Genomic DNA, 288,358 nt, shown 5'->3' on the forward strand with positions numbered 1-288,358 from the left:
TTGCAGGATCGTTTTCACAGTGTACTGCATAATTTTCTCAAGCCTGGTAGGATCGGAGCATATCTGGGTAAACAATATCAACAATCAATTGCATCAACTAGCAATTTTAACACTGAAAGAATGACAAAAGTTTTAACTATTTGTTGAAATGTATATCTTTATACATTTGCTGTAGCCCAAGTCATTTATAGTCTTCTGTTCTCTAATATCTGTAATCTGTTTCTCCAATCATCAGTACAAAATCATGTCTAAGCATTAAAGAGATCACATTTAAATCAAGTTTAAATCTTTTTACACCATTGGCCAGTTACTGTATTTTGGGTTTTATAACATTTTCTTAATTACATTTCGTACTCGGCACTTTTGTTACATTATCGACCAGTTATGACATTTTGAGTTTTATTACATTATATTTGATAACAATTTGGGTCATTTTTACATATCGGGCCCTAACTATTGTTGTTTGTCCCACTACAGGCTGATGGGATGACTTTCTGTTTTTACTTAATTTGAGTGTCCACTTGCAGGTAAAGTGGTTAAAAAACCCAAAGAGCAAAGTGAAGGCTGCAACGGGCAAGTGAAGTTCTTACCAGAAAACTACAATATGCAATTATAGTGTCAAAAGCACCTCAGATACGCCATTTTTTAATACACATTCCCCTGTAACTCCACTATACATGAGTAGCTGAATAGTATTTGTTAAAGGTTCAACATCTGACTGTAACTCTGATCTTTCGTGGTTGATAACATATCTGAATCACAAAAGTGGAAATATTTCCTTAAAGGGGGGAAAAAAAAGTCCAATCAATTGTAAAAGCTGCAAAACTTCCTCACGTGTACATATATTGAAACCTCAAGTGGCTCTTCTCATCAGAATGAACTGATGTGATGTGAAGTGTCAGCTTAAAGGAGCAGGAAAGCCTCCTTTTATACACGGATGGGGTGGACGGATGGATGATTCACAGGGATTTATTCCAAGAAGCCGGGGTTCATATTTAGAGAGGACAGTCAACTCAATGTTTGTTTTCAAGTAAATAACATTCTGTCTTCAATGTAGCCATTCAAGCTAAACCAGAACCGTTTTCCTCAACATATTCAAGAGGTTTTACCACCAAAAGACGACCAGCAACATCACACTCCTATTTCCAAGCAGGATAATAAAAAAAAATTAAAAAGTAAATGTATAGCAATCTTTTTAGCCCCACAAATTAAAAAAAAACATGAGAAAATAAGCACATGACTCAGTTTTAACAAATCTCACCAACTTCAGGAAAAGGGATAATACATGTAAACATACATTCATCCAATGAACTATTTTCTGTACCGATTTACAATAAGAATTTGAGCTGATGATTAAACCATTAATGCAGCTATATATGGTGGATATCTATTCTATCAGCATGTTTAATACTAATAGTAATGTAGTTTATCACAAATGTTAGTTACACTTAAAGATTTTAGTATTCTCTTAAGGAAACTATACCAAGATTGCGTTATCATTTTTTGATGTAATGAGGTGAAGGAGTCTGCTAACAAGTGTCTGTATGTCTTATCATTTGTTTGAACACATTTTTCAAACCTCATAGTTTAAATAAAAATACTCTAATTGGGTTAAACGTATGGCTGGATTTTTTTGTTTTTAAAAAAGATTTCACAGTCCGGTCTTCATATCCCATACACTACATGTGATCAATGCGATGTAAAACAATTATTTATATTCTGAATATGGATGTTTTTGGTCACTATTTTATTATTAAATTCTAAATGTTTTAAATGAACAAGGAAACGCTCACTTGGGCTTGAATGATGTATTATTGTTTTCTGCTTGTGTTGGAGGGAGGTGTTGTTGTATAGTCTTTGAATTTACAATTAAATGAAAGTGTTGTTGTTGTTGTTGTTGCACGTCTGTACAATCGCACGTTTTCGTAAATCTGATCATCAAGATTTTTGTCCCAGTGGCTGCTGACGCACGGTCCCTTTGACGAACCTCTCTGCTGACTGTACAGCGTGACCCCTGTGATTCACACAGACTTTTATAGCAGTCTTTTCAATATGGCAGCCTCTTCTGGGGGCTGCAGGATCAATTCACACATCAATGGTGCGAGTGCGGCGAAACCCAAGAAATGCAACACTGGAGAAATTGGAGATTTAACGACAATAAATTACATGTTTCAAAGTCAATACATCAGTCGATGAAATGCAGGCACAGCCATGCAGATTTAGTATACACTAAAAATCCTGCTTTAGTTCCAACATGACCGTGTCGTCATGGCGAGAGCAGAGTTCAAACTCATTTGATTTTTCAGATTTTTATTTTTTTAATTATTATCATAGCAAGAAGAGAGGAAAATATTGATGAGGTGGAGAGGAGGATGTAATTTCAGTCCAGGTCAGAGCCTCCTAACCGATGGGCCAGTACTCCACTTTATTACCATGGTGGTCACAGAACCCTCCACCAAAGCGCTCGTTGCCTTGTGCTCTACCAGCAGCCCTCACAATTACTTCTGTTTCAATACAGAAGCCTGATTCACTGGATACTAGATTTGGACACACTTTATTATGTTATCCTGTTTTTTATGTCAGTATTTCCACAGACAGGACCGCAAGCGTTTCGTTCTTCTGTGTTATTGCAAGCAGACAAGCTTTTTCTTATTCATTTTGAAAAGACTGAGCAAATCTGAATGTGATAGAGTGGTTCACGCTATGTGTCAGTTTGCATGTCCTCCCCATTTTGATTTTTCCAATTTGGAAACAAGTAAGTAGAAAGACAAACAAGTACACGGTGGATTCACGTTTATTATTATATTTCCAAAATACCACAGTTTTTACGTTTGTCGTACACAACTGGCATTGTTTAGCTGACATTAAACTGGTCTATTGTGCAAAAAAGGTTGTGGACCGATGCTTTAATGAACTGATGCTCAGCATGTAGCCTGCTTTTTGCTGTGCAACATTAAATTTACTGTTTATAAATCATTTGTATCAAACACATTTTAGTTCATGGGTCACATATAGCTCCATTTCACCTTGAGTGGGTGGAAATACAAAGTCTTAACAGTTCAAAATGTGGTAAAAGCTCGAATTATTTTTCAAATTTCTTCATTCAATATTGAAATGACTGTTGGAATGACTTGAAATCAAGAGTTTTAGCAAAGAGGTGTGATTGAAGAACACTTTAAAGGAATGTTGTGACTTTTTGAAGTTTTTAAAAACCTGCTTGTTTTTTTGTCCTCTAAATTTAATTTTTTTTTTTTGTGATTTGACTTGCCCGATTGGAGCGTTTTTTGAGCCAATTTTGACCTACGGGTCTTTTGTTTGACACTTATATCCTAATTCTGAGGTCGGTGAGTTGATCTCTCTCTCACGGTTATGAATCCCAAGTTGCACCCGATGGTGGGGCATGTACTTTGCACTGCGGCCGATGATGCAGACGATTATTTGTATTCACTTCACATTCAGACTTTATAAGTAACGCCGCAAGTTTGTCTGGTAGGAAATAAAAAATTGAGCAACTTACCATCAGTGTTTCTCCTGACGTTTGTAACTATAATAGTGTGATTACTAATTCAAGAGTGTGTGTGAAGACGGCTTAAGAATGGCTCCGATATGTGTGGGTTTGGATGCTGTACAGTATTAACTATAGTGTAAAGCTGCCCAGTGTCATGTTTATTTGTGCTTCTAGAAGTGCTGGCAAGTTTGTCACTGTCACAGCAGGTGTGAGAAAAGACAGAACCGCTTCTTTTAGCAGTATTGTAATTACTGGTTCTCTTAGTGACCTGTAGAATCACAGTTATTACCATGTGTTTTATAAAATGTTAAGAAACACTTCTGAGCAGCACGTTGCTGTTATGATAATATTGATGGCTTCTTGGCATTTAGGTATAGGGAAGAACATTTCTTTCTTTTTTTTTCCCCCAGTAAATAATTATTCCTTCTGCAGTGTCCTTCAAAAGGTTTCCTGTCAGGAGCATCAAGTGTGCATTAGTCTCCCTTGCAGATGGTCACTGGCTTCCTTCAGCTGCTTTTGGGAGTTGGTTTGCCACTCGGTCTGCGCCATGCTACCGGCAGCGCCGGCTCTGTGTGATTGATCAGATGCGAGGTTCCTTTGCCGGGACAGGCAGTGTGACGCGCTCGGTGTGTCATGTAAGCTCCCAGTCATTATCTTCCAGCCAGTGTGGAGCAACCTCAAGCGGCTCTTTTGACCCCGAGGCGCTCAGCCTGCCAGTGCTGGGCTTGCGCTTCGAAATTAGTCACTCGCTGACAGGTGGGGATAGATGTCTGTGATCCCAGCCAGATTCATATACTTTTTCACCCCATCTATCATCACCCACGGCTCCTTTTGTTTCAAACTCTGCTCCATTTTATTTCTGTTTCGGGCCGTTTCCTCTTCACACAAACCACTGACTTCGACACATGGTGCAATCGAGACATGCTCCATAATTCATTGTTTGTTCTTTTTTTTTTCTACAAACAGTGTAAAATAAGTGGGGGGGGAAAGTGTTTTTAATATGGAAACAGAACTTGAGACTTCAGTCAGTCTGTATTATCCACTCATCATTTCATCCTCCGGACTGTTATATGTGACTTCGGGTCACGCTTGACTGGAGTTGATCCAAGCTGACATCGGGTGAAATGCAGGGTGCACTCAGGACAAGATGTCAGTACATCACAGGGCAAACAAAAAAAAAAATCCACACAGAGATTAATTCGATGTGGAGACACTATCCATCCATCGATCCATCCATCTTCTATACCCCTTGTCTTGTTCAGGATCCCCGTTCAGCTAATGAGCATGTTTTTGGAACAGCACACAAACTCCACACAGAAAAATATTATAGGCCAGAATCAACCCAAAGACAGTGTTCAGAATTCAATTCAATTTTATAGTACGCACAACCCCCCAATCCTAATGTGAAATGTGCGTACTATGGAATTGAATCCTGGAGGTGCCACTGACCACAATGATTGAAGGACAGCTCATCCATAAAACTGCAACCCCGGACAACTCGTCCACGGACAGCATCCTCAGTGGACAACTTGTCCACGGATGAGATTTCAGAAGTTTTTGGGGCAAATAAATCCTGTACATAAAATTGTTTATTGATATTTGTATATATGTTTCATATATCTAGTATATGTCATATATTTAATATGGTATCGTATGGGTTTGTTTCTCACAAAGAATGGTCTTTGTGCACATGACATCCCCCCACCGACGCTTAGGCTCTGCCATGTGCTGTGCATGCACGTTCCAGCTCACTAATGACTGTATCAGTCATATTTTTTATCATGTTTATCAAGTAATGTCACTACTGTATGAGTCCCGCCAGCTCATTAACATGTCGGAAGGCACACTAACATGATGCAACTGAGCCCATCACTCCAAGCTGTCAGTGACGAAGCAACATTATCCCATTCTGACATTGGGAAACGACTATGTCTTTACACCATTATAAAGATACTTTGAAATCTAATCCTTCAAGTAAATAATGTTGGAAGACATAGTTGAGGGTGAGTTGTCCGGAATCCAGGGTTGCAATATTGTGGACGAGTTGTCCGTGGACAAGTTGTCCATTCACCGACCACTACATACAAAGGACAGATGTTTACTAGTAAGCAAAGCATTGTTTTTGTTCTCTTAACTTCTCTCAGCCTGTGATTCACTCCCCATGTTCACACCCAAAGCTCCTGTTGTATGTCTCCCAGCTCTAGGATCTTTTAGATTTAACGCCATGCGATAACAATATGATGCTGCAAATTATTGTCCATTCTTCTCTTCGTCTGGCTACCTGGAAGTGGGTTTTTTTGTTTGTTTGTTTTTTTACATCTAAATAGACCAATTTTTTTGGTCTACTGAACTCTTGTGCAAAGAGTGAAAATTACATCCCTGACCTTGTTATTGTTTCAACTATGGATTGTTCTCAAGTGGTCACACTTTACCCACAGTTTTAACACATCCGCATGGCCTGCTGGTGGAGTCACATTTAAAGCGATGATGGGGGATGGTTTTCATCCCCTTCAGGGATAAGGATAGTTCAGCGGAACCAGGATAAATGCACATATATATGTATGTTTATAGAGTCCAAGGGGGAATATCACTCCCTTAAGCAAATTGCACCATTACCGTCCACATGTTTTGTTTACTTTTTTCTTTACATATATATATATATATATATATATATATATATATATATATATAAAATCTCCTACCACATATAGCTCTTTCCAGAGAAATGTGACATCGAGGCGCCTCAGCAAATTATAACACCTTAGCTGGTTTCCAACGAGTTTCAAGCTGTGTGGGAGACAGATTATCAGAATCTGTGAGAACTGCCACAGTCAAGAAAGCCAAGCATGTTCTGAACTCTGGTGCAGACAGCCTGCTTTGCTTTGCGGTCATCACTATGAGCACAGTCCAAACTGTTTGCGTGGGTGCGCTTGTGTGCATGTGACTGTAAATGCAAGTTGATGTACAATGAATCAAACACAATCTGAGTAATCAGTCATTTTCCTTATTAATGAGATGAGTTTTTAAGTAGCTGAGATGGATATGTCATTTTTTGGCTCAGCACTCTGCGATGTGTTCCGGGTGCTTTTTCACTCCCACCTATGGCAATATTGCTCTTTTGAGGATCACAGTGTGTGGGCTGGTTGTAAAGAATCGAGTTCTTCACACCCTCTGAAAGGAGTCTTTTTTTCTTCCAAACATATTTGTAATCTGAAATAACAAACGGCAAAATAAGGAGCTCAAATGTGATAACCGTTTCTGCAATGTCAACATATGCGAGTTATGAAATTTGAGATCATTTTCATGTTGGTCATATTAGATCAGCGCTATATCAAAGATTAACCATCAGCTTACTTTAAAATAGTAACTGTGCTGCACAGGTAATGGACTCAGGTAAATTTAAAGCAGCGATAATGGATCCCATCACTTCTTCAGTCTTATCCGTCTATCCAAATCAAATGAGACTCATATATACGATTTTAAATGCCACACCTACCTGTTCTCACTTGAAGCTGCAGTTTTTAGCTCAAGGCTGAACTTCCTATGTTTCGCTGTACAAATGTCACACTTATCCCAACTCACTGCTATATTATATTGCTCTATGCCACGCCTTATTATAGCCTATAGTTTATATTTTTTAATGGTTTTTTTCTTGCTCCCACTATTTCATGATTTTATTCACCCAGTTGAAAGAAAGTCTGCTCAACTGAAAATGTACATCAATGTACCTCACATTTAAAACATATTTATCATGATTTCTTAAAAAAAAAAATTAATTACAAGGATGAAGGCAGGTTGCAAAATACCTCATTTTTTTGTATCATCATCTTTCTGATGGTACATCCTATGTATATTTCTTCACGAGTAGATTATTTCTGCAATAATTTTTCTTCTTCAGTGCCAAACTGGCATTTTTTAAAAGTACAGATTACTCCAGACTAGAACTTTACTGTACTATATAGAAGACTTAAGAGTTGTTTAAATTCCAACTTTCCAGTGAAAATGCATAATTTTTGTATTATGGTTTCAGAAAAGTTTCACATTTACACAGCAACATTTTGAAATTGGTGTTTATTTACATAGGAACAGCAGAAACACAGGATATGTGCTGACGCCGTTGTTTGATTTTGTAATTAAGCCACACACACACACATATGCACACAGAAAACAATACACTATAAACATTAACAATGGTGAGTACACGGATATTTGAATGCAGACAACAAAGTTGGGTTGCTATTCCAGGAGACTCTCAACTATGAAACTATCAAAGTCCAAGGAGAATATGGACTGGGAGTCATGACACTGTGGAGGCCGCCATTGTTGTTATTGTCACTCCCCTTGTGTATGTGCAGAACTACAGTGTTTACTGCGGACATGGTGCACATGCACAGTAGCAGCAGCATTTCAGAAAAGTTGTGTTTTCAGTGACTCCAAGCACTGTTGTCAGGTAAACAAACATCCACTAGTGGCCCAGGACGCAAACACTCACTTTCAGCATTTCTGCCATCTCCATGTAAATGGCAAGTAAAACACCAAAACGATGCGTTTTCATTTGAAATGGTGTTGCCACCAAATTACCTCAAGCGCATTTTTTTTGGGCCTGTAAGTGAAACATCCACAAGGCATCTGTGCCTGGCTCAAACCAGTGCTATTCTTGTTATGATGCCCCAGTACAAGCCCGTTTTTTTTCTTCTTTTTTTCTAAATGTCTCATATTATGCTCCTCGCCTGTGACGAAAATGCATTAGTTGGCACTGAGCATTTCTTCATTGGAAGACTGTTTAGCTGATATGTGTGTCATTCACAAAGAATGCATTTTCGAAAGCACTTCAAGCCATAAGGCACAAATATCACTCATCAGCATTGGGAATTGACTGCGAAAGCTCAGATCAAAATCACATGCTAATGAACTGTGGCACCATTAAACACAGCAGACCGCTTATGTTTTTCACCAAAGGGCATATAAAACAAACAAAAAAAAAACGGTTTGTTGTTTATTTCTCTTACTGTATGAAATGATTGGAATGCGGCTTTTTGAGCTAAAAGAAAGCCACGGGAGCTGCGTACTATTAAATTCACCCGGTCTTGTTATGTTGTGAAGCGATTGGGGAAGTCTTTGCCTTAAAAAAAAAAAAAAAAGAACCACATATTGAACATCTTCCTTTTCCTTCTGTTCTTTTGGTGCCGGGTTCCCTGTATCTTCGACCAATATTAACTTGATCAAAAGACAGTGTCTGGCCTCTGTGCAAACTAATATGCTCATTAGCATTGACGAGAGTGCCTGTGAGCAGTTCATGTGCATTAATGAAGTAAAAAGCAGAGCCAAACAGTCGTACCCAGATAGCTTTGGAATGCACAGCCAGCCACACGCGGGGTTCCCTAATGACCAGAGGATCTTTACTCGGGCAGAATTCAATAGGCCGTTGTAAAATAGCTTTGTTCAACAGCTCCGTACTGTTATCATGTATAGCTTCTGGTGCTTTTGTAAATCCTGTGAATAATGTTCAAAAGCCCCGAGTTGGATTTTATTTTTAAATGCAGACAAAAGAAAATAGAGCAACCTCCCCAAACTACACGCTGTTCCACTTGCGATGCAAAAAAAACAAAAACACAAATAAAAAAGAAACAATTTTCCCTGCATATTTAGATATTGTTACCCCAGGGATACATTTAATTTCCATGGATGAATTGCCCATCACATTTTTTTACATCGTAAAACTGACTCATTGAATTGAAAAAGTTTGAGCTCTTTTTTTCTTTTTCTCTGGCACGAGAGGTCATTTCATTACATTTTCTATCAACACCGTGGATGTGCTGTGCTTTATATTCTGCAGCCACGATTATTTGAATTGATTGACCACTGACATTTTGCAGTTGTTCGCTGTGATGCAAATTTTAACTGCAGGAGTTGGCAAAGGGCATTATTTTCAAAGTATTCACACCTGCCTCCTTAGATCATTGGGGGGTGGGGGGTGGTGGTGGTGGTGGTGGTAGTGGGGGGGTGGGGTTAGATGGCCACGGGCTCCCCCGTGCTTGCCAGATGGCCATTTCAAAGATGACATTTTATCAAGTCCATCTTCAGCTGTGAGCATGGGCGGGTGAAGCCGGTGTTCAGGTCAGTCGTCTGTTGTGTCTAGACGGGCTGAAAGGTGTGTACACTTCCATACATATTCTGCTCCCCTTCTCTTTATTCTCGCTCTGCCTGAGTGTGTGTGCGTGCATGTGTGTGTGTCTCTCATGCATGCATATGCTTACAAATATATCCATACATACACAAATATATACATAGACATACAGCACAAGCGAGGGAGATAACAGCAAAGAGGCAATATGCAGATATCACAACAGCAAAGGTGTAAAGCTGATGAAACATCTTTGTGTATTTAAATTGGAAAAAAAAAAAGAGAACAAAGCCTTTCCGCATCTATTAAAATCCTCTTTTCGGTACTGAGGAGCTATTTTCTCAGAAAAGATAGATAGATGGTAGAAGCTCTATCATCCTGAAAGCAATCCTAAAGAAGGCTGAATGCTGGCGTGTGAAGCGGTGATAAAACAAGATGGGTGCCTGCAAGTGAAGATACATCAACTAACAGAAATACACAAACCACTCCGCAGTGTCTATATTGCTGCTAAATGCACTATGGGGCCTTGTTACTTACTCGCTACACCTAAGTGCAAACAGCATGCAACCCAATTTGGCTTCCGCACGCTGCACTGAATTAGATGCCTTCCTGTTATTTCAAACTCCCTGCGCTTCAGCCAACAGGTTGCATCTGAACTGCCTAATAGAAAATGTAGAATCCCGACTAAATGATGGATCTGGGTTCCACCCGGTCAACTCTCGGCTGAGGTTATCAAGCATTTGCGAGAAGTGGTGTTGGTCCAAATTGAAATGAGAGAGCAGAATGGAGCTTCCCCAAGCGTTGTGACCTTTGCCAGCCACTCCATCAGCTGCTCGTCACCTCAGACTAATTTATCAGCCGCAGAGCCCTCTGAGGAAACTCACAGGTGGTACCCCGGATGGGGTCACATGATATGCCGGGTCATCTCACACAATCTTGGCTGGAGGCAATAAGCGAGTGGGCGGAAACGCGGCACATACTGGTCAATACTGAATAGGAATGAGCCGTGGCAGCTGTGGTAATTTGGTGCAAACATGATCCCGTGTGGTTCGGTGGGTGGAAAATGTACTTTTCTGCCATTTCTGACTAGTTGCCATAGGAACCCTGAGGCTTTTTGATTGCTCTTAAGTTAAGTAGTACTTATGATTCGTGAGTAACTGGGAAGTGGCAGTGTTCTGACAGGTGAACGGACAACTCGAGTGCAATCCCGGACAACTAGTCCATGTTATACCGGACAACTCGTCCACAACAAAAAAATTTTTCAGCATTATTGATTTAGAAGATTGGATTTCAAAGTATATTTGACACATTTGGAAGGATTATTAAGTATATATTGACACAAAAACATAAGTAGGCTGATTTTGCGATGGGTGAAGTTGGCAGCTGCCCAGAGTGGAAACTCAACAGGGGTGCGCCGTGCGCACCAGCTCACATACGGTTTTCAGAAATATGGTTTTCAGAAAGGTATTTCTGAAACCAAATAGGCTGTGGAGTTGAAAAGTTACAATGCTGCTTTGTAGCTGACAGCTTTGAGTGATGTGTTCAGGTGCATCACGTATGTCCGCCTTCCGACCTGTTAACGAGCTGCGGGGTCCTACAGTAGCAACGTTCAAGGGGGTAGGAATGAGTTTAACATTGGGGGTGGACATATCGGACTAACCACATTGCAAACCACTAAGAAAAACTGCTTCTCCCTCTTTCTCTGCTTTCTCCACGCTAAATATTTCAGTAACACAGAGACAAATTTAGTAGCACACGCAGGTGCATGGCTTAATATGTTTATATTGGTCAAAATCCTTTTGATTGCAGTAAAAAAGGAGTAAAAGTAATTAAAAAAAATTAATTCAGGACTTTCTGGTGAATTTCCTGCATACAAGATATCTATTAGTAAATTCTTGTGAGGTGATCTTTGCTTTTTGGATTAAATATTACAAAGAAGTAAAATCACACGGCAAACGACAGTGTGCTGATCTTACTTGTATTGTGCTATTTATTTTCTACTTTAATGTAGTTATGCCCTTATTACAATCTTCCGTGATTATCAAAGTTTTTTTTTTTTGTTTACTCAAAACTTGTCGTGTTTCGTGGTTCTGTTTCCATGACAACTGTGCTCCTATTAAGATTTCTTTAAATCATTACAGTCACAGCATTTACCACATGACTCACGTTTCCTTATGTTAATCCCTCTTTTGTTTAAGATTGTTACTCGCTATCAAAATGCAGGAAAACCAAACCAAGATATGACTTTCTCTTTAATTGCTGCCTTTTCTTGTGCAGTTCAACCAGTTCAATTTCCATCTATCTCTTGTTTTTGCCTTTTAAAACTCCTGCTAATGGCCCCCCTTTTGGTTGTGAGCTAAATTATGACATGAATCAATTTCCCCAAATATCTCACCAGAACATTTTCCGCAAAACAAAATTTTTAGTTGAACACGGACAATAACAAGCAATACAGAGATGAACAAAGTGGACAGGACTCCACATTTAGGCCGTAATTTGAGAAATGTATGATCGGAGTGACAATTAGCATTGACCTCTCACAGTTTGAGTACAGTGATGTTCAGAAGATATTCAGAGCCACTCAAATCTGCTCCTGGCACCATTGTGATGTTGAGCGCTCATGTGTGCAGACTTTTGTGTTTTTGGTGTCATCTTGGTCACACTGTGGAAACTCATACAGCGAAAACCACCATTAGACACTTTGAGTCATTGAGAGCTGCAAAGAGTCTCTTTGATAAATCACTGTTTGATAACCAAATTAGTTTTGCAAAAAGCTGAAAACTCAAATATTGTGAGGTGAAACTGAATTTCCACAAAACTGCCTCATTGTAATGACTAATGCTCTTACAGGGATTTCCAATCTGTGCTGGTACGAGTTAAGTCGCCTAAAAGCATAAAACAGGTCATTCATTAAAGTGGCGCAAGGACTCCTATGGTTTTAACGGGTTGATTTCCAGGCGAGTACTTCACAAGAATATCTGAGCCTGCAACATTCAGACTGGCTCGACAAGGTTATGTTTGAGCTTTTTTTCTTTTTTTTTTTTTTCTTTAATGGAGAATTAAATGTAAAAATCTTCCTAACTTGACACTCTGTGTAAGTTTAGCTTTTAGTTGATATGGCTGTGTTTGGTTTTATCTTAATTCCGTCTGTACTATTTTATTGTTTTTATGTCTCTATGAAGCACTTTATGATTTTTATCTGTGAAAGGTGCTATACAAATAAAATGTCGTCTTCTTCTTCTTCTTCTTCTTCTTCTTCTTCTTCTTCTGTGTGAGCTAACGTCAAAGTTACTGAGGCAGGTGCAAGATGCTCAGGATACCCCCTCACAAAATGAAGCTCTGTCTGTTATGAACGCTTTATCAACCACAGGAAGAAGAAGAAAAAAATACATTCCTCTCCGTGCCTGTAATTAGTAGTGATCGAGTGTTTCTTTCATTCAAAGGAAGTCGGGATCACAAATGTGTGATTTATTGTGTTTTGTGAGGTTTATAGATGCAGCATTGCATTTGTGGTTCTTGGGAATGAGTTCTTGGGGGCGCTGTTACCTGACACAAACAGTGACCAGAGAGGAAGTAAAGAAGAAACACGGCTCATTGATCAGTCTGGACTGAAACCCAATGTCCCGCCGCTTTCGCCCGTGGTGGCTTGGCTTGTTAGCCCGTGGCTAGTGGGTAGCCACAAACAACCGCGATATATATAGTCTTCATACCAGATATCAATAAGCATCTTTATCGCTACTTCTTCCTCTTTACTTCTTCCTCACTACTCCAGGTCTGCTCGCGAGATATTTTGCAACTTTTTATTTCTGCGTCTGCTTCATCTGATTTGCGAGGTTAGCTGTTTGTTTACTACCCAAAATGCATTGTGCACATCACGTCCTCTCAACCCTCACCCCGCCCGCTCGAAGGTCTATGTGAAAGACGACCGAACGGTTTTGAAGAGGACTAGATTCCGCTTGAAAAATCCGGAACTGAGTTCGGGGTGCGTTCACATTTCCCCAAATGGAGCAGACTTTCCCAGAAAGTCCCTGAAAGAACTCGGGTCTGCATCAAACAGGGGAACGTGAACACACCCGAATATGTTTTGTAACCGTTTCTAAATCATGTTAGACACTTTTGAGATGCTTTTTTTCTTCATATAATTGAATTAATTGCAAAGAATTCCAAATTGATTCGAATAAAAATCTTAATAAATTGTCTTTTTTTTTTTTTTTCGTTGCATGACAATTAGACGTCGCTGCAAGATGACTTTTGTCCTTCTCTAATTTGTATCTAGTCAGTTCCATCTCCTGTATTTATCCTGCACACAGTTGCTTCAGTATTATATTTCTGGAATACATCTGTTCTTACGATTGCATACTGTGTGTCTACTGTGTGAGGCATCGTAACCTATATGTTAGGCTGTGACTCAAATCAACCCCCGTAAAAGTAATGATGGGCTGTCCGTGACACACATGGAGACTGTTTCACACCGCCCTCATTTACAAGCAGGCGGCTCGGCTCCCCTCTCACACCAGTCATAACTCAGCCATTTTGTGAGGGACAGTGCAGTGGATGAGGTCAGACCACATACGCGGTGTGCTGGCAGATAATAGCTGATGTGCTTTGAGTGGTCTTCAAAGTGGGATCCATGCAAAGTGTCCTGATTGCATTCATATTCAGGCCGTACGCCCTGAGCTGATCAAGGACTGTTTCTGTGTGTTTGAAAGGAAGCAGCGCTCTGCTTGGAGGCAGGCTCTTTCTTAATGGTCTTGATCAATTGTAGATTATTCAACAGGATTCTTCCTTCTTTTCTGCAACGGGAGGAAAGTGAATGGGCCCAAAACAATATAGATGTTATTGTTGCAGTGCATGCGCCTCACACTGACCTATGTGTGTGTGTGATTATATTGCAAACTAAGCCTACTTTATAATTCATCAGCTCTGTGGCATCCAACGCATTTGCATGCACCGGTGCATAAGCTGCTGTACTTTTCATTTTCAATGGCTCACTTCTGAAGGTGTCTCTGGCGACACGTTACAGCTATTTTCTGCTTAGGGCTACATATTAGTAATTGTCAGCGGAGGTGAGCTGGCTTAGGCAACAACTTAATGCACTGCTGAATTGGTAAATTGACCCCAGACCCTGACACCACACTTCAGCTCGTATTAAGACAACACGGCCAGAGCGCTGAGCTGCAGCTTGATTTTGACAGGCGTGCGGCAGTCGTTATCACTGTTGGTCACCACTAATCACATGCCTCCGTGAGCGCTGCAGCTCAGGATGGAGGCAGGGAGGAGGGGACTTCAAGGACAAAACTTGCCTGACGTTTCTGATGAAAAGGTCAGTTGGCATGTCAGCCATCATGTGTAGCAAAGTGTGGCCATAGTGAGACAAGCAGCTGTATACTGCAGCTTTATAAACCACTAATAAAAGGCTTTGATCGAATTAATCTGTCCACCGAGACTGACTAATTGACACTTTGGGGTGCTGTGATTGAGAAACCCCCCCACATAATTGTATGGCACAATTGAAAACTTCTGACTATATATATTGTAAGATCCTGCGTCCCATCGTAAGGCTACTGGCTCTTATTAGCAGTGTTCTCTCTAATTACAGGGCTCCCACACCTCCCATTCAGTATGGAGAGTCTGTAGGTGAACAGAGCCGACAGCTGACTGTATGTGCTTGGCATCTAAGCAGTTTTGTTTAAGTTACCGAAAAGCTGTATTCAGTTGACACTTTGAGGTTTTCACAAATGTAAAGTGCACAACATATTAATTGCATTATCATTATTACTACTATTACAGTTAGATCTTTGAAAAATAGAGACCTTTCTGACTGGTTCAATAAAAATGCCGAAAAGCCTTGTTTCATGGTAAAGTAAAATCGGACTTTCTTAGTCGTAGTTTCAATTTTCAAGTGAAAACACATGGTTTTTGTATTTTTGTTTCGGAAAAGTTTTGTGTTTACATGGCCACATTTCAAGCATCTTGTGGGGCCGGTTTTAGGCCATTTGCCTTTTGTTTGACGAACATGACAAAAGCTGAAGCTCATACATAAGTTGGAAAATGGTTCAGTGCACAGGAGAGAGACCTTCTTCAGCTCGAGATCAGTTTTCACATACCACAAACATATAAATACCATAGCAACTTAAGTAACTCCGCAACTACTTTCATTCTTTCAGTAGTCAGATAGTGTGGTACTCCCACAGGTAGTGGTGTTACCTGAGTGTTGCATTTGTGTTTTCAGTGGCTTAATCTTAAATTGGAATTTTGATGGAAAAACAGGCTGCTGTTGGTCATTACAATGGGAAAATTAAAGGAAACACAAGACTGGAGACATAGCATAATATAAATCAATCTAAATGTATTTATGCATGAAGGACAAAGCTAGGGCGCACTTACGAGCTTCCTGCGGAAAAGAAAAAGTTGATAATTGGGTTTGCCTCCTCTGTCTAAAAAGCTGCAAACCATTTCTTGATGGATTAAAGTGCATGATGGGTGACAGCAAAAATCAGCACGGCAGTCATGTAAATTCTGAGCCATATCAAGGCTTGAAGGTTCTTACCTTGTCCACCAAGTTCTTATTTTCTCCTTCACCTGTATGGCGACTGGCTCACGTTCCTCTGAGGAAAGAGAATAGTGAGATTAAAAATGATTGCCTGCTCGTCACTTTTGCCATGTCCCCCAAGACGTTCTCCCAACCATTTTCGCATTATTGACATTCGCCGCAGCGATCTCCTCATCTGCGTGCCGGGAACTCTACTCTCAGCACAAGGACAAGAAATTGGACCTCAGTGGGGAGCTGAATGTGCCTTCAATCTCAACAATTCTTCTTTCATCGTTCATCAATCATGTGGAAGCAGCTCGGAGCCCTGATCCTATTACAGTTTGAGGGAAATGGCTTCGAACTGACGAGCACGAGCACCGCAGGGAAAGTTTGCCATGCAAGAAAGTTGTCATGGAAGCCGGGGTCCGCTCGGTAATTTAACGAGAAGGTCCTCAAACTGGCTTCGCTTGAATCTAAAGCGAACAAACGGGAGGCAGTAATTCACTGGCTGTCAACACAGGGATCTGAGGAGAGCGTAAAAATGTGCAGAAGGTTCCAAGAATTGTTTTCTTCATCAAAACGTCGGGGCGGCAGGGTCAAAATGAAATGCAAACCCTGAACAAGCTCCGAATTCAAAGTCTCTGGTTCGAGCAGCTCCTCAGGGGACAATTTAAGAATGAAGCTAAAGGATAATGGTGGCTGAAAGTTTCACTGTTGGTAATTCAGCAAACATTTCAGGCCCCAAATGTGCTCCCAAATCAAGACCAATGAGCTGAAAAGAGTAAATGTAGCGGTCTCGTACTCTTCGCTGTGTTTGTTTATGACAGGCAGTCGGCATCGGATTGACGAACTTTAATGAACACATGAGCCTTCCAGGGAGCAGACGAACTTCGACAAACACACAAAGAAAATGAAAAGAACAACTGAATAAAAAAAAATATACCACAGGTATCTGATATGAAAAACACGGATAAAACAGGTTCATCACAGGTCTGACAGCCACAGTCCACGAACAAAATGCACATGAGCCCTCCTGGTAGCAGACTGACTCAGCATGGGGTGCACAGTGCTGCCTGCAGGGGCCCGCCCGTGTGGCATTCAAGTGCCCACCGATAATTGAAAACTTACAAATCAGAATAAAAGGAAGCAAAATAAAACAGTGAAAAACCTATTATTATACAAGGCCACAAACAATAATAGGAAACCAAATACATAATATATATATATATATATATATAAATATATATGTATGTATATATATATGTATATGTGTATATGCCTCCACGAGACGCACCTGAGACGGTGATTCTCATTTCTCCTCGTGGTCGACTTGGTCGTCTGTCCATACGAATGTCTGTGTTTACAGCATGTTGTATTCCGCGCTCGTGTGTTTGTGTTTCTAATAGAAAATACCAAGGCTAATCTAGACATGAAGCACGCAGACATACAGAGAAGTAAACAGATAAGTGTGAGTCCTCAGAAAAGGTGGTTGGAGCATGTAAGTTCATTCTAGTTTTGGAGATATCTGCAAGCTCCCTCACATTGTGCTCAAAAGAACTAATTCAGTTCAGCTCCAAGCTGCTGTTTTTGGTGCCTCGTTTATTATTTGCTCCAGGCAAGATGTGCCTGTTGCTTTGAGTGAACAAAGTAATGGTGTGATAAGAAAATTTTATATATATATATGTATGTTGAAAGTAAAATATCTTGTGCAGTGGCAGATTTAGCAACATCAGAAACATAAAAGATGAAGAGCCCCACATGCAGCGTGCGCCAATGTTATCTAATGATTCCTTTGTTTGTTTAAAAAAAAAAATAGTAAGACAAAAAAGGAGCCAGGGAGTGGTGGTACAGCAAAGCCAAGCATTCCCTAATTAGGAGTTTTATGGGGCGTATAATTTGAGTCACAGCACTGAGCCTTGATTCAAAAGCTAATACGCCTTTTCTTTTTTATATGGATATTATGAGAACGCACTCTTGCAGACTGAAATCTGAAAAGTTCATAGGAATGAACACATCCTTAAATCTGCCATATGCAACTGATGAAACCCAGTGTACAATAACACATGGCTTTAAATAGTGCAGTGACTTATATTGTCAACAAAGGTTGCATAATTCAGGTATTGATCTGATATCTAATAAGTCCTCTATCTGATGACAAAGAGACAAAACATCGATTTTCAGTAACATAATTAAAAGATTTTTTGGTGCATTCTGTCTGCATCCATCTGCGTGGCAGAGTCTAATTATAACAATGATTATGAGGGCGAACATCCATGCAAAATCATGTTACGTGACAGTTGCCTCTCTGACCAGGTACAATTCTTTGACCTCGGCCAGTGGTCCTCAATTATTTTTCCACGAGGGCCAAAATCAGACCAGCGTGCCAAACCAAGGGCTGAAACAGCCGCGGGTTTTTGGCACTTTGTCAGTATAAATGGTTTTAATTGCATATGTTTTAGCTGATGTTACTATTATTATTGTTATAATAATAACAATTATTATTATTATTATATATATACACACACACACACACACACACACACACACGCACACACATACAACAGTTGGAAATTGTCTGGATCAGTGTGATAACTGTAAATAATATATGTACGTAGCATCAACAAGCAGTCATGCTAGCTATAGAAAAGGAGAAAAGAAAGTCATATTTAGGTAAATGTCACAGGACCTATGTGTGAAAGCAAGTTAGGATTTGCTCCTTTTTTTTTTTTTTTTTTAGCTCTGCATTTGGTTTCCAACAGCTTCTTCATCTACTAAATACCCCATTATGACCTTGATGTATATCTTTTGCAGCTTGAGCCGTGCTTTGAAAGCAGCGACAGGCCACCAGAACAGTAAACAATGACGGCGGCTGCAGATTCACGTGGTAATCGTCACTGCCGAGAAATGCCATTCACCATGTCGTTTACAAAGTGCCACCAATTCAAAATACTGATTCCAGTCACGTTTTTAAGCGATCTCAAAACAAGAGATTTGATCAAACAGTCGGATGTAATTGAAGCTTTTGGGATAAAAACAGCCACGGTTGTCTAATATTGGGACAACGTTTTTAAAGCTCAGCTGTAATGTATGCGGGTGATAGTGTGCGATACACCATCAGCTCGGTTTGATGATTGAGTTTAGGCTTCCACTGTGAGCCACCAATGCAACTCACTCGCATGAGGCAGCATGAAAATCGGCGTATAACCGGAGAATTGCAGCTCACCACCTGTAAACACGGGCCTGAATGCAGCCTCGCAGAATGAAACTGGCCCCCTTTTCCTCCCGTTGCCCGGGTCAACGGCAAATCTCCCATTCCCACAACGGCACGCACTCACATTGCCAGGCCCCGGTCTTGGGTTTTACATTTGAAAGCATATTTAACTTTTCACTCACCCATTCACAGCCCGTGACCAGTAAGACTCTGAGCCCGGCCAAGATTAGCTTTTGGCAGACAATGCAGTGAATTAAAGGCCACACATGGCCCCCTCTCTTGTTCTCTGGGTGACCAAACACACTTCCAGGGCCAGGAACTCTTGACCAGTCTTCTTAATCCAGAAGGAGAAGCTAGGCTTCGGAGATAAGTACACAGCAGTGGATTTGGGATCAGAACATGGCCAGACAAAAGTGTTGTCAGACGGAACAAGACAGATGGTGTCCTTGTTAACCCAGAAGACTCCAGTGTCACTGGTTTCAGCAAAGGTTAAGGTAAAACATGTGTTTATTGTGCAGCGCTGCAATATTGAGCTATACACAAGCACTTGGCTATGTCGAGGGAATATATGAGAACAGTAATGCAAATATCCTTTCTCTAAAAACCTTGCATCTCGGGCCAGTAAATAGTCGAGACGTTGCAGTAAATGTGGAACAGGTGTTGCCGTTCCTCCTCAAATATTTACAAAGAATTCACCAGCAAGGGAAAGCGTTGGAAATTATTCTGCAATTACTCCAAAAACATTTATTTTAATTGAATTAGGAAATTAAACTTTTTTGTAGAACGTGGAGGAATTTCGAGAGTTCTAATGGATAGGCAATTTATTGGGCTGCTGTGGAGGGCACAAGGTCAGTTCACTTCTGATTTATGTACCTCTGAATGGAAAAAAAGTATGTAATATGGTTATGGTATGCTCCCGCTCAAACTATGACGTTCTATGAAACCACCATCAAAGCTATACTAATTATTTGCCGCAACACACGCACGCACGCGCACGCACACACACACACACACACACACACACACACACACACACACACACACACACACACACACACACACACACACACACACACACACACACACACACACACACACACACAGACATAATGCGTATATGCGTGCCCCACAAAGGGTTAACTGTGACCGCAACAAGTGGAAACCTCAGCCGGTCAAACAATTCCTGCCAACTAACTAGATCTTAAATTTCTGCTTTTACCACAAAGGAAACCGGATTTTTCATACATTTTCCTCTTTCATTCAAAATTGTTTGTCAGTTGTTCTTTTGGGTTCAAGGTTAAACATTTTGAAGAACTGACTGAAAATCCCAAGTTATATTTTAAATGTGTGATGTTAGATAGAAAATGAGGTTTTTATTCACGTTCATTTTGACCTGCCACATTTCTCTCCTTCAGTGTGTCATTATTCACACCTATAATTTCATAACAAGAAAGAAACCTTGTTCATTATTAATCTGAGATGCAATTTGAATTTCTAGTAACTGCTACACGTGGCAACCATGAGGAGACGCCAACTAATTGCTAACTTTGATTCTGCGTGACGGGGTGTATAGGGCTAAATCTTTAGATACTTCAACAGATTTGCAGTGTGAAGTTCAAAGTCAATTCATTTCCACAAAATTTCATATGAAAAAAAACTCAACCCAGGGAAGGCTTTTTGGCATTCGACTGTATTTTTCTCCATTGGCCTTGGAAAAACACACACACACACACACACACACACACACACACACACACACACACACACACACACACACACACACACACACACACACACACACACACACACACACACACACACACACACACACACAAAGCCCGTGTGTCAAAAACAGCTCCACTCTGGTTCACCAAACCACCAAGCAAGTTGCAACGTAACCCAAAAACCTATAGATGAGGATGTAAATTCAACCCACTGATAGAAATAGATTTTCATGGGTATTTTCTGATGTATACAAGGAAATAAATAAGGTATACAATACTAACGTTGTCCTTCAACTACTTGTGTGACCTTATCATTATTTTTATGTGATGCTGCCAGGACACACCTGGAAAATATATTATTAATCTCAATGTGGTTCTTGTGACTAAATAAATGCTAATAACAAATATTATTGGCCATGGTCATGAAGCTCTTTTATTATTGTACTTAATGGGAGGACGAGCCACTTTTCAAGCTCATTTGAAATAAAATAAAGTTTGAAGGCCCCTACATATTCAATGTGTTGTCTCTTTAATTGTTAGTCTCTGTATTATAAGAGAAAATCAATTTAATATGTCAGGAAAAAAGTGTAACGGGACATTTCAGTCACTTAAACGGTTACTTGAACTCATTATACAAAACTAAGTTCTGACTTTAATATAGTTTTGTCTCATCATTTATCATCATTACTTTGCACTAAGTCATGATTCAGATTTTGGTTTGATTACGGAACATTAGTCAGTGTTTATTGACGCGGAAGTATAATTACTATCTTTACATTCCAACTCTTAAACTAATACTTGGTATATTTTCAAAACTAACTTTAATGTTGGTGATGATAATGCAGCACAAATACATAATTCTGACTTGGCTTTCACTCTTTAGACCTTTTAAGAAATGTGATGCATACAACGTGGATCCTATATATATATATATATATATATAAAGATGTACAAAAACTGTACTGGGTACAATACATTTTATTCATCCCAGAGCAAAATTTAATTCCTTTAAGCATCGCTCCAAATAAAATAAATACAAAGACACTTAAATATCAAATTTTGAATGTATAAATCTTAATTGTGACTAATATATGCACAGAAAGGATGAAATCAACCAAAGCAACATTATTAACAAGGAGGAGTTAAAGAGTCTTGTTTCCCCCCAGCCATTTTTAAGCTTTCTTTTCCATTTTAGAAATTGTAGTCATTTTAATATTTTTTTCCTTAGCTGGTTTTATTTTTTATGTTTTTTTTGTTCGTTTGTTTGTTTTTTTTCCATTATTGTGCCTTTTAGGCTTCTTGGGCTTTGTTTTAAGCCAAGAAATAAAAGTCATTCTAAAAATGGTGTGCAAATTAAATAGAAATACAGTAGAAATTGCATTTAGTTAGACTTTTCTAAAAGCTTAACATAAGGGCTTGACGAGCCACATGTGGCTCCGGAGCTGCAGGTTACGGAACCCTGGTCTACTTTGTCGATATATAAACAAATAAATAATGAAAACAATGGAGGAACACAACACGAACAGAAGTAAACTGAAGGTCCAAGATGTGAACAGAACTGTTTGCGTTCCCGTTTATAAAGCGCGACTATAGATTTTCCAAGGAGAGTAACATGTGAGTGGAGGATCTATAGCCTGCACCGAAGGGGGCGACCACGCACAGCCGCACTCCCGTTCCTGCCTGCTCCAAAAACTCGTGAATTGTGAATCGTGAGAGAGCGAGAGAGAGAGAAGAGAGAGGGAGAGAGGGGAACCACGCAGCCTGGCTGGTGTGTCACCTTTCTCTCTATCCTCCTCTGGGTTTTTTTTTCTTTTTTTTGAGACTATCTGTCATATTTCTCCAGCAATATTTTTTTTGCGGGGTTTGTTTTGCGTGCTGGGTGTGCACGTCGAACTCATCCATGTGTGCGTCTGTGAGCGCGCCGTGCGCAGCAGCAGCAGCGGCACCTTGGAGGAGGTGAAGGAGGAGGAGAGGAGGAGAACAAGAGGAGGAGGAGGAGGAGGAGGATTTCTTGCAGCCGTGCCGTGTCGTGCACAGTGGGAATACACTCGCCTGCTCTGGTTACTATCAAAACGAAAGGGAGGGAAGAAGCAGAAGACGAGGTATAGAAGCATAAGGGCTGTTTTCAGGTTTTTATTTTTTTGTTTTCTTTTTTAAAATTTCATTTTATTGTGAGGAGGGGGCGACCCACGCTGAATTGGTTGAATTGCCAACGGGACAGGCCTGCGACGGTGGATGTGTCTTCAGAATGGTAAGCTTGATTTTTAACTGAAATGTTTAGTGTGCGCGTGTGTCTGTGTGTGCGCGTGCCGGTGTTGCAGAAAAAGCGGACAGCTGCACACACCAGCATCATGCAGTACGCGGAGCGTTAAACGGAGAACTACACGCCGAGAGCCGCGGTCACATTTCACGGGCGGAAGGTTTGTTGTTTTGCAACGCATTTGTTGTGGGCTTCGTTTGGATTGCGTAGCGTGTGTTGGATTGTTGTTTTTTTTTATTGCGTGTGTGTGTGTGTGTGTGTGTGATCACCGGGACGGAGGCAGTTGAGCTGAGTCGCTCTGCGCGGTGCAGCCGCGCTGCGTTACCTGCTCTGCAGACCGCCTCGTCGCACCGGCCGGATTTAATCGCTTGTAAAGGATTAAAAACAAAAGTACAGATGCCTTTTTTTCCCCCCCTTGTCAGCTTTATGAACACGACTTGCTGCAACGCGTCTTGAATGATGTGAAAAGGGCAGATAAACGAGGGCGCAATCCGCTCTCTGGATTAGAGCAGATTAAAACACCTTGATGTAAGACCGGAGGACCAACCTCATGTTTGGTCCCACTCCCTCTCGCTCTCTTTGCATTATTTATTATGTGCATCCAAAGCCGTGGGAATAACACGGAGCTTTGAGATGATTTTTGAACCTCCACCCCACCCCCTTGTATTGTACAGGTAGGTCCATATTCAACTTTATAGTATCTGGGAGCCGCACCAGCCCTCTGGAGTATATCTGCTGCCTTCAAATGGAGCGAGGCCCACGAGAAATTGTATACTTGTGCTGCAGTGTAATGATTAGAATTATAACAAAGAATAATCTGATAATGATTAATAGTCAAACTGGCGTTTTTTTGCCCAAAAAGCACTATTTCATTTCACTAATGAATCAACTAGGGTACAGTGTTGAATCTACTATCGATTGATTAGGCTCTTTTATGACGCTAACATTAATACCACTCAGTGTCTTCATCAAACCAGATGATTTAATTGAAATTAATGAGAGAAGATGTTTCAGTGTGGTGGAGTAGCATGAGTAGTTATTGTTGGGACCAGTAGAGTGGCTTTGCACTCATTGGAAAAGTTGAACACACTCACACAGTGAGTATGTTGTACCATACTACATGCATTGTCATAAATGATTGGAGCCATTTAAACCTAGAACATTTCTGCAGCTAATAACAATCTATAATAAAACAATGTCTTCAGTGTGACACATTGAAGCAAAAGTAATTAAACTGCAGCTTTTTTTTTTTTTAAATACTCTTTAATTATGTATTTCTATAATACATAATTTCTCAAACTTTTCTCAGGACATGCTGCAGACATCCAAGATCATTAAGAAACTACTTTGTGTGCGTGGGGGCAGCATGCCACCGTTGGCGGTAGAGGGACGCGTGACCTCAGATATTAGAGGTTAAATCCAAGGGGATTCCAGGGGGCCCCGTGTCCTCTGTGGCAAGTGTCTGGTGGAAGCACCAAATGAGAATTCTGAAGTTGTTAGGTCCCGTTGAGGTTAACCTTTGTAGAACAAGGCTGCATTCTACCAGTTGTCTTTGTCGTGCTGATGAGGTCTAAAGAGCAGCCCCGGCGTTACGTCTGTGCATGATAAGAGGGGAAACGGCCCTCCCTTTGTGGTCGCAAATGAAATATCTGTTGCTTGTCTTTTTGGCTTAGTTGTCGTTTCATTGAGAACCGAGTGAGCTGCTATTCTCCAAAGGACGGGCTGCTGGAGGAAAAAAAAAAACCCAACAACCATGAGATGTTAGTTGTTGTTGGACCTTGTTATATTCCATAAACGATTGTTGTATTTGAAGTAATGTTGGCAGTGCACGGGGGCAGAAAGATGACAGAGAGGATACAATGAAATGCCTCGGTCCCTGTGGAGTTTTCCACAGGGATATAGTGTATTTCAAGTAATAATTGTTGTGAGAAGTGTACAGTCATCCAGGGAGGCGATGGCTGCGTGTGAGGAAAATGGATCCGGCGTATGGTGAGGAGCACGTCCTGCTGATGAAAGGGAGGAGCAGGACAGTGCAAGGGATGCTGAAATAGAGGACAATCAGAGACCGAAAATGAATTGACTTATATCTCAGGATGGCAAATAATATTCTACTTGATGATTCCATTTGAATTAGCCAGCAGTTATCAGTTTGTCCTGTTAATTTGTGCAGCCACTGATCCATGCCTCCATGTTTTTTTTTTTCTTCTTCTTCTTCTTCTGCTCAGTGGCACCGAGGGCAACCAAAGCCCGGAGCATTATGTTTAGTTGAAGCTGCATTCTGTCATCTTGTGATTTATCACATACAGAACTAATGGGTAGCTGTCACGATTACACCACTTTATTGAACATGAAAGCCGGGCAATGTCTGCACTGCATGTCTTTCTTTAACTCTCACGCACAAACACCTTCCCTCTCTCTCTCTCTCTCTCTCTCTCTCTCTCTCTCTCTCTCTCTCTCTCTCTCTCTCTCTCACTCTCTCACCCTCTCTCTCTCACAAATGTTGACTGTAAAGCTGCAGACTTTGTGTGACAAGTTGAGGACACTGCAGAAATCAAAAGCATGCAGTGTTACCAAGCGATCAAGCAGTCCTTGCAGATCAGTTTCACTTTGTGAATCGCAACATGTGTCCTTCTTCAGGCAGGTTGTTTTGGGTAGACTCTACAAATTAATATAATAAGTCTAAGGCTTCGTTGACACGATGACATTTCAAGTGAAAATGCATTTTACATGGAAATGGCAGAAACTCTGAAAACGATATAGTTTTCATGTTGGGCTATGAGTGGGTGCTTTTGTAATGAAACTCATGCACGCACAGTGCGCTATAAACATTAACAATGGGACTACATAGATATTGATATGGTCCAACAATGAGGTATGATTGCTATTATATTGACTCTCAACTCTAAAACTACCAAGTCCCAGGAGAACATGGACTGGGAGTCATGACACTCTGGAGGCTGCCGTTGTTGTTATTGTCCATCTACTCGAGTATGTGCAGAGCATGGTTTTAGGCAGTGAGCCGTCCAGCCGTCATTTGGACGGTTAATTTTCGGGGGGGGGGGGGGTGGACTGCTGAAAAACTGGTATCGTTGGACAGTTCTGTCTAAAATATGTTTGCCTAAATATTGCAAATCATGGGCTCGTGTACACAACGCACAACTGACTTTGTTTTGCACTGTGACGAGCAACGTGATTGGTCAGTCGACATCACGTGGTCTATACCTTTTTGGAAGGTGGCCTCTGATTGGCTCATAATTCTCTGACTCATCCTGGTGAGTCGAAGTTCAAATGCTTAAAGCAGAGAGGAGGATTTTCCTTTCCAAGATGCTGAGGAATTCTATCTGCAGAATCCACACAGGAGGTATTAATTATATGGACCTGTGAGCCATCTAATTTTTCACTTCCAAAATGACAGCCATAATTTTTGGATGGACACCCAAAACACCAATTTCTATCTAAAACCATGGTGCAAGGGAACTATGTGCTACGATCATTGTGCTGATGTTCACTAGCAGCGTTTCCTCGGTCTTTATCAAGTTGAGGTTTGAGTGTGTTCAGAAAGTTCTGTTTTCCCTGTTTCGACAGTCGGGGAGTTTTCAAAAGGTTCCATCTTGGGAGCTGTTTTCATAACGTTTTCAGTGGTTCAGAGCACCGTTGTTGTATAAACTAGTAGTCCTCAACCTTTTTTGGACCACGGGTCTGTTTGAAGCAAGGTAGTATTTCTGTGGAACCGCAGGACGATGTAAAAAAAAAAAAATTAGGCCTTAACAATGTATGAAAAACAAACTGTAGCGGCACTAAGTGCAGGAAAATGAAGCATTTAAAAAAAATACTAATACAGAGTAAAGGCGATTTAAATGTACACTTTTCAAATACATTTTTTATTCCCTCATTGCAATGATGCATGGAACAGTACTGGTCTGCAGCCAGTTTGGTTGAGGTTTTGCATTTTCACTTGAAAACGTTGTGTGAACAGGACGTGCTATTCGTCACATTCACACCTGCACACACAGCAATACCACCAACTGTCATGCCTCCATCGACTTCCATTGAGAGGTCAATCGAGTGTCTGCAACAATTTCTCAAAGAGACTTTGACATATGGACTGGATGAGTTGGGAATCGAATCGCCAACGTTCTGATTGATAGATGGCCTAATCTCTCAACTTGTTTTCACTCTTTTAATTTGGCCCACATCCTTCTGATCAAACAACAGAGATATAAAAAAAAAAAAGAAGTTATTTTTGCTGAATAATTGTGCCCATTGTGAACTCGACCTGGGTTTATTTATAGACTTGTTTTTAGGTTGCATGTTTTTTGCACTTTCATGGGTTCAGTGCGAGGTGCTAAATCAAAACGAATGTGAAGTGACAAGTGCCTAAAAACATTTTAAAAAGCTCAGGACACTTCTTTTTTTTCTTTTTTTTAAATAACTGAAGAGATTGAAAATTGCTATGCAGAGCAGTCCCAAGTTGGTTTCACCTTGGTGTTGTTAGCTCTAAAATAAACATCAGTCAAGGGCTTCACTTTGAGGTATTATTGCAGCAACACTAGTATACTGGCTTATTAGGGCTTGTATCAAAGAGTAAATAAAGAGAAATCCTCGATCCCAGATAGAAGGAAATGCTTGCTCTTCTTTCATTTAATGGTACTTACAGATGTTGGTTTTTTTTTTCACAAAATGAGAGAAAGATTTAATTTTGCATCAAGTGTGCTCAGACTCAAAAAAACCCGAATGACTTTATTTGTATTTTTTTTTGCATTGTCTTGAAGGATAAACCAGCTTAATTGTAGCCATAAACATTAAGATAATTTCAATGCGTCTGAACGTTTTTCGTGTCTCTGAAACGCTCCCATTTAAAGAAAAAGAAGAAAAAAAAAAAAAAAAAGGCAAACCTCTGAAATTTTACACCTGTTTAGTGGCCCGAAAGTCAGAATCACTCAAAGCATCGGAGGAGCGAGATTGAGGTTGAAATTATACACTTGAGCCCCCAGACACAGGATAGTGTTTCTCTTCCCGGGAACACGGCAACAGACTCCTTTGTGTCCGACGTTTCACCGCGCACATGTAGCAATTTTTAAGATGATTCTCATTGCTGCAGAAGCTAATGACAATTTGCAGGTGTGGTACTCATTATCCTGACATACTCCACTTTGATATATTCTTGTCTGCTCACAGCCAACAACAGAGCACCAGACTGCTCAAGGTTTTTTTCTTTTTTTTTTGTAATATCTGATATCCCTCATGTCTGATATTACTTTAGATAGCAAGGCAGTCTCATCATCCTTCAAGTAACAGGGGAGCTAAAACAGGTACTTATCTTTAGTAACACAAGCTGCTTTTTATGCTTTAACACTTTTTTTTTCTTGTGAACAGATTGCACAAGAGTCAGGTCTGCATACTCTTTTAAAGTTAGGTTCCTCGTCTGTAATGTAAAGATGTTTTATTTTACTAAGGCTTTGTTTACACAACAATGTTTCAAGTGAAAACTAATGGTTTTCATAGTTCCAGACATGTTTCATATTTATACAGCAACATTATGACAATTATTTCAGTTTTTTCACTGAAATAACAGAAAACCCCAAATCCAACCCTTAAAAAAAAAACAATAAACAATGTAATTTTCATGTTTGGGCAATAGTGGGTGCTATTGGTGGTTTTAGTAGTCAAACCGTGCGCACATGCACGCAACAAACTAACTCTACGTCTTTTAATTTACGTGGTTAAATCAGATTTCTGATCAGTTGAGGGTTTTGATCTTTTCTCAGGGAGCCACAAGTATTAATTTTCTACAATAATATGCATGTGATATTACAACATTTTATGTAGATTAATATGTGAGTAAGGCTCCGTTTATACATCAACTTTTTAAAAACGATGTCTGTTTACACAGAAATGGAAGAAGAGCTGAAAACAATGTTATTATTTGTGGTGGAGCAAAACTTTAACCCTTTTGTATTCATAACCGTAGCCTGTCTCTAAAATAAAGATATTCCGTTCTAAGTGGATTGCACTCAAGGACAAACCTAACTTTTTTTTTTTTTAATTGTTCGAAGCTGATGTGGAATAACATGAATGGAAATCGAAAAGAAAAGCCAACTGCTCAGTCCAACCACGTGTAATAAATAAAATAATAAATAACGGCGTAATTTTTATTCTGTGAGACGGTTGTTTTAGCTGTTGTAGCTGGTGAGAGCTCCAAGGGATTCACAGGAGTGAAATTAGTTGGAACACGCAGCTCTTTTATTTGTGTTGCGAGAAGCTCGAGAGCCAAGCAGTTGTGAAAAATTAATATTGAATAGCACTAAAAGAAACTGTAGCTAACCTCACCAAGGTAGCGGCTCTATAGCCGATGAATCACCTCGGAAATGAGCCTAAGTTCATTCTCCATAGCTCTGTTGAAAACAGCTCAGTTATTGAGTTTTAAAATGTGGTGCTATCGACCGAGCTACACAAACACGAGTGCATCATTCTTGACCTGTCGTCTTCTGTTGTTTGAATGAGTCACAGCCATGAGAACTGCTCAAACTGACAGGATCTTATTCCAACTTTTACATTATGATTTTGGACACGTAGTGAGAGGAACAGCCCTCCGAGTAGGATCTTGAGACGGGGTTGTTGCGCCGTGTGGTCTGAATGAAAACGGCCCAATTTAGAGGACCTGAAACGGTTTCCTGAACATGATCTTCTGATGGCTAATAATATAACACACTCAGGACTGATTCCTAAACAAACAAACAAAAAAAAAGTAGTTAGAGAGCACAATTGAGTTTGGTGTGTGTGTGTGTGTGTGTGTGTGTATTTTTACCAAGTTTTTGCAAAAACTGCTCACCTGAAATGTATGAAATCTTCGGGGATGGTTTGTCATCGTCCAAGGGCCAATCGATTAGATTTGGGGATATTAACAGATAACCGTGTCCCAATAAATCACACATCTGCAACAGAATGTCCCATACAAAGTGGATAGGAGAGGCACCTCGTGGAGGAGATCAAAGTACGTTGCCATGGAGACGCTCCGGAAGTCACAGCCAATATCGCAGTTTGGCAAGTTTCCAGCAACACCGGTGTGAGCGCATTGACTTGGGTCGTGGTTTATCTGTGTTTTGCAGTGATGTTACTATCTGCTTAGCATCCATATCTGGCATTGGCGAAGGTCTGTGCTCCACCAAGTGCATTATTTTATTTTTGTTCTACAAACGCGCAACAAGATAGGTGTAACACAAGAACATCCCCTATTACATAAAGTTGAAAGTGCTTATTTAATTGTAGCTTGTGATTCAACATTAATGCAGATGAGCCATGGCTTACTTGTCACACCAACATGCGCTGACATGTGAGGTGCAGTGAAAGTAAAGTCAAAGTGGAAAACTGTCTTGGAGCCACTTTAAATGGCTCAGAAGGTAGGATTTCCGTCTCAGTGTAAACTGGGGAAAAACCTTTCTGAATCATTTCCGTGTAAACGGTTGTCGTTTTCAGAACGCAACCATGTAAAACATTTTATTAAATGAAAATGATGCATTTTCACTTGTCGTGCAAATGGGGCCTGAGATCGGAGGTCTGGTATTGCAAAAAAAAAAGTTTAAAGGAGTAAAAAGTATAAATTACAAGCACAGAACTTAAAGTGCAGTGTGAGCACGTTACAACCACACAACTAATATTGGGTTGCTTTACAGCCCCGTACAGGCCGAACTGCAATACACTCGGTATTATGACACTTTTCTACCAGAACTGTCGTTAACTTCTGCAGTAATTCCAGCGTTGAGTCGGACCACATAATCCAGCTTTAACTTCCCCTGTGCATCAATGAGCGTTGGATGTCCATGAACCTGCTGTTAGTTCACCATACTTCTCTTTTCTTGGAGCTTTCTTTGATGATCACTGCTGACTGGAAGCAGCTCACAAGAGCCGCAGTTCTGGGCTCGTCTAGCCTTCACAATGTGGCCTTTGTTAAAGTCGCTCAAACAAATATGCTTGGCAATTTGAGGAGAACATATTCACTCGTTGCCTACCACCAACATGTGCTACGGTTTAGAGATCATAAATATACTTAATGTTATGGCTATTCGGTGGGTATCCCAATGCGCTTGCTCTATATGGTGTTTAAATCTGAGCGTCTCTTCCTGCACAGTGTTGTCTTTGTGCATTGAAGGCAGCGCAGATGGCAGCTCAGATTTGGCACAGAGTTTACCCACAATACAAAGACCGAAATCAAATAGTGATGAGGTTAACCAAATTAAAATCTGCCACATTAGACTAATGAAAATCTATTTGTTGTGGGGCAGATTTTGCTCAAAAACATGAGGAAACTGCATTGTGAACCCATGGAAAGAATTGAAAATAAACTTTGCCAGTTCAAAACTCCCCAAAATAAGAAGACAGAAAATGTCAAAGAACACAATCATCAAACTGTTTTCTCTAATAGAGCAGAATTTGACATTGCTGGCCTTGCAAAACCTTTATGTTTGATTGCCCATCACAAACTTTAACACAAAAAAAAAAAGAACCCACGCTGATGGAGAGAAATTGAGGCTGACCATTTCAAACTGCTCCCAACTACTGCTCACAGACTGACTCTGCCCAACTGTCGGGTCAATGTGTTTTACACCACTTGAGTTAAATGCACTGCAGCAAATTGCCCCCACTCACATTGTTGTGTGTACATGCTGTGTCCTCCCACTGCAGTTGAGGGCCACGGATATAAAAGGAAGTAATTTGAAGATGGAACTTCAACTCTTGTTGATCGTGGTGAAAAAAATAAAATAAGATGTCCTCGTGGTTTTTGAAAGTCACATTACGAGGGCGATTTAACCGACACGCGTCACATTCATCGCAGCTATCAGGCTAACAAAGTGGCATCTTGCATTTTGTGCATCTTAGAATCCTCCCATTAGAACAGCGTCCCCAGTGGCATTTCATCATGACCAGGATAATCTTATGCAAGACAGTGAAACAGCAGTTAATTTGCAGGTAATTAAACCCCAGTGATTTACAGTTGAAAAACCAACATATACTGTGTGCAGTCAATTTGGCCACGAAGTGTTTTGAATGACAATGTGGCTCTACAGTTCCTCGCTTATTTAAATAGCTATAGGGACTTTTTAGTGGAGGCTGAGCTCTGAATTTTGAGCCTTCCTTGTCACGGCAGTGAGTGGTGAGTTTAATAAACTGCCCTAATGTCTTTGTTTTCTGCTGCTCCGCTCGTCCGCTCCACAAGAGCACTTGGGCTGTTTAGCTACGCAAACGGTGTCTTCGGCTCGGTTGCTTGCACTATGTGTATTTGTAATGTGATTCTGCATTCCAGTGAAATACCGCATCTGCACGGAGTCCCATCTGGATCAAACAGTGCTGATATTAAGTCAGTGCCGAACAATCAAGTTTCAGTTTGCAGTGTGTCATGCATGAAATTTAATCAGCGCCTTTTCTCATTCATAAGCCAGATAAAGTCAAATTATTTGATTGTCATAGGCTCAGCTGTGTTCGATTAGTGCAAGACACTTGGATGTTTTCAGAGTCAGTATGACAAGTTTTATTTCTATTTAATGCTTTGCTGTATACTTCAGTTGAAGTGAGATAAAGTCAAGTATAGTTCATTTTGACACACACACACACACACACACACACACACACACACACACACACACACACGCGCACACTCAGTTTCAACCGTTCCGTGCCTCATGTTAATCTGACATTAAAACACGTATACAGGGGTATAAAGGGAACCATTTCCCAACAGTGACATAACTCCCAATGGGTCATTGTGCAATCAGGTAGACATCCTTACCAGTGATGACACACTCACTCGCAGTGAATTGCATTCACTTGTATTTATGTCCTGCACTCCAATAACAGATTTCTGTCACCACTATTGGCCCGACTCTACCCTTATGCTGCTTTTACACAAAGGCAGGATGTGTTAGAAATGTATTTCTTATGCATCGTGCCTGTGTATAAACACAGGTTAAGTCTGACCAAGAAACATGGCTTCAAGGTAAAAGCAATGGATTTTTTGGTGCAATCAAGTTGATGTCAGCAATGTTGGTGTAAAAGAAGCAGCAGAGATTTTACGTGTTTATCGTTATTGTAATATATATATATATGCCTTTGATACATGTTGCTAAAAGCTTGTTTTAAAGCCATTCAAAGACACGAGGGCTGCAACAACGAATCGATAAAATTTGATTATTAAAAGTGTTGGCAACGAATTTCAATATCGATACGTTGTGTCACTTGCCAGTTTTCAATACTTTATCATATAAACATGAAACTTGAAACATGAAACATGAAAGCGAATGTGACCCTATTCTGAACTTACCTGTAACTATTAAACATTAAACAACACAAATGGTAAGGAAACGAGATTTGTTTGCTTGGTTATTTTAATAACAAACTTTTATGGCTTTGTATCCACAATTGTTTGAAAACCTGAGCAACATCTGTAAGGAACTGTTTTGTAAATGAAACCCAGAAATTCAACAGAAGTTTTGGGTTTTCACTTTTTACCAACGCCGTGCAAACGGCCATTAATGATTACATGTACAAATGAACACAGAGCGAGTTCTCAAAAGTAGGTCAGACAAACAGTCACGGAAACAAAACAATGTTCCCGTGTTCTTTATTTCAGCAAAATCTTTTCAACAAGCGACTATTTGGAAGATTTAACTGCTAATTTGTTGCTTTGAGTTTAAGCTGTGATTGTTATGACACAGGCATTTCTATTTTGTGGATGCGATTTACAAGTACATGAAAGAGAAGGTGCAGGACATTTCGAAGCTTATCGCTCTTCTCGCTGATTAAGCCCCCTCTTAAGAAATTAAAACATTTTCATTCCAGACTTGCCTTCGTGAGCTTGGCAGCAGCTTCCTGTGACAGCATCTGTTCGTGCTTAGTCTTCTAGATTACATGCAAGTAACTCTACATGCTTTTAAAACTGAAGCAAAAGTTAATTAATAAGCAATAGAAGTATTTCAGCTGTTGCGCTATATGCTTCGAGCGACTATTAAAGAGTGCAGCGTTTTTTTTCCTTTTTCTTTCTTCACTTTTCCCTCTTGGCTACAGGATCACATACATATTTCTCTCCCGGTGTCATTTGAATCTCAGCTTCAAAGTATGCTAATTCAGCTCATGGATGAGCTGTACAGTTACTGCCAACTAACGTGAATCTTCAAAGATTCTAGGATCTATAGTTTTAGAAAAGAAAAGATTGGCGACACAGCATCAATGGCTCACTTACTACAGACCTCGAGCATCAGGACGACTGGAAAAATGTATCCGGGCAAAAAGAGTGATGAAATAATCCGTCAGTCTGTATCCTGCTGTTTTCGCAAATCCATCCAATCAGATTGACTGTCAGGAAGGAAACTATCTTCTATGATTGTGTCTGCTTGCGTGTCACTTCATGTTAAGGGTCAGCTTTGCAACAGTTTGAGTTCACGAGGGCTGAATCCCATGAGAAGATCCTCTCCTCCCTTTTGCTTGAAGGCTGGTACGGAGTGGTTGGCTATACCCTGGAGTCATCAGAGTGCTGGCGTCCATCTGTTTATCTATCTTCTTCACCAACTTTGGTTTGTTTGGGAGCTGGAGGTGGTTCCAGATAGATTCACCCGAGAGACTTTGCCAGTCCATCACATAAAGTGGTGTAATTGTCCTTGGAGAAGTAGGTATATGCTTGAATTTTGTCTTCTTTTAAAGCAGTCGAGAAACACCTTTTTTTTTTTTTTTTTTTTAAACAGTGGCATGTAAGAAAATTGTCGAATTTAGTCCTTCAATAAGGAAGAATGATAATCGATAACTAAATGATAATTATTGATCCTTACTACTTGTCCACACTTTCAGCTTTCGCTTAGTTTAACATGTGAAAGACACTTTGCTCCACTTTCTGACATTGACAGGAGTCATACAGTCTGAGCGCCTTCATCTTTTTCCCGACACACATGTCATCATGCCCCAACTGAGGCAAAGTGTCCGCACACGGTACAAACACATCCCAGTTCAAATCGTGCCTATGTCTGTTGCTTTGGATCTCTTCATGAATGCATTTCTTGAAGGTTGGGAAAGCATGTCCTCTGTGTAGCACTGGTCTCTCTGAATGGCTAATGCTCACTGATTTGATTGGTTAATAGCACGCAGCATGAGGGCTGATGAGCCAGTCAGAAGTAGAATAGGGTGGGTCATGGCTTCCTTATCCTCTGGGAGAAAATACGACTGTCGATTTTGAAGGGTGTACGCAATTCTGACTGGAAAATAAGTGGGTATATGCCCACATATATCCTGAACTACATCACTGATCTCATAGTGAGGCTAACACAGAGGCACTGATTCAAAGCACATGGAAACCGAACCTCAAAGCTCTGGAATCAAACTGGGGTGATTTTGCTGTGAGGAGCTCATGCTCACCATGGCTGTCAACTCGACCTGCTGTTCTTTTCTCAATCAGAAACCAGATTGACATTACAGTCGTGTGTCTCTTTAAAAAAAAAAAAAAAAAAATTCCCGAACATCACTTTTCACTTCAGGTTCTCCTCTCGAATTTACTCTTGGATCAATAAAGTATTTATCTATCTATCTGTCTTTCTTTTAAGCATTTTTAAAAATGGATTACAGCTTCCCCCAGTTGTGCAAATGTGAAATCAAATGGGACTGAAAGACTTCCTTCTGAAAAGTGGCATATTTTGATAACCCACTGCACACCTGCACAGGGAGGCTTTTTGGAGCCCGGAAGTACTGAATAGAACTTGTCAATATATTTGGGAAGTGTTCGGCGGCAAAGCGGAGTGATAGGTCTCATGGGAGGAGGGCGGATTAAGGTGCTGTTCTATAAATATTAATAAATCCCACTAGCCTGCCTGGAAGGAAGCTCACAGTTTGGTGGTGTCGCAGACTGGGGCTTCACTCTGACAGCTTGTGAAAAGTGTGATGAGATGACAAAGAAGTGGTAAGATGACATTTACTGACAGGCCTCATTTCTCAAACGTGAAATGCCATCACTGAAAGCAGACGCTGAGTGTGCTGACCTCTTACTTACAAAATTGTGGCGTGGCAAGCAATGCCAGCAGTTGGAGTTTGTGTTTGTCTATTAGGCGCCGAGCACCTCAACGGAATACGCTTCCATACATTATTAGAAGAAGCTGCTAAATGTATTTGACGGATCGGCTTGGAATGGAGAAATAAGCATGTGCACCATTTCAGTTTTGACTAAGACAATAATGTTATCCTCAGGTAGATTTCGTAGAATAGTGACAATCGCTCCTAAATTTAATTTGTCCCAAAATATGAACGTAGTCCTCATAATCAGATTACGCTCAGATTAGTTTGTCTCTGACGTCGATGGGGCATTTAGATGACTGAAGAGAACAGTGTTTGCATGATCACCTACAAGCATTATTAGCTGTCGCGTACAAGTACTGAGAGTGAACTTCATTTCACACTGTAACTGCCTTATTTGTTTCAAACACACTCTTTAGTAATCTGATGTGTAACTTTGTTGCCTGACCTGTTTCCACCCAAGTCTCGACGGTCTGCTTTTTGTGGATTGTACTTTTCTCGCTACCGGTGGCTCACTTCATCTGCATGGCTGCCGAACCACCAGGCTAATGGAAATGAAAACACGAAAATGGAAGGCTTTGGCAGATGATGGCGACACCACGCTGCCAACGGGTACTTGTTGTGTGCAGAGAAGACTTTGCTGCAACACAGCGCCTTGGCATGTTCGCGGTTGCAGAGCAATTGCTTTGTTTGTATGTTTTTTTCGAGATCTCACAGTACGTCCAGTGGGGCTGCTCAATTATGGGAAAAAAATAAATCATAATCCCGATTATTTTTGGGTAATATTTGAAATCATGATTATTTACTAGATTATGTCTTTGAATTTGGAACAGCATTTATTGAACATGTTTTTAAAAAAGACTCCTGTTCAATGTATAAACATACATTGTAATGTCGCAGTAAAAAAATAAACTGTTGTCCTGCACTCAATCTTTTGAAAACAAGAAGAGATGGATATACTTCACTAAAGAAGTCCAACATAAATACTTTGATAAATTGTTCCAAAATAAAATTGTGGTGGTGTCGAGCCGATGAACGGGAGGCGGCATGTTCAGCAAGGAACTCCAAACTTTATTTTCCATTCCAACACACGTCTTGCTTTTCTTTTCTATAATTTTTGCTCTCATCTCTCCAACGGAGCGCACACACAGTGTAACAACAAAACTACTTCCTCTCTACAAAACAAAGTTCCCCACCGCCCCACAGTAACTGGGTGAATTATGACCTTAACTGATCTCCACAGTGAGGAACTTTATTTTGTAGAGAGGCGGAGTTTCTGGTCGGTAGTATTTTGGTGTAGCAGCGTGTGGCGCTGTGCTCTCATGTTGGAGAGAGAGCGAAAAGAAGAGTTACTGAGAAGTGTGGATTAATGAAGAATAAAGTTTTGAGTTCCTTGCTGAACACACCGCCTCCAACTCCCGTTCATCGGCTCTACATCTTCATCCTTTTTCCTCCATTAGAGGAATTTTGAGATCATCTGGAGCCAAAATTGTAATCACGGTTAACGTTCGAGTGAGCAAATGTCGTAGTACGGAAAAACCAGAGTTGATCCTTGAAGTTAACTGGGTAAGGGAAAATCCAGCTTCGTAGTTCAGGTCGAGTGTGGAAGTACAACAGAGGCAAGCGGTCAAACATATACATTTACACCAACGTGTGACACCTATTCAAAGCTAAAATTGCAATAAATGGTACGTGAATTAAATATGCAATTCTTTTTTGAAACTTATGAACATAATGCGATTGAAAACTGTTGGATCCGTTTCTTGAGGGGGAAACACATTTTTGGTGCCTTCCTGTTTTCAACATGAAGAGTAAATTGAATCAAGTTGTGCCGATTGCGTTGTATACGTCTCTGTGATGGCGCTTGACAGTGAGATAAATTCGCTTTGTGCGCTATTGTTTGTTCCTCCTTTGTAGCACATCAACAATGGCACTGATATTGGCTTTGATGTCGGATGCGCAGACATCATCTGTATTGATCCCTCCTGCCAAATTGTGCTCTAGCAAAAACAAACAAAAACATCTTGAGTGATTTCCAGTCCATTGCTGCCTCTATTTAACAGTAACCTGCTACACTTGTGCTTTATATAAAGCTAAACAGCTTCTTCTAATTGGGACTATTCTTAGTAATTGCACTGCAATTTATCTTTATTTTTTTGGTCTCATGGTTATTCGTGCGATTATTCTGAATCCATCTTTCTAAAGAAAATGGATTTGTCCCTGCCAAACGGACTCAGCCTCATCTCTGACTCCCCGTCTAGCACCGAGCAGAGAAATGCAACTGTATCACAGCCAAAGCAGGCTTCATACTGATATTTTAATATGACTTCTCTCTGGACCCATTCCCATGTCGCATTAATATTACCGAATCAAATGAAACTGTCATTAAAGGTCTGTAATGACCTGGCTGGTTTATTCCTCTGTCGTTATCTTTATAAATTGCATTGAGACGTGGCTCAGTCATCCTTATCCGCAGATTAAACAGTTGCATTTGCAGACACGCCTTCAATGTGGCAGCCATTATGCAGGAGCCTTGTTCTTCCAGCTTCTGGTATCCCCAGCATTTGTATTGGTGGCATTTCATCCCAGCGAGGAGATAATTCTTGTGGTAAAATGTAGAATTGAGCAGTTTTGATGTGAAGCAGTTTATTTCAGATTCAAGATGAGGGTGTTAATAAGTCGACAAAAAATAATTTTGGTCCTAGGGTTTTTTTTTTCTTTTTTCTTTTTTCTCCACCTTCCTCCTTTTAATCCCTCTGGTCGGAGATGAGGTTGCTACATTTCTCAGTTCAAAGAAAACAGATAAGAAATAACATGTAACACTTGTAAGGCAGTAGTGTCCCTCTACATAATTTTTATTTATATTCAAATCCTAGAAGTATTGCAAGCTTTCTTATTTCACTCGCGTCATGCTCAGAAACGTGGTCGTGTATGTGACTTGGAGGAGATAATTGCTTCTGTGTTTTTTTTTTTTTTTGGCGAGGAAGAAACCATTTCGCATGAAGCAGCCCACTTTAAAACTAAACATGTATCGCAAGCGCCTCAGTGCAATTTATGGAAATCATGGAGGCAGAGCTGTGAAAGGTAAAATTCAACCAGGCCAGCTATTTGTAGTAATTTTATGGAAGGTTATAAAAAAAAAAAAAAAAAGGAAAAGCTCAGTGAATCCTGACAGTGAAATACACAACAAGTCATGCTGTGATATTTAAGAGCTCAGCGAGCATTTACCTTGACAAGTTGTCAAGGCTAGCAGTTTCCAACGTGCTATACAAGCGTCCACACAGTATACACTCTACTATACACTCTTCATAACGCCTCATCTGGGTGAATCAGGACTCGCATTGAAAAGAAAAGCTTTGTAGGTCATTAAAGATGCATTCAATCAGCGATACATCTTTTATTGAGTCTCACACAATTTGGTTTTTTTTCCCCAGACAATGAGTGCAAGATGTGTGACTTGTCTACACAGGGACCAGACCCCTTTTCCACTAAGTGCATAGAAACCAAGCGCAGCGATTCCCGAGCCCATCCTCGCCCTCTCGCTCCCTTCTAAAATTTCTTGTGGATCCTCTAATGGTAGATATTCATCAGACTGTGTCAGCCCGGGAGCAGCCGTGACGACAGTGCAGAAACAGCACGGCCATTGTTTCCACTCAAAAGTCAGGATGCCACTTACTTTGGCGCTGATGTCGAGATTAGGTTTGTCCAAACCACCATGAGCGGGTGCCTCGTCCTGTGGCTACCCTTTGTGAAATTCCTTCTTTGCAAATTTTACCTTCTTGTTCACTTTAGTTCTCAGATTATATATATTTTTTTCCGTCTTTTCAAAAAGCTGTGGAAACGTTGACACGTTCTTGTGTAAACGGGCCCAATGTCTTTCAAGGACACCGACTTTAATTAATTCCTTGCAGACCAATTCAAGACTTCGTTGTAGTGATTATACATTGCGCAAAATTTTAAGGAAAACACAAAAATGAAATATTGTCATACAAAGCGAGCCTTAATCACATGTTGACATGATATTGTAAATACTGTCTAATTATTGTAACGAAACACACATTTTTGTGGTAGAAAATGCATACTTGCATGGGGATTTAATAGACAGTTGTGGTTTGAGCTTCTAACCTCTGGCTTGATGGTTTGAATGCCAAGGATCGAAACCCCAAACTCAGGAAAACTTTCATGGTGATTAACCCTAACCCAACTTAATTAAGAGACGTACAGTTAGTTTATTGGGTTGGATTAGTTGCCACAATTGCCATATCTCACTGGTAGAAGAGCTCTGATAGTGAGAGTGAATTTGTTTGGCCTCACAATCATCTGATCTTTCCCCTTTTATTGGTGGTACAGTCAAATTAAGACCATACTTGTGCCTTCTAGTGCATCGACATATAATAGCCCCAATCATCTAATTATTTGCCATCATCAAATCATCTGAAATGTACTCAGAGCAGTATACAGAGTTAACTCAAAGATTCAATACTTAATAGATCTGACAGTGAGAAACTAACCAAAACCGACACACCCGCATGAGAAATGATGAGGAGAGTGATGACAGACGAGAGAATTGCTGTATCCAACATTACTTGGCTTCACTGAAATATTTTGGCGAACGATCGATTGGAGGAAGGGGGTTTCTCAGTACTTTTTATTTGCCGGCGGCTCCCAGTATGACTCCAAAGATAGAGCCGCATTCAGATTCAGAAGCATCACTCAGTAGGTCCCTTTATTTACTGATGGTAAATACATTTCACCAAACTTGTGTTGACTATGACTTTTTTTGTCTCACTCCACTTTCATTTTTTTTACTGAAAAACTTGTTGCACTTGTGTGTTTTCAACCTTGACGAAGAAGATGCATCTTATAAACGAGTCATAATTAATCTTTTACTTCCCTATAAGCGCCGGACCAAAGTTTCACTGTTAAAAGACTTGGCAGCTTCTGCTCAAACGCTTTATGACGGCTCAAATGTGAAATTGCTGAGCAGTAAACTGGAAAGTATTGTCGCTATTATTGGCGGAATTGAAAATGTAGGATTAAAACAGAAATAACTCCCTCACGGCTACGAATCAAAAAAATCAAATAAATAAAAAAGGCCAAAGACCTCTAAATACACTCAGTGATTTGACCACACATGTCGTGGCTTAACATACCGTGCCAGTTCGCTCCCCATGACGTCGCCTCCCTGCCCATCATAGCTTGGCCGTTCTCCCGAGCCGAGGCCATTATGTGGCGCTTCAGAGCGGCCGCCCCCCTGCTGCGGGCATCCAGCGCAAATACAAGTTAGTGCCTCACTGAGGCGTGCAACATTATGCCAACCTTCAAACAACTTCTTTACAGTTGCATATCATCAGCCACTTTTCAATCTTTGGCTGCCAAGTTTTGATGTGGGCCGCACATGTATGCAGAGCGATCGCTGGCGGGGAGGGAAAAGAGTAAAACAGCCGAGCCAAGCAGATAAAGTGAGAGACTCTCCTCATATTAAAAATGCAACAGATTTATGCTGCTGCATTGCTTTCTGCTTTGTTGGAAACATTTACTGAAGTATTTCTTCCCTGTGATGTTTTATTGAGGAGAACAGGTCGAATCTGTAAAGAAGAAGAAGGGGGGGAAAAAGAAAAAAAAAAAGTAAATTATATGTTATGAATCAAAACTAATTTGGGCTTAAAAAGCAAAGTTGCATTATTTTCAATTTCAGCCAGCCATTCACAATGGAAAAAAGTGAGTATTAGAGAGCCGGGTGGAGGCAGACAAAAGGGCAGCTGAGAAACTGTTTGTGTCTAATTTATACCTCGGTGTCTTGACTGAGACGTGATGGAGTTCGAGCGAGGCGCAAAACAAACATGCCTGAGGGTTTTGGGTTTGTTTTTTTTATTTTTGTAAAAATGAATAAAAACCACTGTAACGGGCAATCAATGTTGTTTTTATTAGTTTTTATTTTCAGCCGGTTGTGTCTAAATAGCTAAGTTTGATGAGAAAAAGCTTCAAATGAAAGCACGTTATTGAGTGAAATTTGAGCCGTTTCTCCTGTAGTTTATATCAACAGTTTAAATGCAGTTCTCTGTCCTGCTTGCATCTTATTCAAATGTTTGAAGCTTTGTGGCAAATAAGGGAAATTAAAGTGATTTGATAGATATAATCATTTCCTTCCTTTACCAGTGTTGGTTTTATTGAATAACTTGTTGTATCTCGCTGTGTTACAACAGATTAAATGTAGAAAATGGTAGATATCTCTCCTCAAGCAGCTTGCTTTAAACTGATGCAGAGTTACAATTTATAAGATGCAAAGCTTCTCACTGTAATGGTTTGTTTACATTTATTCAGGTAAAACCTTTAGGGATGCAAAATCAGCATTTTTACACCTCTTTAGTGTCAAACACAAGCTGAACCTTGAAAGGTGGTTGCAGAGCGATTCCTTCATGAATGATTAATGGCTTTGAGAAGCATAACTTAAATGTTATTTGTCCACTTGTGAGTGTTGCAAATGTCCACAACCTGCAAATCAGTGTTGTGGGGGTGTGGTCATTAAAAAAAAAAAAAATCCATCTTCGATGTGAGTATAGAGAAACATTTCTGCATGAAGTTTATGTTTCATCTCTCGGAACTTGCCTATGACTCACCGAACATTACATTACCGGAATTACTTCCAGTTAGCTGGAATTTTGTGGATAAACAACAAAGAATGACAACGTGACTGACATAAACTGCCAACAGAATGAGGTTTTCGTGTTAGTACTTGGATATATGGGGAAAATAAACAAGCACATCAAAGCATTACAAAGAGACACGAGAGCTAGAGGTTCAAACAAGAGAGGGTGAAAGGACAACTCATCCACAAAACTGCAACCCCGGACAACTCGTCTACGACAACTTTTTTCAGTATTATTGATTTGAAGGATTGGATTTCAAAGTATATTTGACACATTTGGAAGGATTATTAAGTATTATTTGACAGAAAAAATAAGATATAGAAGTATATTCGACACAAAAACATAAGCAGTGGCAGATTTTGCGATGGCAGAAGTGGGCAGCTGCCCAGAGCACAAACTCAACAGGGGCGCACCGGCTCACATACGGGCTTCAGAAACATGGTTTTCAGAAAGGTATTTCTGAAAACAAATAGGCTGTGCAGTTGAAAAGTTAAAACGCTGTCATATCGGCAAACAAGACCATTCTTCATGTTAAACAATGCCATTTATACTATACTATAATGTATGGACATATACTCGATAAGATATATGAAAAATATACAAAATATCAATATGTACATTTCATACAGGATTTTTCTCAAAAAAAATTTGTGAAATCTCATCCGTGGACAAGTTGTCCGGGGTTGCAGGTTTGTGGACCAGTTGTCTGTGAATGAGTCACAGCCTCTGCCTGGCCTTTTTAATGCAGCGTGGGGATCGAACTGGAGCTCAAACATTTTTCATAAAAATCTTCGCCACACACGCGTCAGTCGCTGCATTACATAACTATTCATAACAGTATAGGTTCATGCAAATTTATGTCTCTCAGTAAGTCCTTCACGGCCGCTCTTCCCATCTCTCAAAGTAACTATCTGCATGTGCTGCAAATATTTACTCCTCTGTGAGTTAATTGTCCACGCTAGGCATTTATCGTTTTGATAAATCTTGCTCAGAGCTGTTAGAGTGATGTAAATAATTGTGTTTGTGTTGAATAAATGAATGAATGCCCTTTTGGTCAGAAAATAATAATAAGCTGTGCATTACTGCTCCGGAAAGTGAGTAAGCAGAGAAATGATTTGATGGTCCGGTGTATGGGCGCTTGACCTTTTGCACAATAATACAATGCGTTCTTGGATCAGAGAGCATATTCTTAATTTCACAGCCAGCTTGCATTTTCACATATCCCACTCCCAGGCGCAAGTATTTTTCTGTCGATTTGATATGTAGTACATGTGCACCGTTGAATAAGTAATGGCCACACTGTGCATGCATTAGCAGTGTAGATCAACGCAGTTGCTTCGACGCACTTCAAACCCACTGACTCTCCCGAGCGCCTTTGCAGTCGTTTCCAGTTCGAAGCACCTCCCTTAAAGCTGCAGAATTTTTTTTTTTTCCCCCTTTCTTTTGAGAAACATGCAACCTATCAGCCTAAATCATGAAGTGGCAACGCAGAGTAAAAACGACCTGCAGCCCTCTATCTCTGTCTGCTGAAAGGAGATGGGAGAGCCCGAGTCTTTAAGTGTAAACACTGTGTATTGATATGACTTTATGAATGTTTATGTAAGACTTTTTTTCCTGCCTTTTAGTCTTATCAACCTAAAAAAAAAATATATATTTTTTTGCAGCTTTGATCTATGGTTATTTGCTCTCCCTCCTCGCTAGTTTCTTGCCTCCTGCTTTTTATGCATTGGCTCGGTGAAACCTGGCAACTTGTGTATGTTCACGGCTCCTGATCTCAGTTGACTTCCCGTGTTGCATTGTTTTTATGTGTTGAATCTGCTGTTAAAGTCACCGCATATTCAGCTGCTCCTGCTTGCAGGGTATTCTCACAGAACAACAGGCCTCAGAAGCTGTCTGCTCTCAAAAATATGTCCAGTCGAGAGCAGAGCAGTGAAAATGTCACGTTGCTGCCAAAATATAAACATGACTGAGAGCCTGCTTGTTTATGATCAGCATAAAGATAGGAAAGTAAAGAAGCCTTTTCGGCCGTTTTGTCCCGTAATTTTGTGTATTAAAAAAAAGAACAGTTTTAATCAGGAGTAAAAGAGCTCTGGCTCATCTCTCCCTCTCTTTCTTGCCCACTGTGCCACCCACACACTGCCTTGTGTCTCTATTGCTCAGCTTCTCTTTGTTCAATGCAGCGTTGTGTAAAATGACAACTTGGTGGAAATACATTCTTTCTTTTTGGCCTCATTTGAAGGCAGAGAGATTTCACATGCCTCCCTTTTTTGTTCCCCTTCTTTGGCTCCACTCAGCTTGTTTGTAAGATTAGAAGGAGCAAACTTGGACATTTGTAGTCACTCTGCATGGGCCAAACAGAAGCATTGCCTTCCAGAAAAATCAGAAACTTTCTAGTTTTGATTTGAATAAAAACTATTATCAATCGTTTGAACAAAAGAAAATCTAATCTCAGGATTCTTACATGAGATATTTGACATTTTCTTAAATTCAGTCACTTCAAATGGAGACCAGAATTATAATAAAATGATCTCAAACGTGTTTTAGAGATGCATCAGATTGTTTATGTGACACTTGCAAAGCTCTGGCAGGTATGGGTACTCTCAATCAGCATTTTAAATTAAAGAATAGAGGTTTATTGTTGTTATACCACTGTGGGGTCTGAATACATAAAATAAAAGAAACAAGATGAAGGGAAAATAAGATACAAACAATGAAGTGTTGTGGCAATGAATAAAACCGCACGATCAACATTATAATGGCTTGGATTTATATAGCGCTTTTATTTAGAGGTGACTCAAAGTGCATACAGAAACCATTATTAATTCACACCAGGCCACAGCTGACAGAGGCGTGCCTGCCATTTCACACCAATGGCCGCTCCGACCACCACCAACATTCATACCGATTCATACGAGGCAATGTGGGTAAAATGTCTTGCACAAGGAACCGCCAACCCTATGGGTATTGGACGACCCACTCTCCCACTGAGTCCACAGTCGCTTTGATGAGTGAAAACCATCATGTTTCTAATTGTTGTAGCTGCGAGTGCTTAATTGATTGCTCATCTTTTTGTCTCCACTGCAGTAACCCGAGGTCAGTGTATTTTCCAGAAGTCTTAAAATGTGGCACACTCCCAGAAACAATAAAGAGCAGATGGCACTAAACCATGTAAATCTCTCATAAAGATGTGTTGTTCACAGCACTATATAGATGCTGTTCCAAAGAACGGGCCTCAGAAATATGTGCTAATAAAATGTGCAAAGTGGAAACGGAGAGCGAGATAGGAGGAGGGATGAAAAGCCTCGGATGGAAGTTCTGCAGGCAGTGATAGTGCGGCTATGACTCAGAGCCATTAGTTACCTGTATTCCCCTTTCAAGCTTCTCCAGCCCGGCACCTTTGCAACAATACAGCGGAGCTGCGTACGTGCACGGCTGTTTTTGTATGTGCCTCGACACGAGCAGAAAACACTGAAGGAGATTATGTGATTTAGATCATGAGAGGAAAGGCTGCTGTTGTGCTGAGTGAGAAGAAACGCCCGGCGCAGGAAGCTGCAGCTGAACGGCACGCGGCTTGAACCGGAGCTGGAATTATTTATCGTCGTCAGCGACAAGCTCGTAGCTCCGGCTTTTAGTGATTTATTTTTATGAGGTGACGTCAGTTCAAGGACCTGGTGTTGGTCTGTAGGTTGACATCAATACAATTTTTCACTAAAAACTTTAAAATTGACTTAAAAGAAATACAATAATTCTATGTTAAGTTCTCTTTTTCTTTCCTCCTTCTCACTTCAATATCACCATTTCTAAGCACCATTCACTGATTTGCAAAACAAATTATTAATTAAACATATGTAGAGTTCTTCTCTGGATCTGTTTTACACATCAATAAGTTAATTCAACCCATGAATAAATCATTTTATAGCATTAAAAAACTCAATAGAACCTTGTGAAGACGGACTTTGCATGTGTGTGTACGAGTTCTCTGCAGGTGCTTCCAAAATCCAAAAACAGGTTATTTGGTGACTTTTAAATTTCATGTAGGCTCAAATGCAAGTCTTTGTTTGCCCTGTGATTCAGCTTCGGTTTGATAAATCTATATAATGGATGGATGGATTTAGAATTATCTGCAGGATGTCATGCACAAATCTCAATTAAAAACATACATTTCCAGCACACAAAACCCCCCCAAAAAACCGCATAAACAGGAGAATGATTGAAGTTTGATCAAGTAACTGCCCTCCTCAAAAGCATATTAAAACATGTATTCCACTTGAAGTAGTTCAATGAATGAGACACACACATGATCTGAATGAGATACACAATTTCCACGACAAAGGGAAAACTCAAGAGTACTCAAGAATCGTCACATAATCGGGTCCCGAGAATACCCTAACAAAAGACAAAGATGGTTTCAAATTCAACAATGTTTAGCTGTATTCCTGAGAAATATTTTCAGCTAAATGCATGTGGGATTGAGCTTGACACTCACAAACACACGTATCATTATTCAATACATATTGTCCAGAATGTACTCAAAAAATCTAAAGCAACACACATTTTTCACCATGTAATGCAAAACAATTCAGTTATACTCCCAAGATTAGATGCAACGTAAATGTTGTTTTTCATTATTCAGGATTATTATTTAATATTACTGCTCCAAAATAAGATGGGTAAAATATGCCTGTTGCACATTAAACCTTCCTTTATATCCCCTGGGAATGGTTAGTGTCCCTTTATCTGAATGAATCCTCTTTCTTGATCTACAAAACCCCGGTTCGGCCTTTGTGTGTGAGCGCTTTGCTCGAGATCATCCTGTGATTTTTCACATCGGATAAAAGCAGATTAGTCCGGACTCCAAATCTGGATTTGAGGAGAAAATTTTTCCCTGCGTTGGAAGTCGAAGCACAAACGACTGGGTGAGATTAAAACGAAAGATTAGCACCATTTGACTGGAACACAGAAGAAGCTGCAGAGCAGTGGTCACCATTGTCTTTAAAAGTTTATCCTCCGCTTTGTCATTGAAATCTTTGCATCGGGAACTAAAAAGCACACCAAGGTTCATTTCTTTGCTTCAGCTCACATTTCATTGTCAGATCTCTTCGACGGTGCCCGGTTTGATTCTGGTTACACCTTAAATTCTCACTTATCCTTCCAGAGCGTCACACAATCGAGCATCTGTTTCTATTTCTGATCTGATTTCTTTTCTCTTCAGTCACCTGAATTTGATAGTATGCCTCATTCAATGGGTTTTGTCTTGAATGCAAACTCTTATTTAGTTTTGATTGCTGTGCGCTTTGTGACACTGATAGGAGAAATGCTCGATATAGATAGATTCCTTCTTCTCTGCCTAATATCTCGCTTTTATACATAAAACGTTTGAAAAGGTGTTTTGTTACATCTCATTTTGCCTCTCAGATTGAAGATGTTCATCTTGAGACCAAGGTAAGATACATTTATTGACCCTAAAGCAGGATTGTTACAGCAACTCCAGAGGCAGCATTAGAACAATGAGTAAAAAAAAAAGAGAATATAATAGAATATGGGGGAAAAAAGTCGATATTTGAAAGTGTATGAAACATAGTTCCAACCATCTTCTATATGATTAAGTGTATTTAAGTGTTTTTAAAAGTGTTATATAAATAACAATTATTATTATTGTAATTTTTATTATGCCTTCATTCTGGTTAGGGGTCGGATCATTTTGCTCATTTCTATAGTCTATATGCTACAAAATGGTTTATAAGTGATTTTAAGTTAATGTCATACTGTATGTGGAGAAAATCCCACACAGTGAATAATCCGTTGATCCATCATTTGTACCATTTTATCCTACTGAGATAAACAGGGCATTGCAGATGACCCCAGCTGATTATAGACAAAGGCCAAGTTCACAGAGGACAGTCCATCACAGGAAAACACAAAGAGAAAACAGCAAACTTTTGTTTCAGTGTGTGTTTACATGACAGCAAAGCCACTCAAAATGCAACTTTTTGAAAATATATATCGAAGTGGAACTTTTCCAAATGCTTCTAAATCCTTCTCCGTTTAAACGGGAGAAAATGCAACTTTTCTGGAACCCTGCTACTGCGCATATGCACCACAACCGAAGTAAATAGTTCTTCTGCACATGCTCAGAACATGGACAATAACAACAATGGCGGCCTCCAGAGTGACATGACTCCCAGTCCATAAACTCCTGGGACTTGGGGTTTTATAGTTGACAGCCACCCGTAATAACAATCCAACTTGGTCGTTTGTCCAGAACAATGTCCGTGTTCTCCTATTGCTAATATTAATAGCGTATTGTTTTCTATGCACATGTTAAGGTTTCATTTATAAAATAATCAAATGTACTCAACATGCTAACTACATTGTTTTCAGTGTTTCTGTGTGAATGGACATCGTTTTGAAAACGTTGCCTATTCTGAGGAAAAAAAACCCACACAAAAACAATGTGTTTTCATCTGAAATTAATTGTGTAAACTGAGTCTATGGGAAGAAACTGGAGTACATGGGGAACAAAAAAACCTGCACATGTTCATGAAAAACCTTTTCTATTATATAGACATTATTTAATACGACTGTTCGTGCAGGCGTTTTGCGAAAATGGCTCTTAATATTTAAATGCTTTAGAATGACTGGTTAAGTGCACTGCTTACTCTATAACATTTTATTCTCAATAATAAATCCTGCTTGGTTTAGAGCTAACTTTCACACAGATTTACATTATGAACGTGAATTAGAATCACTTTTTACTGATTGGCTAATCTTAGGCTTCATCCTTCTCCTTTTGGGTTATAGTTATGGTTGGGCATTATTTATTGAACTACTTAATTTTGGCTCGCTATCTTTATTTGTTTTTATGTAATTTTGTTGGTATGGTTTGAATAATTTCATTTGTGCCCACATGCCCGAAATAAACTTATTATGTATAAATTATTACAAAAAAATTGCTATTCTTTTATATTAGTTTAACTGAGGTGAGAGAAAAGACAGGCATACTGTTAGAAATGGCGAATGGATCTAATGTTACACCAGCTCTCAGCAGTGGGTTCGACTCTCGCATGCCTTTTTGTTTTAAAGCAAAATAAATGGTAAATACATGAATTTAAAGGCTCTACAGGCATTTTACAAGGTCGACAGTCATCAATTTGTGGTTTCCGTACTAATTTTCTGTGGAATCAACCTTGAGCGATATTGACACGTCGCATGTCTTACAAAAAAGACGGAATGAGTCTGTCAGTTTGGCGTGAGGCAGCACAGAGAAGAAAGAAACTTTGAGGGGGAGGAGGGGCTTTTTCTCTCTTTCTGCTGTTCTCAGGAAGTGGTGAAACTCCAACCTATGAGGATTTGAAGGAAACCCCCGCTTGTTTCCAAACTTGTTAAACACTGCGATGGTGTTAACATGCTTTGTTCCAGCATGACTACACAACCCCCTCCCACACACACACACACACACACACACACACACACACACACACACACACACACACACACACACGCTCCCCTCCTCCACTGCCATATCCAAACACACCCCCTTTTTCAAAGTTGAGTAAACCTGCAGAGAAGCAGCGGAGGGGGCTTGGCCCTGATTTCAGTGTGGCGGAGGTGCCGGGGGGCCCCGGGGACACTCGGGTTACCGGCATCGAATCCTGCAGTATTAGCAGGGCACAGTGAAATAACAGCCTGCCATCTGGAACCTATGCTGAAGCCATCCCAGCCTCGCAGCGCTCAATCACACTGACCTCAATTAAGTGTTATTTGTTCAGTGTTTTTATTCACTTCTTCCTGCCGCCTCCACACCGAAGGGCCCCGCGCTGCGCCGAACGCCTCGGCACACTGTGGCAGATCCGCAGCCGGAGCTAAAGTTTAGGTCCTCCACGTCTGCACGAGCATTCTCAATAAACTTTTAGAGAAGTCCAGCTCATAAGTGGTTTCAGGAGAGAGAGCACCCTTAGTGCACCGGGGATAAAGCTCGTCTTTGTGCTGGAGATGTTGCATGGTATGCTCGTGAGGCCTCCTGACTCAACATGGTCTGTCTTGACCCCACTCAAACGTGAGACAATGAGTGTACTTGAGCAGCTCTTCCCTCTTTTGAACCTCAATGCTGCACCGCTTTCTACTGTTGCTGAAAGGGGCGTTTTTTTTACGACGCTCATCATGGTGCTGTGAGAAAGTTTGGAGAGGATAGTGTTGTTGTTCTAAAACACACCATGGTAGATCCAGACAAAAAAAACCCAAACAACCTTGTTAATGATGCTCTTAAAGTCGAGGATGATTAAAAAAATATATATATATATTATTCCTGTGTCCAACTATATTAATTTTTCTAGATAACAGAATTGAGAACTTACTTTAACTTTTCATATAAATCTGTGAACAGATATTTGATTATTCTATTTGGTTGACGCCTTCTAGTTATCGATACTTGCTACAAAACTTAATGTAACTTAACATAACACAACTTAATGTAACGTAACACGTCGTAACCTGTCTTAACTTGACTGATGACTCATTATAACTTAACATGCAGTAACAGATGTATTTACTTGGTTACTTGAACTTCATCCTTTTGTATGGGTTTATGAACAAATATTAAATTATTCTATTTGCCTGCGTTCTTGTATGATGTTTCCACATGTAATTATTGCTACTTGCTGCATAATCTTAATATAAATTAATGTAAGTTAATATGACTTAATGCAATGTAAGGTAACATGAGTTAACTGCATTTACTGTGACTTAACCTAAGGTAACTTAACGTGAGTTAATGTGTTGTAACATAACTCACACTCATGGTTGATAAACTCCTGATTTGTTTTAATATGTTTTATTACATACTCAGTCAGATTTACCATTCATCTGTCCTTGACACTGGCAATATAAATACACAGAAAATGCCCCTTCAATTGTTGTTGTGAACCAAAGATTCAGTTGATATTGAATGAATATTTAATCGTACCTTGGACTCGTGTTTTGAAATGAACATAACTTTATAACCGGAGAAAAGTTGGCGGCCTTTGACATACTGATTTCTTTCCTATGGCTTGCATCAGTTATTGTAATAACTCCGCTTTGGAGAAAGTTGATGTTAATGTCAGTCCATCACCACTGAACAATCCACAAATTAGATGAGGTCTGACTGGCAGCAGTGGTTGGATTCCCTTCAAGCTCGGCCAAGGTTGGCAGAGTGTTCTGAGGCGTGTACGCCTGACTAGTTCGTTTAATGAAGCTGATGCGATGGAAAGTACTCACTTTTAATTGTCGTCTTGCAATGCTCAACTAAATGTTTCAAGTGTAAACTGTCTTACAAAAAATTGCATGTAATGTGTGCTTTGAAATACATTGAAAAAAAACCTGTTTGTAACATGTAAAACTGAGAAATGCAGTGGCTTAGTAACAAATATAGCTTGTTATTTGATGTTAAATCCCAATACATAATATGATTAACAGAACTCCAAACACACAGACATAATGTATAAACATGATATGCTATTAAAAGAGCAAATGTTTACAATTACAGCAAGATAGTATAAATTCATCAGAAAAACATCAGGTGGAATAACATTAAAACAAAATACACTAGTATAGTAAATACACTTCTGTTTTGTTCATAACATCTTAAATTAAGTGATATTTGAAAGAAAATATGTTTCAAAACAATGGCTTTGTGCAGGTAATTGATTTCCTCCACGCGGTGCGCACAGTGAGGTCGCAAATAAAAATTTTTTTTTTTATATTGCAACAACTTCTAGCATTATACATGCACTTTTTTTCTTCCCAGTGAGGTTTCCTCATTGAAATTTCATAGTTTTATGCTTTTCAGGTTTCATGCTTTCCTGCTCATAAAAATTTCATTGGGGCTCCAGAGGTCTTTCTTCTTGATGCAGGCAAAATATGCAAAAAGTATTGGGGGGGGGGTGAAGCTCAGGAAGAAGAAATTATATTGCAATCGTGATAGTAAAAGGAGATAAGCCAGTGGGAATTGTTGGTTGTGTCATCCATATAATTCTTTACCCGTGAACATGCGTTCTTTTCCTCACACATTACATTTTTTTTTATAATTTCTTCACAGTATTTTAATTGTTGTCTTTTAGCTCATTGGACAGCGAAATGAGCCTCTCTCTTATCTGTGTATACCTTTTTGTGATGAGTGAGCACTGGTTATAAAAAGGCCTGCTGCTCTGTGCCACGCTGTCAGCTGTACCGGCGGTGCAGATACGGGCCGCGCAAATGGCATTTTTGATTTGTCCGCTAAACATCCCCTGCTATCAGTGACAGGTATCAACAGGAGAGCTTGCCTTTTAATAGCCGTAGTGACACTACTCAGCGATCTCCCCAAACAGACAACGGAGGGGGGCGGGGGGGCTTTTTCCCGCGCTCAATGTTTGCATGGATTTTCTGTCTGAAGTGTGGCTTGCTCTTAAAAAAAAAAAAACACTAAACAAAAAAAAAAACCTTGAAAACCTGTCCACCTGCATTTTTGACTTGACGCTGCAGTGAATGTCCTTCATTTGGTTAATAGATCCATTAAGCTGCGTGTCGTGAGAGGAGCGCGGCTGCTGTGCAGCATGGCGCGCACAATGACGTGTTAATTCTAGTTAATTTATTACCCTGGGTGTCGCCGGGAAAGGTGCCTCCGACAGACTCTGTCTCCCTGGGATCGCCCCCGCCAGGCTTGCACGGGCACTGCCTGCCGCGACGTGGCTGCAGCATGCAGCTGCTCACGTCGGCTGAGGCAAGTATGATGTAAAGCCCACTCCTGGAAGGAAAACAACAATGAGGGTGAGCATTATGTCAGGCGTTCGGAGGTGGAGAGCTAAAAGCTCACCTGTGGAGAGGGAGAGAGGCTAATCAAATTTACTCCCGGTGTTATAGGCATTTGCTGGCTCTCATATGGTTTTTATTTATGGAAGTATCCTTTTCTGTCTAGGGCCGAGTGCTGATTAGATCACGGATGCTGATTGTGGCCTGGAGCTGTGGTGATCAATCCTAATTTGCTCGGAGGATTACATTTATATATAGGAGGATGCAGCGCCTTGCCCTTATAGATAAAAGGGTATTTGCCTACTATGCATAAACAGTTGGAAAGGCTTAAAAAAAAAAAGAAGAAGAAGAAAGCGAGGAGTTCCATATTTTTGACTTGTGTTTTACAGAGACGTAACACAGGACTTCCACTGGGGAGTAAAGGCAGCATTATCTGCGGATAATAAGTAGATAAGCCGAAAAAAGAAAATGCACAGGCGTTTGTTCGCAAGGGTTTTTTTTATTTTTTGTGAGCCCCAGCATTGTCTAGTGTTCAGCCGTTGGGATCAGAGACTGCAGACCTCTGGTGCCTCCGAGGCAGGGGAAGGGGGAATTGTTCAGGTCAACGCAGCACTGCCAAGCTACCCGTCAGCCATTTCATGTCATCATCAGTTAGAGGCAAATCAGCATACACCAACTCTCAGCGCCCGGGGAAAATCCTCTTAGGACTTTTGTCTGCACTGTAAGGATGGCAGATTGTTTTTCTTTCTACTTGCTTTTTAAAGAGCCTTTTTTTTTTTTTTTTAGAATGCAGTGGTGTAATGCTCTCTTCTCAACTTGGGGAAGCGAACAAGCACTTGGTGTTTACAGCCGGCCACTGCAGCAGCCACGCCTTCTGAAACATTGCATCTTTATAGCCGGAGCTGTCATCCGGTCGATGACGAAGCTGCAGAGTGATTAGCCCCACCCAGAGGCTGCTGGGATGGGAGATGTGGGAGGTGTGTGGTTGTCAAAGCACAAGGCTTGCAGAGATGACTCAGTTAAGCACTTAGAGTAAGATCATTACCATGCAGGAATCCCTTCCTCTGGCTTTGCTGCGTGTGCTGATTTTTTTTGTTACCGTTGATATTGAATAGCCGGTTTTATAGTCTCTGCACAGTTGTCCTTGCTGCTTGTTGTGCATCAGGTTTTATCACATGCTTCCTGCGTTCATATCTTCTCCGGCCCAAAATGTGAGCTGATTCATTTTTGCAAAGCGCTTCTCAGATCCATATTATTGCCGCTGTGAGGAAACCTAATTACTCCAGTTTATGTGATTGATTGAAGCTTTTACTGTATAAAGTGTTTCCCCACTGTTTAGTACTTTGCTTCAATCATGAGGGAAGGGATTTGATTATGGTACTTTTTCATGCGTTTGTATATGCACTGTATACGGATCTGCTGTGTTTCAAACTATTTGCTTTAGTTAACGTGGCGAGATTTGATGGACATCAGCTTAGTCACTGCCGTTTAAGCAAATTCCCGGGTATCTAATCTATTAGAAAACAAAACGAGAACTCAGCCTGAGTTGGGAACGCCATCGATGGTGGGGATCGCTAACTGGAAGACCTTTTCACCAAGTCTGTGATATTTGCGGTGCATTTCCTGACTGTGCTTACAAGAGCTATCACGAGGAAATGTCCAAACCCCCATTGTGAGAGGATTGTAATTGGTATCCAGTAGTACAAGAGCGCTATCTTGCAGTCTCTTTGAGAGGAGTTCTTCCAGTCGGAGCTGCACTTTAATCGCAACGTGCTGGCCATTTATGAGCCTGGTCTTTCCTAACCTGTCACTAGACGGGGGGTGGGAAGGCAGCTCATTGGGTTTCCAAAGGGCAGCTTGACGGAGGTGGATTATGCTTTGAAGAAAAACATGGATTGGATGATCTGATTACAACTGGTAATTACTTGATTCAGAGCTGGTGCAGTGAAGCCACTTGTTCGGGGAGTTACGGGCGGCGTGTGACAGCGTGCTGAGTGTTTTGATGTGTGCAGACTTCAGCTCCACTCACTTGTCTCTGGCCTTTAGAAATGAAAGCGATTTACATGGTTGTTTGCATATTTATATGAGATTTAAAGCCCAAACAAAAAAGGTGACTCGAGACACATTTAGAACAAATTCTGGAGCCATGAGTCACCCAGAATATGCCTCCATTCACACTCAGTATTTACTCTGTAAAAAAAAAAAACCCTGCATCTTTACCTCTGCTTCTTCACTTTCGCTCCCCGTTTACACAGTGAAAACACAAAAGATTTTTGGTTGTCCGTTTGCACGACAACGGCGCTTGAAGCCACTGGAAATGCTCCGTCCTTCACTCTTCCAATTCAAGTCATTTTTATGTCTGCGATCTGCTTTTATTTTCAAATAATTATGCATTTATTCCAATTCTGGTATGTAAATCTGTATATATTAATGGGATTTACACTTAAGTCACCGTGTTATACTCCCAAACATTATTCATACATTGGCTGCACTAACTGCGGGATCATTAGTGGCATGAAGGTGTAATAACATCTGTGACTCATTTTGTAAATATTGGAATCCCAAGAAACGGCAGATTTCCATGATTTGAATATAACACCGTCAAAGTCACCAGCTTTCATTTCTGTGGCTGTACTACTCGTCAAGCCCCTTTCAAATTACCTAGGCAGTCTGCTTTCAGGGTTGGATGGAAAACTAATAAAGTGCTGGAGAAAAACAATAAACATTAGCTTTCACCTCATTTTGTCTCCTCTGTTAAGTGGCAACATCAATTGCATGATTACTTCTGAGGCCAGTAAAAAGCAAAACCAACCCCCCAAAAAACCCAAACAAACAAACAAGTTGCTACACTGCAGTCTGATATTTTCAGAACTGGACCAAGTCAAGTCACATTTAATGGAATTCTGGGTGATTCATCCTTTTTTAAGATGCTTGTACAAACATTCAGACATGCTTAGAAAGTCAAACTTGTAAATTGTTTGGGCTAACCAGGAAATATTCAGGAAAGAGAGAATCATTGGAGCCAAATGATTGACTTTCTCAGCCGCCTTTCCTCACTCCCCCAAAAATAAAGCGAATTAACTGTCTCGACTGAAATCTGCTCGGATGCTAAGACAGACATTAAATAATTTAATCAGCTGTTTCCAGCGACTTTTGTTAAATAGCAGATGATCTCAGATGAAACTGCCAAAGCTTTGCATGTCTGAAAGCCAGACGCAACACTTTGAGGATTTGTGAAGTTTAACAAAGTTGGAAAAGACTCATTAGAGCAGAAGTCTATCTATCCAACTTAAGATTGCAGAAAACGAAAGCTGCGAAGGTGAGAGACACAAGGACAGGCTGCCAGTCCGTCAAAGAGCAAATTTTTTTTTTGTCAGTCTGATTGTCTTCTTTACATGAACCGTGAATAAAGTAATCGGAATGTTGTCCTTGTTTGTATGCACCAAGATGTGACCCGATTCATTTCAGTGGATCAAATCGTAATGCTTTGCATTGTGACTTTTGCTGTTTGTGACATGCACACAGAATCCTACATTCATACATTTTTTCCCAGAAGCCCACCAGTATCAAAAACTGAATTAACTGGTAATTAACTGCTTATGGTGCTTCTTTTTTCATTTTTTATAAAACTGCAACATCAGAGAAACTTTCCCTTGGTTCAAAATATAACCAGGAAGATCCCAGCATGGGTTATTGTCTTTGTGTGGCATGGATTATGTTGTAGGCATGCGCACAAAGTAGGAAGTAACCCCATGTGCTGTTTACTTGGACTATGATCAAATCAACAGCGGGATTACTGGAGTGTTTTCAAAAAGTTGCATTTTCAGTGGCTGCGAGCACCGTTCTTGTGTAAACGGACACCCAAAACACAACAAAATATTTCCGTTCACTTGTAAACGGGGCCTAACATGCCACAGTAGCTGCACAAGAAATATCTTAATGCATATTTAACAGAAGACGGATTACCATTACTCTTCCAGTAGACAAAAGCACACATTTACACCTTTGTAGTCATAATTAATCTCAAATTCATAGGCAGAAAACTGAGTCCCTGCAGAAAACTCATATATGAGAGAACATATAAACTCCACACAGACTGGCCTAAGAGCCCTGGTCTCTAGCAGGGTATAGTTTTGCTGTGAGGCAAGAATGCCCTCCGCTATCGCTCCAGCACAACATATGGAAACCGTGTTTGAAAATGATCTCTTGCAGCAAGGAGGAAAACCTTCTCATAAATGTTTTGTGGTGTGTTTACAAGATCTGACGATTATTAGAATATTAGAGACGTAACAGATGTTACAAACATTTTTTTTTATATATGTAAATTCCTTAAGCTTTGAGCAACACTTCCTATAATTCGTGTTTGAGATGGCGTCTGCAGTCTCGGAGGAGGACATCTCACAGCCTGCCATAAGAAGCTCAAACGTTTCGGTGCAGTGGAACAGGTGTTTCTGTAATTCTGCTGCACCACTAAGCCTCGAGGCATGGAAGCAGCACTTGAAATATTTTTGTTTAGTGGATCATTTATTTGGAGCAGTATTTATTTTTTTCGGTTCCGCAAACCGTCCTCGGGCTACGGCTGCAAACCTCAAATATTTGTAGCCGAGAGTTTGACAGTAGTATGTTTACACTAAGTCGATTATTCCTGAGCTGGTATTAGGTTTGGTTTCTCTGCAGGCCATGCTATAAATCTCATTCAGGTAAAGCCTTTGCGGGATAATGAGCAGACTAATGAGAGGCAGGTCACCAGCAAACTGCTTCAACCCGAGAGGAAAGGTCCTCCTTTCAACCTACGTGAGCCTCATTTCTTCTTCCTCGGGACTGCCGCTACCGCTACAAGCACATGCGACTTATTTCTATTAATTCAGTTTGGGGACTGTAACTGTAGATCAGTCCACACGCACGCCGTATTCTGCCAAGGTCAGCGGCGTACGTCAGTACAGAAGGTGAATGGATAGACTGCCTCTCCCGGTTATTTACCAGCTTGGTTTAAAAGCATTATTCCACCGCCCGCCCGCCCTGTCAGGACTGAACCCTGAATTGCTGGGAGTGATTAGTAGCAGGGAGCGTGCTGCAGCAGTGGTCCCAGGCTACTTTTGTTTATGTAAAGGCTTTTACGCTCTCTGTTTTATGCGCTGTCGGGGCTAGCTTTTGATCCCGGAAGGAGGCGGCTGCTGAGATACCCCACCATCGCGGCTCCCACCCCATACCCAGCTTGCATTAGCACTCCTAAATTCACATTTGTTTGACAACCCATTCAACCCCCACCCCCCTTGCCAACACACCCACCCAAGTCTTTCTCCTTCTATTGAAAACACACCTTTCTGTTGACTGGAGGGGGGTTCTATAGAGGAGAGGCATGTGAACATTTCCAGAAAAGAATTAAGTGGTGCCTGTGTGGAGCCTTCCTCGCGCTTAATGGAACTTGTTGACAATGTTCTTGATATTGGCCCAAATTTCCTGTGAGTTTCAGTGTTTTGTGAGTCTTTCTGCAGCGTCGTGAGCTTTTTGTCACTAATCCAAACCCAGATCATGAAAAACATATCAATATGTTGAAGGTCTGTGAAAACCTTCTTGCTCCTATTTCTTTGACTGCTATTTAAATCAAAATCATTACTCATTTTTGATATCATTGAGAAAAAGCAACAAAATATGATGCTTAAATGCAATAGAAGCTGGCGTTTCTATAAAAACTGCCAACACTCATTAGTTACACATTATGTCTTGTTGTTAGCTATTAATTAAGTGATTTCACAGACAAGTAATCTGTGATCACTTTCGATCATCCACAAGGGTTTTTAGCAGATATTATGGATGTGTGTTACTTTGGCTGCTTTCTGTGATTTTGCGTTCAGTTCAGGGTTCTGCTTGAAAACAATCCACAACATGTAAAGAGCAGCAAGCAGTTAATTATAATGGAAAACAGGGCTGTGCGGAGAGACAAGGTTAGATTTATATGCGCCGGCACTGAATGGCAATTCTCAGCACACTGCTAATTGTTTGATGGATAGTACAGAGCCATTTGCATTTATATTGTACCCCAAATACCTCCCACCTGTTTAGATCCCATATTTAACTCCTGACACTGGAGCAATGGTCACAGTAACTGCTCTGCAAAAACCTCAACAGGTGTTTTTATTTTTTTACAAAGACCTCTGAAGCTCGCCGTGCACACTGCGGGTGGCTTGTTTTAACAGGATGGATGGATAGATTATGGGAAAGCACGAGACTGTAGTTTCAAACCCAGGGCCCGTGGCCTCCTTGGGTGGACGCTCCTGAAAGGTCCTGCTTTGGCCGCTATCAAGTCTTTATCTATTGATGCTTTCTTCGATTTGTTTAAAGGATTTGCATCATCTCAAATTATTCTTTGTTACCCCAGTTTTTATATATATACTTGAAAAAATATCTATAAATAGACTGGATAATATTATTGAAAACTACAAGTTACTGGATGATTGTCAATATAGGTTCAGGAGTAAATGATGAACGTCTTTGGCTGCATTTGTGTCACATTTCTAAAAAAAACAAACCGTTATACTTCTCGATTTTATCATTCAACATGAGTGCCCATTCTGTGATATTTGAACATCATGGCATAACAGGTCCATCTCAACATTGGTGTAAACGTTATCTGAATAACTGCTTGCAGTATGTTGACATCGATCACACTGTAGAAAAGTAACCTGTGGTGTTCCACAGAGTTCAGTTTTGGGACCAAATGTTTTAAGTTACATCTTTACAATAAGTTATAATTTCCTATATTTGTTAATGATAATATATTTTGCTGAGGAAATTATATGAAAGAAGTATTTATAATAATAAGTAGAAAGGGAATTGGTTGTGGTTAAAACAATAGTTTGATGTGAATAAAATATCACTAAATGAAAATAAAACAGTGTTTTTTTGGAGGGGCTAGCATTAATGATGAAATTCAACTGAATTTACATTAAGTACAAATCAAAAGTGCATTTTTAACAAGATTGTCGAGGAGTGACTGTTGATGAAAAATTGTTGAAAGCCACAAATAGAGTATTTAAGTGACACTTTCCAAAATCTGTTGCTTTTCTATTTAAAACTCAGGGTGAGTTGTGAAACACTCTTGATTTTGAAGGGGTGTAACAGCTTTTAACATTTTAAAAATAGGTTTATTAGCATCCAAGTAATTTGCTAAAATACTATCAAGTGTAAGTGTTTAAATTAAAAGTGTATCATTATGCAACTTTTGCAGTGAAAAACAGGCAAATGAAGGTTTGAAACTGTGCAGCCTGAAATGACAGTCAAAGAAATACCTCGAAATCGTTTGTAAATCCAAAGAGTTTATCCTCAGAGAAAAGGAAGTCGTCAGTTTCCACATAGTGTGTTATGGGGCTCTTTACACTTTGTTGTGTTGGTGGGTGTGTTGGGGGGGGGGGGGGGGGGGGGGGGGGGGGTTGCAAAGGTTTATGATGGTAAAAGTGGGTCCTTCAAGAAAAAGGTTGGGAACCCCTGCTTTCGATCAGCATGAAACAAAGCATTTCATTTCTCTGATGTTAGCGTGAATATTGTCACGTCTGTGTTGAATCTTCAGCGGCCTGCTCACCTGCTCGCGAACGGCTTTGTAAAGTGACCAATAAACAAGCCTGAACTTCGGGCGGGGCGAGTTTGGGAACTGCTCATGTTGCATTGACAATATTCTGAAGGGTCGTCAAGGAAAGATGTTGCTGAATTTGACATCAATTCCTGCTTTTCACTGAGCTGATCATAAATGACCCTCAACTTAGTCTTGTTTTACTCTTTTTTTTTTTCTTTTAAAGAAAGTGTTCTTTTCAAGACAATTAAGCAACTTGAAGATCTTAACACTACATCATCATGTACACCATGTAAATCATGCGCTGTGTTGATAATAAGCAGAATCCCTTTAACAGCCAGACACAGCAGCCCAGTCTGCTTTAAAAACTGCAGGTTTTATCTAAATGGTACCTCATTCAGAATGCAGTTAATGGGCCGGGTGCTTTCCTCTGACTCTGACAGCACTTTCAGTTCCCTTACTGCTGGTCCTGCTGCATGAGCTCTGCGTTTTGTCCAGTATATTAAAGTAGTTTTAATCTTTCTTTAAAAGCAGTGTTCTCTTGACCACAGCTGAGTAAAAAAAAAAAAAAAACAGCTGTCAAGCCCAGACAAGCTATATGACCTCTCCATCTGTAATGATCCCAAAGTTGCATAGCAAAGTATGTACATCTACTTTACTGAAGTTTCACTTAATCAGGTAATTTAACTTTTTCCAGCCACTTGATTCAACCTAAGATGGCCTATTGATGACATTTATTGATTGTGATCGTGGGTGCTCCATAGACACCTTGAAGCACAGTGTGTCAGGAGATGTTTATCTAGCGATTATTCATCTTATTTGTAAGTGTGAAGCCTATTCCTCCTCATACAAACACACAGTAATCTCACTTCATTTGAAGCAATCAATTGACAATTCATTGTTTCACTGCAGAGCTCACGGCTGTTCTACATTTGCTTTACAGCCACAGACAAACCTGACTCTACCCTGGCCAATTGCAGACAATGTAATTGAAAAATGTGGAGTCTGCAATTGCTTTAAAGACAAAAACAGACCATCCATCATTTCTTTTGTCTATCCGGGAAGACCCCGATTGATTTTGGATCATTGCATAGATATCCCGTTAGCATCTTTTTGGCACTGCTCGAGCTCTGCAGCCCAAGTTTTTCTTTGAAATAAAAGCAGGATCCTTATCTCTGTCGGCTTCCAGATCTCCATCCACAGCAGTTATTTCTCACCGGCCTTTGTAAATAACTTTTCGACGTAGTCTTTGTGAAAGTGACCTCATTAGCCTTACCGTTGAGTGCTTCAAGGCACTTCTTCCAGTCCCTCGTGTCTTCGCATAAGATGATAATAGCGCTTTAAAAATAGTCCTCATCACTTACTGCTTACGTTTGTCTGAGTGATGAAATGTGGTGGTTTAATAAAATGTTCTCTTTACTGTGTTCACACACCGGCACATTAAAATAACACATTGGTGGCATTTCCTTCGTTATGGCTCAGTCTCACCGGGATTTCGACTCAAACTCAGACAACTGCTTTGCTCTTAGCTGCAAAAGAAAGAAAAAAAGAAAAAAAACAGATGATAATGTCAGATGGCAGTATTCAGTGTTCCAGTGTGTTTCTTGTGATTATTTGACTGCAGCACTCACGGCGAATATGATTCCTCGACATGAGAGCATCTGCATCCCGTATCATCTGTCACTGTATGGCCTGTGGCCTCTTTGAAGAACTCCACTGGGTTTCCCATGGTCTCAAAAGTGCGTCTCATTGCATACTGGCTGATGAATAGTAAGGAGGAAAGGGGGATGGATCACGAGGCAGAGCCCAAAACAAAAACAATGCACTTTACAGGACGTTCTCCAAAGCTGCCTCTCGCATTTGCATAACATCAAGGTTCTTGAGCAAAAAAAAAAAAATGCAACTCATACAAGCTGCATCTGAAATCTTGGGAGCTGCTGAAGTGCTCTTGTGGCTGCAGAGGGAGAGTTTCCCCCTCCTCTCCGCCTCCCTATGTGGCGGAGGTCCTGGTATTGAGGCCTCGAGTCATTAATCACCAGGATCTTTTCAGCTGTCAATATATACAAAAAGAGACCCCCAAAGCCAACAATGGTGGTTTAAATAAAACATTTTTGTAGGAGACGGGGCAAATTTAGTTCACTAAGGATTATTGTTTACTGTTCTGTCCGGCACAAATCTCATACAGTATTCATAAAGAGCTTATCTTGAGGAGAAATCCTTGTCGGAACAGCGCAGCCATATTGTTGCTAAAAACTCCTCGATTTGCCTGGAGTAGTTCTTTTCACTTTTTTTTTTTTTTGCCCCTCTTCTCATATCCAGACATGTATTTTCAGACGTGATGGGCGAATGGCGCAGCCGCAAAAACCGTCTCCTTGACTCTCGCTCCCGAGATCGGGAGTGATCGGTATGTCATCATTGAACCGCATTTGGAAGAAGCGGGATAATATATTAGATTGTTTCATCTAATTTCCCATGTTGAGCACTTGAGCTTTAAAGTCAACAGTGGCCAAGCTTTCAATAAAGTTCACATGCACATTGACATTTGCTAATCCAGCTCAATAGCTTTACGCCACGTGGTCGCCTCCAATGAACTGCTTTATAATCATCGCCACCATGGAACTACTGTAGAAATAAACCGCCAATCCGTGTCTTCATTCACTGAGAGCACAGTCTTCTACTTTTTTCTTTATTCATTTATTTTTTTCACTTTAATATTTTGTCCTTGGAGGAATGAAAATAAAATGCTCAAAGTTCCTCCCACTATTGATCTTACGCCCGGTGAGCTAGTTGGCAGTTGTGGTTTTATATCGCAGATTTTAATCATCTCTGCTGGTTCAGAGCAGTCCCGGATTTGTTTGGCACATCGGTTTCCAAGTGGTGATGATTTGTAACTTATAAACAACACAATTCAGGGAAGGACACCTGCCACTTTTACAGATGCTGGCGACCCAGCGTTTCTATGCGGCACATAAAATGGAATATTTGTGGGGAGACCTGCACCGTAAACTTTATAGGTGCAAGATTTGTTGTGCCGTATTTTATTAAATCCAATCCAGGCCGTGCTCTGAGCTCTCGCAGTGTGTGCTGAGCCATGCATACTGTGGCTGGGAACATGTATTTGCATTTGATGTATTTTTGCAGTGGCTCGGTCGAGTGTGTTGCACTTTTAATATGAGGGATTTTCATTTAAAACGTTCAACTTTATGTATGTATAGACTCAAATGTATGTGTATTTTTAACTTACATCTTGTGAATTAGGCTTATTTTCAACATCTTTGAACGTTCCTGGCTTGATATACAGTGATATGTAGTACCACTGCTGCTCTGTGGTGTAGTGACGAGTACTCTTGCCTCATAGCAAGACAGTCCTGTGTTCTAGTCTGGGGGCTTCTTCGCAGTCTTTCTGTGGAGTTTGCATGTTCTTCTTCCTACAGTTAAAAAAACATGTGCTTGAGGTAGATTTGTTTTTCTAAAATTTATTAAAGGGTTTAATGTGGAGGTATTCACTCTGGGATTGACCTACTAAAGGTTTGTGTGCATAATGATGAATGCCAACATGATATTACGCCTCAGACATGTGGAAGCTGACCTACTAACTGATAATCAGAAGCACAAATAACACACTCTCAATTTTGTTCAATTTCCTTCATGAATATAGATGGCTGTGTCTCTAATGGTGTATAATGTAAAGGAATAATGTACGGTGTTTAATCTGATTTTCATCGCTTGAAAAGACTTGAGTTGTTTATGACTACTTCTGTTTTTCTCAACATTAGAAAAGTTGGTGTTAATCAGCTCAATCATCAGGAAGAGCTGTTGTGGAGAGAAGCATTTTCCTTAAGTGGCTCCCCACGACCTTTTGTTCACAGATTTTATCATAATTGACATGTTGTACAGTCATTACAATAAACGCATTTATTTATTGTCAATTCCGATTTATTTGCTGTGAGGCTCTAATACGTTTGATAACTTTCTCCACCAGTAGTCTCAGTGTTCCATAGTGACTACAAGTAAATAAAGATAGGTCTGAAGTGGAGGGGTCAAACACATTTTAGTTCCGGGGGTACAATCAGCCCAATTTCATCTTGAGAGCACCGAACCAGTTAAATAGTGCTATAACCTTTAAATTTAGAATGGAAAGATTTTCTATGTCATGATGCAGAGTATACACGGTGAAAATGTCCATAGTTTCACAAATCTAAATAATTACGGCCATAAATGACTACAATCTCAACATAATGTCAATTTTAATGAAACTTTTGGTGCAAAATACAGTGAAATGTCTAAAAAACTTCTTCTGTCGCTGTTGCATGATGCATGTTTTCACAAAATCATCCTGACGGCATGGCTTTGAGGCTAGTTTGATGGCAACAAGATCGCTAACAGGTCCCAGTGTCGTATCCGCTACTCTTTAGAAACTTGTAAGAACAAATTAGTTTTCTTTGAAATTTTGTACCATTTGCCTGGTGGTTTGTCCGGCTTGCAGCCTCTTGCTGGCTGGTTTTGACTCATGGGCTTTATGTTTGACAGACTTTGTCTAAAACATACATATATTCATATAAAACATACATATATTCATTTGAATACTTGTGTTAGCACATGATGCTACTATTTGGTGTAAAGTACACACATTCAAAGAGGATCTTTGTAAATGAGGCCCTCTGTATTTTCCCTGTGATGGATTGGCGACCCATGTTGTGTATGCCATGGTTAGCTAGGTTCTCCTGTGCCAGTCGATGCTCTTAAGACATCGACATCCATCATTAACTTTCTTGTCCTTTCTTGTCTTTTCCCTTCAACAGAACTCTTCAAAATAAACCGGACCTGTTTGCCACCTTTGATTTTGAAAGCAGCGTGGAGGCAGCCATGGAAGTGAAGGAACGCCGACCCTACCGCTCTCTCACTGCCGCTCGGCAGGACGCCGAGCGCCGCTACACCAGCTCGTCAGCAGACAGCGAGGATGGAAAACCCAACCCCAAATCCTACAGCTCCAGCGAAACACTCAAGGCCTTTGACCATGACTCCAGGATGGCGTACGGGAGCCGTGTCAAGGAAATGGTTCATCACGAAGTGGACGAGTTCAGCCGACAAGGTGAGACTGAACACCGGGAAGAAATTCTCATTAATATCATTCGACGTGTCTCTTACTCCAATAATAGTTTAACAGCGGCTGATTATCAGTCAAAGGTCATGGTACTGCTTGCTCTTAAAAATTATGTCATTGCCTTTTAATGAGGAGCCTCTTGGTTATTCACATCAGTCACAGTAGCGGTCATTCTTCATAACCCGACGATTAAAGAGATGGGCCGGGATCAAACTCGTCACCACTATGTTAAAAACTGCATGGAAAACACGCGCCCTCTCACCTGTTCCCCCACATGTATTATTGATTATCAAAGTTCAAAGTGAATGTGACGGCACAGTCGAGGTGCCTTTAAATCCAACTGAAACATCGGTGTTGAATCTCACTGAAAAATACATTTTTCATGGTGCAGACATTGCTCAGAAGTGTACTGGAGGAGGAAAACATCAACCTCCCTGAATTATTTCTCATGTGTTTTCTTCAGCAGGTAGAATTCCATCAGTTTTTCAAATGCTAGAGTTTAGGTTATTTATTTTGAGTCTCACACCCCACTGGTTATAATTTTTAGTTACCTGTCTGTGTTTATTCTAAAATGACATTTTGAATATAATAATTTGGTATTTGGAAATGGCCCTGGGTGTTATGAATGAACAAATAATGAGTCCCTGCAGGACACTGGCCTTTTTTGTTATTACAGCAGCCAGTTATAAAATTGATTCTGTATGCATTTTCTGTCCAAATTTGAAAAATAATTTCCAACGATGTCATTTGTTTGTATATTGCATGTTTATATGTATATATATATATATATATATATATATATATATATATATATATATACACACACACACACACACACACTTCAGCCTTCCATTGAATGTTGGTATGTGTCATTCAGGGCATGTTTACACAGCAGCAGTTTCATATGACAATGCAAAACTGTAGTTGCGTTTTGGTTGTCCTTTTACATGACATTGATGCTCGAGGTTAGTGGAAATGCAACTTTTCTGAAAACGGCTCCCAAGGCGTTTCAAAAACCCTCAGGCTCCATCATTGTGTAAAGATATATATATATATATATATATATATATGGGTTCATCTGGGAAATGATTTAAAACAAATGAGATTGAGAAGAAGCAGTAGTTGCACACACGCAGATGGGAAACTCCCAGATTGCGGCGCAGTAATTTCAGCTGACCTTAATGAGCGAGTCAGTCATTCGACTGACATGGAGTCGTGACGGCTCAGCCAATGTGTCACAGTTATCCTGAAATAATACAGCTATGTGCACATTCATATGAACATTGAGGAAGCAATTAAATGTATTTTCCCACTGTCTGATTGGTGCCTGTTTGCGATAGCCAGTGAAGCACTAATTTGTGAAGTAATTGCAATCAATTCCTAATTTTCACCAAATTGCTGAGCACAGCTAACAAGGGGATTCTATGTTTGGCCAAAGCAATACATTTAAAGATGGAGTAATTATCTGAGGATCAGGCATGTGATTTATTAATTGATTAATTGTATTGCTGCTGAATGTACCTGCAACTTAATGTGCGCTTCAGTGACTTCTGGATTCTGTGTATTTGTGCGTTTTGAAGGGGCCGAATTCTCCCTCCGAGACCTGGGCTTTGGAGATGGCCTCCCGTCACACGTCGCCACGTACAGGACCGACATGGGTATGCCGCACCGTGACTACTCGGTCAGCGTGGGCTCGGACGCAGACACCGAGACGGACGGCATCATGTCCCCGGAGCACGCGGTCAGATTGTGGGGCCGCAGCAACACCAAGTCAGGCCGCAGCTCGTGCCTGTCGAGCAGGGCCAACTCCAATCTCACTCTCACCGACACCGAGCACGAGAACACGGAGAACGGTGAGGCGCTGCCCCCCCCCCTTCTTTTTTTTTCTTTGCTCTTTATAAAACTTTTCTCTGACATTTTTAATCAGGCAGACTTCAAAGTGTTTCATGAGAATTGGACTGAGTTGTAACTCTGCAAAATACAGTCTAAATGACTGAAGTTGGATTAAAAAAGACAACCCTATTTAATTATAACTGAGGTTTTTACACGGAAATCTCTCGGATCTACTGAAACTACAATGGACAATAACAACAATGTTGGCCTCCAAAGTGATATGACTCTCAGTCCATATTCTCCTGAGACCTGGTAGTTTTATCGTTGAGTCACCTGTAATAGCAATCCAACCTCATTTTCTGTCTATACAAATGTCTGTATATTTAATGTTTATGTTGTTCGCTGCACGCTTGTGTTTAGTTTCATAACAAAAACAAACGGCACCAACCAGTGGCCGTACATGCTTACTGCATCGTTTTCATTGTTTCTGCTGTTTTAAATTTGCATAGTTTTAAAAAACCCAACGTAAAAACGTCATGTAAACGGGCACCTAGTTGAAGCTGATGATCTCTTTTTTTCATCATACAACTTAATCATTGTATGATGATTGATTTCTTCAAGAAAAGACCAGCACACCCAGACGCGGCTGCCGTCTGCAGTTCATTCCTGGAACATTTTCTGCCTTTCTCTCTGTGTTGCACTGTATGAATCACCATGTTTTTCATCAACTGTGATAGAAAACGGTGTGGCAGTCAAACATAAGTGTATGCAAATCAGTCAGCTATATGCACGTTTTCCTTTTTTTCCTGCCCTTGTGGTCTTGCTGGTTATGCGGGTTTGCACTTAACCTGTAACAAAGTAAAGGCCAGGGACAATAACCGTTTTTAGATACTTGTCAAATTGTGGATTATGGCTTTTTGAATCTTGAGGTTGTGGAAGTCCAAGTCGTTTTGTCCTTATTCAAAGCCTCCGTTACTTTTTTACAATTTGCTGGATGGTGACTGAAAGATACGCAAAGATTATATATCCCCACAGGATTCACAGGAATTATTGATTTATATATAAATGCATGCCTTCACTAATGTATTATCCAAAGCACACACAAATAGACATGATCATATACAAATATCATCTTTTGAAAACTGATTATAGCTTCAACGCATTAGGATAAGTGAAAGTATCCTCTATTTGGTGTTATACCAAGAAGAGTGATGATAAACGGAATAGTTTTAGCATATTTTGATCACATCTCCTCACCTACTCAGATGTGTACCCTCATGTGATTGTCTGCAAATGATGGAAACGTCTGATTGGCTGAAGAGAGTTTGAGTTAAAAAGGAATTTATGGATCAGATCATGAGATTCACAAACACATGCAGTGAGAATCACACATTAATGTAGGTGTGTAATGTCCATAGAAAAATGTCTAATATATTTGAATTTATATATTGAAAGGATTTAGTAGAATTATGAATGTTTGCATCAGAAATGCATTTTCAAATCCTCCAGCATGCATTTATTCATTCTTGTGGAGATCTGACTCAGGAGGATAAAGAAGAAGCTCTCAATGTAAATTTAGCACAACGTGGCGGTTAAAAGTTGACGGGTTTCTTTCACGCTTATAACCCTGTTTGTATCTGTAATGGCAACTGCCCTCCACATTTGTTTACTTCAGTTTCTGCCAACATAAATCATTTAAATTTCCAGTTGCAGAGGTGCTATGTGGTTGAGATTTAAGCTGTTATGCGTCTTGTCAAGTTCATCCTAAATTTCACATTTTAACTGGCAGATTGATAAGACTTTTCCCAAGATGCTTCACAGACACAGGATCTCATCAAGGGCCTTGCGGCGAAATTCTAATTGCCCCTGCACAGCCTACCAGAGAACCCCGTGAATAGTTTTGCATTTCAGAGTGTGTCACATTATGTATTAGTTTCTTATAACTGACAGAAATGACTCTTGGAAGTGGAATCCATTTGCCCGAATGACTCAGGGAGAGAACGTGGCATCCCTCTGCTTGATCATCTGAGATGTCAGGGGACTTGAATTTGGCTGTATTGTACATAATTAAAGACAATCTCCTTGGATGGCTGTTCGGGATGAGGAGGATGGAGGAGAGGAGAGGGAAGAGGAAGAGGAGGAGGGCGGTTGGGTTGGTATGCTGGAATGTATTCAGAGCATCATGCATCTGTGAGACCCAATCGAGATTCTAAGTAGCTTTTTATTCCACTCACCCAAGCAGAAAGAGCACTTGTATTCAGCATTTAATTCAGTAATGCCTGATAACATACAATTTATATATGGCAAGTTAATTAAAATCCATCGAGCAGGCCTGCTTGTGTATGCTTTAATCTCTTTGAATCAACAAACCATTTACTCTGCTTTAATGTATTCAAGCCGCTGGGCTCCCCCCCCCCCCACCCACACACACACACACACCTTCACATGTGACTTGCTTGACCCTGGTTTTTAATGCATGCAAATAAGTGATCAGCAATTTTGAAACAATTTTCTGGATGCTGTGATTCCGAGTCATCACACCAGTGCTGTGATCTAAATAATAATTACGAACATGAGAAATGAGAGTATAGTACTGCAGACGGCTCCCTTTCAGTTATGGCGTTTCTGTCGCGCTTTGGAAGAGAAGCGGATGTTTGTTCACTCACGTGCACATGTGTGGAGCAGCAGGCGGCCTGTACAGGTGCCTGTGCGTGTCCCATACATGCTGCTTCCAGTCCCCGGCGAGCCCCTTGAGGATACTTCCAGCCACTTGTGACCGTTGAGTCACTGCACATCCTACGGAGACCAAACAGCACGGAGGCCCGCTACACTGCTGGGTTCAGGAGAAGGCTGCTGTTCTTGGTTTTTACCCAATAACAGTTTATCCAGATGTGAGCTCTAATCCCAACGTCCCCCCCACTGTCATGGCCCGGTCATTACATTTCCGTAACCATGAGAACTGGCAGCGGAGATGGCCGCAGACGCCCATCATGGGAGCGCTATTCATGTGTTCTATAACCTGCGGAGGATAATAATGTGGCTGGGATCCGCACGCTTTTCTTGTTGATAGAAAAGCACTTGTATGAATGATGCTGTATTTTTCTAAGGACAAAATGCAATTAGTTTCAGTGGTCGGTGATTGTTAGTTCTGCTCTTCGGTGGGGGCTGATATTGATTGAGGACACACGTATACTGTATGTCTGTGTGTGTGTGTGTGTGTGTATGTATATATATATATGTATATATATATATATACACATACTGTATAAGTCTGAAGCCATAAACTATTTATTTAAGATAGAAAGTGTAAAGAAATATCTGTAATTAGGTAAAAACAAAAAAAAATCTCACTGTCCAAAAATATTCATACCCATACTTTGCACCGTTGCCACTGTATTTTCTTTCCCTTGCTTTATGGCATTTAAAGAACACCCTCTCAAGTCCTCTCTCAGCTCTTTGGTCTTTGCCACGGCAAGTCTTGTGTTGACTTGAAAATGACTGAAATGTCACAAGCAAGTCATAAAACTGGCTAAAAAAATGTAAACTCTCAAATATTGAAGACCATTTTAAACAGATCCTTAGAGATGAATGATTTCTTTTAACGCTCTATGGCCATCTCCGCTTTCCCCCCCATGTTAGTTTAGAAACTACCAATTTTTAAAACCAGCTTAGAAGCTACATTGTAGGGGGTACTCATCCGTGTGGAATCCATTATTAATTTTTTTTTTTTTCATTACTCATATTGCTCATTACTCAAATTATGGTAGCTGGAGGCATCGCTTCAGGGCAAAGCCTTCAGGAACTCCAGTTAAATCTTGCAGTGAAAGTCCCTCCACGGCCTGTCGGCTGCACTGTCACTGTTGATGCCAGTCACACAAACATTCAAAATCACTCAATCATCTCAGACTTTTTTAGTGTCTTCAATTCATTTGAATTTCATCATACTGACTGAGATAACGCTAATGTTTTTTTCGGGCTGAGAAACATTTGTGATTTTGAGGTATGTTTTCTTTATTAATAAAAATGACCAATTAAGATGGACTGTAACACCAGTAACTTTATCACCAGAGACATTTGTCCAGCAACGTTATGTCGCTCATTAGTTTACGTGCTCAGCACGTAACTATGTCCGATGCTACATGCTAAAGAGTTTCAGAGCTCACACACCAGTACTACATGCTACATGCTACAATCGTTTGTGTATAGAGTGTGATTTAGTGATTTAGTTATTTGAAAATAATTTTCGGTTGTCTCAGCAAAGCTGGCTGCGATGTAAAAAGGAGGGAACAGCTCTGAATGCACCTATTCTTAAATAAATAAATACTAAAGATGTACATTATATTTTCAACGATTGTGACACGTTCCCCAAGTCCAATTGAACACGTTGAGCACGTTTGAATCCACTGAGTGATGGACACGTCTGTGCTGCAGAAATAGTGAATAAACCCTCAGGTCTGAATCAGACAGTCTCACAGGCTCCCCAATGAAATGATGCAAGAACTGGTGTGGCATGTTCTGGTTTGAGTGCCAGTCAAAATCTGTGGCTGCCTCTCTTCTCCTGAGCTGAAGAGAGGTGCCTTTTGGTCACTGAAAGGGAATTTCATTAAAGTAGACAGAGCATGATGAGCCTACAAATGACATATTCACTTTTTTTTTTCTTCCCCCCCCCTGAAGGTATGGGTGGGAATATTATCCTCGATTTACTGAGAGTTGTTTGTAGAAAATACAATAATATAGATAATTATCCTGTATATATCAGCACTGTGTTAGTCATGGACTAGCCTTCAATCATTTTTCTGCACAACTCTCCCTCACCGACCCACTTTTCTGGCTCCTCCATGAAACGATTTGAAGTGGCAAGCAAGAGAAGCTGTTTGAAGATAAATGATGTTTCTTAATTCACTTCTGGTTTTTGTTCGGCATGATTAAAGTCGAGTCATCAATCAGCTTTTTTTTTTCTTTTTTTAACCTTCTAAATGTGTTTAGGCTAATGTGATGATGTGATCATACACTCACCAGGGGTAAGAGCCATTTTTACTGTCAGACGAAAAGTGGCCGTTCATTGGGATTCATCACGTTTTGTGTTTTCGTGTACAAAATGTACTACAATTTGGCTATTTTCATTTAGATATTTTATTCATATCAAATAATTTTTCAACACAACCAATTCCCTTTCTGCCGTTGTGAATAATTCTTTTATATTATTTCCTGAACATAATATATGTGTCATCAGCTAATGTATACAAATTTTACTTATGTAAAGATATAATATATATAAAATACAAATAACTTTAGTCCCAAACTGAACCCTGTGCCTGCTGCCAGACGTCACCACTTTAAAACTCTACCTCACGTAGGAGAGCGGCACTGACCGCGGCATCAACACAATGAAAAGCAGCTCCTCGGCGGTAGCAGGTGATTCACACCTCCGTGAAGCTGCGTCATACTGACTCACGGTGAGAATATTAAATATATTTTCATGATCGATATTATGGGAGCTTTTCTGTCTAGAGTTTGCGTGTGCTTCTCGTCTCGGATGACTTATCGAATGTGTACGCTGCCTTGTACCAATCTAGTGATGGCCAATAATGTAATACAGTATGTAGTCAATGTCGCATTTAGCCAATAAATAATAAGTTATTAGATTACAAACATCAAATAAATCAAGTAAACCCTTCAAAAATTTACTAACTGCTGTCTAGAATGAAAATATACATAAATTGGACAGAATTTAATGGAAATAAAAAGATGTTTGTAGTTTTTCTTTAGTTTGCTTATAAGAAATAAGTATACTGGATGACATAGCCATCATATTCCTTACTTCATTCATCATACATACTATGCAGCATTTTATTTTAGTTATGGTCATGATTTTTTTGATATGTTCTACGAGAACGTATTAACAAGAACTCAGATAATGACAATGACTTACAAAACAAACTACAACCTCCAAAAACTCATGAGCGAAAACTCCGCGATGACAATGATTTAGTCCCCGGCTCCTCGTGTCGGGCGCTTTGTGGAAAGTTCAAGGCTGTGCAGGAACTTTGAACCGCTGAAAGATTGAGGTTAAGAGCTGCAGGGCGGTGCTCAGTCACGCAGTCTTTGAACGCAGCACAACTGTCTACGAGGGACAGGTGTTCCTCGTGGAATCGTGTCACAGCCCCCGAAAGGCTGTCGGGCTCCGAAAAGCAAAACTCTCACAGATTTCAACTCCAGCGGGGAGTAAATCAACCTGTCCCTTATCCAAGCGTTGAAAGAGACCTTGTTAAATTGCCACGTTCAGGCCACATTTCTACTATGTGTAAAAATAAGTCTGTTTGTTATAAGGAATTCTTCTACTTTCCTCTTTGGTGCATTAGTCATTAATCAAGTATGATGTGACTGTGTCTGTTTTATTACTGTGTACTTTCTGAATACGCAGAAAGTGTTTACGCTACCATGAAAACCCAATAACTGGTCGTGATCACATGGTTGTGTTTACATGCTTCTATTTTGAGAGTAATTCGATATATATCCTGTTATATTAAAATTTGTCGGACTTGTGAATACATCTGGTGTTGTCTTGCTGGATATGGCAACGACATTGGTGTTAGCTATATTGAAGGTTTTCTTTTCTTTTCGCAAGTTTTTTTTACATCTTCCTTTTGGAATTGGCTGGTCGTTGGCTTTGTGCTGTTGCATGTTGTTTTTGTTTATTGCCTTCCTCTTAAGCTGTGACTGTCACTTTTGTTGTCTTCGTTGTTGTAGTACTCAATAGTCATTATTCACGTGACAATATTTTCAAGTGAAAATGCAAAGCTTTCATAGTGTTTTGATAACAAGTGCTGAGAGCTGTGGAAAATCTTAATTTCTGACAATGCTCCAACTCCATCTGGGCAATAGTAATGTTCTTCTGCACATGCTCAGTAGATGGACAATAACAACAATGGTGGCCTCCAGAGTGTCATGACTCCCAGTCCACATTCTCCTGGGACTTGGGCGTTTTATAGTGGAGCGTCACCGTGATAGCAATCCAACTTCTGTCCATATAAATGTCTGTGAACTCCAATTGTTAATATTTATAGCGTATTGATCTCTGCTCGCATGTTTGTGTGTGTGTGTGCGTGTGTGTGTGTGTGTGTGTACGCGTGTTTTAAACAACAAACCACAGTACCCACTTTTGGCCAACATGCTAACTACATTGTTTTCAGGATTTCTGCGATTTCCATCCTTTTCAGCAGGTGTGGTTTCAATGTGAAACATTTCTGAAGGAAAATTGCGCCTAAATCAGATTTGGTATACATACAGGAAGTTGTATTATGTACTGATCTAGTGTTAATTAGTACAGAAATGTATATCGGACATTTCTCGTCATTGTTTATATTGTTCATATTGGTAAACACAATAAACATGTTTCAATATACTATGCAATCATGCGCTCCATATTTTGCCTATCCAATGGAACAAAACTGACTTACAGTTCCAGAGAAAAGTTTCAAAAAGACACCCAACTGTTCCCTAAGTCTTTTCATTGCTATTTTTTATTTTGCTATGGAAAACATCCTCTAGTGTTCATAAAGTGCTATATAAGTTTGATGTATTATTATTTTTCTTATTCTTATTTTTATTCTTATTGTTCATTTTTTTTATCACAATTCTGAACGTCATCGCCTGATGGGCACAATTTTGATGATGTGATGCTTTTTAATCAGATAACTAGTTAAGGCATATTTCATACTGTTTACATGATTCCTTCAATTATCCAGTATCTCCACAAACAGGATGATTATCAAATCTTTAGTGTGCAAAGTATACTGCTTTGTTTATTGCTGTCTCGTATAATTTGCTAGTCACTGGATCCTTGATACATTCCAGCAGATGAACCATTATGAGAAATCACATTAGAAAAGAACCCACTGCATAATGATAGTTTTTTTCTTTCTTCTAAAAATAGACCCAGAACAAGGAGTACATTTCCACTTTTAATACAGAAGCCTGTGTACCTTAATCTTTGCACCTCTGAGACTGTGCATACTACCCAAACACTGATGCGGGCGGCCACGCCCTGCACATTTTATTTGATGCACTTGCCACATTTGAGCTGCGTGGTAACTTTGAAGTGAGTCTCGGGAGCTGAGTCACAACATTAGGCGCCCCTGGTGTGAGGTGACATCACACTTCCAATCAGATATTTTTATATTGTGTATTAGCGGGCCGGACTCAGTAGAGCTTGTTTTACAGCATTATAGGAGTGGAGCGGGACCACGGATATTGGGTTTCTCGTTGTCATAGAAGCAGCTTGTTTGCACACGTGCATCAACAAAGATGTCCACATGAAATAAATAGATGATTAGGGATTTTCGAGAAAAAAAGTTGTTTTAAAGGTTGATAAAAATTGCAGCTGCATGCAAATTAAGCTGATAATTAACCTTTTTACATCAATGAAGCGTTTGATAATTTCTACAATCTTTTCTTGTTTTAATTTCTAGGGTTTCTGTTGAGATGTGTTTTGTTAGTTGTTGCAACTGAGCTGTTTTATGTGTTTTTGCTGAATGAAGCTGTCATGAATCACCTTCCAGTAGACCGCATGTGTGTGCACACTGACACTGAATAATTACAAAATGAAGGGGCCCATTTTGAGAGAGACAGCTTACCTTGAATGTTTGAACAGACTATATGAAGCGTTTCTTTTCACCTCGTACTGCTGCCCTGCGGGGTTTTACTATTAATCACGGGCCTGGCTTTTCATTCTCTCTGTCTGTCTGTGCGTGCGTGCGTGCGTGCGTGTGTGTGTGTGCGTGTGTGCGCGTGTGTGCGCTCCAGAATACACTATAAGATCAGTCATTTAAATTTTAGTACTTAATGTTAAGCCATAAAGCTTTAGCTGTATTACTGTACATGTACTGTAATAAAATTTACAAGAAACATAAAAGGCTTGAATCAAAACTTTACACACAGAATTTGCACAGTCATAGCGCATTGTATGCTATTGGTAAACAACTGCTACACTTACATAGCTTTAAACAAATATTTACATAATGTATACATTGATTAATGATTAATCGAGAGATACTAAAGAAACAATCCAGTTAGAAGCTCATTCGAGGTATCAAGACAAAAAAACCTGTATGATATAGATAACTTAGAATTCACTGATACCACTTTTTTAAAGGATGAGTACGAGTAGTGCCATAACAACATTTAAATTTAAACTTTAAAGGTTTTTCTTTGTTGTGACCCATAGTAAACCTAATGAAACCGCCTATATTTTTACAAAAACAAATCAAATACTACAAAAAATGACTCCAATCTCACATTGAGTATGGGCTAGTACGATCTATGTTTTTTTTTTTTTTATTGAGATGCATTAATCTGCTGCACTGAAGTAAAGTAAATTACATTTTGCCTGTGTCATTATGAAAAGTGGCACACAATGTGATGACATGAGTAAATTTCACATTAATTATGACATTTTGTCATAATTGTCATTTTTATTAAAAAATAATAATAAAAAAAAAAAAAAACATGCCCAAAACAAAAGGAAACACACAGTTTTTTAAATAATGATTCTGCTTTTCCTGCACACAGAAAACATAATTAATTTTGTCAAACAATGGTGTTTTGGTGCATCCTTGTCTTTTGGCATGTGCGATGGAGGCTGTGATCATTTACTGTGTGGGGGTATTCTGTAATGTCGGGACTCTGTAATTTCACTGCATTCTCATCGAGCACAACATGGAAGCTTGCTCCGAAGCGGACACAGCAATCCGAGCAGCTGAATATCAAGCAAAATGATGCTTCAAAGAAATCACTAGTGGTTTCCCAGCTCACAGCCGCCGTTATTTCCACCCCCACTATTTCTTGTGAAGTTATTTATTTGTTTACTTTTTTGGCACAGTCCCTGCTCAGATCATGGATTAGTAGAGATATTCTCTGGCTCATTTGCAGGCTAATTTGCTGGGTTTTAGAGGCCCTTGTGGACAGTTTGGGGCTGTTATCTGTGGAGTTGCATACCCCACTCGCCGCCAGTGCCTCTGACAGTGTAAACTAACAGCACATCAGGGCCCATCTTACCACTGAGGCTCAGGGGCCTCACTGCAGCTCAAAGCACGCCACAGAGCCAGATGAGCCCTTCTCTGTTGAGGATCATCTCAACCCAGTCTTACAAGTTGTGTCCCTCTCTTAGCTGTATCCATTTAACATAGTCATTGCTCGATGCTCATGTTATATTTATATTGGTCTCCGGGTGAAGTCGTCCTGCTTAAGATGGGATGCGAGTAGCGATGCCCTCATTCAGTATTCTGGATCGGTATTAGCACACATGCAGGCCGTTTTAAGCACATCAGCTTTGTTAATACCTTTTGTTATATAGTTTAAATAATGTACAATATAGAGATGCAAAATGCGATGCTTCTTTCCTGTATTGTAGCAGGTTGCATTGTTTACTAGTCTTGCAAAAATATTCCTGATAGCTCTGAACGAGCGATTATCTTTAGTGAACGCAATTAGCGGTTGTTATTGAGGCTGAGGAAGCAGAGATCATAACATGCGGTTGCCATAGCACGATATAAAAATAATTAAACCTGCATGCTGAGATTTTTCTCATTAGCAGACACGTTTGCTCCGTGTAAGTCTATGTTGAAAATCCAGCTGCAGAACTTTTGGAGTGGGTTGATCTATAAAAGGTCCATCGGCTGACACTCACCGTGTGAGATATTAGTCTGCCACCTCACCACCCAGAACTTATGTAACGTGCTACATCAATGTTCAGTGTGAAATCTGAACGCTCACACACACAATCAGTACCCGGCATTAAAAAGACTTGAGGCTGGTTTACATGCGATGTTTCAGGAGCTGTGACTGCAAGTGTGCTTTCTTTTGATTTTCTTTCTTCTTTACAAAAACAAAAGAAAAACAAAAAACAAAAAAAAAATGACTGCCGCAGCTTTGGACCATGTAAACTGTGATATGTTTACTACTGCAGTGTGATTCTAGTGATGCAGGTACAAAACTCTGAGGGTTAGTTAACCTTGACAAGATCCATCTGCTGACATCCGCAATGTGATGTACGAGTCTGTGATCTCTTCACCCTGAACTCCACAGTGCTTTTTCATATGCTCCTGGACAGAGTGCTACCTTACCTACTGCATTGCTTCATTGTGAAAGGCAACACACACAATGAACATGAAGCATTATAAAAAGCCCCTCTGAGTTTCAAAACATATTTCTATGGAGAAAGGTTGCACAGCAGTTGAGTGACTTGCTGCCTCTTTAACCCTCTGGCAGTGTTGGCTGTGGCTACTTTAGATTTTAGCTTTATATTTCGATTTAAATCGTGTTTATTTTGACAACTTTACTGTCATTATTTTAAGTACAGTCTCACAGCTGTGACTACAGTTTTTATTTCATTCTAACACATATTGACATACTGGACCGAAAGCCACGCAGAAAACATATAATCTCAGTAGGATAAACATATTTAACAAATCTTTTTATAACTCAGAAGGCAAATATAAATTGTCACTTGCAAATCTAAAGTAAAAGTTTAACAATTAACACACTTTACATTAAACCACAGACCATGCCTCAGAGTTTTTTTTTTTGTTGACTCTGTACAAAGCACTTGGGTTTCACACAAATTAATTGTGTTAATTAAAGCATGACATGCAAAGGTTCCAGGGTTCGTCATTCACATGAGAGTCTGCCTCTGGCGACTCGTTTGGCTCTGACGATCTACACAGGAACATGGTCATTTCTGCTCTGCTTCAAGCTCAAAGGAGACGATCAGCTACTCCTCCACATTCATCAATCACTTGATTATATATATATATATATTTTTCCCCAAGAAAACTATATTAAATACTAAATATGCCACACTTATCAGTGATGAGAGAGTCCAGACTTGGGGACTATTTCTCTATCTCTGTCATCATTCCCACAACTTTCATCACTTCCTCGCAAATAGAAACTGGGCATTAGCAAGATAATGTTGTGATTGTTTTTCTAGGGAAATCGGAAATAGTGTGTTGCTTTTTATGACAGTCCTGTTTTTATTGTCTCTTCCTGCACAAATACAAATCAAACCGCATGGCGACATTCAGGGAAAAGTTTGCCTTCATTCAACCCAAAGATATTCAGATGGTAGTTGAAGTGAAGACACAAAACTTACGTTTACGTAACGATGAGATTCATCGATGCTGTGTCTTTCTTAGATTGATAATGTGGCTTGAACATGGTATCAAAACTCTGTGTGGATAACCTCAGTGGATAACTATACAACTTGAAGTACTTTGCTGTTTGGATTACCATCTTGTCTAAAGTATGGCACCGTGAAAACATCCATATCCAACATAAAGCAAACCTTTTGAGTGTGAAGACACGGCCTGGTACGTTGGTAGCTTTCAAGTGCTGCAGATGACAGCCAGTATGCAATCTTTTGTGCTTCTTCCTTCAGAAAACCTGACAGCTGCAGCTTTGAACTATGTGCAATACAACTTCATGCGTGTAATGACGCAATATGTGAGGATAAAGCAATTCATTACTTGCAACGCTCCCAGTTATGTTACCAGGGTCTGTCAATACTCTTCGATTTAAATAGGGCGTGTGTGAAATTTTATCTCTCCCAGAAGTGGATAGTACTTTTTGACATGTATCCTGTGCATATTAGCTTTTTATTGCTTTGAAAGTGCAGTTTGAAAACTGACAGGTTACATATACCATTAGGATCAATGATGCACCGATGCCAGTATCAGGTATCGGGTCCGATGTTTCATGGAATACTCATACTGGGAAATGATCCTCGATACAACCCGGTGAGTATAACATGACGTGATGCATCAGCAGTGTTGCCTGCAGGTACGCAAGAGAGGATGAGCAGTGTCGGTGGTTTGGAGATTCTTTAATATTAATGAGAAAGACAAAGGTAAGGCAGACTGTAAATCATGTTCTGCCAAAATGTCCAGAGGAGGTGAAAACTATGTACAACACCAGCAATTCAATCAGCAGAGACATTTGGACCAGCAGATTTAGCCGGGTGGCGCTCATTCATTTAACTGCTCAGCACGTAGCTCCGAGCCGTGCTACATGCTACACGCTAAACGTGATTAAAGTATGACTGATGCACTCATTAAGAGTGAGTTGGAGTATGTGGTGGCACACAATGAGCTCAGTCCCTCGGTCTACAGTGCACCTAGCGCAGTGCGCAGACAGACGCTACTCACTGACCTATGCGTAACATCACCGTAGAGGGTGTCTGGAAGGTGATTTACAGAAATGCATAGTCTTCACGTAGCCATTTCCTATGTTGTAGGAATTAGGCTTAATGGAGCTTAAAGCAGTAATTCAACCTGGAAGACCAACCTCCAGGCGTCATCCAACCATCGCTCGTCTCCAGGCGCACCTGCTCGCGGCAGCCAATCCCTGCCGCAGATCGCCTCGCCCGAGCCAATCGTCTGCCAGGTTCTGCCTCATAAGCCCTCATGTTCAAGCGTCGGCTGTTCCATCTGTACAGTATTGCAACACCCCTCCTCCTGTGGGTCTCGCATCCACGCAATCCATACCGTTCCTGATCCTCCTCTCCTCTCATCACCCAACCGGTTAGCAGAAAGCCGCCACCTCTGAGTTTTTTCTTTCTACAGTTGCTCTGTTTGTTTACGTGGTTCGGTTGGGTTTCTCTCTGTTCAAAAAGAACCAAATCTTTGGTTTGCCTCATGCCATCCTCTTCCTTGCCACCACCAGTGTCCAGACTCCGGGGGGAAGGATAATCCGAGATCATCGCGTCCATGCATTCATTACTGTCGCAGTCTCCCACCGGGATCTGAGCGCCAAATAACTTCTTAAGCCAATAAAGCTCTTTTCAGGTTGAAATGGCATTTAATGAGTACTTGTACTGGTACTTGGTATCAGCAAGTAGCTAAAGGTTCGTACTCGCACTTGTACACGTCCTTTATAAAAGTGGTATCAGTGTGTCGCTTATTAGTATGTCACACTAGAAGTCAAAACTTTCAGTGTGAAAAAGACAGCCCTGTAAAATATCAGTTTGAGGAACTGCAGATGCCATTGTGTGCTTTGAACTGTGCGCAATACAAGATCATACGTTTAATAACCCAATCTGTAGTAATAATTCTGCGAATATTTATTTACAAAGATCCCACTTTTGTTCCAAGTTCATGAATGCAGTGTGGTTCAAAACAAAGTCTAGTCATTGAATTTCCATGTGCACCAGGACCTTGCTGGTCAGCTCAGGTTTTTCCTGCTTTACCCCCCCCCCCCCCCCCCGAGTGAAAATAGTGAGACAGTGACATTTTGCAGCCTCTGAATTCAGAAGAAAATATTTCAGGATATAAGCTTGACATTTTTTTTTCCTTCAGAGGATCCCCCTAAAGTACTGCTGTCACATTGGAAACACCAGTCTTATCACAGTTGTATGAATTGCTGGTTTCTGCTGCAGGTCACACAGGGCGAAGTTCTATCTGTCTTTAAACTGTGGTGCCAGCTGTGTATGAATTACCAAAATGTTTTGGTGCAGAGGCACTTCCTGACAATAAGCTGCATTATTGCTAACAGTTGTTTACAGTAGTCCGAGAATGTAATAGTTTTAGTATTTCATTTTGTGCCAGAGGGAAATACAGTTCAGGATAGACAGAAACATTTCCCCAGCGAGTACTGAGGTTCGGACGGCACCCCGAGGCAGTTGTTTTGAAAATGTCAAGTTAGACAGCTTAATTCAGGAAGTAGGAAATACATTGTCTTATGTCAGTCCTCAGTCTGATAAACAGTTACATTAAAAATACATTGGCTATATGACCTCACAGAAGACAGCTGGCGCATGGCGGCGATTGTATTCAGGAGGCTTTTTGTGCAGAAACACCCTCGAAAAGTGTGGACAAAGAAGTGTTTTGTGCTTCACTGTGTTTATATAGTTGGTGAAACGATTTGTTTTCGTATGTGGGCGACAACCCCAATGACCCCGGTTCCATATAATGCATGAGTGACTGCAAAGTGTTTATGAAGCGCTGCAGCCATCTGTTATTGGACACTTGACACTTCAGTTCGTGGGTCAGATACTAACTGTTATAATCAAAACCATTTGCTTTGTTGATACTTGATATTTTGATATTTAAGTTGTTCAAAAGACATTGAAGATGAGGTGAAGTATATAATAAAGGGAATTAAAAGGTGGCTTTCTAAACGCCACGGCTGCTGATTTTTTTTTGTTTTTACTGCAAGATAGTCAAAAGTCAAAAACTATGTATAAAGCTGGTTTCTTTAAAGGCATGATGTGTAATGCGTTTGTTTTATGTAATCGGTTAAATGAGCCAGACTTGATCTCACAAATCCTGGTGAAGTCGACGAAACGTTACAGTTTTACCTGTTTATCTAGCCTGTTTAGCATTGCAATACAAGTTAGCACCACAAGATGGTGTAATGAGCCACTAAAACAAGCAACAGATTTAACAGACGGGCCAAATCTAAACCACCCAACTACCAACAAACTAGAAGAGCCAAAAATTGCAGATCTGAAAAGACAGTAAGTCCAGCATGTGACTAAAATATAATACATGGCGTGTGACATGACAGTTAATTGTGTGCATTTCTTTCTCAGTGCGTGAGAGTTGACAAATCTGAATCATTTAGATTTTAAAACACATTTGTTTGATGTGAGTCGTTTGGTCTGTCGGGGAAGTTCATGCTCGCTTTAGTTGCAATGAAGAAAAGATACATTTTTGCCACTCCTACCGCAAAACTGGTTAAGCAGCACAGGAAGTATGGAGAAGAAAGTTGGCTATCTTCCTCCACCTAACTGAGCGAATCACACCAAACCCGTTGGATATGCATGTGTGTTAATCCTGTGATAGACTCCCAACCTCTCCAGGGGGCACCCTGCACTTTGGTCACTGTTGGCTGGAAAAGACTCCCGTCCCTGCAACTCTAATTTGAATAAATTGGCCCGGAAAGATGGAAGGATAGAGAGATGCTCCACACTGTGTGTGTGGTGTGGTGGTGGAGAGGTTGGAGTTTGCATTTTTAACCTGTGTGCATTTAGGTATTCACCCGGTACTGTAGCTTCCTTCCACAATCCAAATACTGGGGGATGTTATTTGGCTTGAATCGTGGAAGCAAGGAGAACAGTTGATTGACATAACGATGGCATTATATTGTGAGATTTTCTCCTGGATTCTCTTTGCAAGATAGCTTAAAACCTTTAAAAACAGCTTGGAGTGAAAAACAACAAAAAAAACAGAAAAGTATTCATGCTTTTGACTAAAGTTACCAATATTAAAATTAACATGTGAAAGAGTTATTGTTCAGTATTCAGACGTAAAAAAAAAAGAGATATATCTGAAAGTCCCATTCAGAGTTACATCTGGATCGACACCGTATTAAAGGATAATCACGGTGTTCATGTTGTTGCCTATCTCCAGTTAGTAGGGCTCCATGTACCGCAGGCAAATTAATTTCTGTTCATCGTCTCGATAGAAAATTCAAAGTACAAATGGGGTTTCCAGCCAATAGCCCCTACAATTTCCCTCAAAAAAAAAAAAAAAAAAAAAGGTTTATTCTGTCTGCACATGTTATCTTTTGTTATTACATTTTTGCCCTACCACAGTGTTCAGAACATGCTTGGGATTTATTTCAGGAAATGGAGTGATGAGGTGCTCCTAAACGGTTAATACAGGGATCAGGATTACCTGTTCAGGTGATTCATTCCACACCAGCCTCGCATTAGTATGGAATCGTTGCAACTTCCTCTAAACAAGTCTAATTGGCCATGTTGCTGACTCTCTTTGGTTTAAGTTTTACCGTGCAATGAATTATATAAGCACTTAGTGGAGGAACGCGGGCCCCTTGACAGCATGTATTTTAGATCGCCTTTTGAACTGTCATGCACTCAGTGGGATCTGCACGCACACGCACACACACACATGCACACACGAATCAATTCTTCAACACTGACAAAGTGTCTGAAATGAAAAACAGTGGGCTTTTATGTGAGCTATCTGCAGAGGAGGAAATCATGTTGCGACAGGGGCGTGCTCTTTGAGCATGCATACTATTTGGCTTTCTACACGCAGCGTCGCAAAGGTGCTCAGAGTTTCCTCTCGGTTGATATAATTCCCAGAAGAAAGTTTGATAGATGCGAGTGTTTTTTGTTTAGTTGAGGCAGTGCTTAAGCTCTTTACTGTCTATTTAAAAAAAAAATATATATATATTCTATTGGAAATGTAGCTGTTTTCTTAAGGGTATGTTTTAGAATTTTAGTAGGCCAGGCCTAGAATGTGCTGAGGAGTGACGGGATTGGGATGGTGCCATCTTTGTTCAGCACGGCCCCGGGCAAGCCACATGTAGCCCTAATGAGTCGCTTACAATTTCAGGCTCCGCTTGCGCTCAGACACCAAAAGTAAACTTTTTTTCTTTTTTCTTTTTTTTTTTCCACCCTTACAATTCGGGGACCTTAAGAGGATTGTGGGGTCATTATTTATTCATGCCATTGTGTTTATTCATCAGCCCCTGTGTGTGATGGCGGAGGGAACGGAGCAGCCAGTGCAGACCCAGTAAAAGCTGATAATTATCCACTATTAGCATTGTTTCTTACAGCCATGGTTTAAGTCGACTCAGTTGATGATGGAGCTATGATAGAGGCCCAGAAACATCCATTTAAAGCAGATTATCATGTGCTCGTCTTTGAAGTCGGCAATCCTCTGCAGAGGGCTCAGCGGATGGGCGCGGGTGCATTTATAAGCCCGTTTTAATGGCTCTTTTTTTCCAGTGCGGTGACAGAAGATGGCCTGTCACATTGTCGGTTGCAAACACTCGCGTTGACCGGGCGAACCTTAAAACAGCCATCACATGTCCACAGGATGCTGTTAACAGTGAAAGGTGGGGAGATTGGAGCATTTACTTTTCATCTTGGAACAAAAGAAAACCCCAGGGATGCTCAAATGGGGCTGTATGGAGGGATTTACCGGACTGTTTCAGAGCATCAAGTTCAAATAGGAGCAATACAAAGAGCAACCCAAAAAAAAAAATTACCCCGAAGTCCCAAAAACCAAGAAGTCTTGAATTGATTAATAATTTTCTTTTGCGTAGAACTGTTGGATTAAAGCTCGCAGAGCACCAAAGTTAATCTTCAAACAGAGGGGAAATTTTCCACTAGTTTATTTCGGATTTCCAATTTTTGCTCTTCCAGTCTGATTCACTTATGTTTGTCGCACAAAAGTCGAAACAGATGGTGTCTTTCGGCTGGATGGCGGCGTGCGCCGTCTTCCCAGCACAGAATAGAGTGGACTGGATGGATGCGAGTGGCAGCAGCCAGGTGTGTGTGTGTGTGTGTGTGTGTGTGTGTGTGTGTGTGTGTGTGTGTGTGTGTGTGTGTGTGTGTGTGTGTGTGTGTGTGTGTGTGTGTGTGTGTGTGTGTGTGTGTGTGTGTGTGTGTGTGTGTGTGTGTGTGTGTGTGTGTGTGTGTGTGTGCGTGCGTGCGTGCGTGCGTGCGCGCGCGCGCGCGCGCGAAGACTGGGGAAGGAGTCTGTGCTTATAATCACCCCGAGAAGACCTGCCATCTCTCGTCCCAGCCACTCTGGCCTCCTTTTCATTTTCCGAGGTAAAACCTTGGGATCCCAGCGGTTGTCTCTGCTCTTCTGTCCGCTTGTGCACTCTTGCTGACTTTAAAATATTTCTTCTTCAATTTTAGATGGGGTTATTCCCTCCTTACCCTCCATGCAGCTGAATAGATTAACACTGAATGAGAGCATCATTGCGAGTGTGTAATTTAATGAGGAGTGAAGGGTGGGTGTTTGATCTGTTTTAGGTCCGTGGCCTGAAAACATGCTTATGGAAATTATGACATTTGCTAATTTGATATAAATCACCAATTTCTACTATTGCTGGAGGCAACACAGTGTTTATGGCCCAAGATTTGCTTGATTTTGAGTTTATTCTTGCTATCATTTAGAAATTGGCATTGGAAGTCTCTTTAAGAGCACACAGCAGCTGTAAGTAATGGATGCTGGGTTTAAAGTGCTCCTGGAAAAGTAGCGGGTCAGCTTTAAATGGAATTGTGCCTTCTGTGGTAATACTTTTTTATTATGGGCAAATATAATTTCCATTTTCTCATTAATGGTCAGGCCTTGTCTATAAAAAAAGCGTTTATGGGTCTTTACAATTTGTCTTCAATCATACATTATGTTCCCTTTTATTATGATATCGATCCTCAGCGGGTAAACGACACGGCCGAAGAAATATTCATTAATTTTCCAATATCGGTTAATAATAGCCTGTTTCCTACTTCCGCTGTCTGAATTTGACAATGTGAAGTGTTTCTGCAGAACTCGTAGTTTTCTTAACTTGTCATATGATCTAAACCAGGGGTGTCAAACACACGCATGGTAAATAATTCAAAGAAAACAGTGATTTTCTTTTTAAAAAAAGGAAATTTCCGAAGCCTGACACCCAAGCTGAGATATTGGTGATGCTGCTCTGGGAGGAGGCTGCATCTTTGTGGGAAATCTGCCCTCAAAGCCCGTATGTCAGGGTGAGTTTGAAAAATATATGCAACAGCTCCAGATGTTTTTAGGACATTTCTCTGTCGGTTTCAGTATGTGGCCCCCAAATTAAAATGTGTGTTGACATCCCTGGTCTATGTTGAAACCTTAGAAATACTAAAAGGATGCCACACACAATAGTCAAACAGCTTCACACTTGGCTGTTACTGCATTCAGGAAGAAGCCTATATGAAAATTGTCATTTTCAGCTTCACAGTCTTCACTTCTAATTATTATTTTTGACTGAAATAAGATCGCCTATCAAGCATTATCTCTGTAAAATGTGTAAATGTGTCTGGCTTGTGGCTATGCAATAAGCATACCATTATGTTGATTTGGTAAATTAAAAAAATAAATAAAAAGGGAAAAAAATGAATTAAGTCATTTTCTTGTTTGTTTTGCCTGGAGAGTTGTGATAAGTTTAATTATTACCTCAGCATGCACAACAATAACTTCAGTGCCAAGTCGAAACAGAGAAACTTGAATTATATATAAACACTGCACATATCTCATTCATTCTCTGGTACATGTGCATGCTACTATTAAGGAGATGTTTTATCATCTTTACCTCAATTTTCTCATTATTCATTGTTTCCTTTTTGCAAAATATTTAGTTTTCATTTATCTTGAGTTAAGTGGTTGCTAAAGAGGAAAATATTAATTTTTTTAACTATGTTCACATATGTTATTAGCTGTGATATTGATCTCATCTGGTTTCTCTTTTATGCTCGTATTTTAAATTAGGTCCATTTCAAAGTGGATCTTTTGAAAAGGCCCCGTCATTCCACAAAGTTATGTCACTTGTTCCGAACCCGCTGGTTGATGGGCTTTGCTTTTTTTTTTCGCCTCATAAACCTTATGCAACGCAGCAAACGTGTCTCGACATGGACTTACTGCCTTCAGTCACAAAGACGCTGAATTTCTAAGACTGTCAGTGACACAAAAGCGGGATTAGCGGCACCTTTTCACAGCTTTCGAAAGTCATTTCAATCCAAGAGCAGTGGTAAAGTTCACAAGAGGGCACGTTGAAACGGTCAGGGTTTCATTCCCAAACACTTGTGTCTGTTTATGCGTAGAAGAGGAAAATTGAGGGAAAAATACAAACCTCAAACAGCAAATTCATGATTCTCAGGTGCTTTAAAAGCTGTTTAATATCTAATTATGGTACAATGTTGGCCACGTTGTAGGCAAATACAACTCCATTAATTGACCATTATTTTTATTTGACTTGGCATAATGGGCTCATTCATAAAATTAGCCATTTCCACTTTGAACTGATTTAATGGGTCTCCTTAATGCTTTTTACTGATACTGCAGGCACTACAGTGTATATTACTGATCGTGGCCCAGGGCCCGTTGGCACGGCAACAATTTCAAATGAAAATGATACATTTCTCTTGAGTTTTGGGTTGTCTGTTTACAACAAAATGGTGCTCGGAGCCACCGAAAATGCGGTTTCTGAAAACGGCTCCCAAGTTGGAACTGTTCACAAAACAGTGTCACCGTGAAAACAGATGAAAACACAACCTTTTTGAAAACGCTCGTGTTCCTGTTGCCGTGTAAATGGACGAAAATAGACACTTTCTGGAAAAGCCCGCCAACAATGTTTTTTCACTTGAAATGCCATCGTGTAAACAGGAGTCCAGTGTTTTAGCCAAAGATGCATATTTCAACATTGACATCATTGTATTTCCCGAGGATGGTTTGTATAGGATTAACAACAACAATAGGCTGTATTTATTACAGGATTCAACCCGTCCTGCATAGATTTCTGGTTGCATATTGATTCGGTGGATCGTACGTCCACAATCGCACCGGCACAATGTCTGCCACTCAAATTAGACACTGCAAATAGGAGCACATACCTGCTGCCTTCAGATGGCTTCAAAGAGAATTAATCAACTGAAAGGAAAGGCCTTCATACATGAAAGCTGCTAATCTGTAGCGTGTCCTCCTGGCATTACGCTCATAACCAAAGTTTAAAAAAATAAATAAATCAGGGTAATTAGATCTCTGCTGATTGGAGAATATACAATGAAAGTGAAGGAGACTGGCAAACATGCTTAAAAGGTGTATATGATTTTTAATTAATGGTGCAAAAGGCACAATAATTTATGGATGTGTTCCTGGGCCCGTACAGTGTTTACAGCAGAGAATTATGGCTGTGCATTGAGTATCCAATATTAATCGTTCACTTTGTCCCACTTGCACAGAGACTCTCTAAATTGTTTGATGATATTATGCACTGTAGATAGTGGGCTCTTCACTGTAATCACTAAATGGTATTGAGGAGAATCTTTCGGGAATTCAGACTTCACACCATCCCTCTAAAAAGGTCGTTTTTACCCAATTATGCTGTTAACATGCTGCAGTTGAAGCTAGTGCTTCACCAGCGATATTTATTTATTAGTTCTTTTTAATAACATTTTATTGGTGCCACTTTTTTTTCAGCTGTGTAACTGTGGGTTTGTGAAGTATCTTGCTTTCAATATCCTACGTGTTGAAATCTGGAATTATTAGATTTGCTCATCCAGTTTTTATCTGAATTCAGCACTTTTCTCCCCCAACTCTTTTGGAATCAGGTTTGTAGCTTCAAAGTTGTGATACATAAAACCTTCTAATCAGCACACGCACATGCACACGCACACACACACACACTCACTCACTCACTCACTCACTCACTCTCGTGTCTGTATAACAATATATTATTGCCACTTAGTCCATGTAATAAGTTTACAACTTTGTCAAAATATTACAATTCTCAAAGTGGTGGACCTGCACTCGAACTAAACCCAGACATGTTAGATATGAATGAATGAATGTTTTTATTATTTTTGATAATCTTCGAGGGAAACAGTTTCATGCAAAGCTAAAAGGACGTTATAAAAATATTATTTTAATTTAAATATAGAATGCGTGTGTTGTGTTGTGTTGACATGACTTCTGTGGTTTTCCCTCAAAAACTATCCATTACAAGCTTCAGTCTTCAGTAGAAAAGCTATGTGATGAATTTTCTGTAATTAATTGCAATCAATAACAGAAAATTGTGCAATTAATTAGTTGTTTTTTTTTTTTTATCGATTGACAGTACTTATATTTATTTTTAAGGCAAAAACGGCTTGTACATGGCTTTATTCTGGCCAAATCACAAAGCAAATTGTAAAAATTTAAAAAAGAATATTGATGTTTTAACTAATTTGTGAAGACTAGCAAACACAACACGACACTGAGACCAGGCTGAGATATCTATATGAAGATGAGCTACCTCTTGGCTATAAAACCATAATCTCAAAGCCATGCTGCCAGGGTGAGTTTGTAAAAACAAGCAGCTATTGGAGAATATTTTTTTTTGTTGCTATTTTGCTATATGAAATTGGGATGTATGTGGCTCCTGAACTAAAATGTGTTTGACAATCCTGATCTAAATTATTAGTTACAGTCATTTATTTGAACGAGCCGTCTGAATAATCAGCATATTTGTTAAAAAACAAACAAACAAACATTTTAATTGAACAACAAGCAATATAAATTACATCATGTTAAAGAAAATGCAGGTATAAAGAGACAACGGCTTCTACCTTTGTGCAAAATGCACCCAAATCTTAAGAATGTGATAGTCGGGGGAGGCTCTCAAGGATTTATTGCGCTGCACAGCAGCCAGCAGGAAAGTTACAACGTTAGAACCACTCCACACAGAGTATCTGCTGACAGACAAATAGAGCTCTCCAAGCCAGTTTGACCTTCATATTCAAGCACGGTAAATACACAAGACCACGAAGAAGCACAATGTCCACAATCGAATGAAATTCAGCAGAGTCAGAGTCAGAAAATCAGACAAAAGCTTTCAGCCGTGCCGTGGCATCTTGAACCCGATCCCACTCCACCTATGAGCAAATTACGCAACATTTCCGCAATCTGCCAATGACATGCTGCCAACCCCTCGCACACCTCTTCATGTGTTACCACACAACTGTCTGAGTCAATTTGTTAGCACGCTGTATGATTCTGAAGTTAAAATACTGTCACGCTGAGTTACAAAACTGCGACTGGACTGTGATGAAGACTCCCAGTCCCCCTGAGAATCTGAGTCATGCTCCCCTCCTTGGCCGTCTGTTCACTGTGTAGCGTCAGTTGATGCCACGAGGCAGGCGCCACAATGTTTGTTTTGTTTTTTTCTTCCCCCCACTGCTTAACTACAAATAGCTGCATTATGTATAGATGCTGCCCGCAGCTGTAGTCCTCAAGTAAACATCATTCTTGTCGTCAACGTGGAGTCACACGTCTGCTTCAGCAGCAGATTTATTAATCCGATGTTTTCATCTGAGAGAGAGAGAGAGAGAGAGAGAGAGAGAGAGAGAGAGAGAGAGAGAGAGAGAGAGAGAGAGAGAGAGAGAGAGAGGAGAGAGAGAGAGAGAGAGAGAGAGAGAGAGAGAGAGAGAGAGAGAGAGAGAGAGAGAGAGAGAGAGAGAGAGAGAGAGAGAGAGAGAGAGAGAGAGAGAGAGAGAGAGAGAGAGAGAGAGAGAGAGAGAGAATGTTGACTTTTTTCACTCGATTTTCTCCTTTTCAAATTAAAACCGCGCCTTGGATTATATTCCTTATTGACTTAATTTAACATTGTTTGCCAGAAAAATTTGCTCAGATAAACTTTTTTTTTTTTAAACATGTGCTTGTTTGCTCAGAAATAATACCTTACTCGGCCTCCCCTGCATGCGCATACACATTGATTATTATGATAAGGTTCAAAAGCTCCGCTTTACAGTTTTAGCATGAACATCCATGAACTGTCTCCCCTTCGTCTCCAAGATGTCCCTGAAAGATGTGTTGCCTCGACGGGAGCAGGTGTTTTGAGCATTGATTGTGGCTTTCCAGATGTGTGAGCTGCCCATGCGATCGGCACGAATGCAGCCTCACACCGGTTTTGAATGGATTTAAAAATCCATCGTTAGTTAAAGAAATACAAATGGGAGGAAGTGAAATCACTTTGCATCAATCTGGATAGGGCAGAGCGCACAAACAATTATACATGAATACATGTAAACGCTGCCGGGGGTTTTAATGGGTAAAAGGAGAAGTGGTCAAAACAGAGACTATTAATTAAAAAATGCCCAACAATAAACCGCAGCAGGCGTTCTTAGATTTTATGTAAGCAATATTAAGAGACATAAATCAAGCAGCCCGACACAACAGGAATGGTCAAAAATAGCAGACAGGTGGTGCACGGCTTCACTCCAGGCGAAAGTCATGCGGGAACGTAAAAAGTCACAGATGGAAAGTCCACCCTAAGCATTCATCCGGACGCAGCCGACACCTGTTGGTCCTTCATGCAGCACCACGCTGCATGAGCGTCGATGCGGATCACTTAGCATAATTGCCACAATCATTAATTAAAGTAGACCTTTAATTAAAGTAGAAGCCTTGTTTACTTTATTTTTACCTCTTGGAAGACATTGTTAATCTTAAGCACATGGCAGTAAAACAATTCAATTTAGTTTAATTTTCTAGATGCAGCGCCTGTCACAAAATAGGACACTTTTCGTTGAAATATGGAGAAAACCCAAAGAATTCCCCTTGTACAGGATGAAACCTGCAGTAAATACAGACTTGGGGTTAAGAGAAGACAAAATCCTCATTTTGGCACATTTATGGTTCAGTCCAGAAACTGTTGTGCACTTGTTGGTGATTTAAGTCCCGTTTTTCAAGTGAAAACAGGAGAAAAAGAAAACATTGATTTTTGAGCAAATTTCTTTATCAGCTATACTGTGCACCACGACAAAAAAAAAAAAAAAAAAGTTTACATTTAAAGGTTATTATGGCACTATATTCCCGGCCTGGCCCACTCGAGATGAAATTGGCCCAGATGTGGAACCTTAACTAAAGAGTGTTTGACAACGCGGCAATGGTGCTACTTTTGGCAGCCTGTTTTAGTTTTAGTGTAGTCTTTGTGTAAAGTTTATCTTTGTTATTATTAGTTTCAGTCGTGTTCATACTGTTTTTATTCTAATCAAGGTTCAGTCAACTCAAAGTCTGAGGATTTTAGTTTTATTCATATCACAAGCATCCGTGACTATGTTCATGGCTGAAACTGATGACTGGTCACATTTTAATCTACATATAGTCTATTAAGAATTGTATTTTAGTGTTTTTTCAGTAATGCATCTCTATTTAACCCAGTCCATATAGTATAAGTGCCTAGTAATATTGACAAAACTAAATTGTAGGGAACCCTTTTTCACAATTCAAACAAAGTTTTCTTGTTGGTATATCATTGTTACCTTATACATTCAAACATACATCACTTCCATACACAGAAGATGCTCTGATTTGAATTTACAACATGTTTATTTTACAAACCAAACGGTTTAGAAGTAAACACGCATACATTTACATAAAGTAAATTAAAACTATAAATAAGATAAAGTAGCCCAACATTTATGTTTAACATAAAGACAAATAATGTGGTTGAATGCTTGAGCTACAGTAAAATACTTAAAAGTGCATCTGTTACTTGTAAACTGAAGTCAGATTTTGCATCGTGCAATCTACTACACACAGGCAGTTGTGGGTTAGGGCAGGCAGAGATGGGGAATTGAACCTGCAACCTTCCGATTGGGAAACAACCGCTCTGCCAAGTGAACCGAACCACTGATATTTTCCTGGAAGATTAGGCACACGTACCTGAAAAACTCCATGCTCACTAATCGTTTCATTATTTCAGATGTATGTGTGACTTAAGACATTGTGAGTTATTAGAAACTAAAGCTATTCCAGACTTTCCACCAGGACTTCAAACATACATTTATTTCTCACATTGCTGAACAGCAAGATCTGACGTGAGAGGCCACAACGGCATGCACTTTGTCATTATGTATAATTGGAGGTGAAGTCATGTTACATGATTGAGCAATTGATTTGTGATTGCATGCTGAAAATAGGCAGCCTGTCGTCTTTCATATGTCCTTCTCCGAGTATTTCTGCTTTGCTCAGTGCACCTACTTGCTTATTTATTGCAAATGGGAGAGTGAGTTGTAAAAAAAAAAAAAAAAAGTGATGCGTGGCTGTCCGCCCACATTTGCATGTTCCTCCTGCTGTTCAGCTTCCGTCTGTCATACGAGTTCCACGTACGCTTCCTTCCTCTCGATCCCTTGAAAATAAAATGTCATTCTTTGAACTGCAGCTTTGATGTAAAGTTTACATCTTTGAAGATCCCTGATGTGTGAGCCACTTTATTTGTCTTTTATAACTTGAAATGTGTAGTTTTAACTTGTTCTGAAGTGTTTATTTCCTATTTATTGTACCTGCATGTTGGATTAAACTCTCACATTCGTTTTTGACTTTGAATAGCAACAAGGCACATTACAAAATCTATTAAAAGATGTTTCTCTGGGGAGAAAACGCTAAATGCTACAAAATCATTACCAAAAATATCCTTACCTACAGATCACGGCATCCAATTTATTTGTCCATTCTTGTAATTGGGTTGCTAATGAGTTGATTAAGGATTTAAACACGGTGGATGGGGATGTGTGTTAGCAGTTTTCCAAATCAGGCAGTGAGTGGCACTTCCTGTAGCTGTCAGAAACTGAAGCAGGCCGGCATGGTCCAAGGCCCCCTAAGTAAAGGTCCCGCGTTTGCCACTGTTACATAGTGAATGAAGGCGAAGGCGATCGGTTCTGGCAGCCCCAGAAGTTCGCCCTGGTCATCTTTAGTCGTTGCTCCTCGACGGCAGAGGCCTCGTCTATGGGCATGTGGCATGCGCACGGATCCGCACAGGCCGGCATTAAGCACGGTGAGAGAGTCGAACCTTTGCTTGCAGGACTAATGGCGGTTGAATGCGACTCCCCTGACCTCATTTAGATTTTGACTTTGAACAATTTTCGAGGAATTTTTACCCTCGTGAATTCTCTCTGTGGGGAAAAAAAAAAAAAATGCTGTAATATTCATCCGAAGAACCTTGCGGAGCCCATCTTCTCCTCTCCCACTTGTCTTTCATCCATCAGCCGAATGAGTGGCACAGCGTTGTTGTCTGGATGCGCTAAATGTCTCGTCTCAGATGTATCCCGGTGGAATGGCTGTGATGATGCTGTTTTTCAACAGCTCTTCCACTGGCAGTGCTACGTTCCTGTACATTGAAGCACAGCCGTGTCATGGTCATTAACCCGCAGCAGGGCCACTGTGCCTCCGCGCCCATTACTGCACCGGCGTTGGAGGGCTGGGGGAGAAATGGAGTGTGCGGCGTGAAGTGTGTATGAAGCACAAACTGTGACTCTCTGGGACAGTGGACATTTAATGCTTGTGTAGGGGCTGTGCCTGATATGTTAATATTGCTAATTGTCTCCTAATTAGATGCGAGTCAGTGAGTCGTGTTTTAATACTCTTCAGGGATCATTACTGAGCGAGAGGAAATTCATCTCTCCTGATGAATGGCAGTCAGGTCAGCAGGAATTTCGACATCAGAACTGAGGTACTGATGGGAAGATGGGGGAGAGCTCCAGACTGATGGCTCTGCGCGCCATAGTCATGTTACTTAAGCACTGGATGTTCAGCGTGGTGCAGAGCGGCCCCGCGAGTTAATCACACATTAATAGGAGCTCTATGTGGTGATTTAACATTCATAGACAGCATGGGACTGGAGCCAATAAGCTTTGGAAGGAGATACTGTGTGATGTTCATATGTGAGAGGTCGGTTTGTACATCAGAGCAGTGGGTTTTAAAGTGTGGGGCGGGTCTCCCCTGGGAAACGCCACGGAGCTGCAGGGGCAGGAGAAAGCTGCGAGTCAGGATAGTGCCTTTTACAGGTTTCCTTTTGATTTTTGAGACGAAATCTTGCAAAACTACAAACTGCTTTTTCAAACCACTCATTTTCAGTTCTAAATCTTTTGTAAGTGTCATGGAGACAAATTAAAATAATCAAAATAAAGCTTTAGCTTTGTATGGAATATAAATCTTCAAGAGGCAAGCCAGCCTGTTTCTTTAAAACAACTAATAGTTTTAAGGGTTGATCCCTGCCTATCTATTTTCCATATATGAATATTACCAAAATAAGATGAAGAAAAAAGAAGAAGCTTGCCATATCAGTTACTTTTTAAAGTCTTGCTGTTACTGCAGTGCTTCTAGTCCCACTAATCATCTGACCTCAGGTCTTATACACATCCATATCCCTGGGCAATTACACCTTTTCTGAGGCTACATTGTACTTGTATTGGATATATTTTCAGGGGTGTTTTGTATATTGCACATATCTGGGGTATATTAGATAGATAGATACATAGAGCATTGTCCAGTGTGTGCTATACATACAGTTGCTAAACATACTCACATCACTACAGATTTAAAAGAAAAATTAAATAATAAGTTAAAAAGCTACTGTCAGTTGTGATTTTAAATGTACATTACGGTAGTTTATTGTACAGTCGTATGGCTGCCAGGACAAACAACCTCTTGAACCTCTCAACTGTTTTGTATATGGTACATTTCAGTTTTTAAACTTCTATTTTTTTTTTTTTATCTTGTGGCACACTTTCTTGGTTACATTCTCGATTTTCTTATTTTTATTCATTTTGGATGATATTTTCTGTCCATATTTGCTATTTTTCATTTTTGGGAGATGAATGTTGACACTGTAGGCGGGCAAGCAAGACAAAATTTGGATTCCATTGTGTGTCTTCTATTCACGGCAGAATTGATAATAAAGCTAATTTGGACTTTCATTGTAGCAATTGGTCGATTATACTCAATTCGGGTCAAAGATCAGAGGTCACAAATAGCCAAATTTGACATGCAATGAGTCAGACGAGTATAATGAAAGTTTATTAATGTCTTTCTTTCCAGTGCAAAAAGCTGAGTACATTATAAAAATTATAAATCTTTAACGATACCTCCAAATACAGTAAGCTATTCAGAAAAACAATGTCCTTAATTTGTGTTCATTCAAAAACACACAGACATACAACCTAACCACTATTATTAAACTATGTCAACATAGTAGTTTTGCATAATATTATTTCTATTTACGTGCTTATGCATCAGCTGTATGGAGTGACAATGTTCATAGAATGTAGAGGAAGAAGGCTCATTTGCCGGCTGCATTAATGTTTTTTGCATACATACCCAGGGTGGGGCATTAACTGCAGCACCCTACCCAAGGACATGTCATTCATTTGCATATAGCTCAGCCTGGGGTTGATATTCTTTATATGGACTCTACAACATGACAAGGTCTTTGATATGGAGCGTGTCCATAGTAGTTTTAATAAACCAGATTTCACATGCTGTTGCTCTGTACCTAATCCAGGCTGTGATATATACACATACCCTAAGTGATTAACTATTGTTTCATTTAGCCTGCTTTTCAAATGTGATTTAAGCCTCAAATCATCCCCTTTTTGCATTGAAAATCCGCCCCGAAAGGTTTTGTTGTTTTTAGTCCTCGAAACCTTTGTCAGGTATTTACCTTTTTTTTCTTTTTTTCTTTTTCTGTTCTATCTCAAAGTCATTGCAGTTGTTTGTATTGTACTCACCAGCTGCGGTGCGGTGCCAGAGACAAAGGCAGATGTGTCCCTGTTCATTTTTGAAGTGTCAGAGTTAAGTCTTGCATATGTGCATGTGTGTATATGTGTATGTCTGTGGGTGTGTGTGTGTGTGTTCTGCTGGTGTGATGTTGCTTGTGTTTGGGTGTGTTTCATCCCCCTCCTCCATGTGCTGTCTCTGTTTGTGGTCCACAGGTCCTCCGCTGCATTGTTCATCCGCCTCCTCCTCCCCTGTTGAGCAGCTCCCATACCCTCCCCCTTGCATTGCAGCCAATAAGAGCCAGGGAGGGTTGCTAGGTAACTGTGCGGCTCAGCCAGCCCAGGACTCTGACTCTGAGGATGAGTTTGGCCCCAATTCATTCTTAGTTAAAACTGGCTCAGGGAACCTGTATGCTCCTGCCACTGCAACTGCTGATGGTGAGTTGGTTTTCAAACTACTGTTGCTTTCTGGAGGTTAGCCTTCCCCTGCTATTGGATATGTTGTGTTATAGGTCACGCAGATGGCTACAGGCAAGAATATGTCCCTTTTTTTTTTTCCTGAACACCGTGAGGGAGTGCAGAAACTTTGAGTCGATATATAGCCTGAGGAAATGTACAGAACTCTCTGAAGCGAGGTCTGCAAAGTTCAGAGCCTCGCTCAAAGAGATGGACGATTTTGGTTCAGCGGGAGATATTTGTCACTGATATTTCTCGTCAATTTCAAAGCTCGATGGTGGGAGTATCCATCCACGGGCTCTCTGTAGAAGTTCCAGAAACAGCAGCCTGCATACAGCTCTGATTGGAATTAAACAAGAAGAATGTTTTAAAATCCGGTGGAATGCGACATCCTCGCGTAACGCCGCTAGCCGACCCAAAACAGTATCGAAAAACACACGCTTGAACTTTTGTGATAGCTGACGCAGTGAGTGTTGAGTTAGATTAGTTCTGAAGATTCCGTACATACCTTCCCATTAATAAATGTCAGCCCCTCGTTCCTCATCAAACGCGATGTCTCCTGCTCTTGACTTACTCCTCATTCAGACTGACAGAATGGCATTTGTGCTCAGACTGCTAACATGGTGTTGAAGGTTGACAAAAAAATAAAAAATAAACTGAGAGCTTAAAAAACATGCAGCAGTTGCAGTCAGGGTCTGTTTTGAATTTCCTGCGCATGTAACTCAATTATATAATTATTATGGAATTTCATTTGCAGCGAGTTGTGTGTGGTAAACAGGATGGTGCGGCTGGTCTGTTGGATGGAATTGTATTGCTGATATATTCCATTTCGATCCTGATCTTGTGTATCCATTACTGGCTTGGAAGGCTGCCATACCAATTCAGTGTACACTTGTTTGAAAAACCAAAAACACTTGTGCTCATGAATATGAAAAATGCATGGGCATGAGACCATCAAGTGTTTCCTCAAGGCAGGAAAACGAAATGTATTATTATGGTCACAAAATATCGCATTTGGAAGTATATCAAGTTATATATCGTTGTTTATGATTCGTCTGTATGAAAGTATGAAATATTGTCATTCTAACTTTGTGATTTATGCAATGCATATCGCCCACAAGCCCGCCTTTGCACGTGGAGTAAGGTGTCTTATGGCATGTGAATGTGGTTATGTGCGCTATCTCAACAGCTGCAGCCACTTGCTTCTAAGCCACCGGTGCAGCCAAGCCAAACCAAAATAAAAAGATCTAAATAATTGATCAAGCCTACAAGTTAACTACCCAAAGGGTTGCATTACATCAAACTCAGAAGTGCCCCAGCTGCCTGCTCGGAGAGCCTGCAGAGTTGAGTTATTAATCCCTCCGCAAATCTCCACACTAATTCCTCAGTCGCGGTGACATGGCTGTGCTTAAGGGAACACGGGTGGGGGCCAAAATGGTCTTTACTGCACCAGATTTGTCTCATAACAATGACACTGATTTGCATAGGAGCATCGTTTAGGTGGGCCTCGGGCCGTCAGTGAGGGGTCTCGGACTTTGAAGCAATATCTCCCCTGTATTGCACCTTGGCTGTCCTCAGGCTTTGTAAGACTCAAGTTTCTCTGCTGGATCGTGCCATTGGGCATTAAACCTTTTTTTTTTTTTTCTTTCTCTCTCATGTCACAACAAAATTAGACCAGGATCCTTGATAATACCTACCTTGGTCATTTTTTAATCACCCCCTCTTTGCTGGTGTTGGAACATCATTCAAATATGGTTTTAGTTATTGATTCTTGACCCTGTTTACACAACAGTTTTTCAAGTGAAATTTTTTTTGGGTTTTTGTAATGAAACCAAATACAGTGAACTTATAATCATTAACCGTACTTTCTGAGGTGAGAGTTCGGCCTGGGTGCGCTTTGCCGTATCGTAGCCTCCCGCTCCGCCACGTACTGCGCGGCTTATCAAACTTTATTTATAAAGCACTTTTCATACAGATGTACATGCAACTCAAAGTGTAAACAGAGCCTCAATCATTTAAGAGAGCATGAATCAAACCTGTCTATTATCTTTGTGTTTTCTATCTCACGATCACATAAATAAGATGACTTGCCAACATTATACCAAAATTGCATTGCTCTTCTAAAAATCTCAAATTGGGATGAAATCCCTTCATTAAAAATATTCTCCCACCAAAATGACATTGTAAAGAATGTAATGAATAAGACTACAATCACAGAGACCAACAAGGAGCAGTCATAGCAGTGCAAATATATTTAAGCTCTGATTTTTATTTTTTATTTATTTTTTGCTCAATTAAAAATGGGATAACTTTCAATGTGTCCACTCGAAAGACATGGCGTTGTCTCAGTGGTGGCAGATATTATATCTAACTAAATACTTATGACAACTCAGGCTGGTTACTGTATGATTAAAAGACTTTTTCGAAACCTGTTCTGTGTTTAGTGGAAGCGTTAGCGAGAGTCTCATAAGGTAGCAAAGCTGATTTGAGCTTCTGCAAGGTATAGAATGAAGAAGATCACACATTTCCTGAACTGTTTAATGAGGCATCAAGAATGCAATGTTGCCTTTTTTTTTTTTTTTAATGCCGTGGTTGGAAATTGTGGAAAGTAAGTTGATGTTGACAGGAACTGAGTATGCATGTCAGGGCTCCAGTGGGAATTACCTGAGCAAAAAGAGGCAATTTAAAAGCCTCCATGGCAAAAAAATGACTGGTATTCAAATCAACATCTTTTTGACATATGGGTCAGCTATTGAGGAAATATTCGAAATTGAAGTTGACATAGCGCGGGGAAAAATGTACTTTTTTCATTGTCGGTAAACAACCACAGAAAATGTGTAGGCCTAAAATAATTGGCTCGGTGTATCTGTTGCTCTGGAAAACAGGTGGTATTTTTTATCACTTCAGATTACATTTGCTCAAGGTCATCTCCGAGCCTGCATACAGGACTTAAAATGTTCTGCTGGATTTCCAACAAGTAAACGCTCTCAGCAGCATGCCTTTATTCACATTAGTAACCTCCCAGGCTGCCGTGTTTATTTTGGGTTGGGGTGGGGTGGGGGGGGGGGGGGGGGGGGGGTTGTGTGCGGGAGTCCCATTTTCATTTTGAGGAACACCGAGCAATGGTTTCTCCAAAGCTGATGAGGCTGCTCGCTGAAGCCTACGGTCCTTTTGTGCAGCATGTTTCGGTGTGGCCCTGGGCTTTCTCTGAGGGGCTTCTTCCTAGGGAGACTGCCAGTGCGAGCCCGCTGTCACGCTGGGCCGCAGGATCTGAAGACACTGCAACCTCCCGGCATTAGCATCTCTTAATGCAAAACAGCATGGGGTCGGTTGGTGTTGGCTTTCGGTGTGGGTGGGGGTCCCGCGGTGAAAGGGGCAGCACACCACAGGCTCACAGCTGACCAAGCAGGAATGCTGAGCCCCGCCGAAGGCTTGGGGACGTGGCTGCAGATGAATGTGAATAAGTCTTCATTTGAACCGCTTAATCATCCCCTTGCGTCGGGATGGATCGGGGGAAATGTGGTTAAAAGAGGTCACACCAGAAAGTAATTTAACCACAGACACCATGAGGAATGAAAGTATTCGAGGCTACTAAATTATAATTTAATGAGCAGCACATGGCACTCGCATGCTCTGCCCCGTTTCACTGAACGCACGAGATTCCAATTTCCAGTCGACATATCAAAATTAATTGGCGTTTACGTGGACTTAGATGTGAACTGACTATTTGTCCGGTTCGATTCAACCTGCTGCTTGTGGATTGTAGGACAACTCGTCCGCAAAACTGCAACCCCGGTCAACTCGTCCACAGATGAGATTTCAGAATTCTTTTGAGAAAATCAATCCTGTATAATGTAATTTTACATATTGTTGTTGCTAATTCATATTTTATATATTTTTCATATATCTAGTATATGTCCGTATATATTTAGTATAGTATCATGTAGCTTTGTTTCTCTTTAGAATTGCTCAAATTTAGCTTATCACACCTTCCTCACACCTACACTGGCCTGGTCACACCTCAGATCTAACCCTAACCCTAAAGACTGCTTCATAATGAATTACGTCTTATGTTTTTGTGTCAAATATACTTTGAAATCCTTCAAATCAATGAGTCGTAGATGAGATGTCCAGACCAACATGGACAAGTTGTCCAGGGTTGCAGTTTCGTTCGCCTACGGAGACCGAGGGTAATGCATTTTGCATACCTACACTATATGTCTCTTCTCTCCATTGACATGAATTGAGATGCATCCCTTTCATTGTATGATAATTGCAGACCATCTGTGCCCTCTAACAAAATCTTCAACCACTTGATGGATACGCGGCAGAGTGACATACAGAACAGAGCATGCATAACCACTTGTCTTGTTCTTGCTTAGGCAGCTCAAAGAATGACAGAAAATCCATTAGGTCTCAGAAAGAGAGAGAGAGAGCGAGGAACATATGCCAGGAGTGTTCCTAATAGATGAGTCTGCAGATTGTGGTAAACCTTAGAAATTGATTACTTGTTCATTAATCTGTTTAGATTCAGATGTTTAAATACACTTTAGCCATGGCTTGTACTCTCACAGACAAAAACTGTGTGTACATTCATATCTATATTTATAGAGTGTGTACTGTATTGAAGTTGTTTTCTAGTTTCATACCTCATTTGGTGTTCTCGGTGAAAAGCTGCTGGCAGGATGCTATATTCTTAAGAAATAGCACATTATTTTTTTTCCCCTCCAGTTGGTAATGAAGGTAAAGTCATTCCAGGAGGTGTGCGTGTGTGTGTGTGTGTGTGTGTGGGATTCACGCATGTCTCTTACCTTCAGACTTTTCTAATGGTGTGCGAAACAGCAGGGCCGGCAGAGAGAGGCAGTTGTAGAGAGCCAGGAAAGAGTGCAGCTTCACTGCCTCCATGACAAATTCTATTTGTATTTTTATAGACAAATGGTACTCAACTGGAAATTTTGCTCCTGTGATTAGCCATAGGGGATGTAGCAGTAAGCAAGATTTAATGATTTATCTGGGCGCTGGATAGCGTTTGATTAATTCTGTATCGAATAGTTCACACCTCACTGCACTGATCGGGTGTCCGGGGCATGTCATATCACTTTATTTCATCAGGTGTGACCATCAGCGTGCTGTGGATTTTATCCACTGGCCTTGTTCAAAAATAGAAGCTCTCTGTGGAGGATGCACAATGTGCTGAGTGAAGTTAGACACACAGCTCACACATGCAATCCAGCATCACCCTGCTGGAACATTTTTTTTATGTGGCTGTGCATGATTGCATGCATATTATTGTGGAATTTCTTTAGATTTATTTGAACAATAATTGGTTGAAATCCATATCGAGGCGCTTTTTTTCAGGGTTTGCATGTTCTCCCTGTGCCTACACGCATTTTCTCTTTAGCTTCATGTACGTTCAAGAGTAGTTAGTTTAACTATTAACCTTGAAATAGCTCTATCCGAGTGCATGTGCACGTCTGGGAAGTGGTCCATTCAGCCCTGAAATGAACCGGTGAACTCTCCATGCTGTGCTGCCTTTCGCCCAGCCTGAGCTGAGAGAGGCTCCAGAAAATGGATGGATGGAATCCAAACTCACCATAAGGGGTGGAACATTGCATCGGTGATTAACTCTGTCACTTCGCCGTAAACAAAGGCTATTAAAATGAAAAGCCGCAATTTAATAATGTATATCATAAATTCATCTCGTACAGCTCTACTCAGCAGGAGCTGAAGCAACTTCAGCTTGAACTTGCGATTGATTGTTGATTGTTTGTTGATTGTTGTGGTTATTTGATGACATTGTGGACTGCGGTGGGGAGGAGAGGGGGCCGATTACGTCATCTTTTTCCCCCCCACAGATGATCGTCTTTGCAGTCCAGACCTCGGGGAGTGAAAGGCACGAGCCAGGGATTTAGAATTTCCTCACTCTGGGACCCGTGTTCAAAAAAGCCCACTTTCAAGCTTGTAAAACGTGTGGATGATAGGCCAAAAACAGCTTGTTTACGTGAACCGGCGTTCGCATGGTTTCCTGCTTTCCGACATTAAAACGAGCTTGGTTTTCTGCATTCCTCCCACTATCATTAGCAGGGGTGTCAAACATAAAGCTCATGGGCCGAAACTGGCCCACAAGAGTCTCCAAAGTAAATTGTGAAAATTACAAAGAAAATACAGATTTTTTAAAAACTAATTTCTTAAGAGTCATCTCCCTGAACCGAATGGAGCAAATATAGAAGATGGATTGATATAAGTTGTTTTCCAAAATACAGACAATGCAAATTCGTTCAAAATCCAAAGGTCACTTGTCAGTGTCAGAATCTTTTTGGCACCACATTCATTTTGCTTTTCCCCTGCCAAAAAAAGTCATTGTGCCACACACTTACAAATGCACCCATCTGCCAGATGAGTGGCCAATGAAATATGCATTGAGTGAGTTAAAGGGTGATTATTTACCCACAGATTTACTGCCGTGCCACTATTCATTGAGCTGTTTCCATGGCTACAACTGTTTTAGTCAGGTGGGAGTAATACACCAGCTAAGACTTTCAACATTGTCTTTGTTTTAAGGCGTCATTTAAACTGGAAAAGAAAAGTTACATGCAAGAAACAGGGTTTCTTTTCAACCCTTCCTTTTTTCATGTTGAATTAAAACTGTATTGGAATTTTTTGTTTGTAACAATGCAAATGTTTTGAGAGTCCAATTTTTATATAATGCCACATTTGGGTGGTAAGTGCATAGTTGGATGAGCAGCAGAAACAATTATATGGATTGCATCTATGAAAGATTTACCAAAATCATTCATATATTTTGGCAGCATTAGCAAACAAGACTCAGAATAACCTATTTTTCATTTGTCATTTTATGCAGAATTTATTTTAAAATGTAATTTTTCATGAACATTAATTTGACATATTAAGTGAAATACTACACTAACGAGCTTATACCACAAACCTTTTTTCTTTAATCATCCATCGTCCATAGAGGCTTCTCCAACTTTATTATTTTTACTATTATTAATTCACGGTTTGTTGCTGATCACAGTTAACAATGAACAAATACATTGTTCACATCTAAACACACACACACGCACACTGCTGCATTCAACTTCAACTCATCAATTCACTTAATATGCAAATCTTTGGATTGCTGGAGAAAACCAGAATATCCAGAGAGACCGGTGCACATACAAGAAAAACAGATTGATGCCAGGAATTGAACCAGTGAGGGGAGGGGGGAGTGCTCACCTCTATTCTGCCATGATGATATAGTTGAGCAGAAAGAAGGTAATTCCTAAAACCAATGTCAAATCTATTACTTTTTATCCTCTTTCAAGTGATTTTTTTTTCAATCTTCAAACAGGAAGCTCTCAGAAAGCAAATGCACTGAGGCACAAATCATTACATCCATGTTGCGGATTGTTGTCATTCAAGTAATTTCAGTAATTCACAAAAAAAAAATTTTTTTTTTGTCTGCCAAGGTACAATTTAAAATCCTCAGCTTCTTCAGCTACAATCACAAATGACTGAAAGTGATTTTCAGGAGGGTTTTTTTTTCTGGTTGTTTTTTATTTAAAATTTTCTTAAAGATGTGAAATCACACCTGATTTTTAATTTAATAGTGGGCCCAAGTTTATTGAAGCTGTTAGTCACCATTTGTGATGCAGTCATTATGGCACTCCTGTTATTTTGCGCGGTGAGGATGTGAGGTCCAAGCTAATGAAGTGAATCTGCCTTAATTACTTGTCTGGAAAAGCACCGGGAGGCCTGAACCAGCGCATACATCTGTTAGAAAGAAAAATGAAAAGTGCACATTCCCAGACTGAATGGGTATCTTCAGGGCTTCTGTTTGAATGCCATGTGAACGTTTGTGGCTATTGAAGCCGAGTCGCCCTTCTCTGTCCCTCTGATAACAAATGAATCTCCTCCTTTATTTAATTTTTTTTTTTTTGTGTGTGGCGATTTTGTTTTGCAGAGCAGGTCAATGCAAAACCATTTATTTCCTCCCTCTCTTCATCCTTTTGGATAGTAGTGAATAATTGTTGCTGAATCACCACATCTGTGAGGGTCACGTCGCCCGATGCTTTGTCTCATGACCACGGCTGTGCTTCGTCCTTCTGTTCGTCTTCACTAAAATAACACTGATTACTCACCTGGCTGTCGGAGGATTTCAGGTTGGACAAAGGCAAGTGCGAATGTGCTACCTGAGTATCAGGTAGCACATTTTAAATTCTTGTCTTGTCCTTTATGGGGAGAATAGATCACACCAAGTATTGTGATGCAAATTGTAGATATGCAAATAAGCAGGGGACATGTCTGGAGGGATTGTAGGACAACTCGTCCACGGACAGCACCCTCGGCGGAAAGCTCGTCCACAGATAAGATTTAAGAATTATTTGGAGAAAATAAATCCTGTGCAATGTAGTTTTACGTATTATTTCTAATTTATATTTTATATATGTTTCATATATCTAGTATATGTCCATATAGATTTAGAATAGTATCATATGGCTTTGGCATTCATATATATATATATGAAACATGTATAAAATATCAGTTAGAAATAACATGTGAAACTACATTGTACAGGATTTTTTTTTCTCAAAAGAATTCTGAAATCTCATCCGTGGACGAGTTGTCCAACAATCCTGCCACGGCCACTATAAGACACCGTCCATGTTATTTTCCATAGTTTCTTTGGAAAATTGGAACGAATGTAACTCAGACCGGCGCATTCTCTTAAATGAAAACACGAAGTGCACTAATGACATATTTTCCTACAACACGACCGTCCCGGAACGCATTCTGGATGCATGCTGGATTGTCATGCGTTGGAATGTGTCCCTGACCACGTCGGGAAGTCGTTTGAGTGAAATTGCTTTGGTGCTTGTTCACACTTGTCTTACGGCTCACCACAAAAATGCAAAAACTATTCGTTTTCATTTGAAACATTGTCATATAATCAGCCTTAAAAACATATCCATAGCTCTGCTCGGGGAAACGATGTGAGCATTTTTGATCACTTTGGTTATGCATACTAAAAAAGGGAAATTAATTACTTTACATTTGAGTGGTCATCATACTGCAGCAAGAAATGCATTTGCCTGCAGCAAATGTATTCCGGAATGGTGATGCATTTGTCCTTGTGATATATTTCTGTGTGTATCTTTGCTGTCTCTGAATCAAATTAACATAACCTTATTAATGGCTTCCAGGATCAGGTACATCACTGAGCTCAGGGGAGGTCACCTCGCACTGTGTGGTTTTCTACCTCACACTGGTGTTGTGGACTGGTGTGCTTCTCTCTCCTCCAAACTAATTATGAGGGTGGTATTGTGCAGAATTGTGGCATTTAGTTTCATGAACCATCTGTCAGTGCAGCGAATGCATGATATTGCACTCTTTCCAAAAGGGAAAAGGGACTAAATGATTACTTTGGTTGGCTCCTCCCACAAAATATGCGAATGATGTGGCGGTGAGCCAGATTCAAAATTAGTACCGAAGATGAAAACGTGTCGCCTTTTTTTTTTTTTTTTGCCTGTGGTTAATGAGCAGAATATAAACCGAAGCACATGGTTGAAACATTGTGAAAGTCAGTACGTGTTATACAAGTGTGCTCGCTGCACGGCATATGCTTGTGGAGTCCTCGCAGAAAGACAAATTAAAAACGGCGCGCTACATTTTTATCTTGATTTTCCCTTTCTGAGCTGATCATTAGCAGACCACCTGTGGACTCGAAGGGGCCGTCTTTCCACTTCAAGCATGTTTTGGCGATTTTTAATGTTGCCGTGCGTCCAGCCGGTGCACCTCAAAATGTGTGAGATTGACACATGTGGATGTGGGAGCTTCATGTTCCTCAGCCCGAATATATGAGAAGTGACTCTCAGCTTCTTGACTGGCATGAGTGGGTATCACTTTAATGAAAGAGCTGATTATTCTAAAGAAGCCCTGTGTGTGTCTGTATTTGACTCTGAGTGCTATAAATTGGCAATTTAGCATTGTGGATATCTGTGAAATAAAGGACCCTCACTGTTATTAAGAAAAGCCACTCTGTGTAAAGCCAGGAGTTCATTGATTGATGAATGGCTTAGCAGATGTGGAAATAAATGGATGCAGAGTGCACAAAGACATTGGTCCTCCATCTTTGTGAAGTGCACGGAGCATCAAATGGTTGAGCCCAGAACCACAGGGGACAATGTTTTCTTTGACACTTCATATCTGATTTTTTAAAATCCATCTGATGCACAGTGACAACACAGTTGGTGAAAGGAGAATGTTTTGGCCGAGGACAATGGAGTTTTCTGCAGGTCCTCTAGTTTGTTGGCGACTCTAAACTTTGTTTTTTTTGGCCTTGGTGTGAATGTGTGTGACTTTGGCCATTGACCTCTTCGGGGGAGAGATGCTCCTTTTGACCGATTTGTCTGTTTACTAATTGAACATTTTAATTCGGCACTTTCTCTTTTATGAGCCTTTTCCTTTTTTTTTCCCGACTAAACATTTGTATGAGTTGTGGTCACAATCTATTTTTAAATGTTGCTGAATTACAAGGTACCACGCTGGACAACTAATTAGCATTTAGCATCTCACTATGATGTTTTCTCAGGCTCAACATGTCTTTCCAAATTTCGGAAGCGTTACCTTCAGCTAAGTTCGATAGCATCGGTTGTTGAAATGAGTGATATTGTAAACTCCATCTTAAAATAATGTCAAACTAGCCCGAGCTTGCCTCGCACCCATCATTCATTGCAGCTCAGGCTAGGATTTACATAACGATGTTTAGCGTTCTAGGTACTCCAGGTTGGTCCCTGCATTGTGCTGTTTTGTGCTGTCCTGGACTGGCCGCAGCCCGTTTATTATCACAAGAGGAATGAATGGCTGGATAGATGGATGGATGGATGGATATCTTCATGTAAAAGCTCTGGAGTTCCGCACAGCTGCAGCAATCACTTCTAATCAAGTTGTCCACTGAATTTCTCAACGTCATTCAAGTGGGTAATATACTCGTGATTATGTTTCGGTTCTCAAATTTCCTTCCACTGAGCTGTGGTGGTTATGGAAGTGAAGTCGAGGGCGAAGCAAGCTCTTGTAAATGTTAAAAGCAACAGCCTTCCTCTCGGTTAATAAACGTCGAGAAAATCCCAATGCATTGATGAGCTCCAGGAGGAGGCCAGGGCATTTGTTTACACTGGAGCCAGCGTCTGATCCAAGTAAACTGTCACCGGTTTCAGCGGGAAGCAGAGAGCACACTCTGATAGAGATGAGGAAGGAGAAATAATGAGCAGAAAAGGGGATTTTTTTTTTTTTTTTTTTTTTTTTTTATGAACCGGGTCATGGAAGGTCTTTGTAGCTTGTCAGCGAAAAGAGTTGTCAGCTTAGGTGTTAATTTAGTTGCTGCCAGTGAAACTATAGCTAATCAGGCGTCAACATGTCGTATATCACCAAGTTAAAATAACACCATAAGGCAGTGAAGAAGCAGTAACATTTCCTTGCCAGCATAGACATACAAAAACACCCTCCCTCCCCCTCCTTTCTCTCCTACTTTCATAAAGCTTTTTTAATAAGTATCTTCAATGGTTCTACTGTGGTTTTGCTATGCTGGTATACAAACTGCGTGTCTTTGATGATGCTGTAGAAACTTTTCATCCTCTGAGAAATGCTCTGAGTTCCCAGAACTTTACAGTGATTAAACCAAACAGTGGCAGACTACTCACTTCCAGCTAAGTATGTGGCGTTCTGCATCCCAAGTTTTCAGAATCTTGGTATGCATTGATGCAATTAACTGTCCAATCGAAGTGGTGTTGTTACTGTAAATTTTGCAAAAACCGTACACGTTATCCTTAGTGGGAAAATGATCAATAACAGTTACTCACTTGTATCTTGCGGTTTTTGCCATTTTTAGATGTAGCAATGTCATCATGTGGGCACAAATCAAGCCTGGCAGGCCAGGTTAGGCCCTCGGGCTGAACATTTGACACCTGTGACCTAAAACCAAAAGTGTTTCATAAGAAAGTGTGGATGAGTAGCAAACCATTTGCATGGTGGCGCAGTGGTTAGTGCTCTCGCCTCACAGCAAGGAAAGGTCATGGGTTCAAATATGGCCGGGGGCCTTTTCTGTGGGGCGGTTGCATGTTCTTCCTGTGTGTGCGTGGGTTTCCTCCCACATTCCCAAAAAACATGCACTTGGGGTCCCTGAGCAAGACCCTCAGCCCCACCAGCTCCCCCAGAGCGCTACTCTGTGTGGCTGCTGCCGTTGGGTCAATTTGGAAAGAAATTTCCTCTCTGGGGATTAATACAGTGCTATAAATAAACTTAAAATAAATGCCTTTTTTTTTTTTTGCTTTCAGACGCCGTTTTTCAAAATCACTCCAGGCTGCGGACGCCTCCTCTTCCCCTCTCCCACTCTCACTCGCCCAATCATCAGCACCATGCAGCCTCCATTAACTCCTTGAACAGGGGCAACTACACGCCTCGGAGCAACCCGAGTCCCGCGCCCACAGACAGCTCCGCTCCCCCCGAGGGTCCCGCCAGCGGTCAGGACTCTGGCAGCGCGCAGGACAACTGGCTCCTAAACAGCAACATCCCGCTGGAAACAAGGTACCGAGCAGCTCGGCTCTCTCGCCGATATGTTGGCATCTGTACGACTGAGCTCCGGTTGAACTCTTCATGCTGTTTGCTCTATATGTAATTACCACAGTGCTAACAAGAAGCAAAGCAATAAAATGGGAAATATCCTGCCAGGGGCAAAGGCCCGCATTTGTGATGAGCATGATTTTGTGGCAAACAAGAGAAAAGTGCTGCTTTTGGATGTTTGTCTAATAATACCGATCCTAACAGTGGAAGCTATTGAGTTTAAACAATAGAGTAATTATAATCACTTTGGATAGTGCAAAATTGCATCCAGGCTCTTGCGAGCGAGCTTCATTGCTCCTTCAGTCCTGAATTTTATTTATTCCATGGTAATCAGAATCCAGCTCTCTGGCACATTTCGCAATAGGAAGCTCTCATGTGAAGTAGATCTGTTGAGTGTTATTGTAACAAAGGGAATATCTGCTGCTGCTTCTTTGGCTGGTCTTATTGACATGAAACTGTGATATGAAACCAAGACACAGTTCACATTTCTGGTTGTACTTATCGTCGGAACACAGACTTTTCCATGACGCAGAATCACCTGCTGAGCTTTTTTTTCATTTTTCGGAAAAGCGTTTTGAAGCCTTCATTTTCAACTTATTACAACTTTTAAAAAAAAATAAAAAATCTTTTTTCAGTTTAGATCACAGTGAGGGCAACAATAATGTAATTGTGTTTACCAGAGAGCCAAATTGTAATGGACTATTTAACAATAAACTAGAGCTTTTAATTTAACCTAAAGAGCTAATTGTAAACAAACAACTGGAACCTTAGACAATTAAAATAGGTGCATTTGATTATTCCTATTTAGTTTTACACAATTGTAATTGGCTCCAATCTTGTTAATTGACCTTTTAGCTTGCATGAGAATTTGTGGAAAATGACTCGCTTGCCCGCCAGATGCCCATGTATAATTTAGATAATTGAAAATTGCCCAAAATGAACACAAATTGCAAAGATTTTACTTCAAATAAACACAATATCTGTTGTTTCTCATCCACTATGGCACCTTGTAGTGAGAAAGAGAGAGAGAGCGAGAGACGGTCCCTTACAAAGCTCAGACCTTCTGACAGGTGATTGCTCGTCATGTGTGACAAACACGCTGCGCCGAGCTGAAGTGCTCCGACGATGATCGATAGCCATCTTGTTAGGCTGTCTGTTAAGTACTTCTCAGACTGATTTCACTGAGGTTGGTCAGCTTAAATTCAGTCACCTCAGACTCGGATGAAGCGTGTCAGCATTTCTGCCCTCAGTTCACGGTTTTCCTGAAGGTCACATTTCATCTCAATGCTGAGATAAAAATAAAAAAAAACCTCTTAACCCAAAAAGCACATCTTTAATGCTGACAAATGTAAATTTTTGTCATAATTACCAAACAAACCTCATGATAAAATTATCTGATGGATTTTAGCCTTTCCTGATGATATCTCACAGAAATCATCCACTTTAAGTAACCGCTCATCTGAAGCATTAAATACTATAATTAATCCTGATGTTGACAGAAGTTGCTAATTGCTGATTTGGTATGGTTAAACAACCAGTCGTGAAGAGAATTATTGTCTCTTTCTCAGTTTGCTTCTCCAGTTTGTTTTGGTGAGTTGCTTCAGCCAGCAGGAAAATGAGAAACAATTCCAGCTGGTAGAAGGACACTTAGCTGTATGATGAAAGATTACGCATCATCCAGCTCCGGTAAATCCTGCACAGGTATTCCCTTTGGAGCAGAAACAGATGGTGAAAAGAAGCCAGAGTGCCACGACAACCATTCTTTTTGATAGGGATGCACTCATACCATTATCGGGTATCGGGTCCGATACTGCACTGAGTGCTTCTGCTCACGAAAGATCCCAGATACAACCCAGCGAAATCCGCAGTTTAGAGATTCCTTAATTATGTCCAGCAAAAATATCGAGATGATGAAAACTAGTTCGTACAGCACCAGCAACTTAATCACGAGAGACAGCAGATTTAGCCCAAAGTCGCTCATTAATTTAATTGCCCAGTGGATCCAGGAGGATTTTACTTCGAGTTGTGCTACATGCTACATGCTATAGAGTCTCGAGGCTCACACACCAGCATTGCTTCATGCTAAACATGATTAAAGTATGACCGATACACTGATTAACTGGGAGCTGGAGTGTGTGTGAGTGCGGCAAGTTCAGTTCTTCAGTCTGCAGCACCCACGGGGCAGCGTGTAGGTAGACATTACACACTCCGCTATGCATACTGTGTAGGCTGTAGTGCATTTACCATCGATGTAGAGGCTGTGCTGTGGTGGTTCGCGGCAACACATAGCCTTCGCGTATCACTTGTAGATGGTCTATTAATTAGACTTAATGGCATTTAATGAGTTCTAAAGGTTTATATTTGTAGTTGTACTCATTCTTTAAAAAACGGTACGTCCCAACTTGTCAACCTTTTTTAAGGTAAAACTTCCACTAATAAATGTGAAATACCTCCTAATCTTCACATAAACGCTGCAAAATTAAATAACTTTTTCACTTACTTAATACGATCCCAACGTTGCCCTCTTGTCACTTTTTCTGAATTGAATGGCCGGCGATAAATCCTGTGCTGTGGATCTGGAGACGTGCCAGCAGATGGTTGGCCCGATCCAGCTCCTCCGTTTCTGGCAAGCGACTCTTTTTCTTCATTAAAAAAGTTGCATTATAACCCCCCTGAACACAAGCTTGAGAGAACAGGAGCAGACTTCACTGCCTTGCCTTGAAGGGGCAGAAATCAAAAACAAGGCTTTTCTCTTGTACCACTGAACGTGTTCAGCCTGCCCATTGCATGTGGATAGTGCATTTCTCCATTGCATTGCTGCAATTTTTTGCCTTATGGAACATAGCTCTCATTTGGGGGGTGCCTGATGGGAGGAATAAGGCCTGTAGATAATGTGTTTCATTCTTTGTTGATCTAGATACAAGCCAGTTTGAAAAGGTAGTTCTTTTGGCTGAAGTTACCGTTAAGGTTCTAACATGAAAGTGATGCATTGTTTTCTTCCAATTACAACCTTTAAGGAGCCAGAATACTCTAATGTTTATCAGAGAGGAGCAAGACGCTTGCAGAGAAGGGCAGGGCTCGTACAAAACAAGGTATGACAGTGTCCAAACCAGGAGAACAAAAGAGCTTATTTGTCTCACACCTTCGTAGAAGTAGTTCCATAAGGGCCTTGATTTCCTTGTCCCATGCTGTCCCATCTTTGACCTTCATCTGTGCGCTCTGTGTTGATTCACCTTCTGTATGGGCGATGCCTTGTTGATTGCACGTACATCTCACACTAGCTTCATATCCATCTTTCCACATGTGTGTAGAAACATAGCAAAGCAGACATTCCTAGAGACTTTACAGGACAACCTCATTGAGATGGACATTCTGGCATCAGCACGCCACGATGCCTCGTACAACGACGGGTATGTTGCATGTTTGCTATCTGGCTTAGACCTCTGTCAGAATCTGCTTTGCCATGAAAACAATTGATGCCTTGTGCTGTTTTTCCATCTCACGTCCTCTGTTGTGAAACACTTGTCAATCATCAGTGTATGTCTCTTGCACTGCTAGAATTGGTGCTATATTTGTCCCTCTCCGATTTAATACGACTAACAATTTGCATCCAGTCACATTTGTTGGGTTGTATTCCTTTGGAAGTAACGTTGAACATGACCGCTGTTGTGAAGCACACAGGCACCACATATATTTTCTATCTGTTGAAGAAGATTGGTCACAGATTTGTCCTGATATTTGTAAATAAAATATGGTCTCGGTGACTTTTCACATCATACAATGTAATATGGCATTCAATCACGTTCATGTCACTGTCACTCGGGAGCTTCTTGTAAACTTGTCAGTAAAATGGCCTTGACAACAGTGTCGCTGCCACTGACTCTCTGATGGGCTGATCACACGGCTCTTGGACATGTAGCCCGACATGTTTTCTGAGATAGCCGGCCATGTTCTTCAAGGGCGAATAAATCTGCTTCACTCCATGCAGCGGCATTATAAACTGTATGTCTCCTCTGGACAGCCTTGACACATGGTTCCGGGGAATTACTCCTCTCACACTGGCATGAATATATAAACAAGAGCCAGCTGCAATCACTACTCGTGTAAATTAGATTTAATATTGATTCACAGTTTCCAGTCCTTCCACACAGTATGCTTTAGTATTCTCACTAATCTAGCAGAAGCATGACTGCGGTGGCGCTGTCGAATGTGCTCGGAAACAGAATGAGCTACCAGTGGAAGGGACTGCACTTCATGAGACCGTAACCTACACGATAATGATGATAGACCTGCCTGGGAAAAGATTGTTTCTGTCGCCACTAACAAGTAGTTGTGCTTTTTCCAGGCACTTCCTCTTCAAACCAGGTGGAACGTCACCAATGTATTGTACAACTTCACCGGGATACCCCTTGACCTCAAGCACGGTGTACTCGCCTCCCCCGCGGCCTTTGCCCCGAAACACCTTCTCTCGACCTGCCTTCAGTCTGAAGAAACCCTATAAGCACTGCAACTGGAAATGTGCCGCCCTCAGTGCCATCCTCATCTCAGTAACACTGCTGCTCCTGTTAGCCTACTTCATCGGTGAGTCACCTCCGAGTATCACTACCGGCCCCCTCCCCGGGGCCCCACCCAGCATTTAGATGCAGACACTGGATGAATCTGCGTGCTGCTGTGTTGCTCCTATCATACATTTTAATACTGTTGAATCTGTCCTTGTGTACCCTATCTACGCGGAGTCATATAGGGAGTCACAGATTGACTCCCCGCCCACACAGTTCGTCCAAAGGAACATTATCATTTATAGATTGGGTTGGTGTAATCTGCAGATGGGCGATCCAGATTCTGGATCTTCTGAATAGACTGGAAATAAAGTAAGAAGACATCAGAAATCACACAAGAGAGGGTGACGTATTTAGTGTATTCATCTTATTTGATTTTAGCTTCCCTGACTAGCATTCGCTAGGTCCCAGCTGGGGAAGGACGATCAGTTAAGTCATGATATTAAATCAGTTCTGCTGATTTGATACTGCTGCCAGCCCCAACGGAATTGATATCCCATATATGAAATGCTGTCTTCTATTCATCGGTGTGATCTATGCCGAATGTGACAGGAAAATAAAGAGACAAAAAATAAAGAGTTTGAAAAGCTGAAATCTGCAAGCAAACGATGTTGTGATGTCTCTCCATAATTCTCAGGGACATATTAAACCGTGCTCCCAAAGCTGTGGTCTTACTTGGATTTTACACGGATTTGTCTCTGCTCTGTTTGGCCATGTTTGGTGTCTCTGTTCATACTAGCTTTTCAGTCCATCTTGTACATATTCCAAGCAAGCTGTTGCTCTTGCCACCGTTGTAAAATTCATTGTTTGCAGAGCAGAAAATTCCTCTCCGAACCCAGAGTGAGAAAGTCTCTCTAACATTTCAAGTGATAACACCGTGAAATTCAAATTTATGAGCAAGATCATTACTATTTTGACTTAGAAATGGCTATTAATAAGTGTATAACTGATCAGTGCTTAACAAGTGCAGCAGCAAACGTTTAAATTTTAAGTGTACATCTCCCACTGGATGAGTTTTGAAAGATTTATGGTCACAAACCAACATAAATCAGATGTTCTCTGCATTGCTCTGAAGCTGAATAGATTTAGTGACGCGGATAGACAGAGAGAGATATCAAGAACAGATAAAAAAAAAAAAATTAAAACAGTGAACAGAAAAATACCTCAATATGTCATAAACTGTCCCAAAGCTTGTATCATGAGGCGTTATATTGACAGTATCAGGGATTTTGAAGATCCACATAAATAAAACCAGTAGCACCTTTATCTGCAATAGAAGTTCAGACTGATACATTTTAACAGTTGAGATTGACAACCAATTCTATAATATATATATAATTTGCATATAACATACATGTGATTGACTGTGAATACCTGCTTAACATATAAATGGTTATACAGTTATATTGAGTCTCATGCAGAATAAGAAATTATTCAAATAGAAGGATGGAGGGAACATTACAGTTCATTTGCATGAAGTCAATGAAAGAAAAGCCCGATCTCCCTGCACAGCCTTCATCAAGGAGATAAATTAATTCTTCATTGAGGACATTTGTTATAGATATGCATTAGGCTGTACCAATCACAAAAGCTATCGTTTCTGGTTGTGCTCCGGGCTAAAATAAGTTAAGTCTGATTATTCATTTTTTTGTTGCCAGAACTATTTAAATAGTTTCATTTGAAATTCAGAACAGAGCTTATTCATCATAAAAACGATCAACTTGTTGCCGTACGGGGTGATTATCAATGTACGCAGCAGTTTTGAGTAAATATCTGTGATAAAATTGTGTTTCAGTGGGTTTTGGCATTGACGGCATGTTTTGGCGGAAGGAGTCGAGATACAGTATGCGTCTTCTGCCCGTGCCCTGGCCAAAAGCCAATAGAGCCTCATCAGCCTGATGGTGCTTAATCAGACTATGTAATTATACCCTGCAAAACTAAGACCATCTCCCGATGCACCACAAGTAAACATGTTGGAGACCAAACCTCACCCCAAGATCGGAGCTTCCAATCAAGAACGAGAGCCATATTTAATTAAAATCTGATGAGAAAATACATTTAATTTCAAGTGCAATTAATTATTGAGGCCTGCAATTGGGAACACTGGGTGAGAAGTCTAATGAGCCCAATTTAGCCTCATGACAGATGTTTTGACTCGCTGCTCAGTTTTAGTTCTACACAGCTGTGTAAATGGGCGCATTTTGAAGTGTGAAAAGGTTAGAGTTTAAGATGGCACTATTTTCTCTGTCATTGCCATCTCATTAGCACATTTGTTATATGTTCCTCATTTTAAGGTCATCAGTATCCTCCTGTGTTCACTTTCACTCACCCTGGGTATCCAGCCAAGGAGAATGAGGTTGGGCAGGAGAACATATTTTCAGTCCATGATCATCCAACCCAGAAAAACCTCTACCACAGCAGTCACCTTACCTCTTTGTCTTTATTTCACAAAAATCAGTCGCAACAGTGGGCAGTGTTATTTGTCTTGTAAACAATATGTTTGATTTATTTATTGGAAAAGAGATTCAGGTATGCCTAAGCAGGGAGAGAACGCAAACATGCAGGACATGGGGCCCTCGAGAACCGGAGTTGGAGACCCCTGGTTTCTCCCAACATAAACTCTGACTCTTGAGACCGTTGCTGACGATCGTGTGTTTACTGCGATTTTCTGATTTTTAACAATTGGATACGAGGTTACTGGTTAGTATGTGTAGTGTTAGACTATTTGTTATTATTATTTTTGAGAAACTGTTGCTATGATTTTACTGACGGGACACTGGAAAAAAGGGACGAACAGTTATAGGTGTCAAACATTTACCTGGAATGCAATGATTTACACAGCGCCATATGGTTGAAACTATATTTTGTCCAAAGCACCTTCTTTTATGTTTTATGATGCTCTTAATATTTTTAGGATTTTGAAGAGTGATATTAGCTAAATGGTCCTTCTCGTCGTGGATTTCCTTGAGGCATGCAGCAGTTTGAAAGTGCCGCGATCAGGCAGCAGAAGCAGTTCTTGTGGCGGCAGATGAACCGCAGCAATGAGCCGCGACTTCCTCGGTGAGACTGAGAAGTCTTCTCCTACAGTACTTCTGTTCTCTAATTGGCACCCAACTTCCTGCCAAGAGATAAGTGAGAGGGGGCCACAACATGTGCTCAGGACAAAATGGGCAATGCAATAAAGTGCAGTACTCTTGACAGGTCAGTGGAATCCCTGGAACACAGACGCAGCTTGTCACTGCCAGTGGACATCTCATTAGAAGTACCTTGTTATTCCTACAACCTGTCTTCATTTTGCAGCCAATTGCAGCAGCCATCTGAGTGTCACTGCAGTGTTTACAAAGTTTGAAACGGAAGCAAAACAAAATTAGGAGAGTCGTCTTTGGCCGGCCTCCAGTGCTCTGCATATCATAGATACCACAGAGACGTAAATCTGAAGGGGGGGGGGATCTTCAACCGTTTTCCATTAGATGCCTGAGGGACGGGTGGGATGAAGAACGGGGCTCACAAAGACGTGATTACTAGGACACTTGGAACGGCACTCTGTCTGGTGACTTTGCGATCGTTCAGCAGCATACGCGGCCCCTTTTTCCATTTTGCCAGTCAACGTTGAGCCACAAATCAAAAGGAATGCCTTCCTGGGGCTTACAAAATGACAAACAAAGCCATCTGTCTCTTCTCTGGTTACCTTCGACTGACAGTCACTTCTACAACACCGGACAGGCCGCAGAACAGATGCTGGTATCCGGGTTGAACTTTTATCATGTGAAGGAATAATTGCATCGTGTTTCCTCGATAATGTTTCATTGTGAATCCATCTAAATATTTGAACAAATCTAGCTTATCAAGCTTGCTTCATAGAAACATTAAATATTTACAGCAGAATCTGCAGAACTTATTTAAATGTCAACATTTTAAAGAATATTTCTTGAATTTGCAATAACATGACAGTTATACAAATAAATCTCTTGCAATACTAATACTACAATCCTATAATGCAGGGGTGTAAACTGATTGCAGTGAGCAGCTCATTATCAGGCTTTCTGTTGAACTCAGTAATGAACCATCATTACATTCAGGTGTGTTGAAGAAGGGCGACATGGAAAACATGAAGGGCTGCGACCCTCCAGGACCTGACATTGACACCCCTGCTATGATGCAACCATGGTCAGAACCACTGAAAAGCAAACTTTTTTTTTAGTTCAGTTTCTCAAGGTGGAACTTTACAAAAAGGCTCTCTCCATGGAAACTTGGGAAATGAAACTATTTGAAAATGCTGGTGCTCCGTCTCCATGTAGACTGCAAAAGCGCTGCGACTGAGCGCTTTAAAAGTTTGTCGTTAAGTTTGTCGTTAATGGCTGTGTACAGACAACTAAACAAAAACATGTCAAAGCACAGAGGTTTAACATTTAATATCTGATGCTTAATGAAGCAAATCAGCCTCTCCAGTTTGGTGTTTGTCTTTTAATACGACACTCATCTTTTATCTTGACACAGCCTTGACAAAATATCAGGCTGTAAATCAATCCGTTCTGAAAAAAAAAGTGCATGGAAATAACAGTTTTTACATTCATCCAAGATGAAATTATTCATAATTGTTAGCAAATCATGTCCTAAAAGACTTAATTATACTATCATACTCAGTTTGTTTTAGTGAAGTTTATTATAGTGTCTGTTAAAGAGCATTGAGCTGGAGATTCTTTGTTTACGACCACAGTTATGATAGGCGTCAAGCTAAAGTGGTGTTGCTTGTTAGAAAATGAACTAAATTGTGCTTTAAGGACTACTGCGCTTGTCATGTTATTCTTTTGGATGAGTGGTTTCAAAATCAGCACATTGTCAGCCGTAGGTTTTTTTGAATTTGACTCCTGCTTTTGTTTATAAGCAGCCGTTCACCAAAATTAATGAAAAAAAACATACAACGTTTCTGCTGTCCACACAAAAACAGAGCCCGAGCATTTTTGGAAAACTTCCACCTTGGGAGCCAGTTTCAAAAAGTTGCATTTTCACTGAGCACCGTTGTCGTGTAAACAGACACCCAAAACGCAAGAAAAGTTCTGCATTTTCACTTGAATTCAAAGACGCACAAGCAGGCCCTTAGCAGCTTTCCAAATGTCTTCATCCACTAATTTGTTTTCTATATTTAGTCGTGACAGGAATATTTGTTGTGTGACTAATTGCTGAAACGTGTACCTGAAAAACTCCATTAAAATGCAACGGCTGCCTTCCCGGCTTTAGTTTAAGACTGATCATTTCACTGTTTTTCATTTAACAGCATGGTTATTTGCTTCAGGAGTTTAAGTGACCCAACAAAAACAATAAAATAGCTGTATTGAGTTTCAGAGCCTTTTCTGCTGACTGTTGACTTCCAAGTTGGCTTTTGCCTTGCTAAGCTCGCCTTGTCCATTCTCTTATTGGTGATCTGTCATGGTCAGCCCCTCCTCCTCTGTCCTGCACTCTGCTGCCATTGTTCCAGAGGACATTTCTTTTGTCGACCTTGTAAAATATCCGTGCGCTCCATCCACTGTGGTCACATTGAAACGCCCCTGGTGTCTCCCTGCTGATGTGTGTTTTTTTGTTTTTTTAGGGGTGTTTTGTCCCTTGCTTTTGGAGGGGAGTGTAAAAGTAATGGGTGTTGGTAAAATGACAGCACACCGAGGATGGTCTGTGCCAATGTTGGCACGGTGAGACAGATGTTGTCCCGTGGGGTCAGCACAGCATTCGTCTTGTGAACTTACTGCTCAGCACTTTTGGGAAAAAATGCCATTAACCATTAAACCATGTATTGTTCCCTAGTCCCTCTATTTTCTGTTTCTCGTTCCACAGCTGCCTCCTTTGAATAATGACCCTGGAAATATACAACAATTTGATTGTTCCATTAGCACTGAGATTGGCCAATTCATTCTTCTGGTGGGGGGGTGGGGGAGGGCAAATGAAAAAGTAGGACTAGTGCAAACGGTCATGTCGGTGTTTTTGTTTTTGTTTTTTCTTTTTCTTTTTGCACAGTTTGATTGCTTGATTCTTCCAACACAGTGAATTGTATGCTTATAATGGTGGCTACCCACATTTCCCTCTAAACATCATACATGACGGATGTTATGGAGCAAAGGTGCACACATGTACCATTGTACCGTTTACATAAGAGGCATCATTCACATTTTAGTACAGGGGTTACATACTTCATCTTGAGCGGACTGATCCGGTAAAATAGTGCCATAATAACCTATACAATTAAACTTTAAAGCTTTTATTTGTTGTGGTGTAGCATATACATGGTGAAAATGTATTTGGGACTTTTAGGAAATCTGCAGAACAAAAAAAAGTCTTTTTTAATTTTTTTTATTTTAACCTTTACTTTGTTGTTTAAAGATTAAAACTTTATGGTCTTATATTTGACACACCTGGTTTACATAGGTCACACGCAGCAGATCATAAACAGGGTTACACCCTCTCCTCCGATCTGATTGGAATGCATGTTTTTGATTGGATCGACTTTCATTGTATTAGTACTTGTGTAACTACAGTGGTGGATCATGTACAGATCAGGCTGAGACAGCTAATGGGGCCCTTGAGCCATATGATGTATTTGTGGTAACTTTGCGTTGACATTATGTTCAGATAAAACCAATGCTGACATTATCCCATGTTTCATATTTCAGCCATGCACCTCTTTGGATTAAACTGGCACCTGCAGCCCATGCAGAGACAGATGTACCAGCTATCAGAAGACAATACAAGTGGCCTACCTTTTCCTACAGACCTGAGCTTGCCCCCTCTAGGCAACACAGGCTTGGAAATACCTGACCGGAGAGGAAAGGATGACAGTAAGTGCACATTTTATTGTATTATTCTTCCTGGAAAAAACCCAAAAGAAAACGCTTGAACTCAGGAAACAAACTGTCTTCTTCTTGTTCTGAGCGATTTGCATGACTTCCTCATAAGAAAAAAAAAAAAAGGCAAAACTCAACAACCAAGAAAGTTTCTCAAATCTTAAAGTTTACAGATGACATTTCGAAGCTCATGCAAGTTTGTTATTATTCTGTCATCCGGTTTCATATTGTGTTTGCACATCTCCATGGTATTCAAAGAGATCTGCATTGTAATCCTTTGAAAGTTGTTGTAAGTGGGGAAAGTGTTATTTGTTCCTGGAGGGAGAAAATGGGACAGCTTAAGGGACTGAGTATCCAGGGGCTGCAGAGGGATTAGCCACTATGTCCCCCTTCAGAACGGATGTGATCCTTTCATCTCCTAGCTTGGGCTTCGCTTTCCTGGCAGCCAACGAAAGCATGTGCTCACCCCCACGGTACCAACTGCTCAACTCAAGGAAAGTTTGCTCCGCTCCAATCTCCAACAAATGGGCCCAGATTCAACCAAGTGATTTACCACTGGCGGACTACAATAGGTGGAAGATGGGGTTATTACCATATAGATGAATCCAGGAGTTGTCTTGTTCATTTACCAGACAGTAGAAAGTGTATTTAGCCAACAACAAGCAAGACTACAGCAGAGCGGAGGCTCTGCGCGGCCGCTGTGGCTGATAGGAAATCAATAGCCATAGTTTTCTAAATAAGTTTCATTCTGCGGTGCTGTCACCAGAAAGAATACACAGCTCTCTTATGTTTTATCAAGCAAATGCAAATCCGTACAGCGTCAACAGCGAGTAACATTTCTCAGTCATGTCTACTCATCGGAGCACCATATCGTAGTTTAGCTTTCAGAAAAAACAAACATTTATTTAACCATGAGGCCCATTATCACTGGTTAAGGCTTATGATTTATTTAAACAGCAAGATGCGTGTACCATGAAGGTGCGGCGTAAAAACACACTCACACCCCTACGTGTGGAGCTTGTGCACTGTAGCCGTATGTAAACCTTGGGTCTGAGAGACAGGGGGGAGTGCGTCCTGTCGACTCTGATAAAACCCATCGCCACTGATGAACTTTTGAGAAGACTTCCATCTGGTGTGCCACGTGTAACCCAAAGCGGTGTCTGCTACTAAGTCCTGGGGGTAGTTTGTATGGATGTCTGCCTTAGCAGACATTGCTGCTGAAATTAGCTCATTTACATGGGCAAACAGATGTTACCATTTCCACTGAGTCCAATGTGAGTTGTATTATGGAGCATATGGGTAATTTTAGCGCTAGCTGTGTTAATACCTGAGCCGGTAGTCGCATTAGTTGAGCCGTCTCTACTATACCTACAATTCACTTTATTGCTTCTACTTCTCTCTATCACTGTAGTGAAAGTGTTGAATTCTCTTAGGTGTTTTCTGGGCTACGTCCATACCATATGTTCGGTCTCTTAAAGTATTTACTCATGTTACAGTTTGAAAATTATCTGTGCTGCATGGTATCAAAGTGTATTTTATTATGCCTTTATCCCCAGTGTTCAGATCTATTGGTTTTATATTCCTGTATTCTCGGCTTTAAACAATCCAAGGCTTAGGTCCCGCAGATGTCTATTCATCTATCAATCAATCAATCTTTCATGGAGGTTATAGTGTAGATACACAGATGGTTGGGAGGGATATTAAAAATCTGTAGGAGTTACTCCTTTCATTTAACTCTCAAAAATGAACAACTTGCTTGCTTACTTTAAATTGTCTTTCATATTCAGGATGTCTTAATTGAGTGCGTGTTTTTGTATTGATGGATTGGCTGAGCTGACAGCACTCTGTCTAACGACTGAATCAGTTCCATACAGAAGCCACTTTAGGCCCCATTCACACAACAACATTTGCAAGTGAAAATGCAAGACTTGTTTGGTTTACATGACGACGGTGCTCGGAGTCACTGAAAATGAAACTTTATGAAAATGGTGGATACTCTGCATTATTAGTAACATTTTATAATAATCCTGCTAAAAAAAGAAATCGTAAAGGGAAGAACTTGTGTCAAAAATGAATTAAATCTCACTTAAAAGTGAATATAAAAAGTGGTTACAAAAACTGCAAAAAAATGTAAAATATAGTGAATGAGACAAAAATAAATTGCCTTTTGTTCGACAAATTCCAGCTGAAGATGTCAGTTTTAAGCCTTTGAAGTATGAGGACATGTTTTGACTGTATCATGACATTGTCTTGAACTTCACGTCACCCAGCTATTTCTTCCTCCTCCAGTGGAATTGGGACTGGAATTACTGGCGGTGGTCAGAGAGATCATTCATTATATTTTTTTCTCTGGCTGTCAGCAAGCGTGATTGAATATCTGTGATATGGTCAGACTATCATGCTTCAGCAGACTGACTCCCTCTGCCCTCCACATACTGGATTAATGGCGTGATCTCTTTGACCGATTTGCTTTGTGTGCAATGCAGGCAAATTGGACAGCTTGTTCCCAGATGACAGCTATATAGATATGGGCGAGATTGACGTGGGGCGCAAGGTCGCACAGCAGATTCCTCCCGGTGTCTTCTGGAGATCCCAGGTCTTCATTGATCATCCCATGTATCTGAAGTTTAATGTGTCCCTCAGCAAAGATGCCTTAGTGGGAATCTATGGAAGGAGAGGCCTTCCTCCATCACACACACAGGTTGGTGATATTTTGCTTTTCCTATATTATATATTCTGGAAATCTGATCGTTCTGGTGCTTTCTGTTGGCATTTTCTAATGTTTTCTGCTTCAAACTATAATAAAATTGTAAACGTGCGACACCATCTATAACATTTTGCTGCATTGCATGTAAGGTTTTAGCTTCTTTCTTTTTTTTCGCCATTCTTCCTCAGCCACAGAATATAAATTGGGACATTGTTTAAAAAAAAAAAAAAAAAAATCTATCAAACCATGTGAGGAACATGTTGTGAATACAAATCAATTCATACATTTCTACATTGTATTGTGAATCACTGTTACACTGAGGATTTATGGCAAATTTCTTACAGGTTCAATTTCGTCAATGAATCACGCAAAGATATGGAGCACAGAGGCCAAGAAAGGGAGATTTTTCTTAACACTAATTTCCCCATCTGTGTGGAGCACATATTCAGCTGTATCGTGCTATTAATCATATGTGACGGTTTTCTTCACAGACTGTAGATTTCAGCTGTAAATGCAACTGGAGCTCGCAGTGTGCTTTTTGGTTGCAGTAATCTTCGGGTGGTATTTATTTTTCACTTGGAAGATCAAACATGCTGTCTCCTCTATTTTTACTTCAAAGGAAATAATCTACAGTGGAGTTTTCTTGCTTGGACTGATTACACATGGAGTGGCAGATGAGTCAAGATTCCCCATCCTAATGTAGATGAAAATGAACCGTCCTCTCATTGGCATTCACCGGCTCACTTGCTACTGTTAAAAAGCAAATTGGCGCAGATGTCATTTGCGAAACACAAACTTTACATTTATTCCTGCAGCCTCCTTCCTCTCATTTTAATAGTATTAAACAAGGCTTTCATATACGACACGTGGACTATGAAATCATCAGAAGCCATCCAGCCACAATATGCCAAGACTTAACTCAAGCTCCTCAAGAATGATGAGTTATTCATGCAGACCAAATGATGCTCTGCTATAAAGAGGGCTGAAAGCACTCAAGTCTCATGTGTCACTCTAATGGTGTGTCTGCGGTCCATCCATCAGTCTTTCTCACTTTCTGTGCGTCTGTCCGCAGTTTGACTTTGTGGAGCTCTTGGATGGGCGGCGGCTCTTGGCTCAAGACGTCCGTGGCCTGGAGGGGCCAGCGGCCATGCAGCGGAGCCTGGTGCCCATCACCACGCACGACACGGGCTTCATCCAGTACTTGGACTCGGGTATTTGGCACTTGGCCATCTACAACGATGGAAAAGAAACGGAAACTGTGTCCTTCTTCACCAGCGGCATAGGTTAGCGCCGAAACCCGTAATACCAATCCAAAATCCTTGTAATATCAACTAGCAGCAAACAGCTCAGAGTTGGGGCATGAGTCAAAGATACTGGTGGATTTCAATAGCCTAGGAAAGTGCAGGTTAATCAAGGTGAAGCTGAATATTACAAAAATCAGGACACCAGCGCTATCCTGCCATGCCCCTGAGTAGAGCATTGAGAGATCATAATATCCTCATTAGCCTGAGTGTCTTCCAAGCGAATCAGGGGTCCAGCTTCTGGGAACCATTTGCATACAATTCAAAGTATGATTGTACCCTCCTGCTAGTGCCATTTTTGATCACGATTTGCTCCAATTTCCATCTACTTTCCATATATCAAAGTGGGAAGGATACTTCTCCCCCTCTGACTGTAACTCAACGTGGCACACGTCTGTGTCTCAGGCATGCGTCCGTCTTTGAGGAGGCGACTTCGTTTTGTACGCTCCTCTTTGTTCTCCCAAAAGCGCTTTTGATTAGCACTGCTGTATCAAGCAAGGTGTGAGAGGGCCCGAGGTGTCGACTTTCACAGGGATGGCAGCTGGGAGCTGTTCTCACATGCTCTTTAATTAAAAGCTCCTGGGCCAGAGTCCATCTGTGACAGGGGCTGTGCCAGGCAGCAGATCGATGAGAAGCTGTCCTGAACACCAATGTAACACCAAGTGGAGACAGGCAAGAGATGCACTATGCCCCCTCCCCCCCGCTGTGGCAACAACAGCTGTAATTCAATACTTAATATATAATATGACACCGGGGGGGGGGGTCAGGCGGAGTGTTTACTTTTCCTTATTTCTTCTTGACTGGATGTGCATGAAGGCATCCTGTGGTTCACATCAGAGAAAGCACAAGCAGATAAGATATTCTCTGCAGCGGATGGGGTGGGGGCAGAGTTAAAGCCAGAATTCTGCCGCTGTTCATTTGTATCGGAGCTGATCTGCTCACAGCAGATCAGAGGGAGGCAGAGGGGCCTTTTAGAAAATGGGTCACCAGTTAAGTGCCCTTCAGCAGAAATTGAATCTCACCAACTGCCTGAATCGTATTGAGCCATGGAAGGATGGAGTTGACCTTCAAATAAACCATCGCAGGTATAGAAATATATGTGTGCAATATCCAGAACAGACGCATTGAGAAACACAAGCAGTATTGTTTAAAAGACACTTACAGTAGAATTACTTACCTTGCTGCTTCTGACAGTAGGAGTCAGAAGAAAAAAAAATTCTCATTTTCACCCATGTGTGCTCTGTTTGCAGTGAATGAAAGGCTGTCTTGTCATACATTTAGGTGAACAGAGCGTCCCTGTCTTTAATCTGGGTTGTTTCTCATTACTTGGCTGAGGCTCCATGGCAATGTGAAACGTGTCCTAGTGAATGTTTTGTATCACAATCCTCTGGAGCATGAAACCATTTGTCCCTGCTGCCTGGTGCCAAACATGCCTTAACCCAGACATAGCTTCTTATACATAAGTAGGCATAGACCCAGCACCAATGTCTTACTCTATATCCCATCTCACTCTGTAGCAACGGTTCTTTCTGTACACAATCACCCATCATTCAGAGGCGTTGAGCATCCTCGGAGAGCATGGCAAGTCGCTGATTAAACCTGCCTGCTGCACACTACTCCGTCCTCACCGACTGGAGAGGCTCGCACAATAGTTAGCTCCCCTGATATGAAGGGTAATGAATTTCAATGAAGCTCTGCTTGAATCCATGATTTATGCGTTGGCCTATGTCGAGTGTGTGGCTAAGAGATATTCATGGCCTCCCCTCCCTGCTCTCGGAGGATTCACCGGCGATAGACATGGGCGGTGTGCAGTCGACTAAACTGCGTCAGCAGTCACAACGGGAGCACCGCAGTTCATGATTACTCAATTAAACATGTTTGACTGATGGTTTGTTGAAGTCCTTCAGAGATAAAGATAAAGGTAACCTCCGTTAGCCCCACATTGATGTAGAACATCTGTCAGCTTATTACAGCAGTAGGCTGCAGTTGGGTTTTTCAGAGGTTTTATTGTTGTGCAGTAAATTTCAACCTCACTCGGGATCTAAGGAATCTCTCCTGCATAATTCTAACTGGGTAGGGATTTGTAATGATGGGCGTGCACACAGGCTACATCCCATTTTCCTAACCATAAGCCTCCTTGCTTCACATGTACTGCTCCCTAACTCTAAGCAAAAAAAAAAAAAAAAACAGAGCCAAGGCCTCCTGCTATAGATAGATGTTCCTGTTGAAAGCCATCAAAAACCTCACCAAAGTGCTGATTGCCTCCATCATGCCAGAGGATAGTCTCCCCTACATCCCCTTGCTAACCCAACATGGCAAAGGCAAGCCTGGAGCACAAAAAACATCAGCAGCATGTCTCTGCCCCATGCATGCATCTCTCTCGCTCTCGCTCTCGCTCTCGCTCTCGCTCTCGCTCTCTCTCTGTCTCTCTCTCTCTATTTTTGCTGCATCTCTGGTCTGCCTGCATATCTCTCTCTCTCTCTCTCATTGTCTTTTTATCCCCCTCTGTCTTGCATTGCATCCTCAGTGATGATTGACTCTCTAGAGTAAAGGAAAGCTGAATCCATGGCTCACATTTCTAGCCCTTTGTGGAGCACAAGAGATTCTTTGTTCAGTAAGTTTTGCCTCAGAGTTCCTACAGCCTGTAGGCAATGGACAAGATTGAAATATTTTCAGCACCATTTCAGCCTTAATTCACTGAGCATCATGTTTCAGGGCTTTTCTGCCATCCTTGGAGATCAGTCGGTCGGTCGTACTTATTTTTAAAAGCAAGTATTAAAGCATGTTGCTATAGCAGAATGAGGTTTTTTCTCTCTCCAATTAATTTGATTCAATTTGAGTTATCAATAGAGGAAATGACAGAGAAGAAATAAGAGTGCATCCTCCGTGATTGTTCACATCACACAATAATGTCCAGTTTAGGAAACAGTGGTAAATTGTATAATAAGGCCACAATGGCAATTATTGAGATCAGACATAATGAATGCAGTGCTATATAATCATGCTTTTAAAAGCAATTTTACTACAGAGATTATTTTCCACATGTGTGCAGCATATTTATTTATTTATCAGGACTATTTTGAATTCAAAATTTCCCTTTGCTATTCTGCAATTTTGAATGTGTGTGAGGTCTCCCACAGGCATCGTTTAAAGGGTCACAATCATCGCACAAGCCACTTTCTGCTCAATGGCAGCCTGAAAGAAAACAACACTGCATTCTGTGATTGTTTGTATTGAATGCTCTGTGCAGTGCACATGGCTTAGGCATCGACAACAGCGGCAGTAGAAAATACCCTTTTGGATCAGCATGAATTATTGTGGGTCTCGTGTAAATTACACACTTTGATTTTAGTCCAGCTACAGCAGCGTGAAAACATGTGTACAGGTTTCTGGATGCTGTTTCTTTATTTTCTTACACAGAAACGGACTGTTTGGTGAATGGTAATCTAATTGTGTAAGTGCACGAGGCAGACGATGTGAAGCTGTAGCGTCATGCATGTTGCACTTGGGCTGTTTGAATTGTGCCATAAGAGTCCAACTAGATTCATCAGTTGACTTGAGCCTGCAGCTTCCAGCATCCAGTCCATTCAGCAGACTTTATGATGGCGAAATTTCATTTTGATTTGGGGGAAGAAGCCTGGGCAATCACAACTTGTTTACCCTTTCAGTCTATTATGACATTTGAGCGATATGTTCGTCACACTCAAACATGTTTTTCAGTGAAAAATGTGGACACGATTGAAGCTTATCTTTGTCATTACCAAAAGGGATAATAATCACCCCAAAGAGAAAGAGTGGGAGGTTTTTGTTGTTGTTGTTGTTGTTTTTCTACCAAATTGTTCAGTAAAATCTTCTGTCTTTGCTCTCTCTTACAGAATCTATTGATGACTGTCCCAGTAACTGCTTTGGAAATGGTGACTGTGTCGCTGGAACGTGTCATTGCTTTTTAGGATTCAAAGGACCCGACTGTGGGCGAGGTGAGTCGACCCTTCACTCATAATGCCTTTAATAACCTCATCGTTCACATACATAACATTTAAGGCTGTTGACAAAATTGGATTCACCACATGACCAGAACAAAGCAATTTTAATCATGAAATTGCTTTTGCAAAGCTTTTTCTTTTCTTTTTTTAAAAATTAGAATTAAAAACATCCAACTCCCTTAATTAGGGAGTTGCAGGAGCAGCATGGTGGTTTATTAGTTAGCAATGTGGATGGATGGATGGATGGATGGATGGGTGATACTTTTTACTGATTTTTATTACGACCCATTTATTTAGTGTTGTTTTTCATTTAAATAACATCCCTGAACATTGTTAGATTTTAATAAATACCACATTATGATTCTCACAATTAAAACCAAGGTTGTATTTTTTATTTATTTTTTACTCATGTTGAAATCACATAAAAAAAACAACAAAAAAAACAAGTTTAGGCAGTGTGGAGAATGTTGCTAGTTTGTTTTGGTTACATCTTTACACATACTGTACCACCATCTGCTATCCGTGTGTTGATCAGCACCACACTTGACACTTTTATTCAACTCTCTCTTTTTCTTTTTTTGTATTTTTAACGCCCTGTATTGAGATTTTAGATTTGTTTTTTTTAATATGCTACGTTTTGTTAGAATTCAGGTCACATCTTCTCCAGGTGCCAAAATACAATAGCGTTTGCTAGATATTGCACAGAAGAAAAGAAAGCTTTTAACAGGCGCTCATTGACAGATCGAGGGTTTAGCAGATGCTCACTGTCCTTTGAAGCTGTGGTTGGAGGGGTGCATTCAAATGGATGTATGCTGTCTGCTCTTTTCAAAGCTGCCTGTCCAGTACTATGCAGCGGGAACGGTCAATACCTTAAAGGTCGCTGCATGTGTCACAGCGGCTGGAAGGGCTCCGAGTGCGACGTTCCCACCAACCAGTGCATCGACATCACTTGCAGCAGCCACGGGACATGTATCGTGGGAACCTGCATCTGCAACCCCGGCTACAAAGGAGAAAACTGTGAAGAAGGTGATTGTTTTATTAAATCAATCTAATATACCCTTAAGCGATAAAATCCTGTATGATATGGCTGCTGTAGCCACCTTATTATTTTGTTAGCGGATGGCATTTCAAGAAGTACCCTTGGAATGGGTGTAGCCATTAAGTTGATATGACTTACAGTCGGTCTTGTTGGAAAGACACAACACCCTCAGTAAAGAGCCTTATAGCCATAACACTTCATGAGAAGCATTGCAGGTGACTTTCCCAGCGTAAATCATGGATATAAGACATTAAGTTAATGGAAACAGTTCATTTATTTTCTGAAAGTCAGACACACAGTCCGATGTTAATCTATTAGGAACTCCACATTCAGTCGTAGCTGGATAACGCCTGGCCAGATAAGATTGAAGGGGCCATTGTGTTTGTCAGCTCTTGAAGGCTCTCATTTCAAGATGAAAAATGGACCCTGGGAGTTTGATAAATGGGGGCTTGTGACATCCGTAGGCCCCCATTCTATTTTAGGTGGAGTGTTAGCCATAAGGAGTGGAGGGGAATGTGGACGGAGGCCCTTTAACATTTTTACCTTTCTTCCACGTGACCTTCAGCTACAATGATTAATTGCCAGGAGAGAGTTTCTTGTCAGTTAGCCTCTGATCTTTGTGCCTTGTGCCCAAACCATCTGCTAAAAGCCGAGCGATCCTGTTTGTCTTGATATAACGGCCTTTATACCCATTTATGTCATGGTAAAGGGGAACTGCCATGGGGTGGCCCCCTGCTCTTGGTGGCTAGACTTTGCTCCTGCTCTGCACCCATTTGCCATATGTGTGTACCATGCCTGCAAAAAGACCGCTAATATTGCTTTTTGTACAGTCTGCATGCAGAATTTCTGTTTATTTCACTGGCAGAGCTCATATCCCAATGGAAGAGAAGCTGTAGAACCAGGCAGTATTTAAGTTTGCACTCTTACAGAACTGATACAACTGTCACTGATCAAATGCGCAAAAAGTATGGAAGCCAGTGCAAAGCAGTGATCTTCAAATTGTCTTTAAACCTTAGAGTTAAGCTTTCTTGTCTGGCTGTTGCCCCAGGCTTTTTTTTCTCTTTCACCCTTCTTCTGCATTTTGTTAATGCAGGTTTTGCATACAGCTTTGAACTATGCTTCGTTGTGGCTTTTGTTAAAGAGGCGCATGCTCCTGTTCAGCGACCTATCTCCTTTGGGGTGTATTTTCCTGTGATATGATGGAAGAGTGCCAGCAGAAGCGTGGGTTGTACCTGCAGGTTCGTGCCATAATGCCTCAGTGTGAAAAGAGCCTGGTAATTCCCTCCTTTGCAAGTCTTGTCTCAGGTTTTGGAAAACGGCGGCCTCATTTTCTGCGTGCTCCCTCCTGTACCTCCATTGTACTCAGGCCAACGCCAGTTGCAGCTCAGCCGCAGCCCACTGCAGTTGTCATTCCGCTCAGGGTCGCCTCTGCCAGAGCGAGAGCGGGGAAAAAGCAGGTGACTGCTGTGTCTTAACAGTTTTTGTTTTTTTTTTCCTTTCTTTGAAACACCTTTTAGTGGACTGCCTGGATCCAACATGCTCCGGCCGCGGGGTCTGTGTCCAGGGAGAGTGCCACTGCTTTGTCGGGTGGGGCGGGCCAGGATGTGAGAGTCCCAGGGCCTCCTGCATGGATCAGTGCTCTGGACACGGAGCTTTCCTGGCAGACACGGGGACCTGCAGCTGTGATCCCAACTGGACGGGCCATGACTGCTCTACAGGTGAGTACTTCCCTTAGATGAGAGTAAACATTGGCATGATTCCTTTTCACAGGCCAGTGTTGATTCTGCTCTGATTCAGTAGAGAGAGAAAGAGAAAGAGAGAGAAAGAGAAAGAGAAAAATACAATATGTGCATTAATGAAAGAGGCTTTGCAGTACAACCCTGCACTATAAGCAAAACGAAAGTTCTCTTTTGCTTAATTAACTGTAAGATTTGGCACCTAATAAAATACCCCAAAATATTTTTACACATATCCAATTGAGTTAATTCACAAAAAGGAATATTTGCATTCTGTGAGTAGAGAATGATTTAACAATAAATTAACTTCACTCACCGACATATTATGCTTTATTAAACAAAGTTCTGGTCATTATCTTTTGCACTCATGAGTGCAATGGATAAAAGAGGAAGTAATTGCATTTATTTAAGTACAGTCACTGAAATCAAAGCTCGTAAATTTGTAAGTAAGTCGCGATGTAGTGGTTAGAATAGCTCCCTCACAACACGAAAATCCCCGGTCTGAGTCCATGTCCTCCCACCGTCCAATAACATGCATTTTTACTAAATAAAGCAGATGTGAGTGTGTCACAGCCTTCCTTCCTTTTGATAATCGCTTTATTGAGATAAAAGCCTGATAGCTGTAATCACACATTGGTCATCTGATCTCCTACACAGTGAATATTTAACCATAGCTGGTATCGTTTTTTTCCCCCAACAACATTCAGAACTTTAATACATCAAAACTGACAATAAACAACAGTGGCATGTAATAACTTTGACATTTCTATTGGCTCATCTTTAATAATTTTCACACTATTGTGTCCAAATATACTTCACTGTGATGCAATCTAACTTTTGGTGATTACTGAGCACCTGAGACAGGTAAATATTTGTGATTTTCCTCAAGAGAAAATGTCTCAGGCAACAACTGGGCTTTTTGTCATCAGTGGTCAGTTGGAGGTCCGCAACTTGCGCTGAATATCTCTCTTTTACAAACGGTTACTTTGGAAAGGAAAGGTAGCAGGAATATTGTTAGAGATCCATTCTAGTGCACCTTAATTTTCCTTTCTTGACCTGATTGTTTCCCTTTGTTGCAATGCTCACGACTTATGATAGTTGTTTTCTATCTGCTGGGTGAACGATCCCATGGGAAATGGCTTTTTTCTCTCTTGGCTGAGCTTCGAGATACAGTTTTACACCTGGAATATACCTTCTCAAGGCTCTAAGCCTGAAAAAGTACAATCTAGGTTTATCTCTGACAGCAGCTTGCCTGCTCACGTTTACCAAAGAAGTATTTTAGTGAAAAAGCTCACTGAACTCGGCGGTAGATTGCTAAAGAGCTGTCAGATGAAGCTATCTGAAGTCACTGAATTGCCATGTTGCCATGCAAAAGCAAAAAGTAGAATTTTGTCTTTACACTGCAAGCCCACTGACAAATTCTACAATTTTCTGCACGTGTGAACACAGTATATGAAACTGCGTTTGCTCTTTATGGTGATGCTATCACAGACTAAAGCTTAATTTGGCTCAGTTAGCATGTATGATGTAGTGAGTCCTCAACTGATTTTGTTTAAACAACGTCATTTGTATTCCCACAAAATACTTCTGAAATGAGAGATTTTAGTGCAGCATTCACTCTGATCCATGAATCTCGTTATATTACAGGCAGACACAATGACCTATTAGGTAAGCCAAACGATTTTGAGGGAAATGGGCAGTCAGTTTGGGTTTACTTTGCAGAGAACAAGCTCAGTAAATGGTGATGTGTTGGCTTTTTTATCCTCCTTTATCCTGTTAATTGTAGAGCTTTCTGTGGTCTAATACAACACTAAGCTTGGCGGTGAGATGGTACAGCGAGCTGCCTATAACCTCGCTCATTGAGAGGAGGAGAAAAAAAAGACTGAAAGCTTTCCATATATCTTTCACGATTCTTTAATCCCTTTCCTTCCTTGGTGCTTTTAAGTCACAAACTAATTTTCTCGTGTGGCTTTAGGATAGCACAGGCTAGGTGCTGCACAGTTGGGAGTAATGCTGTTACCAGCCATAAAACAATGCCTGAGGTTTTATGTCCTTTAATATGTGTGTTTTGTATGCCATTTTTGCCATTCTCTCACCCAGAGGAAAGTTTGTTTACACGGTCCTTTAGTGCAAATGGTAATGGCCATCATGGGAATGGCGGTATTTCTCACTGTGGACTCCTCTGGCCAGGGATAATGAGGGTTTGCCTGCAGGCTGTAATTGCAACTATATCACTTTAAAGGTTTCTCCATTTTTTCTTTTTTTCCAAGTGAACAGTTGTCTCACAGTCAGTTTGAGTCTGTTTCCTCTGACCACTGTGCCTTGTAATAACTCTGAAGATGAACTGCTGCCATCCATTCTTCCTCCTTTTCGTTTCTCCCTCCCAACTTTGGATTCTGGTAACATTCATTACCAGCTCTGATATACAAGTAATATTATCTTAAGAGGATTTAGTGTACACTATGCACAGATCTGATCTAAAAACGGCTTTTTTTTGCTGCATCTTGCTGCAGTGTGTTCCAACACTTATACAGAGCCGTCATTTAAATGCTGCTGGTGTATTTTAACTTTATCAAAAGTCAAATAGAAAATAACTATATTCATTGTTATTGCTGCACTGTAATTAGCTCGGACAATTTTATAAAAAAAAAAAAGAAGAAGAAGCTTTAAAGCTGTTAATATTTTATGGTTTGTGGTGGGAAAACACCACTGAGATTATTTAATTTGTTAATTTGTACTGATGACAAAAATAAGCGTCATAAAGGCCATAATTGACTTATTAAAAAGATTTTACCCCCAGTTTGTCCCCTGTGGTTATATTTGAATTGGCCGAATTAATAAGCCAAGAATACATGGCTATTGTTCGTTGTGCGCGATACCGCTAAGCTCCCTTTTATTATAGAATAGTTAATGAAGAGGTTAACATTGAATGAGATTCATAAGTAATCTGTCAGTGTTTAATTTCTTTCAGCTTTCAGCATGTCATGCTGTCCCTGGAGTTCATGAGATGGGGGCTAATGTCCCAGCCTCTATCACACCCAGTCAGGGAGGTCTCCCAGCTGCCATACAATAGCGTTAGCCAGGCTTCACCGTGGCTCTGTCTCTTGCTCGCCTTAATTTCATGAATGTCCTCCTTCCTCCGGTGCACAGCACTTAGCGGGAATAAAAACGCGTATTGACATCCTATGCTTTCAGTGGTTCTTTTGAGCCTCACCTCCTGCTTGTAACCTATAATGGAGCATGTGTCAAAGCCATGAGCACTACGTGCACCGGGGAAGGAAAACATTTACAGTTTCATCAAAAATTGGTAGAACTGGTATTATGGCTGCTCCTATAAGCTGTACCAGCTGTGTATTATTTCTACTTTACCCCCTCACTGGCACAAAGAGTTGAATTTACAAAGAGGGGAGGAGGCACGGGGAAGAATAAGTCTGCTAAGGCCGCCACAATCCTTGTCTGTCCTTGGTAATGGACTTATTAGATTTGTATTGTCAAAAAGGATTGCCCCTTATGAGGTGCAGGAATTTCTTTTCAGCTGCCATCAGACAAGGTAGTGGAGCGTGTCCGCCTTTCCCTGACAATAACTTCTGGATTTGCCTTTTTTTTTCACCCCTGTTGCTGTGCCCCATCACCATCTCGTCTCCCCTTTCCATCCCCCTTTCCCTTCCTTTCTGTCTCTCTTCCCCCCCTCTACTCTTTTTTTTTTTTCTCTTTCTCTGTCTCTGTCTCCCACAGAGATTTGTGCAGCGGACTGTGGTGGTCATGGCATTTGTGTTTCGGGCACCTGCCGCTGTGACGACGGCTGGATGGGCACTGGGTGTGACCAGAGGGCGTGTCACCCACGCTGCAATGAGCATGGCACTTGCAGGGACGGCAAATGTGAATGCAGTCCTGGCTGGAACGGCGAGCACTGCACTATTGGTAGGATGGGAAGAGGTTTGGGTCGGAGTGGGGACACTATGTGTGTTATTTTTTTTTTGGGGGGGGGGGTCAGGAGGCCAACAAAAGGCAAAGGTTGAGACTCTGCTTGCCTGTGTCTGAAGCTCTGGGTGTGAGGGGTCCAGTTGGAGAAGAAGGGAGAAAAGCATGCTTAATTGAATTTGTGCAACTCGGTAAAGCATGAACAGGTTTACTCAAGGATCTGAGGCTTGCCTTCATGCATTTTAATGTGGGAATGTGCTAAGGTGTCCTTTCATTTTACTCATCCTCTTCATTTTTTTTCTTTCGTCCCTTCCATTTACTTCTAATTTCAATCGCAGACATGCAAGTCATTGTGAGCAGGTCAACCGCCGCTTTTAGCTCAATGTTTGTTCAAACAGTAGCTCGCCTATAAACATCTGCAAAAGTTAGGCATCCAGATCTTGATTAAAAGTCAAGCATGTTCTTGAAATCAACCCACGTAAGAAAACGGTTTTGAATGATATTTCATTGCGTTGCTAGAGTCAAAAATTATTAGGTACTGTGTATTTTGTAGTGGGGTTTGTTATCCTTTAGCAGAAAATGTCAGCAGTTCTTCAAGGGTTGAGAAATCTTGATTGGGCAAAACTTGATGATTTATCTTGTTATGATGGCGGCCACCTTTAAACAGACTGAAGAGGAATGAGATCACTGAACTTTACACTGTATGCACCACATTTTAGCTTTATTCTGTTTGATATTTGTATTTACCAAAGTAGTGGCATTCCTTGCATTTTTTTTGGCCCCACTTACTTGACAAAGGTTCAAGTCGAAACTCATCATTGTAGCATTTTTGTTTCAGAAAAGTTTAGTGTTTACACAGAAATGTTTTGAAAAATATGCCTGTTTACACAGAAATGGCAGAAACAGAAATCAATGGCGTTAGCATGCCAGGCCCTTAGTTGTTGCTGTTGTTGACCTCCGCGCGTGACCTATTTACTCTGTTTGAAATGCAAAAATGATAGCATGAAAACTTTTCCCATTGATGGCGATGGATGTTCCGAGGTTTGACAGTTTCACAGTGTACGTGTAACACAACCTCATTAAAGACATGTGTTTGATAGCAGCGAGCTCGATGAAATTTGATGTATGCCCTGTCAAACCTCCCCCAAACATCAGAGGACATGCTACATGATGCCTACTTTGCAAAATCGCAGCTTCTTCACTCTGTGTTTCTATCTATTCTCTCCCGTGTGTAATTTTGTTTTTGTTTTGCTTAAATGTCAGGAAAACAGTGATTACTTCTGCAAAAGTGGTGCATTTGCTGTTTTGAAATAGTCAAATGATTTCCTCATATCTCATTTTCCACTAGAATAGGTTACCAACAGATTAATATATTTATTAATTTATCTAGTTCTTTCCTAACTTTAAAGCACTTCACAAGCTTTAAAAAAAGAGTTAACATAAGAAAACTAAAAAATCAGATATTTGACTACCTTTTTCTGGTTTTGTGATATCATCTCATGCTGGTGAATTTAAGGTTATTCAGAAACCTGAATCAAGAGGAAATATCAGCAGAAAAGTGGTTCAAGCTTTCTATAAGTCAAGAGAAGTTGTACATATTGTAGTTTTGTGTCTCCTTTTCTTTTAACTGTTACAATAATACAAGTAATTCAAGTAGGAGATCCATATTTCTTCCTGCTGACAGTGGCCGAATAGCAGCTCACTTATTTTTGACCGTTCAAGTGTCAGAGAGGAAGTGGGAATGCAATTTCTGTCTCTTCCTCCTCCGGCGTGTTTCAGTGAGCAAAACTGTGCAACTCCCACTCAATAGAATCAAATGAAAAATTTTGGAAAAGACAAGAACGCCAAGGTGTGAGCTTTATTTCACATTCAAATAGATGATGATAATTCTCCTTACACTATATGCCAAGCAGAGCTGCCTGAGTATGGAGCCTTGACTCAGTTTGTGAATGTTTTATATGCTGGCCTTACATTATTGATGGGACTTTTATAAGTGCCATATTGAGATCCCTACTCGACAAGAAATTCCTCAGTGTGATCCATTAAGAAGGCAAAGATCTTAATTTGAACCCATTTGGCATGGACGGTCCGATTTAGATTTGGCCTCGCCACTAACGGAATCTCAGGTGACCCACCCCCATCCGATTGTCAATCGAGGTGCTTCCAGATTAAAAGAGCTTTCTGTTGAACATCCTGACCTCCTGTGCGATATTGCTTAAGAGATTTAAGGGCGGTAATATGTGCATCAATCATGTTGCTTTTGAAATACTCCCCTGAGGTAGTCTGCCCATCCTGGCAGTTAATAAATAGGGACAGATTGAAATGTTCTTTCTGAACATTATGCTTTGTTTTATTTTTTTTAATACCGCTCTATCATTGTCTTTCTCTGTTCTCTACAACCTCCCTAGTCTTTTCTTCCTCCCATCTCAATCCCTTTCCCCTTACTGGATCGTGTTTGTTCTGTTTGCTTATAATGCATGTCGATAGTGCTTCATGACTACATTTTTCTCCCCCTTGATTTAATTACTTTTTGTATTGTGAACTAACACATTGCCTTGCTGTCCTGTCATGTAAGTGACACTGTTCAAACCTCCCTTATATGTCCTGTCTTTTATCTCCCAAGCTCACTATCTGGATAAGGTAGTGAAAGGTATGGCATTCCTCCTTCCTTCTATTTTGCCCTCCTCTCATTGTATTTCCAGCCACAACATTAACAAATCATGCACACACACCATGCTCCTCCCCCACATTGACATATGCAAACACGACGCACCTCCTGTTGCCCCAAACAACTCATTCCGAAGACCCTCCACCTCCCATCAACTTTTCGCCATATTGTCACACAGTAATCTCCACTTAGCACTTTCGCACCTGGTGAGTCAAGTTGCGCCGCGGTCTTTATGTGTTGGATATTTAGCTTGTGTGTATCCTTGCTTTCTCGATAGGGGGGATCTTGGGGTGGTGGTGGTGGTGGTGGTGCATGCATTATGGATGAGCGTGCAGCTGCGAGCAGAGCCTGATAGGTGCTGAGACCGCATCCTCTCTAATTAAAAGAGTTCATGGTCTGGTTGGTGCAGGGCAGGCAGGGGGCGTAGGCTCTGCTGTGACCCTGCCTCTCCACCTCCAGCACCCTCTCTCTTACTCTCGCTGTGTCCTTGGTAATGGACCACCTGGCACGGGAGCGGCTGCCAAAGAAGTCCTTCGAACACTGGCAACCTAGCACTTGGAGCTGTCTCAGGCGGGCTCGGGCAGGGCGCAGCGGGGCTCCGTTCTGAGAGGGATGCCAATTAAGTTGAACTGACGCCAAGAGAGAGTGGATCTTTATTTATCCTTGTAATAAACATTCTGAGCCTACTGTCAGTCTCCACTGGTCTACCAAAGATTTGCCCATTTGCTCAATAAAAGGATGACTAATGCTCAGCAGTGTCTAATAGACAAGGCACTTTCTACTGGCATTAGCCTATGGCACTGAAACACTTTTACAAGAAGATATTAGAGATTGGATTGTAATTTCATCAACTAATATTCAGAAAAATTATAAAATTGTTCCTCATTTTGCTATTTACTAGCATTTACATGGCAGACTTTTGAGACTTGTACGATCTTTGCTATCTTTCTATCTGGTTTTTTTATGGGGTTTTGTTTTTTTGGGGGGAATAAGCAGTTATTTAGATTAACATTGCAGTAGCAACTATACGTTTGTGGATGTGTCCATTGATCTCTAGCTGTATTCTTACACTCATCGCAGCACCAGCCTTACAGCGAAAAGCACAATGCCACTGACTCGGCTCACCACGTGATCCACAACACTCATCTATTTTTGGCACTGTCTCTACCTTTTATCCTCCTTAATACTTCTCTTGTTTCTCTCTCATCACTGTTTAGTCCACCAAATGATTGCGCTTATTAATTCGTCTCACTTTTTTTTCCACACTCGTCAGGCTTCAGATTTTTGCTCTCCTTTCTCGCCCCTCCTTTTTCTCCCTGTGTGATATAAGAGCATACAGTAGAATCGGTCGCCTCACACTCTGTAGTTGATAAAGTGGGTCAGCTTAGCGTTTTCTCTTTTGAGGCGGCTTGCTATCAACACAAACTGTGGCAGACTTGTACATTTGATAGCTTGAGATTTTTACCCTCAGCAAGAGGATACGAATCATAACGTGCCCGATAAATGTCGAACAGCAGAAGAGGAATGGATGAGATAATCCTCTGATCTATGCTCCTCGTGAGGCCTTGTTTTCTTGAGAAACAGTGAACTGTTTCACCTGTCTTCCCCGCCCCCGGATGGCCCACCCCCATCCCCAGATAATGTCAGCAGGCTCTGCTTAAGCATACTTTGGACTGCTGGCTTCTATTTTGCCTTCTGTATCCTTTAATGACAGAGCGTTCACTCTTCCCTTAAGAGATAATGATATTGACTGCAAAAAGGGAAAATGTATCAAAAGATAATACACACTCTCAATCAGTAATGCTGCTCTTTCATTTTGCAGAGGATAGTAGTAGTAAAATCACCATCATAATTATGGTCAATATCCAGAATCATATAAAACACACCCAATTACGTGCAAAAAGGTCAACATATCGCAGTGCAGTGCTTTCAGGGCCCAGCTGTATTGTCTTGGACATACAGGAGGCCAGTCTACTGTTGTAATGAGTGAGTATTGATTTAGAAGATCCCCTTTATCTGATTTTACTGCAAAGGGATATTAGAAGCTTCAGAAAAGGTGTATCAAATTAATCAACGTCATCTAAGGGTCATTAAGGCCGCCCTCGGCCATTTAAAATCTTTACGTGATTTGATTCTGTTCCTTCCAGAAAAAATATTGGCAACATACCATTGTCATCAGCAAGCTCACATTTCGATGTTGTTGTATTGTTGGTGTTTGCTCACAAGGAATATTCCCTCTTTTATCTGTTTCCCAATGAAACTGCTGTCTTTCATTCTCCATGCCGACCTTTGTCTTTGTCCTTTTCTGTTACACAGAGGGCTGTCCCGGCCTGTGCAATGGAAATGGTAGGTGCACTCTGGGTAACAATGGCTGGTACTGTGTATGCCAGCTGGGCTGGAGGGGCAGTGGCTGTGACACCTCTATGGAAACCGCCTGCAGTGATGTCAAGGACAATGATGGAGGTAAAAATCACAAACAACAAAACATCTTCCGATACTGCCCGGGCATCAACAGGGACTCTTATCCAGACATGATTTGACTGTAAAATTTGCCACCTTTGTTGTTTTTTTTTTTGGAGAGTATACACTACCTGCCATGTCCAGACTCTGTTGTACTCTTAAACGGGTGAGGATGAGTAATGGCTCACAGCCAGTCACCTGGACACAGGTTTTGTTTTTCCCTTCACCATAAAGCAGAGTACCCACCCTAAGGCCTTGGACATTCACTGGCCCCTGGAGGAAGTCTCTGTTCTCCCCTCTAACGATCCCCGAGCTGAGCCAGGCACACACACACACACACACACACACACACACACACACACACACACACACACACACACACACACACACACACACACACACACACACACACACACACACACACACACACACACACACACACACACACACACACACACACACACACACACACACACACACACACACACATACACACACACACACACACACACACACACACACACACACACACACACACACACACACAGAGGCAGCCAGGAGGCTGCACCACTCTCGGGGCCAAGCAGGAAAGCGTGACTTCCTTTCTTCCAGACCTTATTCTGGGCTATGGCTATGTGCTAGCATCCCTTATTTATGCAGGAACTGTTTGTCTCCCCATCACTATACAGGGGCCGCACGGCTCTCAATGGCAGGGTGCTGCTGGGGATTTGACTGACTCCTGACAGCAGGGTTTATTTTTATCACCCATCTGGCCAGATAGGCCCCTGAAAGCAAAGGGTATGGAGTCCAATGACCCACTTCAGCAAAGTAAAGTGCATTGCACAGCAGCTCTTTCAGCCTTGCATTATTTCTCTAAATTACAGCGAGAGGACCAAGACCAAAACATAGAACGTTCAGATATTCTCCAATATGAAGGGCACATGAAGTGGCTCAGGACAAGAAAGGTCAAACTGAATAAACAATGGGATCATGATGCACCCAGCAGATTTCTAGCCACCAAAGAGCCAAGTCTCTGATGTGATCTGATCACATATGTGCAAAACAATGCAGGAAAAACAGCAGAAGGTGCTCTGACCTGACTTTGTTTGATGAGCCAAAATTTAACACATGCGGTTTTTTCAGTGAGGGTCTGGAAACTTTTTTTGCAGACAACATTTAAGACATAAGTGTGAGAAATTGCTTGGAACAATACCTGCCATAGCAAACTGGTTGAAAATATGAAGCGCGGTCACACTGAATGTTAATGTGATTTAGTTTTTCCTCTGTTTATTACAGCTTTCCTTAAGTGAATTGCCAAACTAAATTATGTGTGATGATATTTGTCAAGAGCATTCACACTGAATAGTTTCATAAGTGCAGAAATCTTCAAAAGTTTTTTGTTTTTTGTTTTTTGCCAGAGGTGTGTTCAAACTGTTGATTAAGGAGGCTGTGTGTGTGTGTGTGTGTGTGTGTGTGTGTGTGTGTGTGTGTGTGTGTGTGTGTGTGTGTGTGTGTGTGTGTGTGTGTGTGTGTGTGTGTGTGTGTGTGTGTGTGTGTGTGTGTGTGTGTGTGTGTGTGTGTGTGTGTGTGTGTGTGTGTGTGTGTGTGTGTGTGTGTGTGTGTGTGTGTGTGTGTGTGACTTGTTTGACCTTGTCAGATGGCCTGGTGGACTGCATGGATCCAGACTGCTGTCTGCAGGCAACCTGTCACACCACCTCTTTGTGTGTGGGCTCGCCGGATCCTCTGGACATCATCCAGGAGACACAGATGTCCACTTCACAGAGCAACCTGCAGACTTTCTATGATAGGGTGCGATTCCTCGTGGGCAGAGACAGCACCCACATCATCCCTGGAGCCAACCCCTTCGATGGCAAGTGAGTGACATGTGTATTACTGCCACCAGATACCAACCAGTGTATCTCTGCTCTGCCCGATGAAAGCTGTTTTTTCTCTCTCTCTCTCTCTCTCATAATGATTCCTAGACTGACTTTCTTATTTCCCTGCATTGCTATTTGTGTATTTATTACAATTTACAATTGGATTAGTTGTGTTTTTAATACCTTCTCTATTGAACTCATCAATGCTCCATCGTGAAATCGCCATATTATATTGTAACTTGGCAAACATCTCTCTTTGGAGCAATGATATTTAAGATGCAAGCACAAATCAATCAGTACATTTTTTTTATTCGAAAACTAGGCCACTTCAAATCACAGTTGTGTGCTTGTTGCACTGACAGATCTGAGCAAATGCAAAGTATTTGCTTTTTCTAATCTGGACCAAAATGTGTGCAGAAGGGAGGGGAGGCAGTTAAGGCAACGGAGGCTGAAATTGGCAGAGACTGATGGTGCGCACAGTTAGAAAGATGATGGACAGATGATGATGGACACGCATAGAATGTGGCAAAAAGCTTTCCCAAGGAAGAGGGGCTTCTCATAATCGTGTATTGTGATTACTTTTACTGTAATCCATATGAGACCCACTCCCAAAGGCAGAGCCCCTGACACCCCGGCCATGGAATCTGAGATCCTTTCATATCAGGCAGAATTGTAGTGGAAAGTCTCAAAAGATTTCCCTTCGCTTCTGTTTCCCTTTGTCTTGTTTTTTTTTCATCTTTAATCGCTTTTGAAACTGTGTCACTTATTTGCATCTCCCGGTCTATGTACCACTCTCATCCTGGCTTATTTCACTGATATGATGTAGGAGACAACAATCAAAACAACTGAGGATATTTTTGTTTATTTCTCTCTCTTTTTTGGGGGGAAAGTGGAGATTGGTGCCTCTACGGGTCTTCGCATTTTTTAATAATGACAGAAAATGTCATCAGACAGCAATGTTCATTTTAACAACAAACCCATGCTGAAAGCTGTTAAGTAGAATTTGAGATGGTTCTTTTACTGTTACATTAGTTACATTATTTGCATTCAGCCAGACATCAGCTCATCATCACGAAAAGAAAGAAATCTATAGGAGCTGTCGCCAAGTGCACACCATGTCTAGTTTTTTTTTTTACTTCTTGTGGCTCTGTCAGCAGACACTTGAGAGAAGCACCGTGACATTTTCCCTCATTGACATTTTTCTGGTCTTTCAAGAACCACTCAACATTTTGCAGTTCTTCACTGGACACAGGAAGAGACGTGGAGGGTTGAGTAATACTCTCGTCTCTCTCACAAGATGCCACCATAAATAAGTAAAACGAAGAACCCAGCGATGAGCTGCAAGATTGGAGGCCTCAGCTCACCTAAAAATATCAGTGATAATCTATTATTCATGCCTGGTATTCATTCCCCCACCCACTGACAGATATGAGCAGTTATGACAAGGGGCTCTGGGCTTCAGATGAGCCTCACAGGTTCGGTCTCAGCGTCTTCCTTCCTGATATGCCTGCCCTGGTCACCTGATCATCCCTGTATTGATCCACTAACCACTTCCTCATCCTAGTAGACATGTTGGATTGCTATTTCAGATGTTTCCCACCACAAAAAGCTGCAAAGGTGCCACTGAATAAAGCACCTGCCACTGCATAAAACCTCTTGATTCTCCACCGTGACACATAATACAAGAGTCTGCCGAGGCCCCGGCAGTGGGTGCTGACCGGAATAGTAAACAGGGACTTTGTCCATGGAACAATTTGGGCAAAGATTGATAGCTGGCTTATAATAGCAAGGCAGAAACCATTTGCTTCATTTACAGGCTTGTGCTTTTATTATTTTATTTAGAGCTCTTTTATCAGTGTTAGGCCATTAATGTCAGAAAATCTCTTGTTTGTTTTCCTCTCGGTGTGTCATGCCCCTTTTAGCGGCATTATATATTTAGAGCGCTAACCCTCTTTAGCATGCTGTGTAACATACAGACGGAGAAAGGAAGGGCTACAGTGGCATGCTTACGTTTTGCAGCAGGCTTTCACCCTATAATCAAGTCATTTGTGTGGGTAATGATGTTTTTGTTGCTTCTCTGGTAATGGTACTATTTATTAGCCTCGCTCTGTGCAAGTTCTCTATACTTAAGTCTGGCATGTTTTGTTCCCTTTTTTTTTTTTTTTTAATCTGGATTAAATATTTATGTGGGGATGCACGTTTTTGTTTTTGTTTTTTCCACAACCATGCGTACTATGCTATATCCTGGTCATCTATTGAATGTGTGCCAATGATGTTCACCAGAAGCTCAAAGTGAAATGATAAAAATGCATATCATAGTTGATTTTTTTATAAACTTTGCTGCACATTGGTAGTCGGACATTTGTCTTGCTCAGCTATGTCAACATGGTGCTGTAGTGGTTAGCAAAGCTGCCTAACAGCAGGAGTATTGCTGACATGTGACTTTAATGGTTGTGGTGGTTGGTGTTTCTGAAGGAAATATGCCTCCAATATTAATAAAGTCAGTGTATTTCGTGTCCTAAGTTCAGTATTGGGGCAGCATTGCCAGATATCAGCACTGTAACCTCACAGCATGAATATGACCTGTTCAGGCCCGCACTCTGCACGTTTTCTCATCATCTGTGGCACATTCCTAATTTTCTTAATGTGATGTGACGCATCTGAACGTCACAATAACATTGTTAGGAATGTGCCATGAATGAAGGAAAAATTAGATTTGTAACGCATCTTGCCTATGTTTAAACGCAGCACTACATGACAACGTTTCAAGTAAAAATGCATCACGATTGTGTTTTTGTTTCAGAAAAGTTCCACTATTACACAGCTACATTTTGAACAAGATGTCAGTTGACGCAAAAACGACAAACACTGAAAATGATGTAGTTCTCATGTTCGGCCACTAGTGCGTGCTATTTGATCTTTTTAATGAAACGACACACACGCTCGCACAATACACTATAAACATGAATAATGGCGAGTACACAAACTTTTGTATGGACAGGCAACTAAGTTGGATTGCTGTTACAGTTAACTCTCAACTTTAAAACCACCAAATTCCAGGATATGGAGGAGGAGTCATGACACTGGAGGCAAACATTGTTGTTATTGTTCATCTACTCTGTCATTTGCAGAACAACTATTTTGCTATGACCATGGTGCGCACGTGCAGTAGCAGCATTTCCATCGTCTACAAGGAGATGGAGTTGGAATGTTTTCAAAAAGTTTCACCTTGGTTTCCGTTTTCAAAAGGTTGTGTTTTAATTGGTTCTGAGCAACGCTTGTCATGTAAACAGACATACAAAACGCAGCAAAAGTGTTTAGTTTTCACACTGGATCTGCCGATGTAATATTTTTCATAACGCAGAAAGAAACACAACCAGAGATGATTTCGTACAGAGTTCAGGGGCTTCACCTGTTTATTTTTCACAACATGTTCTCCCTGTCCGCTCTGCAGATGATGCATGATAAACTCGAGGTTACAAATATCGTGAAGTCCCTTTCCACTTTGCGTATCTCCTTGGAAGAGTGAAGTCTCACACGGAGCAAAACTTTCTGCTGTGAATTCTTCATGCTCCCTTCACTGCTCTTTCTTTTCCCACAGTTTGATGTCAATATTTAAATCATTTGTCTTGGTGGTGAGGACTCGTCTTTCCATGTGGCTTACACAGGCAGGAAGGAGATAGTTCCACTTTCGCAGCTCCATCTGAAGAAAATGTGGATGACTGCTTCTTCAAACAAGTTTCTAAAATAAACCTTTGGCATCGATGACTAATCATAGCCAACCAGGCCAGTTCTGGGTTAACTTGGAGGATTATTTCTATGTAAATGGATCCAGGTACATGTTTGGTTGTTGGCCGAAAGATTCAGAGCTGGCTTGCGGAGCAGCAGTGGACATCCAAGGTCTTCTGAAGGAGACTTGTCCTAATTAACATAAAACTAGGTTTCTGGGGATGAGGATAGTGTAGGGTGAATGATCTTGCCTCTGGTAAGGACATGTTGAGGGCAGCCACTAACACGCTAATGTTAATTGTTTCCAGTGCATGGCAGTGTTTAAGACCCAAAAGTATTAAAAATAGCCACGGTCTAATGAAGAAGTGGCAGGAAGGCATTCGTTAGGGAACCCATTTTTGCAGACGACTACAGAAACAATGGCTGACCATGAGCCGGGCCTTCTTGATAACGACGAGGAGTCGGCGAGGGAGGTGTGATACAGCAAGGTCTCAACTCATCAGTTCACAAAGAGTAGGAGATGAATTTGGACGCTTTCCCATTATTGATTGGTGGCGACTGATGATCAAATCTAATTTATGCACCCCTTGGAGACCTGACGTCAGTCTGGAAATCTGTTGAGGTCTTGATAATCAGCCAAGCAAGGCCTCCAATCTGCAGTCCTATTATTTCTCTCGCTTGCATTCTTTAATGGAAAAGATAAATCCTTATTTTTTTAATTAGCGCAAAAGGCAAATAGAGATTCCTTATCTCATTATCCATCCACTCAGGGTGGAGAACCCCCTCAGAGACAACAGATGAGGAGTTAGTTTCTTCTGTTGCAGTTATATCTGGTTTATTTTGAGTGTGTACAGTATTTGCTCTTGATAACATCCGTACTTACTGCAGATTTTCTCTGCTCCACCGATATGGTTGAATTTCCCCTGCTGGAAAGAAACATGCAGTAGGTTTTTTTTTTTTCTTATGTCTGTTATTAGTGTGTACACTGAATTGCCGATAGGTGTTATCCAATATCTCGGCCCTGCTATAAATCCCACTTTCGAACCATGTGTCAACAAAACAGGACATTTAAAGTTTGAGAGATATTGGTTCATCTTGTTTTTCCATCTACTTCCTCTGTTTTATCCAAGTGTGAGTTGAGCTGGAGCTGAGGTCAGGCGATACCCTCGAAAGACAATGCTTCATTCCTATATACCGTTCTTTATTTCCTTGTGAAGCTAGACTACATTTATCCTTCTTTATTTTTTTCATTTTCTTGTCCAATAACCTTGCCAATATACACAATCAGCAGGCACTTTATGAATGTTGTTGGTTCTCTCTCCTATACAGCCATGCCTGTGTCATTCGTGGACAAGTGGTGACCTCAGACGGAACACCACTCGTCGGAGTCAACATAAGTTTCATCAGCAACCCATCTTACGGTTACACAATCACCAGGCAGGATGGCAGGTAAGAGTCAGCTTTGAATCGGCAGACACATTTTTTTTAATACTTTGCAGCAGGGGTGTCAAACACATTTCAGTTCAGGAGCCAAATGCAGACTAATTTCTTCTTGAGTGGCTGAACAGGTTAAATAGTGCCATGACGACATTTAAAGTTAAACTTTAAAGGTTTTCTTGGTTGTGGCGCAGAGTAGGCCATGGGTGATGGAAATGTCTATATTTATACGGTGGAAAATGACTACAATCTCAACTTGATGTAACTTTGTGGTGCTAAATACAGTGAAATGTCAAAAAAAGAAACTTCTCCTGAAGCTTTTGCATTATGCATGTTTTTATAAACTCGCCGTGATGGCATGGCTTTGAGCAACAAGCTTTTTTGCCAATATCTCAGTTCAGGTCTCAGTGTTGTGTTGTGTCTGCTACTCTTAAGAATTATTTTTTTTTTTTTTGGAGTTTTCTTGGAATTTTTTTCAAAATTTGCTTGGTCACACCCCTGCTTTACAGGTTCATTGCATTGACTTACATTCCTATCCTTCAGAATTTGTTTAAACTGGACCGAATCTGCAACTTGCTTACACACACACACACACACACACACACACACACACACACACACACACACACACACACACACACACACACACACACACACACACACACACACACACACACACACACACACACACACACACACACACACACACACACACACACACACACACTTTCCGTGTCAAAAATACTATGCAATCTAGCTTCTTTTTTCATTTGGTTATTATATGCCTGACAAAAAAAGTGGCAGAAGAGGGAGGAAAGCAATCGTGAAAGATTTGTTTTAAAAAAACATTCCGGTAATCATGTGTATTCTCTTTTTTCTTGTTGAATGTGAAGAAAATATGAGCATAAGTTGAATGTCTTTTTCAGAAGAGATTATTAATATGTTCATTTAAAGTCTTTTAATGATTTATTTAATGTAAAGATTTACACCATGATTATATAATATTTGACATAAAAGAACAAAGGTTCAGAATTTTATGGGCATTTTTTTCGTACTTGTCAGGCACTGAAACTGCCCTCCAGTGATATAACAGCTAGTGTTATGTTTGAGAGGCCTTGACCTAATTACCTTTTCACTTAAAGTTTAACCCACCCTTCCCAAAGTTACTGTAACTCTCCAGCTATATTGTGTACATTCAGCAGAGGTGCGACAGTGATATTTAGAATAATTGGGGAGGAGACCGCAGTTGCCACAGCAAACAGTGCCGTCATTGATCTGCTTTGTGCTTTCATTTGGGCCAATTTTGGAGTTCTCGGCTCAATTCCCAGAGAAATCAAACAAAGCCCTTCTGGTACACTCATAAGTTATGCTTCAGTAGCAGCAGGGAGGGGAATAAATAAAATATGCCAATTCAAAGCATCTCACTGCTCATAAAACACAGTGCAGATGGACATTATTTATTAGACCATGAAAGATATAGAGAATGAAGCCACACATTTAAGTTTAGGTCTCAGACCTGTAATTAATTTACTTTGCTGATATCCTCTCTCTGTTTTCTCAGTCTAATGATTTTTCTCCTGACGATGTCTTTAATTAGTTATGTGGTTGTTGTCTGTTTGACACAGACTTCTGTTGTCAACACAACATATTTTCTGCTTTCTCAACAAACCCATCATTGTCCACCATCTTCTTGTTTAGTTACAGCATCACTCGAGTCACTTTGGAGGGTGGTAAGTTGTTGTGATGATTTGTTCTGAATAAGGAAATGGAAAACGTCTCAGCTCTCTGTGATTGTCTTTGTACGATTCTGTTCGAGCTTCTTGGGCATCAGGAGAATTTCATCCAGAAATCCAAACAAAAACCTCGGACTGATTTGAATATCCTTTTTGGAGCGAAAGAGAGAGACCTGGGGGTTGGGGTGGGTGGGCTCTAATAATTTTGATTCCTGATTTTTGTTTTTCTGCGTTTTTGCATGAACACACGGTGCGTGCACACAGCCCTCACGCCCCCTGTTTGTCTCATCTTAGCAAGCGTCAGTTGGGGCCTTGTGGCAACCCAACCCCCTCTATCGCGGCACAGCATGAATTGGTGTTTGCTCTCCAAGCCCCACTTCCCCATGACACTTTTATCAGCCACTAACACTCCAAAGGCTCACTTCTTCACCACCGGTTTGATCTTGCCCCACCCCCCTCCCCTCATCCCCTCCATCTCCTTGTCATTCTTCTCCACTTCCTAGTTTTTACAAAAAATCTCTCATCTCCACCTCATCATCTTCACCTTCTTCACTTATTTCGTCTGCTCTCTATCCCTTCACGCTTTTCCTCCTCTAATCTCCCTCTGCCCTTAAGCCTTTCCTTTCTGGGCACTTCTCTTTTACTTATTTTCTGTGCTTTCCTTGAGCCCAGGTCTCATGTCCTTTCCACTGCACTAACTTCCCTCATTTTTCTTTATGCTTGTCCCATTTTTCTTATGCATCACACTTTTTTTTTTTTTGCAAAGCTCTATACTCTTTTCTCCCTTCCAGCATATGTGTAAACACTACTCCATCTCCCAGGTTCCCCTGTAAACATGCCCAGTCTCCTGCAACTCCCCTGCAATCACTGTAAACAGGCTCAGTGCACCGTGAAATCAGAAATGCACCTGTTCAGCCACTTAGAAATGGGAAAGCTGTCTCAACTCATTTTTATGACGTGTTCTTTATTGTCCAAGGGCTTACCTTTCCCACTATCTTGGGAAGTTTCCGGGCCCAAACAAGGAGGCTACAGTAGTGTATTTACAGCTGTGCAGCAAAAAGTTGATTAGCCGAGTCCTGACACAGACTCATTTACTTTTAAGCTTTTCAGAAATTATAAGTGTGGGAATGGATTGCAGTTCATTACATTATGAGATGCTTCAAGCACATCTCCATGTGATATATATATATATATATATATATATATATATATCACCACCATTTCTCTTGTGTTTGATGTTCTTATATTTTTTTTTATTTCACTTTTTATTGTGTCCTTGACTGTCTTTAACACCAGGTAGCTCTCACCCACTTCATTATAAATATACATTAACTGGCAAATGATTGTGTATAATTTGTATTAGCTGTGCCAGATTCATTGGCAAGGTTAACTCTCTGAGCTTGATGCATTTCCTGAGGGCGCAAGCAAGCAAGGCTGTTATAGGTAGCTTAATAAGTTTTGTCACATGGCTTAAGGCTGTTGTCATGATTGATAACAGGCAGTGAATCCCCTCATCGATTGGCTGCAAGGCCCATGGGTATCTATCCAGAAGTCTTTTCAGTGTGCGTTGCCTGAGCCTGCCAGGTGCCATACAAACTGACCAGCTGCAGTTGCACAGGCTCTGACAAATTGCGGCTGCTCTGGAACACTGCTTTAACATCTCTGCTCTGAAGCCTCCTGACCGCTGGAGAAAAAAACCAAAACAAAACACTGCAGGAATGCAGCCAGGGGCGAAACACCGAGGGTGGTGCAAGCCATTGTTTATCACTGCGGCCAATGGGATGCTTACCTTCAAAGAAAAAGCCTTTGAGTCTCTTTGAGTAGTTTAAACCAAAAGGGAGATTGCCTAGTTTAGAGGGCACTATTTAGACCTACTTCTTTACCTTTAATTTGGAAAAGTTGCATCCACAGCTGAGGAAGCGGCCCTGTCCCAGGGGCTTGCAGGTGACCAAGTGTTAATTGGCTCTTAGCGAGACGTGACAGGAGCTGCAGACGTCCAGTGCAGGTGCAGGCATGCTGTTGTCACTATGCAGCAGTGAGAGATAATGACACTGCCAAAGTGCAGCTTGTTTACTGATACACACTCAGGCCACACCAGAGGCAGGGGGCCCCTTCTAATGCAACAGTGGATGGGATTGCATTGCAGGGCTTTTAGACTGATGTTAGAGCGGACAGCCTTCTTCTGAGGAATCAATAAAGACGTGGCGGCTGCCTCCATCCTGCAGCACAAACCTCTCTCTCTCATTTAAACATGAGGGCAGGAACAGTGCATTGCAAGCACATAGAGGTGAAACAGTCAGGCCTCCTTTCTGATTTCTTGCATTTTCCTAAATAAAATATTATGATACTGTCAAATAGTGCTTCTAACACTGTGATCAATAATTCTATTATGTGCTTTGATGATAATGCAGTATAATAAAAACAAGGCCTATGTTTCAAAAGTCACCATTTATTAAAGAAAGAATCTATCTTTAACTTTTTATTTCCAATACCTTGAGACCTGCACAATAAATTACAAGGATTGCTGATGGGCATTTTCTCCTTTGAAATCTGTAATTCGTCTTGAAGGTGTGTGAATCAATCCATCCTCTCTGACACTGTCTTCCAGTTTTGACCTGGTGACCAACGGGGGCATTGCCATAGCCCTGCACTTTAAGCGCGCTCCATTCATCACGCAGGAGCACATGCTCTGGCTGCCGTGGGGACGCTTCTTTGTCATGGACACCATCGTCATGCGGCACGAGGAGAACGACATCCCCAGCTGTGACCTGAGCAGCTTCACCCGGCCCATGCCCGTGGTGACCCCGGCTGCGCTCACCGCCTTCGCTGGCTCCTGCTCAGAGAGAGGAACTGTGGTGCCTGAGATCCAGGTGACTGTCTGCCCTCCCCAACACCCACATACGATTGGTGACAAACAGATGGCAGAGACTGCAAATTCTATTTCTCATGTACAAGCGATAGTGCCCCTGGCTCATGGCAGCTTTTTTTCTTTTCTTTAGTGTAATTGGTGTGTTGAATTTGGGCAATTTACAATGTGCATTGTACTGTCACACTGGAGAGTGATGATTACTATCTTTAACGCGGAAATCTATTTTGACGTTTTTGGTTGGCATTTCCAACTTTATCGGATTTTACAATCCACCTGCAGATTTTTTTTGTTCATTTCCCACTTCTCACTGCTGATCAACATTTTGCAGAACGCACCTTTTTCCTCAGATTCATTTCATTTTTTAGATGGAAATCATGACTAAAAATAAGACATAAGTGGATGTTAAAATATCTGATTCTATCACTGTGGAGCATACCTTTATAAGTGAATGTAATATAAATGTAGTTAAGGGAAATTTTATTACCAACTAAGCTAATTAAGCGATAGTGCAGAGCTATCAAACACATTTTATTTCAGTTTAGGCCACATACAGTCCAATTTCAATCTTGGGTAGTGTCACAAGAACGTTTACATTTAAACTTTAAAGTTTTTTTCTTTGCTGTGTCTCAGAGTGTATGTGATAAAACTGTCTATATTTTTTACAAGACAAAACAAGTACGACTGGAAATACAAAAAAGAAAAAAAATTAAATACAATCTCAATACAACGCCAATTTTAGTAAAAAGTTCTTGTGCAAAATACAGTGAAATGTACAAAAGAACTCTCCTTTTTTTGCCATTAGTATTACTTGTGGGATAAAAATGTTTGTGTTTGGACGCCTCTGAAGAGGCTGCCGTCTGGATCCGTGATGAGCTTGCATCTTTGCTGACAGTCTCATGACTATTTCACCTTTCATATATACGCTCATTTAATTACTTCTAGCATGATGCATGTTGAGAAATGATAGTCCTACTTAGCTGGTCACGTCACAGTGACAGCGTTTAACCAGTCAATCAATCTGCCGTCAGCCAATAGTTGCTGCGCATGAAAAATGTCCTTCTTTGATAGAGAGAGTGAGTGCAGGCTTGTTTTATTACAGTTTGATTTCAAGGACACTGAGAAAAAAAAATGTCATTCTTGATGGGGTTTTACACCACCATCATTAACTTTGGGGGGGACAACACAACCCGTGCCCCCTCAGACTCAGTGCCCATGTGTACGTGTCATGTTGGTGCAAACACACACCTGGGCAGCTGTGTTGCTGAATGAGAGGTTGCTGTATGTCAAGCAGTTATCTCTGTGACCTTCTCTCATTACTTTCCCTCCCAGTTCGTTTCATAAGATTGATGGCATTTAAGTGAATTGAGGCAGTTCGGACTATTTATAATGCCCTTGTCTTTGCTGTTCCTTGAGCTCTGTGAGCACCATACAGGGACATCATCCCGTTTTACACTAGTGAGGAGGTATTCTGATCAGTTTACCATGAACTGCTGCATCGTGTGAAAATGTAAGAATAAATATGTCAGCAACATGTCCTCTGACCAATGTCGCCCTGAGAACCTGTTCTAATTGTAACTCTACATCTTGTTTTTCTGCTGTGGAGACAAGTAACAAAGGCTGATTTAATTATAGCATTATAGCACCAACTCCTGTTGGTCAATCAAACTAGTGCCGTCAACCCTTGATCCCACACATGAGCACAGAGTACGACTCCAATGTTATATCATCATACGGTTAGAGTTGGAGGTTAGAGGCAACAGCAATGTTTCATCCAAACTAACTTTTATTACTTGCCATATTATTAGAGTGGGCAGACTCTGCACCTCAGGGCACCCCTGTGATGCGTTTGTCATATGGATTGCTTGGAAGACTATTGTTCTAATGAAGGACTTGCTATTATTAAATCAATTATGAAAAATACACATCGGAGTCCATAATGAATAAATCCTTCAACACATGCCATGTTACGCAAGGGCATAATTGTCCTCTAATTAGAGTTTCAAATCTACCCCTGGGTCTATACATTTGCTTGCGGGCAAGGCTATAAAAACTATGTGACAAAGGCAGCAGTGGCCTCTGAACCAGCAGGCTGACAAATTGATTATGTGTGTGAAACAAACAACATACACAGAGGCATGTTATTTATCCTACCCTCAACCACTTAAGAAAATAGATTTTCGTCCTGTCAAGCACAATAAAGTGCTGTGTGTGTCTGTCATTCATATGGTTGCTTTTTTTTTTTTTTTTTTAAATCCAGTCTCTGCAGGAGGAAGTTCCTATACCAGGGACAGACATGAAGCTCGGCTATTTAAGCAGCAGGACTCCTGGTTACAAGTCAATACTGAGGGTGACCCTCACCCACTCCACTATACCTTTCAATTTGATGAAGGTCCACCTCATGGTGGCTGTGGAAGGCCGGCTTTTCAGAAAGTGGTTTCCCGCTGCCCCCAACCTGGCCTACGACTTTGTGTGGGACAAGACTGACGTCTACAGCCAGAAGGTCTATGGCTTGTCGGAAGCGTTCGGTAAGTGTTGAAACACTATCTACTGTATGTTACATAGTGCTTTTTTTTTTTTCTCCGTGCAGAGCACACGTGATTCCCTCCTGCAAGTGTTTGCTGTCTTTTCTAGTTTCAGTGGGTTTCGAGTATGAGTCATGTCCAGACCTCATTCTGTGGGAGAAGAGGACTGCTGTTCTACAAGGCTACGAAACCACTGCCTCTAAGCTCGGAGGATGGACTGTAGACAAACATCATGCTTTAAATATCCAGAGTGGTGAGTCGGCTTGTAATCTTTTTTTCTTTTTTTAATACTAATCCTAGCAGTTTATATGTTAGTAACACCTACTATAAGGGCATCCTATTTTAATTGTATTTCAGTATGCTTAATTTGGCAATGTGTGGAAAACTTGTGGAAGCTGAATTTGAGCAAGTAAAGGTATCCACACACTGCAATTTTGGCTGTCTTGAATGAGATACAAGCAATCATGATGATCATTTTAAAAAGAATGATTTTTTTTATCAGAAATTTTGCAGCCACCAACTCACTGCTCTACACAATATCACATAGTGTAGCAGCAAATAAACTTATCAGACAAGTAATCGCAGTCTATAGGAGCCCTTACACTTTCAAAATAAATCTCCTTGTATTTACAAGAAACTCAGATTTTTAAGCCCCACTGTGCTTATTTAAGCAGCTTTGCACAATTTGTGCCACCCGATTACCTAAAAAGCTTTATAAAGAAGGTGACTCACATACATTGTTATTCAGAAAATTCTAATGAGTTGTTTACATCGGAAACAGGCATTGTATTTAACAAGCGATAGTTTTTGGTTTCATAAACTGGAACCTTTTGAATTGTTTCCCTCTCCTCATTACATTCTGAAGAGATTCTTTTGAATGTGCCAGAAACCATAGATCTGTGCCTTGTGTTTACCCCCGTGCCTTTGATGATGTATTCAGTGTAACACTACCATGACTCTCCCCGTAGCTTTTTGAAGCCTTTTTCGTACAGCTGTGGCTCGAACCCATAGATAAATCTGACAGTTTTTTGGGGTTTTTTTTTTGGGGGGGGGGGGGGGGTTCTCATCACTACCATCCATTTTTAGGTGAGAGGGGGTCAATTTTCTTATTTCCAGCGAATTACTCCTGAAAGGAGGCAGCAGGAATAAGTTTGGGCAGCGCCTGTCACGAGATGGGGTTCAGAGTGTGTTTGTGTCTGGAAGGGCTCGTCAGAGGAGATGAGCCATACTTGAAAAGTGGTCAGGAAGGTGGCACTTTGATCTGTCACCATGAACCTGCTGAGTCTGAATTTGGAGTCCAGAGGAGCTCGACGGCTGTTACATGCCCTCTCAACACCACCACTGCCCGTTCCTCCACCTCCACCGCACCCTTTGGCACCTCCATGTCTTCTTCGTGGCCAACATTTTTAAGGCATTCATCCCTAATTGAATTGCTGTCAGCCTGCTACTCCCAACAGCAGCAGTCTCTGAGATTAGATCACATCCCGGGAGGGGGATGTTTGGCTGATCGCTTCTGATAGACCAAATGTTGCGCTGTTCAAAGAAGTTGGGTCACCAAGTCGCGTCACATGCAGAAAAATTAGCGCAGACATGCAGATGCTGAATTTCAAATTTGATTAGCTTGATTGGGCCGCGGGAACACCTTCACATATACATATCTGGGAAACTTCCAGGAGTAACTCGGCAAAAGTATGAGTGAAAAACATGCACACCGACGATACTGCATGTTTGAGAAGCAGTGAGGATAAAAAGACAGGCACGATAATAGTGCAAGGAATTTTTTTTTCTTCCTTTATTGCGTTTGTATGATAATATTCTAACTCCACAAGATTCCTCTTGTGCCAAAGGGTTGTTGGTTCCCACTTTGGTGCGAAATTGTGCCTGTCATTTCATCTGCTGCTTATTGCAAATACAGAACACACGGAGCAATTTTCATGGCCTCGGTTAATGGAGGTATACAAAGAAACCTATTTTAAATCAACAACAGGCTTGTCAATACCGCCTGCGAAATACCTTCTTATAAAGGGAGGGGGCCATTATGAACCAGGATGAGACTGAATGTTTCAGAACAGAATGGAGCAACAGCCGACCCGCGACCAATCTCCAAAAATCAATGGACTGTTGGTTTCACGGGTGACGAGAGAATCAAGGTCATTTGAACAACATTCAAGCAGAATACCAGTTGTATTAAGCACTAGAGTTATTGTATTGCTGATCACATTTGATAGTAGGAAATACTATTGCTTGCACGTTGACTTGCCATTCATCCATCTTCTGCAGTGGTTTATCTAACTTAAGGTCATGTTGCACTGGAGACGATCCCAGCAGAAGATGGGAGAAGGCAGGATGCACTCTGGACAGGTCACCAGGCCGTCATAGGGCAAACAGACAACCACACACACTTGAGGCCCATTTACACAGCAACAATTCAGGGTGAAAATGCAACACTTTCTTTGCATTTAGGGGGCGTCTGTTTATATGACAATGGTGGTCAGAGTCACCAAAAATGCAACTTTTTGGAATTGGCTGCCAAGGTAGAACTTTTATAAACTGCTTTGACATCATCTCCATGGAAACGGGGGGGGGGGGGGGGGATAACCTTCAATTTTCATTTTTTTCTTTGTTGTGGCGCAGAGTAAATGTGATGAAAATGTCAATGTTTTTACAAAACCAAACAATTACTACTGAAAATGACAAAAAAGTCCATTTTAATGATACGTTCTGGTGCAAAATACAGTGAAATGTCAAAAAGTATAGTTTCTACATTATGTATGTTTTCACAAACTCACCCTGACGACATGGCTTTGAGGGCTAGTTTGATGATATTCAAGAAAATTTTCCTTGAAATGTTTACAATTTGCTTGGTGTTTTTTGCATTTTGGCCATTTGCCAGTTTTGGCCATGGGCCTTATGTTTGACACCCTTGCAGTGAAGCATCCAATTGTGATTGTTAACTGAACTACATATCAAGCAGATTTGGTACCTCAACCAACCAAGACTGATCACATGGACTCTGAAAAAGGAGTATTCCCTATAAACCTTTTAATGCTTTGAAGGATGAAGACTATCCAGGTAGTATTACATTAAGAGCAGATTTTTTTCTCCATTCGAGGGCAAACACACAGAAACAATAGACACACATTCACCCACAGACAAATTACAGCCACAAATTAAACTCACAGTCATGTCTTTGGGTCGTGGGGTGTAAACCGAATGCACTGGCAGATGCAGGGAGAATGAGCAAACGCCTCATAGAAAGTTTGGTCTAGAACCAAAGGCAGTATATTTCTTCCGACAAAGGGGAAGTCTTCATACATTCCGTATGGGCTGAGTCACCAGTGTCGACATGAACATCAGAATGTGTTAGTACATGTTTTCTATGCACCCGAAATGTTTACAGTCAGCACGTAAGTGATGTAAGTTCTATAATTGGACATGTTTGCACATGCCTTTTCACATTTTAGTGTACCCTTCCCACATTTGAAATTAATGTGAGACGTCCCATGCAATATGAAGCAAATTCCCAATGTTGTATATTCATAGTTGGTATGTTGTGCAATTATGTTTTCGATCATGTTTTTTTTTTTTTTTTTTTTCCTGTGGAAAAGCCGGCATGCATGAATTCCTCTTGAATTTGTCGGACTTATTTGGAAACAGTCTGCTGCCTTCATTGCGCCACTTGACCACATGGCTTTGTACTCACTATGTATGCAAAGCAGAGCCCTCACAGTCTCCAAAATCTGTTCATCCGAAACAGGTTGCAGGTGTTACTTGTTTCTTTCCCCTCTTTAGGTATTCTCCACATGGGCAACGGAGAGAACGTCTTCATCTCTCAGCAGCCTCCTGTAATCGGTAGTGTGATGGGGAACGGGCGCAGGCGCAGCATTTCCTGCCCCAGCTGTAATGGCCTCGCTGACGGAAACAAGCTGATGGCTCCCGTGGCTCTGGCTTGTGGCTCGGATGGAAGTCTGTACGTGGGCGACTTCAACTATGTGAGGAGGATTTTCACCACGGGGAATGTCACCAGCGTCCTGGAGCTCAGGTAACGGAGAAGCCTGCTGGTAGCCATGCTCACTCAGAGCCGGTCATAAACCACAGAGGTCGATGGAGATAGACCTTAAAGGCAAAGGATTGATGGTCCTGTCTTACGCTTTCACCTGTATCAGCTGGAGTTTGGCTCTCAGTGGGGCTCCAAACCAACTAATGGGAGTTTTGCCAGATATTCTTGCAGAAAAGATTAATTATTTGGTAATGTGAGAAAATATCATTTGATCATTATTTTTAAGCATATGAAAACTATTTTATTATATTTCGCCTTTGTCCCATTCTTTCCACTACTTTTCTATTACCTATCTACTAGCAACTAACATTATTTCTTCTTTCTCTTCCTTCCTTTCTCACATTTTCGCTGCTTTTGCCAAACTTTGACAGAAATAAAGACTCCAGGCATAGGTAAGCCAAGCAGTATTTGCTTTAAAAGAATTTGCAAATAAAACGTATCTAATATTTTTAATATTTTTTGGGGGGGTCATTTTTAGATAATGTATATGCTGTTGTTAAATGTAAATGTAATGGTGTATCAACAATGTCTTGTGAGGTTTTCCGTGAGCTGTAAGTGCGTTTGTCTGGAAGGCGATCGTTAGGTCCACACATTTCTACAGGATTGCATAATCGAGCATGTTATTTATTTTGTCATTTAGATTTTACATGTAAACTAACTGCATCACATATTTTCGCAATATTGTATGCCTTAGCTGCCTAACAGCACAGGGGGAAAGTTGTTGCAAACTTAGGCCACGTTCACACAACAGCGTTTTCAAGCAAAAACACAAAACCTACGTTGCGTTTTGGGTGTCTGTTTACATGACAATGGTGCTTGGAGCCACTGAAAATGCAGCGTTTCTGCCGTTGCCATTCTTTTCAAAATGTTGCTGTGTAAATGCGAAACGTTTCTCAAATCTCAGGACTCAGGAATGCAAAAACAATACATTTTCACTCCAAACATTGTCATGCAAACCGGACCTTAAACTGAATGACTTGTGTTTTAGGTGGGATTATATTGTACACAGTTTTGATGTGCTTAAATAGAAAATCAGTTTACAGATGGCTTAAAATACAAAGATATTATTTTCCAAGGCAGAGGGTTGAAGACTTCCCTTGTGTGTCTGCTGTCTTTAGATACCACATCTTAGGCAAGGGGCTATTGATTGATCGTCTATCACAGGGTCACGACTTTAGCGAGGGAACATGTAGTTTGAGGCAGGATGAAAAGCTTTTGTAATGCCGGTCACTTGCCCCTGTTTTCCAGACTAACCACACTAACAGAAAATTTAGAAGCTTCCCATTGCCCTTCTTTCTCTCTCTCTTTCTCTGCCAGTCTTTTCTCAGCCTATATTCCGCCAATATACGTTTCATTATGCTATTACACACTAACCTGCCCATCGCTTGCACACACATGCTCTGTTTGCGAGAGCAAGACTAACGTCAAAGCCCCGTCCCTTTGGTGTCTGTATTCCAAACACATTTGCATATTAAAAAGGAGATTTATCCAGGAAAACACAGCATGTGTCTGTATAAAACGGGTGGCTGCCTCCTGTTCATGTGTGAGCCAGCGATAGGACTGGGAGGTGGGTGATCTCACTACAATGTTCATTGACCCCCTACTAAGGATGTCCCCATCCGCTCCAACCATTTTCACGACAGCATGCAGCAAAATCCAATTATCTTCTACAAACTAGATGTTGTCAGTGAATATAGATGGGAGTCTACGGCCATTGCTCAAGGTCAGGGAATGACGCTCGCCGTTTCATATACTACGGGGGACTAACACTGTTCTACATGCAACTAGGAGCTGATAAGGTATCAGCCGATTGCACATGGGAGATAGAATGCAAAGTTGATCCCAGTTATTGAGATTTACTACTGACCTACTCGAAAGCAGCAGACATTTTTTCTCGGCTGCACGGCCGTACCTGGAACGTGCTGCAGACCAACATATCAGTCAACCCGGTCAGCAGGCGCACTGTGACATCCACGCCCGGGGACTGCTGCACTGTCCTGTCATCACTGATTCATTGAAGGTCAATTGTCATTTGAAATTATGTACTGAGGATGACAATTTCACAGACCCACTTGTCTTTCTTGTTGTATTTTAAAAATGTGAGCTTTGGCACTGTCATGCTGACCACGAGCCTTTACAGGAGCCCTCAAGGTCAGAGTTGAAATACGGTCTTAATCCACTTTGAATGACACCCTGCTGACAGGTTTTTCCATAATGTTTATCAGGTCTGGCAGAACTGTGCTGCATTTTGCCCGAAGAACTGCACTCATGTGAAAGGTGGTGTCAACCACTGCATTACTAGTCTTTGTTGTGTTTTTTGAAGATAAGGGGAAAATATGTTTCAATTGCCTATATTAATGTGAATTTAACTAATGCAAGTAGTTGAGAGAGGTTACTCAGGACGAGCCCGTTAGGAAAAGACCTTTTCTACCGACATCCATTCTACTGTGTCCTATATACTTCGAAGTACAGCTGAAGCTGTCAGGTTAGTTTTAAAATAAGGTCAGTCCTGCATAAGGTTTCTGCCATACAGTCATCTATAGCGGAGTGTCACCGACTTAGTCACAATCTGTCATGCTTTGGTATTTTCAGCCGCAGCTTATGTGCAGTTTTTATTCTTTAAAAGCAGATTTTTAATGGAAATTTGTCACTTCATTTGTATGGATTTGTACAGAGCTATCTTTGTTTTCTGACACCTATCCTGACTTGAGTGTACTAATAGATTGCATGCATCGTGCTGCAGCAGGATTGGTTATATTTGGTTCTATTGTCTGTCTGTCAGACTGGGCCACCTCCTGTGGATATGAAGGATTACTTTGTTGACTTTAGTGCGACTATAATAGGATATCTTTTTCTGTGATGGTGGCATAATGTGTCTGGATCCCTGGTTCAGCTTTGTGTTTGTGTTTTTTTTCTTGCTGAAAAGTCCCAAGAGATAAAACAAACAGTTATTTGTATTCCTTCGAGCAGTAACTAGGTTACTCTTGTTGTGCGTTTCATTTAGAATTTCTTGGGTCAGTAATGTGTTGTCTCACTCAAATACTGAGAAACCTTCCAGAATCGAGTGGCGGTTTCTTTTCCATTGACTGCATGTCATTCAGTCTTGTATGATTGACTTGAAAGAAATGTGAGGGTTTTATCTTCGCATCAGCCAAAGCAATAAAATCGTTTGTTTAGTGTTCTGTGAATGTTGCGACTGCAGTCAGAACAGCTCTGACCCAGAGTCATGAACTCTACCGTACCTCTGAAGGTCTTCCTGTGGTATTGAGTACTAAAGCCTCTACAGCAAATTATTTTAGTGGGGCCCCTTCAGATCAGACCTCTTTGTCCAGACTATCCCATAAAGACTCAATTGAATTGAGATCTGGGTAATTTGGAGGTCAAGTCAGCACCTTTTCAAGGACAGGACATTTCATTGCAGGACATTACCAAGAGCATTACACCCCCCCCCCCCCCCCTGTTTTTTTTTTTTATCATTTTCATGATTCGCCATGCTGACAAATGCATATTGAAGCAGCTGTCACAGTGGGCCTGATTTAGAAAAACACTGCAGAAAGCACGCTTTACTTACGCTTTATATGAGAACAACCGGCTGGAAAAGAGATCACTCTTGTACTTGTATTTACCATTGAGTGACTGGATGGAGCATCGCTTCCCCACGAGCAGAAAAAATAGACTTGTTGTTGGAGGAACTTATCAAATGTAACGAAGCATTACAGCAGATAAATATGAACTTGAGATATGGAGATTGCCTGTCACAAATTCAGAAATGCATTTAGTTATAACCAGTAGCGTGCAGCGGTGTTTCCGTCAGAGCCAGCAGTAACAAAATACAACCCCTCCCCATGCCACAATCCGAATCCAATGTACAGCCACTATTATGCATCAGTACTTAATCCACACCAGCATGACAGCTGATCAACAACACACAAAGACACTACTGTGCAGCATCGCCATCAGATCATCTTCCATTGTTTCCCACAGGTTTGCCCGGAGACGGGGGGGTCTCGCGCACTACAATCACGCATGCGCGCTCGTCTGTCTGTGCGAATGACAATAATGGAGAGAGCGCTATGCGTAGATGAATGAACGGAGCGATATTGTGTCGAGCTAAAACCTGACGTAATTTAATCGTGGCGGGCGCCACGATGTTATGGGAAACACCACTTTCCAATCAAAAACAGCACCAAATGCCAACAGCAGCGCCCAGCTAATCCAGAGAAAGTAAAAAGAACTACCACTCATCCATCTTGCGATCCTTTTTGATTAATCGCCCTATAAGGCTGCTAAAACTACTGCTATTCCATGTTCCAGAGCTTGTACTGAAGAGTAAACATGGCCAGCAGAACAGCTTGTTGTCTACTCACAATTTCCCTTTTTTTTATGCAAGCGAGAGCCTTGAAAAAGTGGTATGTTGTAAATATATCTTTTAACCAAATATATTTGAAAATATATAAACTTGTCTTAGAAACTTATCTGACATTCATATTTAAAATAAGTATCGTCTTTCCTTTATGTTCATCTCAATATCAGCCAGCTACTGTTTGTACAGTTTATGCACTTAGTGCATGAATACTGGAGATGATTAATTCGACGTTGACTTGTGTGTGAGAAGACTAACAGAGACTGAAGATGAGTGGCTCACCAATACTACAATTGTGGCTTCAAACCTTCAGATATTCAGACAGGTATTTTTGGTTCAATAGATGAAGACAGTGACAGTGATGACTCGTTCATGAATGTGAATGACCATTTTTGTTATACTGAAGATTTGTGATTTTTTTTTTTGTTGTGAATTTTCTGATGATTCATATCTTTGTTGTTTAAAAAAACCTAGATTAGTAGAATATTTATTGAAGAAACGGAACACTTCCTCCTGTGTGCATGTGTGGATGAATGAAATGCAGCTGTTGTTTTTAATTTTCTCACTTGTGTGGATAAAAGACAGAGAGGTGTTGTACCTTGTGAGGATGAGTTTAAGTACTTGTTATAATGCCACCTGCTTTGTACAGTATATCTGTGGCTGGCAACAATGATCAATAAATAATCCAAATATTGATTCATATCCTTTGTGTCCATATCCAATAGGGTAAGCTTGTGCTATGTCTAGGTCAGCTGTAGTGGTGGTACTTAGAGAGCTTTTCTTAAGTCGTACACAGAGTGAAAAGTTACAACACAAAAAAATAAAGTCTGTAAACAATGTTCATTGTGAGTCAGTTGAAGAAATGTCTCCCTCGCCCAGACACAATTATAAATACTGCAAATGTTCTCATTTTACTTTTCTTTATTGCATGTGTATCTATTACTGTACACTTTGTCCAGTGTTTTTCTTGTTCAAGGAGACTTGCCTGATATTCCATATTCATGAATGCAAATGCAGTAAATCATAAGTGTGTGTTATTTTGCACGATCGTCAGTGTGTCACATTCATAGATCACGTTACACATGCGTGCGCGTATCACGTTTTTCTATGCACGAACCTTATATAGATCAGGCCCATTATATTTTTCTGTATTAGTCTCCCCACTCCAGTGCTCCATTGTCCAGCTTCGACGCTCATATGACCATTATAGAGCTTGTATTTTTGTACAGTTCGTATGGACGGTGATCAGCCTGCAGCTACATGTCAAGCTGCAGTGCACTGTTTGTTCTGACACGTTTCAGTCACGGTCAACAATATTTTGTTTTGTTTTGGGTTTTTTTGTTTATTGCCACTGTAGCCTTCAGCTCCTCTGATTTAGCCCTAGACCACTTTTTGTGAGTGCTAACCCCAAACCAGGGGCGCAGTACAATGACCTGCCGTTGTGCAGGTGCTTCAGCCCAGTCATCAAGCCAACAGAATGTCACAATCACGTCAAAGTCACTCAGATCACTTTGTTCACCCAAGTTTAGTTTTTTTTCCCGTAACACACCGACTTCCTGAACCAAATGTTCCTGCTGCCTGAAAAATTACACCTCTTGACAAGATCATCAGCTTTATTCATTTAGCCTGTCAGGGGCCTTAATATTTTCTCTGATTGGTATATACTGTATGTTCTGATCTGAATTTGCAGACTCTTAACAGCACGGCTTTCTAACTAAGCTGCCTGTATTGTAGATGAGTTCAGAGCTCCACCATTATGTCATGTTTAATCTCATTTTAGTTTGTCATGTTTAATCTCATTCTATTTTTCTTTTCCATGTCCTGGGTTTAAACTCTAATTGTACCCAATTGACTCTCTAAATGGCTTTTGAATCCATTTTAATTGTATTACACAATGTCTCTTATTGAAAGCGCTGTAGCCCTTCCAGCTTTATTGACTGGTTCTTCTTCCTCTCTTTCGCTTTCGCTCAGCAACAGCCCCGCTCTCAAATACTACCTGGCCACCAGCCCCGTCAACAATGCCGTGTACCTGTCGGACACCAGCAGCAGGAAGGTGTTCAAGGTGAAATCCCTGAATGTCGTGAAGGATGTGGCCAAGAATCTGGAGCTGGTGGCAGGCACTGGTGACCAGTGTCTACCATACGATGACACTCGCTGTGGTGACGGAGGAAAGGCTGTGGAAGCCACACTCACTAACCCCAGAGGTAGCGCATGGATGTTGTTGGAAGGACTACTGCATGTTCTATTTTAGTTAGTGCTTATATTTGTGATTTGGAATGTGAATTCCCATAATAACTCAGAAACTATGTTATGGATTCGAGAATATTCAAAATGTACCAGAAGAAATGTACAGATAAAACTATGCACCCATAGAAATCCATTGTACATGCATTATTACCATTGAATTAATGACAAGATTTATCAATGTGAGCTTCTCAAAAACATCCCGTAATACTGAATCAATTCCAAATGTTTTAAACCTTTGAAGATGTAAACAGTGAAATAAAAATCCATTATGATCTGTAAGTTTTAAAGCACATGGTGACCTCAAGAATAATATTGTTAAGTTTGACGTTCTCCGGTTCTCTTGATAGTACAAATTGTATTCTTACCTCTTTCTCTTCATCCATGGAGCAAATTCAGTACATTTCAAACTGAATAATCGTTCTTTCTTCATGTTTGCTGAGTTTTTTTTCTTCTTCCTGCTTTCATGTTGGGTTGATGCATTAGTCATTCGATCACATGCCTGGCTTTTGTCCTCCACAGGGATGGCATGATGAGTCACATGTACTGAAATAACACTGTCCCTCTGAAATGTGCACATGTATAGTCAAGGTTTGCGAAGAAAAATAAAGCAGAACAGAGCTGCTTTCATGCTGGTTGTTTAATTCTGAAGTAATTGAATCAACCCAAAGCTACGTGTTGCTAAGATTAGCGAACAGGGCTTCTTCTTTTGAGGCCAAGAGAGTTGGCGAGAAAAACTATTGATGACATTTTTTTTGTCGTAATTGAATGAATGCTTTGCTACTCATCTGTTTTGATGGTTCTATTCTTTTCAAATATTGATTAAAAAAAATCAATCCCAGCATTAGTTTTCATTGCCATGATTGGTCTGTAATTATATTGCAGGGAATACCCCCTAATTGTCATTTAGCGGTGCTCTGTCCTCACATTACGTTGCAGATAAACAGAATAACTGATGACTATTTGCTGCTCTGGCTACCTGCAGGCATTACCGTGGATAAGTACGGTGTAATCTTCTTCGTTGACGGCACCATGATCCGCAGGATTGATCAGAACGGCATCATCTCCACCCTTCTGGGCTTCAATGATCTGACATCTGCCCGACCCCTCAGCTGCGATGCTGTGATGGACATCTCCCAGGTATGACCCCGGCGACCGGCGCAGCTGGCATGTGCTTTCCTGTCTCTCAGCCTGCGCCAGTCTCCTTGAATGACCCCGATCGGCGGGATGTTTGCACCCTCCCATGAAGCCTTTGTTGCAATATCTGACCCGCTCCCAGCTCGCATGTAGTGACCCTTTGTTGAGTTTTTAGTTGATATTCACAGGACTTTTTTCAAACGATTAAGATTCACAAAGGATACAAATGAAGGATGTTGCAGATAGTGCTCGGAGGCAGTTCCACAGTCTTTCTGCAGTTCCACTGTCAGTTTTCAGGCTGAACACAGTTTTTATGCTCACTTAAGCCCATGTCAGCAGATTTTATTCTCCTGAGACTCACAGGGAAACTTATTTAGATTTTTCTAAGCACAGCAGTTTAAAGAAATATCCATTGATTTCACATACCTGCTTTATCCGAGTCGTGGTCACAAGGACTGTAGCCAATCCCAACCAACTTTGGTGGTGAAATGCACGTTGTTGTTTTTTTCCTGTTGTGTTGAGCAGCGCCGGTGTAGCCATAGAAAATCCACACAGGCACAGACGGAGTCTTTAAACTCCACACAACCTAGGCCTTTTCTTTGTGAGTGAAGGGTGCACATCACGATATAACAGTGCCACCTGTTGGAAGAAACATCCTGAAGAAGCTTTTTTTTCATCGGCTGGTCGACAAAATTTCTTGATGATGAGTCTCACATGCTTATTAAGTCTACATATATGTGTAAACATGAGCATTTCTTATGTTTTTATGGTCGCACAAGCTGCTCTAACTCTAGGTTATCATCTCTTTGTACAATATGAATGTAGCTTAAAATTACATTTAATCAACAATATTCCAAACGGAATATTTTCACAGACATGATGCATGTTTTTTTGTTTTTTTAACATAAGTTTATAAAGCATCTGGAATTCCTGTATGACTTTATTTGTCTACAGAACAATCGACAGTTCAGATGTTCAATGGCTCCTTCACCCGGATTTGTATTATTCTAACTGAGAGACAAACCACTGCACCACTCTGGATGCAAATTAAAATTTAAAATGTACACTGCATTCCAAGGAAGCTAATTTGATCTCGTAGTCACAACTGAGACATCACTAGAAATCCCCAAATCATGACCGGACTCATTCACTCAGCATAAATTGTTCTTGACTTGAGAGGTTTTTGAAATATATTCCCCCACAGGGGACAAGAACAACTTGCCAGGATGTATCTATGATTTGTTTTGAAATAGTTCTCGTCAGCTTTTTCAGCCTTTAATTTGTTTCTGGGTGGCAAAGAATTCATATAATTATGTAATGAAACAGAATTAAAATGGAAATACATGATAAAACATTCGATAACAACTCATACATATTGTTTATGGCTGTAGAAAATGTCATTTAATAAGTACTTGTATCTGTACTCAGTGTCAGGAACTAGCTAAAGGTTCGTACTCGTACTGGAAATTACAATTCAAGCATAATTTCAAGTCCGTGTTCTCAAATTCTGTGTTTCTCGACATCTGGAGATGTGACTGATCTCATTTGGTGGCAGTGACTTGGTTTGAGCCTCACTCGGATAGCTTTGATCATTCCAGAATGCATTTGAGCCTTCATCTACTTAACAATCAAATAGAAATAGGAAATCCAAAGGAACAACTAATTGGAGTCCATCCATCCTAAACTGCAAAGAAACACACCGCTGCAGCAAGCAGAGTGGCCACAAGTCCCTAAATGCAGAGAGCCGTTGACCCATAGCTGTCGGGGTATGACAAGGATGACCTTTGCCCTCACAGGCTCTGGATTCATGCACACATGTTCACTGATGCACATGACCACTTGTACACAGGCACGCGCACACGTGCTCCAGGCAAGGACACCGGGCTGAGGTCACATCACTCTCCAGCTCAGTGACTTCCCTTTGGACATGGCTTATCTGACTTTTTGCATATGGTTAGAGGTAGGAGGCCCCCGCACTGCTGTTTTTCCTCTTTGTCATACTTGCTTTTGCAGTATCTCCAAATATTATTTTGCATGTTGCATGCAATATTTAGAATCGTTTCACCTTGGTGATTAGGGGAAATGCTGAGCTTGATTATAAGATTGATAGATGTCTGCCAGGCTCCATGTGCATACATTACTTTAGATACGGTTGGTTCATTTTCTGTCACGTCACGGGGTGGGGCGTGTTTTCGTACGGTCCGATTTTAAAGTTGTGGACGGTACGGAAAGAACCCATGACCGCCGGGTACAACTTTGCACTACCCCACCGTTGAGGTACTTTGTTCCGAGGAACGGGTCTGTGATGAGGGGCGACGGCACCGCCGTCTGCTTATTGGTAGTGACGATCGTCACTCTCAACTTGCCCACAATATTTAATTATTTCATCGGCCGGAAACCCTCCTGTTGTTGTTTACATGAGCCGCTTTGTGCTCACTGGTTGATTTGTTAACTGGGTTTATTGAAACATCGGCACGCGATACAACATCGCAATCTTTTAACGAGGTTTACCTGTTGAGGAGATTCAACAGGAGCTGGACGCTGCTGTTCTCTTATGAGAAAGTTTAATTTGAGTCACAAGAGAACGACTTGGATGGCTGATGGCCGCTTCCGTGTTCTTCACTGGACGTCTCTGAGTCATTCCCCACCCCGCCTACATTTTTACCCTACTTTTTGTTGTGCGACACAGTTGGTCCTGGGTGCGCTTTGCCATAGCATAACCTCCTGCTCTGCCCCGCTCCGCCACGTACTGTGTGGTGGAACGGCGGCTTTTGTTACTTGCCCCATTGTGTATGGTGCCGAGTACAACCAACAAACAGGTGCTGAGGGGGAACTTGCATGTCTTTATTGAGAAGCATTTCGGTCTGTGTAAGATGATGTATTCATTGGCGGAAGCAAAAGCCTCCAGCTGCCCATTTTCCAGCCTCGGGGGAATGCCGTACCCCCCGTGACCCCTTGCTCACCGCTCCCTCACCACCTCACACAAGCGCGCCTATAGATGCTTGCCATCCCAGTTACACAGGCACGAGGACACACACAGACTGACTGCAGCTCCACAATGATGACAAATCACACAAGCATTGCCAGAGACACTCAGACAGTAAAAAGCATCCATTAAAAATTCATTCGGAGCACATAGCTTCCTACTTCAAACACTCCCCAACCCCTCACTTAGAACGGGAGCTTCTCTGGAGAAGCCTCATCACACTGGTCATTACATTTGCCACACCACACCTGTTTCAGGGAAGAAGAAAAATGTGAGATTTCTCTCTTTCTCACCTCGGATGAGGTTATTGTTTTCTGTGCAGCTAGCTAAAACTAGCTGATAACTCTATGTAATGCTCTGCAACCTTTCTTTTAACTTTGTATTATAAAAGACACAGTTTTGACCTCAGTGACCTCAATCTTTTAAGTTGTTTAAACCGAGACTTTTATTTTTGGGTGTGTGTTGTTCTTTTATATTTTTTTATTCCAGAGATCTGCTCCATTTTCTGTTTCAAGTCTGGGAAATCTTCTCCTTGCTCCCTGCTGAGTTCAAACTTAAATCGAGGGAACCCATGTCTTAAAACTAGATCACTTGAGCATATTTCAAGGGTGTTAGGGGCTTCAGAAAGCTTTATCGAGTTTCTGACTGTGACATCCAATTCAAATCTGAGGGGAACTTCAAATAATGACATATTACTATTCCTCAGATGGGCATCATGCTGATTCAAATAAAGAGTCAGGAGATTGCTAATGGAATATGCCATTATGGTTCTAATAAGAGTTCACATGCATTTATAAATAACGTTGGTGCAAATTTGTGGCTCGCTTCCTTGGCCTATGAGTCCATTTTTACAAAAAATGTTGCCAGTGTCCTTCAGCCACTACTGACAGATGCCCCACTGTATGAAGGGGAGGGTATGATCGGGTTACAGCATATGGGATAGCAGCTCGAGAAATAACCCCCTCATCAGTCAGAGTGGCGTGAAAACCTCCTTACAGGCAACTCCCTCGAGCCGCTCCACACTGGCTCATGAAATATTTAACCACCAGTGTTGACAAGAAATAGGTTTTAAGAAATTGAAAGTCTCCCCTTCATTACCCAAGTAAATGCATTTTCTGCTCACTGAGAGACGACATGTATCCACTGCCAGTCTCCTGTTTGTTGTATGTGCCCACAAAAGATAGATCTTGTTATATAAACCTCCTCCGTTTTGCGGGGGATGATGGGAGGTTTTATGGGATGCGAGTGGTGTGTGGCGCTCAAATCTGTTTCTCAGTCAAAGGTGAACACTTCACTTGTAAAGAAAGGTAGGGATTTGAGAATATGACTAGTACAAAGCTTGTAGAAGCATAATCATCTCCACGGAGCCCCTGGTTAGTCTTAAATGAGTTGTTGCATCAGCATTAACACGGAAATTAGAAAAGTAAAAAGTGCAGATAACAGGAATTTTAAAAACTTATTATGGTTGGTAGTCTTCCACCTGGATGCAGTTAGTCGTCGCTAACTGGCTCCTTAATGCTCTATTAGAATTGAGTAGAGTCACATCGCTGAATAATCTTGTATTGTAGGGGTTTTCAAAGAGTGGGAGGATGAGCATCCATCAAAGATCATGAAAGACCTTCGCCAGCCACCCACCCCCTTCCCACTCGATCAATACGATTCTACTGAATGAAATCATTCAATGCTTTTAAGATTTGTTTTGTTCGTGAAAGATGCCATTTCTGAAATGTGGCTGGGGACTCAAGTTTAACCACACATAAATACAGCATCTTACATTGTTGTCTGTGATCAACTAAAAGAGTTCCCGTACTCTAATGAACTTCTCTCTAAACTGCAATCCGGCTTCAGGAAAAAGTACAGCACCATCACAGCTGCTACAAAAGTGATAAATGACATACTTGTTGCTCTTGATAAAACATTTTTTTTATTGATTTGTCAAAAGCTTTTGACACTGTGGACCATGCTATTTTAAAGCATTGGCGTCTTTGTGTGGGACTATCTAATCATGTTGTTTCCTGGTTCCCAAATTATTTGACAGAAGTCAGTGTATTACACGTGATGGCCTTTGCAACAACAACAAAAAACACAGCCTGGCAGAAAAAAATCAGATCTGGTTCATCAATCCATCCCTCATCTTCTATACCAGTTCAGTGAGCACATTTGTGGCTCTATCACTACTAGCATGTGTGAATGGGTGAATGTGACTATCTTTGTGAAGTGCTCATCTATTTAATGCACAGAAATGCATAACATGATGCACAGGAGATGTCCCTGTGTCTGTTCTAATAAAACAATGCATTTTATTTTCATTTTTTCCATGAATAGGAAAAAATATACAAAACAATGTTGCCCAAATTCCCAAAATGTCTTTGTATTCTGGTTGAGGCTGTAATCAGTCTTCTTTGTTGAAGCTCCAAGGCTTCTATTGAAATATGGCACTTCATATTATGTTTCTAAGGGATCCCACTGGGATCATAAGTGAGAGAGAGACTGGTAAATTGGATGAAGCCAATCACTCCAATTTGTTAAAAGCCTGATACATTGTTAGCAGAACAATAAGTCATAATTTAGGCGGCCAGAGATGGACTAGGCTTTCATTTGGTAAGTGTGCCCCAGTTTCTTTTTCAAGGACTCATGCAATCTCTTGTCATTACAAAATTAATAACCCAAAGCAAGGAAAACAGAGGCTCTGCAGAGGTGAAGGATGCAGAAGCTTTGTCCTTATGTGTCCACTTTCCTTATGATCTATTGCAGTGCACTTTTCTCACTTAATCTGATCATTTGAATGATCTCCTCTCATGCTGCCCTTCTTACCACCATTGTTATCATCTTTGATCTAAAAAAAAATTGTCTTCCTGCTCTTAACGGTGCACCAGCTGTTATCCTTTTGCTTATTATCAGATAATAAATCCTTCTGCTTTCAGCTCCTCTTTTCCCGCAGTGTATCTTTATAAGTGGTTTTAAATGATTCTTCCGTTTGGTCACTTTATCCCTCTGATAAATTGTAAACTCTGCTGATCGATAGGAGGGTGGCCTGTTTTGGTGACCTGAAGCTGATATTTTTCTGTTTCCTATTCCTCCTAGGTGCGTCTTGAGTGGCCCACAGACCTGGCAGTGAGCCCCATGGACAATTCCCTGTACGTGCTGGACAACAATGTCGTCCTTCAGATCTCAGAGAACCACCAGGTCCGAATCATAGCTGGCCGTCCAATGCACTGCCAGGTGCCCGGGATCGACCATTTCCTCATGAGCAAAGTGGCGGTCCACGCTACCCTGGAGTCTGCAAATGCTCTAGCTGTGTCTCACACAGGCATTTTGTACATCGCTGAGTCAGATGAAAAGAAAATAAACCGAGTACGACAGGTGTCCACCAATGGAGAAATCTCCCTCGTCGCCGGGGCACCAAGTGGCTGTGACTGCAAGAACGACGCCAACTGTGATTGTTACTCTGGAGATGAAGGCTATGCCAAGGACGCTAAGCTGAAAGCACCCTCCTCTTTGGCGGTGTGTCCAGATGGAGAGCTTTATATCGCAGATCTGGGCAATATTCGCATCCGCTATGTGCGCAAAAACAAGCCCTATCTCAATCCGCTCAGCATGTACGAGGTGTCCTCTCCTATTAACGATGAACTGTATCTGTTTGATTCCAATGGCAGCCACATTTTCACCCAAAGTCTGACTACAGGAGACCACCTCTATAATCTAACCTACACAGGGGTGGGAGACCTGAGCAGCATCACAGACAAGAACAAAAACACAGTGATCATACGACGAGACACAACAGGGATGCCTCTGTGGCTGATGGTCCCTGATGGACAGACGTTCTGGTTCACTATTGGCACGAACAACGCCCTCAAAACTGTCGCTGCCCAGGGTCAGGAGCTAGCTGTCATGACCTACCATGGAAGCTCAGGACTGCTAGCAACAAAGACGGATGAAAACGGATGGACAACCTTCTTCGAGTGAGTGGCTCTTTTAATTTTTCTACCTTAAATGTTAAGAGTCCAGCTGAGCTAACAACCGCTTTGCCCCAAGGGGCAACTGAGAGATCTGTTAAATCTCTGAAATCCGATTTGTAGTTTGCTCAAAGTCATATCTAGTATCTGAACTCAAAGCTCACTCGAAGCTGAAAAGCATTCGCGAGTTTAGAGCTCTCTGTCATCTGAGTTTAGTATATCGGCATATAAGCTCTCTTCTTACGTCTGCATGTCTGTGTCACTCACAATACACGACCTGTGGAAGTATGGGTGTAATCCTATTTGCTGTTATCATACCAAATAGGATTACTGGATGATATGTTACTCATCTGCACCCTTGCTTTAAGTGACAGACTGCAGGCCATCACCGGTTTGGAGTCATTGAGTGCAAGGAGAACATATATCTACAGGCAAGCACATTTTAACCATAGGGTGTCGGCGAGGCACTGCAATATCGCTCTAATAGAATAGCCGGGGGTAGTAATTGATTGGTTTGAACTACACCTATAGCGTGGGGGCCTCTGAAAACACTCGCTTCAGCATTCCAGGTTAGGATTTCACGTCCTTGTGACTCGCGTGTGGCGCAATCTGTCCCTTTGCTTAATGCGACGTAGCAAGGGATGCCTTGCTAACTGCGTGTCATTCCAAAAAGTGTGATTAAGCAGATTGGCTGGTCAGACATCTGTTACACCTCGCTGGAGGAATATAACTCTGACACATAATCAGACGCTGTGTTTAATGTGAGCAGACATTTATCACCTGTGTTTGATTTGGTCGTCATCTGAGACAGTTGTGCTGAAAAAAACGATGCAGTGGAAAAGGCACTAAAGCAGCCATGCATAGGCATCTCTCAAGGTGGAGTGAATTGCCTGCGGCCTCAACAAATTCAGTGGGTGGTTGGAATTTTGAGTTATTGCTCTGAATGTTGGTGAAATGGCTGACAATACTCTTACATATATAGAAACAGACAGTATATTTCTAGTGACACATTAAAAGTGCGTAAAATGCATCCTTGTATGAACTATGCATGTGGTTTTTCACCAAGAAAAACAAGTTATTTTTAAAAAATGTCTTAAAATGAAAGCTTTTTAGAAAAAAAAAGAGTCTTGAATATGTTTCATTGCTAAGAGTGGGATGGTTATTTGAGATGTTGTAATTGAGGGTTTGGATGTTTCTTTTAGAAGTAAAATATATTCAATTTAAAAATTTTAATTTTGATATATTATGCTTAAGTAAATGTAATGAAGAGGTGTCACAAACTTCTGATTGTCTGTGATTGTTCTTTCTTTTCAACCAATGTTAGCACCACCATCCTTACCATGGTAACCATTCTGCTTATCATTGTTCTTCTCTCTTCTAGCACCTTATGATTGCCAACAGCTTATTCTATTGCACTGAATGTATGGAAATATTGGAAGCATTAATGATCACACTGTCTGAGCTATTTGTGTCTGCATGCACAGCATAAATGAACCTTCAGAATGTATTTATGATTTGACCTTTACTAAGAGTGAGGTTTCTCTGAGATTTAAATGTCATGGTCAGCAGCAGGACATATTAAACACAGAGACAGACACAAATTTCCAGCACATGTCAACACATCCAATACCTTTAATCTGCTGAAAAGAAATACATTTTAAATATCATTATGTCTGAGTGCACAGACTGTACCTTCAAACATGTACAACCCATCCAGACAAATAAAAGAACATAAGTTGGAGGAAAACAATTGAAAATGCAAAGCACGTCTATATTTGATCGAGTGAGTCTCTGGTTTGATTCCTGAGAGATTTCCACAATTTTGACATATTACTGTCCATCCTAAAATGTTGATGCATTTAAAGGTATGGTGGGGAAAATTAATTATCCCTATTAAATGAAGCAATCATCTCACATTACCTACAGCAAATCATTTCATCCGTGTTTCATTTAGAGTGTTTGTTTTCCTGCAATAATTAGCTTTGAAGGTCACTCCAACACCCGAGGGTCAGAATCGTAATTTGTTACCATCAGAACCTCCATTTATCTCTGCCCAATAAAGTGCACTGCTAAACATTTCAGCCATATTAATTATGTGCACTCACATCTTGCGGTCCATAGATGAAAATGTATTTGAACGGAACAACAACTACAATGCAAGAATTGACTCGTGAACAAAGGACAAAAAGCTCCACGGATGTTTATTGTAAGCATTGCTTAGCACCTTTTATATCTCTTGTAATGATGCGTCTTTAAGTTTGATGGTGACTGCAGATGAATCAAATTCTGAAAGGCACCTAAATATTACTTATCTTCAGTACAGCGAGGCTTAAACAAAGGCTCTTGTGTGTACTTTAATAGACCGACAAAAGAGTCAGTCATAGTGGATCTGAAAGCTTCAGGCAGCAGAGAAAATATGAAAATACTGTATAAATCCAATGACACTAATGCAAATTGTTAGGCCTATTGTTGGGCCCCAGCATGAAAGGTCACGGAGCTTGCGTGTGTCACAAAGGTGACGCGATCCGAACCGACTCGTGGTCGTCCAGGGGGAAACCGGTCCTCTCCTTCCGCTACGCACCCTGCCCTTGCTTGCCCCCCCACATGTCCAGAGAAAGCCAGCTAATAAGTGGCTGAGCCGAAGCAGGCCGGAGCCATTACAGCTCAGCGGTGAAGCTCGAGGAATGGAACTAGCTCAAGGCCCTAATTGAGACAGAGAGAGTTTGGGTCAGTGATCAAGCTGGGGCATGTAGTGTGGCTCTTGGATTAGATTTCTGTCGTGTGGATTTAGTCCTTTGTGCAGGGTTGAAGGCAAACAGGAGCATTGTGTCAAATGAAGCGGACAGTTCAAAGCGCGACCGTGTTGATAACGTGTGACACGGATAGCTTTTGCTGCTGATATGCGCGACAAGCCCAATTTTTCTGAGGAAGGAATTAAGACTATCGAAAAGAAATCAAATGCGTAAATATAATTTACTTTGTCATTTTCTGAAGTGGAGGACTTAAGGTTGAAATGCATCTATGAATCCCAGTCCTTCGTACAGCAAAGATCAGATAACATTTATCTCCAGGAGATGATTCCTCTCCCACTCTTCCTTTCCATATTAGATATTTGAGATGGCAGCACCGAGAAAATATCTGTAAACCAGCACCCGCCATCTCATTTATTAGATGCTTTATTATGGCAGGCAGCAACATCGAAGAGGGCTTTCCAATCTGTATTCAGTTCACAGAGAAGAAGTCTTCATTCTAAGTAATGTACCGTTCACTCACTGCTGTTCTCAAACACCCAGCAATCAGAGATATTTCAAATTGTTGCATGCTGATGTTCTCTCTGAGCAAAACGAAACAATCTGGCCACTCGTGTTCGTGTATGTGATGAACTGACTGATTTGCGGGCTCCAAAGATGCTTCATCGCTTCGAGGAGTCGCACCTCAGTGCCTCGATTTCATACAGTGTATAATAAGATTAGGTGATATCGCTAATCTTTTTTGCTCACTTTTCCACATGCATACGAGAAGTTCTCATTTTTCACGTTTTCTTTTTACATATATACATTGAAGGGCATTCACAGAATGAAATACATTTCTATCATTGGTGCTGAAATATCTCGAAGAGTCCAAAGCTTCTCCCCTTGACCAACTTTTAATTCATGAAAAGACAACTTGGGCAATTATTTCACACTTTTTGAAAGTTGTGTTGATTGTGGTTTGGTGATTAAATCTGATAGTTTGGAGTTTTATTACCACGGGCTGCCACCACTGATGGATTTGCGGCCGTGTTTACCGCCTGTGTTGACACGTCTTTACAATTTGTGACACTGAGAAGGAAATATCACACTCTCCTGGAAAAAAAAAAACCTCCCAATCTCTACCTGTAATTACCTCTGGAACAGTTTATCCTCTAACACTTTATTTACAGAGAGCAACTCATAATCACTGCAAATCTGAAATGACAGAGCAGCTCATTACTCACATTTATGTACCTACATGCATTTATGCATACCTGACCTGCATTCATGATTATGGCTGGCTTTCTTGTGATTTAACATTTCTCAGCAAGGCTCGGTAAATTTCAGTATCACAACACCATTTTGGCTTCTGTCAAAGTTACAGCTCATGCCCACGTTCAGACGGCATGCCTCTTTTTGCCTTTCCCGTTTCACGTCGTCCTGTTTCTTTGTAGGTACGACAGCTACGGCCGTCTGACTAACGTCACTTACCCCACGGGCCGAGTGAGCAGCTACCGCACGGACGCAGACAGCTCGGTCCGCATCCAGACTGAGGGCTCCAACAAAGAGGATATCACCATAACCACCAACCTGTCAGCCTCTGGCACCTTCTACACACTTATGCAGGGTAAGTGTCTTTTTCGTGTAAGTCACGAGTGGAACAGCTGATTTTGTGAGGTGAATTGTGTTGGTGGAAGAGCTGTGAGTGTCAGCAATGGACCCTTGTAGTTTTTGAGTTTTATGGGTGATTCGGAGCAGTCATTTTAGTTCAGGGGCCATATAAGAGCCCCATTTCTTCTCAATTGGGCCAAACGAGTGGAATGAGAGCAAAAAAAAACAGTTTTATTATCAATTATTATTATTGTTATTATTATTATTATTATTGTTATTATTATTGTTGTTGTTATTTAAAAAGCGTAACCAGATCCAAACCTGGTGCGTGTTTCACACACGGTGCACCAGACAGCTCCGAGGTCTGTCCTCGCATCGGTTTCGGCCGTAGCATCTACTCCCAAGTCCCGGTCTCCATTCCTGCCTCACGTCTGCTCTTTCAGGAACAACATGAAAGTTGCGCAGCAAACGTTTCGTTACTAAAACAACCAACAGCACCCACAACTGCCCTAATATGAAAACACAGTTTTTATGGTTTTTGGGGTTTTCTGTCATTGTTGGGTAACTGAGACCTTAATCAGACTTCTGTGTGCTTTCAGTCATTGGTTTTAGTACCAGTAAAATTATGTTTCCTAATTTCAAAAGGTTAAACAAGCTTCGTTTGAGCTCTTTTGATTTGGGAAGCTGTGTTTTATGGGGCTATTGCCCCTTTTCTGAAATCTTGCGGCAACCTAATGCCACATAGGACCCAAGACAAAAGGCAGTTCAGACTTTTTCGTAGACAGTCACTTTGAAAAAAATATATGTTTTTCTGAGCGACAACTGCTTGTAATGAGAGCATATGAGGAGGCACCATCGGGCACTGACAGTCTCCACTAAGACTACTCAGAAAAGCCACGAGTAATTAGACCATGAATGAGCTAGCATCCTTCTTGACAAATACCTATTCCAAGTGTGATTTCTCACGGGCAGTAGACAGATCATTCAAAGTCCAGGTCAATAAAATCAAACCTACCTGCATGGCGGCGCCTGGGGTTCAGAGACATCAGGGTTCCATCTATGAAATTATAAATCCACTAACAGTAGTATTTGTTGCTCCTCTGTTTTCAATAAGAGGTGGAGACCTGCTCCCATTTCCAAGAAATGAAACAAATATTGATTTTCTGTCGTAAAAACAAATCATAAAATACAGTGCCTGTGGTCAAGTACAAGATCCTTCAGGTTTGAGAAATCTTGTGGGAAATGTGTTTTTGTTTTGTTTTTTGTTTTTTTTTTAAACGTGTAAGGATTCTAATATCTCATTTTGGTCAACGAGTTTGCTGCGTTGATCACTCATTCATAAGTTGGACCTTTGTCTAAAAGACATAAGATTAAGCCCCCAGCTCCCTGAGCCCACTGGTTCACTGCAAAGCTGCAAGAGTAGATGACAATCTCTGGTTTCTTGCTGTTATTTAATGGCGTGGTCACGTCCGTGTTGTGACCTTGTCTCAGACATCAGCCTGTGAGAAAAGTGGCGCCAGGAACCTGGCTGGTAATTAATTCACCATTGTCTGCTTTGTACGCTTGCAACTGGGTGATCACATAACACATGAACGCACAAATGTCACAGATTCCTCTCTGTTTTTCTTCTCTTCAATTAAACTTGTTTATCAAGTTCAAAATAAAGACTGACCAAGAGAAATCGTACAGCTATAGTACGAATCAGGTGTGTTATAGGAAAAAAATACATGTTATATGTATAACATTGTGTTTTCTGTTTTGGGACCATGTTTTAACCAGATGCAGCTACTCTTTGGTTGAGTATTTGGATATATTTTAGGGTGACATATAAACACATTATACTGTTATCAAAATTGAATGTAATATTTGTAGTGATGAGTTAAATATATCAACAAATATTGCCTACAGGTGTGTGTGTGTGTGTGTGCGTGCGTGCGTGTGCAAAATTACATTTCTGTAATGAAATAATATTGGGCTTGTTCTGTTTTGGTTTGTTTCTCAAATTTCATTAACAGCTTTTTTAGACTGCTGAGGAAGCTGGACCGTGTGCTGTTAGTCACACGCATTTCTCTGTTTTATGCATGGTTTTCTGCAGCCCTCAGCCTCCTTTAAATGTCACACTCAAGCAGATCCGCGTCCCGATGAACTGTATGAATGCATTAGTGTAAACTCTGCACTTCAGCAGTATTTTTCAGCCTGGTCTGGTCTCAGAGGCCTGCTTTCAGTAGGGTCTGCCCCAGAGGTCTGTGGTCAACCCTTGAAGTGTCTGCATGATGGAGAGAGGTAAGGGCCAGTGCAAGGTCAGGCCTACCGCCTCGGCCCATTTCTCTTCTTACTAATGTACAGCTCGCCCTGCCGCGCTTTGTGCGAAAGACAGACGCAACACTCCACATTACCACATTATGTTTATTGTTAACTGCCCACTGTGATGCAAGATTGTCACAAGCACTCAAATACAACACACAATATATATATGTTTTTATATGAGGTTGAGGTTTACAAACTCTTAATTTCACACTGTTCTCAGTGAGAATGAAATTTATCCGGCATCCCGTCACTCAGCTGACAGAAGGCAAGGCGGAGGCATCTTCTGATAAAAAGTGTTTGGGATGCTCAGTGGAAACATTAGTCACCAGTCTGGAGTTGGAACACAGACTGTTGTCACCTGGGGAGAATAACAGACAGCCTTAGATTTATCCCCAGTGCATGAATGTGTATGTGTGTATAAGGAGCAAAGGCTTTCGTAGTGCTGTAAGGACTGTTTACACAGTCATTTCACAGGGATGTGTTTCTTTCTCATGCAGACAAAGGGAAATCTTTACCAAAAGGTTAGACATACGCTATCTGTGTTGCGGGTAAGATGTGATGATATGGTATGAGGGGTAGTGGTTCAGTACTGAAAATAAATCAGAATCAAAGTGATGTGCTTTGAAGTAATCGAGAAGTGTTTTTGCTGTGTGTGTGTGTGTGTGTGTGTGTGTGGGTGTGGGTGGGTGTGTGTGTGTGTGTGTTTTCGTGGGAATAAATGATTAGCAGTTTTGTAAGATGTGAAATGTGTTGACAAACTCACATTACACTATATGGACTTTTGGTGACAAGAAACAAGTATCCATCTTTAAAAAAAAAAAATTGGTGTAAAAATTATACCTTAGATATAAATTAGACGGAGGATGTTAGGATTACATTAAAGTTAGGGTTAATAATAAGGTGAGGCATTCTGTCTAATGAATGTGATGAAAATTCAAAGACAAAAAATACACAGCATGTGTGTGTGTGTGTGTGTGTGTGTGTGTGTGTGTGTGTGTGTGTGTGTGTGTGTGTGCGTGTGCGTGTGCGTGTGCGTGTGCGCGTGTGTGCGTGCGCGCGCGTGCGCATTTCCATGTTGTTTTTATGGGGTCCTAAACAAGGGGGGGTGAACTTTTTAGGTCCGACCTTTCACCTGCTGACCAGAAACTTTTCACATGTGGTTGTTTTATAGCTGAGGTTATGAATAAATTCACTGTTTTGACAATTGTTTGAAATGATCAAGGTGTCACTGAGTCCCCACTAGTAATGCAGTGTGCGGGTGTGTGTGTTTCGCTCTGCCTCTTTTCTGTAGCCTCAGGCAACCGAGCAGCTTTGATAGTTTTCATTCCTCCATATCCTCCAGGCTGCTGCAACAGCTGTAAAACTTTACTTTACTGGCGCAGTGAAACCTCTCACTATTGATCTTTGTTGTCACAGACCCAACATTATCGCAGTGGTTCAGTTAAATACTGCTGCTAAAGGCTTTCTTTTTGCTGAGCAGCCATTTTAGGTCATTATGTTTGTGTCTCACTGAGATGAATATTAGATTTAGCGCGCTTGCATCAGCTGCAAGAAGCTCTGATTGTTTTTCCACTCGCTTCGTCTTATCCTAATCATCCTCATTTTTTTAAGGGGGGTTTATTTCTCAAATGTGGCCTCTCTACCTCCACAGATCAAGTTCGAAACAGCTACTTCATCGGTTTGGATGGCTCACTGCGGCTTGTTTTGGCCAATGGCATGGAGGTGTCGCTGTACACTGAGCCCCACCTGCTGGCTGGCACGGTCAACCCCACAGTCAGCAAGAGGAACGTGACCCTGGCCATCGACAACGGCCTCAACTTGGTAGAATGGAGACAGAGGAAGGAGCAGGCTCGTGGCCAGGTCACGGTGTACGGACGCAGATTACGGGTAAGCAATTGCCTTTTTCTCTACTACATTAGACTTTCAAACATTCATTCTTCCAGTTTATCACAAAAGATGCATTCAGCTTGATTTTGTCCCTTGCTTCAATGAAGCCACATTCTGTGAAGATATATGTTCTGTGTACTTGAATTCATATTTCTCTTTGGCTTGACGCAACGTTTAGAGTCCGATATATGACATTAACCCGAAATGTAACAACAACCCAAAATGTTGTAAAATATGATGTAATACAACCCGAAATGTAATAACTGGTGAATAACGTAACAAGACGCTGAGCCCAAAACTTAAAAACCTATGAAAATTACATTATTGAGCAGGCAAAATATTTTCCCCCTAATATTGTATTATTGTTATTACATCATATAGTGAGTTAATGATTTATGGTTTATATTTGAACTGCTTCAATTTGAATCCCACTGAAAGTTTGGACTATCTGTTTATACATATATTTATACACAGTTTATGGTATTCATGTAAGATTGCTGGTGCCCAAGTCATCTATAGTCTTCTGTTGTCTATTATCTGTGATCTGTCTCTCCAATAATCAGTGCAAAATAATGGATAAGCATTAAACATATAAGAATCACATTTAAATTATTGTTAAATCTTTCGACATTATCAACCAGTTATTACATTTCGGGTTATATTCCATTATATTTTATAACAACTTGGGTCATTGTTAGATTTTTGGTCGCTGTTACATATCGGGCTCTTAACGCCATTGTTTCTCCGGCTGCGTACTTAGGGAGCCTACCTTTGTGCATATCACAGACACCTTTGAATTGTATTTTTCACGTGTTTTTAATTAAATAACACGCATTACATAGTAGTTTTGTTGCATAAATGAATTAAATGCTGACTCATCTATTGTTAAAACATGAAAAACATAGGATAGACATTAAAATCAGGAGGGCTGTGTAGCTGAAAGCACAGTGTCTCGGTCTACAGTCTACAATATACATATGGCAGTACATAGATGGACGCTTCACGCTACCCTATGCACACTGTAGACTAAATCTGTTGTGGGTTGCACTACATGCACCTCTCTCCCCAGGCATAGGCTGTGCAGAGGTCACGGTAAAACATAGCCTTCGCAAATCGTTTGCGTACGGAGTATATATTAGGCTTAATGGCATTTAATGATTCCTCGCATTAGTACTCTGTATCAGCAAGTAGCAATAAGTTAGGATTTGTACTCTACTACTTAAAAAAAAAAAGTGGTACCAGTGCATCTCGAGTCATATCCATACAAGCTTTCCTCTGTCACCCGTCTGCAATGGCCCGTTCGAGGCTACACACACATTGCTCTGATGTATATACAGTCTGTCTCAATTGAGCTCTTTTGTTGTCTTTCCTATAATATTGTACAGCAAATGGCAATTTCAGCTAAGTTGTCCACAACATGCAATTTAATGCAGCTAATAGGGAGGTGCCACTTTGTCTGTCTTTGGCTGTTCATTTAATGGCTTCATCGTCCCTTTGGAAGTGAAAGCTTCTAATGTATGGTACAGACAATGGCTCCAGGGGTGAGATAGGAACTGGAAGCAGCCTAATGGCAAGAACAGAGGGGATGAACAGAGATGGAATCATTGAGCGACCTTGAGTGACATGTCAAGTGATATTACGTGGGTGGCTGGGCGAGTGTGTGGCAGCACATGGTCAGTGGAGCGGAGGGGTGGATGAATTCAGAGGGTATCTGACTTCACAGATCCTTCTTGTGCTGCGCTGTAAGCAGAGACGATAAAGAAAAGCATTTAGACGGATGCTGTTTGTGTCACGGTTTGTTTTTTCCGACTGCGTTTGTCAGTCTGTGGAACTTCATGTGCTGGGGTTTGTTTTGTTTTGTCCTGAGGCTACACAAGTCCTCAATTTCCCTCTTTTTTTACAGTGGTTTTTATGCTCGTCGGGCTCCGCCCTCCCAGCCAGTCATAATGTTCATGATTTACACTGCTGACTCACAGAGACTCTGTTTACTTCCATGAAAACAAACCCTCCCTGTCGTTGGAGTAGTTTGTTAATGTGCAGTAATTAGAGACCCTTGTGGGTGCCACTCCACCGCGACATAAATCTTTTCCCACTTCAAGTCGGAATAAGAACAGACAAAGCCATCACTCTGTGTATTAGCATTTCTGTATCTGTTCAGAAGAGATTCGAGTCGAAAACAAAGATGTTTCCTTTGATTGCAAATTGAGAACAAACTTGTGTCATTGATGAAAACTCTGGCTGAACTGAATTAATCATGAGAACCGATGAAAAGGTGTTTTTGCTTGTGAAACAACAAATTGAGATTGTCATTTGACACAAATGTCTTTGATATTGATTGAAAGTTCAAATGTTGCGCTGACATTTTATGTGGCGATCACTTTAAAATGCTACATTTTAAGTCCAGTGTAGTCGAACAGGCTGTGTTCTGTTCCTGCACACCTACTTTCTTTGAATAAATTCCTTTTAGTGATGATGTCCAATTTGAAAGCGTTCCTCTTGAATGGGTTTCCATTCTCGGGGGATCTTAGGATCAACGCTGTCAGATCTTTCTTTCACTCTTGACAACAGCAGAAACCAGTTTCTTCAACAAAGGACTTTGGTGGAAAGAGTGCAAGTCTGTCCTGCCCGTGATAATGTTGGGAACACTGAATTATGTTTGAGGAAATGCAGGATCAGTCAGGGTTTCTTACCTTTTTGGCATTTTCTCGATCATTTTCTGACAATATAATGTCTCTTCAATCCACTTCCCCTTGCTCATCCATCCGTATCTTTTTCTCAGGACCTCTGTCATCTCTCCTACATTCTGTACATGACTAAATCATTTCACCCTGCCTTCCCTCTAAAGCAGGAATGTCAAACACATTTTAGTTCAGAGGCCATACAAAACCCAATATTGGGTTAGGGTTAGAAGTAACCCTCTTGCATACTGACATGTCAAATTTGATGAGTCATCAAAGGTTATTAGATGCATGTTGCACGGTGGAGCTTGTAATTATAACGTTTGAATCACACACTGTTAGGGCTTTTCCACCAAAAACAGTTAAATGCTAGTTCACGGCCGGTGGCAGTGCCAGTTCTTATATTAGCACCGCCAAAGAACCGGTTGTTTTCCTATTGTCGACTGAGCCACATTAGAGCCACGTCATTGTCACTCCAAAACGTAGTGCGTCACTGATTTCACCAATGGAGCGCTCATACGGGAACGAGGAGACGGACTGTATTCATCGTCAGGGACCAAGACTAAAGTGCGAGAAAACATTGCGTGTCCTCTTCGCTTTATTGGTGTTTTTTCACATTCATCTTGTTTTAGTCCGGAGCCCCCAGAGTGGCCATAGAGAAAGAGAATAAAAATATTAAAGTAAGCGATAACTCCAGCGATAACTCCGCCCCCAGCAGCGATAGCTCCGCCCCTGGTTCTTTCTGGTGGAAAAGCCCCCAGAGTGACTTACTGAAAGTAGGGAGGGATTGGGGGGTTCCAGCTCACCATCTGTTTCCTTCGGACTTGCTTCCCAGATCTGCTCATGCGGCTCCTAATGTCCACAGATGTGTGCCTCTCACGAGTTTGTCGCTTTTCAGTCAAAGTAATCCTCTCAGTTAGGTATTAGTGACATTAATTGTCTCGGGTGTAATTGTCCCTTCACAGATGAGAGGCCTAAGCATGCTTTTCCTAATGTGAGAATGAAAAAGTGAGGCTTTTTCACCGAGCTATAGAGTTTACACCTCTATAGAAAGATGTGCCATCCTAATGATTGCACACCTCAAGAGAAACTCTTATTAATAATAAGAAAAAAAAACCCAAAGCAAACAGACTGATTGAAAGGATAGTTTTAATTATAGTGCTAAAGCCCCAATTTCTCATATTTCCCCAGATGGTGTTTGACCTGCAGTCTACTTAATTTAAACTCTATTTTTCCTAAGTCTTCTGCTTGTAAAACCTATAAACAATACTGAAAAGCTATAGGATTGCTCATTTGGTTACAGCACAGGTATTGAACAGCACTCTTTTCAACCCCGTGCATGTGAAAAAAGAGTCTTAAGCGGAAACCTGTTTTTTCCCCCTCATTTCCAATTTACTGAAATGGCTAAATAAAATGAGTCATCTGCATTCGGCGATTCTTTTCAGTAAGCAGTAAAAATGAATTTAATGATCAATGTGACTCTTAATGTTTCTTGGATGAATGGGCATACTCATACTTAGACTCTGCAGAAATTTCTCACAAACAAAGAAATGTGGTAATTCTCACAATTTCATCACTTCAATGGTTCCTGCGGTCCTGAGATAGAGCACCGCTGTTATAATTAAAAGCCATGAAGAGAAGAATATAAAATAATCACTTTGTGATTAAAGGTCTCCCACCTCAGCAGAGACGAGCGCAGGTTGCTCCCTGTCATTCTCAACATGTTTGTTTCCACTCGAGTGAGCCGCTCTGGCCACATTAAATATTTCTGACTACCTCTGTTTCCTTCCCCCTCAGGTTCATAACAGGAATTTGTTATCTCTGGACTTTGATCGAATTACCCGCACCGAGAAGGTTTATGACGACCACCGGAAGTTCACGTTACGGATCCACTACGACCATGCGGGTCGACCGACGCTGTGGGCGCCGAGCAGCCGTCTGAATGGAGTCAATGTCACATACTCCTCTGGAGGGCATGTGGCAGGCATCCAAAGAGGCACCATGTCTGTTCGCATGGAGTACGACCAGAATGGCAGGATCACCTCCCAGATATTTGCCGATGGTAAATCTTGGAGCTACACTTACCTCGAGAAGGTACGGATTGTTGTTGACTCGTGTTGTGCAGATAAAGTGTGGAGGCATATTTGCATGAGAAACTTGAGGGACGGTTTTTGACTTGAGTTGGTTAACTTGTCATACTTCAGCAGCGTTCCTGCCGCATTATCAGTCTCAAGCGCAGATATCAGCCAAAATGTAATTAAAAGTGTCTGCTGCACTGCAGACGTTATACTTTGTTACCGTCGTCTGCCAGCAAAGTTCAACCTGAAATAGCTCTGATGAGAAGTACAGAGTGAAATGTCACTTTCTACTCACTAATTGAACGGAAGATTGTTTGGAAGGTGCTGAGGAGCTGTTATTCTCTTTCTCCAGACAAGTTTTGTGAAAACAAGTCACCAGTCACCTTGTTTATAGTCTGTAGTCAGTCTTTTAGAAACCTCAGAGAGTCATGATGCAGCCTGTCGTCTCAGTCCGACAATTTTAAATCGCCATTCATCGGCCCAAAAAACGGGCACGAATGAAAATGTTCTATTTGCTGAGTTGTGAAAAATTGAGTTCTTTCATACTGTTTAGATCAAACGATCCTACAAATAAGAAATGAGAAACTGCTTGTTTGTGAAATCATCTCTTAAGGAAGTCTTCATGTGAAAGGAATACTAACAACTCCACTTTCATGATGGAAATTCGGTCCAATCTGACTCACAGTCGCATGCATAATCAGTTATTGCGTTTGACATTTTGGCTATCCTATTGTGCTATCCCATCTCGGTGCCATGTCCCATCCTACACATACTAACAACACTGAACAGAACAACTCGATGAATTGGGTCCATTTAATTATGTGGGCATTAGTTACATAAAATATAAATTTTATGACTCCTTATGTAATGGAAAGGGCTCGTGTAGAGGTTAAAGTAGTTTGTATTGTTTTGTGTTCATGTAACAGTAAATGTATCTGATGAGATGTTTTTTAAAGGGATACTGTAAAAATACTAACAACAATCACACATGTTGTTTCTTGTTTATTTCACAGTCCATGGTACTGCTGCTTTATAGCCAGAGACAGTACATCTTTGAGTTCGACAAAAATGATCGCCTCTCCTCTGTGACCATGCCCAACGTAGCACGGCAGATGCTTGAGACCTCCCGCTCCATTGGCTACTACAGAAATACATACCGCCCCCCTGAAGGCAATGCCTCGGTGCTCCAGGACTACAACGAGAACGGCCAGTTGCTGCAGACCACCTACCTGGGCACGGGCCGCAGGGTCATCTACAAGTACGGAAAGCTAGCCAAGCTGCTGGAGATCCTCTACGACACCACGCGCATCGGTTTCTCATACGATGAGGTGGCCGGCATGCTGAAAACTGTCAACCTGCAAAGCGAGGGCTTCACGTGCACCATCCGATACCGGCAGATTGGCCCCCTGATTGACAGGCAGATTTTCAGATTCAGCGAAGAGGGAATGGTCAACGCTCGGTTCGATTATGTGTATGACAACAGTTTCCGTGTCACCAGCATGCAGGCCGTCATCAATGAGACACCGTTACCGATCGACCTCTACCGCTACGACGACGTGTCTGGCAAAGCCGAACAGTTTGGGAAATTTGGAGTCATCTATTACGACATAAATCAAATAATAACCACAGCAGTGATGACCCACACTAAACACTTTGACGCTTACGGGCGAGTGAAGGAGGTCCAGTATGAGATATTTCGCTCCCTCATGTACTGGATGATGGTGCAGTATGACAACATGGGCCGAGTGGTGGCCAAGGAGCTGAAAGTCGGCCCTTACGCCAACACCACGCGCTACACATACGAGTACGACGCCGATGGTCAACTCCAGGTTGTTTCCATCAATGACAAGCCTCTGTGGAGGTACAGCTATGACCTGAATGGCAACCTTCATCTCCTCAGCCCTGGAAACAGTGCACGCCTCACACCTCTACGGTACGATATCCGGGACCGCATCACCCGTCTGGGAGATGCCCAGTACAGGATGGACGAGGACGGATTCCTCAAGCAGCGAGGCACTGAATACTTTGAGTACAATTCAGCCGGCCTGCTGATTAAAGTGTACAACAAGGTGAGCAGCTGGAGTATCAAATACCGTTATGACGGGCTGGGTCGGCGGGTGTCCAGCAGAAGCAGCTCGGGCCATCACCTGCAGTTCTTCTATGCGGACTTATCCAGCCCCACACGGGTCACCCACATGTACAACCACTCCAGCTCCGAGATCACGTCTCTGTATTACGACCTGCAGGGACATCTGTTCGCCATGGAGCTGAGCAGTGGGGACGAGTTTTATGTGGCTTGTGATAATATAGGAACGCCGCTGGCTGTGTTCAGCGGTTCTGGACTCATGATTAAGCAGATCCTTCACACGGCATTTGGGGAGGTTTACCTCGACACTAACCCCAGCTTCCAGCTCATCATCGGCTACCAAGGCGGCCTCTATGAGCCGCTCAGCCGACTGGTCCACATGGGCAGACGGGATTATGACGTCCTCGCAGGCCGCTGGACGACTCCTGACCACGAGATTTGGAAACGACTCAACAGCAACCACATTGTTCCGTTCAACCTGTACATGTTCAAGAACAACAACCCACTCAGCAATAACGAGGAAATAAAGTGCTACATGACAGGTACATTCTCCCTTTCCTTCCCAGAGATAATTATTTCACATTAAATAAAACAAAGGAAATCTAACTAACCCTCCTCTATGTTGAACAGCAGCTTGTCCTCAGTCTAATTGCAACGTATTAAAGTGATAACCCGGAATCACTGTGAAAGAATTAAAAGAATCATTTATGGATACCTGTAAAACCGCAGCTGTCATCCTCTGCTATGTAGCCGGCTGTAAACTTGTCAAGGCCACATTTCACGTAGACTATTACTTCACCTGAAGGAACAAAGGAAGATGTAATTATTAATTTCTCTTTCATGAGGATGAAATAGCTATTTATTTATGATAATGTGAAAGATTCTTAGAGAACGATCATATTGCAGTAAATAATTTAACCTCCATGATTGTATTGAAAGAGGTTTCAAAACTTTAACACTTTTCTAATCTTTGATTTTTGCTTTTGGAAGTGAGTAGATATAAGATCAGGAGATAGAAACACAATGATTATTCATAAGTGCAGTTTCTGCACAAATAAAACACAGAAATTAGATACAAATCTAAATTCAGGATGCACCAATACTGACACCAGGATCTGGTCCGATACTGCATGATAAAGCTCCCAGATACAACCTGGTGAGCATCACCTGATATTGTGCGTCAGCAACTTTTCCCGGAGGTAGACGAGGGCACAGGCAATGTCCGTGGTTTGGCGATTCTTTAAAATGAATAAGAGTGACAAAAGTAAGAAATACTGACAGACCAAAATATCAAGAGGAGACAGTGAGTTCATACTGTAGACAGCCTTTGTGTATTGTTTGCCAATGGAGTATGCCATTAACTTGTATCAGTATTTGGTACATGCAAGTAGCTACAGATTAGTACTTGTACTTGTAATAATCTTTTAAAAAGTGGTACCGCTGCTTCCCTCGGCCATCGTTGCTCTCCTGCTCCGGTTTCACCTGCTCCTCCCACAGCACATCATCCTCTCGACCATCCAAAGTATTTCACATGCAGTATTTTAAAGTCCTTGAGCAACTTTTTAATAACAACATTCAGCGCCGGTAGCTGGTTCATCATCCCTCTGGTACAATCACTAAATCGCTGTTCATTTTGTGGACCTGACGTTTGGCTCGGATCATATCCAGCCTGCTCCTCTCGTTTCTGAGGCAATCGCTCTGTGCTTATGCCGCACTCAGCAAAACACCAGGTTCATTTTATGTTTGGGGTCTTACTCAGCACACACTTTTTCAGATCTGTTTCTTAAAAAAAAAGAAAGAAAAAAAAAAGCCTGTCTTGTGATTTACTGTAGTAAATCACATCTGAGAACACTGAGTCCCAATCAATCAACTCGTGTCCACGAAGCTGCCACTAAAAAGCCTGAAATTTTGACTTCTTTTCCATCTGTTGCTTACAACAAACAATACTTCCCTTTTTTTTTTTTTTTTTTTATCAAATGTGGTGTTTTTCTACTCTAAATATCAAGCCACTTTTGGAAGAACAGAGGCTGCCCAAATTAAATAGAAAGGCAGTGTGCTTGGGAGGTCTTTGAGAGCTTCTCCACTGGGAGACCAAAGTTGAGTGTCCACATGGATGCACGCATGCGCACATGAATGTGCGTGTGCCCTGCGGCCATCGTTTTGAACACGCTCAAAGGGAACACTGCTGCACGGCGAAGCCCTCCCTGTTTTTTTCCAACACTCAGGTCACTTCCCAGAAATATTCAGTGTTTTCTGCGGTAGGGAGGAGGTAAATGGCAGTGAAAGCACCCCAGCGGAGAAGGAGAGCACAATGGATCCATAGAAACCATAGCCAGGGTGGGTTGTATCAATCCCTTTCCCTGGAAGCAAAACAACACTGTTAAAGATACTCTATGGAAACGCTGCGGTTAAACCAGTCGGATTCAGCTGGATCTGGCTTCATTTGATGTGTTGAATCTGCATCGCATTTACTCAATAATGCTTATGTTGGCAGATTTCCCCTGTTATTATTTTTCCCCACTTTGAGACAGTCATTTTTCTGTTTCGGTGGAATTCAGCCTGCCACTTGTTTTTTTTTTTTTTTTTGTACAACAAAGCCATTTAGCTGGCTGCCAACAGAGAGGGCCCTCAGCTTCACAGTCCACTATCGATGACTGACTGGCATTTGAATGCTCAACAGACTCTTAGCTCAATGTACCGTAAGTGGGTGCGCCTCAATTGTGATTGATGGCTCCGACATTTACATTCCTTTCACTAAATTAGTGGAGTCCTTTCACTCTTTTCAACTTTGTCCTCAAACGAATTCATATTTAAAAAAGCTTTGTCAGGTGCCACAATGTCGCATTGCCAGTCTGAAGAAAAACTCGAACTCGAAGTGTCACAGCAATGATTCTGCAGTACGTACCAAATACATTGAAAGGAACAAGAAACAAATGGTTCAGATTTAACAGCCTGTCCTTGCCACTGTCTCTGTGATAGTTGGAATAATTGACAACCTATTACCGGGGAAGCGGCGCCACCTATACCCACGGTGTCAGTGGTGGTTATTTGACGAAGCACATTAGCATGATTGCATAGATTCAAATCTCAGACACTTTCCTCTTTTCCAGCATCTCATTAGGGGAAAAATATTACAGAATATTGCAGCAAGACTTCAAAATATCTCATAGTGAAGTCTTAGCTGTCTTGAAATGACATGAAATAATAGTATATAATTATCAGCGCAGCAGACGCTCCTCTCAGATGTCACTTGGCGTTTGTGGGACCCAGCTGTGCGTCATTAGTGTGGCACCTGCAGGAGTGGACGTGAATCATCAGCATCATCTCAAGTGTTTGGAATAGCTCGTCCACTTCCCCAAAACAAATAAAGTACTCAGACTGAGAGAGGAGGGTTTCAAGGAGACAGCCACTTGACCGCGGAATGTCAACTGTTGAGAATATTAATTGTGTGTATCACTGACGTAAAGCATATGCGTGCCACTTCTTCACTGGTTTCTGCCATCTCCGCCCCTGCAGACGTAAACAGCTGGTTGGTGACCTTTGGCTTCCAGCTGTACAACGTTATCCCTGGCTATCGCAAGCCAAACACTGAGGCCATGGAGCCGTCCTACGAGTTGGTGCGCACTCAGATCAAGACGCAGGAATGGGACAGCACCAAGGTAGCCGCTCTCACTGATCCCTCTTTTCGTCTCACCGCAGATCATCTCCTCTTTCTGTGCCTCTTTTATCCAACATCATTAGCAAACTTTGTGTGGCCTGGCTCCCGCAGGACATGCCAACTATCAGGCCAAAATATGGCCCAGTGAGCTAGGTCTCTGGCCCGAGTCCTCATCTTGGGGAATGGGGTCAGGCTAAACAGCTCTTGTAATTGTTCTGCCATTAGGGAAATTCACTCTCCATTCCCTCCACCACTGGTCATTGATTTCATCTCAGCTTTACACTGTTAGCCAAGGTCTGAGAAGTAGTAGACATGCTCTGATTCTCGCTTTTATCAGACCTTTTAAGTTGCCTCCCACTCACCTGAATTATTGAAGAGGCCACTGTTGTTTTCCCGGGTTTGGTTACAGCTCGACTGGCAAATGCCACCCATCAGAGGGCAGATTCATGTTGCCTGACACCCTGGCTGCTACTTAAACATAGTGGGCATTTGTCATTATCAAACTGTGTTCTCAGCTATCTCCAGGACTAAAAGCAGTGCGAATAATATGTATAATGGTGTCTGCGACCTCTGATCTGACCTACCACCCACATTAAGCACATGTGCCCACCAGGAGAGCGTCATGAGCAGCGAGGCCAGGGTGTAAACATTGCTGTAATATGATGAACTGCAGGCGCAGCACAGTGGGGATACTTTTAGCACTGATGATTTACAGCAAGAATATCCAGGGTTAAGGCTGAGCAAACGCTCTCGTCGCACATCGACAATGCCGTAGGTTCAAGTCCAGGGCGGGTCTTTGTGTTTGCATGTTCTAACTGAAAGTGGGTTTTATTCTATCACTCTGGTTTCTTCCCACATTTCAAAAACATGCATTCAAGGTTAATTGATGACGCTAAATTGCCCTCAGGTGTGATTGTGAGCGTGTGTGGTTGTTTGTCTCTGTGTTTGCCTGCCTTGATCTGTATAAAGCAGTATAGAAGACAAATAGAATAGAGTACAGATTTATTCCAGGCACTCCAGCATCCTCTTGCAATTAGAAGATGTGATTTTTTTTTGTGGGCTTTTGGCATCTAGGTGCAGGTGTAGTTGGATGTACTGGGTGAGAGTTGCGGTTGCTTCTATTCATAGGCATGCTTCCTTTCCATCATCCTGTTTAATCCCAACTGACTATGAGAAGGCAGGGAACACTCTGAACGGGCCAACGCAGACACACACTCACAATCACTCTTACAGTGCAGCAACGTCGTGCAAATGCATGTTTTTTGACCGTGGAAAAAAATCCGTAGAGCCTGGAGAAAAACCTACACAATGAAAACGTGCAAACATAACATAGGAAGGCCCCTGGACTCAAACTGGCGATATTCTCACTGTGGGGATGGAATGATTGAACACGACACTGTGCCAACATGCTTCAACACTGATTTTATTATCAAGTCCTCATTATACATCCGAAGTCAATGATTGAAAATGGCAACCCAATAAGCTAGCATGCTCCTGTTATGTGAAGTTGCATGTGTTTACTCCCTTACATCTACTTTACCTGATTAACTTTTTAGATAAATTCTATCCATGAGAATAGTTTCAATGCAACATATTTTGTTAGTTGTACAAACTCAACTTTCACTCTGTTACACTACTCTTAATGGAACTCATTACCTTTTTGTTGGACTATATTGAAATAAATTCCATTATTTAGCTTTTTAAATTTGATACACTCATTTATTACCAAATATACACGTTATTTTCTTAATGATAACTAGCATTACTCACCATTTACTCAGTAACTGATGTTAATGTAACAGAGTTACATTAACATCTGCCATTAGCTGGCCTCATCTCCTGACCTCATTACTCAAATATTTTTTGTGATGGAGCAACGATATAAGTAACATATACAGTATCACTGCAGGACCGTTGTACACTTGCATTATGCTAAAACTGATTTCGTTTAAAGCTGTACAGTTTATCTGTGATTGCTCAGAAGTACTGAATATAAATAGGTCCATTTCAGTAATAATGCCATTGAAAGGAAATGTTTCATCTACAACCTCAGCCACTCAATTATATATTCAAGATTGCCGACGATAGATTGCAAATTATCTGAAAACTCCTGTAATTGAGGCTTTAAATAGCAACGTTACCCGAGATTTAAAGGTGCGTTTGTTTTTTTTTTCATGTTTTTGAGCTGGCAGCACACCTCTAGAGTATGAACTGCGAATGATATGTAAAGAAAGATTGAGAAATAATTAGTGGGTGGCCTGTATATGAGCAGGACCGTGATAGTCTTCTCTCCAATTCTGTCTTTGAAAGCGGTGCTGAAATAGTTGATGCAACGTTGATCCTCACCGCAGATGGCCAGACAGCCCAATTAAGTGCTGGATTTTTTGAAGCATAAATCTAACTTTGAAACTACATGTGGTATATCCTGTACAACTGGGTTGTTGGTTTTTTTTTCATTTCATCCTGGAGAAAAAAAGTGTGCTTGCCTTTTCTATCTCCGCCCACTTAAGCCTATATTTCGCCAAGCTGTTGAAACCACACACAGATTGAAAAATGCCGTGAGGGGCCAGACAGATGAGGTTTGTGCCACACAAGGCTTGATCTCTCATTCTGGGTTTGCTGGAAGCTGATTGCACCCCATGCTATGTGAGTGATGCTTCTACGGGAGAGTCACGGGAGGCTCTTTCGGTAGAGTGGAGGACACAGCCCCCCCCCACCCACCCCAGTCTCCTGGAGCCTCCGGGACAGCTGACCGGGTCACACACTGGCATGGTAAACAAGCACGGTGTGAATGAAGTGTCCCCTTCTTAGTGCCGTTGATCGAGAGATCCTGCAGCCCAGCGAGCCCCCCCACCTCCCTTCGTATGTTCACAGGATTGTGATGTCAAGTCAAAGAGCAGGCAGGTGCGCTGGTCACCGCTCCCCTGTTGTGCAGCACTCAGCCCCACCCAGTCCCCCCAGCCCTGAGCCACTCTCTAACACAGGCACGGGGAGATAAAATTAGAAAACTGCCAAGAAGACTTTGGATGTGACTGGTTGACTCCTCTGGATGCTCATAGGCTCTTATCTCGTGTGATGGCAGGAAGGCACAGTCTTTGAGAGCTTTTTTGTTGCTGCTCAGACTCATTTAAGACTACTGCCTCGCTGTGTATATTGGCCTGCTTCCATTTCATATCACCACCCCCCCCCCCCCCCCCCCCCCATTTTAACATCCCTCTTTCTTCCTGAGGAATAACTCTTGTCAAGTAGTGTTAGGACAAAGTCTTAATTTTGGCTGATGGGTATGCGGTATCTATGCAATGCTCTGATCCCTCAAGGTATGAGATGCATACACTAGTAACCAAGAGAGTCCTGTTTCCTAGTTTGCACCGCATGGCTGTCAGAAGCCGGCGATCTTACCCTTTTTCCAAATATCATGCCTGTCACAAATGATCACAGAGATTTGCATTTGCTGACAAACACCTCTGCCCCTACCTTGACTGTGTGATACATTTTCAGCTTCAAAGCAGCCCTGATTTCTTGTTTGCCATGGATAACAGATGCAATTTCATCATTATTTTCCTGTGTAACACAATAAAGATGTCTAATCAAATGAGCAAGAATGCGATGAAGGCAATATTTATATTTTCTGTACTATCTTTTTATGGGGGGGAAATGGATTAGTTTTGTGTTCTGAATATACACCTCTCTGTTTCAAATGTTTTATTGTGTCATCCAGCAGCATGGTGTTTGTTTTTCCATTTTGTTTCGGTGTCAGATCCTCCTCATTCACTCATATATAAGGATAAAAAAAGACATCAGTTAGCTTTGACTCCGAAATATTTGAAATGATAATGAGGAAGTGTTATTCTCATTCGCATTTAAAAGCAGAAGACTTTCTCAGTTCACTTGCAGAGTTGGACCAGGATAACTGATAGAAGCTAAAGCGTGAAGCTATCAGAAGTTAATATTTCGTAAATACTGAGAACACCAATCTTAAAGTGCTTGAATCAATTTTCCCACTAAGACAACAAAAGGAGAGCTAGTTCCCTGAGACTCAACAGTGTTGTCTTTACTTTGCAGTCTCTGCTGGGCGTCCAGTGTGAAGTTCAGAGGCAGCTGAAGGCCTTCGTGAAGCTGGAACGCTTCGGCCAGATCTACAGAGCCAAAAGTGCAGGATGTCCTCAGACCGAGGACAAGAAGATCTTCGCCTCAGGCGGCTCCATCTTTGGTAAGGGGGTGAAATTTGCCATCCGAGAGGGGCGCATCAGCACTGACATCATCAGCCTGGCCAACGAGGACGGGCGTCGTATGGCTGCAGTTCTAAACGACGCCGTCTATCTGGAGAACCTCCACTTCACCGTCACCGGGATGGACACCCACTACTTTGTCAAACTGGGCTCGGTGGAAGGAGACCTGGCCCTCATCGGCATGACAGTGGGCCGGCGCACGCTGGAGAACGGCGTCAACGTGACGGTGTCTCAGGTCAACACTGTCCTCAACGGCAGGACTAGGCGCATCACAGACATTCTGTTGCAGTACGGCGCGCTGTGTCTGAACACGCGTTACGGCAGCAGCGTGGACGAGGAGAAAGCCCGGGTGCTGGAGCTGGCCCGGCAGAGAGCCGTCGCCCAGGCCTGGGCCCGGGAGCGCCAGAGACTGAGGGACGGCGAGGAGGGCTCGCGGACCTGGACTGAGGGAGAGAAGCAGCAGCTCCTCGGCTCGGGAAAGGTGCAAGGCTACGACGGCTACTACGTGGTTTCGGTTGACCAATACCCCGAGCTGGCAGACAGTGTCAACAACATTCATTTCATGAGACAGAGCGAAATGGGCCGAAGGTGACATGAACACGAGGCTCTGGAGTGATTGACTCAGACGTGGGACACGGGACTTCTTGCCAAAGACAGTTGTGTACATGACCACTTTTTTGTTTGTTTGTTTGTTTGTTTGTTTGTTTTTGGTTTCCTTTTGACTGTGCTCAACTTAGTTTTTAATATACTGTAAAGAAAAAAAAGCAAGAGAAAACAAAAGGTTGCATTCAGTTGCACTGTATTAATAGCCGAGTGCCCTTCTCCTTTTGAAGATTCTTTAACAGTCTTTGCCCTCCAAGTGCGGCTGCTAGAGGATGAACATTTGTGATGTCTTTGACTCATTTTTGTGACTCCCATTTCCTCATCCCTGTTGGTGATTCTGTTCAAAGGAATCCAAGAGGAGTATCAGTAATGCATTATGTTCACTGGCTAACTCTGCTGCCAGACTTGCAGATTGTTATTCACAAGCTCGCTTCATTCTGCCTTTTTCTGCGCCTCAGCCAAGGAGATTCCTTCTCTTTTAATCACTTCTTTTTTATACTTGAAGCCCTCATAGCCCCAGTCATCCATAAATAATGAGAAAGATTTCTGTTGGCGCTAGACCCCTTCATCAAAACCCCAGCTGAACTTGTCAAAGCACCTTCATTTGTGTGATGTCTCGTATTTTCCTTGAAGAGTAGGCTTGTTACTCATTTGTGGTCTTAGCTTGGAAGGCTTCAGTGCACCTTGACTGTGCATGTTGGCCTTTTCTCATCAACTACCAAATTAGCAGAACTGCTTAATGAAGCTTAAATATGTTGGGGGGAGGTTGGTGAAGCCAACTAAGGGATTTGAGGCCACTTCTTTTATTAGGTGTCTTTTGTTTTGTTTATTTTACCTGGTTTGATTTCCATAATGAAAAATAAAAGCAAACTTTTTTTCTCTCCTTTTTAACTTGACTGTGGTCAAACAACTCAATTATGAAAAGAGTGAAGAGTCCCCCCCTACTGTAAGAAAATCCTGTGGAGTTAATATGTCTGTATTAAACATCAAAAGGTATTTTACAGGAATGGTTTTGAATTCTATTTTAGTTTTGTTTTATAGCTATATGAATTAACAGTATAACAAATGTGAATTAAAAAAAAAAAACAAATGTGAACTATTGTCCCTTTTATTGTTAATTGTTGTACTTGAACAATACTTAAGGGTGTTTGAACACATGGAATAAACTCTGAAAGGTGGTTTAGTTAAATCAATGACTGTGTTTTTCATTAGACCGCCTGCATTTAACCTGTCTGAACTACATTGGAAAGGCACTGTTTGTCCGTGAGTCAGTATTCCTTGCCATGCTGTTCAATTCAAACCAGCTCAAGGACGAGAACATTTTTAAGATGCCAGACTACAAAGAGAGTGAGACGATGCGGGCTCGTCAGTGATCTGTGCTACTTTATCATATTGGTCAATGAGATAGGTCGGCTTTGCATCGTGTTGTGGGTGAGATGAGAGATACACATTGCCTTTGCCCTACGGGCCGCCCGCAGGTCAGCCTCGAAAGTGCTTTCATTCTCCCAGAATAGGGCTCCACTCATTCCCACGGCTGGCTGAAATGCATTAGACCAGCAGGTGTACTAGTTTCCGTTTGGAGACTAAAGGTCGTCAATACACGCCAACCTGGAAAAAACACACGTGGACATTTTCGAGCTCCGTCACGTCATTTGAAAATGTCCTGATGCTAAAACTCGAGGAGTCGACACTATTTTGGAATTGGTGAAACTGATATGACTTCTGGTACTTTTTGAAGCCAAGCCACTGCATACTCTTGACTTCATCATTTTGTTTTGGGCTTTTTTTTTTTTTTTTTCCATAAAACATGAACTTGTTTGTGTGTGTGTCTCGGGGCCGGTGGGGGCATGACCGTGTGTCTCAATCTGTACAAAACGATAAAGCAGTAACATTTTTTTTTTCTGATGTCATTTGATTCAGTGACATTTTGTTTCCTCAAAACAAAGAAAAACAACAAAAAAATGTATGTTCAACATAATATGAATGAAGGATAATTGCATTGTGGAATATTGCACTGAGAACTGTTGCGTCATGAGACTGTATCTTTTTCTAAAGTTTTGAACTCATTTTGAGTTTTGGTTTGTTCTCAACACTGTGTTTTTAGCGCTTCTCTTTGACCGTGTACATATGGAGACATCAAATTAAGCTGTAAATAAAATGCAAATGTAGATACCTCTTAGAGCTACATCAGTGACCCTGTGTAGTCTTAAGGTAGAAAAAAAAAATAAAGGGAATATTTTGTGTTTACATTTTGTCTTTTGTTTTATATGCCGGACCCTTGAGTAGATTGAGCCCACAATAACAACAATGTTTGCCTCCAGAGTGTCATGACTCCCAGTCCATTTTATCCTGAGGCTTGGTAGTTTTATAGTCAATAGTCACTGTAATAACAATGCAACTTGGTCGTCTGTCCATACGAATATCTATGTACTCCCATTGCTATTGTTTATAGCGTTTTGTTCTCTGCGCGCAGGTGTGTGGTTTCATTACAAAACAAACAACAGCAAGCACTAGTGACCCAACATGAAAACTCCATTTTCATTTTTTATGCCATTTCCATGTAAATAGACAGCCTTTTCAGTGTAAACGTGAAACATTTCTTAAAACAAAAACTGTTTTTTTTCCTCCTGAAACGTTGTTGGGTAAACTAAGACTGATAAGATATATATCATTACTGCAATGCAGTAATGATATATATCAACAGTTGCAGCAAACTAGAGATTCACTGTCCTTCAGAGTAAAAATGTTTTACTAACACACTTCAGAAACTGCTACCAGTGAATCAAAACAGTCATTGATACCATTATCTTTTCATATAAAACACATCACATTAAAGGGTTTGATTCAGGGTCTTTATAGCAACAGGTGCAGTTGTGATTTTGCACAAATTAGCAAATGTTGATTTTGAAGAATTGTCTTCGTGAGCATGGGATGTGTGTGTTGCAGGTCTATGCTAATAGATTATCATGCAATACAAAATGTGAGAGATGAGATGAGATTCTCTAATTTTTTTGGTGAGGGGCTCAGCTGGCTCTCCATGATTGTCATTTGTGAACTTTATTATCAGAGGTCTAAATATCTGCTGTTGCTCTTCTATACCCACAGCTTATATTTGTGTCAAATCAGCAGACATATTACAGTTGGCTTTTATTTCATTTTGTGCTTTTTGGTTTTCGGCACTCTATCTGATCACTCCTTGGTGAACATGCGTAAAAGAACACGGTAACAATTGTTCCAGCAGATTGTTATTGTGTAACAGGATCTAAATCAGCAGCGTCAAACACATTTTAGTTCGGGGCTACTTACAGCCCAATTTCATCTTGATTGAGTTGGACCACTAATATAGTGCCATAATAACCTTGAAATGTTTTCTTTGTTGTAGTGCTGCTGAGTGTAAGTTAAAAATAGTCTTGTGTTTTTGCAAAACCAAACCATGTGTTTAAAACAAATGCTCCAATTTCAACATGGAGACAATTTTAATGATACTTTCTGGTGCAAAATGCAGTGAAATCAGTGGCCGATGGTGGCCTAGAGGCAGCTTCAAATACCACAGCTGACCCATGACCACCCCCCCCACACACACACACACACACCCAGCTCCCCCGGGCGCCGTGATGTGGCTGCCCACCACTAGAACTACAACTAGGATGGGTACATGTGGAAAAAGGAATTACTCCAAAATTAGAGAATAAAAACAAAGCCACAACATTACAGTGACAGTGCTCAATTGGTGTTAAAAGCCAAAGATACTTGAAGGACTCAAGAGACCAAGTGGTTCTAAATTGGAGAGGCAAATGATTCCACAGACGGGTTGCAGCCACAGAAAAGGCACAGTTACCTCTTATGTTTTAGTCTGGAGCTAGCAACATCTCGGACCATCTGATTTGCCGACCGAAACCATAAAATAGGGGTATGAACGTGTAAAAGCTTGAGCCAATAGAAGCCAATGTATGTTCGTTTCACTATGAAGTAGCCCTGGCTGGCTTGCAGTAACTTTTTATGTGCATTTATTTCACTGACTTTACTCCACACACCCTTAAAAGTAATTCAACAGAAGGATAGATCAATATATATTTAATAGGTGAGGTGAGGAATGCCCCACCCATCTCTGGCAGATCTGTATTTAAAAACCTCTTGCAAGATTATTAATGAGGTTTTAATCGATGCAACATGATAAGGTGTGATGTTGCACCATGTGCCGTTATTTAGTTAAACATGATCCACCACCTGTGAGGACTTTGATGCTGTCAGATGCTATGAGGAAATCATCTTCATATTCAGTACAGTTATCTCAATGAAAAAAAATATCTGTACAATGAATATATTCAACTGTCAGAAGATATGAAAGCCTGGAGGGATGCTGCGCAAAACTTCAATATTAATTAAACTGTCAAAGTTGAAGACGAAGACTTTGATGTCACGAAAAGCCAACCGTAGATTGCGTTTAAACTTGATAAACTTTGGTGAAACAAGTGCAACTCTGGGGCTAATCCTGTTAGCTGGCGGGGTGGCTCGGGAGTTCGCTGCCGCGAGGGAACCTGCAACATTTACACTCACTGCAGGCGGAGCTGAGCTCAGCAACCTGAATAGAGCACGCTGTACCCAAGCAGATCACTTTCCCTCATTGCATTAAAGCGAGTGATCTCTCTGCACGAAGTATCACAGGAAACAATCACATTGGGCTGTTTGTCTCTGCGAGTTCCATGACACAAAAGGGATTTTCAAATCTGTGGCTCTCAATTTTCTTCAGACAGCCCGAGCCCAGAGCCCCACATGCCTCTGGTTAAGAGGATTTTTTTTTACAGTGAGCAGAGAAAGTCCTGCATGCAGAAAGGCGGCGCGGGGTGAATTCAGCTGCTGCACAGATGCAAAATGTCCTTTAGCCTGGAGGACTGTCATATTTCCATAGAATGATAATAACAGAAGCTTCAGCTGAACCCCTATAGCAAGAGAGGCGGATGCCACAGTGCATCACAATGATGAGGGGGAAGGAATTTTAGTTGTGTATGGAGCAGAACGTGTGTATTTATCACCCTACACCTACACCCTGAGACCTTGATGGCTTCTCCAGTCTGTTAAAGAAAATATCAAAAAGAAAGTTATAATATTGTACAACACTCTCATAGCAGTACATAAAAAAAGAGGTAGAAGAGATTTAACAAGATGAAAATTAAAAGCAGAGACCTCAATGAAATACTTGGAAATTGCACGTTTCTACCACAGGGTGTTATTGGAGGATATTTTATGACAAAATCAAATACCTTTCTACAATTTCTGGCCTAAAAATTTTCAACACCTACATTTGTGACTGGATTTTTTTTTTTTTTTTTAGAAGGCTATAAAATATTTTTCCACATTATATACACCATATATTGCACAGATATAATGTAAATATTTCATTGTGTGTTATGTGACTGCCATTAACTCTATTGTGCAGTGTAAGAAACATGAAGAAATAGCCCAACAAAACCTTTTTATTTAGAAAAACCAACAATGAATATAATGCCAGTACTGGAAATTGAATGCACACATTTCCATAGTATTTAAACATAAAACAGCATATGAAACACTGACCACTACATCACGAAACAAACAAAATTTGATTTGTATGTTATAATGAAGAAATTAATGGATGCCATTTGTGGAAAAAATTGTTAGTACACCTTCTAACAGTATATTTAATTTTCTCAAGTTTTAAAAAGAACATTGTGTCCTGAAGCCATTGTGCAATTGATCAAGTGCAATAATAGCCAACGTCTTGCTCGTACGGTTGTAAAAGTGATCATATCCTTCTGGATGGAGGTTCAAGCAACAGAGAACCACAAGCATAGCAATCAATGGACATGGTTGTTAAAGAACACCAAGAACGGTGAACATGATAATAAAAAAGAGAAAAAATAAATAAAAGGATTTCAGAAATCATACAGATTGGAACAAAGAAAAAAAACATATTACTGAGGTGACACGGAGCCGCAGTATGTCACACATGTCCTCCACTCCTGGATATATTTGAGAAAGTCTTATTTTAGGAAAATAAATACAAAACTTGAGACTGAAGAAAAAAAAGAGATTTTTTTAGCAAATTTCTCAAGAGTAGCAAACATAACACAACTCATAGATCCAAGCTGAGATATTGGTGACGTTGCCATGAAAGCTTGAGACCTCACTGATATCAAGCTGGCCTCACAGGCATGTCTTCATGGTGAGTTTGTAAAAACATCCGGAATGCAACAGCTATAGGAGAAGTTTTATGCATATTTCACTGTATTCTGGACCAGAAGGTTTCTATTATAATTGCCTTTTTGTTGAAATCGTAGTCACTTTCCATCATAACTGTTTGGTTTTGTGAAAATAAAGACATTTTCATCACGCATACTCTGTCTGGCCCACTCAAGATGAAATTGAACTGTTTGTGGCCCCTGAATTGAAATGTGTTTGACATCTCTGACGAAAAGAGTGGACTAATGGCAGTGACGTCCCGCATGCTTTTCTTGATTTAATGTGCAATTAGAATGATTTTCACCATCCTGTAGTGACCAGAGTTCTCCATACGAGAGCGACTATCTTTATAACAGCACACCATCAATCGATTAAAGCAACAAATTGTGATGCAACAAGAACAAATGGTCTTGAAGAAAATTTGATTCAAAAGAAAAAATCTTTTTCCATGTTTCCAGCACTTTAATGTCTTTTCTTTGTAAGTCTGCGGGAATTGATTTCAGACTTTCATAGATGGATTTTCTTTTCACTTACCAATAACTGTCTATAACACAGATTTGTCGAAGTGCTCAAAGAAGTCTATGTCGAACATTCTGCTTTTAGCCTAATTTCACCTGGATGGTTCAGAAAAAGAATTCTGTTGCTGAACGGTTGTTGTGAAATAAAGCTAAAACTTCTCTGTACAAAATCCGGCAAGAGCTCTTTCTCATTACCTGTGTGGAGCCTGATGTGGAGAGATATCTCCAAGCCTTTCACACTTCATCTGTTTCCTCGCACTGGAAATGTAACCGCTCTCAGCCCAAGTCTCGGTTAAACCCACCGAAAATGTTGATTTCTACTGAGGCCCACCCGACCGTCCCCTTTCCTGATCGCATCCATTAACATCGTCCGAAAATAACCGCCAAAATGAAACACCTGCTGTCTCTTGTTTTGCTCCCTCTGTCAATCTCAGCTACTGTAATTACAACCAGCTGCTTTTATTTTTCTGAAAATCAGCAGCGTCGTTTCCAAAACGCACCTCCATGCCACAACTGGTTATGCTTGTTCAGTTTCTCCCAAACTCCATAAAATTGCTGTTTGGTATGACAGTCCACATCTGCTGTGTGTCATCATAACACCTCATGGCTGGACGGGTCGGCCGGCCTCGGATACTCTTTAATCATTCAGGTCCACATTGCCCTCTCTACCAGTTATGCAAATGGCAGACCGATCATAAAAGCTAATGGTGCAGGGGACAGTAAACCAACTGGCCGGAGAGAGGCGAGGCAGAATTTGTCTTCAAGGTTCTACTCTCATTGGATGACAAAGCTCTGTGAGGTCTGAGCTGTGGAAATGAAACGGAGGTGATGCTTTTTTCAAAGTGTCATATTTCTATGGGTCATACGCAGGCCAACGCCGCCTCTCATACAAGCTGACCTGCAAAGGGGATAATGGAAAAATGTGCAGTACTGGCACCTTAAGCAGTACAATGCTGCATGCTTGTAATATGAGAGGCAATATTACCCCCCCCCCCCTAAAAAAAAAACCCTAGACTTAAAAGCTGTGTGAAAGAAACTGCGCCGCTCCATTGCAGAACAACACACCCTGACAGCTTCGCCCTCTGTGCTCATGTAAGTGACTCATTACATGGTGAAAACATTTTTGGGGAGAAAGACGTTAACAAAATAATAATCTGTGATGAGGAGGCTTATTAAGGCAGAATTCACAATCTGGTTTCTTACTGGGAGTCGTCCAACACCAGACTGCAACCGCTTTCATCTGAAACTCTTAATTAGTGTGTGTGGATGAAGTGCAAGGAAGAAAATCCAGCTCGGCTCCACGGGAGTTTGTCAAGTCTGACCCAGAATTAGCGACAGAAATTTCAGAACTCAGTGTGTGTGTGTGTGTGTGTGTGTGCGTAAACTGAGCTTCTGTATAATTTTCAGTTGGGTTTTTTTTAAACTGATTTTAATCTAATGGATTACGTCAGAGCTTTCAGGTTCCGTTTCCAAGTGAGAACACAAAACATTTGAAAATGGCTCCCACGCTGGAACATTTTGAAAACTTTCCAACTCCAACTGGAAACGGGTGAAACCAAAATTTCCCTGAAGGACTGCTACTGCGCATGCTCTCCAGGCTATAGGCCCAATCTGAACATAGGTTGCTTTTGAAAAAAAAAAAAACAACAAAAAAGCAAAATGAAGAGGAAAAAAACATGAACAATTTGCACTGGTGTATATGACACTTCCAAACTGCAGCTGCTTTTTGAGAAACCATCTGTGAATTTGTTCCTTGTGCTTTTAGCCCAGGAAACATTTTCTCTGCTTATTGCCAGTCCTAAGATACACACACACACACACACACACACACACACACACACACACACACACACACACACACACACACACACACACACACACACACACACACACACACACACACACACACACACAACTCCTTCTGCTTCCGTGTTACTCTTCTCTGCTGTGTATATTTAAAAATGTTTAGTTTAGTAGCTTTATTTCTTTTTTGCAACAGTAAAACACGGTAGTCATTTTTTTGGTACCAGCATTGTTATGTAGAGTCTCTTTTTTTAATGACAGGTAACTGCAAGAAACGTGTTTTAACCTGGCTGACATGTTTCGGCTGTCATGTGACGTGTCGGTCTTTATTAGGTGGCACGTCAGATGACGCTCTGAGGAATGACAAAATTAACACAATTATACTGCACCAGTATTCTGTTGTCATCCAGTGACATGTAGTGGAACCAGATAGTATGTACCCCCCTCCAAAAAAAGCGTGACTCATATTCGAGAAAATATGGTAGATGAAGACTATTAATATCAGACTTAGGTTAGGTGTAGAAAAGAAGTCGTCTTGGAAACGCAAAGTCCTTGAAAAAGAGACGCGTGCTTGTGAGGGTGTGTGTGTGTGTGTGTGTGTGTGTGTGTGTGTTTCTTTGACACTGGCCTCCAGCCGGGATCCGTGCGGACTTGTTGGACTTACTGGAGGTGGAAAAGCCGCAGCTGCGGCTGCCGTCTCCCATCATCACATTTCCTCTGACAGGTGTGAACAAAGAACACAGAGAAATGTCACTGCAGCATTTTGAAGTCACTCGGGCACGGCTCGCATTCGGGAATGAGACTGCCTTTCCACATTATGCAAATCTTATTGACAGCATATCTAATGCTTTTATTAGGCTAATTATGCCCGAGGTCAAATATGTCCACTGTAAAGCTAGGGCCAAGTAGCACTGTGGTTGATGAGAAGATTAGAAAATAGCTAATAATTCAGGACAGCTAATCATATAGCATCGTCCCCACACGAAAAAAAAAAAATACATGTCATTAATTTGTCTGAATGGCAAAATTATCAGTAATGATCGGTGTGTTATTAAATGTGAGTTTAATTTGTGCAAATTTCTATGTTGCCATCTGAAAACATCCATGTGAAACTGACTGCAGGCTAATCACAAACAAATTCAAAGAGAAACTGTAAAGGTTGTTCATAAGGTCCATCCTCTTCAGAGATAATCTTTTATCAGGGCTGAAACTATTCATATGTACATTTAATCACCTTCAGCTGCAGCAAAACATTTAGCAGCATTAAAAATATATGAAGTGGTGGAAAGGTTACGTACTTCTTGAATTAGTCCACTTTCCTCGGGTCAAAAGGTTATGCTGGTATTAGCATATTCACGCTCCCTCCTTGTTTTAAGTCTTGAACCTAACCTACAGACTGCAATTAATTTTGCACGCTGGAATAAGCTTTATGTGGATTATTTATATTCTTGGAGGTCAGAGGCCCATCACCTGCAGCTCAAATCATGAGCAAATAAACTGTTGATTATAGTTCGTTTCTTCATTAAACTGCAAGCAATATTCCAGAGCAACTCTTAACTGACAAATCCAAAACACGTGTCACGTATGTAAATCCATATTAGCACATATCGAAGACAGATTATGTCTTTTACATTTGCTCATTAATTTTTTTCAAATTAATTTTCTGCTCAATTTATCAAGCAATCAACTGAATATTGTGTCATCTGCATAGTATTAAGTTTATCACTCAAGCTTTCAGTCAGTTACCTTGGATGAATAGAAGATGAGAATTTAAGGTCCTGTTTACATGACAACGTTTTCAAGTTTTGCATAAAAGAACGCCCAGGATGCAACAACATTTTTCCGTGGTTAGAGCCATTAAATATGCAACTATTTGAAAATGGCTCTCAAGGTGGAACTTGAAACATTTCTGTGTAAAAGGAGCCTAATTCAGTGTGAATGATCATTAGCTTTCAGTGTCATCGATGGGAGCAGACACAATGAGGTAGCTACAACAGCAGTATTACTTCATTTATTTCTCAAAAATCTATCATACAACTACACTCGTTTTACAGCTATTTTACCAAGGTTGTACTCAGGCTACTGTATTTGTAATCGGAACCCCCTCGGTGTTGTGCAAGTTACCAGTTTGATTAGTTTCTCACTCCAAATGAATTAGTGTGGTTTCTTTACCAGTCACTGAAACAAATAAACTCTTACTCATATCAAATTGATTGATAGATTGATTGTGCAATTCTAGCTCATCATGAAGTCTCTTTTATATCAGCTAGCTAGCATTACCATAATTTAGCACACCACTGGTAATTAAGTGATAGGAAAATTAACTATGGAAATGTTGATTACCATCGTATTTACTGTGAGCGGCATGTGTTGAAGTGAGCCTCACTCGTTTTATTCAGGCTTCCTAAAAGTTCTGTGGGGCGGGGGGCAGTGACTCTCTCATATGACCACTTTTTTCAGTAACGAGTAATGTAACACATTACTATTTCTAAACCAGTAATCAGATTAACGCTACTCCTCCAAGTCACTGTGGGTTACTATTGTAGCATCCAGCAAGATGAGTTTCTTGTCTGTAAAGCTGCTTTATTATTAAACAGAACTCGGAGCTCCTCCATTCTCCTCCATTCTCCTCCATTCTCCTCCAAACTGACACACACACACACACACACACACACACACACACACACACACACACACACACACACACACACACACACACACACACACACACACACACACACACACACACACACACACACACACACACACAATTCAATCTTAGCATAGACAGGCTATGCAAATAAATGAATCGATAAATAATACAAGAAAATCTACATCGCCAGGTAAATAAATAAATACCAATAATAGTAAAAAAATCTGATAATAAAATCAGGAGTCAGATATAAATACGGCAAAGAATGAAGGTCAAAGGTTAAAATCTGTATAAACATGGTGCAGCAGGCAGTGATCAGCAGTTTTTTTCATTTTCATGTTGAGATGGTGGGGGGGTGTTGTCGGCAGTTGCTGAAAGCAACTTGTCATCTAAACTTAGCAATAAAAAGAAAATATTAGAGCACTAAAACCAATTTTTTGCATTGTCACCCTCGATATGTATTATCCATTTATTTGCTCTATTTTTTCGGCTGTTCTCGTACATTAGTACAACTCTTTTGCCATTATCATTGCATTGGAGGACGATTGGTCACCCAAACTACCAAACTACAACAAAGGCAGTGTTGCCAGATCTCATGAGCGAAATAACAAAAATAACAAGCTGGAGAAAGCTTCATTAATTGTAAATGTGCTGCTTATTGAAATACCTTGAAGTGATTTTATTCGCTACAGTTAGGCATGGTTTACACAACAACGTTTCAAGTGAAAGTGCATCGTTTATACAATTTTTGTTGCAGTATCTGACTGATTACATCCAGTCATTCATAAGTGCTGTACTGCACCAAACCAACATTTCTTCTTAAGTTAAAAGTCAAATAAACATTTTTGAGATGCTGGGGAAATGTAGAGAGGGGATTGTGTGAATATTACAGAGGTGGTGATTGGAGATTGCTTTACATTTTCACCCGGAGAGCAGAAATCCCTGGTAAATGTCTCTTTTAAAATACCACAGGAGACGCAGACTATTTCCTTTGTGCTCTTTTGAATCTGCTGCTGTGTGTATTTTCAGTTTGAAATACAAAGCCCCAAGTCAGTCTGACAGAATTATTTTGGTTACAGAACCTTTGGGCCCATTACGAATACTATTATGTAGATCAGCCTTGGGGAATTTCTTTTCCACGTTGTGCATTTGGATTGTGACACGCCTGGCCTCTCATTTCATTTACCCATACAAATAAGCCTGCCAGTCCCAATGCTTTAAAGTTATGGAGGAATTTTTAGCACATTTCACTGAGCAACTTGTTTTTCTGTGAAACCGAAACTCCTTTGAATGCAAACTGAGAAAATTGTTGCTACTTGATTCCTTCTTACAGTATGTGTAGTCTCATTTACACTTGGGCAAATTCTTTGTTTATTGGCGTGACATCTATTATTTATTAGTTTGTTTGTTTGTTTGTTTATTTCAAATGAATGAACGACTAAAATTAGATGAAACAAATGGAAAGTAAAAATAAAAATAATTAAAAAGCCAATTTCAATATAATACACCAGTGATTGATGCAGGTTTACTTTTTGTCATCCTCCTTTCACAGTCTGTTATACAGTTGTGTACATAGAAAATACTATATTTATTCTCACTTATTATGCTGCAAGTGCAGTGATCCCAATTTTGCTTTTCACATAAGCTTTTATAAATAAAAAGCAGTTATAGTCAGTTTTGATAAATGATGCTCCAGTGATAAAAATGGCTTTTACTGGGAATGGGTGGTGTTGTCAAAAATAATCATATCCAAAAACAAAACAAAAAACACAGTACAATATAAACATTTAGTAAGACTTCAGCTGTCTTTCTTCCTCTTATTGGCCCACTCAGGCACGATATACGCAACATTTCAAGTGAAAATGCACGTTTCCGGCATTTTTGTATCTGAAATCTTTCACATTTACATGGCAAAATTTCTAAGGGGTGTCTGTTTACATGGAAACGGCAGAAATGCTGAAAACAGTGTTCTTTTCATTCCACTCCTGGAAGCTGTAGGATGTTTTTGCAATGAAACCACACCCACACACACACAGAGAACAATATGCTATAAACATTGCCAATTGGAGTACATGGACATTTGTATGGATAGATGACGAAGTTGGATTGTTATTATGGTGTCTCTCAACTATAAAATTATTAAGTCCCAGGAGAATGTGGACTGGGCGTGTTGACACTCTACCATTGTTGTTATTGCCCCTCGACTTGCACATGCACGGTAGCGTTACTGTGGGCGTGGTGCAAATGTGCAGTAGCAGTGTTTTCTGTCAATTCTGTCGAATCAGGTCATTTTTGAAAAGTTTCACCTTGGGAGCTGTTTTCCAAAAAAATTGTGTTTCGTTGTCATGGAAACGAACACCAACAAAAGTTTTCCATTTTCACTCGCATACATTGGCGTGTAAACGAGGCCTCGCTATCTGGTCTATGTTTGCTCATGTGAAATAGTTGGGTTGTTCACTGCAAAAAGTGCCTTGCTGTTATTGGCGCTCCATAAATAAAACTGAATTCATTTGAATAATGACTTTGTGGGAGAAGTGTTGTTGAGTCCAAGAAATTGTCGGATCCAAAACATTTCCAATCGAATGGAAGCAAGTTGTTTTTAACCCTTTCATACATGAATTCTGAAAATCTCAGTGTGGATTTTTACTAGGCCTTTTCACTCATCATTACGTATAAAGAACATACTTTGAACTTTTTTTTGTCTTATTTAAAAAAAAACATTGTTTTAACATGTCCACTTAATCATAATTGCTTGCACTTGGAAACACTTGAAAAATCAAATAATTAATTGAAGAGCTGCACACTGTAGTTACCTCTGTTCATGAAACGTTTTTAAGTTAATTGCATAATTTTGTGGATTAACCATGATTTAATATTTCAAATTCAAGTGCAGTGATAGCGATGCATTTGCAATATATCGTGCAACCCTGACATAACCGTGAACTAAATAAGTGGATCAATAAACAAATAACATATTGAAACGATGTTTTCTCCACTGACCTGCTTTCATTGTGTGCGCTGTGCAGCTACAGTGCTGAATCCCAGGTTGCACTCCATGTGTTTGGTTTCATCACACAACAAAAAAGTGATGACATTTCAAGTGTTTGTGTTGCTCTCCAACAAAGGTGTTTGAATCAAGACTGACTGTAAATCTGATGCACAAATGAGTTGCAGCTGTGTGGTGGATAGTTTGATGTTTAGGAAACAAACACCTTCCCTGTAATGTAGGAAAAACGCCCCCCTTATGTGTAATGGATACATAATTAATAGCATATGGGCTCAGACCACTGTATTCATAAATATTCATAAAAATAGGAAATAATGTGGCTGAATAACAGCAATTTTCACTTTGATGCAGTAAGTCTAAGTCCAAAGCCCACATGGAAACCCGTGACATTGCCATCCATTGTTTGGCTAATTAGAAGGTAGTTGCTGCGTCTGGATGAACTAAAATAATTAGTCATAGATTTATTATTGGACATGTGCTGGGAGAGCAGTTGCTCACATACACTAGAATGTATTAATGCCTTTGTGAGGAGTCAAAAGAGACAGCTTGGCCGGGATGTTAAAATAAAGTGTATGATTTCAGGGGTCCGGACACAACAAGGACACACGGATGTGTTACAGTGTGAGCAGAAGTGTTATAATGTGCCTTTTTGAACGCGCCCTGGGCAATGACAGTGAGCTGACCCAGGGGTATCACACCATTTACTCCAGCGTTCTGACCTTTGTGAATAAATGTACGTCTCTCAGATATTCTTGCCTACACAAGAGGTGACGTTAAGCTTCCAAACTACATCACTTCCAGATGATTTGATTTAATTAAACATATATTCAGAATACAAAATTCAATGAGGATGAGATCATTTCATGAGTTTTGGGACAAAGTGCATTCTTAAAGGAATACTTTTAGTATAGCTTTGGCTGTTAACTTGATGGTTACTGATCCCCTAATCCGCTCCAGGGATGCACCAATACCACTTTTTTAAAGGACAAGTACAAGTATCAACCTTCCAAGCTAATTGCCAATGCCAAGTGCCAATACCGGTATTAGTATTGGTGCATCCCTAATCTGCACTTTAGTGGAAGAAATCGTTATTCAACATCAAATAAGTCTATCTTTAAGTGACTTTACCATTAGACTATCTCCACTTATTTTCAGTAACTTAACTAATTGGTAAACCATTTCTAAGTCACTATTTGTAGGTATGAATCGGCTTATCATTCATTTTTTGTCAGAGCCTTTGTTTATTCCCAGGAAACTAAATGAAACAACCATCTAATTGCTCCCGCACAAGAGAAAAAAAGAGAAAAGCTTCCACTGCTCATTTGGTGTTTGCTGTTAGTGGATTGCTGATCATTTCATTGGGTTTCTTGAAATAGGACATTGTGTTTGGCCTGGAAAGCAACGTGCTTGTTAAACAAGGAGGCACTGAGCAGAATTGGGCTCAGAGACTCACCAATTAACGGTTAATTGCAAATTACTGTACACTATGGATTGTGAAGCTGTTGTAGAGCAACAGAAAACCAAAGTCAAGCAAGGCTAGCAACATTGGATGGCCTGCAACACAAACCGGTGTTCGCTCAGGTATTACACCCGTATGAGCTTATGTGATCCAGCCTGACAGCTCGAACATGAAGGCTGCCAATACACGGGTAATTTGAGTATAAGTATGACCATTTTTAAGGTGCAGTAAGTGGAGGCAATGAGCTGAGAGGCCTTGTGTTGACATGTGTTTCTTATGTTCTGACTTTCTATATAACAAAATTACAAACAGATCTCAACAGGCTGAAGATATTCTTTGAGCTTTATAAAATCTTATTTTGAAATGCAAATTGAAGGCAAACTGAATCTTGATGAGATAAACAATTGAGTTTTGATTTGATCTCCCTATGATATTCCTACAGGCCGTGGTGGCCATTTTGGTGTTTCTAGGTGGCGCTAGAGTGCATATTTTGGCACTCTAGGGGTTAATTTTTACATTTCCTTAATTTTTTTTGCCAGTCTCAATGAGCGTGCCAAATTTTAACAACATGTGAGTGTGTTTAGTGGGTCAAATTTGGGCTCAAAGCTGCGTCAGGAGTGGGAAAAAACAAGAAACGGACTAAATACAATAGGGGCCTGGCCTTTCAGGCTCGGTCCCTGATTAAAATAATATCACTACTCGAAATAATACTAATTGAGACACTGATACTGATACAGCTTCATAAATGTATTTGCACATTTAAACTTTCCCCCCCTTATTCTTTCTCACTCATTCACTTATTCACTTATTTATTTATTTATTTATTTATTTATTTATTTATTTATTTATTTATTTATTTATTTATTTATTTATTTATTCATTTATTTATTCATTCATTCATTCATTCATTCATTCATTCATTCATTCATTCATTCATTCATTCATTCATTCATTTATTCATTTATTTATTTATTTACATTATCTGATATGGGGTTTTTTGTGGCCTGGCATTGTCTAAGGACAAGTTAATCTATAGTTACCTTGACTATAAACACAATTTCATGGATTAAACAGCATGTTTAAACAAATCTTCAACAAATGCTCTTTATGTCAAGTATTCATATGTAAGATTGCCCCTAAAAGCAGGGGAAATAAATCGTGGGTTTTATCTGGGGCGACATCAATAAAACTAGAATTCCAGCATCATAATTAAGAGTTCGCATTTAGGATCATTTGTGCAAATGGTCCCGTAAATGAGGACGAGGGAGCTCAGTCCTTACGGGGAGCTAAATTAGAGAACCTGGGGAAATGAAGCAGAGCCCACACTGTATCCTCCTCAAGCCGACACTGATGAGCGATGCTGCTGTGGGCCTAAAGGCTGGAGTGCGGATGAGAATGAATCGCTTCATCTGACTGTGGCCTGTGTGTGAACGAGAACACTATTTAATAGAATACAATAGTTTGAAATTACCTCTCAGCTTTTTTATTTTTCATGATCTATTCTTTGCCACCTCAGGAGAGGCTCGTCTTTGACTGCTACCAGTGAAATAAAAGAGGTTCAAGAGGTAAACTGGGGAGCTTTTGAGGTTCAAACTGTTACGAATGACCCTAATAGCGTGACTCTCCTGTCTGTCCTGCTGTCTTCTCTTCATACCAGGGGAAATTCCTTTGAATGCAAAACTGTAGAAAACCCTCAAACTGTCAGTGTTTGGATCTGAAGACGAGCGAAACAATGATATGTCTCAAACTCATGCAGGATTTGATAGGTCAGTCATTGCAACAATTCCTCACAGCCAGTCACTAATACAACACACCTACATCCTCAACCTTTAAATGATATGTGGATGAAGTGCAAGGAGGAAGATCCAGCTTGGCTTCACAGGACTTTGTCAAGTCTGATCCAGAATTAGAGACAGAAATTCAGAACTGTGTGTGCGTGTGTGTGTACGTGTGTGCATGCGTGCGTGTGTGCATGCGTGCGTGTGTGCGTGCGTAAGATGAGATGAAAAGAACTTTAGAGAGAGCTTGCTCACAAAGTGACGGGCATTAAAATTGTCTTTGATGTGGCTCATGAGGGGAAAAAAAAAAAAAAGCCCAGACAGTGCATACTGCTCGGTAGACACACAAAATGTTGAATGAAAGAAGAAAATCATAAAAAGAAAATAAATAAAAATAGTGCCATCATTCTAGCTGAATGGGGACAACCTCAAAAGGAGGGCTAGTGTCAGTTATTTTTCCTAAATCTGATCAAGTTATTCCAGCCAGTTTGGGTAAAGCGAAGTCAAACTTGATGTCATGCAGAGTTTATTTTCTATTTTCTTTGTACTGTTTTCTGTGCATGCCATTCGGCTACTGGTTTCCAACTTTTCCTTCCTAAACTGCCACCAAAGAGAGAGTCAATTTTCAAATGGATTCACTGTAGCTTTTTTCCATAATTGCCTGCTTAAATTACACCTAATACATATAATGATGTATCGGCTGATTAAAAAATGCCTGTATAAAATGTCGGTGCATGCCACTGAATACGTTTTTGTCACATATTTGTATGAGGGACCTGCTTATTTACAGGCTGTAAATCAACATATGACACTGTGGAGGAAAATTAATGTTGGCTCATGCTGTAGCTAACTGAACCAAACACCTTTGGAGCGGGACAGAAAGTCTTCAGTGATTTTCATCTCCAACCAAAGTACACTGAAACGTTAATAATTGTAACGTTAATTATCAGTTTCAAAGTATTTTATTTTCATGATTCCTTATATGACCACGCAGTGGTGGAGCGGTTAGCACTCATGTGTGATTTTTTTTCCAGGTACTCCAGTATCCTCCGAAAGTCCAAAACCTGCATGTTAGAATAATTTGAGCCTTATAATTCCATGTCAGTGGGAATGTGACTGTCTGCACCTCTGTGTTGCCTTCTGATGGATCTCCTGGATTAGATTCCTCTCATATCACACTTCTTGTGTCGTTCCTCCCCTTTGTACACCGCACACCAGTCAGTTTTCTTGATAATTAATATACAAACCCAAAGATGACCTAGAATCTTTGTAAAATCAGTGTATTTTAGGTCAAAATTCTCTTGTCCCATTGGCATCATCTTTGCTTCACAAATGACTTCAATATAGATTTCTAATCCTTGGTGGATTCATTGAATAGTTGTTTTAAAGCTAACACATTTTCACTTTTGATTTTAGTATGTGAAGCCGATTGCTGAATAGCATTGTTTGCCAATAATGGAGATTTCCTCTCAGCTTGAGACTTGGTGCTACTGGTCCATTAGATAGAAACCAGCACAAACACAGTATTGTGGCAGTAGCTGGAGAGTCGTAGGTGAAGCAGTGTGGCAGCCCAAATCTCTTTTTGTAAGGGTTGTTAGTTCCTTTTGATTTGTGTTTGGCCAGCTGTCACCCGAACCCATTCCCTGAAATCACATCACTATAATGGTCTAATCAGCACTTAACGAGCCATGTTACATAAAATCAATGCGCCCTTCCATTTGAGAATGCTGAATATTTGGAAGAACCGATGAAGGCTCGAGGAAGGGGGCAGAGATGCTGTCGATATGCTGCGGCAGTCACCCGGACAGGCAGGCCTGAAGAGAGGATGCACTCGCCCTCTAAGTTCGCTGATCCTCCTGAGATCCCTGCTTTTACAGCAAAATCCTTTGTTTTGCTGACTAATCGCATATCGATTTTAACAAGTAGTTAAGCCAAAATAAGGATGCCAGGCCACTGCCAAACAACTCCTCTACCTGTAGAGGCTCCAAGATTAAGGTGCTATGAATTTCCCATTAGGGAGCTTCGTCCGACTCCTCGTCTTGATTTATTATTATGGGAAGGCAATCAGAGTAATTATACTTTGGGGGTGTTTCAGCTAGCTGTGGTACCATTTTATAAACAGCAGAGCAGACTGGTCTTCACCTTGCTTCCTGCATACATTGCCTTGTGGTTTCTGTGGGAGGATGAAGAAATGTATGCAGGCAAGTAGCTCTCCCCAGGTGTTCTTACGAAGTGTGCCAGGCCGCGACATGCGGGAAAAATGACAAATCAATGTATATCTAAGCACTGTGGGTACATCAAGCTTGCTATTCCCACTGATGCATGGAAAGCACAGCCATGGACAAAGCCTGAACTGACTGTTGCATTGGACTATCTGCAGCCAGCAGGCCCTTTTTGCATTATCCTTGATGGAACTGTGGAGAGAACATAACAATGCCAGCTTGTTTCCATTTCAGTAGACCTTGGAGCTGCAAATGAATTATATATTGGAAGAAACTCGGGGGTAAATGAATAAATCTGAAGTAGGTGGGGATTTGGAAAGAGGTCGGAAAATCTCATGGAGCTACAGCACTACCCTGTGGCTGTGATAGATACTACACATGATCTGAAGAGGCAAATTATGAAATGCAGTCCATTTTGACACATTTTAAGGAAATCTTTTTGTTTCCTGAATTCAAATGAACATACATTTCAAATATTCTTGGCTAAAAGACTTTTAATCTTCACTGGGGACAGTCGTGTCTCCTGACCTTCACAAATGTCCCATTATTTTTTTGGCCCTCTGTCAATGAATCAGAAAATGGAATTGTTCTGCTTCCTGTTAAGATGATACCATGTGCATAATTGTTCCACCCGTGGAGAAGATAATTAATGGCAGTGACCCTGCTAACGTTCCAAATGCATCATGTTGGGTTTAATGATGATGTGTCACAAGCAGCCAGAGGTGGAGACGCCAGGCCCTGTGTCTGCTGGCAGACCCCGGCCAGGGGCTCCAGAGCTGACAGGCGAGACCAGGTGAATTATTGTCGATGGCATCATATTATATTGGCTGGCATGATCTGATTTACACCAGCAGCAAATGGTGGGAAGAAGCCCAACGTCGAAGTGGGTATTGAATTAACGAGGTTTACGCACAAATGGACCCCACACTGACGGCAGATACATCATGCAAGATTAAAGAGGATCTCCATGTGGCTGTGATAACTGTCCTTGCTTCATTACACTATTGAATCACTCCACATGTATTGCATTTTACTGAGGAATGTAAGAAAACCATCTGCCCAGAGCACCTGAAGGTAGATTTTATTGCATTTTATTGCAAGAATCATCCCTTGATGGTCCCTGCTGACTTTTAATGAATGAAATGTATTTTGAATGTAGGATATCATTAAAACCTGTAAACATGGTCAAAAAGGAGTTGGAGCAGGTCCAAACTTATTAAATCCTACCCTTTCACCTTCAATTATTGATTAAAAAAAATTATGTGCTTTCATTGACAGGAAATGAGAAGTCTAGAAATTAATATAATTCAATTTTACTTTATTTCTGTTGCATCAAATACAACACTGTAATGTCAAGGTACTTTTACAGAGCAACATCGAAGAATTCCACATGAACAGAGGAGACAATAGAAAGGAAAAGGATCCTTTTAATAAGGTGACACCTACAAAACGAAACTCATAGGTAATAATAATAATAATAATAATAATAATAATAATAATAATAATAATAATAATAATAATAATAATAATATACTCAATATAGCAATTTCAGATTAAAATTATGCTCCAAGTGATTTATAATTATGGATCACAGCAATCAGGCACATAAATACAATAATACATAAATATGGACCAGGAAAGTAAAATAATTAAGTCCTATAATCTAATGAAACGGGTTTACCTTTAACTAATTTGCTCCAGTTATGAGTCAAAATGGAAAAACAACTCAATTAAATTTCATATTAAAAACTGTATTTATTGCATTCTGTAACTGGAATGTGAAAAAAGTGAGAACTTGTAGGACTGCGGTCTCAGATTTTCGATTTAATAATTAAAACTACATATCCCAACAGCAAATAAACCATTCTTCCAAGTTGTTTAAATCTGATTGGTCAGACTTTTAACCCACGTGACTGAATAAGACGAATGGTGGAACAGCAATACCGGAAGTGTTTATGTCATGCAATCCGGCATAACGTGAGAGCTGAAAGTCAAACCGAAAACAATCCTTAAAAAACCCGGAATTGTATTATTTTTGCACCTTCAGGTCATTGCGACATGTTGTCCTAACAGATAATTCTATCGGGGGGTACAGAGTTTGCCAGCATGTTTCAAGGAGTAGTTAAAAGGCTTTGTTTCGCACCAAACTCCTCCGTTTCACTGTATGTTCGACATTTCTGTAAGAAGAGTCACAGAAAACTGAGAATATCTGAAGCTATTTCTTCTTCTTCTTCTTCTCAACTGGGAGTAAATATCACAGTACAGGTAAAGTTTGATCTACTTTATTTTGCTATTCATCTTCCAATAACGTCAATACAGACAGTTACTGTAATATTCACAATGAGTTCTAGTTTACAAAATGTTGCTACAATGAATCTTAACAACAATTTCAATAAAAACAATTAAATTACTTTGGACTGTGGAAGGAAACCTGAGGAAAATGAGTCTCAGTTCAGTGCCTGAACACTCCATACAGGAAATAACCCATGATTATTCAAAATAAAGAGAAATAAATCGGAGACATTGTGCTAACTAAATAAAAACATGCATGATTTGCGATTAACATTTAAATTAATTAGTATCCGGGGCTGATGATCACTTTGTTGCATTTTATGTGAAATGGTTTTTATGTGATCAACAGGCTTTGTAGCATTTTCTTGTTGCTATAAACCTTGTGAGTATTAAATCTAACTTGATTTGTGTCTCTGTGGTAGGGATGGTTGCGCTCGGTAAGACCTCAGAAGGCGAATATCTTCCTCCACGTGAATGATGGCAGCTCTTTGCAGTCGCTGCAAGTTGTTGCTGGGGCAGAGCTGAATAATCCGTATGTTTATCAGTTTTATTTTCCGTAGTTAATCCTTCGCCACACAGTTTTAATGCTCTCAATAGATAAGAAAGCTTCATCACTATCACAAGACTGGGAACAGTAACACTATAAAATGAAAAAACAAAATCCACAATATAAAAAAAATGAAATTACATAAATCCCAACTGATGCACATGAATGAAGAATAATCACAACCCACCTATAAATGTAACTACTACTGAAAAAATATATATTCTGAAGCATAAAGATTCACTTTTAATGTATGTGTATACAGTATATTTAGAATACTCCTGGTTTCTCTTCCATCCCAATTCAGGCTGCTCACATTCGGTAGTGCTGTTGAAGTCTCTGGTGTTCTTAAGAAAAGTCCCCACAAAACACAGCCAGTGGAGCTGGAAGCAGATGTGATCCGTGTGCTTGGGGAGTGCAACCCCGTGGTAAGAACTTACATCACGCACTTACTTCTTTTGGAGTTGAACTATATTTGTGAGAAAGTGTTGTGCTGTTGCTTTATCTTCTGGTTTCAGGATTTTCCCTTTAAAATCAAAAAGAGACACGGCCTCGAGTACATCCGTCAGTTTCCTCATCTTCGGTGCAGGACAAACGTGTTCAGCTCCTTACTAAGGATACGAAGCGAGGCCACTTCAGCAATTCACTCATATTTCAAGGTCAGAATATCATCGTATGAGTTTTTCACCATCATGCAGAAGGAGGGTTTTGTTTTTGTTTGTTTTTTATATAATTTAAGTGTTTTTCTTTTTAGGACAATGACTTTGTACAGATCCACACTCCAATCATCACATCAAACGACTGTGAAGGAGCCGGGGAGCTCTTTCAGGTCGAGGTGAGAACATTTTTATACATTTTCTAAAGCAATGACAGTATTTGGGGATTTGGTTAAACCCAGTGGATTGCTTTTTTGTCAGTCAAAGTACATTGTTTAAAATTCACACTATTTGCCTTCACTACAGCCCTCGAGTGCACACGATGGGCACTTTTTCTCTGTACCAACTTTCCTGACAGTGTCTGGGCAGCTTCATTTGGAAGCCATGGCAGGGTGAGAATAACTTTATGCATCTGTATTGTAATGACAAGCTACACCAAGGCCCTGTTTACAAAGCAACAATTTCAAGTGAAAAAGCTCAACTTTTATTGTGTTTTCACAACATTGGTGCTTGGAGCCATGAAAATGCAATGTTTTAGAAATGGCTCCCAAGGTGGAGCTTTTTGAAAACACGAATGACCCCATAGTCAAGTAAACAGGCGAAAACGAAACTTTCAGGAAACAATGGCAGACCCTGAAGTGTCCATGAACGCCTGTGTACTTCCATTGTTAATGTCTATAATGTATTGTTTTCGAATTTTTTGTTTTTTTTTAAATCGTAGATTCTTTTTTTTAGGCCAAATCGCCCAGCCCTAACTTTAGTGTGTGGCTTATTTTTTAGATGGCAATTTCTTTTTGCCAGGCAGCATATGCACTGAATAGTTGAATTGTGTTAATTTTGTTGTTCTAAACACATTTATTATAAAGCAACAAGGAAAAATCTGTCCTGCATTTACCTGTCGTTAAAAAAAGAGATTATAATATACTGTATGCTCTCACAGGGCTTTTTCCAAAGTCTACACCTTTGGGCCGACATTTCGTGCCGAGAACTCCCAAAGCAGACGCCACCTGGCTGAGTTTTACATGGTGGAGGCAGAGATCTCCTTCACACAATCCATAGAAGATCTCACCAAGGTAAAGTACAGCATTGTCCCAGAGGACAACAGCAATACAGCTCATTGCTGGACAGTAGATGGAGTAAGTGGAGTCAATCTGCTTTCTCATGTGGATTTGTTGTTTTTTTCTCTTTTCTCTGTTTAAAAGCACCTAGAAATGACTATTGTATTTGGTAAGATATAAATAAAGTTGAATTGAATTGAATCATAGATATGAAAACCAGTGGTTTGACTTTTTGTCATGCTTTAATAAAAAAGAAAATCTGTTTTGTGCTTATGTGCCATGACTTATAGTTCTGCTCACCATTATTTGCACACCCTAAATGTAGTAAAGGCAGAGGAAGACACCATTGCTGACGGAAACACATAAAATGGAACAAGTGATCTTTGCCAAAGACAAACTGCACTACTGAGAAAATATTCTGCAGACAGGTGAATCAGATACAGAGCTTTTTAATGATGCTCACTAACAGTTTTGTTTACAGACAGATCCTACCAACAGCTCAGCATGGTGGAGGAATCCTAATGCTGTGAAGCTGCGTTACTGCATCTGGAATTGGAGGCCTTGACTGCATCACAGGAAGCATGAAATCAGAGAAGATTAAGAGATTTTAGAGGGAAATGTCCTAACCAGTGTGAGAAAACTTGGTTTAAGCCGAAGAGCATCTGTCCTCCAGCAAGACATAGACCCAGAGCAGACGTTCAAAAGAACATAGAGCTATTGAAAAAAAAAAAAAAAAAGATTGTTTTACAAAGGCAGCAATGAGTTCTGATCTCAGTCTTTGGGGTGAGTTGAAATCTGCCATTGGAGGAAAACCCTGCAAACATTCAAGAGCTTGAACAAATTGCAAAGGAAGAGAAACTGAATATTAATGAGGGCTGGCATGAATGCTGCACGGGCTGCTTTTTCTGTTTCTTCTTTGAAAATACAATATGTTAGTTAAATTACTTTGAAACTTACATTAAAAGATCCCAATTATATATTATACATTTTGGACATTTCCATTTATCCAAGTTGTGCTGAAAATTAATGGGAGCCAGTAATGGTGAGCAGAACTGTACAAACGGAAGGGTTTAAAAAAATGTTTCCCCCTCACAAAGTTGCATTACATCACTCTGAGTCAGCCCAGCTCGCATTGAGATCGATTGGCACCTCACAAAAGATCTCTGCACGTGAACATTTTAGCAGGAGTGATTCAACGCTGTCACGCTGAATTCTTAGCTTTTAATTCTCTACTTATCCAGTGAGTTGCCCTTGTGAACAGTGACTTGGGAAAGCTTTAATTATTAAACTTGTCCTGCTCCTTCAGGTCATGGAGGACATGTTCAGGTCTGCCACGGAGCATGTCCTGGCTCACTGTGTGGAGGATGTGGATTTGTTTCACCGGCATGTGACGCCTGGACACAGGGTGAGTCCTCAAGGACACATATTGATCCTGGTTTACATAAACTTGACTCCTCTGAACTGACCGTTTCTTCTTTTTGCATGCAGGAAACTGTAGATGGCATGCTGAAGAAATGCTTCCCGGTGTAAGCGTCATATTTTTCTACTCGTTGCATTTGAAAGTAATGATACATTTTCAAGGTTTTCCTTAAACGTGTGGCTCTTTCTGCTCTCAGGATAACCTACAGTGAGGCTGTGGACATCCTTAATCGCAGTTCAGAGCAATTCGCCTTCCCATCAGATGTATGTGACCAAAGCAAACTTTGTTTTTGACTCAACCTTTTCATTCCACGTTGACCTTAGCTCCTCTTTTCTACAGTGGGGTTGCGACCTTAAGACGGAACACGAGAAGTACCTCGTGAAACATTGCGGCAACGTTCCAGTCTTTGTCACTGATTATCCGTATGATCTGAAGCCCTTTTATGCAAGAGACAACCAGGACCATCCTCAGCATACAGTGAGGCACAGTTCCCATTGTCAGAAATGTGGAGTGAATCAATCATTGAAGCACTCATTTCCTCCCCTAGTAATGCCAGTTGGGTTATTGCAGTGATTTGCATATCTGAGCTGACTTTAACTGGGGTTTGTGTGCAGGCAGCTGCGGTGGACCTCCTCGTGCCAGGAGTTGGTGAGCTCTGCGGGGGCTCACTGAGAGAGGAGAGGCTGAGTGTGCTGAGGGCTCGGCTGGAAGAGTAAGAATATATAATCTGGGTGTGCTGGAAGGCTGACGCTGATACATTTAGAGTGCAATCATCAGAATCTGCTTCAAGTTTCATGCGCCTTCATTTAATGAGATGGTGCCACTCTGCTGGTATTATTGTGGCCTGTTGAATTAAAATAGCAGCTACAACCACATTGTTCTGACACTTTTCTGATCAGCTTAAATGTAGCACATATGTTCCATATGTATTTGATTGATTTCTACCAAAATGTGCTGTGGTATAAGACAATATATGTCGAGATTAAACGTGAACAAACTGACATTTAACAGTGATGGTTATCTGTGTGAATGACAGCTGTTTAAAAAAAAAATCCCAACATGAATTCATCCTGCAAATCTCACCAGTGTGCATTAATTATTATTAGATTAGATCAGATAAGATTGTTATTCATCACATACACATATGGCAATGAAATGCAGCAACTGTCCACCAGGCTCTGCAAACACAAACATAGAACAGTCAATAAATATAAAAAATGAAAAACCACAAACAATACAGAACAAACACAAATAGGTAAAATAGTATATACAACAAACACAAAACGGACACACCTTGCACACATTGCAAAAGGCAGCAGGTTAGTTTAAGATCTTCATTTGATGTTTTTAACTGTTGCACTTACTTTAATCATATGTTCTCTTCTAGGCTTGGATTGGAAGATGTAAATAGCTGGTAAATAGCAAACATCTTCACATTATATGCATTTTTAAAACTACCATATGCACTGAAATTGTTCTGATGTTCCTTTTGATGTGTTTGCACTGCAGGTATCTGGATCTGAGACGTTTTGGCTCCGTCCCCCACGGTGGCTTCGGACTGGGATTCGAGCGATATCTCCAGTGTATTCTTGGTGTTGACAACATCAAAGATGTGATTCCCTTCCCCAGATTTTCCCACTCTTGTGTTCTATAAAACACATTTAAATACTATTGAATGTGTTCATTGAGTTGTTTTTGATGTCAGACGTGAAATAAATATCTTATTGTGTTATTCTTACCACATTACTAATAATACAGTTTGATTTCAGGCTCAGGGTCTTTCAGCATGTAGTTTATAATTGCTACTTAATTGATGCAGTGGTTAGTAGTTCGTGTTTAGTTTGGCTAAATTAGTTTTAATTCCGTCTCACAAAGTATCACTACCTCAACTTTACATTGTTTCCTTTTTATATATCAACCGTTTCCAACGTTAATAATCTAAGTCTTTTTTCTCTTCTTGATGCCGACCACCTTTGAGAAAACAGACTCCATCCCTAGTTGAAATCATATTTTACCCCCATAATGTAAGGGCCTATATAAATCACCAGACTTTTTTATTTTTTTATTTCACATGTTTAATATTTGGGTCAGTTTTCATGTTTAGTTAGAAAACTAGATAGATAAATATTTTACTGTCATTCAAAATACATAGACATCAGAGGTGCACATAAACAACATTTTATTGTATAAAAGGCTTTAATGGTGACACGTGGAGAGTTAAAAAAAAAAAAGGTCCCTTTAAAAAGACAGTAAAAAATGTATATGTTTTTTTTTTAATCCACACAATAAAAAAGTGATAAGGTGCCAAAATACAGGAGAACACTACTGATGGTGCGCCGAAATTCTTGCACTGGGTATTCCAACTTGACTTGTGTGCACCTTTAGTTTAGAAAACAATAGACATACTTTATTAATACCAAAGGGGATTTGTTTTCAAGCGTTTTATCCATTCATAGAATAAATATAAAAAAAGTTAAATTTCACATAAGGCAGGATAAAGAGAATGACATTATTTAAAACTGAATCAACTGTCAAGTTCTCAACTTTCCACAAGATGGTGCATTTTCCCATTACATCTATTTGAGGAGGGACGTTGTGCCTCTTAATAAACTGCTATTGTTGTTTTGTTCTGGGGATGCATATAATCTAAAAACTTATTTGTATTTAATTATTTGTTCAACCATATCCGAGAAGACAGGTGGAACATGTGTTAATAAATAACGTGCGTATGTGTGTGAGTGTGTGTGTGTGTGTGTGTGTGTGTGGGGGGGGGGGGGGGGGTGGGGGGTGATAATTAAGATCCAACTGAATTACCCATACATGCGTTTTTGCCTCGTGCTGAATAAATGAGTTATATTCGAGATGTTGGAGCAGTTTGGTGGTGCGCGCTTCTTCCATCCTGTCCGTCCCATCGCGGCCCTTCCCTTTCTCTTTCTCTCTCTCGCCTCGGTGGGCGTGGTATGAGTTGGGAAAACAAATTGCAGACACCCGCTGAGACTTCCTCACCCTTCATCAGTTCGAGTTTCCCCGCGGCTCCTCTCAGCTGCCCCTGCGTAATTTCCCCGGTCAGACGAGTTTTGCGCGCAAGGTTGCGTCGGGCAGCGGGGGCAGGTTACACCTCCGGCAGGCGTTCCTCTCATTCGGGGTCTCAAATGGGGGGATCGGACTGTGCCAGTGGGAGCCAGATGCCGACAACAACTCTCTGAAGAGGCTTCAGGATCCGTCATGTACTGAAAGTGACGGACAGGCAGTTGAAGCGCAAAAAAAGGAGCGACTGACCGCGACAAACATGAGCAGCGGCGGCGGAGAAATAATCTTCCAGGGCTGGCTGAGGAAATCACCGCCGGAGAAGAAACTTAGAAGATATGTAAGTGCACTACACTTCCGCCCCGTTTAAAAGTTACACCGACTAACCCAGTTTGTTTGTTTGTATTCTGTCATGTTGGCGTTTGTCGCTCACCTGCGTCCTGACGTGCTGTCAAACTCCCCTGCTGACAGGTGCATTCTACTTTCTCTACACTGTGTCCCACATAGCGCTCATGGTCCTCATCAAGGTGTCGCATGCCTGCATGCAGTTGGCAGGTTATACTACGTGTAGGGGCCACGCATTGTGGGCTCCCGTGGCCAGCCAATCTAATACTCTACTATAACCTTAACCACATATGTGCACAAACTGTCATTTTGGCCTTATCCCAGCATGATTAGGTCATGTCTAATCAAGCACTGGTGTGGCCAGTTTTTTTTATTTCAGCCTTTAATGTCACAACAATGGTGATATCTGTCCAGCATTTGAGTATCTTTATTAACCAAAATAAGCCAAAGCTGCCTCTAAGCGCTTGCTGGGTGCTGGGCAGGAGAAGGAGGAGGGAACGGCTGCAAATCAGATAATGGGATTTATAGAGGCAGATAGAACCATGAGACAATCTCCTATAAATACAGCTGTCCACTGTTTATGTATGGTGTTGCCTTACTAGGCCTCTCCATGTTGCTGCGAGCTGACTTTACCATGATGTCATCTCTCCCTGTTTCATCTGGAAATTCATCCTTGAATGTCTTCAGATGCATCCCCCTCGTCAACCCCATCTCCTCTCTTTTGTCGTTTCCTCATTGTCCTCCACTTAAAGTTGGGTAATGTTTACACAGAGACCTCCATCTGCGGATGGTATGGAACAGCAGCTGCATCAGTGCAAAGGAAAATACTTGCTTGGCTATAGCACTTTATAAACAACAGGAGGAGGGGGGGGGGGTCTCACAAGGCAGATAGAGCTAACGTAATGGCCTGCAGGCAAGAGAGCAGAGAACAAGCTTTCAGCCTTTCTCACCCTGCTCCTCACCCCTGAGAAATGACCTATAAACAACCACACACACTCACACGTTTTCAGTTATAAAACAGTATCATGAGATCGAGTGTGCAGAACAAGCAGGCTTGTGAGTGCATTAATCTGTGTTTCTGAAATTCCTTCCACTTAAAGTCAGACTATAGACAATTGTGGCTGTATAGTCGCCAGTATTCATGTCATTTGACGTAGTTAAGTCAATGTAAAAAAAAAAAGAACTTCTTTACAAACGCTTCTTTCAAATATTCCATTGAGGAGGTGTTTTCTGTTTGGTACTGTGGTGGAGAGCTTTGATTTGTCATAATATTGGACTGGGCTCTGCTAAGGAGGTGTGAGGAATGTATTGCTTCAGAGCTGTGGCTTCTATGTTCAGTGCAACAACAGTTTGTACTATTGTGCCATTTGTAGGTGATTATTTGCAACAATGAAAAGGAATTTTAATCCTTAGCAACACATTCCCAGTCAATATTCAACCACTTTTCTATCACAAAGTCCAGATGAGGTCTGTGTTTGTTAATCAGTAGTAGTGAAATGATTTGTCCCAGCAGTGACCTGATATGGATGGGGGGTTTTTTTGTTTTGTTTTTCTTTAAGTGGCATACAGCCATATGTGTTGTTTAGTGCAGTATGCAGTTACGTGTAAGACAGGAGTGAAAACTACTGCTAACACTGCAGGCCTGCCATGCAAATCATATGCAAAGCCAAAGCAGTGGCAGTTAAAAGTGTAAATGCAACTGGTGGCGCAGACAGGTGACAACATGTTTGTACACATTAACAAACATGACGAGTCCCGAGTTAAGTGCTGTCTAATTGTTTAACAATGGAATTAACTCTCAGCCGTGACTCACTAATTCTTCAATTGCTGCTTGCTGCACAAACAGATGAGTATAACCTATGGGTGTCCCCCTCACCACCCCAAAAGGAGAGAGGAAAAAAAACGACAACAATAAACTCCACCCCCCTGTCAAACATGTGACCGTGGCACTGCAGGCGTGTGTAGCCCATTTTCACATTCACTGCATCTCTACAACACGAGGAAAACAGCGTCTCGGAGCATGCTGAATGAATCACTCGGTTGGAAGTTTATCTCTTATCCGGGGCTGATTAAGGTTTCCAGAGGTGGGCTGTGTTTTGGGGGGGGGGGGGGGGGGGGGGGTGGGGATGGGGATGGCTGGTTTGCTTTTTCTGAACAATGTCCAAAATAAGCAGAAGGAACATGAAAACAACTGACGAATGCAAGACTTACTCATTGCCTTCAGCACAACTCTGGCGGGGTTATTTTACTCATCAATCTGTGATCAGACAATTCGCTGTTAAACCCCCACAGCTGTCTCATTTTTTGGACGCGGCTCTTCTTCTGAACTTCTATCGAATCAATATGCTCCCAATAAAAATAGAATTGCTGACAGATTTTTTTTTTTTTATTTATTGACTCGCGATGAAAATCCCCTCAAAACGAGCCTTTTTTTTCCCGAAACATAGACACCCACCCCCCTGTAACGTTTTAACTGCTGACCTATGCATAAGTCACCCTAATTAATCATGCATGCGTGCATGAATTACACCCGACATGCCCAGTATGCGTCATAAATGTGGCATGGCGTCCTGTAAAAGATGCCGATGCAGTCGATGCCGATGCAGTTCTCGGGAATAATAAAAAGGAATGGAGCTGCCGTTGATGAAACCCTTCTATCTGCCCCGCTGTGGCATGTGACATCTTAAACGTGTCTGTTCACATACAGAAAAGCAGTGCCACATTCCAGACAGATCATATCGGCAAGGTGATATCTGCCGCTTCTCCTCCTTTCTCCTGCTCAGACATTCAAAGAACTCCAGCGTCTCGCGCTCTTGCGGATGTGGCACGACACGCAAGAGGAAGTGGAGTCGGAGCATTTTTGAAGGCGGCAGCGGAGCTGTGTCGCACTGTCAGCTGCCGGGTCCACTGTTGTTTTGCAGAGGGGCTTTGGGAAGTCCTTGCCCTCGGAGGTCAACTCCAAACGCCTCCCAGTTCCTGCTTTGACAGACACCCAGCGTTCACACAGACATTTTCCTTGTTCCATTTCATCTGCGGGCCTTCCCCTCCATACGCCACACAACTGGGGTGGCTTTATGTGACTCACTATCAAAGTCAAAACACTCCATCACCATTAGGTTTGTTCATCTACAAGTGTGATTCGTACTGACACAAGGCCACGAAATGACCACCGTTGTTTTTGCGAGCGTTTAATCTGTTGGTCACTTCAGCTGGTAGTTTCTCTTTGTCATCGCACCAATTCCATGTTATTATTGAAAATGTATTTAATTTTCTTTTCTGTAATAAATTAAAGCCTTGTTTATCTAACATTTTCAAGTGAAAATGCTAGATCGCGCCATCTGTTTGCGTGGCAGAAATGCTGCTACTGCAGATTTGCACCATGACCGGAGTAAACAGTTCTGCACACGTGTGAGTAGATGAACAATAACAACAATGGTGGCCTCCAGAGTGTCATGAGTCCCAGTCCATATTCTCCTGAATAGCAATTCACCTTGGTCATCTGTCCATATAAATGTCAGTGTACTTGTCATTGTTAATGTTCATAGCTTATTGTTCTCTGCACGTGTGTGTGGTTTCATTACAAAAACAAACAGCACCCACACAAGGTCCAACATTTAAAGTACACATTTCCCAGTGTGTTCTGTTTAGTAGGAAACAAATCCAGACAGCTCTTTCAGTGTTGAAGGTTGCCGACCCCTGGGTTAGGGAGAGTTACTAAGATGAATTCAGTGACGACACTTGAGATTGGATTTTGAGAGGTAAGGAGACATACTGTACTCCAGGGTCTGGTCGTAATGATAATCCTGAGGATCCTCGACTGAGCTTTGCACAGACTGAAGGCAATCTGATTGTCTGCATGCTAATGTCAACTGTTCTATCTGATAAGATTGAAAGTGTTGGAAGTACTATCCAAGGTGGTGTTACTGTAGAGTCAAGGCAGGACTTCTTCTGTAACGCCACATGCTTTGTTCGCAGGGCGTCGCATTGTGTCGTCACTGATGCAGGATCACACAGAATGCAGTATTCATGTAAATCGGTCAGTCTGTAAACCCTCAAAGAATTACATTAATAGAGTGACTATGTAAAGACATATTGCTGAACTGGTATAAAAACATTTTATAAAGGAAGTCCATTTAGCATTTGTCACCCACAGTATATTTATTTCAACTGTCGCAGATGCCAGACTTCCTTTGCATGTTTCCTACTGACCTTTTCCGTATGAAAGGGTGTAAGATTAGATTCTAATCACAGTATTGAAGTACATAAATTCATCTTACCCCATCCAGACTTTATGAGCCGTTCTTAAAATAATCTGAAGGAAATTGGATCCAATTAATTTTTCTGAGTTTGGGCCAGCAAATGGGATGTTTTGAGCAATTTGCTGAGACCGCCCACTATTAGGGGAAATTTTTTCTTGTAATGTTGCTAAATAAAAATGAGTCACATAACGACATGGATCACAAACAGCTGCCTGATGCAACTTTTGTGACTCACTGGTTTTCACTTTTAACCACTTTGCAGCTCTTTGTATCATAAATTACTATATTTTTAAAGGTTACTTTGTATTAGTTAGACTAGAACAGCAGTATTTTGTACAAATGCTGGGACTTGATTGCAGATAACAGCATAGAGTGATCCCTGTGCTAGATTTCATTTCGTGTCTGTGCAAGGGCTGCTTTGTCCGGCGGCATCATATGATTGTTACACTTCATTATTAGCTCCTCTAATATTCTATGCATGAAGAGAAATCTAGTTTCGACACTGATGATTAGCTCCAAATGCTAAGTCATATTCAGGAATCATGCTACCAGCTGGAGATTACATATCATGTGACTGTCATTAGATTGACCCTCTGAAGCTAATGAGCCTTACAGTCGTGATACGAGTCGGTAGAAAGGCCTTTTGGCTGGCCACTCTGTACAAGAGATGGAAATAAAACTGGGCATGAAGCAGAAATTTTAGCACCGTGGATAAAAGCAGTGAGAATTTTAATACACTTTCATAAATCTGGTGTTTGATTGCCACGTTAAAAGTGTGGATCTTTGCTTTGGCTGGAGAGGGAGGAGGGGGTTTGTGTCTTTGAAGGTGGTGTTAAGTTTGTTGGCTTGCAGAAACCTTCAGGTGATAACTTTTCTTTCTGCCAGTTTGTTATTGCTTTTGTGTCGAAGTGCTATTTTTGAACTTTGTCTCACATTGGGGTCTTAAAGGTGCCTCCCGCCTGGAGCACCGGGCTATTTTTGGAGCGATTGTCTGTGAGGCTATTTGTCTAACAGCTCAACAAAATACAGATTCCTGTTGTGCTCATAACAGCCAGATATTTACAAGAAGCAAACAAGGTGAATGTTTATTTTGTTGTCAACTTCCGGGCGACCAAGTACTGCCATGAATGATATAGTGACGTATGTGAGTAGTTATGTTTAGAAACTTTTTTTGACATGCAACATTAGTTCTGTATGGCTCAGTTTCCACATTAAAGATTTTGATCAAAATCATTCCAGTTCTGACCTCAGTGAGGTGTTATGGATATGTTATTCATATTTATTGACAATTGCAGTTTATTGAGGCTACTCTTTTTTTTTAATATATATATAGGACATTTTCAGGCTTTTTAAATTTCTATTTTAGAATCTTGTTGCACTTTTTTCTTTTCTATATTCTCTATTTTCTTTTATTGTATTTTGGGTGATATTTATATTTTATATCTTGGATGATGTATGTCTACATCGTAGGATGAGCAAGACAACATTTTGATTACACTGCGATTTATGACACATTTTAAGATAATTTTCTTGTGGTTCCCACTTTTATAGAACATGCAATTTTTTTTCTCGTTAAAACGACTAACATGAGGACTTGTCATTAAAATGTTTAAGATCAGGGCGGCACGGTGGTGCCATGTGACATCGACATACTCGTCTATGATTCTCCTCCGTCCTTCAACACTCCTGGCACAGAATTTTCCATCTGACATTAAATTGTCCTCAGATTGTCCGTCTCATTATATTGACCCTGAGATGGACTGGTGACCTGTCTTTGATGCACCCTGCCCATCACCCACTGTCAGATCACTGTGACCCAAGTGAATGGATTAAGGTCATGGAAAGTTTAATGTAATTTGCACCATTTTGAAATGATTGAGTGGAGCGATTTAGATTAGCATTGTATTCCATTTAAAAATATTCAGGTAGGTTTGGTAGTGACTTTCATATAGGATTAAAAAGCTGTTTAAATGTTGGACGCTCCTCTCATTGGAACCTCAACCCATTCCATTTTAGTTCCATCCAATCATCGTCTCTCTTTTTCACCACTTAACCAAATAAGAAAAGGCAGTCGGGCACAGATGGCTGCAACAATGACACTCATGCATTGTGAATTTTATGAGCGGATTAGATCTGTATGACATGTATCCAAATGAATCTTCATTGTGATATAAACATTTGCAATACACATATTTCAAAAGATGAACTTCACTGCAAACAATTGTCAATTCACTGTTTCACTGTGCATTCAAAGAAACATGGTTTAAAACAACAAAGTCAACATGTGCTCTGCTTCTAAAATGCCACGGGTGACCCCAAAAAATATGACAAAGATAGTGCTGGTGTGTCTAACAAGATAAAGAGCACTGTTAGAAGTTTGTTTATTTATGGCAAATCCATGCCATGACTCGATACTTGACAAAATTAAAACCTGACACATGGTCATATTGACAATTTTTGATAAATCAATTGGCACATTTCTTGTTTCTTTGTGAGGAATTGGAAGTAGCTGGAAGCATAGGGACAATATGCAAATTCCACACAGAGAAGTTCAAAGCTCAATATAGACTCTGAAGATATTCTTAAGATCAGAGTGATAAACACTACACCGCTGTGCAGCTCTCTGATTTCAGGTGTGGTATCTAAATGTATTGTCTTTCGAAGTGAAACAGTTGTAGACACTTTTATCTGTGTTTACACTTTCTACAGTATTTGACATGTGGGTGTATTTTCATCGCAAGGTATTCGTGTAACTAATAAGTAAACTGTGTGAGATGGTTCAGTTGGGTTGGAATTGTAGAAGTTCTTTTCTGCTGTGGTTGTGGTCCAGGCGGCTGCTGAACTCAAACTGAAAACAACTGTGAGCATGCAAAGTTTCTCCAAATCACACGGATATATCGTTTAGGAAACTGTGGTCCACCGGAAAAAAGTGTTTGTGCCATATTTCAGTGTGTTTTTTCAATCATTAATCCTCCATGCAAGTTTCCATACAATTGGTAACTTCAAAACAAATTGCTGACATGAACGTTTCATTTATTGTAGCACTTTCACATTCTTATTTTTTGAGGTTTTTTTTTGTTGTTTCCATCTTTCTTGTTTTCCTGTTGACATCACTTTGGGTTATCTTTGGATCCAGACATTGTTGAGTCACTGCAGCTCAGCTGAAGGAACTGAACATTCACATTGCTCACTTCATACAGATATTGGAGCCAGTGAATAAAAAAACCAATATGAAACCAAGGTTATCTGGTGCCATGGTCCTACTCCTAGCCTATATATTCACAGTCACAACACGTATAGATATGTGTTATTGCCTTCACGCAATATACATACATCAGAGATGTTGCTTCTTTAATCTGGTATTTAATCGTAAAACTATTTCCATGATCATTTTGGTGCATGGTGGCGCAGTGTTTAGTGTTCTCGCCTCACAGCAAGAATGTCGTGGGTTCAAATACAGGGCCTTTGTGTGTGTGTGTGTGTGTGTGTGTGTGTGTGTGTGTGTGTGTGTGTGTGTGTGTGTGTGTGTGTGTGTGTGTGTGTGTGTGTGTGTGTGTGTGTGTGTGTGTGTGTGTGTGTGTGTGTGTGTGTGTGTGTGTGTGTGTGTGTGTGTGTGTGTGTGCGTGCGTGCGTGCGTGCGTGCGTGCGTGCGTGCGTGCGCGTGCGCGCTATGGGTAGTCCGGTTTCCCCCACAGTCCAAAAAAAACCCAGACTGGAGTCCCTGAGCAAGACCCTTGACCTCCTCAGAACACACTTGGAAAAGAGATTATTAATCTCTGTGTTCCTCCCTCCTACATGTTGTATTAGTCGTAATGAACATCTGTTTGCCACTGGACATTTTATCATAACAATTGACAAATATAATATATTTGCAATAAAAGGGAGCTGTTACTTTGTTTTGTTTGCAGAGATGACAGGATGAGAAGTGATTATTGAAAAGCGATCTTTTTTATTGTGACTCAGAGTAGCACTAAGTGCCAATTGGAATAAATCAAATCAAAGAAATAAGAGAATTTATTCCATGTTGGCGAGCAAAGAGAAATCAGTGCCATAAATCATTGAAAAATTCTGCCCTTTATATCTTTTATAACCTGTTTATGATGTTTAGCTGATGCATTAAATCATTGACAGAGGAAACGAGTTCTATAGCACCTTGATTTTCCAGGAGTTAATGATGATTTATCAATTTTAGTGCTGTCATAAATAACTTGTTAATTTAATTAATTGATTTGAAATGTTTAACTCGTTCAAAAATGTATATGATTAACACAGTTTTGTTTACTTCATTTGTTTTTTTTTTTGGTTGGTTTTTTTTAACCGCTTCCTGGAGCAGCATGTGCAGTGTCTCTGGGTGCAGCACTGTGACTACAGAGCAACATAGTACAGAGTGGAATAATATTAAGGCAGAAAGTGTCTCTTTAAAAAGTTCCATGAAGGCTGATTGCGAAAGTGAAAGTCATTAGCTCAGAAGTAATTCTGCAGCAAAGCAGCATGTTGCCATGTTGGCTGACGAGTAGCCAACAAAATTGTGTAATACATTTTTTTCAATCGATTGACAGCCCTAATCAAGTAATATCTGTGTGTTATATATATTCCCTGTTAATGTAAAAGTAGACAATGCGGGTATAGAATGAAGGGGTCAAACAAAAGGTCTGAACAAGAGGCTCCAATCTGGCCCACCAAACCATCCAGCAAAAATGTCAAATTCAAAAAAGAGCTCAAATTTGCATGTTTTTGCGAGTGTGAGAAGGTTTTTTTTTTGGATATTTCACTGTGTTTTGCACCAGAAGGTTTCATTAAAATTAACTTTAAATATAGATTTTCATCATGTACACTCTGCACCACAACAGAGACCTTAAAATATACGTATTAAGGTTATTATGGCACTATTTTACCAGTCGGGCCCACTCAAGGTGAAATTGGACTGTATGTGGCCCCTGAACGAAAACGTGTTTGACACACCTGGTACAGATTATGGATGGATAAAAGTAAAAAATAAAAAATCTGTTGTTGACTGATGTTTGTTGTGAGGTGGACAAAAGTATTGTTGATTTCTGAAATCTCAAGGCAACATATTGATATATAAAAATTAGGGGTGCAGTGATACCAATACCAGTATCGGTTTGATACCAGGAAAAAAAAGTGGTATTGGTGAATCCCAAATAAAAATGTTTTGAGCGAAAGATAGATGCTTGCTAGTTCAATGGTAATTCCAGATATTATACAGTACTGCTCATAAATATACAATCTTATTCATGCATGTTGCTCATGGAAACTACAGTGTATTGTGTATAATGTGTGTTGTGTGTAAGCTGCTATGCTACATGATAACCCTTTCATTGTATTTACTGATGCTGTACATGCAGGGTGTTGAATAAAATATCACTGGCTCGGAGTAATACAGTTGTACTGACAACTCGGAGAATCCTCCTCGTGTGAAAACAGTGTTTAGCCATTTCCATCACTGCTTTGTATCTAAAACTACCTTGTAGTGAGCTAAAAAAGACAAGATGCTCAGGGCACGCCTGTCGTACAGGCGAGCATGAGCCGACACAGATGGCAGAGGCAGACGGAAGCGACACAAAGACTTCTGATTATAGATAATACTTGCCGTTAGTCAAACTGTCAGGGTGGGCTCATGCTAAGTAAGCCAAGCCTTTTGCTGATACGGAGACATGGCGAGAGATTACTCATTTTTCTAATGATGGAGCTGTTCAACTGCAAATTGAGGCTGATTATATCTACTGAGAGCTTTTCAGACTGTGCGGCAGATTTCCCAGCTCATTGCCCCTGTGAAGCATCGAGAGAATGAGAGCTTCGGGCACTGAATGCAGCATCCCGCCTCATCACGAATACACCTGTAGGGCGGCACAGTCATGTGACAGCATCGCATGTGCTGGCGAATTTTGCTGTAATCTTGCGAGAGCCGTTTCAAATGGATTCCACAAGAAGCAAAGGAGGTTTGAGAGCTCCTGTCTTGTTTCAAAGGAGGCTGTGAACTTTCAAATTGGACACACGATGGAAAAATCAAGAGTTAAGTGTTCCTACTCCAGAGGAGCCCGTCTGTATTTGTGCCCCGCAGCTAACCTCCCACCTTCTTTATTAACACACAAGAATTTATTGGTCTGTTTGAGGCCGATCTTCCCGCGTTGCAGCGTGTATTGCATCTGGCGTTCTTCAGAGGTCCGTGTTTTCGTCGACTGAGAAACCTGAGCTGTTTGATTTTACACTGCAGTGGGGCTCTAATGCATGTGTTGGTTGTGACTGCCTTGTAATTTTTTTATTTATTTTTTTATTCTCTCATCTGTCTCGTGTTTACCTTGCTAGGCACATGAATGGACGAAAGCATCTGGACAGTTTCACCACTGGAGCTGCTGAAGATGCTCACGTTAGTTGGCACACTGTTGGAACTGTGTCGTGTTTGCGACCAGAACATATTGGCAAAACTCCAGAAAGGTCTTTTGTAAACTTTGTCTGGGACCAGTGTCTGCTTAACGTCTCACTTGGAGCCAGGAGGTAGAACTTATAACTTACAATGGGACAACTTGTGGTTTATATAAGCTCACATAAACTAATGTCATATAGGTAAATACAGAGACGTTACACCTGCTCTGCACCGAGAAGAAGACAAAGTTTTATTGAGTTTTCAGAGACTAGATATTACATAACTGTAATACCACCACTTTTGATATAGGTGGCAGAAACTGACTTTTAAAATTGATCATGTGTTTACAGTCACGGATGTTTCAGTGACCTCAATAGAATTTATGCCTTTATAGTAATCGCAAGATGACGATGTGATTTGACCCCCTTTACGTAACGTCTTCAAGTGAAAGTGCAAAACTTGATGATTTTCATGACAAAGGTGTTTAGAGACATTGAAAATGGCTCCCAATGTGGAACTTTTTGAAAATGCGGCAACTCTGTCCATGGAGACGGTGGAAACACGGCGACTGTGCATGCGCACCACCGCTTTAGCAAATAGCTCTTCTGATACCTGGACTGCGAACTGTGATCAACATATCCAGGATCTCTCTGTGTAGTAGTTCTGCGTTCCATAAATTCATGTTTCTGCAGGTGATCATTAACCTCATTATCACAGATCAACCCTCGTGGAGCAAAACAGACATGGAATAAGTCCAGAACAAAAACATTCTTGAAAGCCTCTGTGATGAGGATTTATTTATCATGTCAAAAAGATCACTGTAAATTAATTTCTCCTTTCCACTCAGCTGCAGTTCAGCGCTGAGCCCGTGCACCAATCACCATCATTTAAGAATGGGCAGATCATTTTCCAAGAGATCTGATTGGTCAGGAGGCGGAGCTCTGACTGCTTATCAAGAACATAACCTGTTCTGGCACAGCTTAGACATTCAGCATAAGTTGCGATGTTGCTTTATCCCAGTGAGAAGTGAACGTGTTTGGAAAACCCTGGGTTTGATGCAAAGGATAATATACAAGAATATTCTGAAAGTGGCTACATTAAGTCTGTTAATGTTTTATATTTTTGGGCCCTGTTGCATGTTTGACACTCCTGGTCTGGATTTGTCTTTGAAGTAGTTGTAGAAGCAATCTGTGCAAACTTGAAATGTTCTTTTTTTATTTTTGGTGCTGTGTGAGTGGGGAAAGACATGTTCTTCAAATGTAGCCGCATTGCGCTCTTGTATTTGCGCCGGGAATGTGTTGTGATGTGTGACCCGCTATTGATTAGGCCCAGATAATCGGGGCTTTGTCGTCATCGTCTATCCAGCTTTGTCTCCTCTCGCCACATTAATCAGAATCACAAGTGTTTAGACTTTTAATTCATGCATTGCAATGTGACAGCCGCTGCTAAGGGAGATGGAAAGATTAATTCTTGCTTTACTCGGACACCAGAAGGGAAAAGAAATAAACTTGGCAATGTGTTAAATAGTCCTCTTTTGTTCCTAACTGACTGAAAGGAACAGTTTTGATGTATGAAGGACAACAGTTGTTGATTAAAAATGGGGACAATCCAAATCAAATGTTATAGATTAGATGGCTATGAAAATCAGTGCTGAACTGAACAACAAGTCCGAAGACGCAAGAAGAAAACTGGGTGATTTTCATCTCATGAGGTCTTTAAAAATCAGCAGTTAGATGAGTAAGTTGGAGGAAGATGCTCTATAATCTTGCAATTACTCGTTCTTTAAAGAAACAGTTTTATGAAGTAAAGGTAACATAACAGAGATGAACTGTAGTGTGATAGTAAGTAAATGCTTCTGTAATGCTGTGGCAACACTGGAGTAGTGGTTAGTGAAGTTCTAGGTCACAGGTTTGCATTCCTGGACCTGGGTAACAGATTTTAAGGGCAGAAAGTTAAAGTTGGAGAACGAGAAAACGAGAGGCCTGAAAAATGACAGTGTTTTCAACTTTTCTGCAAAAACGTTGCCATCTGAATGTAAAACTTTTCTCGATTGAAAACAAAACACCAGTGCAGTTTCCAGTCAGTCGTGTAAACGGGGCCGAAAAGGTCACTCCCAAAGTGTAAGGCAGCTTGACGAACTGTGGACCAACGTGATCGCTACCATTAACGTCATTAAAAACACAACCTGTTAAACCACACGCCTGTTTTGTTTCACTGTGATTTTGTGAAGCTTGGAAAGTTTGTTTTTTCCCCCACTGTCATAGCAGTGCTTGTTTTAGAAACTATTTTAAAATTTGATGCTACAATGCAAAAATAAAAAAAAATTAAGCAAGTTTAATACGAAATTTGCAGTTTGTATGAAACATTCTGCAACAACAAGTACAGTCAAGTTTGAATGTGAAAATTAGTACATGGGGGTAGGATAAAGAGGTTTGACCACTCGTAAAGCTCACTGAATTGTGCATTATCATCCTGTCATGTTCACCCCTTTCAACTCTCCTTTTCTGCAGTTTTATCATTGTTGGGATGTGTCTACTGGTGTGAGAACTGAGGTGTCACGGCACAGGACATCCAGAAGACCCGTTGTACTGAGGGCTAAACTGGTGGTCTGGTGACAACACACGTCAGGCAACACGATCAAAACAAAAAGCTAACAGCAGAAGCAAAGTGGCTCCGAGGCAAGCCGGTCCTGCCGCCACGGTGCCGGTGTTTGTGCAGCTGTGTGCTGTGTGTACTGCAGCAGCAGGTAAACCCGGGGAGGCAGAGTCAAACACAACAACCTGCTGGCTCCACCCACAGCGCTTTAGTAGGAGCAGAAGTAAATATGACGTCCCAAACCTTTAGCTCCAATAACATATGTGTTTAGCTCGAATGTTTGCTCATCCACATTTAAAAACATGTTGACTGATTCTAATCATCCAGACTGTTGACACAGCCTACTACTAAACACGCCGCGCTTCGCTCTGAAAGGCAAACCTTAGATAATTGTTTAGGGCCTGGCCAGCTCCCACTTCATTAGTGTGCGTCTTTGCAATAGTGATGAATTGTGGTTGAATACACGAGACCAGGCTTGATTTTGTGGTGTTTTATAGCAGATGTGCAAATTCAGTAAATGATTGCTGTGGCTTATTTACTGTCCATTTATCTTCCAAACTGTGACATAAAGCCTTGGAGGACCATCGCCACTTACCAAACTATTGTATCTCTCATGCTGCTGCAGTCGCAGAGGTTTTGTATGAATTGGCTTGTTTTCCCACAGAATCGTTGTTTTGCATTCTGCTGAAAATAGAGCAGACAAACGTGTCGACTTATCAACATCCAAAGAAACAAAAGGAGCTGGTGACACGTGCTAATTTTGTTGCTATTTCCAGGAGCAAACCCACCAAAAACATTGGAGTTGTTTTTTTTTGGTTTTGTTATTAGATGTTTTCCTTCCCATCTAAAATAAGACGCTCATCCTTTTGTACTGTGGTCTCTCTGTAATAGTGACCCAGGTCAAATAGGACTGTGCTGGGACAAGGTGAGATCAAGCCTTCATGAGATGATTGAATCAGACTTGAAGAGACTAAACGTAGCGCATTCAGATACGGCTGGCTTCCCTCTTTCTTGGAGAGCTTCAAGTGCTGGCAGGCAATCCTTTCAACCTTTTTTTTTTTTTTTTGTTCCCTTTTCTTGAAAATGTAGTCTTATCGTTTTAGATCACAAACTGCACAATTTCTTTACCGCATTTTAAGGAAGTGTTAACCTGATGAAATTGGATCTATTTTGGGGGTTTCATCTTTAGTGGAAAGCGTAGTGAAACATGATGAACAGACGCCAGTACGTGGAAATTGCAACACGTCCCATGTGGTTTGTTCAGACAATAACGTAACGCTGATATCATGTGAGCCGGAGCTTAAAGCCTTCTCATCGGCCTTGTGAACTGTCTAGTTGTTAACAAGGGCAATGTTTCCCCGCTGAGTCTGCCCGACTAACCCACCCACCCCTCCCTTTTTCTTTTTTCTTTTTAACTTAAACAGTGAAGTAGCCTCAAACATGAGGGGGAGGGGAAAGTTGGAAGAGGAACGCAAGAGTTCAGCCTAGTTTTAGTGCTGCGGCCCTCACTTCCCACCGTTTAGATGGTGATTGATGGGCTTAGACATGCTCTGTAGGACGGGCGCTGGGTGGGTTCACTCATTTTGTTGTCCTCATCCCCCATTATTTACTCTATGGAGGAACACCCCCCCCCCCCCATCCCCCCAATTTAAAGGAGTATGAAATAAACAAGAGGGAGTAGAAAAAAGCTGCACAGCCAGTTGATAAGTGGGGGCAAAAATAAAAAAAATATATAACTGCACTTAATGAGGAGCTTAACAGCAAAGTGACGCTGAGAAACATTACTCAACCTTCTTCTTGAATTGGAAAGCGGCTTGTTTTCTCAACAGCATGCAAACGTCTATTTTTAGGAGGAGGAGGAGGCCTCCTAAATAAATTGTCTTTCCTCCATGGGTTGAGAGCTGTCCCGGGTTAATATGATGGCCACAAGCTATAAAAAAAAAAATGCCAGGAATAAGCCAGCTGGGGTCACAGTGACCTCTTAAAAATGGGCAGCACTCCAGGTCTCAATTAAGTGATCTCTTTTTATTTATTCCAGAAAAGGCCAAAATATTCAAATTGGGGGGGTTCTCTCTCGCGCTCGCTCTCGCTCGTCATCTATGATGCGACATTTTAAATACATTTTTGAAAAACGTATTTCTGAAGATCACATCTGAGCCGGTGCACAGCACGCCCCTGTTGAGTTTGCGTTCTGGGCAGCTGCCAATGTTTATGTCTTCGTGTCAAATATACTTAATAATCCTTCCAAATGTGTCAAATGTACTTTAAAATCCAATCCTTCCAATAAAAAGAATAAGAATTTTCGTGGACGAGTTGTCCGGAATCGCGTGGACAAGTCGTCCCGGTTTGCAGTTTTGTGAACGGGTCTCTCCCTCTTTCTCTTTCTCTCTGGTTTCTAATGAAAAGAAATACGTCATGCTTGGGTTTGTTGTTGAGGTTACATCACAGTATTTCTATGAAATAAGGAAGTTCATGCCTGAATGGAAACACTTAAAAAGAGAATCAGTTTACTTCGCAGGAACTTTTACACTTAACTTTCACCTTATTGGTAAACCTTCATAGGAACATGTGAGAAATGACCTTCTATGTGGTTTTCTCACTGCTACACAGCTCATCAGATAGTGTTGATTAAACTTATTATTTGTCTTGACACTTTTTTTTTTTTGCTTCACCCTTGTTGCTTCCTGACACAGGGCGAGCTCTACTATCGCCACCATTAAGGCCATATTGCCTCCAGCTTTTATCAGTGTATCAGTCGGACAGAAAGTAAAATGAAAAGCCTTGTGTTCTGATACCTCAGGAGTACTTCAGTCTACACACTGAAGATAAGATCACTGTCTGTACTTTCTGGAAGAAAGAAACGTGGGGTTTGCGTAACAATAATAGTACTGGCAACATATTAAAATAACTGAAGTTCAATTTCTGTATGCGGCACAACTGATCTTGTATCAAAATAACAAAAATAAGCTGGATGTGGCATTATTCTACTTCACAATTCCTCAGTATTGTGAGGACAAAAGAGGCAAGTAAGGACAAAAGAGATGGAAACGGTTCAGCACTTGCACGTAAGGAAATGCTTCACTGAGCTCTGCAAGCAGGACACATGTTGCACAGCATGAAAAGCAGTACTGTGTACATTTCATCCGAGATAAATAGTGACTATTTTCAGATGTACAACTTCTTGATCGATGACTGGAATGAGGTTTTTCTTTTCTTATAAAGGAGCCTTAGTTCTGCACTTTCTCGTCGCATAGTAAAAGATATGATCATTATTGGCGCCCATTTAGGGTTTTTAAAAAATAGATTTTTAATTGTAAAGCCCCAGCAATGTGTGAATAAAAAAATGGAAAATACAAGACGGAATGCATTGGGTTTGGGATTTTTCTTTGAAGCAGCTTAGGGTTTATTTACCAGCTTAGAAACGGCTCCCAAAGTGGAACTTTTCCAAAATGCTTGTGCTCCATCGCAATTTAACTGGCATTGCAAGACTTCCTAGAAACGTTCAGTGCCAGTCTCTTTGTTGACCAAAAAATGCTGCTATTGCTAATGTGCACCATTGCCTAAGTAAATAGTTTACCTGTAGGGAGCCGGCTATAGGGAATCACCTGTAGAAGCATTCAATTCGGCTGTCCGAGAAAATGTTGCGTAATCTCAATTGTTAACGTTTATAACGCATTGTTCATCACAAAAGGGAAAAACGGCACCACCTTGTGGGCTGGCATGTTAATTACATCGTTTTCAGCGTTTCTGTCGTTGTCATATAAATGGAAATCATTTTCTGTAAATGTGAAGCTTCTCTGAACCAAAAATGATGTGTTCACTTCAAACATTATTGTGCAAACGATGCCTCGAGGCACGACTACAGACTGATGCACGTTCATCAAAAAGCATATTTACAATCAATTCATTAATTCAGTTTTAGAAAAGGGAGATATCGTCTGCAAATAAAGATGTTATCCGTTACTTTACAGTTGTTGAAATTGTTTTGCTTGTGAAACCTTCAAAAATACTTCACATCTAAATTTAGGTGGGAGCATTGAGAGCAGACAGCCTTGTTTAGAGGTACACAGAGATACCCGATTATCTTTAACGTGATCCTTTTCTTCAACCTGTGTTTAGTCTGATTCTTTATTGTGACTGGAGCTTCATGAGGGCACAACAGAAAAAGACCCACTCACTGTGTCGACATGAAAGGCTCATTTTCACTTTTGCTGCAGACTTAACAGAGTTTTTTTTTTTTTTTGGGGGGGGGGGGGGTTTAGAAGTGACAGATTTTAGCCTGAAAATAGTCTTTTCTTGTATGTAGAGTACAATATTGCTTGTGGTGATCTTTCTGAATATTTCAATCATGTGATTTCAGATTCAGTTTATTAGCCATTTGTAGTATGGAAACCACATTGGAAAAAAATGTGCAAGGTGCTCAAAGTGCACTGTCAACATTTAAGACATTTCACACTAATCAGTCAATCAATGCCACATAATATAGGGTAAAAATGGTAAAATACTGTGCAATAAAAAGTCTGTACAAAAATACTGTAAAATTTGGAATAAATACAAACACTTCTATAGCTGATATCTGTTATTGATATTTGTTCTTTCAAATAACGGTGCTTATTTGACTTGGTTTGTTTTTGGTAACTTTTTTTCTTGATTTTTATGCTTTTTACACCAACCCTGGGAGCAATGCAAGTAATTGGAGCTGTCAATGGAATAAAAAAGTTTCTAATCACATTTTCTTAATGCAGATTAATCTCACTTTTCTTTCATATTTATAATTACATCATTTTGAATTTTCAGAGCCTCGATGTACAGCACATTGAAACATTATTGATTGCAGTTCAGTCTTTGGCAATGTATATTGCACACATTGATAATTATACTTTGCAATACATTCAAATATATAAGCAGCTCTAACGGGCGTGTCTTCTGCTATAAATGTGTAAAACTTTGGTTTATTCTGAAAGCCAAAAGTTTGAAAAATCCGGGGGTAGTTTTTGAAACTGGAAAATGTACTTGATTGCAATGAGATCAAACTACCTCTAAAATAACATCTTACAAAATGTCTTGGTTATTCTATATTACTATGTTTTTGGTTCTGAACTAGATAAAACAATGATGCGGGTGGATGAATGTTACAATTGTGCCACCTTTTTAGATTTCGTGTGTGAGTGAACGATTGAACTGTAGAAGGCCTGGAGGCCACTGTCATATAAAACTTCTCTGCTTTCAAGGTAGTCTTGAAATGCCCAACATCATAAACTGTGTAGGAGTTAGTATTGTGAGAATTACACATGCCAAGCCTCAGGCTTGTGTGGGAATCTTCAGTCTTTAAATCTCACAATATTTGTGTTTAACTCCCAAACATTCCCCCTTTGACTGTGAGCTCAACCTAAAGTAAAACGTTTTTTTTTTTTTTATACAATAATTTATAGTTCCGGGTAACGGCACACTAAATCTATTTCGGTCAGTTCTCACTCATAAATCTTGCATCATACATTTAACCTCTGTGAGTAGGAATTATATTTTTTACACCAGAGTGTAGCCTTAATAACCCAGCTGTGTCAAAGCCATTGTTACATATTGTTAATCAGATTATATGGCAAAACATCAGCAGGAATAGCAATATGCATTTTCTCCAGCTTGAGTATAGGAGCAAGCATTCTTCAGTAGCTTTTTTCTAAAGTGGCAGGTTATTTCTCTTGTTAGTGAGAATCTGTGTATTCTCTCCTATCTTTCTGGTTTCTTGGCTATTCTAGTACCAAAAATGCCCTGCAGCATCTTCAGTTCAGCATCTACATTCAGATTGTAGCCTTGGTGACCTGCCTGTTATCTAAACCGCAAGAGGTGTGACAGCAGACGGAGCTCGAGTGTGTGTTACAGTGTTTCCCAGTGCCACAACCGTGTGACGGATGGCCAATATGCACAGAAGCAAGGCAGCTATTTCAGCGGTCATTAAGTTTACCTCCTCATCTCAGCGTTAATGGCTTCCCTAAATAGAAAACTTAGCATTCATAGTTCCAGAGGAGATTAAGAATATCTCTCTGGAAAGCACAGCAGCGATGCAGCTTGATCCATTTGCCCTGCCCTCTGTGCGTGCGTGCGTGCGTGCGTGTGTGTGTGTCTGCCTTGCGGCAGTGTCTGCGTTGATGGAGAGAGAGGAGGCCTGCAGGATTCTGTGTGTCAGCAGCCTGCATGTGAGACATTGCCTGGTGGAAGTGCATCACTGGCAAATGTCCAAAATCCCCCCCCCTTTCTCTTCCTGGTCTATCTTCCTCTTTTGTCTCCGAGCACAGAGAACACACAGTCCCCTTGGACAGTTGCTGGAAAACCATATGGAGCAGTTGTATTGAAGGCCACTGTTCTTCCTGTCTGCATTTCCATTAGACAAACACAACAATGGGATTGTTTTGAATCCACCGTGTTGTATTGTGGTTCTCGAAACGCTTGCCTGTTAACTGTGGGGATTGTTGATGTCTGCTGCTTTTCACGTGGGTTATGACAAAGGTTGTTTATTTACACTCAGACAGAAGTTAGTGTTGTGCTCATATGGAGGTCATCCTGTAACGTGATTGGCCCGCAGTGGCATCACTCGGCGCTTCGTGAGGTTGGGAGGAGCCTGCAGTGTTTTAATGAAGTTGACATGGAGAAGCTCTGCTTTTCTGAGCTCAAGGAAGGATATCAACACAGGAAATACGTTGGGAGGGAATAAACACCTGCTGCCTCTCTTGCCCCCTCACGGCCTCTTACACATGCAAAAACCACACACATGCTCACAACCACAAGCGTGCTCCAATAAGCAGACTTTTGCCTCTAAAATCTGTTACATTGACAGTTGACAACACAACTTAAGTCCAGTTGTTGAATTTGTTGCAGCACATACAGTAAGAAGTCTGATTATCTCTATTAAATTATTTCTTTAATGATGTTTCTTGAGGAAATGATTAAATATTGTTATAAATGAGTGCTGATGCATTGTAAACACTGAGCGTTTGAGCCGTGTTCTTACTGGTATATCTCTTTACAGGCTTGGAAGAAGCGCTGGTTTATACTTCGGAGTGGCCGCATGAGTGGAGACCCAGATGTCCTGGAGTACTACAAGAACGACCACTCGAAGAAGCCCATCCGGGTCATCGACCTGCACTGCTGTGAGCAGGTGGACGCCGGCCTGACGTTCAAGAGGAAGGAGTTCCAGGACAGCTTCGTCTTTGACATCAAGACCTCGGACCGCACTTTTTATCTGGTAGCTGAAACCGAGGAGGAGATGAACAAGTGGGTCCGCTCCATCTGCCAGCTGTGCGGTTTCAACCAGTCGGACGACAGCAACGGTAGGAAATCTCGTTTCATCTTTTTTTTTTTTTTTTTATGTTTCTTTTGATCATCTTTTGGGTTGAATGAGCCTTATGAGTTAAATCACTTTGTGTGAGTCATTTTTCTTTGAGGTTTCTGGCCTCTGTTGACCAACCATTTGTGATCAAAGCAGATGGAGGGGGTTGGTGGAGGCATTGTATGAAAATCTGATAAAATGGCAATAATTAAATGGTGGGTACAGCTAATATTTATTGCTTTAAAACATCTGATGAGTTGAGATGGTTAAATGAAAGGTGGGAGTTCTCCGTTGCTTCCATTATATTAGTTTTTTAGTCCAATCTTCCATTGATACAGCTTCAATCATTACGCATGGGAAATACATTTTATCCACCCTCTGCTCTTAATTTTTTTAAGAGTCACTTAAAGCAGGTAGCTTGCTTGTCTGAATTATTCAAGGGAGGTTTTTTTTTCCCAACTTCCAGATCACGCTTGGTCCTCAAACTGTACCTGAAGACAGTGCACATGTTAAATCAATGTCGGGTTTGATCGAATTACAGAGTCTGGAAAAAATTGATTCTCAAAAGAACACACTGACTTGTATACAAGTGTCAATTTGGTTGATCCCATTTACACAAGTCGCTACAAATGGCACCATCCACTTGTTTTTAGAGTGGTCACCCTTCGTTCAACATTCCAGATTTAAACCCAAGTCCCATAAAATAAAAGGTCAAGTCTCAACTCATAGTTATCAATAATAATAAAACTGGAAGCCAATAAATAGTAATGAGATTCCGTGAACTGCTGCATGCTACAATTTATGGATATGAAAGGTCAAACTTGTGTTGTCAAAGAGTAGTGTATAGAGGGTTTTTACAGTTTAAAAACTGGAACACCTTTTTTTAATACCTCCCCGACTGCAGTTTTGTAACAGCAGGCACCTTCAGTCTTCACAAAAAGTCATCAGCAGAGGTTCAGCTACATTGAATTTCGTCCAACTTTGTCATCACAGTGGTGTAACAGGAACGTCCCTCCCAAGTAAATGGACCCAATGTCTGTTTTTGATTTATCTTTCCTACATTTTGCTAGGGTGTGATCGCTGTTTAATAAATTCAGAATTCTTGGTATTTTCCCTCCTGTTGTGGGACATTTTAAGTCATTTTGTCAACACAGAGTCTGCTATATTTTTGTAGCTAAACCCTGAACCACCTGTGGGCATATAAATGCACGGTTGATTTCAGTAGTTATGTTTTATAGAGATTTTGCTTGTTCTCATGCTCCGATTTAGCCCACAGTCCAAAAACATGGGTTCGAGGAAATTTGGTAAATTGAATGGCCTGTAGGTGATTGTGGGTGCCTGTGGCTGTCTCTGGTCTGAGATGGACTGGTTGCCTGTTCATAGATTACAAAAACAATTCAGCAATAATCAGCTAAATACATAATCACGAAAGACACATTTATACAGCCATTTCAAATCATTGTTTTGTTATTGCGTCATACTTCAATACGTCCTTTACGTTTGGATCAAGGTTATACCTTCAGTGGCGGCAGATACCAACAGTCCATGTCAGCTATTTTTTTGGTGGGCTCATTGAACAGTATAGTACCTCTTTTTCCTAAACTCTACAAATTGAACAAATGTATCCACAGCAGTTTTGTGCAGTAATCATCCCGTCATATTCTCGGGTCTAACTATCCAGATTGCCTCCATTCTGTTGTTGTTTTCCTACCATCTGGCAGCTGGTTGTTGTTTTCCTACCATCTGGCAGCTGGTGAACGTTAATCTTGTGCACATGGTTGATCATCTGTAACATACAATATGTCCAGGTGTGGAAAAAAAAAAAAAAAAAAAAAAAACGGCTGTGGAGTGTAATAATCCTTGCATCACGAGGAGATCCTCATAGTCTGTGTTCAGTAATTAGCAGGGTCCTGTTATAAATCTCAGCCCCTATCAACTGAGGTCAGTAGGGTGTGGCTGGGAGAAAAGGTGGGAGGGTGGAGGGAAAAGAAAGGGCTTATGTCATGACAGCTGCATTGGTCATCACACTCCCTTCAGTGTAAACGTCAGGCTTCTTGTTTTTGGCCATGGAGTTGGTTTTCACCAAAGTGTTCCTCCTCCTTGGAAGTTTTTATCTGAAACTGCAGATGCCTTGACCATCCAAATGCATTTTACACTCTATTTTAGTAGTCTGCCAATTATACACAGACATTATGCAAGTTATACTGTACTAGGACCCAGTCTGTGCAAGAATCGTCTCCGAAAGAGGACTTCTTCCAAGGATTATTTCTCTTATTTTTGGCTATACGCACCAAAATTAACACGTTTTGATGCTGGGAACAATCATAAGAGATGTTGACTTCTTAAAGAAGTTTCTGTGTTCCTCAAAGGAAAGAAAAGCAAGTAATCACATCAAACGCTTTCCTTTTGAATCCATCTTGGCATAAGAAGCTTTTGATGAGTAAATGATTGATTTTTAATTCCATCAACCCTCCTTTTCCTTTTTAAAAAAAAACAATTCAATATTTCTCGCCCACTCCCTCGCATGTTGTTGTCGGTGTGGAAGTGGAAACAAATTCTCACCACCTCTCTGCTCTTTTCATCAGCACTGGCCCACTGTTGAGTAGAGTGCTTGTGTTGCTTGGTATTTTCACACAAAGGATCAGATTACAGTTCTGAAACTGCTTGTACAATAATCCCCACATGTATTTTCTATTTTTGCATCAGCTAGTGTTACTTATAGTCACTCTTAGTTTTTCTTATTTTTAAACGGAGTGAAACAATGTATCTGTTCGATATCTTACCTCGGCCAGAGATGATGGTGAATATATTACATTATTGACTGCAGTTATGACATTTTCAAAGATTTTTATATTGCAGTTCCAATAATATAATACCAACCAGTAATGTAAAAACATCTTCACTTATTGCCAAAATGTTATTACTTGACTTTGACCAGGAGTACACAACAATGTTTTCAAGTGAAGACTCAAAACTTTAGTTGCATTTTCGGTGTCTTTTTATACAGCAGTGTTCAGAGCAACTGAAAGCTCGACTTTTTGAAAACACTCTGACTCCGTTGTTGTGTAAATGGGGTAAAATCACACTTTCTGGAAATACTTTGGCTTAGGGATGGGGCCGATCCAGTATTGGGTTCCGATTCCACCATAATTCATGGTTTGGAAATTTCCGATCCAATCTGTGGAGATTTTCGATCCATGAAGCCTCGTCTGCTTTACTGGTTGCTGAAATTGTGGAGAGCTCTGGTCGCTGGCTCCAAAATGTCGAATGGATTTTATGAAGCAACCATGAATATCTACAATATATTCAAAAGGAGGAAAATTGTGGTTAAAACTTTTGCACAATTTTGATCATAATTATTTCTTGCCACAAAGCTAATTATCAAACGAGTTTACAATAGTGAGTAAATTGAAAAGAGGCTTTAGCCATTTCGTTTTTTGCTGTGGGGAGATTCTCATCATAAGCTATTGCCCTCTTGAACCAGCAGAAAGCATCTGCCAAAAAAGAAGTGCCTTAAATATGAAGGTTGTGTGGGTGAGAATGTCTGAGTCTCAGTTAAAAAAAAAAAAAAAAAAAAAGAGTGGAGAACAGCACAGTGTAGACACAACCTGATGGCTTCCTGCCTGCATCAGTATTCCTCGCACGACATCTCTGATCATCTATCTCCTGTGAACATGCAGTACTTATACAGCCTCGGCACATTAACTGTTGTTTAACACGCCAATTCTTTATCTGTTTTTCAATGTAAACATACTTTTAGAGAAGAGACTCAAACACATGACGCGAGTGATAAAACACCCAATTCACAGAGAATTTGTGGCTGATTCTTCCTCTTTATTGATGAAGAATCAATTCAACACTGAGATTATTCTGCGGTTGTCAAAGATGTGGTGTGGCGTTAAACTGTCTTGCTTAAAGATATGCCCAGCCTTACCTGGACAAGGGTTTGTGGAGATTAATCACAGATTTTGATTATCTTGACTTCAGTGGTCCTTTCCATTTTGTCTCTGAGCCTTTAAATGTGCTTTGCCTTGGAGATGATGGTGGTATTTTTGGATCGTGTTCATAAATGGACTCTTCTAAGCTGATGTAGCCTCTGTGAAATGCTCCTTTTATACCCAATCACTACTGACCTAATACTAATTGATAATATTTAGTCTGTTTCAAATTTGTGCCACTTGCTTTCGCAGCTTTTTGTCGCCCTCTGTTCAAACTGTGAGATGTTTTCCTGCCACCACATTCAAAATGAATTTTATTTTTTCTTTCACGGAAAATGTCTCTGTTTGAACATCTGATATGTCCTACTGGGACTACAATATTGCTTTTATGAGGTAGTTCAAGTCATCGTGTTCTGGGTTTATTTATATTTAACTCAGCCTGCCAATTTTTCTTGAGTTGAGGTTGCAGGTTTTTGTCATTCTCACAGTCTAGTGCTAAGTGATGCTACCATAATAATAATTACACAATATGTGGAAGACTAGTGGAGTTAACTCATACAACATCCAATCACATGGATGTTTTCAGTTTTGTTTATTTGCGCACAGCTGCAAATATGAGCCAGGGTGTCATCCGACAGACTGGGAATTCCCTCTTCTAAAAAAAGAAAAAAGAAAAGCCGGTTCTTCTTGGAAGAATTTACATAAGCTAAAGCTGATTGAGACAACAGACGCAAATACTAAACTATCCAGAAAACATGTTTGCGTTCATGCAGAGATCGGCACAACCAGACTCCAGCCTATCGGGTGCAGCGTCTGTGATGCTGCAGTCTTTTTCCACACGGTGCACAGCGTCACATCTGCAGCTGAGCTGCGGCTGCAGGGCCTGCTGGCTGTCTGAAACAGTGGTGCATGGGTTTAACTAGGCTTATCCAGGCAACAGCACATCTAAAGTGGTAAGGTGTTTGTGCAGCTCAGGGGGTTTTTGTCGGGATGTTTTGCAGTGTCTGTTAAACCGGCGCCCTGATCCGAGTGTCAGTCAGGGTTGGCCTCCTGTTCAAGTTGTAATCCGTTTATCCTTACACAACTCCCTCTTCATCATTCCTGTCTAGCAGTGCAACCTGTCTCTCTCTCAGGAGCCAATTTGAAGTGTGGTTTTTGGAAATGGTTTGGTTTATTCCTTTTTTTTTTTTAGATTTCTTCTTTAAATTGTCGTTACATTTTGACAATCTTAGTACTGTAAGAAGGCAAACAGAACAGCAGCATGAAGGAGCTGCTGTTACATTTCAGAGATATCATTAGTAGCTTATCTGACGTTAAGCTTTTGTTATCCGTTTATTCATGCCTTTAATGCAGGGGTGTCAAACACAAGGCATACAATTTACTTTATGTTGAGATGGTTGTCAAATATTAATATTTTCATCACATAGACTCTGCACCACAACAAAGAAAACATTAAAGATTGAGATATTATGGCACCATTTTACTGGTCTGGCCCACTCGAGTAGAAATTGGACTGCATGTGGCCCCTGAACTGAAATGTGTTTGACACCCCTGCTTTAATTACTTGACTGCTTGACCTCTGCTCAAATATGATTGTATTTACAAACATTTTTGCAAAGGAAATGTTCATTTCAAATGAAAACATGCTGAGATGCTATGAAACAAACAGTGGAAGCCTATTTGGAATGCTCACTAAGTAAAGACACTCGTAGATGTTATGCAAAATATAGATTTGTCTCTCTCTCGATTAGTTTCTTGCTCTCTGTACATTGCATGCCTACCTCCCCCTCACAAAGTGCCCTTCATCTGCATTGATTTTTGTTGAAATAATGAGACTCCACGGCACACGAGAGGTCGGGTTTCTGCTGCCACAGTCTGAGGACAGTTTTCTGTAAGCTGCCACTGCTGAGCAGCATCTGAATGATTGCTGGAAACCGGCGGACTGGAGAATCTGCGGCGCACACCCATAGCCAAATCCAATAAAGGGAGGAAGGCTGACATTTTGGGCTTGTTTAGATTGAAATGTGAAACAGCATGTTGGGGCAGAGTGCCATGTTTAGGTTTCATGTTGCATTTGAACTCCAAAGCTGGCTGGATAGATATGGAGCGACAGCTTCTTGTTTAATGTTGAATTTCTTTCAACGGTTGTGTAAAAATGTGGGCATTGGGGATTAGTAACCAGATAACGCAGCACCTCTGATTTCCTCACAAAATGACATGTTTTTCCTCCACTGGCAGTCTGTTGATGGTGATGCTGCTGCTGTTATCAGATACTCATGGCTGGGTGCACGACGTGTGTCTGCATCCAGGGAGACCCACCCCCGAGCACAATCTAATGAATGGAACATCATCTCGTCAATCACGGGCTTTGTTCTGCTCTCTGCCAGCTGTTTGAACCCACAGACGAGGGCAATCTCAACTAAAAGATGAGGGCTTTTCTTAGTTGTCAGCGGTCTTATTCTTTTGTTGTTGTTTTATATTTGGCAGATCAACCTCACATTGGTTGAGTTTCTTTCCCTAGTCTTTTAGTCTGTTTGGTTTTTTTTAATTAATAGTTTGGTTAAGTGCTCAGTTGTTGTTGTTTTTTCAAATTAGCTGTTAACATGTTTTGGTCAGTAGGTGTAGAATATATTTTGGGTTATTTGGTCTGAGTTTTGTAGGCAAGTGTCTCTAAAACTTCCCCATTTCGTTCTTTTTTTAAAAAGCTGTATTTTTGTCTGTAAAATCAGGCTCGACACCAGCTGCAAAAGAGGAAGCTCCTTGAAAAAATAGTGACATATTTTCACTCTGTTTGAAAACTGACGGTTAAATTGTAACTGGTTTTGGCAACACATAAACTTCCCCTTGGAAAAACAGTTATTTTACCTCGACCAGAAGCATCACAGCAGCTCTGAAGGTAGTGAAGTAAAAAATAGTCCACTTACGAATTGGTTTCGGGATTCACTGCAGATGTTTAAACTACTTCTTGAAAATCAACTCTCATGACTGCTTACTTGAAAAAATGTTTCTTTATGTTTTGAATCCTATTTTGTTTGTTTTCGTCTTCAACCCTCTAATGGATCAATTTTGTTTCATTAAAAAAAGTTATTTTCAAGACGTATAACCTAAGACCTATAACACAAAGATATTTGGTAATACTTTGGATTTTTTTTTCTGTCCATGGAGGCCACCCAAAAGCTTTATTTCTCTGCTTTATGATTTCCCAAAAACAACTAAAATAAACAGAACTGAGTGTAGTGAGAAGTGATTTTCGAGAAGTACACATATCAAATCCTGTAAGCGCTGACGGAAACACAGGGGTTAAGTGGTAGCTCAGTTACTGACTGCCTCTTGGCTAAATTATTTATACATGTTGTTAGAAGCATGTACCATATTCACACGGTCTGGTTGCTTTTTGTATTTGTTTTCATTCTTTGAAGCTACTGTGTGTATTATTTGTTTAAGGTATATCAATATGAGCAATTTGGAACTGTGTCTTGCTCAAGGACAGTTCAACATGTGGACAGGAATCAAACCTGCAACCTCCCAATTGAGAGACTCTACTCCACCAACCGACAGCTGCCCCAGCCCACTGACCAACTCGCTTTCAACTGTTTTGTCATGCAATATAATATTTCACCACAAGATGCTGTATTGAGTAACTGAAAGAAATCCATATTTACTGTTAAACTGCAGAAAACAGGCAAAAAAAATTTTTTTTCTCTTTGATCCATTTTGTGAAGAAAATGCATATCCCCCCCCCCCCCCCCCCCCCAGCCCATCTACACAATGCGTGTCTCAAACTCGTGTGTCCACCAGTCTTTCAGTGAAAGCAATTTTTTTCTTCTTGCTCCATCCTGATTAAAATGAGGTCGCAGCATAGAAAATCGAACATTTCGCCCGACTATAAACACGATTGGGTCATATAATCTTCAGTCTTTTAGCTGATTGATTGGACCAGTGTTTTGAGACAAACTGATGTCGCAGTGTGGTCGCGTTGCGGTGCTCACATGATGCTCCGGAGCGGGCTCGGGGGGTAATGTGATCAGGGAGTGCTCCTGTGTGCTTGTTCTGCTCACTCCTCCGAGGTGCTTTCAAAGGACAATGAAGCAGCCTTCTAACTGTGTCCACTGCATCATCATCATCATTATCAGCATCATCGTCATAGTCATCCAGCAGAGCAGGGAGGATGCCATTTTCCCCCCGCTTCTCCTAGCGTTCCACTCCCTAAGTGCAAACAACTCTCCTCCGTATCGGCCGAGCCCCTTCTCTGCAGCAACATGGCATCTTCTTCATCCATTTATGTCACTCAGGCAGAGTTCCAAACCTCCCCTTCTAGCTCGACTCGTGCCCTCCTGGGAACACACACACACACAGTTACTTTATGGACTTTGAACATCACATCCATTTAGGACAACAGTTACTGCAGCACCTATATCCCTGGAAAGATGTACTGAATTTGTAGCATTCTCTGTAGCAGTTTGAACTGTGAGTCTATATTTTATAGTGCAATCTCCCATGAAACCATTAAGAAAATTGCATTTTTTTTTTTTTTTTTTGCACAAAGAGAGGGTTGATGGTGAGCACCTTAAATGATCATCTCTGATGGAATATTTGATGCTTATGGTTGAAATGCTGATAAGTATAATGCAGCAAAAAAAACAAGAACCTGAAATGCCTCGTCTTTTCACCTTACCGGGTCAAGTGCTATTTTTTTTATTTTTACACATAACTTCAGATTAGATTATTATGTGTCCTTTTCTAAATCTGGCCGGATGGGGAGGAAATGAGCGTCCCACAAAGCCTTTCTTGTCATGAGTGATCCAGCACGGGTCTAATTTTGGCCCCCGAGACTGGCCACAAGCTTCTATTAGATTATGGCCGCAGAGCCAGTGAGACACTAGGTGATGTATTATAGGAGATAATTGGAAAATTGCTCATGAACTTAGAAGCTCTTTGACCTAAAATAGTTAAAAAGCATCCTTTAATGTTAATAGTCGGTGTTGATAGTTTGATGCTGAGGAATGTCCAGTACAGGGGTCTTTTATTTTTCTCCCTTGATTTTTAACGTTGGTGCAAAAAATTATTTCAGAAGCACACTTTTAATAATCATCCATTTTGTTTTACTCAAGCCAGGCATTCCTAATTTTACTCTATATATTTTTATTATTATTTGTATTTATAGTACTGTATTAATCCCCCAGAGGGGAAATTCCTTTCCGAATTCACCCATCGGAAGCAGCCACACAGAGCGCTGCGTGGGGGAGATGGGGGGGGGGGGGGGGGTGAGGGTCTTGTTCAGGGACCCCCCAGTGCATGTTTTTGGGTTTCTCTGTAGCACAGAGACACTCGTTATGATGTTGTGAGATGTTTATTAGGCAGTAGAGGCGATATTACTACGAGCATCTGGAGGAAAGTTTTAGTCGTGTTTTTTATTTTTTTTCTTCTCCCCCCCACTTTATTTCTGTAATGTGGTTCTACTGAGTCAATGGAATGACTTCCCAGTGGCCACATACATCATCAGACCCATTAGTGTCAGTGATGAGCCACGTAGGCTCCTCTATCAGCACACAGGACCCTCGTTACTCATTTTGTTCTGAGTCTGACAGTGGCGTGTAATCAAAAATCATTCAGAGCGCACTGAAAAATGAAAAATTCTTTGATTGAGATTAACAGGATGAGATTTTTCATTGAAGGTTCGTTGTTTGCCCCACATCAGATTCATCAGGCCTGCTTGTGTTTTCCAAAGCAGCTCTCCTCTGCAGCGCAGGGGGGGGGAGGAACTGTCTTTCGACAACCAATCAATATATCTGTCCATATTAGCGTGACTAGTGTGCGGCTGCAGTGGATGAAAGCTTTTACAAAGCTTTTTGTGGAGAAGGGAGATGATGCCTAACCAGCCTAGGGAGAGTGGAATCACTCCGAACAATGCTGTAATTGAGGATTGCTCGAGTGGGGGTGGGGGTAGGGGGGGACCCTGCCTCTGTTCCTGTGCGGCTGGGCATCTCACTAGTGTCCACTGGCCTGGAGACCCCCATAGCAGAGCACCCCCCCCCCCCCCCCCTCCCCCCAGGCATGGATGTGACCTCATTCAACAAACAGGGACTCGAGAGTACCACCACCACCATCCCCACCCTATGACTACTGCACATGCTCACACACCACATTTTGTTTGTGTTTTCCAGCCCCGATCATGACTCACAGAGCATCGCCTTCTCAATACAGGCACTGTCGCCCGTTACATGCTATTCTTTGTGGAGGTCTGACAAAGTTGGAGACAAAAATGAGTGTGCTACTTCTCAGACTGTCAATATAAACAAAGTGTTTTGATCTTGTGTCTCATATTTAATGTGTGCTTGTTCAAAAGTGGAAGAATTGATGTTGTTTTTCCAAGTTTTATGTTCTTGTAAATATGTTTTTTTTCTTGCTGTTCACTACTTTAACATTGATAGATGAAACAATAAAAGTGGGGGAAAATGCATTAATAAATCATATTGTTCTTACATAGGCTCCTGCATTTACTGGATAGTGAAAGAGAGAATTATTGGTTTCAACAGCAGCTGAGTCTGGGTTTTTTTCCCTTCAGCTTGCGTTGCACACAGCAACATGGGTCGATGGACCACTGGGCCGCCCACCATCTACTCCCACAGCTCAGTGTGCACCTCCTCATTTTGGCCTTGTGCCCAGGCTATTTCCAGCATTCTCATCTCAGATTTGTCTTTTCTTTTTCGTCCTTTCAATGGAAATATCAGGGATGTCACAGAGAAACAATAAGGCTGTAAGACCATGTTATTCACACAGTCCCAGTGTGCAAAAAAAATGATGGGATCAATAACATCAAATAAAGCACACTGACCCCGGTCAGAAAGGATAACTTGGATCATGTGCTTTTCAACCACTTGCACTCTGCAGCCAAAAAAGCAGGAGGATACTGTTTACTCTCTTGCCCCCGAGACCGATCCCTCTTCTCTATTGATTAGAGTGCAGACAGAAAGCTACTGACTGCAACACAGCAAGAACATACGAGGCAAGGTCGTATAAAGACCTGTAATCCTCCAATGAACTACACGCCGAGCTTTTAATTCAGAGATGGAGAAACCAAAGGGGGAAATATTGCCAGGGTGATTTCTGTTGCTTGGAATTTGGATGGACTGTCTACTCCTGAGAAAATCAGCTTGAGATAATTTTTTAAGGCAAGAAAGTAGAAAGCTGTAGCACTTTAAATAATCAATTCCTCCAATTTCTCCTGTCTGCAGATGGCAGGTTACACCAGATGCCCCGTTCTGTTGGAGCAGATGTCACCGGTTCGAAGGCTCCCCTGTCCGGGGAGCGCAAGTCATCTGCCCCCATCCACTCCAGCCAGCCAGTGCTCTTCACCTTCGACGTGCCTGTGCGCCACTCGCACCACAGCGCCCTGTCCAACAGCGCGCCCCAGGACTACCTCCTCCTCCACCAGTGCATGAGCAGGAAGACGGAGAGTGCACGGTAAAGGTCACGACCCCCGGGCGTCCTGTGTCGGTTTCCTGTTTTCTGTTAACGCGGGTCAACATACAGGTTTATGGTGCTTCCTCAGCTTAGAACCACCCCCCCCCCCCCAAGGATTCAAGTTAATGTCATACAAGGGGAGTGGTTCAGCTGCTGTGTGTGTAGATGTGATGGGTAAGACATATCATCAAATTGAGAGAATAGTCTAAAATTTTATTTCGGGACAAAAAATCTAATCTTGTTGAAATATGCCAAAAAGAAATTAGGTTTTTGTTATTTAACCCTCTCATGATTAGATACATGGATTCATTTGGTTATTTAGCTGCAAAATGGGCATAAAATTAGTGACTGCTCAAAGAGAAATATGTTAAATATCTGTTACTCTTATATTGACAATGTTTGTGACAGCCTGGTGTTTCCTCTCTGTTATTGAATGATTGTACTGCAAATGTCTTGGCCATCGTAAGGTTTAAAAGCTTCACTTCGCTTGTTTTCTGGTAGATATTTCACAACACTAGAAAAGCAGTATTGTGAGTCAGACATCACCACAACGCAGCTAATTGTTAGAACACAACTTAAACAAAGGTACTTAAGATGTGTGGCTCCATGTTGAGCAACTGTACATCTCTGGGCGTGAATGTCTGTCTCAGCTATATGCTAAGGAGGAGAACAAAGAGACCGAGCTCTTATGTAAAATGCACTCCTGAGTTTTTCATTAACATTCACCTCGCCTCCTGCTGCCATGGTCCCCATTTCTAAAAATCAAAAAGGCGACTTTAATAATGATGCCATTCAGCAGATACCCGACACAGTAGATGATCAATGAGGTTGAGGCAGCAATTCATCACTCCTATAGGTTCAGACTTGCCCGGGGTAGAACCGCCCTCTCAGCCACATGATTTAAACATAAATCTGCTGTATTGGACCCGTGTGAAACCCAGGAAATCAAACCTCACAATCCATCTCATCAGCCTTATGCAGATCTTTCTGACACTGGCTTCTGCTTTAGTGAGTTTGCTAATTAAGACATGCATCTGGTGGGTAGGCTATGATTCATACAAGAAGGAAACACAAAGGGCCCAGCGACCAGTGAAATAAATTAATCAATGTAAGACTAAAACAACCCATGATGGTAGAAGCTAAAGGAATTAAGGAAATTATTAATTTGTTGAAATCCAAAAGACACACAAGGTAGGTTGATGAAACGGTCTATTTGATAGAAAAAGGATTGAAACAAGAGCTGTCAATATCAACTGTCGTAATTATTCATCATATAGATTTAACATACAGCTAATCTTGTCGAAAGAGATTTATCATGTATTTTCTTTGACCAGCTAACAGAGGCTGTTGCTTGACTGTCTTGTAATGTCTAAGCTGTAGGGTCACTCTGGTTGGCACTCAAGGTCAAGCCCCACAAAGCAACCAGAATAAATGAAACGTGTCCCCAGGGTGTCGAAGAAAATACCAGCATCGTCCCTTTTCAACATGTATACAAATTTATTTTTACATTATGCTAGAGAGTTGTGTTTTCACAAATGATAAAGTTGACTTTATATGTAGTAAATGCAGAAAAGAATCCATGCAGTGTTTTGTTGCTGTCAACTTGTGGTGGGAAATTTGGTTTCCATTGCAGTGCTTTAGTCCCACCTAGTGGCTACTCGGATAATTACACCAAAAACAAATCCTGCGGCAGAGGAGGTGGTTGTTTTTTCTTTTCATTGTTTGGAAAAAAAAAAAAAAAAAAGCTGGCATTGAAGTGTGTGTCTGTGTGTGTTGCAGGAGTGCCAGTTTCTCCCAGGCCACCCGGAGCAGCAATGTGTTTGTGGGGAGCGACTCTGCAGTGCAGAAACTCTCTTACGGCTTTTCGCACTGTCTAAATGGCATGGGCGCTCAGCTGCATGGCTTTTACAGCCTCCCCAAGCCAGGAAAACACCAGTTACCAGTGCAAGATGACTCCTCGCAGGAGGCTTGCTACGTCCTCCCCCGGGGTTACAGCTCAGAGGCCCCAGCTCATAGCAGTCTGGGCGATGCTGAACTGGAGAACGAGGAGGTGTACACCTTCAAAACGCCCTGCAATGCCCTTGCCACCATGCACAGCAACGAGCGATCACCTGACAATTACGACCTCCCCACGCCACCTGGCTCCTTTTATCAGATCCCCCGGACTTTCGATAAAAATCACAATGCCTTGATGCCCTCCAGCTCGGAGTCCTCCTCCGCTCCCCCTCCCAGGCCCCCAAAGCCGAGCCAGGGTTCTGAGGGCCAGTGGGGGAGTCCTCAGTCGGTGGGAAGCCAGAATGGAGAGATGACATCTGCTGTGTCGGTCATCCCACGCAGAAATACTCTCCCTGCAGTTGAGAACATCAGGCTGCACAGAGGTATGCTTTACACGCTTCTTTAAACCTCAGCTGGCTTGCACAGATCTCTTGAAATCACACAATTTCACCTGTTTCTAAATGACTCGATCACTGCATAATCTTAAGGCAAAGCAGTGACCTTTTCCCTCGGACTTCATCTCTCTCTCTCTGCTGGTTTAATGCTGGCAGCCGAGCAGAAAACAAAGAGCCCAGTCTAGCAGACAGTGTTCTGTTGAGAAACGAATGAAATTCAAGCCATACAGCCTGCTCCAGAATGCCTCGTTCCAGGCTGATAAGCAATTAAAAAAAAAAAAGCACCCACAGATACATTGCATGGCTTCTCAGTCTGCTGTGTTTGTGGCTTTGCCAAATCCCTGTTCAGGACTTGTAGAGCCAGAGCGACGAATTGACTTGTGACCCTTGTTAAGTGAGGCTACAGGCTGTTCACACACCTGTGCTACAAAGACTAATTATAACCCAGTGAAGTGTTTAATGATATGTCACCTACATTGTACTTGTTCCATTAGAAACCCCAGTTTACTTCTCAAAATGTCAGGCTTTTCCTCCGTTTTCTGCACCATACTTTTTCCACTCTGTTCCTTTTCAGGATTTATGCCGGTGATAAATATTGATCTCCGTCTTTGTGTCTCTCCACAGGATCGTCCTTTGAAACTAATAGCCATCATCGTCTCATCCATTTCAACAACTCAGGCCAGTCTGTGGAGTCGGTCAATGATGGATTCAGCTCTTACCTGGTCAGTCAGTCTCCTATTCACAGCAGTGCCTCTTTTGTCAAACTATTGGGACAAAATCGTGAACTGCAGCGATAGGAGGTTCATTCTTGATGAACTCCTTGTATGCATCTGTGTTTCCCTGCTATATTGACTCTTGTGACATTGTGGAAGTTATGAGCCCTTTGTCTCCTTTGATTCCAGAGAGCTCAAGCCCCACTAACTCGCTCAGACAGTGGCAATTCAGATGACAACTATGTGCCCATGAATCCTGGCTCCTCGCCACTCAGTGCTGCCCAAGCTGACAGTCCTAAGAATATCTACATTCCTATGAGCCCGGGGCCGCATCACTTCGACTTCCCCGGATTCTCTGCAACGTTACCTGCCCGCAAGGGGAGCAGTGCGTCCTTGTGTCACAGGCCCGGCCGCCTCAGTGACGTCACACCGCCACCCATCAACCGAAACCTCAAACCCAACAGGAAATGTGAGTTATCATCGTCCACTTGGGTTCAAATCTGTGTCAGTTGTTGTTGTTGTTGATGGGATTTTTTTTTTTTTGCTTATGTTTACCACAGCAAAGCCGACACCTCTGGATTTGAAGAACAATGGGATCATTGATGAGCTCCCGTTTAAGAGCCCAGTCACCATGTCGTGGACACGGCCCATGTGAGTTTCATCTCAGTCAGTCAGGATAGATTATCTAACACTGCCTTCTGTCTGTCTCACACACACATACACACACACACACACACACACACACACACACACACACACACACACACACACACACACACACACACACACACACACACACACACACACACACACACACACACACACACACACACACACACACACCCTGCCTTTCATATCTCCATATTTCAGCTTTCATTGACCAATGCCTAATTCACTATGTGCAACCTCAAATCTGAGAAACATACAAGACTTTCCAGGAGTCTCCACAACAAAAGTGAGATGGTATAAATGTTTTTGGACCCCACTAAGAGAGTAAACGAGGACACACGCATGCAAACATTCTTGATGTGGCTTCATGGCATTCCAGCGATGTTGCATTGACGTACAATAGCTGACTTTTGTCTTTAGAGGAAAAGGCACACACACATTTTATTTGCTCCGAATAATTTAATCCTTACATTTTATGTAAAGACACGTTTTGAGGTTAATTTAAGGAGTAACAGTTTCTCTCCTCAGATCAGGTTTTTGTCCCCATGGTTGCAGTTTTCTGATTTTTTTTTTTTTTTTTTGACCTTTACATTCATTTACATTTTATCACTGCTTTCATAACCCTCACTGTTACCTCACCCACCCAAATAAATCCACACACTTTGTATTTTTGTGTTACTTTAATAACTCACTGACTGTAACCTTAACCTAACGTATGACCGAGTGTTTGAACAGACTTCAAACCTCGCAACAAAAATAAAAGCTGACCTCATCCACACAATAAAATATAGATTTATGACACACATGATTGCAGCGTTTTGTTTCTGCCCGGGGTTCCTCACAGTTCTATCTGCTTTGCCTCAGGCCTGCGATGAACTCCATGTCCTCCCAACATTGTCGACCCATCTCCACACAAAGCATCACCAGCACCGACTCCGCAGACAGCGAGGAAAATTATGTGGCTATGGTGAGTCCCAGTAGCTGCAGGGGGAGATCAGGAGAGTACATTGTGTGCTTTGTTTTAATGATTCACTTGTTAGCGGGCTCCACGTACACGCTGTGTGAGTGAAACCTCTCTCTCTCTCTCTCCGTCTCTCTCTCTCGCCGTCGCTCTTGCGTCCCATTAGCAGAACCCAGCGTCTACCTCTCCGGCCGTGAGCGGCACCAGCAGTCCAGCCCCGAGGAAGTGTGGCAACGTGGACTACCTCGCGCTCGACTTCCAGCCTGGGTCGCCCAGTCCACACAGAAAAGTAAAGAGAGGATTTAATTTGTTGTGGCGTTTGCCTCATTTTAAAACAAATTTTAAAATCTCTGCACATTTCGCCCTCGGGCTCAAATCTCAGCCTAAATGTTTTTTTTTAATCCCGCAGCCTTCTACATCTTCTGTGACATCCGACGAGAAGGTGGACTACGTGCAAGTGGATAAGGAAAAGACCCAGGCACTGCAAAGCACAATGCAAGAGTGGACTGATGTGCGGCAGTCGACTGAGCCTGCCAAGGGGGTCAAGTCCTGACACTGACCGATACAAAGATTTCCATCTTAAGCCAAGCATCCACAGTGTTGGGTTTCTGTCATTAACGTGAATGCTGTTTTGGCTTGTTTAAGACACAAAAAAAAAACTAAACAAAAAAAAGAAAAAAAAAGAAGCCATAACCAACTCTATGCCTGTTCTCTGTGACGATTATGACTGCAGGGCGCTGCTAGCAAGCAGGATATCAGGAAGTGTCCTGCCACGCTCTTCTTCCTGCAGACTCCTAGAGAGGTGTTTGGCAACTGATACTGCGTATGACAATATCATCCCTGTCGTCATTCCACTCCAAGCTTCCCTGCCCGCCCGTCAGCAACACTTAATTTAGTTTCTACTTGGTAATTTACTCGATGGCTGGCGTTTTAAGAAAGGAAAAGAAAAAAAAAAAGAAAAGAATCAGCAGTGGCTAACTGGTCGATAACTATATTAATACACTGTGAGAGTGTGCTGACTGGTCTCAGGAATGCCAAGATGCACTCCAATTTTGGCATGCGGGCTGACATCCTCTTTTCACTTCAATCGAGCATTTGTGCTGAGTCTTGCAGAAGTAGTGAGGAGATTATTCTCACTGCGGGGCAGTCATTTCAGCTTAGCGGTGCATGTCTGGTGAGAAGGAGAGGGAGGAAATGCAGCCATACAAATACGCTGAGGCCCCGTGTCAGAAGCCTTAATGATGACTGCACACGGCGGTCGCTTTAGTTTTCGATTAACTGCGAGACCGAACCATATTTAAGAGCTGTCGAGATGAGATGACAGGCCAATTATTTCCGTGCAGGTACAAAGTCAGTCACACCCTAATGTATATAATGAAGAAAATATGCCAGAGACAGATGAAGAAACATCTTGGGTCTTGATAGGTTTGGCCTCAGTGGTCACTTCATTTCAGGTATTTTGACTCATTTCAATATAAATGTGCACTGACCGGGACATTTTGTTATATGAAGTTAAAGATCAAGCAGGGGAGGTGAACTTTAGAAACTCATCTTTCTCTCTCTGGAGGCCATAAACACGAGCTATAGCAGACAGAGAGCAGCATATTTCTGTTTTCTGGATTTCACCGATTTGTCTTCAGGCTTTCATATGCCACACACTACAGCAAATGATGGTTTCCTGGATGTAAATTATTAATAGAAAGACATATTTGCAGTGCATCTTGTTGACTGTTAGTAATTTGATGCACTCGAAACAAAAGTGCTCTACAGGAATGCAACTTTTCTTGCAAAGGCAACCTGCCAACATGAAGATTTGCACGTGATCGTAGCCCTTTTAAAAAGAAAAAAGTTGAGGAATAATTCCCTTTAGTCTTCTATTTCTTCAATTTGCCTTATATATTCTGTTCAGACTGTATATTTTGCCTGGGTAAAATGTAAGAGTTCACTATACTATTCATGAAAGGACCATATTTTATTTAGGACAATTCAACTTAAGTCCAGTATTTCATTGTGGGCTGGAACCACTGAAGGGGGAGAATTGATCTTACCAAGAATAGCGAGGCCATGCAGTGCTGGATGGTATTATTGATTGGTTCATTAAGATTAACATCTTAATGTTTTTCTACCATTTTTACAACTTTTTGTATTCTTTTTAATCATTATTTTTTACTGATACATGTAAGCAAGTGTTATGCAAAAGAACAGGATCAGCCTAAATTAAGCCAAGTTCCCAAATTGGATTGTTTTTTGGTTTTTTTTGTTCTTCTTTCTCTCCGTTTGCACTGGCTGAACCGTTCCCGGGTGACTTGTGAATTACAAAGAGCAAGGGAGGAGAGAAAACACTGAGGGATGAGCCCGTTTGCCCCCGTCGGTCTCTGAAGTGAAAATGGATGTGTAATTTATTATCGAGAGAGATCCACTGTAAGAAGAGCTGTGTTATGTATTGTGGTAGATTGTGAGTTGTAGTATGTTAAAACGAAGAGCGACAGCTCACATTTACTGTCAGACTGTCACTGGGTTGACGTACTGTACTTGGAGAGATCTTTTGGTTGTTTGTTTTTTTTGGGGGGGGGGATTAACCACTGTTATTGCTACTACTGTAAGGCATTTGCAAATTGCTTGTGTGTTAATTTATTAATTTATTGCATGTTCTGCAGGTGATTATTGTAAAAAAGAAGACAAAACACAAAGACCAAACAAGGAAACATTCACTCTACTAACATTGATGTATGCAAACTCATGATTTCCTTTTTTCTTAAATTTTTTTTTTTTTTTTTAAAGCAATATGAGCAATGATGCCAGTGTGATGGTAATGTGGTACAGTTATTTGGGGACATACAAGAAGACGAAACGTTGTTATTCCTGTAATATGGTAGACTTAAACTGTGGACATAGAATAAATCAAGAAGTGAAAGTTTGGAGTGCTGAAGTTCCTCTTTAAAGCAAGATATACGCACACACAAACTGGTGCTTTAATTCAACCGAAATACTTGTTTTTGGTTTTGATTTCGCAACTATTCTATTTGTGCTTGAAATAGTTGTGCACCTTCACTAAAATTGTGCAACAAAAACAACGGAGGAATCATTTTTATTAAACCAATGTTATTAGAAAATCTAATAAAATGCCCAAAAAGTACTAGGTGGAAGTGCAAAATGTATATTCCTATTCATTCTTCACTTTTCTTCTATCAACTTAAATTATTTGGACAGATTCTTAACATATTTACAGTTGACATAGAACATTATCCACACTCATGCAACCCTAAATTTGGTATATAAAACTGACATTCCTGCATCATAGCTCAATCCGATTTTCTATTAATGATGCTAATTAATTTCAAATTAATGCAATTTATTGTGCCTGTCAGTTCCACCGGTCCAGCCCACACACTGAAATACACACTGTAATTGTTGCAAGCACATTTCATTCAAGACAAAAATTTATACTCAAAAATGTAGTCAGTTGTTAAATCATTTTCTTGTTTTCAGTGTGATTGATGCAATCATCATTGCACTTTCAAATTGGACCAGACCCATGAATTTCGGTGTGTTAATTAATAGTGCCCCCCCCCAAAAAAACCCAAAACAAAACAAAAACCATGAAGAACAGATCTTCTAAACATAGTAATAATAGTCCACTTAGGATTTTGTTTTTCCAGGACCTGCTTTGTTCTCTGTTAGTTTTGTTTTTATGTTACTGATCTAAGGTTTCCAACTGATTTTGTTGCCTGTGATTGCATCCACAAATTTTCTCGGATTCGACATGTAATACAAGTAGCAAAAGCACACTTTTCTACAATGAAATTGATTTATTTTGCTCATCTCTTTGCACGATAATAAAAAACAAAAAACAAATGTATACACTACTATACTTTTCTTTACAATAACCCCATAGTGTATTTACAGATTCTTAATGAGGATACCACTAGATGGAACTGTTTTGTTTAATGGAAAATCAACTTAATTTATTTACATGTTGCTGTTACCTTTTCCCTTGTTTAAGATTTGGATGTCAGATTTCACTTTGAATGCAGTTTTTTCCACCATCAGAAGCTCCTGAACGCCACCTCTTGTTGTCTGCTGCCCCCTGTTGTGTCAAACAGCAGCTGCACTGTCGGTGTTGATGGAGTGCTGAATTACTAAAGTTACAAAGTTACATCTGGTAACTTGAGCATCTCTCTAAAATCAAGAGAATTATTTCCATCGATAATTTATATAATTATGGAAAATAGTTATATTTGTGGTATGTATTATAATGGCATAAGCCCCTTTATTTAGGCAAATCATCTCCTATTCCTAATTATTGCACCTGATTGATGAATTTGTCTTAAAAAAATATTAAAGAAATGTACCTTAACATCAGCACAGGGCACAGAAAACTACTGAACATGACTGTTTAGTTTTAAACACCTTCTGTAAGTCTCAAGTAATTTTTTGGTGTGTTTATTGTGATCTATTACAGTTATACTCGTCAATCTTTTCACAATTCAATCTTTAAGGGAAGATAAAGCCAAATTTGAGAATTGATTGTACTGGAAATGGTGATTAAAGTGAGATTTTGTTCCGTTTTAAGCCACTTTGGAAGATATTTGATCATATTATTGACATCTAATAAGTTTAAAGTCTTTAAGTATAGAATCACCTTTCACTTGCACTTAAACCTACTCGGCATGATTAAAGACCAAAATCACTATTACGCACCAATGCCACCTATTTTCATACTTGCAACTTCCTCCTCAAACCATTGTTAAAAAAACACCCCCATAAAATGTTATCCTACCAGAATAATAATACATATAAAGCATAACTTTAATCTCCCAGATGCCATAAACCACTGGTACTCGCTAAACGGATGCCATAGCGCATGAAGCTATGACGATCATGTTCCAGTAATGACCAGTGGCCATGCTGTCATTTCCCATAAAGGGAATTAAAATGACTAATCGGTTGAACATTCCGCACTCAAACAAGCCCCCAGCAACAGATTTCTTTGGCTGACTCACTAAACGAGGCAACACAAATAAGATGTGAGAGCAATATTTCTTTTTCTCTCACCTCTAACCGAGTCAATCTCTCCTCTCATTGATAACAGGGAAACTGTGAAAGTACGGTTTGTCTGTTCTTCCTTTGGGCAATAAAAGAAAAGTTATTTTGCACAACACTGCTGTTTATAGATCCTTTTTATTTGCAGATCTTGTGCTAAATATCAATAAATCTTAAAAAAAATGTACATGCATTAATGCTAAAGGAATGTGTGTGTGGGTTTTTTTTCCCCCCATTAAATGGTCTGAATGGGTAAGTTGTGAGTAAAGTTAACCCACTCAAAGCCTATTTGTACTCCTTGTACTGTTTCTATGTGGACGTTTTGAACAGTCACCCCACATTTGTGTGGTTTTCCTCTGGGTGCTTCAGTTTCCTTCTGCTTTACAAAAACATACATCCTGCCTGTGTGTCAGATCCTGTGGCGGCATGCACACGTCCGTCTGCAACCTTTATTATATATGAAGAGTGTGTGTGTGTGTGTGTGTGTGGGGAGGGGGGGGGGACTAGTCCACCTTTAATGTATTTGTTTGGACTATGGGAGGGAAAAGGGAGTTTCCAAAACATAACAACTTCATCCATCTAAGCTCATACTGTTGTTCTGAGATGCAGCTCACCTCACATGCCTTCCATGCACAGGTAAAACGTGCAAGAACCGACCCAAGGCTGGGCTCAAACTGGGATATTTCTCTTTGTGAGGTGAGTGAACAAACCACTACACCATCATACCTGCGTTAAGAGGTAGACTTGAAGGCATTCTTGCTTTTGTTTTAATAAATGTGTTTGTAAAATACACAGTCATGCATCAGTATCAATGGTTGTATTTTACTATAAGTGGGATATTTAAAACTAACACATATAATTGAGCTGATACCACTTTTGACTTTGTTTGTTACCAATTAAGTAAATCATCAAGAATAACATTAGTTCAAAAAATCAGTTGAAAATTGTATATTCTTGTTAGAGTGGCAGTACAATTTGTGCTACGGGAAAACAAAGTAAATAAAAAAAAAAAGACCAAATTGTTGAATTTTCATGTTCCCATCAAGCAGTAATTGATGTTTTGGTGCCTGCATAATACACTGTTATTGTAATATTAGCACTACAATCTGCCAAAAGGGTGTCAAACATCTTGTCTGCAGTCTAAAGCTGTAATGCACAAATTTTCAATTTGACATAAATTACAATTACAATTGCTTATTTGTCCACTGAAGGTGGGCACTGAACATCATATTAAAACATAGCCAAGTATCTGGAGAGAAACTTTATTTATGGATGAATTTGTTTTTGTCTTCACTAAAGAGAAGGGTAAGGTTCAGAGATGTCTATAATCAGATTATTATACTTTCATTTCACCGGTCTTCACTGAGTCTGGCCAAAAGATTTCAGCTGTTCCGTGGCCACTGATCTATAACCTCATCACATTCACGCTGAAAATCATCACAATAGCCCCCCCCCCCCCTTCTGTTATTGGATAAATACCTATGCTTTGGCTGCAAAGAGCCTCCAGGATCCTGAGTGTTTTATAGGTTGGCCAGGTGGAAAGGAGGCCAGGGCCAGTAATACATTATAAGGCTCATAATTTGAAACAGAGACTCTTTTACCACTTGAATTCATATGTGCAGTTAGTAGGTTTATTTCTCAGCATGCCACTTTAACAGAGCTGGGGCCATGTGGTCTTAAAGATTAAATACATTGTTCTACATTTCTAAGTTCACATATGTGACGTCTTTTGGGATTTCTTGAGATTTGTCGATCCAGGGTGCAATTTGCATATATATATATACACTTTTTGCATGATGGGCTGCAAGAAGCTAGGGAATCAGACTTAGGGTCTGAGGTTCACAGGTTTGAATCTCACAGCTAAGAGGTCACTGAGCCAAGACCTTGACCTCATAAATGGCTAAAACTGCCTAAAGTGTAACAATACACCCATTGTTATGAAACTCCATTAATTTTCACATGCATGAATGTACCTGGATTGATACAGTACAGGTTTGGTACAGGTTTGACATCATCCATCCATCGGTCCATTCCTTTCCTGCATACCTCCTTCCTGCCACTGGAGGGCGTCCCAGTCCTCGACTCTCGGGTCTGAGTGCATCATGTCAGAGGAGGAATGTTCATACAATGAGGGTCTTGTGTGTGCAGCAGCTCTATTGCCTCGGTGTACGACACGGACAAACGATTGTCAAAGGACTATTCGAGACGGATCTCAATCGGTTTCGGGAACGACTCCCTGCGTTTTTCGGCCGCCTGGGTTTTGATTTAAACGCAACCAGATCCTCCCGATCCGGATGGAAAGAGGGGGGGGGGAAAGGAATCGTTTCTAAACAAACAAAACAAAACAAAAAAACCACAAGAAAATGCGTGAGTCTTGAACTTTAGTGGATTTCTGTGTGTTTTGGGTTTTTTTTTCGGGGGGGGGAACGATCGTTCACTTTCTCTGGCAGTAGATGTGATCGCTGGGAATATTTAATCGGAGGTAAAGTGAGCCGGAGCCGTAGCAGGGGATGTATCCATTGGTGGAAATGAAGTTGTGCGTGCTGTGGTTTTGAATCATTCAGGGATTCATATTGAATAGACGATCGCCTATTTATTTGCGAGCAGAGGTCGACTCATTAAGATCGGGATTATTCCAGCTGGTCCTTTTTTTTTTTTTTTAATCTATAAATCTACTAACTCCGTGGAATAACATACACTTTTGTAACTTTTTCTCTCTCATTGATTGATATTTTATTACATTTGGTTACATTGTTTCTTTCTTAGTTATTTTGTTGTTTCTAGTCACATGGGACCACAGTTGAGTGCATAGGTCTAGTGTTCTTCCATGCCTGAGCTGCGGTCCAGTACAAGCTGAGTGGACCCTCAGACTCTACAAACTTCCAGCGGGCATGGGAGAAGCGACCCCGGCGCAGCCTGCCGCGGGGACGTTCGTACCCATGCTGGGTGTGGGTCTGGGGGCGATGCCCGGCGGGGTGGGCGGCGGGCCGGTGGTGGGATCCTCCAGGGGGGGCTCCTCCGCGGTGCCACAGCTGCACAACGCCATCGTGGAGCGTCTGCGCGCCCGCATCGAGCTGTGCCGGCGGCACCACTCCACCTGCGAGAACCGCTACCAGCGGGGCCAAGCCGAGACCTCCGACCGCGAGCACGAGAGCACGCTCCACCTGCTCAACATCGTCCACCAGGGGCCCGGAAACCGCAAGGCCAAGGGCAGCCGGGCCTCGAACCAGCAACCTCCAGAGTACAGCAGGGCCAACGGAGACCAGAAGGGTGCAGAGGGCGAGCAGAAGATCAACACGCGCATTGCGGTAAGTTTTGAGGAGTGATGAGTTGCTATTATTATTGTTTTGTTTTTTTTAATTAATCAATTACCAGAAACAATTGAAATATTGATGGTTTTGCATCTGCATCTATTGCATTATGCACTATATTGCCAAAGGTATTTGCTCAGTTATCCAAATCATTGTCCCAGTCACTTCCATGGCCACAGGTGAATAGACTTAACAGACTATTTCTACAAACATGAGTGAAAGAATGTGTCACTCTGGGAGCTCAGTGAATTCCAGCATATGTTACAGCCATTGGATGCCACCTGTGCAAGAAGTCCAGCCAGGAAATTTCCTCACAATCAACTGTTAGTAATATTATAACAAAGTGGAAGCCATGAAAACTGCGAGGCCCATAACCACTTCTGAACATTGTAGAAGTTCTTCCTAGAAGAATTGAAGCTTTACTAGCTGCGAGAGGTGAACCCACATCATATTGCCTGCTATGGGTTAAGAATGGGAGATCACTCAAGTTCATATACATGTGAAATCAGGTGACTGAATACCTTTGGCAATTTAGTGTATTTGTGATAGTAAAATTGAGTGGTGGTTGTTTCAGTTCAGGTTCTGTGTGCAGTTTGCATGTTCTCTGCGACTCCACATTGCTGGTAGGTCAAGTGTTTGTGATGGACTGTTGACCTCTCCAGGATGTATCTTTACTTCCACCCACAGTCAGCTGGGACCCCTTCCATCACCCAGCAATGCAAAGTTAGTATAGAAGCTGCTGATGGTGATCTGTTGGTAATGGGTCATTATTGGTGGTAGAAGTTTGGTGGAAGTTTTTTGGGCCTTTCACTGTATTTTGCCCCTGGAGGTTTCATTAAAAATTGTCTTTCTGTTGCGATTGTAGTCATTTTGGTTAGTAATTGTTTAGGCTTTTGAAAATATATACATTTTGATCACCTATACTCAACACCACACCAAAGAAAGACCCTTAGGTAAATGTTATTATGGCACTATTTTACTGGTCTATATCGAACACCCGAACTGAAATGTGTTTGACACACCTGGTTTCAAGATACATGGATGGTAGATGAGATGATACGGTCGGTGATATGTTGCTTTCACTTGCTGTAATGTGAAAACACAAATCTATAAGACCATCGTGAAAATGTATTTGAAGGATGTCGTTTGATCTCTATCACTGATCATGCTTAAAGTGATTTTTCAACACAAACAAGCGTTACAGAGCAGCCTTATCTACATTAATCACAGATCAATCAGGAAATGCTTAAAAACAAGAGTTGTAAACTCACCGTTACCGATACCGATAGTCATGATTAAAGGGCCCCTTGAAGTAAGGGGATCACAGAGCTTGTTTGCAAAGCAATCCATTCTGAGGAAATGGTTTTGGGGTCATTGGGCCATGGGGATGTTTTGCATTCACTGCAAACCATGTCAACATCTGTACTGATCCAAGCAGAGATGCAGATGCATACCGTGGCTTGTTTAACTTATCTAATCTGCAACCTCAACGGAAATCTGTCTTTCCTTTATGTCAATGGTACCTGTCACTGAAGAGGGTTTCTTAAAGTGTTTCAAAACAAAGGTGACCTCTTTTTGAGTGATTTTAACCCTCATTTGATAGTTTTGGAGAACCTGTAGAGTGAGGACAAAGTATTGTCTTTCCATAATGGCTGAGCCTTGCAGGAAAAAAAAGAAGAAATAGCAAGCAGGATTGGGAAACTTAGCCATGCTTTCTATGTGCCTGGTAGTGCTGATAGGCCGTACTTCCTGTATGGCATCTGTTAAGAGAACAGCCAGCAAGATGTGAGATTTATTTTGTTGTTGTTGTTTTGTTTTGTTTTTTTCATTGGGCATGAGGGAGTTCAGCAATCGAGGCTATGAATTATTTCCCAAGCATTTCAATAGAATGTCAAAGGGGGCGAAAGCCTCCAGATGTTCTTTTTCTTGCTTAAGATGTTGCATGGAAAAACAAACAATGCAGTAAAGCCATAAAAGGGCAACAGTGATTGTTCTGTAATTTTATTTATTGCCGTCACTGGAATTGGGTAGTTGTATTAGCTTTTGCCTTGATCAGGACATTCACATACGAGTTAAGTAGATTCTTCTTGATTTATGGTGTTAATAAAAAAAATAAAATGCAGTTTTTCCCCCTCGTAGCTTTCCACATATTTACCTTTTCATGCTGTGAGCTAGAGAGATGGCGAACATGGTGCAAGACAAGACAACAGCATCATGGATTATATTGACTGTCTTAAAGAGGTCAGGGAACATCATTATCATGTACTGTTATATTTTTACTGATGTTGACTCTGGAGTAGCGTGTTCTATATAAAAATGATGACTACAGCAAGATGGTGAGGAGGAAATGAAGTCCTGGTGCACATGTTTATTTCAACCCGGAGGTTGAACATTTTTTTTTTTTTTTCACAACTCATGAAGATTGCGTGAGGCAGAACAGCAGCCGTAGCAGAAATCCCAACCTCCATACAAGCACACTGAATGATATGCCTTAAAATTAATTAAACAAGTGCAATGTGAAAAAGTCTTGGTACGTGATGCATGTGTTTTCCAATCATCTCGAGCAGTGAATAGGGAAACTTGTGCTTCAAGTGATTTCTGGGGTTGCAGGAGTAGTTCTCCGTACTGCATTCTTCTGAATTAAAAAGTAAGGCATTCACAATGGTCACATCTGTGCGTGATATTGACTGTTCACATTGGAATTTGCAATGGTAATGTACACCAAGTGAGGGGCAAACAACACAATGGATTATGACTGGCTGCGAGCGCGGAGTGAGCAGCACTTAACAACGGTGCTCATTGAGACCAGATTAACAAAGGATATTCTTTTAGATGAAATTGGAGAAATGGGAAAGATGAGATAAGAGCTTACGTATCGACTCAGAAAATGATTTTCCATAAAGCTGCCACGAACCCATCGAACGCTTTCGGATATTCCCATTTTGAGCTTGTTGTTTCAGCGCTGGTGTTTCAATATTTCCCTTCCTACCTGTATCACTAAATGTATTATTCTGCACAGAAATAGGTCACGCGGCGAAGCTCACAAAAACGTTAGCCCTCTATTACAATATGCAGATGTTGAGTTTCATCAGATCAGGATCCAGCAAATCGTCTTTCAATGATACAGATAGTGAGCAGAGAAATTAATAGCGCAACAAACAATAATGCAGCGTTGCTGCATGCTAGCATGCCATGCGCTGCCATGCCCTATTATCATATGTTTAACAAATGGCTCACTAAGCACCTTCTTGAAAGATCTGCTGGCCATGAAACTGTCTGAACCACACGGCCTCCATATAAATGTTTAGAGCCACTGGATACATTTCCTGCGCATGTTTACTTAAAGTCAAACAAGCCTTGAAAAAGCAGTAGGCGAGGGATGCTTGGTGATTAACAGTCCGGGTGCACTGGGAAGGATTTTTTTTTCATTTTATCACCTAGTCGGTTACAAGTGTAAGATCTAGGAACTGCCATCCTGCAGCAGCATGAACTCGAAGCTTTCCTCATGTTTTTTCTTATCTTTAGCTACTTGTAACCTCATGTGCCCACTGTGCAAAGCAGCTCGTTTAACCACGTAAATACATTCCTATAGCCACAATCACTGTTTGTAGTCATCATCAAGCCACATTTTTTTGTCCTTATGTCATATTCTCTCGTGTTTCTTGTAACTCTATTCTGGAATATGCAATGAAGGCCCAGTGCCAATTATACTGTAAGCATTGTACCTTGATCAAATGGTTAAGAACTCCTTCTGACGGTCGTCTGGGCTTTTGACAACAGAGCAAATATTCCTTATGTGAAGCCCATGACCTCTAGAAGAATGTAGTCAGTCTAACAGGTAAAAATATGATTAATAGAATGGGGAAAAAAATGCTATAAAAATAGTCTTTCCCTCTCTGCAAATAGTCCTTTATCAACTTGATCTTTACAGATTAAGGTTCAAGGCACTTTTATTTATAAATGTATTTATTTTTTTACATTAAAGGTGAGTATTTTATCCTCCAGAAGTAATCATGTTGACTTGTAACACCTCACACTTATCCACTTAATGCCACATTACATAATTGGTTGCTTTTTGATTCAGTAATCAAACACTACAATTTCAAGCTGACCAGGGGATCGACAGCTTCCTCAAACGACATTGAGAAAACAAAATTCCTTGTACTCACTTGTGGTCATGTATGATGGATGAAGACTGTGTGCATGAGTGCCGGGTGGGGTGTGCACTGTAAGTGTTTCCTGGCAAACCTTGTTTAGCTGCTGAACAGCTTGAATCGGAGCTGCTGGTGGTCTGATCTCAGCCTGGCTCGACTGTGATGTGAAACAATTAGCCCAGGTCCGTGGGGGCCACCCACAGTGAAGCCCACAGCCCCGTGGATGCAGAAAGGATCCATGTTCATCCTGCAGATCACTGCCATGTTGCCATGGAAAAGCTGAACTTTTGTCTGTGTGGAGAAGTTGGATGTCAATCGGTTCTAAATACTAAATTACTTTAAGTCCACTTTGGTGAGGAATGGAATTGCTGCCGTTTATTGACAGCATGACTACGCTGTAAGCCTGATGTGATTAGGCGCGTTTCATTGTGCAAACTGCGAGATGAGGTGAGCATCTCACAGGGCTCTGATTTAAAAGAAATTAAGATAGGCCTCCATATACTCTCGTAAAGCCATCTAGTAATCTCTTCCTCCTATTAGGGATTAGTGTTCATTCCAAGATGTGCTTCAATTCATTTCCACTTATGTTTACTTCATTTTTTTTTAAATCGGCCAATACAGAAAATCAGATATTGTGACAATAAAACACCTTAAATTTGGGTACAATGGAACTATTTTCTCTGATGTCCTGAACTTAGAGTAGGATATACAGTAATGTTTGTGTAAATGCATGTATTGTAACTTGAAATACGGTATATGCACAATCGCACGACTATTCACTACTAGATTATATACATTTAATTAATCAAAGTCAGATCTCCTGGGATAAGGATAAAGTAAGCTATGGATAAGCTATTATTTTAGAATTTTATCTGCTCAAATATCAATCTATCCATCATCTATGCTAGCTTTATATGACTTAATGTCTGAGGGAGCTGGGACAAATCCCAGCTGAGAACTGGCAAAAGGCACATTGAGATGGATGATCTCACCCAATCACAGCATAGGATTAACAAATAACCAACTGCAACATGGATGTCTTTGAATTGGAGAAGGAAGCCAGAGTACATGGTAAAAACCCATGCAAGCCCAGTTAGAACATGCAAACACTGCACAGAACTGTTTTGCGCCAGCTTACTATCCCTGTACCTCAAAGAAGGTTGTCATTATCTTCAGCGGTTACACGACAACTTTTCAAGTGAAAACACAAACCTTTCGTTACATTTTGGGTGTCCGTTTAGGCAGAGACACTGTAAACGCAACTTTATCAAAACGGCTCCCAAGGTGGAACTTTTTGACAACGCTCACTCTGTTGTTGTGCAGACGGGAAAACAATACTTTTTGAAAACACTCGGGCTCTGTCTCTCCATGCAGACAGTGGGAACGATGCCGCCTAATGAACAATTCTTCTGCACATATGCCAGTACATGGACAATAACAACAATGGTGGTATCCAGAGTGTCATGACTCCCAGTCCAGATTCTCCCTGGACCTTGTAGTTTTGTCGGTGAAAGTCACCGGGGATAGCAACTCAACTTGGTCATCTGTCGATACGAATGTCATTGTACCTGTGATTGTTATTGTATGAAGCGTATTGTTCTCTGCAGGCATGTGTGCAGTTTCACTACAAAAATAAACATTCCTGTGTAAACACTTATCATTTTAAAAACGTTGTTGTGTAAATGCAAAATGTTTCAGAGAAGACCATACAAAAATGAGGAGTTTTCACTTAAATCATATTTTTTCTGAGACAACAGCTTTTTACTGACACACATCAAATACATTTATTGATATGTTTTTGTAAAAGCTGGAGCCACATAACATCCTGATCTGGACATTTCACAACTATATATGGAGACATGTTCATATTTTTTTAGCACCAAGAACCTGTGCTGTATGTAAGCACAGTTTGTCTTTGGTGGAATGGGAATGTGGCAAGTCAATATCTCACATATGCTCCTAATGCTGTGTGTCCAGGAAATAACTGCTTCTCTAATGTACTTGTTTTGAAGCTGTGGTAATTCTGCATTAGTTCAAACAGATACTAGCGAAATCATCCATGTGATAGATTGCTCATTTTCAGTAAACAGCTTTCTTTTAACATCAGTAAACATAGGTTTTTACCATCTTGGCGACACACGTTTCATGATTATGATTGCTGTATCCTTGAGGGCGCGGGAGGAACAAGCTTCGACAAGTTTCTCATTCAGTAGCTGACCCAGACACCAGATTATTACTAAGTGGCAGGAACAAAGTTCGCTGCTGATTGACATTTCTCAGAGGAGCTTTATTTTTCAATCTCTTTTCCTTCATGACTACATGCCCTGATGATATCATTAACTGCATTTCCAGTCCTGTAAACTGGAGCTCTAAATATAATCTATTGCTGTGGCGATTTAAGCCAAGACATCCACAGCTCATTGGACCAAATCTGAGTATATCACACCCTCAGCCTTTAAAATGTCAAATGGTCAATAATGTCATGTCGTAGTCTTTGTTTTGTTTTACTTACGGCTATCGTTACTGTTACCATTTACTTTCCTCCAAACACAGTGGATTTTTATACCTGAAAAGACTTACAAGACACTCAAATTTTACTGCAGCAATAAAAGGCTGCATGAGCTGTCTATGGTACATCAGCTCATGGCAAAAACAATAAAAACAACAACGGGTTGTTACAAGTTGTTAAGTGTGATTCTTCTTTTGTGTAAATGGGTAAACATGATGGATTGGCAACCTGTGCATTTTCACCAATGCAAGGGATCAAAGACCATTGTGAACCATCACATACAGTGGTTATATTCGGTGACACTATTAAATAAGTGTACTTTTTATATTACTTTTTTCTCCGCAATACTTTACCTGTATACACATACAATTATTTAACTCCACTTCCTGTAAAATCGTACTACACCATTACCATTTGTGCCATTGAAAATATGTTTAGTGTCCAGCAAGTATTCAAATATCCATCCATCCATCCATAATCCATATACTAGGTATCTATCTATCTATCTATCTATCTATCTATCTATCTATCTATCTATCTATCTATCTATCTATCTATCTATCTATCTATCTATCTATCTATCTATCTATCTATCTATCTATCTATCTATCTATCTATCTATCTATCTATCTATCTATCTATCTATCTATCTATCTATCTATCTATCTTCCAAGTGTAATAGCTTTTAAAAAGACAATACTCAGCAAGCTTGGGTGTCATGTGGCAGCACTGTGTTGGAAATAGTGCTGAGAATCTGGGACATCTCTGTACCTGGCAACGTTTGCATTGCCTCCCTTTCTGGAAATGAGCACACTTTTATACTTTCATAGAGTCATTTAGATTTGATAACAAGTGCAATGCTGCTCAAGAACACACACACACACACACACACACACACACACACACACACACACACACACACACACACACACACACACACACACACACACACACACACACACACACACACACACACACACACACACACACACACACACACACTCCTAGGCACAAAATAGGGAGACAAAGAAGAGCATATGAATCAAGACAGACGGAAGTCTGAAGGCACCCAGCAGGGCAGTGAGGATGTGTGTCAAATCAAAGGCATTTATGATCATCTGTTATACAGTATCTCCAGCAGCAGTGTCTTAGCCCCCCCCCCCCCCCCCCCCCCCCCTCACCCTTCCCATCTTTACCAACTCTATGCCCCCCTACTCTTACACATTTCCACTCAGCCACCCTCCCACTGGCACATCCAGACACACACAACCCACCGTGGCGCACACACCTCATGTTTTATTCAGCAGCCTGTGGAAAGGCTGTATCTGTCTTTGAAGAGTGCTGCTGAAATCATGTAGTAAACCCATCTCATCCTCAGTCTTCAAGGGAGGGTACAACGTCGGGTAGCTACATGCTCACAAGAACGTGTAGCTTTGACAGTGCAGGTGGGCTTGGTTTACCCCCGCTGCTCCACGAGGCTTAAAACTGCCCGACCTCTAGGGTAAATGTAGCATTTAAGGTGTACGAGTACCACCGGCCATACTCAGATTAAACGCCATTTTCTGCTGCAGACATCTGCTCGCTGTCCTTGGCTGTGCTCCCCTGCCTCCAGCGGAGCTTGCAAGGCAGCAGCTTTACCTTCAGACGCCACAGTGGAGAAAATATACATGATCAGCAACAACCTTGATAAAATCTCCTCCCCCGGTGGCACAACTTTTGTTGTTTTTGTGTTGAATCAGCTAATTTGTACTCAGTGTTGTGATAACTAACAAATCGTGCCGCGCGTATGCTGCTGTCTACTGTTTGCTGCCATTCATGCTCACATGACAAGCGGCTAATATGTATTGACTTATCTGTAGATAAATCATCTGTAGACGAATTTGAAATGAATCCAGGTCACACAGTGGTGTAGTGTGTTTACATTCTGGTCTCACAATGTGAGTATCCCTAGTTCAAATCAAAAGGTCACTTTGAGGCACTGTTTACATGACAACATGAAGATGCTTTGTTTCAGAAAAGTTCCATGTCAACACACCAAAATTTTGAAAATGATGTCCATTCGCACAGAAACATCAGAAATGCTGAAAGCAATGTATTTTTCATTTTGGGCCTCTCGTGAGTGCTGTTGTTTGTTTTTTCATGAGACCACACACATATGTGCTCAGAGTACAGTACACTACAAACATTAACAATGGGAGTCCATAGACACTCGTGTGGACAAACAATGAAAATGGATGGCCATTTAAACTTACTGCTTACTGAGTACAGCTTAATTTTTGGTTAAAGAAATTAAAACAGGATGGTTTTTTAAAAGAAATTAATCTGACGAATTAACATGAAGAAATTCCTAAAATGTTGAACCACTGTTTAAATTTCCTTGTTGGTTCTCGCACTGCAAATTAAGCTCTGTGGCAGACTCTTGTGACTACGTGTAGACACTTGTTTCATGTTGTGAATATGAATTACCCCTCTACTTAGTGTTCCCGTGCAAGTGAACATTTCACTTGGTTGAAATACCTCTGTTCCCAAAGGGTTTAGATTAGAGAGTCCCTGCTGTATCCCTTTGTTGTTGATGTGTGCTTTCAGCTTCCTGCCAGTTGTTGCCAGTGCTTTGTTTAAATTTTCGAGCATTATATGGACCTCCAGATACAAAAGGAAATATCTCATTGGTGCCATTGAAGTCAACAGGGATTTTTCTGGAGGACTAATATATTACTTGCTATATTACAAGTTTCATGGCTTTTCGTCATCTGGATATGGAGCTGGGGGCGGACGATGTTTATGTACTTCTGTATATCTTCAGAGTCCTTGTATTGGTATCCGTTCAGGCCTGATGCGATTTCTTCTGCTCTGAGAGCTCTTTGAGGTTTGTCAGGTTTTTCCTGCTTGAGCTAATTGAAGAGAGGGCAGGATTGTGTGTTCGGGGAAAAAAAAAGAGGAGAGGGGAGGGTGGAGGGTAATACCTTGGAGTGTCTTTCCACGAGTACTTTGCTACCCGGTGCTGAAACTGGACCCCTGTGGGAACAAGTATGTCCAGGTGTATTTTATGTGCAGTGTATGGAAGGTGAATGGAGGGGACAGATTGCAGGCAAAATAAAACACATGCTATACTTTCCTGACACCAGTTTAGCGCAGCATTTACAATGTCTGCTGGGATTTTCCTCATTCATGGCGTGCCCCTTGAAAAGTCAGAATATTTTGTTTTTCTAAGCCGACATTTGCGGGTCGGATAAACAAGGAGCTTATCTATAACTGCTCTCACACTTATCCTGACAATCAGCCACCTGATATGTCAGTTTCCCGGACTTCTTGTAGCTGCTGTTGTAAACAGATCTGATTATCACAGCTGCCACCAGTGAACTGGGCGTGAATATCCAAGCATGCCTGGCTAGCGTGTCTCCCATCACCTTGCCGGAATGATCACAAGCCTTTACAGATGTATAACGCTCGGATGTAGCAATCTTTTGAGTGTCAACAATCAAGTTCAGAGTGAAAGCGACTTCATTCGCAGCAGGACATCAAACAGTCAGTCCTCCCCGGGGTCATTACCCTCCTCAGGAAATGAGAAAGTGGGCCCCTGATGTCACTGGCAAACCCCCTTTGCACAGGCGGCTGGGTTAAACTGGGAGAGGGGAGGAGGCACAGGAGAGGGAGGAAGAGGAGGAGGAGCGGGTGCTAGATCAGAGTTCAGGCATGTTTACATTACAGCTCAGGATATTTCTCAGAGCCTGGCCAAGCCGCTGAAGTTCCCAGGCTCCAGAGCTGCAGAGTGCTGAAAAGAGGCACAAGCATTCACTTATTTTCCTCGGTACTCCCTTGCTCTCCTTTGCTCTGGGGTCTGAGTCAGAGTTCAACTCCATTTGCATCGTGGTAGTGTTCTGTTCTTTGCTGAAAGTTATCCTGGGAGGGGGGTATTATGGAATTGAGAAATATGAAAGGTGAAAGTCACAAATTTGTCTGATGTGGGACAATGTTTGCTTGAGATCGTGTTTGGTTTTTTTCATGCTTTTCATCGTAACATCATTGTAACTACGGGGCCGTCCACACCAGCCTGCAGATTAACCTAAACAAGCTGTTTTTGGCCTGTCATCCACACGAGGTGTTGTTTTAGAAGCATGAAAACAGGTTTGTTTTTTTCACACGGGTCCCAGAGTGGGGACATTCTAAAACCCCGGCTCATGTCGCTCAACACCCCGGGATGTGGACGGTAAAGACAGCAAAGACGATCATTCGTGGAAAAAAGATAAGGTAATCGCCCCTCTCTCCCTCCACCGCGGTCCGTAATGTCACCTAATAACCACAACAATCAGGGACTACAAGCTCCGGTGGAGCTGCAGAAGCTCCATGGCGTTATGTATTCACCTTGTAATGCACCTTTAAATCCCTCCTACCGGTACTTCTTTTTGGTGTCCCCCATCTTCTGTTTAAAGTTTTAACTCCTCATTAAACTATTTTGTTTCTGATGACGTTTCGATTTTATGGCCCATTTAAACATAAAATCTGCACTTTCTCCTCCTCACAACCTTCAAATTGATGTCTCACTTGTGAGAATGATTCTCAGTCCAGTCATTTATTAGTTAGTAATTTAACTGGTGTTTCCATGATTCCAAACATACTACAACATTACAATAACAATACCCCCCTCCACAAAAAAAAAGCTGAAAATACAGTGAAAAGGGCATTGTGGTTGTTGCCATAGCTACGAATAAAAATCATTAAAAAAATATTTTCAACCGCTAGCTTTTCAAATCACAACATAGTTTGCACAATCATCACTATTACTTTAAGTTTGGGAGCTGCCTGCTGGTTTAAAACAATACAATCAGCTGGAGTTTTAGTGGGAAGTTCAGAGGATAAATCAGTTTTAACAGAGCCCATATGTTTCACAGTCACTTTGATTTCAATCAATTTAGACCAACAGTATCTTTAAAAATGTGTTAAATGAGAACCGCCACCTTGGACACTCCCCCACCTCGAGCTTACTATGAAAAAAAAACAGGGGAAGGTAAAAGGATTTCTAAATGTGACAGTTTTCATGTTGTGTAATTCATAAATGACAAGTAAAATGGTGCATTTTCTGGATACGTTCAATAGCCCCAGAAAACTGCAATAATGTTAAAAATGTCAGGTTAAATAACCGTGAAATTACTTGTTTGTATGATTTATTGGTCACTTTTTACATAATTCTGAGAATAAACATATTAGGAAGAAGCTTGATTCTTTGTTTTGGGGCTGTAAATGTGCTTATAGTTCATGTATTGCCAGATGTTGATTCAGATTATTAAACTGACCCGTCGAGAGCATCACATTCAGGTCTGGGTTTGTGGAACATAGTTGATCTTTATTTTTATTTTTGTGTTTGTCTTTGCCTGCACTCTGCCAATAAAGCTGAGAAATGGCAGCTGGATGTTTGTGTTAGTGCTCTGCTGTGGCGAGGTGTCACGGTGCTGAGCTACGCTTTGGCGCCTGTTCTTTCTCCACCTCGCCCGCAGGCACACAGACACTGCTGTTGCATCTACAGCAAAAAAACATGGGAGGATCCCTGATCTCTATCTGCCCTGTCGAATCATCTACACGCCAGCTTTAACAGGGAACAGGCCTGCAGTGACAGAAGTGCTGCAACATTTGGTGGCTCTAATTAAGACTTACACTGTCTTATATTGAATATTACACTTTATTGAGGTATTTATGGTCAATGAATGTTATTTATGCAGCATTTGACCCCATTTTCGCTTTAAATTACATTCACACATCCTCACACACAGGATGCACAACATTTCAAGTGAAAATGCATCGTATTTGCATTCTTTGTTTCAGAAAGGATTCACAAATAATCGTTTCGAAAATGATGTCCGTTTTCACAGAAATGGCAGGAAGGTTGAAAACAAGGTTGCCAGGCCAGGCCACGAGTTGCCACTGTTTTTTTTTGTTTTTTTATGAAACCACACATGTGCAGAGAACAAAATGCTGTAAACATTAACAATGGCTAATACATGGATTTTCATATAAACAGACAACTAAGTTGCATTACTATTACAGATGACTCAAATATAAAACGACTAAGGGCACGTTCACAGTTCCCTGTTTGATCCAGACCAGAGTAATTTTCTGGGAAAGGCTGCTTCTTTTGGGCATCTGTGAATGCTCTCCTAAACTCTGATCCAGATTGCGGGTAATACATTTTGGGTATTAAACAAACAAAGCTAACTATGCAAATCAGAAGAAGCAGACACAAACAGAAAATAATTGGAAGAAGTAGAGATAAAGAAACAGTGAGAAAGGTACTGGTCCAAAGACTATATTTTGTAGTTTGTTAGCCATGAGCTAATTAGCCTAATGTCTACTTCTTCCTCTCTACTCCACATCTGCCTGCAAGATATTTTCCAACTTTTTCTTTCTGTGCCTGCTTCTTCTGATTTCCACGGTTAGCTTTGTTTGTTTACTACCCAGAATACATTACACACTACATCACGTCCTCTCACCCCACCTGCTAAAAAAATCGTTTGTGAACAAACTGAGGCCCATGTTTTCAAGGGCACCAGAGATTGTTTGTTAGCTCCAGTTCAGTTTGTGGGTATGTTCATGTCGCTCAAACAAAACGTTTTTTTTTTTTCATGAAGAGAGCTCTGAACGGGATCAAACGGGGGAATGTGAACACACCTTTAGAGTCCACGACCCTGCCGAGTCCTTTGATCCTGAACTTGGAGTCTCAAGACAGCAAGATACGTTTTGCCACTCATTAGGCAAAGATAGCCAAATGCAATGTTCAGCACGCTGGTTCCTGGAGATGTGTCGTACATGACAAAAGACACCCCACCATAGCACCCGACTTTGGATTTCAAACAGCTTTCTTCGAGGTATCGGCCACACCCACAACAATTGTCTTTACGCAGTTGGTCAAGTGAGAAATGACATCTTGTTGCCAGCCAGAAAAAACATCCCATCAGTTCACCTATGAAAATATCCTGTGGCGGTTTGTTGTTTTTCCGGAGTTATCTGTGGCCTTGACTGTATGATACCATTTCAGCGGTTTCAGCAGGTTTAAGAATGAATGGTTTTGCTCTATTGTCAGGTGGCCAGACATTACTTAAGCGTCTAGAACAAAGCCACTCAATTATAACATTTAGGCCTCAAATAGCATAGTAGCTTATTTATTAGTATACAGTTATGGTCATTAGTGTTATAAGTGTAATATTCTTCAATCCGCTCTGGGAGTCATGACACTCTGGAGGCCATAATAAAAAATAATCGGCATATATTTGTATGTCTGTCTGTATGTCTGCTAGCAAGAATATTTCATAATTACTGTGTGGATTTTGTAGAAATTTTCACCACAGATAGATATTAGGCCATGAAAAATTCCATAAAATATTTGACATTTTTTTTCTCTGAGTCCAGGTCGAACTTTGGTGGATGTCAGGGATCTCTGATTGATCTTGTTCTTATTGTGTATCTACTCGTGACGTGTGCAGAAGAACTATTTACTGCAGTCGTGATCCATATGCACAGTAGCAGCGTTTTAGGAAAGCTGTGACTTCAGAGTTTTTTTCAAAAATGATTGTTTTGCCCAGTTTCCCCTCAGACAGTCTTAACTTTTTCCAAAATTTTGGGATACATTTTCGAAAACATCAGCAACTCCAAGCACGATTGTCATGTAAATAGACACCCAAAACACAACAAACTTTTGGGGTTTTCACTTTGAAAGCAATGTTGTGTAAACAGGGCCAGAATCTGATTGGTGACTATATATTGCCAGAAGGTGTGAATGTCAGTGTGTCTCTGTTTGCTTTGTGATGAATTGGCACACTGTCCAGGGTGTAACCTGCCTTCGCCCAGTCAGCTGAGATTGTCGAAGGTTCTGTTCCCTTTTGTCGCGTTTGAGGCAGTTCCTTGTTGTTTTACACTCTCTTGACAGTGTTTGTGTGGGAGTTTCTGTGGATAATCAGTTTATTCTCAGTTTAAGGAAATGAGAAAAGAAAACCATATTATTAAGGGAACTTCACAGAGGGGATTCCTAATGTCTTAGTAAGTGGTTTCGGTGGTGCCTCCTTTTCTCTGAGCAATTTTTCTACAATTCAACATATACAGGTTTTTAACTTTGCTAATTACTCTTAAATTGCTGCTTTTCCCACTTTACAGTTTTATCTCTTTTTGTCAGCTCTAAAAATAGTCCAAAGCGTGTTTAATCTATTCGATAAAGACAGGTGGGGAATGTGGCCCCCAGAAG

General features: G+C 41.0%; 4 protein-coding genes across 6 annotated transcripts in view; all 4 read left to right on the forward strand.

Moving 5' to 3' along the window:
* Positions 1 to 66,253: 66,253 nt before the first annotated feature.
* On the forward strand, positions 66,254 to 199,404 carry tenm4 (teneurin transmembrane protein 4; the record flags this gene model as incomplete). 2 transcript variants are annotated; one of them, XM_080513886.1, is made up of 30 exons in its annotated part: positions 66,254 to 66,479; positions 68,072 to 68,344; positions 111,144 to 111,393; positions 114,741 to 114,839; positions 115,775 to 116,010; positions 122,648 to 122,812; positions 125,305 to 125,519; positions 126,598 to 126,808; positions 130,702 to 130,803; positions 131,641 to 131,835; positions 133,366 to 133,566; positions 137,320 to 137,505; positions 140,129 to 140,155; positions 142,490 to 142,636; positions 144,291 to 144,507; positions 149,569 to 149,688; positions 154,018 to 154,279; positions 156,536 to 156,803; positions 156,910 to 157,053; positions 160,593 to 160,842; positions 161,232 to 161,252; positions 167,195 to 167,427; positions 168,453 to 168,607; positions 174,675 to 175,552; positions 179,733 to 179,905; positions 183,848 to 184,083; positions 188,559 to 188,855; positions 189,853 to 191,467; positions 194,442 to 194,584; positions 198,646 to 199,404. In XM_080513886.1, the coding sequence occupies 30 exons, from the start codon at positions 66,254 to 66,256 to the stop codon at positions 199,402 to 199,404; spliced, it is 8,304 nt and encodes a 2,767-aa protein (XP_080370012.1). The 2 variants fall into 2 exon arrangements, with proteins under 2 accessions (XP_080370012.1, XP_080370011.1); XM_080513885.1 differs by lacking the exons at positions 140,129 to 140,155; positions 161,232 to 161,252 and adding an exon at positions 98,569 to 98,790.
* A 21,709-nt stretch (positions 199,405 to 221,113) lies between these two features.
* nars2 (asparaginyl-tRNA synthetase 2, mitochondrial) lies at positions 221,114 to 226,698 on the forward strand (the record flags this gene model as incomplete). The annotated part of the gene is made up of 14 exons (XM_080514072.1): positions 221,114 to 221,339; positions 221,789 to 221,898; positions 222,218 to 222,338; positions 222,429 to 222,569; positions 222,665 to 222,745; positions 222,873 to 222,958; positions 223,507 to 223,639; positions 224,931 to 225,029; positions 225,113 to 225,150; positions 225,241 to 225,307; positions 225,384 to 225,521; positions 225,659 to 225,756; positions 226,432 to 226,458; positions 226,554 to 226,698. Exons 1-14 carry the CDS (start codon positions 221,181 to 221,183, stop codon positions 226,696 to 226,698), a joined length of 1,443 nt encoding a protein of 480 aa, XP_080370198.1. The 5' UTR covers positions 221,114 to 221,180.
* Positions 226,699 to 228,152: 1,454 nt separating this feature from the next.
* Positions 228,153 to 267,922, forward strand: gab2 (GRB2-associated binding protein 2). The gene is made up of 10 exons (XM_080514042.1): positions 228,153 to 228,411; positions 248,680 to 248,980; positions 260,153 to 260,381; positions 262,161 to 262,759; positions 263,396 to 263,493; positions 263,674 to 263,953; positions 264,045 to 264,135; positions 265,018 to 265,120; positions 265,281 to 265,403; positions 265,524 to 267,922. The coding sequence occupies exons 1-10, from the start codon at positions 228,334 to 228,336 to the stop codon at positions 265,665 to 265,667; spliced, it is 2,046 nt and encodes a 681-aa protein (XP_080370168.1). The 5' UTR covers positions 228,153 to 228,333; the 3' UTR covers positions 265,668 to 267,922.
* A 2,813-nt stretch (positions 267,923 to 270,735) lies between these two features.
* maml2 (mastermind like transcriptional coactivator 2) overlaps positions 270,736 to 288,358 on the forward strand; it is a 45,460-nt gene continuing 27,837 nt past the window's right edge. The window contains exon 1 of one of the 2 annotated variants that reach the window (XM_080514087.1): positions 270,736 to 270,853. In XM_080514087.1, the coding sequence (XP_080370213.1) occupies positions 270,761 to 270,853 (93 nt within the window). In that variant the 5' untranslated portion in view covers positions 270,736 to 270,760. Of the gene's footprint in view, positions 270,854 to 272,347; positions 273,466 to 288,358 lie in introns of those variants that run through there. The other variant, XM_080514086.1, reaches the window with a different exon arrangement.

The sequence above is a fragment of the Blennius ocellaris genome, assembly GCF_963422515.1.
Source record: "Blennius ocellaris genome assembly, chromosome: 2".
NCBI lineage: Eukaryota > Metazoa > Chordata > Actinopteri > Blenniiformes > Blenniidae > Blennius > Blennius ocellaris.

Bases quoted from the DNA above. Each gene is read 5' to 3' on its own strand.
- gab2 (XM_080514042.1), top strand. From the start codon at position 228,334: ATGAGCAGCGGCGGCGGAGAAATAATCTTCCAGGGCTGGCTGAGGAAA. The intron at 228,412-248,679 runs GTAAGTGCACTA...ATCTCTTTACAG, and splicing joins AGAAGAAACTTAGAAGATAT to GCTTGGAAGAAGCGCTGGTT. The intron at 263,494-263,673 runs GTCAGTCAGTCT...CTTTGATTCCAG, and splicing joins ATGGATTCAGCTCTTACCTG to AGAGCTCAAGCCCCACTAAC.